We start from the raw sequence: 288,358 nt of genomic DNA on the forward strand, positions 1-288,358 counted from the left end.
GAGGAAATAAAATCCTTGTCAGCCCATATTAGAAAAAGAAATTGAACAAGCCATTAATGAACTCCCTAAGAAAAAATCCCCAGAGCCAGATGGGTTTACAGGTGAATTCTACCAAACATTTAAAGAACAATTAATTCCAATATTATACAAATTGTTTGGAAAAATAGGTGAAGAAGGAGTTCTACCAAATTTGTTTTATGACACAAATATGGTGGTAATACCAAAACCAGGCAGAGCAAAAACAGAGAAAGAAAATTATAGAACAATTTCCCTAATGAGTATTGATGCTAAAATCTTAAACAAGATATTAGCAAGGAGATTACAGCAAGTGATCACCAGGATAATATACTATGACCAGGTGGGATTTATACCAGGAATACAGGACTGGTTCAACATTAGGAAAACTATCAACATAATCAACCACATCAATAAGAAAACTAACCAAAATCATAAGATTATCTCAATAGATGCAGAGAAAGCTTTTGACAAAACACAGCACCCATTCCTAATAAAAACACTAGAGAGCTTACGAACAGACGGAGCTTTCCTTAAATAGTAAATAGTATCTACCTAAAACCATCCGCAAGCATTATATGTAATGGAGATAAGTTAGAGGCCTTCCCAATAAGATCAGGGGTGAAACAGGGATGTCCATTATCACCTCTATTATTCAGTATTCTACTAGAAATGTTAGCATTAGCAATCAGAGAAGAAAAAGGAATTAAAGGAATCAAAATAGGCAAGGAGGAAACAAAACTATAACTCTTTGCAGATGATATGATGGTATACTTAGAGAATCCTAGAGAATCAACTCAAGAATGACTTGAAACAAGTAACAACTTTAGCAAAGTAGCAGGATATAAAATAAATCCACATAAATCATCAGCATTTCTATACATGACCAACAAAGCCCAGCAGCAAGAGATAGAAAGAGAAATTCCATTTAAAGTAGCGGTAGATAATATAAAATACTTAGGAGTCTACTTGCCAAGACAAACCCAGGAACTCTATGAACACAATTATCAAACACTTTTCACACAAGTCAAATCAGATCTAAATAATTGGAAAGATATCAATTGCTCATGGATAGGCAGAGCTAATATAGTAAAAATGACAATTCTACCTAAATTAATTTACCTATTCAGTGCCATACCAATCAGTCTACCTAAAAATTATTTTATAGAGCTAGAAAAAATAATAACAAAATTCATCTGGAAAAACAAAAAGTCAAGAATATCAAGGGAAATAATGAAAAAAAAATACACAGGAAGGTGGGTTAGCTGTACCAAATCTGAAGCTTTACTATAAAGCGGCAGTCATCAAAACTATCTGGTACTGGCTAAGAAATAGAGTGGAGGATCAATGAAATAGGCTAGGCACAGGAGACATAGTAGCAAATTACATTAGTAATGCAGATTTTGATAAACCCAAAGACTCCAGCTTCTGGGATAGGAACTCAGTATTTGACAAAAACTGCTGGGAAAACTGGAAGATAGTATGGCAGAAATTAGGCATAGACCAACATCTTACACCTTATACTAAAATAAGGTCAAAATGGATACATGATTTCGACATAAGAGGTGATACCATAGGTATAAGAAATAATGAGCAGTATGCTCTCAGAAAAAAAATTTGTAAAGACTTACAATAACTGATGCAAAGTGAAATAAGCAGAACCAGGAAAACATTGTACACTTCTCATTCTGATTCCTTCAATTTCTTTTTCTTCTCTTATTGTTACTGCTAGCATTTCTGAAACAATATTGAATAATATTAGTTGAAAGAATTAAACAAACCTTGAACCTATATAAATCAAAGAAGATGGCTTGGAGCAAATAAGCCCTTGTTTCTGTAATAGATAGAGGGCAACAATACTGAGGAACTCAAGAGCATGAGTCTAGGAGCATCTAACCCATCCTTTCCATTGATCCAGTCATCCATCACTGAGACAGAGAAAAGTGACAAACAATGCATCCATCCCAGAAACTAAAAAAGGACAAACTGGATAGTTAGAAAAGGAAGCTTCTGGGAATATGTCCTTTTCAGGGAAGAGAGAAATGTAGCTATGGATTCTATAAGGTCCCCAACCCTTGGAGTTCAGCAGAGAGTAGCATCTAAGGGGACTTCATGAGAACTCTATAAAGGAAGAAAAAGACTTCTAATAATCAGGATCTATGGGTTACCCCTTTGCCATATGTACTCCCTAAGACTGAGGTTACTTCCCCCTGGACTTTGTATGTATGTATGTATGGAACAGTGTATCCCCAGCTGTTGAGGGGATTGGTATTGTACCCACTATTCTAAGTAATTATTCCTTTGTAAAATCTAACTCTATCATTAATAGGGAGAAGGAGAGTGTAGTGTTACAGGCCTATAATCCCTGCTACTAAGGGGAAGCTAAGACTCTTCATTTCCCACCGGTTGTCTTCTTCTTCTTCTTCTTCTTCTTCTTCTTCTTCTTCTTCTTCTTTTGGTGAGGCAATTGGGGTTAAGTGATTTTCCCAGGGTCACATAGCTAGTGAAAAATTTAAACTAGCTCATAAATCCTGCTGTGGTCGCCATCTGAAAAGCTTTAATCTGGCTGGTTAGGCATCTGTAGGCTATTAGCTGCCTTGCCAACTGTTAGCTCTATCTTCCCCACTGAGCCAATCTGCAAGGGCCTGCCCCCTCCCCAACTGCTTCTCCCAGACTGATAAGAAACAAAATTTAAAAGCCTCCTTTCAATTTAACAACAAAACAGGGTTTATTGATAAGAACAAACTTATAGATAAGGATAAAGAAAAAACAGGATATATACGACCTGACTGCATTTAACATTCTCCCTACCCCCATGAAATCTCCTCCCTTGTCTCTTGCCTGTGGGTGTGGCTGCCGCCACCACCTGCACTTACATCCGAGCTGCATCTCTTTCTCCAGTCGCTCCCTTGCTCAACCTTTCTTCCTTCTACCGACCACCCCTCTTCTTCACTACTTTTTCAATACATCCCCCTCTTTAGCTCTCTGCTTGTACTTTCTCTTGTCTCCTCCCTCTCTGTCACTCTCCTCTTGTCTACTGTTCCCCCTAACCATTAGCCGCCCCACCACCACATCTGTGCTTCCGAATAATAAACCCTTCTCTTTCATATCAAACTTGGGCTGACTGCCCACGCACACCAAGCTAATTCGCTGGCACCCCCAGGCCATGTCTAAGGCTGGCTGGGGCACAGATCTTCCATGCAGGTAGCGCCTGGAGCCAGGGATTGGGCCAAGGGACCTGGGCATGCCCAAGTTTTCTGTGCATATCCCTGCTTGGGTAAAGGGAGCTGGCCCTCAGAGCCTCCATGCAGGACATGCTGCGCCCCCAAGGCTTGCGTGCCTGGGGGTGGAGGGAGCCACGAAGCACTTTCTAATTTTAGCCTCCTACACTAGTAACTGTCAAGTGTCTGAGGCCAGATTTGAACTCAGGTCCTTCTGAATCCAGGGCCAGTGCTTTATACACTGCGCCACCTAGCTGTCTCCCAGTTGCATTCTTTAAAAAAAATGAACATATCTTTTCTCCAATTACATGTTAAAACAATTTTTAAACATTTGGGGTTTTTTTGCGTTTTGATTTCCAAATTCTCTCTCTCATTCCTTCCTTGCCCCCTCCTTGAGATGGTAAGCAATCAGATATAGGTTGTACATATGAAATCATGTAAAACATTTCCATAAAGAAAGTGAAAAATAGCATGTTTCAGTCTGTATTCAGACAATATCAGTTCTTTCTCTGGAGGTAGATAGTGTGCTTCATCATTAGTCCTTTGGGATTGTCTTGGATCATTGTATTGCTAAGAATAGTTAAATCATTCACAGATCTTCATCAAATGATATTGCTGTTACTGTGTACAACATTCTCCTGGTTCTGTTCACTTCACTTTGTATCACTTCCTGTAAGTCTTTCCAGGTTTTTCTGAAATCATCCTCCTTGTCATTTATTATAGCACAATAATATTCCATCACCATCATATACCACAGCTTGTTTAGCCATTCCCCAAACTGATGGTCATCTCTTCGATCTCTAGTTCTTAGCCACAACAAAAAGAGCTGCTAAAAATATTTTTATACAAATAGGTCTGCTCCCCGCTTTTTATGTCTTTGGGATGTAGACCTAGAAATGGTATTGCTGGATCAAAGGGTATGCACAGTTTTATAGCCCTTTGGGCATAGTTCCAAATTGTTCTCCAGAAAGGTTAAATCAGTTCACAGCTCCACCCACAGTACATTAGTGTTACCGGTTTTCCCACATCCCCTCCAACAGTCATCATTTTCCCTTTTTGCCATATTCAGCTTCACTCTTTTGTACTTCCCATCATGTCCCTGTACCTCCCTTTTCCCTTTTAGGCTTCCTTTTGTGTGTTGTCTTCCCTCATTAGATAGTAAGATTTTTGTTGTATTTGTATCCCTAGTATTTAACACCATGACTGATCCATAGTAGATGCTTAATAAATATTGACTAACTGACTGATTGACTGACTGACTAATGGATCCTTTGAGTTCAGGAGTTCTTACTGAAATAGGGTTAAAGTCCATTAGGTTTTCCATGTTAAGCCTGGCACCAATGCAGTAAGCCCTGGGGAATGGAGGTCCAGTAGGCTGCCTAAGGAAGGGTCAGAAAAAATGGAACAGGTAAAATCTTCTGAGCTGATTAGCACTAGCATCAACCCCTAAGTGGCTTCTGTATATTCAGCCTGAGTAAGATAGAGAGAGACACATATACACCCTCAAATCAATGGGGAGCACTTTGGATGGGAGTTTGTGAATGATAGTTATAGAAACTATAATGATTGGAATGACACCACCTGCTGGAGACTTACTGTAGAAAAGCTCCGCCATGAGGAGAAGGCCTCTGAGGGCAAGCCATGCAGTCAAGGTCCTTGGTGTCAGGAAGTGACCTTTGCTCATGGGTACTGTCTATCAAGGCTACCAGCCAATCAACTTGAGGAGCCTCCCATTTCTGGGAGGAGGACACAAGGTAGGAAGCGGACACTGGTGGAGGGGTTCTGGCTCTTTTGGTTCCTGACCTCACCATGGTGGGTCAGATGATAGGGTCTCTTAGAAATAGTTAGATTTTTACCTTTCTCTTTGATCCTAATGCTCTTTAATAAATACTTAAACACTTAAATACTCTTGCTAAAGCTTATAATTTATTGGCAACCACTCATTAGATTTTAGATAATATAGCTAGAATTTTAGCCACCTTACAAAACCCCACCCCTTAGAGTTACCTAGAACTCAGATTTGGAAAAATATACAGACACCCTATGGGGACTTTACCCACCAATGTTAGTTGGAATTGGCAAAATAGTCCCATAAGAGGTGCTGCATTTTCAAACCCAGAGCACTGCTTTCCTAGGGAGAGGAGAGAAAAAAGTTTTTCAGTCCCAGTTGGTTCACCCTTTTACCTGCCTCTTTGACACCACTAGATTGAGTGTTCTAGGACTATCTTCTCCTAGAAGAGAGCAGAGTGGAGCCCAAACCAATCTCACCAACAGAAGTGTCTTGATGTTTCACGTTTGATTGTCACTACCAGCTGCTAGACTGTCCTATATCTATAGAGCATTATTTCCAACTCCTACAACTCCTCTTGCTCTTTTACCTTTTACCTGTTCCCTCTTACCAAAAAAAAAGCTCAGCATAAAGATAGACCTCTGTCCTGGCTCCCAACTTCTCCTGCATCAATGCCATTCTTTGTCAGTTTTCAAGGTCAAAGTCCCTCATCTCCCCCTAAACATTCCAATGGAAAACTCCCTAGTTCTGGCTACCTGTCTGACCTCTGAACTTTTTTTGGCCTCTGAGTGGGGTATTCTTTGGGAAGGATGATACACATACACACACACATACATATCCCTGAAAATATTTATTACAAAGACATCCTTCAGGGCAGCTAGGTGGTGCAGTGGATGGAGCACTGGCCCTGAATTCAGGAGGATCTGAGTTCAAATACAGCCTCAGACACTTGACACTTACTAGCTGTGTGACCCTGGGCAAGTAACTTAACCCTCATTGCCCTGTAATGAAAAAGAAATTTAAAAAACCCAAAAAACCCAAATACATCCTTCAGCCCAACTTGTTCAGCTCCTTTCTTTCTCCTTAGGGTGTTAAGTATAAAACAGATATTTAAACACTTCATTATTGAAGTCAAAGGGAAATGATTCACTATACAGAAATTGTCCCATAAACAACTTTTAAGCAATATACATAATCATCTTTTGCAAAGCAAGAACATAAACACAGTACTTATAAATGTACCTTAAAGGGAAAAGGTGATTCAGAGACTGCTTTGGTAGTTTGGAGAAATGGGTGGAGTTTATGATACAAATACTGATTGCTTTTTAATATAAGATCCAAGGTAAAAACTCATGAAGGTCTGCCATTAGAAACCCATAAATATGTGATGCAGGAAATAAAACAACAAACTTCTTATTGACGTTCTACGCATTGATTTAACAGATGGGTTTGATGATTTGAAAATATATTTTTCTAAATATTTGAAGAGACAAAATGACTATTATCCCTTAACATGTACCCTGTCTCTGTGTCTACCTGTCTCTCATTTCACAAAAGGCAATAACAAAGAAGTTTTACTCAACTAATTTTTACTTTTAAAATTCTTCTGAACTTCTTTCCCCTATGCTAATAAGTCAAAACATCTCTGCCGAACTCATGCATAATGTGATTGAGGTAGTATCTTAGAAATCATTCATGGGAGGGGGTGGGGGCAGCAGCTAGGTGGTGCAGTGGATAAAGCACCAGCCCTGGATTCAGGAGGACCTGAGTTCAAATCCAACCTCAGATGCTTGACATTTACTAGCTGTGTGACCTTGGACAAGTCACTTAACCCTCATTGCCCTGGGGAAAAAAAAGAAATCATTCATTCATATTTATTCTACACACATTTATTTAGTGCCTACTATGTAAAAAACCCCAAAAAACCTGTCCTTGGTCTGTTAGGAGGTAGTTTCTACTCAATAAATTCATATTGCATAGAAATTAGAACTTAATTTGACAGTATTCATTTATTTAGCATAATTTGGCTACTGTAATAATCCTGTCTTCTGAAAATTCTCCTTAGTTTGAAACTGCCTTCCTGAATTTCTTCATATTATTTGAAATCTTAGCCGAACACATCTTTTTGTCCTTGCCTTTCATTTAGTTCAGAAGCATTGTTTTGAGATACAATTAATAGGAGGGATTCTTATAAAATAAAGCTATTATTGTATTAAAAACCAGAAGATAAATCCTGATACACAAGTATGAATTGGGCTTAAGCACATGTTGTACCGAGGGGTGTGGGGGGGAATGTTGCCATAGAAAGTCTCACTGAATCTGCTTTGTTTTTTCGGGGCTAGGGAACTCCCATGTCAAGTACTCTTAAACCATTGCCTGTAAGGATTACAGGGTCTCTTTATGAAAAACCTGCTTAGTGTCTGAGGCCTAGAGCCATGTTTCATTTGATGTTAATGGATCTGATTCCATGTCACTGAGAGTACCTGGAGGATTGTGGCTGGCACTTTGCTGTTGTCTTTTAATCATACTGTGTCTTTCTGTATTACAGCCAAGGTGGGTAGATACATCCGAGGCATTTTTTCCCCCTTGGGACTGAGCGCCCAGAGTTAAACTCAATAGGTCTTACTTACACTTAGGCTCATAGACTTTTGCCCACACATTGCACTGAAGGCCAGAATGAAAACTGATATAAACAAAAATACCTCTGCGTCGCTTGCCTTGTTTTGACTTGCTTGTGCTTCATCATAATGATGTTTTTTAAAAAAATTGTTAGGATTATAATGATATGCTTTGTACTAATTATATTATTATAAACATAATTTCCAGCAACATTAAATACAGGGATAAAAAAGTAAGTGTATGAGGCAGCTACACAGCTCTAGGATGAATGAATATCCAGACTTTCATCTCAACATGTTTCTTATGCAAGCGTATTTTCTTTTTTTTTGAATGAGACACAGTGAGCCACTTTGACTAAATACTTGTGATATGTCACTGTTTTAAATAAAATGGTGTCTATAATTTAGCCAGCAGCAAAACAGGAATAATATTCAAGAACATTTCTTAACATCTCAAATCTAGCTATTTAGTACCTTTCATTTTAAAAATCATTAATCAATTTTTTTTAATCATGGGAGGTGATTTTTAATCATGGGAGGTGAACCTAGATTGAATCGGGCAACTATGAACAAGTAGGATTGAGTGGTATGTAATCAGATTTATAAAAAATGACAACAACAATAACAAAAAACATAATAACCATGTCTTCCCTCACAAGGTCTTTATTATCACAAGGACAATAAGAAAAGCACACAGTTCACTGGGCTTCTCATAAAAGTTCTATGTTAATTTAACAGCATTATTGTTAAAAATGAAATGCAAAGCACAACAATAATCAAAGAATAAATGAGCACAGTACTGGTTACACAAGCCAAAGAACTAAACAATGCTCCCTTTAGGGGCTGTAACCAACCCTTGGATAAAAACATTAACAAAGAGAAATTTCACCCAACTGGGCTTTGTACCAGAACCAGAAGATTGATATCTCTTGACGCTGCCAAGAAGGAAGTTTCAGCTTCGTAACATTTTCACTGAGCATTGACTTCTGAATTTTGTTTTATGACCTTAAATCAGTCAGGCAACCAATGTTTATTAAGTGACTCCTATGTGTCACTCAGTTAATAAATATTTATTAAGCACCTATTATGTACTGTGCTAAGCTTCAGGGATACAAAGAGAGGCAAAAGATAGTTCCTGCCTTCAAGGAGCTCACAATAAAAGGGCATGGAGGGTACAGCCAGCAAATATGTACAAACAAGTTCTACACATGATACATAGAAAATTATTAAAAGGAAGGCACTAGGGAGAGGTTGGGAAAGGATTCCTGAAGATGAGATTTTAGTTGGGACTTAAAGGAATCTAAAGGAGCCAGGAGGCAGGATTGAAGAGAGAGAGCATTCCAGGCATGGAGGACAGCCAAAGAGAATGCCCAGTGCTGAGAGATAGTGTCTTGTTTGTGGAGGCCAGTGTCACTAGATTCAAGAGTAAGATGTAGGGGCAGCTAGGTGGCGCAGTGGACAGAGCACTGGCCCTGGAGTCAGGAGGACCTGAGTTCAAATCTGACCTCAGACACTTAACACTTACTAGCTGTGTGACCCTGGGCAAGTCACTTAACCCCAATTGCATCACCAAAAAAAAAAAAAAAAGGAGTAAGATGTAAAAAGACTAAAAAGGGAGAAGGATGCTAGGTAATGAAGGTCTTTGAATGCCAAAGAGCATTTTGCATTTGATCCTGGAAGCAATAGGGAGCCACTGGAGTTTATTGAGTAGGGGGTGTGGCACATAAGGACCTGTTCTTCAGGAAAATCATTTTAGTGATAGAAAGGAGAATGGATTGACATGGGGAGAGAGTTGAGTCAGGCAGACCCACCAGCAACTATTGTAGTAATCAAGCCTGAGGTAATGAGGATGTGCATTAGAGGGATGGCAATGTCAGAGGAGAGAAAGGGGGCATGTTGCAAAAATGAAATCGACAGACCTCAGCAACAAATTGGATATTGAAGTGGGATGGTGGTGTTGGTGGTGGTGAGAGATAGGAGTTGAGGATGAAACTTAAGTTGTGAGCCTGAGGAAAACCGGAGATAATATAAACCTCAACAGTTATAGTGAAATTAGAAGAATGGGAGGGTTTTAGGGAAAAGATGATGATTTCACTTTTGAACATGTTGAGGCACTATGCTAAATATTGGGGATACAAAGACAAAAGTCAGTTGCTGCTCTTGAGGGGATTACATTTCAATGCAGGAGATGATGTGTATATATATATATATATATATGTATGTATGTTTGTATATGTATATATGTGTGTCTGCATACACACATGCAATATACATACAGTAGATAAAAAGTAACTTTAGAAAGGAAAACAGTAGCTAGCAGCAGGAGGGACCAAGAAAGGCCTTGTGAAAATATTTTTACTAACTTACCAGTGGCCTAATCTGTGGATATTTGACTGGCCGGCTCTCTGCTATTAATTTCCTAAGCCAATCTGTTAGGGCCATTTAAAATTTTCCACACTTTCTCCTCCCAAATTGATAAGCAAACAGCCTCTTTTATAATCAAAGCAGGGTTTATTTACAAAAATAAATGTGGGGGCAGCTAGGTGGCGCAGTGGATGGAGCACCGGCCCTGGAGTCAGGAGGACCTGAGTTCAAATACAGCCTCAGACACTTGACACTTGCTAGCTGTGTGACCTTGGACAAGTCACTTAACCCCAATTGCCTCACCAAAAAAGTAAATAAACAAACAAACAAATAAATAAATAAGTAAATGAATGAATGAATAGATAGATAAATAAATATAAGAGATAAGGGTAAAGAAATGCAAAATTATACCACCTTCCAGGAGTCTCTAGTGTCTCTTTAGCCTCCTCTGTGCTGACAGACCTTCTTCTAGTGTTCCCCCTTTCCATCTAACTTCCCTCTCTGCACCATAGCGACGAAGCCCTGAAAAGCCCCCTTACTCTGTCCTGTTGTGAACCCCCAGTGTCCCTTCTTCCACCGACCTCCTTTTTTACTGGTGTCTCTACCTCCCAGGCCATATATCCTGTAAAGGGCTAAAATTCTAGCTATACTATCTAAAATCTAATGAGTGATCACCAATAAATTATAAGCTTTAGCAAGAGTTTAGGCTTTTAAACATTAAGGAGAATAAGAATTTGGTAAAGAGAGAGAGAAAGACCCAGATTCATCCATCTATCTCAGGGAGCTCTATTCTCCACGAGAATCCTGGCGAAAGAGAGCGAGAGAGCCAGCCTCGTCCGCTCTTCCTCCCACCAGCAAACGTCACTTCCTGACGCCAAAGAGTCTTGCCCTCAGATGCCTTCTCCTCATGGCAGAGTTTTGCTACAGTAAATCTCCAGCAGGTGGCGTCATTCTAATCGTTACAATCCTCAAACCTTCCCTCAAACCTCAGGTTCCCTGCGCCACCCCCCCACCCCCACACCAAGCTGATCTGCTGGCCGCCCTGGGCCAGGGGGGCTCGAGTGTGCCCTGCATACCACACCCAGGGCTTGAGGGGCTGTGCCCCCTGCTGCATGCCCAGGACCTCCGCACAGGCCATGCCCAGGTCCTGGCAGGACAAGACTGGGATCCCCAGGGCAGCTCCCCTCAGGGTGGAAGGAGCTGGGGCCTTCCCCACCGGCCAGCTTTCTCTAAGGCCCATGGGGCTTCTCAGCTTGGCTGAAGTGGAGGGGGAGGGGCTGCTCTGTTCAGGGAGCCTGAGGCTAATTTTAATGCCTACAACCTCCTATGGAAGATGAGGTTTGAGCTGAGTCTTGAAGGAAACCAAGAATTCCAAAAGGCAGAGGTGATTAGGGGGAAGATTCTAGGCATGGAGGAGCCAGTGCAAAAGCAAAGAAATTAGAAATGGAGAATTGGCCAGTATGGCTGGGTCATAGAATGTATGTACAAAGACTGAAAAGGTAGGAAGGGTCCAAGTTGTGAAGAGCATTATATACCAAACTGAAGAGTTGATTAGAGGCTATAGGGAGCCACTGCAGTATTTGAAGTAGGTGGGGTGACACAGTCAGACCTGCTCTTTAGGAAAATCATTTTGGAGCCTATGTTGGATAGATGGGAGTGGGGAGAGACTAGGTAGGGAAGACCAATTAAAAGGTTATTGAAATAGGTCAAGTGAGAGATGACAAAGGCCCAAAATAGGGTGGTGGCTGTGAGAAGAGACAGAAGGAACATCATATATAAAAATTGTGGAGGAGGAATGACAAGATCTGGCAAATGATTAGATATGTGGGGTTAGTGAGAATGAGAAGTTGAGGATTATATTACAGTTGTAAACCCGGATGCCTGGATGGTTGGTGGCATTTTCAATAGTAATAGAAAGTTCAAAAGAAGGGTGGGTTTGTAGAAAAAGGAATAAGTTCTGTTTTGCACATATTGCATTTGAATGCCTTTGTGACATCCAGTTCTAAATGGGGGTTGGTAATGGGAGACTAGAGTTCAGGAAAAAGACTAGGGCTGAGGTATACAGAGTGGAAATTATCTGCATAGAAATAATAATTGAACCCTCAGGAGCTAATGAGATCACCAAATGAAAGAGGATTGAGAAAAAAACGAACACAAGGTTTAGGAAACCACCCTGTAGTATATTGAATGGGAACGGAATGGATAGAAAACCAGCAAAGGAAACTGAGAAGAGAAGAGAACCAAGAAAGCCCTGTCATGAAAATCCAGAGAGAAGAAAATATCCAGAAAGAGAGGGTAGTCAACAATATCAAATATTGTAGAGAAGTAAGAAAGGATGAGAAATGAGAAAAGGGCAATCAATAGGTTTGACATTTGAGAAATCATTGGTAACTTTGGAGTGTCAGGTAATTGACATCCAGCCAATCTACAGAGCATTTAGAAGAGACTGAGAGGAGAGGAGGTAGAGGCATGTAGTGTAAACAGCTTTCTCAAGATTAGCTGAGAAGGGGAGTAGAGTCACAGGACAGTTAGGAGAGATGTTAAGGATTTTTTTAAAAAGGATGAGTGGACAGCAAGGGAGGAGCCAGTGGATAGAGAGAGATTGCAGATGAGAGTGAGGGATGATAATAATTGGGGACAATGTACTGGAGAAGATAGCTGGGGTGGGATCAAAAGTACATATAGAGGAGGTTAGCCTTGGTAAGGAGAAGGTTCAGCAAGTCATCAGAGACTGGAGGGAAGTTGAAGAGATAATGGGGATGCTGTTAGAGCATATGAGATGGACAGTTGAGGAAAAAAGAGAGCTCAGTGTGAGTGAGTAGACTAGAGTAACCTGAATTTTAAGACAAGACTGGGGAGGGGGGTGGGCAGCTAGGTGGTGCAGTGGATACAGCACTGGCCCTGGATTCAGGAGAACTTGAGTTCAAATCCAGCCTTAGACACTTGAGACTTTCTAGCTGTGTGACCCTGGGCAAGTCAAGTAACCCTCACTGCCTCATAAAAACAAGACAAGAAGACTGGGGCATTTTGCCTCCTGCTTCTTATGAGAAAGCAGATGTGACCCTGGATGCCTGTGTGAAGGGTGAAATTGTAGACTTTGGATTAGATTGAGCTGTCTTTCTTTTTTTTTTTTTTTGAAATTTGCATTTCTTTTTTTTAATTAGTGATTTGAATCATTTTTCTAGATGATTGTTGATAGCTCTTGTTTATTTTTTTGAGAATTGTCTCTTCATATTCTTTATTTTATTTTAGTGAGACAATTGGGGTTAAGTGACTTGCCCAGGGTCACACAGCTAGTAAGTGTGTGTTAAGTGTCTGAGGCCGGATTTGAACTCAGGTACTCCTGACTCCAGCGCCGGTGCTCTATCCACAGTGCCACCTAGCTGCCCCCTCTTCATATTCTTTGATCTGTTGCAAAATGGCTTTTCCTCACAAGTGTTTGAACTTGTGCTACATGTATCTATATAGATATATGTAAATATATTTGTATATATTTATATGTGGCAACATCTTTATCAGAGAAACTTGATTCAAAGATTTCTTCTGTCTTTGATTCTTTTTAAAAATAGTAAACATTTTTATTTAAAGTTTTGAGTTCCAAATTCTAACCCACCAGTGAAGAGGCCTCAACCAAACTGGTGGGGGAAAGGTCACTGTTCCTACCTGTGAAAATATTTTACTGACTAGCTGGGCCCTAATCTGACTGGAGGACTAATCTTATTGGAGGAATAATCTGGGGAATTTTGACTGGCTGGCTATCTGACTGCTATTAATTTAATATGGGCCATTTAAAAATTTTCTCCACACTGCTCCACTCCCAAATTAATAAGCAAAATTAAGAAGCCGCTTAATTAAATAATCAAAGCAGAATTTATTTATAAAAATAAGTGTAAAAGATAAGGGTTAAGAAATGCAAATTATACAACCTGTCTGCTTTTAATACAATAAGGGCAGGGTTTTTTGCCTCTTGCCTTAGGGTATGCTCCAGCTTTCTCCAATTTTCACTTTTTCTCCTTCTCTCCAGCTCTGCTTTCACTGCTCAGCTGCTTTCTTCTAACTCCAAGCCCCTTTCACTTTGTCGACCCCCCTTACCGTCTAACTTTCCTCTCTGTACTGCCACGCTGAACCCCTGCGTCTCTCTCTCACAGACTTGCTTCTCCTTGCATTCTCTTAGTCCTCTGGCGTCTACCAGCATTCCCCCAGCATAGCTTTTTCTCTGCCTCCTCTGTGCTGACCATCCCCTGTTCTCTTAATCTTCCAGCCTCCCTCAACCTCCGTATGTCTGCCCTGTATATATGTTCCTTCTCTCCCCTCTGAGCCCCCACACATGCCAAGCGAATCCACTGGCCGAGCTAGTGCTGCAGCTGGGCACTCGAGTGTCCTGTGGGTACCACACCCAGGGCTCCAGGGGCCATGCCCCCTACTGCTCGCCTGGGACCTCCACATGAGCTGCACTAGAGGCCAGCCTGCACAAGCCGGGATCTCTGGAGTAGATTCCCCCCCACCCCCCAGGGAGGAGGAAGCTGGGGCTTCTTTACCCAGCCTTCTGATTGGGCATCGGGTAAAGCCCATGGGGCTTTTTGGCTTAGCTGAAGCGGAGGGGGAGGGGCACTAGCCCCTCTTACACAGAAAAAACCTGAGGGCTTAAGGCTTTTTAATCTCAGCCCAAAGGCAGGGTCCCCGAATCGATATAAATTTCCACATACCACTGGTCAGTTGATACAATGACCTACTTAATGATCTTAAAGTATAAATTTGGGAATGGAACAATTTGTGTCCCCACTACTTTATATGCCAGAAAGTTCAAAGTGAGGTTAAGAAGCACAGAAGCAGATACCTTGTTTGCAGAGAAGTAAACAAAAAAAAACAAGCTTCATAACTCACAGTAATATAGGGGTTGGTCTATCATGCACTCCGATGTCATCTTACAGGCTAGTCTGAAGGTGCTGTTGACTGTGTTGCCACTGAATGGGACATAGTTTGTAGGGTCTGATAAGAATATGCCTTGGGGCGGGGGGGGGGGGGCTAGGTGGTGCAGTGGATAGAGCACTGGCTGTGGATTCAGGAGGATGTGAGTTCAAATCCGGCCTCAGACACTTGACACTAGCTGTGTGACCCTGGGCAAGTCACTTAACCCTCATTGCCCTGAAAAACAGAACAAAACAAAACAAAAGAATACACCTCTCATTTGGAAGCATCTGGGAGGGACCATGATGAGGCCTTATTTTTAGGACTTGTTTTTCACTTTTGAGACCCAATCTGTTGCACCTATATTCTTTAATAAACATAACTCAGATATATTTGTGATTTGGCTGTCTTTTCACTTAGTGGGTGTGCTAGCAGATTTACCATACAATCATCCATTTAGAAAGGATGTACTCCTAAATAATGAGAGACAGGTAAGAGAGAGAGTTTCTCCAGGGTCTAAAAATGAACATATAGCTGAAGATTAAAGGCACAAAGTTTTCTAGAGTGCTTTGTAAGGGTATCATTTACAATTAAGTAAAGCCTGTACTAGGGTGATGATAGACTGGAGAAATTAGAAAGGTATTGAGAGGCTAGCAGTTGAGAGACTAGAGGAAAAAGAATAAGTAAGTTAAGATCTTGGGGTTGACTAGTTTAATTCAGTCTTGGAAAATGAGGTAATACTTTAGCTTGCCCATCTCTGCACTATTTTGTTTCTACTTTAAAAAATTTTTTTAATCAATATATCTTGCTTTTAAACCACCCATATATATTCCTGGAAAGACTGGTATGAACTGATGTATAGTGAAGTAAGCAGAACCAAGAGAACATTGTCGGGGGGGGGGGGGGGCAGCTAGGTGGCACAGTGGATAGAGCACTGGCCCTGGATTCTGGAGTACCTGAGTTCAAATCCGGCCTCAGACACTTGACACTTACTAGCTGTGTGACCCTGGGCAAGTCACTTAACCCCCATTGCCCCACAAAAACAAAAACCAAACAAACAAACAAAAAAGAGAACATTGTGAACGGAGACAGCAATATTGTTTGATGAACTATGAATGACTTAACTATTCTCGACAATACAGTGATCCAAGACAATCCCAAAGGACTAATGATGATGCATACTATCCACCTAAAGAGAAAGAACTGATATTGATTGAACACAGACTGAAGAATGCTATTTTTCACTTTCTTTAATTTTTTTCTTTTATTCAAGTTTTCTTGTACAAGATGACTAATATGGTAATGTTTTACATAATCACACATGTATAACCCACATCTGATTGCCTTCCACCTCAGGGAGGGGAGAAGGAGGAGGGATAAAAATTAAAACTCAAAACTATAAATAAAAATGTTTATTATAAAAAATAAATCACTCATATTCCCTAATATATCCTTCCCTGTCACCTTCTGAGAAAACTATTCCTTATTACAAAGACTAAGAAAGAGGGGGGAAACAATTTAGGAAAACTAACAAACACTTTTTTTTTTTCCGATGAAAACCAAATGCTTTAACATTCGACTTTCTACTCATTTGCATTTCTCTAGTCTGGTCTCTGGAGCTAAACAGCTGATTATTACCATGGTAGTCTGCATTCAGAAAGAGCTGTCACACATTATAGTAGATAAAAACAGACACTCTTGAAGAATTCTGGATTAGATTAGAATGTACAAGTATCAAATTACCTTGTTCAACATAATTTCTGTCTTGTTTGATATTATAGCAATAATAATAATAAGTCTCTTGCTTTATATGACAATTACAATAACTATATTTATGTAGTGTTTTAAGCTTTATAAAGTGTTTTTTTCCTAATAAAACAGTAGATAGCACAAATGTTCTCTTCATTTTACAGATGTTTATAGAAAGACTAAATGAGTTGTCTGCAGACATACAGCTGGTAAGTGTTGAAATTAGGTGTTGACCTGAAACTCCCAGTTCAATATTCTTTTTGCTAAATTATAATCTCTGTAATTTTTATGCCATTTAGACACAGGAAAAGTAAAATAAAAGTGTGGAAAGGGGGAAAACAAGAAAACATAATTTAATATCAGCCTCCAAAAATTACACAGAACTTGGAAGTACTTAATGTTCACTCTATTGCCAATAAGGTTGAGAAGCACTTATCCAAAGTACCAGAGCTCTGGATAACAGCACAGTACATGGATTAGAGGTTTAGAGCTGGAATGACATTTCAGGTCATCTAGTTCAACCTTTTCATTTTACAAATGAGGAAGCTGAGCTTAAGTGACTTGCCCCAGGTCATACCAAATAGCAAAACCAGGTCCTCTGATTCCTTACCCACTGCTCTTCCTACATCATATTGATGCTTCCAATTCATTACTTACATTTCACAAGCCTTGTTTAACCACCAGGTGGTACTGATTGTCACTCATTTAGTCTTGTTCATCTGGGTTCTTAGGTCTGGGGAGTCCCATGCCCAACCTGGCAGTTTAGTCTGACTCAGTTGTAATGATGAGTAAGCATTGTCGTCTCTATGGCTATCAGCGAGTCTGTGAATGTTTATCCTTCATCTTCACCTCTTTCTGCAGGGCAGTGCCAAATGGTAGTATGAGGATTTTGTCTATTTACCTTACCAAAAATGAACTCTGAGCCCCTATTTGCTAGACAGACCTCAATTTCTCCTTGAATGTTCAGTGAACATAGTCATGTGACTTTAGCATAACAGAATTGGCTCTCCAAAGATGCAGACAAACATGCTCAGATACTGAATAGTTGTTTGAGCCTATCATAGAACCAATAAGCAAATAAACATTACATAGTAACTAGAACACAATGCACAATACATCTACCAAGCAGCTGTGAATTCTCCTAATCCCTATAATCCCCCCTAAAAAGTACAGAAACTGCTTTAAAACAGGAATTCTAGGAGATCAATGGTTTGATATTCTTTACTCATTCTACTCACAAGATGAAGAGGCAAAACTCTGGGGGACCTCTGGACCTGGTACTCACAGCACCAGGGAATGATTCAAGACCTCATTGGACTCCAGAGAAGATAGCTCTTCTTGGTTTGGTCTGTCATGGCCTTAGTGAGACCTCCAATCTGTTCCTGACTTCAGCTAAGCTCGATTCCAGAGAAAAGCAGATGAGCACAAAGGGCAGTCCTGGCAAGAAGTCAGCTGCCTTGTAAGATGGTAGCATCTCTCTGCTGCCATCACTGCTTTTAAAAATCATATCTTTTTCACCATTCCTACAAAAGCAAAATATTCTTTAAATTTTTTTACTTAATAGTATTTTACTTTTTTCCAATTACATGTAAAGATGGTTTTCAACATTCTTTTTTTTTTTTAAGTGAAGCAATTGGGGCTAAGTGACTTGCCCAGGGTCACACAGCTAGTAAGTGTGTTAAGTGTCTGAGGCCAGATTTGAACTCAGGTACTCCTGACTCCAGGGCCGGTGCTCTATCCACTGCACCACCTAGCTGCCCCTCAACATTCATTTTTATAAGATTTTGGGTTTTTTTTTGTTTTTTAGTGAGGCAATTGGGGTCAAGTGACTTGCCCAGGGTCACACAACTAGTAAGTGTTAAGTGTCTGAGGCCAGATTTGAACTCAGGTACTCCTGACTCCAGGGCCAGTGCTCTATCCACTGCGCCACCTAGCTGCCCCCTTTATAAGATTTTAAGTTCCAAATTTTTCTCCCTCCTTCCCCTTCCCTCTCCCTAAGACAGTAAGGAATCAGTACATGTACATATAAAATCATGTTAAACAAGTTTCCACATTAGTCATGTTGTGAAAGAAAAATCAGAACAAAAGGGGAAAACCACGAGAAAGAAAAGAGCAGCAACAAAAAAAACCAAACAAAAACTAATGAGATTAGTATGCTTTGATATGTGTTCAGACTCCATACTTTCTCTGGATGTGGATAGCATTTTCCATCATGAGTCTTTTGGAATTGTCTTGGATCATTGTACTGCTGAGAAGAGCTAAGTCTATCATAGTTGATTATCGAATGATATTGTTGTTACTGTATACAATGTTTTCCTAGTTCTGCTCACTTCACTCAGCATCAGTTCATGTAAGTCTTTCCAGGTTTTTCTGAAATCCACCTGTTCATTTTTTCTTACAGCACAATAGTATGCCATTACATTCATATGCCACAATTTGTTTAGCCATTCCCCAATTGATGGGCGTTTCCTTAATTTCTAATTTTTTGCCAATTTTCCAATTCTGCTATAAATATTTTTGTACACATGGATCCTTTTCCCTTTTTATGATCTTTTTGGGATATAGAACTAGTAGTGGTATTGTTGGATCAAATGGTGTGCACAGTTTTATATCCTTTTGGACATAGTTCCAAATTGTTCTCCAGAATGGTTGGATCAGTTCACAACTCCACCAATGCATTAGTTTCCCAATTTTCCTATATCTTCTCTGTTGGCACATTAGCCAATCTGATATGTGTGAGGTGGTACCCCAGAGTTGTTTTGATTTTACGTGTTGTCTCCCATTGCCAGGACAAAAGTTTCATGAGATCAGGGACTGTTTCAGTTTTGTATTGTTATCTCCAGGGCTTAACACAGTGCTTGGGTGTTTCTAAAAGCTCATTCATTTACTCATTTATTCATTTATGCATTATAGATGTTTATATAGCTAGAGGCAGTGTGATGTAATCCATAGAATGTTGGCTTTGGAAAGAGAAACACCTGGTTTTAAATCTTGACTCTTACACATATTAGCTCTAAGACCCTGGGCAAGTCACTTAACCTCCATATGCCTTATGCAATTTTCTAGGGCTTATTTATTCAGTCATGGACAAGGTTGTGCAATCTAACCCTAACCCTAACCCTACTTTGATGAACCCACAGATACTTCATGTGCATGCATGTATGCATGTTTATGTATGTCAAGTTTTTTCAAAGGATTTTGACACGTCTAATATGACCATTTCAACAACATGGTGAACGTTGGGTTATTTTGCTTGTTGTCTCTTTACGGGTTTGGCTTTGGAATGTTAACTCTTCAGAGGTTTATTTGGGGCTGGGCACCTTAAATGTAATTCCAGTTACTGCCACCAAGTAAATGGTGGTGCCTAATCAGTTAGGTAAGGCAGGTATTATTAACCCCATTAACACAGAGGGAAACCGAAGCGGAGAGGTTGAGTTCACAGTTAATGGATGCAGTGCCAGGACATGAACCCAATTTTCCAGATACATAGTCTGGCTCTCTTTCCGTTAGATCAGGGGCAGAGCACTCCGGGTCTACGATTCCCTAAAGAGAATTGAAATTCTGTTCGGAGTCTGTGCCTTGAGGGTGTGTTCAGGAAACCGCACTCCCCATTCTCTTCACTAATCACCGTTAAACCCCAGATCTATCGCACAAGAGTTCTAGAAGGCAATTCCCATTAAAACTGTTTGTTTGGGGGCTGTCCCTCACCCTCCACGTTTCCACCACTCCCGGGGGATCCAGCCAATTTCGAAGGGGGAGGAGTAGCGGCCTCCGGAGGTAGGAGCACTTCCTGCTTTGGAGATGGTAAGCAAGAGAAGGCGGAGCCCTAGTCTCGGATCCCGCCCTGGGGAAGCCGCAGCAGTAGGTCCAGCCCGGCCTCCTCCACTCACCCACGTAGATCCGCACCCCCCCCCCCCCCCGCCCCTTTAAGCGTCTTCCTCTCCGCGCGGCTCCAAGTGGGAAAAGGAGCGGGGGGAGGAGGAGGAGGAGGGAGAGGGAGAGGCCGAGGCAGAGTTTATACTCCTCCCTCCAGTCTAAGGGGTGGCCCCGGGAAGCGCTAGGAGGGAGACAAGAGGCAGGTGGTGGGGACTTTGCATTATTCAAGTCAAAGGAGAGGGAGGAAAAGGAGAAGGATGAGGGGGAGGAGCTGGTGCTAGAGCGAGGAACAGAGCGTGAACCCCAAGTCTCAACCCCCACCAGCCCTTAGGCAGCAGCGGCAAGCAGCAGCAGCAGCCCCACCAACAGCTGAAACTGCAGCAGCAGCCGGACCGCGGCTCTGCAGAGTACAGACACCCGAGAGAGAAAGGGAAGGAGGGCGGGGAGCCGTGGGCTCCTCCTCCCACACCAGCCGCGGCCTCTTAGCTGAAGCAGAAGAGCCCCCTCCCTAGCAGCAATCCCCCCCAGACGGGGGCGGGGGAGAGGAGGAGGAGCAGTGGTGGTGGTGGTGGCGGCGGCGGCGCCGGCGGGTGCAGGAGCTGCAAGGAAGAGAGGAGGCAATAGCAGCAGCTTTTTCTGGGCCGGCCGCACTCAGCCATGTCGGCCGGAGGCGTCGGCACCCCCAAATCCCTGCCCTCCTCCGGGCCCAAGTCCCTCCAGGACATGCCGCACCCTCTGGCCGGCCCGAGCAGCGAGGATGTAGCAGGCGGTGAGCTCACCCCCAGCCCGGACCTGCAGCTGCCCCGCAGCATCGCCGACAAGGTAGGGAGGGCTCGGGCATCCCCGGAGGGCAGGGAAAGGGGTTCGGGGTTGTCAGGCCAGGGGGAAAACGGGAGCAGGGAATTGCATCTGATATGTATTTGGGAAGTTGGGCTATACGGCTTGATTTTTTTTCTCTCATTTTCTCCCAACCCCCGTAAATGGGGTCCTGGGGGTGATGCTGAGAGCAAATTGTGGCGTGCCCCTTGTCAGACTGTAATGCCCTACCGTGACATCTACTGGGAGAAGCATCTCCTTTTTTTCCTCTCCCTTCTGGATTCAATAACCTCTGGGAGGAAGGAACAATGTGGTTACGCTCCTATGTGGCTGAACCGTTGTGCCTCCGCTCAGGGGGAATGGGCACTTTTTTTTTTCTTCTTTTCTTATCACTTGCAGTCTCGTTGGAGTTAAGGCGATCCGGCCTTCCTATGTAGGTGCCAGGTCATGGGTGCTTGTGCTGTGGTTTTGACTATTAATGGCTCCGGGATGTTGGGACTCTATAAACCTCACCTCTGAGGGATGTTCCCAAGTAAGTTACAGGTTCCCTTTACTTCTTGAGAACCCAGAGAAGCAACAGTTAATGGCTTCTGTGAGAAGACTGAGGATTTTCTCTCTTAACCTTGTGGGCTCCCTTCATTAAGTCATGTGGGTGAGAGATTTCTGGTTAGGTTATGTGTGCATGTTTCAAGTCAGGTGACCACCAAACCTCCTGAGGGGGTGGAATGGTAGTTTGAACCAGAGTCCTGTGATTTTCAGTCTGGTAGCCCCTTTTACTTGGATCCTATTCTACCCTTTTAAAGTTGAGCAGATCTAATTTTCTTGGTGGCAGGAAAACCATCCTCCCTTCTTCCTCTGTCCCCCTTTTGTAAATGGGGAGGTTCCTTCTGCCTCCAGGAGCAAAGCAAACCACATTGCTATTTCAAGAGGCAGCAGAGCCTTTGGAGTGGCAGGGGGCTGGTTATCCATATCCTGTTGCTTGCCATTTCAGCACAAAGGTTTTGGTGCCCCTGGAATTCAAGCAACAAGTATCAAAATAGCTTTTGCTACTTACTTATTCACTAATTTAAGGAAATAAAGGTAGTTTTAGTATGTACAATAAAGATTTCCAATGTCCAATGGACTATCGGGCTTAAGTTTTCTCCCTACCTCTAAGATGGGGCGAAGTTGTGGTGGAGGAATCTCCTTTGGTGGGCTTGATTTGCAAGATGCCTACTACTACAATCCAATAATCACATATGTGTTGAGCACTGAAAATGTAGGACCCTCTATGTACAGAAAAATCTGCAACACATAAATGAGGAGAGGAATTGGAGAAAAAGATATGTAGCAAAGGGACCTTGGAGATGCTTATACACACATATATACACTCATATACTAGTTCTCCATAAAAGCAGTCACATAGTGGTCAAAAACCAACCAAACAAACAACTATATAAGGACACTCTCAAGGTTTCTCTTAAGAACTTTGGAATTGATTGCATGACATGGAAGACAGTGGCACAGGACTTCTCAGCATGGCGTGCCCTCATCAGAGAAAGTGCTATGCTCTATAAGCAAAGTAGAATTGAAGTAGCTCAAAAGAAATGCGAGATACTCAAATTAGAATCCAACCTAAATGTTCACTTGGATTATTTGTGCCTGACCTGTGGTAGAGCATTCCGAACTTGTAATGGTCTAATCAGCTACAGTTGGACACTCTGTAACTTGGCTCTAACATAGTAATGGCATTTTGGTTGTCTTCGAGAATGAAGGTTAACCACCACCACCATCATAATATATCTATATCTCTTTTTCTTTTGGTCCGGAACCCTAATTTTAGCAATGTTGCCCTATGTGGAAACTCCTTCCTGGTGCTGAACAGAAGCTCATCTGTAACTTAGAGAGTTCCCTGGGACCCTAAGAGGAAAAAAGAATTGGCTTATGGTTCTGTATGGGTCAGAATCAGGACTTGAACCCAGGTCTTCCTGACTCAAAGGGCATCCATCATAAGACTGGTTTGCTTTTACCATAATTGAACAAAATCATAAGTTCTTAGAGGGCGGTATCCATGTGTGTTTACCAAAGAACAGCATCCTTGAAATATAACTCTGTCCTCTTTGTATTTACTAGTGGTCAAGTTCAGCCCTGGACTAACTCAGTTATGACTTATGAAGGTGTGGAGGATAGGGAAGAAACCATAGTCCTTATTCTCATTACTGCTTGCTTTCCTAACAGGTCTCAATTCTCAAGGAGGGAAGATTGTCCTGGAGGTATTATTATTAATTAGCAAACAATTATTAAAAGCACCAGAACCTTATAGTGGCATAGTGCTGACATTAGGCTCTCAAGAGAATGATTTCTAGTGAGCTACTTTTGTCCTTAGAGACCAAGTGATGAAGTTATGTCTGACAGAGCAACAGACTTCCTTGCCTTGTTTTTTAAAAAATGATAATGTACATCTCTTTTGGGTATGATATGATTTGAGTACCCAAGAAACAAGCAAACAGTGACAACAAGTGTCATAATGTTTGCTTGCTTAACAGAATCCTTTTTTTTCTTTTAAATCAGAAATATGATTGCTTTGGTGTACAGAGCTTCTGGTGAGCAATTTCCTTTCCTGAGGCACATTGGCAACTTCTCTGCAACTCAGGTCCAAGTATCAGCTTTACTTAGTCATGGTATGGTATTAAGGCTGACATAGCCTTGACTCCATGGGCAGGTCACTTAACCTCTGAAAGTGTCATTTTTCTCATCTGTAAAAATAGCATCCAATACAATAACAACAAAAAAGTTTACTTAACAAAAGAATGGAGAAAATGTTCAGAAAAAAAATATGCAGCATTGGTTCATATAAATGCAACCTGCCTCATTTTTGTAGATAGGTCTGTTCAGAAAGGTGTGTTCAGACATTTGTGAGGGGCTCACTGTGTGCTAGGCTTTGTGTCTAGACATTGAGGATACAAAAACAAAGTCAAAAACAAAAAACCAAGAACCCAATCCCTTCCCTTAAAGATATTGCATTTTAAGGAGTTTACATCCAAATGGAGAGATTATTTAGTCCTGCCACCTGTCTTCAGGCATGCCAAGTGTTATTATTTCCATTTTACAGATGAACATTTTACAGTTCCTGGCTTTATCATTGTCTCATAATCAAAAATATGAGGTAGTTTGGGAAGTTGATCGGAATATGCCTTTGGATCAAAAGGGTGCATTGACTGGAGTAGAAATGGTACATCTGTCAGCCACATTAATACCCTGATATGTCATTATTATTGTTGGTGGTGGTGGTGGTGTTCATACCCATATATATCCTCTGGGAACAACTGCCCTGACTTTTGGGGGTAAGGGGCAACTTGCATACCAGCAAGGCCTTAAGTGACTGATAAATCATGTCAGTGACTGGAGCCCTGGACTAGTCAAATCTCAGGAAGAGCTTCTTGACTTTTCTGGGGAAAAACTACTAGCCTAAATCACTTTAGTGGTAAGGACCCTAGTAGATACTGTTCCTATGACATAGGTATTAGATCCCACTAATATTTAAATTAGAGCCTCCCAACAAATGAATTAATGTTGCAGAAATTCGAAGTATAGTGTATGGATTGGATTATAGAGGAGTTATACTTAGCTTATCCTCTATCTGCTTTGCCTAGAATGAAGTCTTTAGTCTCAACTTGGAGAACAAAGTTTTAAAAAATGTTTTATCTCTTTTCCATTTGTTTTCAATTTAAATGCCCTGCTCCAAAACCCAACAACAACAAAAACGAAATAAACCCAAAACAACCCATCTATATCTATGACCTCGTGATCTCCCAGTGGATGTTTTTCTACTTATTGTCTTAGACTTCCCCTTATTGGACATCTGTCCAATATTGAATGCACTGAGTATTCCTGACTCTGCAAGGTCTGGTGGGATATACTTTACAAGACATAGTCCTTGCACTCATAAGGTTTATGATCTAGTTGAAAGACAGGATGTAACTGTGAAAAGTCAGTCAGTGAATATGACAACAAAAGGGCTGTCACAAAGTAGTACATGCTTATCAAATGATTATATATTATTGGCTCAATCTCTGTTTCTGGGACAGCTTGAGAAGGCTGCAGAGAATTAGCATTTGGTTTAGGCCTTGAAGGATGGGGAAGATGTGGAGAGACCAAGTTCGAAATGGAGGAAATTTTATATGGACAGCATAAATGGGGTAATCAAGGGAAAATTAGATGAGTTTGGCTAAAGTGGAGGTTTCTTTTGAGGAATAGTGGATTGGACAAAAAAGTAGTATGAAGCCAGAATGTAGGATATCTTGAATGTTAAGCCAGGGACATAGAACTTTGTTATATATAGCCAACGGGGAGCTATTGAGTAGAAAGGCAAAGCAGTGTGTTAGGAAAATTCATATGGCTGCTCTGTCAGATGGACAGTAGGGTAGAGGGACAGAATGGAAGTAGAGAGATCAATTTGGAGGTTTTTTTCAATACTAGGAATAAGATAATAGTTTGAATTAGAAACGTGGCAGTGAGAGTGGGAAAAGGGATGGATATGAAACATTCAGGAGGAAGAATTGAGGTGGATTTAATGACTGACTTCAGTTAGTAGGTTGAAGAAATAGAGATGAATTCTAGGTTTTTAACTTGGATGACAGGAAGTATGGTGGTACCATAAGCAGAAATGAGGAAGTCAGGAAAAAAAGCTCCCTTCAGATGACTGTGGAAAATTCAGCTGAAAATGATCTGCAGGGCTTGGAGATGTGGGAGTGGAGCTTGGGAAAAAGGACTGTATTAGAAATGTTGCCTTGTCTTTTTTTCAACAGGGTTAGTGGGAGTGGATGAAATCTCTAAAGGAGTGAGATTGTGTAGAAAAAGGCACCAAAGACACTAAAAAGAACGCAGTCCCGGTTCTCAAATTTTTAATCTTGAGGAATGGCCACATTTATCAGAGGGAAGGAAAAAGATGAAGTAATAAAGGAGACGGTATTCATTGAGGGATGGAGCCAAGAATAGAACCCAAATAATACATTGTTATGGAGTGGACAAGAAAGAGTTTTTAGACAGGGAGAGTTTTCTATACAGTGTTAAAAAAAAGCCAGCACAGATGTCAAGTAATATAAGGACTATGGAAGGCCACTGACATTCATCAGGTTCTATACAGGGGATTAAGGATGGTGGGTGGTGAGGATGTGATTCTGGAATGAGTTACAAACTGACATATAAAGTAACACTTTTGAATCTTGATGGTTTTGCAGAATGCTTGTTGCAAATGTAGGTGAAGTTGAACCACACAGTTACTAAGACCTGCCCTTTAAATTTTTCTAGGAGTAGTCAGAGATGGTTTTTGTTGTTTTAATAAGCTTTTAATGCATGTCTTCTGTTTTTTACATCATCGTAGTTACCCCAGTATCCATCCCCCGTGCCCTCCCAGAGAGCCATCCCATATAATAAAGTGCTAAGGGGACCAAAGTAAGTGGTTATTAGCTCCTTGCTGTCATTACATAAAGACTATACATATATGTTATATATTATGTTGAGATTTTTAGCTACTTTATACAAGTCAGCTTACTTTTTGCTTCAGGTATTCTAATAATTTCATTGTTTATCTATTTTGCATGTGTAGACAGCCTTATTTCTTGGGGATTATAAAGATTGCTATTGGGCATTGTGAAATTTCTCTTTTAGAGAAGAAGTGCTTAATTGGACCCGATGGAAAAAAAGTGGTATGTTTTTGGTCTTTATACGTCAATTCCATGCCTTTGGATTTTAATGTAGATTTTACTTATACTGAGTCTGTGTAAAGGAATGGAAAACTTAAAACTCAGTTTTGTTCTTCTCATCATTGTCATTTATTAGCTTTGAAAATCAAAACAAGAGACTCTTCATTGAATCAAATAAAGAACCCCAAATGAGTTGATTTATAATAATCCTACTACGTGAGGCTCTGATTTAAATCCTCATATGTTATAGAAGATTGAACGTAAATAGGAAATATCCAGGGAAAAACCACAGTACTATGGGAAAAGATTCACAAAATGCTGATAGTAATTCAAAAGCTACATCTGACCTTCTCTGAAACTATTCTGTGGGTATTGGTGTTTATTATACTGAGATACCTCTTATACTTTATTTAATAATACAAAGAATTGGATTTTGTATCTTGACTGATTTTTGAGGAACAATTTTTCTTAAGTGATTTCAATAAAAGACATGGCTAGAGTATTAAATTCACTTTATATTTCAGTTTAGTAGCAATTTTATCAGCAGTAAGTTTGTTAAACTACACACAAATTTATGTGTTAAAAATGCTGGCATAAATGAAAATTAAATATGCATGTTTATTCTAATCTATGAGAGTGAAATTCTAGAAAGCTTTCATGCTTCAATCTTGTCATATTCTGAAGCTTCTTTCCCTAAATCCCCTGATCTGCCTTCTGAAAATTCAGAGAAGACAGAAGCTCTTTAGACTTATGGTTAATCTGCAGTTAGTTGTACCATGACTGTTCTTGACTTGTTGACATGGGGAAGTCACCTTCCTCTAATAAAAACTTGTTTCCATTAATGATACTTTTAGAATGGCAGCTCAGTAACATTGAGGCCTTTCATAGCAAAGGTGTGTTTGTGAAGGCATGACTTGGATTTTTCATTATTTTGTCCTTCAACCAACTTTGTTTTTTAATTGGATGCTTGTAGAGAAGATGAATGGGGTAGATGATCCTAACATAAAGAAAGAAGATGAAAGGTATCATGGAAAGAACATTGGATTTTGGAGTCAGGGGACTTTGGTTCCAACTTAGCTTTGCTACTTCCTACACATAGGACTTTAGGCAAGTTGCTATTTGGTCTTCGGTTTGTTCAGATCTGTGTAGCATTTGGGTTTAAGACTCAGAATGGAAATGACTCTTTTCCTGACTGTGGACGGGAAATGAATGTATTTTTTCTTTTTTAAGTGGCAGTGAAGGAGAATGTTTAGGGTCCAATGGTGCAGAACTGGTCCAGATACTGAAAAGTTACTGAAGCTGATTCCTCTAGATCGTCCACACTGAAATGTTAGAATTTTTTCTGTTTCAAATAGTGATAACATAGTCATCTACTAGAATTCAGAATTCTCAGAGGTTTGTCTTTTGGATGAGGCTTGATTTTGTATTGCAGAAGGCTTTGAGCTCCATCTAGTAGGAGATTTTCTTAGTTTATGAGGGAAAGAATAGGCAGATTCTTTTTTTTTGTTAGCAGAAACTCTCAAGGTGTACCTCATGATCAGGTTGCTAATGTATAAATTTGCGTGTGAGAATTGGAAGTGAAGGGTATTCGGAGGACTAAATGAATGATTGAAAGTTTATTTACTAAGAATTTACTATGTACCAAGTACTTGGGATACAACTTGGAGAATCCCTTTTTTCCAAGAGCATATATTCTAACTGGGGAAGTTAATACATGAAGAGAGAATGGGTAGCTACAGGGTGGATGGCAAGATGTAAAGGGTACAAATGTAGAAGAAAATGCATATCCAAAATATTGGGCAGTCAGATGGCAATATCTAGGAGTCTGTAGGGCATTGCTCCTATCTACCTATCTGTCTATATCTATCTATCTATCTATCTATCTATCTATCTATCTATCTATCTATCTATCTATCTGTCTGTCTGTCTGTCTCTGTCTCTCTGTCTGTCTCTTTCTCTCTGTTCTGATAGATAGTAATTCCTGGAAGACTTTAGGATGCAGTGGAAGAAAAGATGGTAAGAAGTGCTAGTCCTCCATCTCACTTGAAGGATAATGCTTGGAAACTCATGGCTTAAACAGATGGTATATACAATATTACTCTTCCTGCTCTTTCGCTCTCTTTTTTCTTTTTCTTTTTTTTTTTTGCAGGGCAGTAAGGGTTAAGTGACTTGCTCAGGGTCACACAGCTAATAAGTGTCAAGTGTCTGAGGCCATATTTGAACTCAGGTCCTTCGGAATCCAGGGCCTGTACTTTATCCACTGCTCCACCATTGCTCTTCCCATTGTCCTATGACTGGGATCTGGAGAGGGGTAAAAGGAAGAGGTGGGGGAAGTACATTCTTCCCTTCTCCTCCTGTTGTTTATTCACTTATGCAAAAGATACTTTGGTTTATATCTCCTCAAGGGCAAAAGCTTTTTTTTCAAACCCTTGCAGATCCTCAATCTGCAGTACTATTCAGTATGGTTCACCCAGTGAACACCCATGTTGATTGAACTCTGTCATTTTACTACTTTAACTAGCCAGACATAGGTAACTAGATGCACGTATTATGAGAATGGTGTATATACAATGGAAAAAGCTGAAAGTTGAGATCTCTGGTTCTTCTGTTAGTAATTAGTGTGGTTTGGAGGACACCTAGCTCATCTTTGCCTCAGTTTCTTTATCTTTAAAAGTTGAGACATTTCTCTCTATGTGTGAGACAGAATTTCGGCATACAATTAAGATAACTGGATTAATCCTCCTACCATCTTACTCTCTGTGAGCTAAGAGCACTTTTACCCTCTCTAACCCCTTCCTACCTTGTGGGAACAAAAAAAAAATGAGCATATTTACATTATGTGGAGACAAAGTTATGATCTTTTATTTATTGTGATTAATGTAACTAGCAATGTTTATAAAACAAGGTTAGGAGGCTATATTGATGTTGAATATTGTTTTCTATAAAACTTTTAATTTTAAAAAATGCTTCATGAATCACATCAAATAGAGGTCAGAATGGTTAATAGTGTCAGGTGAGTGGATAGACAGATCTGCAGATTTTAGCAGCCACTTTTTTTTTTTAAAGTAATAAACAGGGGGCAGCTAGGTGTCACAGTGGACAAAGCACTGGCCCTGGATTCAGAAGGACCTGAGTTCAAATGTGACTTCAGACACTTGTGTGACCCTGGGCAAGTAACTTAATTCTCATTGCTCCCGCAAAACAAACAAACAAAAGAAATAAAAAAATACAAAAACCAAAACCAAAAAACAAATAAATAAAATAATAAACATTATTATTTATAGTTTTGAGCCCCAGTTTTTCTCTCTTCTTCCGTCCCTCCTCCCTGAGGCAGTAAGCAGATATGGGTTATACCTGTACAATTACGTAAAACATTACCATCTTAGTAATTTTGTATAAGAAAACTTGAATAAAAGAAAGTAAAAAATAGCATGTATCAGTCTGTGTTCCATCAATATCAGTTCTTTCTTTGGAGGTGGATAGTATATTTCATCAACAGTCCTTTGGGATTGTCTTGGATCATTATATTGTTGAGAAAAATTCATCAAACAACATTGCTGTCTCTGTGCAGAATATTCTCTTGGTTCTACTCACTTTACTATACATCAGTTCATACAAGTCTTTCCAGGCCTTTCTGAAATCATCCTGCTTGTCATTTCTTATAGGATGATAATCATCATCATATGTGACAGTTTGTTTAGCCATTCCCCAACCCCAACTGATGGGCATTCCTGTGATTTCCAATTCTTAGCCGCCACAAAAAGAGCTACTATTAATATTTTTGTACAAATAGGTCTGTTTCTTTTTGGGGGGATATCTTTGGGATATAAACCTAGCAGTGGTATTTAGCAGTCACTTCTACTTGACTTACAAGTAGTGAGTCAAGGGGCAGCTAGGTGGCACAGCAGATAAAGCACCGGACCTGGAGTCAGGGGTACCTGAGTTCAAATCCGGCCTCAGACACTTAACACTTACTAGCTGTGTGACCCTGGGCAAGTCACTTGACCCCAATTGCCTCACTAAAAAAAAAAAAAAGAAAAGAAAAAAAAAAACAAGTAGTGAGTCAAGACCTTTCGCCTTTCTGGATATGGAGAAGTAGCTGCCAAAAGTTTTCTCCTAGACTTCTCTGGTAGATGGAAGCTGAGGTACTTTCTTCCTTTTACACGTGGGGCAGAGTTGTCACATAAAACGTAATATTAAGTGTGTCAGGCATGTATATGTATACAATTATTTTATTCCTTGAAAGCATGTAAAATTCTGTTACATGATCACTTTAGAAATTAGAGGGTTTTTTTTGTTTTTTTTTGTGGGGCAATGAGGGTTAAGTGACTTGCCCAGAGTCACACAGCCAGTGTCAAGTGTCTGAGGCTAGATTTGAACTCAGGTCCTCCTGAATCCAAGGCCAGAGCTTTATCCATTGTACCACCTAGCTGCCCCCAGAAATTAGAGTTTTAAAGATAACTCGTGGTACTTTTGCCGATGCTGACCTGATTCTATATTTTACACTTAAGTTGGACAGAACAGTGTGTGTGTTGTCGCTGTTGTTGTATTATGTTGGAGCTTGAGGAAATGTAGTCTGTGGTAATAAACTTCACAATCTGTATCTAACATTATTTTCCCAAATCCATTTCCTGTGGATACAGATTTATCTACTTATTTTTTACTTTTGCCCTGATCTATGTAGACATTTGGTTTCAAGGATCAGAATGGAAATGACTCTTTTCCTGCTTGGGGAAGGGAAGCTAATGTATTTTTCTCTTCTTTCTGTTTGTAGTTCTATATTTGAAAGCCCCTCAGCTACAAGTGAAAAAATAATACAGCTAGAGATGTAAGAATTAGAATCATTGTAACTCAAATTTGTTATTGCTTAAGAACTTGCTTTTGGGGTGTGTGTGTATTTGTACACAAACCAAACCCTAGAAGATTCAAGGCATAGTTGATTGGGGAAGTTCCCTGATTCACTCTTTCATGGAATTGGCCCTATGTTGCCATTATTGTCAGCGTTGATTAAATTAATCTTATCGGGTATGCACTGTAAATCAACATAAGTACATTTTGTTGTCTTCAGCACTCACATCAGCAAATGGGAAGGAGACGGTGTCAAATCTGGTGTTTCATAATGCCTTGGTCAGGCAGTACCTCTTGGGTGGTGTTTCTGGGAAGTTTTAAATGAAGCCTTGAAGGAAATAATGTTGTAGGTCTTAAAATCTTTCATAAAAAATGAAGTTTAATACATGTTCTAAATGTAGGAGGATGGGGATAAGGATGATGTCTTGAGGCCAAAGTAAAAGCCTTGGAACAGTTGCTGTAAGAAATGAGATAAGGAATCTCAGAGAGGTCAGTGAAAGGATTGTTGAGCATCACTTGGGACTGAACTATACATGTTTGTTGGTTGTTGTTTTTTTGCTGTTTGCTGTTTTCTATTAGTTTTTTAACTGATCCTGTGATTTTATTGGGAGAAGAACCTTGTTCTCCCATTGAAGAGCTAACTGTAACTGCTCAAGAGCATAGTCTTAGAGTTGCCTGGTATACTGAGGGGTTTAAGCGATTTGCCCAGGGTCATATAGCCAATGTGTGTGAATCAGGAATTGAACCCAGGTCTTTCTCACTCTAATGCTTACTCTGCCTACTTACTTGGTGACTTTATGGTCTATGAGTTAGTAATTTAAGGATATTCTGATGGATATGTGAAAATGGAAAGCGTGTTTGGTGATAGGTCTTCACAACTCCTTAGTCCCTGGATTTTCTCAAATGTATTTTTGAGTATACTTGACTAGTGTCTTGCCATTTGATACCCAGAACCATTTGGAATCAGAGAAAATTGCTATTTCTCTGAAATGTTAGGGAAAAAATAGGTTTATGACCCTTTGGGTTACTGATAGAAACATTTGCCTTCTTTTCTTCCCTTTCTCACCTTCTATTGAGGTTATGTTGCTGTCTATACTATTCTTCTTTTCCCGCTGTCAACTTAATTCTTCCATGCAGCCCCATTTAACTTAGTTCCACCTAGGTGTGACATTTGGACAAGTCATTTAATCTCTTTGTCCTTTACTTTCATCATCTGTACAATGATGGGGTTGCACTTGATGATTTCTAAGGTTCTTTCCAGCTTCAACTTTTTTTTTTTTTAATGACACATAGTGAAACTTAAAGTTGACACCTTCTTCCTACCTACACTTCAGTGTTTCTAACTATTGCTCCCCATTTCATTCTTTTTCTCTTTATGCCCTTTGGACTTAGACCCTTTCCATTTGCTGTCTCAGGCTGGATTGTCTTCATTCTTTTGTAAATTATGAGTGCATAGTCCTGGTCTCTGGCACCCCATAGCAGTGTAGCCTCAAAACCTAGCCTATAAAATGCTTATAACCCACCAGTTATGCATAAATATCTGTTTTTCCACAGCATAACCAACATTTTTTTTTGGGGGGGGGATCAATTTGATGAGCATGAGGCGGTCTCCCAAAGTTTTAATTTGCATTTCATTTATTTGTGGTGTTAAGGGCTAAAATTCTAGCTAGTCTGTCTAAAATATCTAATGAGTGGTCGCCAATAAATTATAAGCTTTAGCAAGAGTTAGGTTTTTAAGCATTTATTAAGGAGAATAAGAATTTGGTAAAGAGAGAGAGAAAGGCCTAGATTCCTATCTATTAAAGGGAGAGCACATTTCTAGCTCCCTTCTCCGCCAGCGTCCTCAGGAAAAAAAAAAAGACCGAGACTGAGCGCCAGTCTCTTCCTTCCTCCTCCCACTAGTCTGCGTCACTTCCTGATGCCTGGTCTTGCCCTCAAAGACCTTCGCTTCATGGGCAGAACTCTTCTACAGTAAGTATCCAGCAGGTGGCGTTATTCCAATCGTTACAGTCCCCCCTGTTGTTCCTCAAGAAACAAAATGTTTCCTTGACAGAACAGTAAAAACAATATAATAACTATTGCTAACTAATAATATGTGAACAACAATATAGAAAAGGAAGAGAGGAAAGTTTTGTCCAGAGGGGCGATTTTTTTTTTGTCCTCATGAACCGACGCTTTGACATTAGTCTTGCAAAGGGAGGGCCTCTGCAGAGAATACATGTTACAGATGGTGTATATTATAACAGAAAGAGAAAAAAAAAACAACAAAAACAACAAATCAAAACTGTTCATTTAAAGTCTCTGAAAGTCTTTTCTCAGATGTCCTCTAGGTGTAGTCGTGGAATGGAAGTCTTTTCAGGGGTTGATGTGTGGATGCTGGTAATCAGCCAGGAAAATTTCCTACAAAATTGAGCTTAACACAACTTTAAAATAGCTTTGTCAATAATCAAATCAAACAATGAAAGTTCTCAAAAACATGTCTAAGGGAATTCAGAATCTTAGTTGTTACACATGAAACATATAATAAAACAAAAATTGAACCATTCTTTAAAATTATAATATTACTATAGTCCCCCCCTTATGGAGGGTAATTGAGAAGACAATTGCTACGATATTAATTATTAAAAATAATTTTTATCTTTGTTTCATCACTTTTTGCATCATCTGCCTAATTATCCTCATGCCACTATGAGAAATTAAAAAATCTAATATAATTGGTAACAGGTGTCAAGGCCAAATTCAACACTGTATTTATCATGACACCTGAGATAATTATGGGGGTTACCATAAAAGAACAGAGAAATGATGGGATATGAGCATTCCCACACTTGAGCAATATGTACTGCCCATACAGTATGCCAGGCTTAAAATAGGTGGATGGAATATATGTCCATGCCACCGAACATATTGGAAGAAACTGAGTCAGACTTAATCAGATGCATGGGATTGAGATGTCCATGGCATCAGGCATATAGGAGGGAGCATAGAAGCCAGGTGTAGAAGTGAGATGGGTGGGATGAATACTTCCAGCCATCTGTACAATATTGTGGGGAAAAAGAGAATAAAATATTAAACCAAGAGAATCCAACCTCAACATTTGTCAAAAGCTGTTCCCTCGGCCATACCTTGACTTCATGCATGTCTCCCCTCATGTGACAGTTCAGTGTCTGCTCTTGCATGTATTCCTCTTGTGATTGGATGGCATCTTGGCCAACTGGCATCTGATAACTCAGAATAAAGGCAATTAATGTCTTAAATGATAAGTTCCCATAATCCAAGTCTCATATGGATTTAAAAATTGAGGATAATAAATGATTGCAAAAAATGTGAATACATCTTGACTCAGAACACAATATATAATTATGCAACAATTTCAAATGATACCCCTTTTTTTAACTTAGTATACAATTACTTTTTTGAAAAATCTGAACATATTTAAATACAAGTTAAAGCACAACACAATCTCAAAGACAACTTTTACAAATGTTCCCCTCTTTTTTTTTTTTGAATATGCTTATCAAAAATAATACTTCTAGAATCAATTTACACTTGCCATGGCAAACAATTTGCTAGGGAAATGCTTTAAAGAGTTTGATCAAATAATCAGTTGAGAAAAATAACAAAAACAAATAACTCAGAATATGGGAGCACAATACTCCTAGAATTAACATTGTATTATGAAATCAAAACCATGTTTCAAAATTAGATAGATGAATGAATAGAAGAAAATACACATGGAATAATAAAAGACAATGAAATTCAAACTAGGGAAATCTAAATGAATATGAACTTAATATCAATAAGAGTATTATAAAATATAAACTTGATCACATGACTATAAAAAGCTTTTACAAATATTCTCCTTGTTTTAGAAACTAAGTATAAAACACAATCTCAAATGCATGAAAATCTCTATGAAAATAAACCCATACCATTAATTTCAAAATGTATATATAATAGCATAGAAGTCCTATGTAACCTCTGAACTGATACTATTACTCTGAGTGAATTCAGAACACTTTTGATTCCGATATCTAAAATCCCCAATACTCATATCAATACCTTGCTGCTTACTTCTACATTTCTGTAAAATATATATCCTTCCATGGCAAAAGAAGCAGAGTCTTGAACTATGTTGATGATTGTCATTCTTATTCAGCTTAAGTTTTTCTTCTTTAACCCCTCTATATTGTCTGTCAGTCTTTTCACCATACAAATGCTTTATAAGATTACTAATTAAAGACAAAAGCAGGTTAGCAAAATTATGAACAAAACGAGCATATCTGGAATTTAAAGGGTTTTCTAAGATTGTCTCAAAAGCACAGCCAGGCCGGGGAAGGGCTGAGCCTGAAGCTGCAAATGCAGGTAGAAAAAGTTGAGCATGCGCATCAGATCTCTGGACTTCCCAGGCAGGGGAAGCTATGGGCTTGGCCATGGGAGGAGTAGAGGGTGGGGTTTGGAGAGGAGGGGAGGGACCAGGGCAATTTGAATCAGACTTGATTTTGAACTCAGGCCTGGATTCCTCTTCCCCCACTTTGCCTCCAGGCACTACGGGATTAAAAGCTTCTAGAGGGTGGGTCATTGCCTCCAGGAATGCAAAATTAGAGCAACAATTAGTGTTAGAACTGGGAAAAACTGCAGGAATCTCTTCAGGTTTCTCTGAAAAAGCATGGTTGGGAGAGGGAGAGATATTTCCTTGTGTGAGTAAGTTGCTGGCTCTTTTAACAAAAATAAAAAGAAAAATAGAAAATCCACAAAAACAAAGCATTAACATGATCTTATCTCCCATTTGTCTGGTTAAACAGACTAAACTCAAAAATAGGGTAATTAGGGAGTTTGAAAGGTCCATTTGAAAAAATTTAAAGGGAAAACACCAGGCAATTCAGCAGTACTCAAGATTTAAAGGGTTAGGGTAGGGGAAATTTCTTACCCAACCGAAAGATCAGAAGTGAGGTTCAGCTTTCCTCTTCGTGGTCAGCCATCTGTTAAGGGCTAAAATTCTAGCTAGTCTGTCTAAAATATCTAATGAGTGGTCGCCAATAAATTATAAGCTTTAGCAAGAGTTAGGTTTTTAAGCATTTATTAAGGAGAATAAGAATTTGGTAAAGAGAGAGAGAAAGGCCTAGATTCCTATCTATTAAAGGGAGAGCACATTTCTAGCTCCCTTCTCCGCCAGCGTCCTCAGGAAAAAAAAAAGACCGAGACTGAGCGCCAGTCTCTTCCTTCCTCCTCCCACTAGTCTGCGTCACTTCCTGATGCCTGGTCTTGCCCTCAAAGACCTTCGCTTCATGGGCAGAACTCTTCTACAGTAAGTATCCAGCAGGTGGCGTTATTCCAATCGTTACAGTGGGTAACCTCCTTTTTAATACTTTATCTATTTCTCCTTTTCCTCCAGTTTACTGAGCTAATGAAAACTAAGCTTAGCCTAAAAATAGTTGTAGCCCTGCTTCCATCTCTTGAATAGGGCTTTATCTTTTATCACTGAATGAGAATGGAGGGAGGATTTAGTCTCTCTCTCTCTCTCTCTCTCTCTCTCTCTCTCTCTCTCTTTTTTTTTTTTGTACCATTTCAGGATCACTATTCTAATCACTTATTCTGTGTCTTACATTTTGAACACATCATTGTCCCTGTTCCTCATTTCCCTTCCCTATCCATCCCTTTTACAACTTACATGGCATGTTAGTATTTAGATTGGGTTTGTTTGTTTTCCTGTTACCTTTCCCTAATCTGTCACATGGATTTTACCATTTTTTTACTTCTTAGTCTCTGTTGTTTGTCTGGACATTTTAAATGTTGACCCAAGATATGATAACATTTAGATCTAGAAAGAACTTTAGAGCCATTCCAATCTAACAGACTGATTTTTATAGAAACTGAGAGAAGTTAAAGTGACTTGCCTAAGGTCATCCAAGTAATATGTGATGGAAGTGGAACTTAAACCTGGATGCAATGACTCCAAAGTCAGTGATTTTTTTCATTGTACCATCTAGAACCTGGTGGTTTTTTCCTCTTCACAGCCTATTAGATCTGTTACACCAAACCTGCTCCTTAATACCAATGGGGCCTCTACTCTTTCAACCTTCCCTTTAACCTCATCTGGTCTATGAGAGTAACCCTGGATCCTGTAGATACTCCTGACTCCATTGTTGGCCACTTCAAACTGCCATCATGAGCTCCAACAGCCTTTGGCTTCCTACCCATCCCAACCCTACGTTCTCCACACCATCTCTTTTGTTCATATTTCAAGCCGCCATGGGTCTGCCAACATAAGAAACAGAAATGTTTGGGCCTGGTGAATCCATTTCAAGCTAGCATAATAGCTCAGTCTGGAGAAAACACGCATTTCAGATGCAAATTATTATTATTTTTTTATCAGAAATGGAGGTCCTAGAGGCATTTCTGAAAAAAAGAAAAGAACAAAAATACTATGGATCAATTGGAAAGAACTTTTATGAAAGTACATTAATAATAATAAAATGTAAACATGGTAGTGAATAGAATGCAGGCCTGTCTCAGTTTCCTGAACTGTAAAATAGGAATAATAGTAACACTTGCCTCACAGGATTTTTGTGAAGATCAAAGGAGATAGTATTTATAAAGTGCCTGGCATATAGTAGGCACTTAATAAATGCTGGTTCCCTTCCCTTTTCCCTCCTTCCCCTCAAAATTGCCCCTGAATTTTTTGGCCAGCAGAAGAAACCCATATTTTCCCCCTTACACTATAGAAACTATAGCGGGAGAAAGAAAAGTAGGTTTAGAATTTCTTGTAATTGAGTCAAGTCATATCGTATACCTTTGGCTTTATTATATCTGCTGTGAGTTTGGCTTCACTTCAGCTTTTCTCCATCCTTTACTCACCTTGCTTTAGGATTCCTCCTTAACAACTAGACAACACCTTGAGGGCAGGAATGGATGGATGGGTTTCATCCATGATATGTAATCATAATTTAATAAATGTGAGGTGCTAGTAGCAATCCGGTGGTCTAATCCCCCTCTTTAGCAAATTCCCTGTAGTAGGTAGGAGTTGTTTAGATACTGTCTCCTCACCAACTCTCCTTTTCCTTCCAAACCTCTCTCAGTCAATAAACAAAGTTGTTTGGCTCCAGGTCCCTCATACTCAACATGTAACTATTCTCTCATCCTCTTTTGCTTTTCCTCACCCTCAAAGGAAGGAGTATCTTTTCTTTGAACAATTAATCCCTCTATCTGTGCTCTTAATCTGAAGAATGATACCCCACCTACCTTATCTGGACCATTCCTGTACTTCTCTTCCTCCTCTAGGTTTTTTTTTGGGGGGGTGGGAGGGGGTTGTTTTTTGTTTTTTTTTTAAGGTAGTGTGGTGTAATGGAAAGAGTCCTTGACTTAAAGTCAACAGATAGTCCTTGTTCTGACCCTTGCTGTGTGATCATAAATGTCTCATTTGTCTCCTAAGACTTTAGTGTGCATATCTGTAAAAATGGGATAGTACTTGAAATCTTATGGTATTGCGTGAAGAAAAAAACACCAAGTAAACTGAAGAGCTCTATGTGAAGATGAACTATTATTATAGAAAAAGTCTTTCCATAGTACTTCCTTCCCATTTCCTTCTAACTGTGTACAAGTTACCTGTTGAATAAGTCTATTCACCTCCAGACTCTGAATTATGGCTTTTAAACCTCACTACTCTGATTTTCATGAAAACAGTTTTTAATCATGCAGTTTTTGTTGTTTGGTTGGATCTAAAAAGATCCAACTATATATACATATTTGTATTTCTATATCTGCATATCATACTCATAAATTCCCTTTTATCCTTGCTTTTCATCTTTCTAACCTCCTTGAAACTCTTCCCGGGGGCTTCTGGGACATTAGATAAATTGTAAATCAGTGTTCCTGTGACATTTTCTTGTTTTTCTCACCAGTCCATTAATTTAAATGCACTTAGCACAGTGTCTGGCATATAGTGGGCACTTAATAAATGTTTGTTGACTTTTTCATTCTGCCCACTTAGATTCATCCCCAAGCCTTAATGGAGCTCCTCTACTTCCTTGGCTTCACATATGACTCCTATGAGGATGATTTCTTATGATTGATGATTATATCAATTCTATCCCCTCAAGTTCTATCTCTATTTTGCCTGGATATTCTTCTGGCACCTTACACTTGGCATTATTATCTGGATTGTCATCTTCCTCTCCCAAATTTTTCCATTTATCAATACAATTGTTACTCTTCTTGCATCTGTATTTTATTTCTGTCCCCACTATAATCATCCTAGCTCAGATATTTTTTTTCCTTGTAAGAGTACAGGCCTGCTTTAAATGTCTTCTCCTTCTAATCTACCCCACATTCAGTCATTGTGTGCATCTCATTTAGTCCTTCAGGGGCTCCTGTTTGTCTTTAGGATAAAACCAAATTCCTTACCTTGGATCAAGGACCTCCAAGGTCTGGCCTCAGAGTATCTCTAATCTTTTTTCCTTTGGTCCTCTACCCTGCTTGAACCCTCTGTTCTAGCCAAACTGATTTATTATGCATTATCCTCCTAATCAGCTATGCATATATCACAAGAACCCATGCTTCTTGTCATCTGCTTATTACTTCTACTGGCTTGATTATGTCCTCTCTGTTTCCTTTTCACTTTATAATCTTCAAGACATAAACCAAGTTGCCCATATTAATCTCTCTTCTGAAATTCTGTAAAACTTGTAATGTGCATTACAATTCCTTCATTTCCCTTTAGCCACCATATATATGCTGTTCAGTCGTTTCAGCTGTGTCTGACTCTCTGGGACCCCATTTGAGGTTTTCTTGGCAAAGATACTGCAACAGTTTGCTGTTTCCTTCTCCAGCTCATTTTATAGATGAGAAAATAGGCAGACAGGGTTAAGTGACTTGCCTAGAGTCACACAGATAGTAAATGTCTGAGGGCAGATGAGAATTTAGGAAATCTTACTGACTCCAAGCCTTGCACTCTAACCACTTCACCACCTAGCTGCCCATTATATAGCATAGTACCCTGCAGATACATTAGACACTTAAAAATTTTGTGTGACTCTCCCTTTTACCTAAGTTCAAGACTTTAGAATCATCCCACTCTCTTCTTCTTCTTCTTCTTTTTCTTCCGGGGCAATGGGGGTTAAATGACTTGCCCAGGGTCACACAGTTAGTAAGTGTCAAGTATCTGAGTCCAGATTTGAACTCAGGTCCTCCTGAATCCAGGGCCCGTGCTTTATCCACTGCACCACCTAGCCGCGCCCCCCCCCCCCTTCTTACCAGGTGCTGAATTGTACTTCGAAATTGCTAATTTGTCTCTTCCACTGTATTTTGACTGCTACATTATATCCAATAATTCTCATCTCATAGCTCCTAGAGCTAGAATGAACTTCAGATCTAAACCCAATTGTTTTTACAGATGAGGAAACTGAGACCCAGAAAAGTGAAATGACTTGTTTGATGTCCTATCACTAGTAAGCAGGTGGGCTGGTATTTGAGCCTATGTCTTCTGAGTAAGTCCACAACTAATTTTATATAACACCACATTTTTTTTTCTTTAAATATCATCACACTCCATCACTATGCTAGGATTGTGGCCATGGCCTTCCATATCTAACACCAGTCTTCCCTTCAACCTGCTTCAATCCCCATACTCTACTGGCACCATGAAGCCTTCCTCAGCAGCTGTGTCGATGATGATCTAACCACTTCTGACCTTGTGTCACTCACTGTAAGACACATTTTGATGCTTGATTATATTCAATATTGTTTTTCTCTAACTGTAAGTGTGCAGGGAGCATACTTTTTTACATTGGTACCTTTACTCATTCAGTTTCCTGTTACTCTCTCCTACCCCAGTTCCCACATCTTCCCATTTCCCTAATGATACTTAATTAAGGACAGTAAATCATACTCAAAAAGTTTATTTCAATAAATGAAATCTAGCTTATAAAATACTTATGATTTATCTGTTATTTCTGTTCTTTTAAACTGTCAATTTGTCCTTTTTTGTTGTTGTTGTTCAGTTTCAGTCATATCTGACTCTTCATGATACTGGAATGGCAGAGATACTGAATGGTTTTCTATTTCCTTCTCTAGATCATTTTACAAATGAGAAAACTGGGGCAAATGGGGTTAAATGACTTGCCCATGGTCACACAGCTAATAAGTGTCTGAGGTCAGATTTGAACTCATGAAGATGAATCTTCCTGATGCCAGACCTGGAATTATATCCACTGCATAGCATAGCTGCCTTATTTGTCCCATTATATTTATATATACTTTTTATATTTATTATAATTATCATGTGCTTTGTTCTTCCAATTCTGTTTTTTTTTCTTCAGAGTATTTCACGAAACTTTATTTAGATGTATATACAATGCTGTTAGAAGTATCCTTGAGTGCTTCTGTGGCCTGAGACCAATTCATATTTTTCTTGGAAGCTTTGAATGTAGGAGCTTTGAATGTGTTATCTTCTTCTGAGGGTATATTTTGATCTTCCTTGTCACTAAAGAAACTTTCTAGGGTAGGCATCTTTTTCTCTCTGCTCATTTTTCTACCTATTTTTTTTTTTTTTTGGTGAGGCAGTTGGGGTTAAGTGACTTGCCCAGGGTCACACAGCTAATAAGTGTCAAGTGTCTGAGGCCGGATTTGAACTCAGGTCCTTCTGAATCCAGGGCCAGTGCTCTAGCCACTGCACCACCTAGCTGCCCTCTAGCCTATTTCTTGACTTTTAATGCCTTCTTAAAGTGGGGCACTGCATCCAGGGTGCACTGTCCCAAGCTTCAGGGGGTCTCAGGTGGTACGATTTAAGGAGAGGCATGTTATACACTCCCCTGGCCTGTGCTCTGGTCTGTAAGTAACCGCTGGATTGCTTGCTCTTTAACCCAGGAACAGAATTCTATTTCACTGTGGTTGTAAGCTCTTGTGTGCCTGTTCTCCTCCCTGACCTGGGCCTGCCACTCAAGACTGCTTCCTTGTTCTGAGCACAGGCAATGCAATAAAGTTCTGCCTCAGCCCCAACAGAGACCCCTGTAATCTTCCCCCAGCTAATGACTCGACCCTCTCACCGGGCCATGAGCTGAATTCCAGAAGTAGCCACCACTGAAACTGATTCAGATGCTCTAGAGGCCTGTTTCCCTGGCATGGCCTGCCTGGGGCTGGATCTGTGTCAGCACAGCCAGGGTCTGGGTTCCACTCTCAACTGGGTACAACAGATCTTTCCTGTTAACCTTCTAAGCCATCTTTGGCTGGAAAATTATCTTTCTCATCCTTTTGTGTGTTCTGATGCTCCAGGAATTGTCTTATGACATTATTTGAGACTATCTGGAGGGATTGTGGGGAGAGGTCTGGAAAGTCACTGCCTTTCTTCTGCCATCTTGTCTCTGCCCTCCCTCTTGGCTCCCTGTTAGAAATATCTTTGAACATTTAGCCTTTAAAAAATTTTCTTTAACCATACTTTTAAAAAAAATCAGCAATCACACCATGGGATTTTCGTAGTGTACTTCTAGATTGCTTTCTCAAAAGGCCCCACCAGTGTATCATTTATTCCACCACTATTGTGTCTGTGTGTGTATTTTTCCCCCCTAGTGTTACTAACACCATGTTGGCAGTCAATTTCATGGTTAGGAGGGGGTACTCCAAAATTGGTTTAATTTACATTGCATTGATTTATTAAAAAGGATGAACCTTTTTTAAAGCAATTATTTTTAATTGCTATGTTCATTTACAAATTCCCTGATTTTATCCTTTGACCATTTATCCATTACTACCTGATATCGCCTGTGAATATTTTTATAATTTCTTAATAATTTCAAATGTTAAATGTTTATATTTGTCATAAGACTTTTTTTACCTAATCTTATACTTAGAAAATTTTAGTTTTTGTGCAATTGAGTCTAATATTTATATAGCATTTTTTAATGTATGTGCCATATACTGTGCTATTTCTCATTTGATCCTCACAACAGTCCTGGGAGATGGGTGCTGTTATTAGCCCCATTTTACAGATTTGGAAACTGAAGCAAATAGAGGTGAAGTGACTTGGGTCATACAGCTAGTAAGTGTCTGAGACCAGATTTGAACTCTTGCCTTTTTGACTCCTGGTCCAGTGCTCTATCCACAGTACCTCCTAGCTACCCCTTAATTATCTAATTAAAATTAATGTAATTAACATGTCTCTCTTTCCACAACCCCTCCAATATTAACTACTCTCAACTTTTGTCATCTTTGCTAATATGCCACTCATAAGGTGAAACCTGAGGTTTTTTTATTGACTTTCTTCTTGTTAGTGACTTAGGGTAATCTTTCCTACGGTTGTGAATAGTCTCAAATTCTTCTTTTGAAAACTGTTCATATACTTTGACCACTCAATATACACTGATGAATGGCTCTTGGTTTAACATATTTGTGTTGATTCCCTCTATATCTTGGATATCAGACTTTTATCGGGGAGAGGTATTTTAAAAAATGTCCTTTTTATTATTATGAACTTGGAAACATTAGCAAACTTGGTCATTTCTCAACTTAAAGAGAACCAGGCTGTGAACCTCCACTATGAACAACTTCAGTATTTTTTTGTATATTCCAATTTAACTTGGCCATTCCAAAGCTGACCTGTTTTTGTGTCCTGTTCTGAATTTCCTTTTGATCTTTTCTGTTTATTTTTTAGTGATTCATGTATGTCCTTTTACTCCTTTTATTAGTGTCAATCTTACCTCTGACTCTCCTACCAAACTTTCTCCTCTCCTCCCTAAACAAAGCCATCCCTTATTTAACAAATGAATCATGCAAAGTCAGTCCACACATTGCTTATGTCTGAAAATGTTTGTGTTATTCTTCATCTCAACTCCATTACCTCTCTGCCAAGAGGCGTGAAACAGTGATTAAAGATCTCAAGTTTTTACAGTTGTTTTCCTTTGCAATGCGTTCATATAAATTGTCCACCTGGTTCTGATCACTTCGTTTTGCACTCGTGTATGCAAATCCCCCCAAGTTTCTTTTAATCAATCTCTTTTGTTATTTCTTATGGTGTCATATCTTCAGTCATATTCATTTACCACAATTTGTTTAGGCCGGGGATTCTTAAATTCTTAATGGTCATAGGATCACTTGGCAGTAAGGTGAAATATATAGACCCCTTCTCAGACTGTTTTGTTGTCTACATTCATAATGAAAAGAGATGCTAAATTTCAGTTGGAAGATAGTGAGAATAGAAATGTAATTTATTTCCCATCAGATTTTATGGACTGACTCAAAACTATGTATCAACTCTAGGTTAGGAACCCTCGAGTTAGTCATTCCCCAGTTCATTGGCATCCGCTTTGTTTCTAGGTGTTGGTTTTTTGTGTGTGTGTGTTTTTTTTTTGGTTGTTACAATGAAAAGGAGGTTTTGAATATTTCTGAAAATAGGAGCCATTTCTCTGTTTCTTTGATCTCTTGAAGTTGCATACATAGTAGTAGTGTTGTTTAGTCAAAGAACATGTACAGTTTTAGTGACTTTTGGGGCAACTTCCACATTTCACTTCAGAATGGTTGGAGAGTCTACCGGTCCTTTTATAGCTCCTCCAACAACTACCATGTTATCTTTTTATCATCTTTGTCACTTTGATTGGTAGGGTGGAACCTCAGAGTTATTTTAATTTACATTTTTAAATATTAGTGACTTGGAGCATTTTTTCTTATGATTATTCATAGCTGCCATTTTCCTCTCCTCCAGGATTTTAGCCTCCCATTCATATCCTTTGACCAATTATCTATTGAGGAATGGCTCTTATTCTCATTTTTTCTGATCACTTATATTTTCATTTTCAGTACTTAGATCAGGATTTTGTGCTTGGGTCAGACTCTGTACTCTTGGATGGGTTGCGTAGGTCTTATTTGGCACTGTTCCCTCTGGAGCTTGGATGCTACTGACAGAACACTTTATCCGCTACCACAATCCTTAGTTTTTAATCTCAGTTTCCAAGTGAATTACTTCAAGTTTTGGCCTTGTCTTTGTGCCTTCTTATTCTTGCATGATTTCCATTTGAAAGTTGATGCCATCTTCTGCTATGGTCCTGAAAAGTTCTAGTGGGATATTAAACATTATGCTTTTTTTGGATCACTTGTACCTAGTACCCAGGTGTTCTGTTGACCTTGTTTCCTGTTTGTGGCTCCCAGTGCTCCAAGAAGTGCATGGCTAGGCCTTGTGCTCCTGTCAGGGGACCTCCCAAGATTGGCTCTGATTCCCTGCAACAGTTAAATCAAACTCAGGTAGTACAGCTAAATCATCCCTAATGTTCCCTTAGTTTCATAGATTCTACAATTCTGTGGTAGCATTTTAGTTTTTACTCAATGGGAATTACAGCAGAGACCTTGCCACAGTCCATTTACCAAGGCCAACGTAGAGTTGGAAAATGGTTTTCCCAGTGTTTTTGTCCACTAGATGCTCTCAGGCTTTGTGTTAACAATGTGTGTAATTTATAAAAAGTAATAAACATTCCTTCTGTTGAACTGTGTTTCATATTCTAGGCCAGGGCTTCTTAAACTGTTTCCCCTCGCAACTACTTTTTGTGAAATTTTTATGTGACCCTATATAGTAGTAGTAGGCCTCCACCAGTCCCTGACAACCATGGATCAGCTCCTTGAAGAGCCACAGGCCACAGTGTGGCTGTGCAGTCCAATACAGGAGCCACAGCTCCTAAGTGACTTATAACCAGTAATTGCTGCATCCTGTGTTGTATCTACCCCATAAGGAGTAGCTGGAGTATCCTCTCCAGGGTGCTGGCCTGGGCAGATCAATATGGAAAACAAGCTGTTGCCCATGCAGCAGGTTTTCCCTTTCCTCGACATTGGTGGATCCAAAGGAGAGGCAGAGCCAATACAGTTTGGCACCAGTGCCGCTACAGGAGTTGCCCGAGGGATGTGATGTCCAATATCCAACTGCCTAAGGGACTCCAACTCCAGATTTTTCCTCGGAGTTAACTCCCGATGCCTTTCCCATATATGGGTATAGCTGCAAGGCAGTGGAGGTTTAAAATCAGGGTTCCTTCCCCTAGGCAGGTTGCCTGCCAAGGCTAACGAGCCCCACCTGCCCGAAGTGACTGGTTTTAAGGTGCCAGTGACTTGCCTTCGCCCCTTCTCCTGTTTGTGGAAACAGTTCCGCCATGAGAAGGCCAGGGGCTGGGCTTTGGTTGACCCTATATAAAATATATAAAATAGGCATATAAAATAGGTATACATAACCTTTTACTCTTGCCAAATTTTTTGTGACCCCCACATTCAGTTACACAACCCCATAAGGGGTCGAGACCCACAGTTTAAGGAGCTTTGCTTTAGGCTCCTGATGCTATGTGCATCCCTAGTCTTAGTTCTGCCTTTTTCTTGCTAGGAAGAGGAAAACACTCACTGTATCCAATGGTCTTTTCCTGTATTTGCTTTCTTTTTCTGTTGTTGTTTTTGTTTTCTTTTTCTTTTTCTTTTTTTTTTTTTTTGCAGGGCAATGAGGGTTAAGTGACTTGCACAGGGTCACACAGCTAGCAAGTATCAAGTGTCTGAGGTTGGATTTGAACTCAGGTCCCCCTTATTACAGGGCCTGTGCTTTATCCATTTTGCCACCTAGCTGCCCCCTTTCTCTGTTGTTTTTCTAATCTCTTTTTGACTTAAAAAGGAACAGGTTGATTAATGACCAGGGTCTGAATTCGATTTCAGAAGTGGAATACTCAGTTTTAAGGTAGGTCCTGGGGTGTGTACTTTCCCATCCTTGTACAGAATATGAGAATCTTAAAGTTCAATGAATTATAGGATGTGAAGCTTCATTTACTTAAAGGATCCTGGATATTTGCTCAGCTGGTACAGGGCCCAGCTCCTCTACATCTTTATAGTGAATCAGGGGGCTATCTTTGTGAGCTGTTGAAACATTTCCTCACCCTGGTATAATTTGCAGTCTTTGCTAACATACTGTATGCCCTGGTTTGAAAGTGTTTTTACCTTGGGAATAATAATAACTGACATTTATATAACACTTTAAGATTTAAAAGTGCTTTAATACATTTTTATTTAATTCTGATCACAGCCTAGAGAGGTAGGTAGTCACTCCTGTTTACATGACTTTTGAGACATTAGGGCCCCCAGCCATTCTGAAATGAGACATCAGAATAGGATTTTAATAGAGAAAGCTATAATTTAGGGGATAAATTGACAGCTCACATTTCTGTAGTTTTTTTAATTGTTCTGATCAAATTTCTAAATCAGGTATTAGTTGGGGAGGGTAGTTTTATTCTTCCCTTTCCTGATGCTCCAACTCTTAATCTTTCTGTGCTCAGTGGCAGATTCTCTTCTCATAGTCTCCTAGCAGCTGTTCAAACCCACCCTCTGTTACACAATTATATCATACTGTTTGTGCCATCTGTTCTGAACTGAGACTGAGCTCTGTGGTATTGTGTGGCCTTGGTGCCTTTACCCCCGAGAACACAAATCCTGTGGCTCCTGCAGCAGACTCTATTTCTCTTCTCTGATGTCTCTCTCTGCAAAGGTTTTGACTGACTTGGTTACCCCAACTGTGCTGCATTTATTGTGGAGTGGTCCATGATATCAACTTATGATTTTAAGTAATATGTTGGTAGTAAAAATATGGTTGGCATATTTATTGTTGATCAGCCTGTTTAGGTTGGCATGACGGAATAATGCAAATGGCTAGCCCTTAAGCTTTCCTTCTTTGTGTCACCAAATTCTTTCTCCAGGTGTAGGTGATAGAAAGTTACAGGGAATGCTAGAAGAATTGCTTAATGGGTTTTTCTGCAGTGACCATCATTTGCATAGCCCAGTGACCGATCATTCAAATTTCATGGAGGGCCAGAGCCTGTCTATCCCAGGTAGCAATATTCCTAAAGATTCCAGAGCTTTTTCTCAAGTTCTGGGTATGAGTATTTTTGTATCTTAATCAATCAACTTGTTACTAACTTTTAAATGCCTGCTATGGATCAGGCACTGTGCTAGCGAGGTTTCAAAGATAAAAATGAAGTAGATTGTATCCTCAATAAATGCTCATTGATTGGTGTACACATTTTTAAAAATAGGAAGTAAATACAAGGTGATAGGGAGGGGAGTGGGAAAGGGAATTACTAGCAACTGGAGAGTAGAGATTAGGAGAGACCTCTAAGTTTAGACGTTCATGAAAGTAAAATCCAAAATATTATTCAGTATTTTTATACTAGTCAGTATTTTCAGATGGGGGAGGAGAGTGAAGGAAAATGAGGTCACCAAACAACAGATGCTACCCACTTTTTCTCAAATTATTCTTCCATTGAACTTTGATATGTCGGCTGCATAGCTGGGTAGAAAGGAAACATTTTTGCTTGTACCCCTGTCCAAGGTACATTTGATATACCAAGAACCACAGTTGGAGGAGCATTTGAGTGTTGATAATAAACTGGTGCTTGAATGAGTACATACAGCTGGCATCATATCATACAGTGTCTTTCCAAGAAGCTCTCCTGGGACTAGCATATTGACCGTAGAGCTTTTCAATCTTTAATTTTTAAAATCTCATCTCCATTTTCAAACCTTCCCTGCACTTAAGAGATGTGGCTGGTAGTATAATCTTGTTGTTGTTGTTGTTGTTGTTGCCCTGATCCTGAGTTGAAGAAATGTCTTTTGAATTCAGTTTGCTACTTTATAAAAATGGGTGATGACTATCTGCTAACCCCAAGACACACTGCATTATCAATAAATTTTAAATATAAAATTAGTTGCTTGATTTTTATTTTTCATTAAGGCTATACTGGAGAAAACTGGTTCTTTAAAACAATCAAGTAGAGATTTGTTAAACGGAACTTTGTAGCCTGTTCTGCTAGGAAAGTAGGGTTATGTTGCAGGTGTTATATTGGAGCTAGCTTGTGGATCCTATTGTTAAATTTTTAGTCTGGCTATTTACACCCCCAAAATAGTTAAATAATCCAAGTCAGGGCTTGATTTATTGTTTTGTGCAATGTCAAGACTTAAGAAAATGATTGGGGAAACTGTAAATAATGCAACTAATGTAATAATGCAAATAAACTTAAAAACCTATCATATGTACATTTTCCCTCCTCAGAGAGCCAGCCCACCACTGGAACTGATGTAATGGGCTTGACTATTAAAAATAAATATTTCATGGATATATGATTTTATTGCTTCAGGTATTCTTTCCACTAATGCAGATAGCAGCCCCTCTTAAACTTGGGCTTTTAGTGTGGCTATAACTGAATATATTCATCACCCTGATGCCAGCCTGTTGATGAACCTGTCCAAATTTAGCTAGGCTGGTCCTTGGATGACAGCCAGGTAGTCTGTTACCAAGTCTACATTTGATGCATTCCTATCTTGTGGAGAGTGGCCCGAGCAAGTGCTGTGCAGATACAGTTTTTGAGACTCTTGGTTCATTGTGAAATGATATGGGGTATTGTAATAATATTAGAATGAGGGAGCCATAAATAATGATAATAGCAATTTACTGATTAATTCAAAATGGGGATGATTTCTTTTTTTAATTTTTAAAAATTTAAAATTTTTTGGGGGGGAGGGCATGATTTTTAGAACAGTACAAAGCAGAAAAACTACCTTCTTCATCTTAAAAGCTATAGATAGTGTGAGTAGATAAATAACTTCAGCTGATTGTACTCAGAAGTTCAGAAACTGAAAGATGAGTCAGTGTTTACTTTTCTGAATTGTAGGTTTGCACAGTGGAGGAGTGTTACAGCAAATTGAAGGGAAATGATGAGAGGTTGTGGTAGGGGTTAATAGACCCAATTCTTTTCTGTTCGCGTGATTCTAAATGCATTTTACTGAAAGCAGAAAAAGCCAGTCTTCACCTTCCCTCCTTACCCCAAATGATCATCACCATTTAACTAAAATTAAGAAGACACAAAAACGGTGACATGTAGGCTATTCAAAAAAGGGCATATAAACAAATAGTATCAACAGTTTTGAAAGATTTATTGTAGTAATTTACTGAGAACAATCTTATTTTTCATAAAAAATTTATTTTCTATTCCTCGACTTTATGGCTTTTTATCACTTGGTTGTGTGTAAGCCAATTGCTGTTGGCTCATTCAGAGGGATACTGCAAATGAAAGGGAGGTTGTGATTACATTACCATGTGAGTTCTGTACTGAGATGAGAGAGAGGAACATTTCACACTGGCATAAAAACAAAAGTATTCCTACACAGCATCTCTTCCCGAAAGGAATGTGGATGAGGAAAACAACATTCAAGTCATTAATTCCTAAACTCTTGAAAATCCTTTTGCTGTCTAACTGAATCTCACAGAGATTCTCATTTTTCATTTCTGATTAATGCTTTAAAGATTCACGAGGTACCTGCCTGTTTAGCTATCCTTGGAAATATTTAGAATTGAAAGTTGGGAGTGGGGTGGGGCAGGGAACAGATAGAATAATTTTCTTCTTCTCATAACTTAGCCCTTCAGCCCAAAAAATAGACACCCAAGATTCACGTAGATCAAGTTAAAGAGTTGACCTTATGCTTGCTAAAGGGTCAGGATTCCTCTTCTTTCAAACTTGACTTGCCACTGTCAACGTGAAAATTAATAAAACAATCAATATTAACAAAATTAAAGTCTTTAATTGGGGCACAGGAGTTACAACTCATGATACCCCCATAGCAAGCTAGGAGTACCCACAGGGTGGGCCTGAAAACAGTTTATATAGGGTACAAACAACAACCACAAAAACCAGAGCACTAGAAAAGATTGCTTTTGGAGTTACCATTTATTTTACCTGTTCAGTTTTTCATCCATCCATCCATCCATCCATCCATCCATCCATCCATCCATCCATCCATCCATCTATCTATCCATCTATCTATCTATCTATCTATCTATCTATCTATCTATCTATCTATCTATCTATCTATCTATCTATCCATTAATTTGTTTGTTTATTAATTCATTTATTCATTTTTTCGGGACAGTGAGGGTTAAGTGACTTGCCCAGGGTCACACAGCTAGTAAATGTCAAGTGTCTGGGACCTGATCTGAACTCAGGTCCTCCTGAATCTAGGTCTGGTGCTTTATCCACTGCTCTGCCTACCTGGCCCAAGTTTTTAAAATAAGCTGAAAGTATGATTCTTTGGGAGATCTACAAAGTAATCCAAGGCTGGAATTGACGATATTTGGTCAGCCCCGGGTCATTCATCAGTCTGGGAAAAGAAGCTAAATGAAGTCAATCAGTTCTCAGTAAATTGTTTGTCACCACCTTTACTGACTTCCACATATGAGAGACCTTATATTGAGACAGGTACGAGTTTTATGAGTTAAGAGCAGAGCAGACCTATGGAGAAGGAATGTAACTAGGAGCATGTGTTTTACCAGAATGGAAAAGTAATGGGGCTTAAAGACACAAGTCTTTAGAAGACTTTAGGAGCCTTGCCTTGTGCTTTTTTCTCCTGGAGGGTAGGGGAGTGGAAGCTTCAAGGCTTTCTTCCTTCTCTCTTCCTCCTGAACCAAGGGTATGTTCTCTTTTTTCTTTCCAGTTGAGCATGGGAGCAGAAAGCTCTCGACTAGTCCATTCTTCTCTGATGGCTGCAAGGGAAGGCTACTTGAGCCTAGGATAAATTATATTGTTAATCCATTTCCATTTTCCTTTTAAGAATATCTTTGAGGGGCAGCTAGGTGGTGCAGTGGATAGAACACCGGCCCTGGATTCAGGAGTACCTGAGTTCAAATCCAGCCTCAGACACTTAACACTTACTAGCTGTGTGACCCTGGGCAAGTCACTTAACCCCAATTGCCCAGCCAAAAAAAAAAAAAGAATATCTTTGTATATCTCTTTAGGATAATAGAGTGCTAAAAATGAAAAACCAGCTCAGAAGTTGTAAGGGACTTCATTGGTCATCTAGTTCCCTCACCTTTATTTTACAGATGAGGAAACTAAAACTAAGAGAAATTTAGTGATGTGCCCAAAGGTGAAATTTGAACACAAGCCCTCCGAATCCAGAGCCACTTCCTGCTCTCAAGGTAATTATATGCTATTAGGTGTAGCAGCAGCCCAGTAGGCCTGGGTCCAGTTAGGGATACTCTGTCCGTGAGGAGGACACTGACCATGAGAAATAATACAGTTGATCAGCTTGCTGGGGTCAGTTAGAGGGTACTCTTTTCTTGGAAAAGCAAAGGAGTTAATTAACCAAATAGGGATAACAAAGCAGATGTGTTATGGCCACCCAGAAAGTCAGGTGCCTTGAAATTTATAGCAGGAGCCTAATTGAGCCAGATGTGCTTGCTACAGGATTAGGAGCAGGTAGTGACAATAATCTTAAATTAGGAATATGACATATTTACTGTTTCACGTATCCCACTTCCCAAAAGCTAGCATCCTCACTCCCCAAACAGCTGTAACTTTTCAGTTCTATCTCCCCACTCCCTTCTATCCCCTATAAAAGTACTGTCTTTACTCTGGATGATTGAGGAACATGCCATAAATCTGCTCCTCCCCAGGAGTCGAAGTTCAGACTTTTCCTGGCCATATCTCCTTGTGACAAATAATAAAAACTTTTATTTAAATTTTGATTGGATCGTGTGTGCAAGTAATTCTTTGATAGAGGGATATTTTCAGATCTAGTTTCTTGGTTGTGTGAAAAAACAGATATGTACATATATATGTATATGCATATGTGTGTGTGTGTGTGTGTGTGTGTGTGTGTGTATGGTATGTACAGAACAAATATATATGGAATGAATACAAAATATAAGGTAGTTAAATACTAGTTATCTAGTGAGGGAGGACATGAATCCTATACGTGGCAGACCATGAGGTCAAGACCTGTAGGAAGGAGGTAAATATTTATTAAACACCTCTATGTGCTAGGCACTCTGAGACGTGCTTTGGTTTTTTTGTTTTGTTTTTTTGTGGGGCAGGGCAGTGAGGGTTAAGTGACTTGCCCAGGGTCACACAGCTAGTAAGTGTCAAGTGTCTGAGGCTGGATTTGAACTCAGATCCTCTTGAATCCAGGGCTGGTGCTCTATCCACTGCGCCACCTAGCTGCCCCCTGAGAAGTGCTTTGGAAATATTATTTAATCCTCAAAGCAACCATGAGAGATAGGTGCTATTATCCTCATTTTTTTTCAGTTAAGGAAACTGAGAACAGATTAAGTGACTTGCCCAGGGTCCCACAACTAGTAAGTGTCTGAGGTGAAATTTGAACTCAGACCCTCCCAACTTCAGGGCCAGTGCTCTATCCATTGTGCCACCTAGCTGCCCCTATTGTTGTACAGTTTTATACAAAGGTAGAGGAGACAAATGGGGCTTTGGGCAGAAGCCTGTATTTTTTACAAAGGAGTTTTAATACTTCTTTAGACAGTTGGCTAACTCATGTTGGGGAGAAAGGGGGAGGGGTAGGTGTTGGGGACAGGTGATGGAAGATAACTGAAATAATCCATGTACAGATCCTCCATTTAGCTATCAAAAATCCCCATCACCTGGAAATCACCAGAAATCCCTAACTACTGGAGTAAAGGTCTTTTGCACTATCAGGGTATCCTTTGTCATTGTTTTGAAAACTGGGTTTTGCACTTTGTGGAAAAAGTGACTCTAAAGGAAGGGTTGGGAATTCTGGAACCGACAGAAGTCTTTTAAAGTTTATTGTGCAGTTCCTGAAAGGACCATTACAAAGGGTATTGAGCCATATCAATCATGGCCTAAGGATAAGAAGTGCATTGATTAGGCTGTGTGGCTAGTAAGTACCATTTAGAGTCTGCTTAACCTTTAAACTCTTCAGATAAGAAAAAGCTAACCTTTGTCAGCCAGTTAAAAACCACACCATATAACCAAGACTTTGAGGCTTTTAGAATACAGATGTCTGGCCTTCACCTCCTGCCTAGACCTGAATTTAAATTTGGGGTCTCCTTGCTTATGGTTAATGGTAAAATAAACAAAGCTGCTTTTTTTTCTCCTCCCCCACCTCCCTTTCACAAATTATAAGGGGTGTTTGGGTAGTATTGAGGCATTTGTTAAATACCTACTATGTTTAAAGGACTTCATATTTGAAGCCGGGGAGTTTGTGAGCTGGGAATTGTGACAGTTTTTCCTCCAGTGTATGAGCAAACTTTGATCCCAGGGCAAGGGGAGGAATGATTTCAAAAGTTCATTTGTAAATGAGATATTTGAAACTATGTATTTTCCCACAGGAACTGTGTATATGTAAATATAAACACTTTGGGTCACAATTTAGCTGACAATACCTACTTAATCCTTGTTATACTTGAAATAGGTTTTTGAAAAGAAAAAAAAAAGACAAGAGAAAGCCCTTTGTGGAAGCTCTATGGAATAATATGGACAAGAATGTTGAAGGTTGAAGGAAATGGATGGCCTGCTATCTGTACCCATAGATAGAACTTCAACCTAACCAACTATGTGGAATACTGCTATTATGTACTCAGGATGGCAGGAATACTTCTTTCCCAATGCTAGGCCCTTGAGATACTCTTGAGCATTGGTGACTTATTTCCCTGAAATTAATTTAAAGAAGGTACTTCTGGGTCAGTTCAGTCACTTCCTAAGTGGGCTAGAAAAGCTTGCCTGCTAAGAGAAGAGGTCAAGGACTTAATAGTCAAACTGAGTATTAACCAAGTGTTTCTAAATTAGGGATAACTTGTAGTTGCCTGCCACAAGTCTCTCCCTTCTCTAATTTATTTTCTACTCACCTGTCAAAGTGATTTTCCTAAAGTGGAAATCTGACTATGTCACCTTCCTACTCAGTAAACTCCATCAACTCCCTAGCATCTCCAGGATCAAATATAAAATCCTCTGTTTGGCTTTTAAAGTCCTTCTCAGCATGCCTCCCTTCTTCCACTTTTCTTCCACTTTACACCCTACCATATACACTGCTATCCAGTGACACAGGCCTTCTTCTTGTTCTTCAAATACTCTATCTCCAGACTGGGCATTTTTCCTGGCTGTCCCCCATGCTTTGGCAGCTGGGTGGAAGCAGTGGTTAGAATGCTGGTCCTGAAGTCAGGAAGACTCCTCTTCTGAGTTCAAATCTCACCTCAATCCTCAAGTGGTAGTGGAAAGAATATTGTGTTGGAAATATAGGTAGGGAGTCAGCTTTTAATTAATTGTTGGAAGCACTTCCTGATTCCTGCTTTTCCATTGTTTGGGTAGGTGTTTCTAAAATCACCTTCCCCATTTAACTTTTTTTACTCTAACATCTGCTTTACAGATTAATTTGCTTAAAAGCCCAAAGCTCAAATTTATTTTCACGATTGTCTGTCAGGTAGACGGTTGTAGAAATTTTTGTAAATGAAGAAATAGGTCTGAAATTCAAGATGCAAATACACAGGCTCAAATGCTATTCTCCAATGGATAAATTGCCTAAATATGTTAACAAATAGTTCTCAAAAGAAGAACAAACTATTGACAACCGTATGAAAGACTACCCCACATTACTAATAAGAAATGCAAGTCAAAACAACTCAGGTTTCACCTCACATCCAGGGAATTGTCATTGTTGGAGGGGCTACGGGAAGACAAGCACACTGATAGGCTGTTGGTGGAGCTAAGCATTTGTCCATTCTTTATTGTTTTAAGACCATAACTAAAATGCCATTACTCCTCAAGCCAGAGATCCCATTGCTAAGCATCTACCCAAAGGAGAGCAAAGACAGGAAGAAAAATTCCACATGCATCAAAATATTTATAGAAGCACATTTTGTAGCAGAGCAAAGAGTTGTAAACACAGTGAGCACCCATTGAGTGGGGAATGGCTAAACAGAGTGGGGCTTAAATGTAATGAATATTCCTGTGCTGTAATGATAGATATGAAGACTATAGAAAAGCATGGGGAAAGTTCATATGAACTGATGCAGTCAGGAAAGGAGAAAGAGGAAATCAGTGTGTGCGATGAATACTACAGTGTACATTGAAAAAATAATAACAAAACAATTGAACTCAAATGCTGCAGGATTATGAGGAACAAACTTGTCCCTAAAGAAGAGATATGAAAATATATCTCCCTCTATTCTTTGCAGAATAGGAGGTCTATGAGTGTGTGACACTGAAGATAATGCCATAATTTTGGATGTGTTCATTAATGTAGCTGAACTGTGGTGTTTTTGCAAAGAGCTGGAAGGGGATACATGGGGAAATGTAGGTGAGTAGGTGACATATTAATAAATTAAAAAAATATTTTGGAAGTCTGAATCAGAGATTTTAAACAAGGTAAAGCTAAAGATTGCAACAGAATGTTGAAAAATAAAATAAAAATGTTTACTAACCATCTCTTTGTGATCCATTGTGTAATTTTCCAAGTAATCAAAATCAAATTAACCACTGACCTGTAGTTTATATACGCAATTCTTTTACCCCTTCTCATTTTTTTCCTTTAGAGAACTGGGGTAACAGTTGGTATTTCCCATTTACCATGATCTTTCCAATATCATTGACAGTGGCTCAGCAATTACATACACCAGTTGGTTTTGTTTTTTGTTTTTTTTAGTACCCTAAGATATTCATTTGATTGACATGAATTTAATTCATCAAGGACAACTAGGTCCTCTCAAATTCAAGTCACCTGTCCTTTTACCTTGCTGGGTCTATTTCCTTATATGCAAAATGGGGATAATAATACTTGGACTATATACCTCCCAGATTGGTTGTGATGAAATGTTAAATGTAAATGCAAATGTAAATGTTAGCATGTTATATAATTGTGAAGAGGAGTTGTCAGCTTTGTTAAAGGCACAGTGATTTTTCTGTCAGCTATCACAAGATTCTAAAATATAGCTGTTACTCATTCCTTTCATTTGGCAGTAGGCCAGATAGTTCTAGTCTGTTAAATCTAGATTTGGTTCAGTCTACAAATATTTTGTGTGCTTAGTATGAGCAAGGCACCTGGGCGGGAGGGTATGTGGGAAGGGAGTGGGAGGAAAAAACAGGGAAGTTTAGAAGCAATAACAATTTTTGGGATTGGGGGGGGGGATAAGAAAATGATTATATTTTGTTCTCGTATCCCCTTCATTTCCAAATCTGTTGTTCTTTCCTTCCCATACCAGCAAGGTGTCTTTTCCAACAAAGAATAAAAAAGCAAAGGGGGAAAAGTTCAGCAAATTTAAAAGTCATAGTCTCCTACCTCTTCAGAGAAGAGAGGTACATTTTGTTTTCTTTTGGTCAGGGTCATAATTATATATCAGTTTTAGTTTTTTGTTTTGTTCTTTCCATTTACATTGATGTCATCATATACTGTTTTTCTGCTTTTGATTACTTCACTTTCTATCAGTTCATTTGTCTTCCTGTGCTTCTCTGTATTCTTCACATTTATCATTTCTTACAGTGATCTATTATTTTCACATATCATAGCCAGTTTAGCTATTTCCCAGTCAACGAATGTGAACTTTGTCTCTAGTTCATTGTTGCCACATAAAGAGCTGTTATTAATATTTTGGGGTGTATGAGACATTTTTTTCTGACCTTGACCTCTTTGGAATCTATGCCTGGGCCAGATGGCAAAGGGTACAGATATTTTAAACACTTTTTTGGGGGCATAATTTTAAATTGCTTTCCAGAATGGTTGGATCAATTCACAAGAGGGTGGGTTTTTAAATATATATTTTTTCTTTTTTAAAAAATATTTTATTTTTTCCAATTACATGTAAAACCAATTAAAAAAATTTGTTTTTTAAAAAATGTTGAGTTCTAAATTCTTTCCCTCTCTCCTCAATCATTGAGAAGGCAAACAATTTGATATAGGTTGTACATGTCCAGTCATGCAAAACATACTAGCATATTAGACATGTTGTGAAAGAAAACACAAAGAAACCAAATGAAGCCAAAATCCAACATGAAAAAAATAAAGCAGAAAAAGTATGTTTCAATCTGCATTCATACTCCATCTGTTCTTTCTGTGGAAATGGTTGACATTTTTCATCATGAGTTCCTTGGAGTCATCTTGGATCATTACATTGCTGAGAATAGCTAAGTCATTCACATCTGATCGTTGTACAGTATTGCTGTTACTTTGTACAGTGTTATCCCAGTTCTGCTTCACTTCACTTTGCATCAGTTCATATAACTCCAGGTTTTTTCAAAAGCATCTTGCTGTCATTTCCTATAGCACAGTAGTATCCCATCACAATCATATACTGCTGCTTGTTCAACCATTCCCCAATTGATGGACATCCTCTCAGTTTCCAATTCTTTGCTACTACAAAAAGAGCTGCTATAAATCTTTTTGTATATATAAGTCCTTTTTGGGAGGGAAATCTATGGGATACAGACCTAGTGGTGGTATTGCTATATCAAAAGGTATGCACAGTTTTATAGCCCTTTGGACACAGTTCCAAATTGTCCTCCAGAATCGCAATAACAGTTTACAATCCCACCAATGGTGCATTGTTGTTGTTCTGTCATTTCAGTTGTTTGACTCTCTGTGACCCCATTTTCTAGGGTTTTCTTGGCAGAGATAGTGGAGCAGTTTGCCTTTTCCTTCTCCAGTTCATTTTACAGATAAGAAACTGAAGCAAACTGAGTTAAGTGACCGACCCAGGGTCACACAGCTAGTCTGAGACCAGATTTGAATTCAGAAAGATGAGTCTTCCTGACTCCAGGCCCGGTACTCTGTCCACTGTGCCACCCAGCTGCCCAGTGCATTTGTGTCCAAATTTCCCCATATCCCTCCAAAATTTCATTTTCCTTTTCTGTCATGTTAGCCAATCTGATAGGTGTGAGATGGTACCTTGGGGTTGTTTTAATTTACATTTCTCTAATCAATAGTGATTTAGAGCATAAAATATACAAATTTTAACGCTTATTTTCCCCCCAGGAGCAGGATCCATATTTAACTTTGATACCAAATATTAAAAAACAGTAACAAGCGTAGGCTGTTGCTAGGACTTGTGAGATTTAAAATTGGGGCTCGAGCTTAAAGGCAAGAAGAGAACGGAAGTGGAGTGCTTAGCAGATGCACAGGCAGTTCATCACAGTCTCCTCCCCGAAAGGGTGGTCCTTCAAAAACTGGCGTCTTTCAGTTTCCTAACCAACTGTTAAAAGCTTTCACTTTTTACCACAGACTGTATTCCAAATCTTTCTAGGACGGCTGAACTTGGCAGAATTTGTGCTTCAGTGGTACAGCCTTGAGTCCCTCTGTGGCACAGTAAGACATCAGAGTATTTTCATTTTCATAATAAATCCTGAAAAACTAAAGGTTTATGCTCAATTGAAATGAGTTTCTCTATCCTTTTTGCATATTTTATTTCTTGGCTTGGGATGACTTTTTTTTTAATATAAGCATATATGGGTTTAGGGAGATGGCCAGGTAAAGCAAAATATGAGGGACCAAAAAACCTTGGTTATACTCCTAGTTTACTCCTTCCTAGTTGTAGTAGCCATGGTCAAATCATCTCTGAGCCTTGGTTTACTCACCTGTAAAAAATAAGACAGACTAGATTAGAGGCAGCATATGACTCACAAATGGAGTGTGTATATGGTATAAAATACTGTATTGGTGTACATCCCTTTAAATAGACAAATTCAGTCATTGCTTGCATTTAACAGTTGCTTAACTCCCCTTCCCCACACCCCTAATACACACACACACACACCTTTTGCTATTGACATACTTCCTTCCCACATATCTTTCTTCTTCTCGCATACCTGAGCTGCTTGGAACTCTGATTTTCAGTGATAAACTCATTGAGATATTGAGAGGACTCTTTTCTAGGGCACATACATATTATTACAAGGAGCTTCTGGGGGCAAGGAATTACTTGGTTTCTCTGTTGTTAACTACTATATCTTTGACATCATTTAGGAAAAACAATTATATAAAAAGTTGAGTGGGACTTTCCACGCAGCTAGTTCTAAAAATACTTGTTTGTACTGTTCTATTTGGTGAAACTACAAAACTTCATTTGTCCTTATACTTTAACAACTTAGGTTCAGAATATTTTCGGCTGTCAGGGCTTTTTTCTCTTTCATTAAACAGTGGTGCATTCCCCATATTTCCCCACAAAAATCCCCAAATTCCAACAACAACATTAATAAAATTGTACCTTTTATTTTAGCATAACCTGATTCATACTAATAAATATTTTAAGTATTAAAAAAGAAAATATTTTCAGCAGCATGAATTCCTGTGTATAAAGGGGTGGCAATGATCTATTTTTTTATGTTTTAACTTTTAAAATGTAACTTTATATAAGTCTTATGGTTGTTGTTCAGTCGTGTCTGACTCTTTGTGACCTCATTTGGGTTTTTCTTGGTGAGGATATTGGAGTAGTTTGCCATTTCATTTTTCACTTCATTTTACGGATGGGGAAATGGAGGCAAACCGGGTTAAATTAAGTGACTTGACTAGTGTCAACACAGCTAGTAAGTGCCTGAGGCCAAATTTGAATTCCAGGTATGGGAGCTTCCACTACTTATGCAGATTGTCAGCACTCCTGTAATTTACCCTCTTGGAGAGAGGACTGGGCCTTGAGTGGTCAGGTGGTTTTCTTTTTTGCTGGTAGTCATGCATCTGGTGTGTCAGAAGTGAGGGCTCGAACCCAACTGTTGCAAGCAACTTGTCTATGTAAACTGCAGGCTTTTATAACTGTAGATTCTTAGTGGCCTGATTTGGTCCTAGCTTTGGGGACACTCCAACTTTCACTTGAGGAAGTACTTAGCTTCTCTAGATAAAGTAAGCACCTAGCAGTTTTCTTTTTATACGGTTTTAGTTTATAGATCCTTTTTAGTAACTGGAAATCCCCCTCTATTTGAAATAACTTCCTACACTATGTATAAATTGTGCTTTTAGTCCTTCTATAACCAGGGGTCTAAAGTATTTAAAAATCTGTTTTGAAAAGGTAATAAAAAAGGAAGTACTTAAGAGTGAATGGATAAAGAGACAAGTCAATTTGCATGTTTATAGCTAGATGCATTCTGGAGCTATTTAAAGCTGGGCCAAGTATCCCCAGGGCATTGTGTGTCCTTTGGATGGCGAAGTACCAGTCTCTGCCAGACCACCGGGCTTTGTGGTAGGTATATTCATTTACATTGTGGCTGATCTTTATCCGCTCATGAGGAACCCTTTAAAGAATATTTATCCTGGATTCATGGCAACTTGTTCCTGTCCATGACCTCAGCAACTGATGCTGGTATTACTGTCAGAAGTTATCCCTTTTATGGTTTTCCACATGGTGTTGCCTGTTCCTTAGGAGGGATGGCTTACACAGAAGTGGGATAGTTGACTCATTAACTGAAATGTGGAACATTTTACAGGGCCCTGCAAAGCCCCCAGCTTTGTTTCCTTCTACCAGTCTGCCGTACTTTAGAGTTCTTGGGCCAGGCAAGGAGAAATGGGGCCTTGTTTCTTTGAGACTGCTGTAAAGTTTTTTTTTAAATAGTATCTGAAAGTTAGGGTATTCTCTTCACAGGTCACAGAACTTTGCCCTGAGAAGGTGAGGTGTAGCATAGGTAAATTTCAGCCAAAGTAGGAGATATATGACATCAGCTGGCCCTGAAGTATTGTGCCAGGCCTCTGGGTCAGCATCCCAGAAAATGGGGGTCCACATATAACTGCAGAGGAAGAGATGCTGATGAAAAACTTTACACAGGTTGTGGTTTGTTGCCTGCAAAATCACCCCCATATGATAATATTAGCATTTATATAGCACTTTTTAAAAGGTTGCAAAGATTTGCATCTACAGTGTTATCTCACTTGATCATCACAGTGACCCTGTGATGTAAATGCTGTTACTATTCCCAAATTATATGGGAAGAACCTTAGACAGACAGAGGTCAAGCGACTTGCCTGGGTGTCTGAGGCCATATTTGAACTCCATTTTCTCTGACTCCAGACCCTGCAGCTCTATCTGCTGGACCACCTACCTAGCTGTCTACTGAATGTCTGAGGCAGAATTTGAACTTATGTCTTCCTGACTCCAAATACATCACTCCTCACATATTGAGTGGACCCTTTCAAACCAATTGTTTATTTAACCTAGAGAAAAGTGTAGGAGGGATGTAATAAGTCACCTTGAAATTATTTTAAAGATCCTTATGTAGAAGAGGAAAAGCTTTTTCCAACTGCAATGGATGGCATATTCCCAATTGTCAGGGTCAACTCTTTCTCAACTCACAAAGCTCTTTTGATCTCCTGCCTTGGACCAGACTGATCTCACCTACTGGAGAAGAAACTCTGCTACTACACATTGTGATTGATGGAGCAGGGGGGAGTGGAGGAGGGAGAAATCCTATTCTTCCTCCATTCTCCAGGTGAGAATTTCCTCTTAAAGGTTGGGTGTTTCTGTAACTGGCTCTCCTCTTGACTGCCAGTGTTCACACTTAGTAGCCCTTTGCTTCTACCAATTTCTAGAATGTCTTAGTTTTTAAAGTAAAGGGCCATCAGAGATGTGGCCAATGGCTAGCTAACCTCGAATTCTATCAAGTTTGCCTCGACTCTCATAAACGGACAACAGTGTGGATACTTTTTGCACTTCGAAAGAAAAACCTTAATACTTTTATTTCTGTTACCTTCTTTAATTTCATTAATTGGGCTGGGGAGAAAATAAGCTGATCAGGAGTGTCCTGATTAATTTGCCCTCACTCCTCCACTATCCATCTGTAGAAGTCTTCAGATGGAGACTGGCTGACTACTTGATGGAGATGTTTTGTTTTTTTTCTGGCAGGGCCATGGGGGTTAAGTGACTTGCCCAGGGTCACACAGCTAGTAAGTGTCAAGTGTCTGAGGTCGGATTTGAACTCAGGTACTCCTGAATCCAGGGCCGGTAGAACTCAGGTACTCCTGAATCCAGGGCCGGTACTTTATCCACTGTGCCACCTAGCTGCCCCCGATGGAGATGTTAATAGAGAGTTACTCTTTTGGTTGGCATAGGTGACCTGTGAGATTCCTTTTAGCTCTGAGACTTTGTCATTCTCTAAAGCACTTAACTTTGGACTTTTTTGCTCTTTCACGTCTGTCAGCAATATATATTTTTTTTAGTATATACCCTAATATGTGTATGTTATTTATAAGAATTTTTTTAAAAAAATGAAATAATATTTGACTCTGGATTCAATAAGGAGCCACTAGAGCTAGAGTAGATGAGTGACTTTGTTAGACTTACCCTTTTGGAAAATAGACATGTTGGGGGGATAGATAGGAGAGGGGAGAAACAAAGCCGGAAGACCACTCAGAAGGATATTCCACTGGGGGAGGTAGGTGGTAAAGTGGATAGAGTACTGGTCTGGTTACCAGGAAGATTCACCTTTACTCCGTTTGCCTCGGTTTCCTCATCTAAAATGAGCTGGAGAAGAAAATGACAAATGACTCCAGTACCTCTGTCAAGAGAACCTAAATGGTGTCAGTGAGTGTTGGAGACAACTGAAACAATAGAAAAACAACCAAGAGGTGATAAGAGACTGAAGTGGCATAGTGGCTGTGTGAATGGAGAGAAGGGGATTTATGCTAGAGATGTTTTGGAAGTAGAAATGTCATGTTTTGGGAAATGGTAGGACTATGGAGTTTGGGAAAGGTAGGAATTGAGTGGAAGCTTGTTTTTGCTTTTGTTGGCTGTCCTTCATTCTCAAAGAGAACCATGACATCACCCTGATGTCATGACTAGCAGTGAATTGGATTTAAGTGAGGGAAGGCTGTGTAAGGTCACCAACCGCACTCTTCTAGAGCCATCTGTTTCTAGTGGCAAGATACACATCAGGACTACTGGAGATGGCCTCGGATGTTGTTGTTGTTGAGGCAGTTGGAGTTATGACTTAGCCAGGGTCACATGGCTTGTAAGTGCCTGAGGTGAGATTTGAACTCAGGTCCTCTTGACTCCAGTGCTTTATCCACTGCACCCCACCTAGTTGCCCCTTGCGTTGAGTTGAAGGTAGTGATGACTTTGCAAACCTCTGTGGCAAGAATGATGGTAATATTCTCAGTAAAAACAAGGAAATTTGGAAGAGGGGTATGTTTGGGAGGAAATCAGTCAATAAACATTTATTAAGCGCCTACTATGTTCCAGGCACTGTGCTAAGCACTGGTGATACCAAAAGTCAGTTCTTGCTCTCAAGGAACTTATAATTTAATGGAAAGTTAATGTAATCACAACCCATCAATGCCTTCATGTCCTTGCTGTAGACAAAATATGGGGGTGAGTGGGGAGACATCCTGCAGTTTGTACTGCAGAGTTCCCCTATGACTAGTGCTTATTGTAGCCAGAGCTGATGGGGATGGGGCTAGGGCATTATGTGTGAGGAAGACCTGGAGAATTTTGCCTTTTGAAGCTGCTGCCTTTGTCAAGTTTGGTGTTAGTTATAACTCCTCTAAGGGACCTACCCTGCAAACTTGGAAGGCCAGTGGTAGGAGGAAGCTGAGAGAAGGAATGCTTATGGGGATAGTGTGGTTACGTTGGAGACAAGTCCAGATTGACTCTGGGGGATAGTGGAGTGTTTCCCTGTTTTTCCACATTCCCTTTGATTGGGCACACTTACTGTTGGGGATGGGTATTAAACCACTGGCTCATCTCCCCTTATTCAAGGACCACTTCCCTAAAAGGACAGATAGGGGTATGTAGTGTCAAAGGCTTGTCATTGTTCTAGCCTTTCCCTGGTAAATGGATTGCAGACACTTGGCTTTGGTGTGTCGTCTCTTCAGTGGAAAAGTCCTTGAAGCCCAAGTCAACTTTTAAGAATAGTTTTAGTATCAGACCCAGTTAAAGTAGAGGTTGGCTAGGAAAGGGCTTTGTTTTTGTAAGCTATCAAGCATTTAAATATTTATAAGCTTTATTATTTTAGGCCCTCCCAGAAATAGTAGTTTTATCAGTCAGAAGATTGGGGGGGGGCAGGGTAGAGGTTTCTCCAGGGTGGTAGAGTGGTTGGCTAAGATGAAATGGAGGGAAAGAAATCCAGAGTGTCAAATGGTGAATGAAGTGGAGCATGGTAGGCACTTAATAAGTATTGGCTTTGAATGAATCCAACTACATACAAACTTGGAGTTAAGACCTGAGTTCAAATTCTGCTTGATGGGCAAGTCAATTAACTTTTCTGGGCCTCAGTTTCCTTATTTGTGGGGATAATAGCACTTACTGCAAAGAGTTACTAGGAGCAAATGCAATAATATATAAAAAGTATTTTTGTAAACTTTAAAGCAATATGTAAATGCCAGCTATTATTATTGCTGCTATTGTTGATAGCCATCACTCTTGACCCTTATTGTCAGCTTGTCTCCTGACCCATCTCTCTTCTCTCAATCTGTATCTTCCACTCAGTGTTTTAAATTCTCCTTCTTATATAGTCTTGTATTTTTGGGGGGGGGGGCGGGGCAATGAGTGTTAAGTGACTTGCCCAGGGTCACACAGCTAGTAAGTGTCAAGTGTCTCAGGTCGGATTTGAACTCAGGTCCTCCTGAATCCAGGGCCTGTGCTTTATCCACTGCACCACCTAGTTGCCCCTCCTTCTTATATAGTCTCAACTGTGTCATTTGTAACCTTTATATTTCACTAACTCCACTACCCTTCCAATACCTTGCCCTCTGACCTCCTACTATTCTTGATCTATGAACCCTTTGGGGCACCGGTATTATCAGGTTTCTCTATATTTGCTAAGTGTTGCTGGAAAAAGTTGTAAAATCTAGCTCATTTCACCCACTTCTAATGAATGTATGATTGAAAATCTCCCCCGCCCCCAGCTGCCGTGCAGTCATTCATTCACTCTGATTTTATTTGACTCCTTTACTCCTTTACCACAGTTATTATTCCAGATCTTTTCTTGCCTTCTGCTGTCAATCATACTTGCCTACATTCAGCTCTGATGATTGATAGCTTAGCTAGCTGCCTACTTCATTGAGAAAGTCTAGTGCTCAGAGGTAGGGGCTGGAGATCTAGGTCTGGGGATCATCTGTGCAGAGATGATAGTTGATGGTGTGAATATAAAAAAGACAAGGTATATAGAAGAAGGGGGAAGCAAGAGTTTGGGGAAAGAAGTAAGCAGGCATTTATTAAGTGCCCACCACATGTCAGGTACTGTGCTAAGCACTTTACAAATATTTTCTCATTTGAGCCTCACAACAATTATGGGAGGTAGTGCTATTATTATCCCCAGGTTACATTCAAGGAACCCACAGCAGATAGAAATTAAGTGATTTGGCCAGGGTCACACAGCTAGTAAGTGTTTGAGGCAGGATTTGAACACAGGTCTTTCTGACCCCAAGCCCAGTGCTCTAGCCACTATACCCCCAGCTGCTTCTAACCTCCTTCAGTTTGGGAACATTAAGGAGTCAGAAAGAAGACTTGAAGTAAGTATAGGAGACAGACAAGGAATAGTTTGAGAAACTAGAGGAGAAAGGAAACGAGGCAAGGAGGCCAGCAAACAATGAGAAGGTTCTCTTAAGAGACAAGGGAAGAGGGGCAGCTAGGTGGCGCAGTGGATAGAGCACCGGCCCTGGATTCAGGAGGACCTGAGTTCAAATATGGCCTCAGACACTTAACACTTACTAGCTGTGTGACCCTAGGCAAGTAACTTAACCCCAATTGCCTCACCAAAAAAAAAAAAAGAAGAAGAAGAAGAAACAAGGGAAGAAAGAGTATCTAGCAGCAAGGGGTAGTCAGTGTCAAAAACTTAACTTTTGAGATGGGACAAGAAAAATGGGAGGTTGAGGAATTTGAAGTAGGAAAGGACATTTGATTTCATAGGCTTTTTTGTTTTTAAGGAGTGGAGAATCAAGAACATGTTTGTATCAAAAAGAAATGAGGGCGGGGGGGCGGCTAGGTGGCACAGTGGATAAAGCACCGGCCCTGGAGTCAGGAGTACCTGAGTTCAAATCCGGCCTCAGACACTTAACACTTACTAGCTGTGTGACCCTGGGCACGTCACTTAACCCCAATTGCCTCACTAAAAAAACAAAAACAAAAAACAAAAAAACAAAAAGAAATGAGGGGCAGCTAAGTGGCTCAGTGGATAGAGCACCGGCCCTGGATTCAGGAGGACCTGAGTTCAAATCCAGCCTCAGACACTTAACACTTACTAGCTGTGTGACCCTGGGCAATTCACTTAACCCCAACTGCCTCACCGAAAAAAAAAAAAAAAGAAATGAGAGGGGGCAGCTGCGTGGCGCAGTGGATGGAGTGCTAGCCCTGGATTCAGGAGTACCTGAGTTCAAATCCGGCCTCAGACACTTGACACTTACTAGCTGTGTGACCCTGGGCAAGTCACTTAACCCTCATTGCCCTGCAAAAAAGAAAGAAAGAAAGAAAGAAAGAAAGAAAGAAAGAAAGAAAGAAAGAAAGAAAGAAAGAGAAAGAAAGAAAGAAAGAAAGAAAGAAAGAAAGAAAGAAAGAAAGAAAGAAAGAAAGAAAGGAAAGATCAAGACAGAGGGAGAAGTGGACCCAGAGACAGACACACAGATATGCATACACAGACATAGAAAGACACAGAAATATACAGAGAGACATGCACAGAGATAGAGTGAGATTTTTACCTTGGGTCTTCCTAATTCCAGATCTCGAGCTATAAAAACTAAGACTCTCAGCCTCCCCTCCTCTATTGTTCAAATTTTATCACTCTTTCCATGTTTTCATTGAAGAGTTCCCTATAAAAGTAACTAAGACAGGGGACAGCTAGGTGGCACAGTAGATAAAGCACTGGTCCTAGATTCAGGAGAAGCTGAGTTCAAATCCAGCCTCAGACACATGATACTTACTAGCAGTGTGACCCTGGGCAAGTCACTTAACCCTCATTGCCCCACCAAAAAAAAAAAAAAGGAACTAAGACAAATCATTCATTCACCCTTGATCCCATAACCTCCCACCTCTGCCAGAACTTCATTCCATTAGTTATCTCTGTAGACTGGTGATTTCATCATGCATGGGTAAAACAGAAGTAACAGAATTCTAAGTCTTTAGCTGCACAACCCATGTCGTCTCCCCCACCCCCATTCTATAGCTTCCTTTCTAATCCTAGCTGCAAATATATGACTTAGGGAAGAAACAAAGTGGTTATGTGATAAAGAAATGGCATACAGTCTGTAAGAGCAACAGAAAAATTAAAAGCCGCAGTAAACTCCAAGGCCAGCCTGCATTCAGTGTTCTTTTGAAAAAGGGGTGGTTTGTGTTCATGAATAGAAATACAACTGTTAGGAATGATAAGCCAATCTTCCTATCATGTGTGGAACTGGTCAGTTTTTAGAATACTGTTCTCAATTTTAGGAATCGATAACAAGTTTGTGATAACAGTGAAAATGGTTTCTTGCTATTTTTTACACAAGAGGAAAAAAGTAAGTCATGGAAGTCAAGTGGTCAAAGGCAAGAGGATGGCCAAGGGCACCCAGCTGGGTCATTAGAAAACAGCCTGGCAGCAGTAGTTGGAGAACCTGGTTCTTCTGATTTAGTCCAGTGCTCCTTCTACTTTGCTAATAAAAAAACAAACAGTCAACCAAAAACTTTTCTGTAGATTTGTCAAATCTTCTGCTTTGGTACTTTACTCTGACTTGTTTTCTCACTAGGTTTTTCTGCCTATGTAGCTTTTTTGCAATTGAGGGCAGCAAGCCTAGCTTTCTTTTCATTTTAGTTTGCACAGCATCTGTTTCACAACTGATAAATTTGGACAGACTAGTTACTCTTCAGGCATGGTCAGATTGTGTCATCTGAGCTGATTGGACATGTTTTTACAATTCTAGGTTGTAGATTGTAGCTTCAAAGGATTGGGGGCATGGCTGGGGCACTGATCAAACATTTGGTTAAAGAAATGGTACTTTTGAACAAAAGAACCATATATTTGTATTGCTTTATTGAGTATTGTTAACTAAAGTATACGTTCTACTTTTAAACATGATTAAAGAAACAGCTTGGAGGGGAGAGGGTTTTGAATTTAGATAATTTGGATAAAGTGCTAATCAATTGATTTGCATTTCAAATTCAATTCAGTGATCATTTATTAAGTGCCTGTCATAAGGTACTGTGCTGATTGGTGAGAGAAATCCAAAAATAATTAAGACTTTGAGTCTCAAAGAATTTATCTAGTAGATGTGCTAAAAAGAGACGAGTTTATTAGTTCATACAGGAAAAACAAAATGGATGATAAATGCCTATTTGGTTGTGAGATTGTAGATAGTAAGTATGCAGTTGTATTGCCAATCTGTTGAGGAAATATTTCAGTACACATTTGAGACAGGAACCACATGAAGATGGGCAATGAATTGGGCCCAGAATGAATAAATAAGAAGAGAATTGACTAGATAGTTCTGGAAAAATTGGGTAATATTGTCATTGATCCCAAGTTTATCTTTAAATTGGGTAATACTTTCATCGATCCTAAATTTATGTTTAAAAAGATTTATAAATTTTCTAGAGATAATGTACAGTTATGATTTGTGACCAGCAAAGCCTTAAAATCCAAGTACCAGGTGAACCAAAGAGTATTGTAGATCTGTTTTGTAGGCTCAAGCCAGGGCATAATTCCTGGGTTGAGCTACCTTCAAGAACTGTGGGACTTGGAAGAAAAGAAGGTGGGATATTGGTATGCAAAGAGTAATTAATAATATGGTAGGATAAGTAGAGTGTTTCACTACTAACTGTGATCTATAAGAAGACCTAGAGAGGGGCCTTCAGAACGTACAGGATGAATAAACATGAGTAGATCATGTTCTATACTGATGAAAGGAATCGCCTCCATTGATGAAGTTACAGATCTATTTTAGTATATAATAAGGATAACATAATAGATTTAGGACTAGAAATCAGTTAGTCAGCAGCCAAGGATGGCTTGGAAGCAGGAGAGGGAGAAAGTTGCTCAAAGTAGCATCTGCAGAAAAAGAAGAAAACCTTGCACCTTGCCCAGTTGTAGGCTAATTGGAATAATCACAACTGAGTGGGAGACATAACCCCAAAGTTACTAGTGAAATTATTTAAATGATTGTTGTTGTTGTTTTTGTGGGCAGTAAGGATTAAGTGACTTGCCCAGGGTCACATAGCTAGTAAGTGTCAAGTGTCTGAGGCTGGATTTGAACTCAGGGTCTCTCGAATCCAAGGCTGGATTCACTGTGCCACCTAGCTGCTCCTAGATCTTTGTTTTTACATATATGCGGTCATTTTTGTAGAGATATTGCTTTAAACAGATTGATATCTCTTGCCATATTGAATTTTAGATTCATAGTTTACTGGAAAATTTTAGATTCATAGTTTACTGGAGAAAGAAGGGATCTGAGAGGTCATCTAACATAACCCCTATATTTTTTACATGAGATATCAAGAAAAAAATGAAACAAAATAAAAAAAATTAAATTAATAGAAGAAGATGTAAAATTTCTGACTTGGAAAACAGATCAAGGAGAGATCATTTAAGAATTATTAGACTACTTGAAAGCTATGATCAGGGGGAAGAAAAAAGGCTTTGTATCATATTTCAAGAAACTGATGGGAAGCATACCAGTTATTTTAGAACCAGAAGGCAAGGTAGAAATTGAAAGAATACACTGATCATTTCCTGAAAGAGATCCCAAAATGAAAACTCCACCAGGAATGTTATAATTAAATTCCAGAGCTCCCAGGTCAAGGAATAATTTATATGTTTTTGACAATTCATTGACTGAGTTCTCTACTATAGAGTATTTGATTTCAATGGAAATAATTTATATTAGAACTTCCTTTCCTTTGCACTTTAGAGATTAAAGTCTGGAGAGATAATTGACTGTCAAGAGTATTTGAAGTCTTTCTGTTTCAACTGTGTGGTTTTTGTGAAGAATGGACTGTATACAGTGTTTAATAATTAAAGACCACTTGATACTATTTAGTCTTTATAAACTGTGGGAAGCCTGTACCACTCACCCCATTAGAAGAGACTCCTGCCCTGAAGAAAGTTTTGGGTAGAATATCAGGAAGTATTTTTAAATTGCTTTACAGTGCCTAGTATTGATGTCTGCTATAACACTTGTTTTGAAAACTCAATTTTGTTCCACTGAGATTGATATATTAGAGAATAGTTGAGAATAACTCAAATTTTGCATTTGCTTATGCCTGATTTTTGTCATTGAAGATAATTGCACCATGATAGCAGGGCATATATAAGGAGGGTAGCCTCTACAGAGGGCTTGGAAAGAGGTTCCAACTGGGAGAAAATGCTACTGTAGTCATCTTACTCCTCTCAGGATGTGAGAAATACTGGGGAGGAGGGGTATGACACTGGAGGGAGTGAGGAAAGGGCCTGAAGAGATAGGCACAAAAGGGAAAGGAAGACAGGGAGACCCTCCAATGTGTTTAGCTTTATTCCCCCCTCCCTCCATACAACAATGACCTGGATTTTTTGATTCCTGAGCCCCCTACCCAATGCACATTACCTCTATGGAAGTGGGCCTGGCACTGTGTGTGTGGGTTGGGGTGAGGGTTTCTGTTCTCTTAGGGTACCTTACAGAAGAGGCTGCACTAAAGGACTCCAGTTCCTGGTTCTAGGACAATCCCACTTATGTCCCTTATGGGCAGTGGGTGGTGTTGACCTGGATTCCATGGTAGGGGTTCCTCCTTGTTGTACCTGGGATGTCTTCCCTTGGGACCAGTTAAATACATTGTAGGAGGGGAGATATGGGTATGGATGGACTAGATGGCTTTTGAAGTCCCTTCTAACTCCAGTGTTCTGTGAAATAACCCAAAAGGCAATGGAAATAATATACATATTAGTGTTTTGTTTTGTTTGTTTTGTTTTTCTTTAGGCAGGGCAATGAGGGTTAAGTGACTTGCCCGGGATCACACAGCTAGTAAGTGTCAAGTGTCAGAGGTCGGATTTGAACTCAGGTCCTCCTGAATCCAGGGCCGGTGCTCTATCCACTGCGCCACCTAGCTGCCCCCTACATATTAGTTCTTAAAAGGCTGTGTAGTGGGACAGCTAGGTGGTGCAGTAGATAAAGCACCGGCCCTGGGTTCAGGAGGACCTGAGTTCAAATTCGACCTCTGACACTTGACACTTACTAGCTGTGTGACCCCGGGCAAGTCACTTAACCCCCATTGCCCCACAACCCCCCCCCCCCAAAACCAAAAAACAAAAAGGCTGTGTAGTATATTTTCTCTCAGTTAACAGGTGTTTATTAGGCACCTACTATATATGTGCAAGCCACTGTGCTAGGTGCTGTGGCCAAATGACAAAGCTAGGCTAGTTCTTGGGAATTCTTTGAGTTTATCTTATGTATATTTGTAATTTTGGGAGGCAGGTGCTCAGAAGGGATCTCATGTAGAGGGAGCCCCTTTGAAAGGAGCTAGAATTCTTTAGAAAATTTTAGGTTTTTTTGTTATCTTGAACTTGACAAGTTTCTACAAATATGAATATATCTATATACAAAGAACAGAAAAAAGAGTATCAGAGTATGGGGCAGCTGGATGGCATAGTGGATAAAGTACCGGCCCTGGATTCAGGAGGACCTGAGTTCAAATTTAGCCTCAGATACTTGACGCTAGCTGTGTGAACCTGGGAAAGTAACTTAACCCTCATTTCCCAGCCAAAAAAGAAAAAAGAGCATCACCACTTTTTACCATGCCCATCTTGTTTCCTTTTTTAAAAGTATAAATCTGACACCTTCGATTCAGAGCAATCCTTCTTTTCTGCGGCTCCCTCTGAACATCCTTCTCTCTGCGCATTCTTTTAAATATTGCACTGATGAGGAGAGAGGGATTCTTTGAATTTTATTTTTCTAAATTCTGAACTTTATTCATCAAATAAAATGAGCATTTCAACATGCATAGTAGGGATTCTTAAAGGCAGAGGTGAGGAAAGAGCGAATATAAAGTCATAGAGGCAGAAAATAGAATGTAGAGTATAAGGAAGGAAGGAAGAAAATGAACATTTGTTAAGCAATTTACTCTGCTAAGAGCTTTACAATCTCTTTGGAGTCTTAGAACATTCCTGGGAGTTAGACTCTATTGTTATCCTTATTTTGCAACCTGGGCAAATCGAGGTTAAGCCACCTGCCTGGGGTCAGCCAGCTAGTAAGTGTCTGAGGTAGGATTTAAACTCAGTCTCCTGACTTCAAGCCCAGTTCTATATATACTGTGTCACCCAGACCAGTTTGGCTGCATACCAGATATTATTTGCTCATAAGAAATGGCGTAAAAATCATTATCAGAGATGTGTGTTACTACAAAAAGGAAGTGAGCTGGTCATGTAACAAAAATGAGATACTACCCAGGAAGTATTTTGGTACAATGGAGAATACTAAAGGAACAGGAGGACTCTCTCTTGAATGTTAAGCAGATAGACTTAAGTCTCTCCCAACTTTGGTCTCTCCCTCCCTCCCTCTCTACTTCTGTCAAAATGATTTTCCCTAAATGCAGAACTGCAGATCATTCAGTTAACTTTAGTGGTCTCTTATAGCCTCTAGATTTGAATATAAACTTCTCTTTCTAGTTTTTAAAGCCCTTCATGGTGTGGTCCCTCAAGTACCACCTTTCCTGAACAGGCCACCGGTGACCTCCTGCTGAAACTACTTTGTATTTTACTACTTTATTCTGTTTTTTGTATGCATATCCCTGTGGCTTGCCAGCTTAGAATACAAGCTCCTTAGGAGTAGGGATTGTTTCATTTATTGATCTGCTTCCCCAGTGCCTAGCACATAGTAGGTACCTAATAAATACTTATTGAGTGATTATTGTTACTTGACCTGTGGGAAACCATGAGTAGGAATTATATAGGGTGAGAAGTTGTGGAAGGCCTCTGATTTTTATTTTTGGAGGGAGTGCTCATGTTTCCCAAATGTAGAACTGAAAGGGACCTTAGAGGTTATGTAGTACAATCTGCTCATTTTACGGATGAGGCAGCTGAGGCCCACAGGAGCTATTATTTGCTCAAGGTCACATACGTACGCAGAATAATAGCTACCATTTTCTATTTTTTTTTACTTTTAAACTTTTTTTTTTTGTGGGGCAATGAGGGTTAAGTGACTTGCCCAGGGTCACACAGCTAGTAAGTGTCAAGTGTCTGAGGTTGGATTTGAACTCAGGTCCTCCTGAATCCAGGACCACTGATTTATCCACTGTGCCACCTAGCTGCCCCCATTTTCTATTTTGCAAAATGGTTTGGAACCAATGTCCTCTAACTTAAATCTGTGACTCCTTATAATAGACTACATATATTGAAGTAATCACAGATGAACCAAAATGATTAGAACTGTTGAGATACAATGTCGGGATAGGGATATTGTGATAGAGCAGTTATAGGAGACAAGGTTGGACAACTAGGTTGGAGCCAAATTATGAAAGACTTTAAATGCCAGGCTAAATTTGATCTTTATTCTATATGCAACAAAGACCTATTGAAGACTGAACAGTAGAAGGGGCAGCTGGGTGGCACAGTGGATAAAGCACTGGCCCTGGATTCAGGAGGATCTGAGTTCAAATCCAGCCTCAGGCACTTGACACTTACTAGCTGTGTGACCCTGGGCAATTCACTTAACCCATATTGCCCCATGCCCCCCCCCCCCAAGACTTAACAGTGGGTCATAAAAATTGGGAATATTGGTCTGGGGGTGATATGCTGAATGTAACGAAGAGAGAAAGGTAGCAGAATCACTGAGTCCAGTTAGGCAATTGTTGCTATAATCCAGGCATGAGATAATAAAAGGCTGAATTCACACAATGGTGAAGGGAAATGGGGAAAAAAAAGAAGGTAAAGAGGAGGATTGAAAAATGGACAGGACTTCATTTCTAATTGGATAGGGGGACGTGGATTTAGAGCTAGAAAGGTCTTCAGAGGGCATTTTGTCCAACCCTGTCTTGCCCCCTTCCTGGCTCATTTTACAGAGAGGGAAATAAGGAAGAAGGAAGACTCAGAGATGATCATGCGGTTTTGAGCCCAGCGATGGAGAGAGTGATGATATATACCATTGTAAGAAATAGGGAAGCTGGAAAAGGAAGACAGTTGAGGAAAGTAGTTTTCCATTTTTAGATATAGTGAGAATAGTAGGTGACAATGAAAGTGCCCTGCAGGCAGTGGTAGGAGCAGGGGGAGATCTGGGGGCTGGGGGCACTAAAGACAGACTCATAGTCTTCTCCTTTAGGTTGAAGCTGGAGGACTAGATGAAGTCTCTGAGAGACAAAGTATATAGTGAAAAGAGCAGAGGATTGTAGACTAAACCCTGGAATGCCCATGGTGGATTATCTTTACATTTTCAGTTTTTATGCCAAAGTTTACTCTTTCTTCCTCTGCTGTTATTCCTCAGTATTTCAGTTCTTTCTGGCTACTTGCAATGTTTTCTTGACCTGGGAGCTCTGGAATTTAATTATAATATTCCTGGTGGAGTTTTCATTTTGGGATCTCCTTCAGGAAGTGATCAGTCAATTCTTTCAATTTCTACCGTGCCTTCTGGTTCTAAAATAACTGGGATGCTTCCCATCAGTTTCTTGAAATATGATGTCTAGGCTCTTTTTTTCCTGATCATGAATTTCAGGTAGTCTAAAAAGTCTTAAATGATCTCTCCTTGATCTGTTTTCCAAGTCAGAAATTTCACATATTCTATGAATTTAATTCTTTTGCTTTGTCTTATTTTTTCTTGATATCTCATGGAGTCATTAGCTTCCACTTCACCAATTCTCATTTTTAAGGAGTTATTTTATTCAATGAGGTTTTGTACCTCTTGCCATTTGGCCATTTCTGATTTTTAAAATGTTGTTTTCTTTGGTATTTTTTATGCCTCTTTTATCAAGCTGTGTCCTTGCATTCTGGATACCACTGCTACTGCTGCCAACCTCAAGCCCCACCACTGATGCAATTTCTGGTGTGTAACACCATTGGCCAGCTCCCACCTCAATGTCTGTAGATCTCTCTGTCCTCCTAAACTGTCCTGAACTGGGAGAGTGACTCACTGTAACTTTTTGTTGCTTATCCCTCTAAGAATTTGATTTGACACTTTAAAATTTTTGTTGTAAAGGGTTAGATTGGTTAAGCTCAGTAGAAATGCTCATTTCACTCTGCCATTTTGGCTCTACTCTTCTTGTGTGTATTGTAATCCTATAGATTATATATAGATGCCTGTATCCTTTATCGGAATGCTTCACCTACCCTGCTGGCACCCTATCTAGTACCCATCCAGAGTTTGGAAGCTCATGGTATGAATATTTATTATTTGTGTGCGTATTTAGATTGCATACTCTTAAAAAAGTTAAAATGTTATCATTGCTTCCCTGAAGTTACTATGTCTTTTTCTCTTCTCTCTCTTTTTTAATCTACTCCAACTGGCTTAGGAATGAGTGACCTTGTGGATAATGAGAGTCCAACCTCATCAGCTGCCTTGTCCTCTCCCCTGCTCTTTGGCTGGGACTCCTCTCTTAAATTGTCCTAGGGTTCTATTACAAGGAAAGTGATAGAGATCTTGGGTAGTCCAAACTCCCACCCAAGAGTGATTAAAAAAAAAAAAAGCAAGCCAACCACATCCCTTATAGTCATCTTATTTCTGTTTGTAGGACACTCACTTCCCTGTTCCATTATTGAACACTCATGTTTCTGAAGTTTTTATATTCAGCCAGTCTACCTCTAAATTGGGAACAGTGAAGCCGTGAATCTGCTTCTCTGCATCTGTTGGTCCTAATTCTGCCATTTGTGGTCAGAAAGAACCAGCACACTCATTTTTCTCTTCATGAAAGCCCTTCATATATTTGAAAATTGCTATCTATTCCACAGATGTTTATTAAGTGCCTACTACGTGCAAGGCCCATGACTCACTTGAGTCTTTTTTTTCCCTAGTTCTTTTTTTTTCTTCCAGATCTTTTAGTTGTTTTTCATATGAAATAACTTTTAATAATTTTTTTTGGTGAGGCATTTGGGGTTAAGTGACTTGACCAGGGTCACACAGCTAGTAAGTGTCAAGGGTCTGAGGCCGGATTTGAACTCAGGTCCTCCTGAATCCAGGGATAGTGCTCTATTCACTGCGCCACCTGGTTGCCCCTTGAAATAACTTTTAAATATCGTGCCATTCTGATTCCTCTCTTTTGTATGTCTTCTCATTTGTCAATGTCCCCAAATTGAACACAGGGCTTCAGAGGTGGGCTGACCAGCGTAGAATATGGTGAGATTATTTTTCTTGATTTGGATCCTGTGCTTATGTTAATATAGTTCAAGATGACAAGATGAAATCCTGGAAATGTCAAATGTCACCTTAACTTTTTTAAGGGAAGCACTCTCACTATTTTTTGGTTAAAATGTTCAAGTCTTTAAGAATAAAAATAACATGGGCAGCTAGGTGGTGCAGTGGATAAATCAGTGGTCCTGGATTCAGGAGGACCCGAGTTCAAATCTGGCCTCAGACACTTGACACTTACTAGCTGTGTGATCCTGGGCATGTCATTTAACCCTCATTGCCCTGAAAACCTGCTCCCCCCCCCCAAACTAAAAAACATGAAACAAACCAACCAAAAAAATTAGCTAGATTTATATAGCAAAGTGCTTTACTTATGTTGTTCTTGCTTGTTTTTTTTTTTGTTATTGTTGTTTGTTTTGTTTTTACAAATGACTTTTTAGCCATGTCTGCTCCATCTGAATTTAAGTAACTTAAAAAAAAATAAAACAACTAAAAAAACCCACAGTAAACACAGACTATATACTTAGTCTGTTTAAATTTAATCTTGTTGGTTTGGGCCCATTTTCCTAGCCTGTTAAGATTAGGTAATTTTAAATCTTGATTTTTTTTTTTTTGGTTTGTTTGTTATGTTGGTTGGACAACATGTGATTGCAATGAAATGGCACAGTGATAAATAACTGGCCTTCAAGTCAAGTGCTACTTCCCACACACACTGGCTATTACCCTGGGCAGGGCATTTAACTTCTTAGGGCCCCCAGACAATTTGCTAAGACCTTAAGTTGCAGAAATGCATGAATAGCAGCAGCACTTTGCTCACTTCTGGTCTTTTTTTCCATCACGAGTTTGAGTAGTGTAATGTTAGCTGCTTGTGTCCGCTTGGTTTCACCTGCAGATTTGATAAGCTTACCCTCGGTCCTCGTCTATGTCATCGGTAAAAATGTTGAATAGAACAAGCCTAAAAACAGAGTCTCAAAATTACCTCTTTAAAGTAAGTATTCTCTTTTGGTTTCCATTACTTAACCTCTCTTTGTCAACAAAATTGTAAAATATACTTTTCTCAATGTATTTTGATGGATCTCCCCATTTCTCCATTGTTGAAATTTGTTTTATGACCAAAAGCTATCAAACCCATTTGCCCTCATTATTTAACACTGTGAGCACTGTGGCAAGAGACCATCCTTTGGTCTGTTTTGATTTAAACCCCATTTAACCAGCCTCAAAACCCCCTTAGGTTCTCTCAAACAGGTTTCTCTTATCTTATCCACAGAGCTATAGTAAGAGACATTGCACAATCCCCTCAAAATGCTTATTACAGAATGTTTATTATCTACAACACAATGATCTACCAGTTTGAGAACAGGACCCCCCCTCTCCCCCAAGGGACATGCAGTGAGTTTGGTGTGACTCGTTCTTATTTAAATCAAGCTTGATCATAGTTTCTGCTGCTTTGTTTTCTTAGTGTTAATAAGTGATCTGATTAACCATCTGTTCTAGAATTTTGCTGGCGATTGGTATCGTGGACACAAGTCTGTAGTTTTTATTCTCTGCCTCTTTTCTCCTTTTGCAAACATTTGCCAGTTTCCAGGCCTGCAGTGTCTTCCCATTTCTCTACAAAGTTTCCTCAAAGATTAAAAATGGTGATTTCCTGATGACATGAGAGTTGTAATGCTCTGGGATATAAACTAGATAAACCTAGAGGTGTGAAATTATTTAAAGTGTAGCGGTGTACAATTACAATCTCTTCATCTCTCTGAAACTTCTAGTCCCTTTCTCTATATTTTTTTTGTGGAGACTGTCTATTAATACTGGGAAACACATGGAAAAAATTTGATCTGTGTAGTTCACAAGAGTAAATATGCAAAGCATGTTTAATTGTGTTGATGTGTACTATTACACACCTCAGCTGTGGCTCCAAGAAGCTGTAGTGTGTGCAGTGGCCACATTCTGGTAAACCATCTCAGCAGATGAGCTAAAGTAGGTTAAGGGTAACCGACAGGGCTTAAACCTGTCACTGAGTTAGGGGGGTGTCTACCACAAGCATGTGAAGACTTCCCCTGGCAGAATGGGCAGATAAGAACAATTTGTTCCGACAACCATGAGGGCAACTGAAGCACTTAGAGCTTGGTTAGACATCAAAGATGCCAAGGTTATCTACTTCATCCTGAGCCATTGCTGGTTGTCTTGACTTTATTCTGCCACTGGACTTCAGTGACTGAAAGAGAGAGTGAAGCTCTCATGACTTAGTGCAAATCTGCCTCACTTAAATCCAATGGAGGCAAAAGTCAAGACATCACTCATGATGTCATTAGTCCTCTTTGAAAACAAAGGATGAACAACAACAAATAATTTAAAAGGTGAAAGAAGGAATTTAATAAGGGAGAAGTACAAATTGTTTACCACATGAAAAGTAGCTCCAACTTTTTCATAATCAGAAGAGATCCAAAATAAACAAATCTTAAGAATAGAAGGGCAAGAGTACTTAAAAATGATAAAATCCAATGTTGGTGGGATTGTGAAAAACTAGGTACTCTAATACATTATTGGGAGGACTGCTGATTTGTGCAAAGATTTCAGAATGAAACTAACTATACAATAAGAATCATAAAATTGATTTACCCTTTGAACCAGTGATTCTATTGTTAGGATTCAATCTTAAAAATATTAAAAAAAATAAAAAATATGGTGATTTGTTACTTTTAGGCCAGATAAAATAACCTATCTGGTATATAATGAATTAATCAAAACCATTTCAAGTATTTACCTTCTTGAACTTCTACCCCCACCTCAATGCCCAACTCTCTCTCCTTTTTAGGTTAACATACTTTCTCAAAATTACCTCTTTAAAGTAAGTGTTCTCTTTTGGTTTCCATTGCTTAACCTCTCTTTGTCAACAAAATTGTAAAATATACTTTTCTCAATGTATTTTGATGGATCTCCCCATTTCTCCATTGTTGAAATTTGTTTTATGACCAAAAGCTATCAAACCCATTTGCCCTCATTATTTAACACTGTGAGCACTGGTTTTATAGTGTCATTGACACGAGAAGTTTCCTGATCACATACGTATACTATTAAGCTGTGAGATTTTTTCTTTATTTTCTTATAAATCTTTCATGTATGATCTACCACATAGGGCACAGAGCCCATCTTCCTTTAATAATCTGAGGCTACCATTGTATCTCTCAAGGTGTCCACTCACTGGCTTTCTATGTATCCAGTTCACATCTTTTTCTGACCATTTTTATCTTTGATAATATCTTTAATGCCACAACCTACATGTAAATCATTCTTGAAAGCATCTCTTTACACTCTCCATAAGTTGTCCCCATTGCCCTTTGAGTCTTTTGTAATTATAAGTTTGCTAGGTTCATGATATTCTATGATTCGCAGATGTTATAGCCTCAATGGGAAAGCTGGGATGTTAGAGACAGCCCTTTGTGGCAGTAAGCAGCCCGACTGGGATCATGAAAAGCAGATTATCTCCCAGACTGACTTCTTTCTCTTCCTTTTTGTTTTTTTAGCTCAAGTCATTATTCAATTTTAGCACTTATCCAAGGTAAAAATACTGATAGACTAATTTATGGCTGCTTGCCTTACCACATTTTATAATGAATAAATGAAAAAGTGTTTATTAAAGGCTTATTAGGTGTAAAGTGCTACTATGAGCTAAGTACTGGGGATACCAGTGGAAAAGTAAGAAAGTCTCTGTTGTCATGTAGCTCACATTCTAAAAAGGGGAGAAATGTACAGGAGATTTTGACAGTGAGTCCGATTTAAAAAGCCAGTGGTCCTTTGGTTGCAGCCACAAAGCAGATGATGCATCATTTCTTTGCATAAAACAGTGTTCCTTTCTGATGGTGGCAAGGATTTTTTGGTAGGAAGAACTTTATTTTGGGGGTTATAGGTAGTTGTAGGGGCTGCAATTCTGCAGGGGAGTTGTCAGGTCGCATCTCCATAAGAATTGTATCCTTGGTTGCTGAGTCTGGGGGTTTGGGGAGGTAGCATGATGGGGGTGGGTGGAAGGGGTTAATATCACAGGGGCTCTTGGATTTATATGTCCATTGGTGACAGCTTGACAGAAATTGATGAGCAATATTTGTTTTTCATCCACAAAGTTTTTTTTTGTTTTGTTTTGTTTTTGGTGAGGCAATTGGGGTTAAGTGACTTGCCTAGGGTCACACAGCTAGTAAGTGTTAAGTGTCTGAGGCCAGATTTGAACTCAGGTCCTCCTGACTCCAGGGCTGGTGCTCTATCTACTGCGCCACCTAGCTGCCCCTATCCACTAAGTTTTTTTCTAGTAGTATGGGTGGTTGGAGCTGTTTCCCTTCAGTATGAATTTGTCAGGAAAGGCTATGTTAATAGGCTTTGAGATAATTTTTATGATGTCACTTGTGAATAGGAAGAATCCTATGGAAAATGTGGCACTCGTTAAGAACTCCTTATTTTGTTTGTCTTACACAGACATCTCCCAAAGCCATGGCAAAAGCCTATGCATGTATCACCCTGGTTAATACCTTACTTGTTCTCAGTAATTAGGCCATTGAATGAAGTTTTCTTCACATCTGATGTGGAGTCTTATTATTTTACTTATAAAAGTAAGCAACATCTGAGGAGGACTTTCAAGGTTGTATTTTGTTCCACCAAATCAATTAATTTTTTTTTTGTTGTTGTTTTGTTTTGTTTGTTTTTTGCAGGGAAATAGGGGTTAAGTGACTTGCCCAGGGTCACACAGCTAGTAACTGTCAAGCGTCTGAGGCTGGATTTGAACTCAGGTACTCCTGAATCCAGGGCCGGTGCTTAATCCACTGTGCCACCTAGCCGCCCCTTCAATTAATTTTTGAAACACCTCAGCATCTCATCTCATATCCTTTTCAGTCAGTTGTGTAACTTGAAAGATACGGTAAAAAAACCATGAAAACATTTCCTAAGGCAACTTTTTTTTCCTTGAGGATATCTTCAATAGACCATTCTTAATAAAGGTTTTAAAAATACAGATAAAAAAGGAAGAAATGGGTTGTTGATGCCTTTTTATGCTCTTCTTTTGAGTAAAAGTAATATTTATGATATGACTTCATATTCTTTTTTTAAAGACTTCATATTCTTAAGTGCCATTGCCACTTCACATAGTATTGAGATGGTAGAGTCCAAATGGAGAGAGAGAGAGGGAGAGAGAGAGAGAGAGAGAGAGAGAGAGAGAGAGAGAGAGAGAGAGAGAGAGAGAGAGAGAGAGAAGGAGAGGAGACTGTTCCATTTCGCATCTGTTTTGTTTTCTTCCACTTTCTTCAAATGCTTTTAGCATAGCTGGATTTCATGCCAAGCTCTCTGCAGGCTTCATTTTCTTCTTGACTATTTTCCAATGTTTTTTGAGGTCATACTGCTTGTGGTCTTCAGTCATCTTACTCCTATAGAGTTTTTGTATATGAGATTGTCATCCAAACCAGCGTTGCCCTTGGCTGACACATCTTACTTCTTGGCAGAACTATTCTGTGAGCAGTATTTTTAAGTGGAAAAACTAAACTCGTGTGTTATTCAATTATAATTTTGTGTTAGTAAACAAATCAAAGTGCTAATTGGCTTACAATAAGGGTTCTCTCTTTATCTTGTCTTTAGTGCAGAATTTAGTTCCTTTGCCAACAACATTGATCAAGATGAGTCAGAAGAAAACAGATTTTTTTTAAATTTATTTTTTTAGTGAGGCAATTGGGGTTAAGTGACTTGCCCAGGGTCACACAGCTAGTACGTGTTAAGTGTCTGAGGTCAGATTTGAACTCAGGTCCTCCTGACTCCAGGGCTGGTGCTCTATCCACTGCGCCATCTAGCTGCCCCGAAAAACAGATTTTTAATGTGGAAATTTTACAGTTTCTCAGTTTTAATTAGATGGAGCTTATCTTTATGAAGGTAAGCTTGTTGCATCCTTACCCTAAGTATGTCTCTGTGTCCTCCCAAGTGCTTAAGGAGACGCTTTTCAGAAGGTTTAATGTTTCAAGTTATTATTTTGACCTGTAACTTAAAAGCACCACATTATCATAGATACAGAGGTGGAAGAGGCCATGAGGATTATTTTAACATAGCCCTTTCATTACAGATGAGGAAACTCAAGCCACCAAGGATCAGAGTATCACGTAGAGGGAACATCTGATGTTACCTTGCCCAACACCTTCATTTGATAGATGAGAAAACTAAGGCTCTGGGGGTTAAGTAAATTGGTTCAAGGTCACACTAATAATCATAAGAGGCAGGATTTGAACCTAGGCCCTTGGACTCTAGTTGAATCACCTCACTACTAAGTAGGAAGGCTGAGATTTGAATTCAAGCTCCTCCCCACTCTATTCCAGGGCTTCTTAAACTTCTTCTACTGGCAACCCCTTTTCTCCTGAGAAATTTTTACACAACCCTGGGTATAGTAGTAGTAGTAGGCCTCCACCAGTCGCTGACGACCATGGATCAGCTCCCTGAAGAGCCACAGACCACAGTGTGGCTGTGTGTTATATCTACCTCATGAGGAGTAGCTGGAGTGTCCTTTCCAGGGCGCTGGCCTAGGGCAGATCAATATGGAAAACAAGCTCTTGCCCATGCAGCAGGTTTTCCCTCTCCACAACATTGATGGATCCAAAGGAGAGGCAGAGCCAGTACAGTTTGGCACCAGTGCTGCTGCAGGAGTTGCCAGAGGGATGTGATGTCCAACATCCAACTGCCTAAGGGACTCCAACTCCTGATTTTTCCTCGAGGTTAACTCTTGAAGCTTTTCCCATATATGGGTATAGCTGCAAGGCAGCAGAGGTTTAAAATCAGGGTTTCCTTCCCCTAGGTGGGTTGCCTGCCAAGGCTGATGAGCCCCACCTGGCTGAAGCAACTGGTTTTAAGGTGCCAGTGACTTGCCTTCGCCCCTTCTCCTGTTAGTGGAAACAGTTCCGCCATGAGAAGGCCAGGAGTTGGGCTTCGGTTGTTAGAGGCTATTTGATATATCTATATCTATATCTATATATATCATATACCCTGGGTATATAGGTATATAAAATAGCTATATATGATCTTTTGCTATTACCAAATTTTTGTGACCCCCCCACATTCAGTTACTTGACCACATATGGGGTCATAACCCCCAGTTTAAGAAACTTTGCTCTATACCACTAAGATCAAAAGTTCCTACTCTGTGAGCCATATACCCTTAGGATGCTTTGGAATTATTCCAAGAATCCTGCAAATCCATACACACACCACACATCAACATTTTGCTCTTTAGTTCTAGTAAAATAAATTCCATGATCAATCATTTTTCTCTGAATTATTTTTATATTATCGATGTTTCATTTACATCTAATAGGCAAAAATGTATTTTTCCCCTTGACCTTTTTGAATGAGATATTTACCTTTTTTTTTTTTTTCCAGGGCAATGAGGGTTAAGTGTCTTGACCAGGGTCACACAGCTAATAAGTGTCAGGTGTCTGAAGCCACATTTGAATTCAGGTATTCCTGAATCTAGGGCTGGTGCTTTATCCAGGGCACCACCTAGCTGCCCCAAGATATTTACTGTTACTGAGATTCCTCTCTTAGAATAGGTTACTTAAGTTATTTATTCTCAGGTATCATGAGGAATCCAATAGATAAAATGTAAATTTATTTAAAAGCCTTACAGAATTCATTGTAGCTTTTTTCCTGTTACAGGAATTTCCAGGTTTTGACTCAGTTTCTTGGTGGCTCAGCTTTAGGGTTTTTTTAATTGTTTGTTTGTTTTAAAGGATGGGAAGACATGAGTAATACTCCATCCCCCAACCCCCCCCCCCCCTTTCTCTCTGTAATTATTTGAAAAGGAGCCAGTAGATAGGATAGAGAGGTGGTTGGCCTTAACCAAAGAGAATGACTACCTCTTCATTTAAAACAGGAGTGCAGGAGATAATAGTGGAGGAGATGTCTGAGTGATATGAAATGGGGAGGAGAGATGGGAGAGCTAATGGGATGGTGAAGTATAGTGTTGAGTCTGAGGTGAGAGGGTGAGAGAAGGGAGTGGTGCATGAGGGACTTGAGGAGAGAAGAGAATGGAACAGCTGTTGTGCAGAGTGAGATGGCAAATTGAGTAAGGAGGAATATACAGCATTGTATACTCATAGGCCCTCACCTATCTACTGAGAGGAGGGAGACATGTTTCTTTCTCTTTTCTCTGGGGCATGTGTGACACAACACTCTAGGCCACTGGTTAGAAAAGGAGGAGGTATGTAATCTAACCCCCAAGGTGGTGGTGGTGGTGTGTGTGGAGTCATCAACCACTCAGAAGGCAAAAAGATTGGTTTCATCTCCCTGTCCCTGAGGTAGCCAGTTTTGGAGCCTGTCTCCAATACACCCTCATCTATCCTTAGCTCTCCCCAATTCACTCTTCCTCTTGCTTCTGGTTCCCAGATTTCAACCTCTCCCAAGTCCCTCAGGACATTTGTGATGTAACCACTACTTGGTAACCATAGGAATAGCTATGCAGATGTCACTGGGAAATTTTCCTTATATTCCTCACATCCCTTTATGCCTCTGGTTGTTCAGTTTTCAGTCATCTCCAACTCTTTGTAACCCAATTTGGGGTTTTCTTGGCAAAGATACTGGAGTGGTTTGCCATTTCCATCTCTAGCTCATTTTACAGATGAGGAAACTAAGGCAAGAGTGGTTAAGTGACTTGCCCAGAGTCACACAGCTGGTAAGTGTCTGAGGCCAGATTTGAACTTAGAAAGATGAGTCTTCCTGACTCCAGGCCTGGCTCTCTATCCACTGTACCACCTAGCTGCCTGATATGCCTCTGGTAGGTACCTTTGAAAGGGACAAATGACTAAGAATTGTGATTCCTTGATTCTTGATTTGAATGGGACAGAGTGAGTCTCATAGGATAAGCAGTCATAGATGAGTTGTGATCTCTACTGACAATATCATTACACAATCTGGCTTTGTTATATTCATCCCTTTTCCAGACTTCCTCATTTCTGTTGAAGATACCATATTTTCAGTCACCTAGGTTTACAACGCTGGTGTTATTTATCCAAGACTCCCCACGCCTTCTCAACCCACACAGCCAGTCATTTGCTATATATGGCCATTTCTACCTCCACACCTTTTCCATTCTTTCTTTCTGACCAAACACCTCATTTTTGTCAGGTCCTCTTACCTCTCACCTGGACTGTTGTAACAGGGGAAGGGAAGAGGGAGAAGGAAATAAGCAATTATATAGTTCTTGCTGTGTGCAAAGCACTGTGCTAAATACTTTGCAAGTATTATTTCATTTGATACTTAGAGAAATCCTGAGAGGTAGCTGTAGTTATTATCTCCATATTACAGTTGAGGAAACTTGGGCAAACAGATGAAGTGACTTGCCTATGGTCCCACAGCTAGTAAATATCTGAGACTGGATTTGAACTTAAATTGTCCTGACTCCAGGCCAAGTGCTCTATCCACTGTACTACCTGGCTGCTTCCTAAGGGGGCTCCTTCCTCAAATCTCTCCCCAGTCCAATATATTTTCCACTTAGCTGCCAAAGAAATTTTCCTGAAGCAAAGATCTTACCATGTTACCACCCTACTCAATAAACTCAGGTCTCTCAACTTTTGGATCAAGTGTTATTTCTTCTTTATCTCATCTTTTAAGTTCTATTTTTGTATGATTTTTATAACAGACATAATTATTAGTACAGTTGTTCACATATATATTTTACACATATAATTTATATGTAAATGTACACACATTGAGGGTACATGCTCTAAATTTTTTTATTGATAGAGGCGTTTTACTTAAAAGTTTGGAGAGCATTGCCTTATGTGACTGTCTAGGACTATAAGTTTCTAAGAAAGGGCTGAGTTTTGTCATCTGGGATTTGACTATATTAGTGAAATCCCGGTCCCAGTCCCTGTTTCTAATCTGAGACCAATATTGGTCAATTGCAATTAATCTGAGACTGATAACATTTTAGTATTAAGTTACTGTGAATCATTTCTTAGGGTGTAATATTTCATTATATTCATATATGATGTTCAGTAATTCCTCATTTGGTGGGAACCCACTTTGTTATTTTTTTAACTTGCTAATTCTGCAGCTATGAATAGTTTGTTACATAAAGGACTTTTCTTTTTATCACTCATCAGTTGACAGAACTGTAAGAAAGGCGAGTATATAAAGATAACAAGAAAAGACCAAACAATGAAATAAATGTTTTCATCTAACTAGGGCTGAACAAGGCTAGTTTTTTAAAAGCATTTCTGAAGTCTTGTTTTTTATATTAGTCATTTCTAAATATGCCACCCTTCTATGTAGTGAGCCTTCCCTTGTAACAAAAGAGAAAAAAGATACTTGAGCAAAACTAACCTATGTTATCTCTGCATTTGATAGTGTAATCAACATTCTAAAGCAGTATTCCTCTACTTCTCCAACGGCTAATTTTTTTATTTGTTAAAAAAAAACCCAAAAGCCTTTCATATGGTTTGAAAGCATGGAGGGGTGGGGGGAGCTAGAATGCTTATGAGCAAAAGAATCAGAGGGGGCAAAGTACCCATGAATCAGAAGAATCAAGAAGAGAAAGAGTTACAATTAGTCTCTCTTTTAAGTTTTTTATTTCTTTTTTTTTTAACATAGTTTTCATTTCCATATGCATATATCCTTCTTTCCCCTTTTGGGAGAATTCCACATTGTTACAAAGTGTTGGGGGAGGGTGAGGCAGTTTAGCAAAACTAACTAGCAAATCAGCTGAATCTGGCAATATAAACATATTATAGATGCATAGTCTCCCACCTCTGCAAAGAAGGGAGGGACGTACCTGTTCCCATTTTTTTCTCCAAGTGTAAATCTGGACATCATAATTATACGGTGTACTGTCGTTGTATTTTCCATTTCCATTTCCATTATTTTAAATGTTGTCTTCCTGGCCCTGCTTACTTCACTTTTTTAGTTCTGAGCTTTTCTTATTCATTGTTTCTTATAGCACAGTAATATCTCACTTAGATTCATGTGGCACAAATTGATTTGCCATTTCCTAATCAGTGGGTATATGCTTTTGTTTCCAATCCTTTGCTACAACAAAAAGTGCTACCATGAATATTTTGGGGTATGTGGGAAGTTTCTGAATTTGACCTCCTTGGGGTAGATGCCTAAGTGGGGTTTAGGGATTCCCTAAATCAAAGGATGTAGAGATCTCAGTTACTTGTTTAGCATAATTCCAAATTGCTTTTCAGAATAGTTAGACCAGTTTCACAGTTTTACCAACAGTGTCTTAGTCTATTCAGAGCCTCATGGACATTGTGTACATTTATTATCCCTTTTGCCAGTCTGCTGGATGGGAGAAGAAACCTTAGTTGTTTTGATTGGCATTTTTTCCTGTTAGTGATCAGGTGCTGGTTCATGCATGAGTGGTAATAGTTAGCAGTTGTTCTTTTGAGAGCTTTTTTTCCCCCTTCAAATTCTTTGATTTAGCAATAATCTCTTAACAGGTGTTTCACTTGTATTCCCTCTATCCCCAATTCATGCTGTAGAGTGTCAGAATCATCTTTCTTTGCCACGTCTAGTCTTCTCATTCCTCTCCTTAAAAATCTTCAGAGATTTCCCACTGCAGGAATATAGTTCATACTCCTTTTGTATGATATTCAAGGCCCTCAATAATTTTGCACCAGCCTTTCTTTCTGGCCTTATTTTGTGATCCCTTCCCACACTGGAGGACACTTGGGTACCATGTTGTTTTGCTTCGAGCCTTTGCTCAGTTTCTGATGCCTGAACCACATTATCTTCTTCCCTCTTGACTTGATGAATTCTTACTTATCCTTTCAAGATCAGTTCAAATGTTGCCTTCTATAGGAAGCCTTTTCTGATCTATCTCCTTTCTTCTCTCTACATAGGGGCAGCTAAATGGCAAGGTAGATAAAGTGCTGGGCTTGGAATCAGAAAAACCTGAGTTCAAATTTAGCCTTAGACATTGTGTGACCCTGGGTGAGTCACTATACCTCTGTTTACCTTAATTTCCTCATCTGTAAAATAAGGATAATAAAACACCCGCCTTCCAGGATAGTTGTGAGCATCAAATGATATAATAATCTTAAAGTACCTGACACAAAGTGTCATATAAATGAAGGCTATTAATCTTGCTGTTTCAGCTGCTACTACTGTTACTTCTTCTGCTCTTCCTCCTCCTCTTTGCTATAATATAGAAGTGATGCCTTTAGGAACATCATTAAGAGGAAATTTGAGGAATAAGTGAGGATAAAGATCAATTCCTTTCTCATTTTCAAGAGTTATTTATTGGATGTTACTGTGTGCCTGGTAAGGAAGCTCTTGGGCAAATTACTTCTTTTCTCTGGGCCTCAGTTTACTAATTTGTAAAGTAGGATTATATGATTACTTCAAAGGTCCCTTTCTCTAATGCTTCCCGACATTCCAGTGCAACCCAATAAACATTTATCAAATGCCTCTTGTGTGTCAGCTAAGCCCTGGGGATACAATTAACAAAGACAGTCACTATCTTTAATGAGCTCACAATCTAAGGAAGGGAAGGGAGGAGACAATACAAAAAAGGAGGCAGTACATACAAGGGATAGCCCTGGGGTTACCTAATGCAGAGTCATCTTGTTTGTTGGAGTTGGAATCAGGCACAGCGACAGATAGAGTGGAGTGAGCAGAAGTTCATTTCCCAGATGAGCACTGCCATCACCTGTTAGAACTTGGCTCTCTACCCAAGCAGGTATTACAGGCGCAAGTAAACACAATAAGATCCCAGTAATCGAAAGATCCCAGCTTCCTTTGGTCATATGACATCCAATCTAGTGATACAAGTCTTAGCTCTCCTAAGTTTTCTTTACTTTGGAAAATACACTTTTTTTTGTTTGTTTTTATCTTGTGACCATATTTTTAGAAAATGTTTTTGGAGGGGGCAGAGTGGGACAGCATGGTCTCTCAAACGTAAGGAGCTTTGAGGAGGTTCTTGCTCAGACTTTCAAAGGTAATGGTTAGCTAGGCACTAGTTGAGGGATTTTTTTTTTCTTTTAGTACAGAGGCTGACCCCTTGCCTAGAAGGCTTTTTGGTTGTGGCGAAGAGAAAGGGTGGCTTTTGGTCTGTAATACATAGTTGGAGGGTTTTGATTAGAAAGTTTCAGGACAATTCCATTCCAGTCCCTTAGAATTGGCAAAGTCCAAAGGTTTTTTTCCCTCCTGAGTATATGGAAGAAATATCACAAAAGCAGTGATACTGACTCGTAAAGTGCTGTAATAAAGCATAGTCTACTTGCTTTGGTGGTGTTTTGTTTTTTTTTTTAAACTGAGAATTAGGAAAATCATTAACTCGAAGCTTGTGTGAGTCCCACTGACTGAATTCATAAGGCTAGATAGATGGCTTGTTCCCTGACCTTTCCTGCCATCCTTCTCCCCTACTCCTCTCAGAAAGTTAGTAAAACAGCCCTGTAAACTTGATTTGTGACTTTAGGCGATATATTTGAACATTCCCTTTTCCCAAAGTGGTCCTCCCTGTTTACTGACAGAGCTGTAACTAAAGCAGGACAGCGAGGACTTTGTCCAAGATGCTGGATTTAAAGAGTGCTGGCAACAGCATTGAAATGTTTTAGCAGTGTAGAAACAACAGCTTATCAGCTCTTTAGTAAGAATAAGTAAAATTCGGGGCAGCTAGATGGTGCAGTGGATAGAGCACTGGCCCTGGAATCAGGAGTACCTGAGTTCAAATCCGGCCTCAGACACTTAACACTTACTAGCTGTGTGACCCTGGGCAAGTCACTTAACCCCAATTGCCTCACTAAAAAAAAAAAAAAAAAAAAGAATAAGTAAAATTCAAACGTATTTCTAATCTTGTTGATTTGTAAATTCTCTTTAACAATGCTGATTGAAACCTATACATGCCTGAACACCTTGTCAATATCCTCCCATCACCCAACATACTGAAAGTCTTCGCCGTCCTGGCCGCACACCTTGTCCCTCACCCTAGCCACATGACTGGTCCATCTTCTTTTCCTATCATATGATTCCTCGATGACATCTTTTATTCTTGTTCTTCAGGGTTCCTTATTAGTTTTATACCCACATGTACCTCATCACTACCTTAAGGGTGATACTAATTTTTAATCTGTCAGACACCTGTTGTATTCTGGGTCTTGCTGCTATTCAGCAACACTGGTTATATTTTGCTATTTTAAAAAATGAACCTTTGCTTTTATAGGAAAGGGGGTGATTGAAGGAGCTTTGTCATTTGCTGGAGGCATTCTGGCCTTTTCTCCTTTTTCTGTTCAACTCTGAGCCTAACACTTGTTCCATCTGAGTTTTCTCTCCCATATGTGCAGGTACCCCCTGACTCCCCACGCACACACATGACATCTTGGAAATAGAAATTCTTTTTCCACTTGGTCTTTCCTTTGTGGGTGGTCACGACAAAATCTTTTGAGTGGTTAAAGACATTGAAATACTATACAGTTCTTGATGAGTTTGATACTGGTAGGAATGTATGGAGAACCTCCCTATCATGTTCAACTTGGAATTCTGTATATAGTATCTAAGACAGTAGTGAAACATCCCTGTCAACATACATCTCCTTGTTTTGTGCTTTTATGTGTGAAGTTTATGATCAGATGGTCATTGAACTATTATTTCTGCTGTTGTATCATCTGAGATTTTCAGAGATCATTTTCTTTTTTCTCCCCAGAGAAGTAGTAGTAGTAGGCTTCCACCAGTTGTGGACAACCATGGATCAGCACCTTGAAGAGCCACAGGCCACAGTGTGGCTGTGCAGTCCAATATGGGAGCTGCAGCTCCTGCTGCAATGAGGACATCGGAAAACTGCACTCTCTGTTGCCTGTCGATTCCTGTGTCTCATCTGTTTCTCTTCCTTCCGCGCTTGAAGGCCCATCTCACCTGCACGCAAGCTGCTCCTGAGTATTGAACTCCATAGGGCACAGTCCTTGGCCATCTCCTCCCAGCTGCCCATGTCTATTCCCAGAGCCCTCAAGTCTGGCTTGCATACATCTCTGTAGCGAAGCTGGGGGCGTCCAGCAGGTCTTTGGCCTGAGGCTAACTCGCCATAGAGTAGGTCTTTAGGAATGCGCCCGTCTTGCATGCGTTACACATGACTGAGCCAGCGCAGCCGTCTTTGTTTTAGCAGCGTGTAGATACTCGGAAGTTGCGTGCATTGGAGCACTTCTGTGTTGGTGATCCTATCTGACCAAAATATGCCAAGGATTCACTGAAGGCAGCGCATGTGGAAGCTGTTAAGCTTCTTCTCTTGTCTAGTATACGTTGTCCATGTTTCGCTGCCATAGAGTAAGGTACTCAGGATGCATGCTCTATAGACAGCAAATTTGGTTCGTCTTGTCAGTTTACTGTTTGCCCAGACATGCTTGGCAAGCTTAGACATGTTTGAAGTAGCTTTCCCAATCCTCTGATTGATCTCAGAATCAAGTGACAAATTGTCACTGACAATAGAGCCAAGATACAAGAATTGGTTTATGACATCCAACTGGTAGCTACTGATGTGTATCAATGGAGGCGACATAGCACTCTGACACATGACTTTCGTCTTTTTGAGATTTATGGTTAGGCCAAAGTCCATGCAAGCTTGGGAGAAGCGATCCATCAAGGTCTGCAATTTACGCTCTGAGTGAAAGGCAAGTGCGGCATCATTGGTGAAAAGCAGTCTTAGCAAGATGACTTTGGCAAACATTTTCCCAATGACACTGAGAAGTGAAATTCCTCTGTAGTTGTTACAGTCATTCCTGTCCACTGTTCTTATAAAGAGTAACTATATGGGCATCACGTATATCCTGTGGCACTTCACCTTCTTTCCAACACAGGCATAACAATTCATTCAGGGGCTTTAATAGGACGTTTTTAGAGCGTTTGATCAATTCAGCTACGATACCGTCTACACCTGGAGCTTTTCCACATCTTAAGGAGCTAATTGCATTCTCAAGTTCCTCAAGTGTGGGTACATTGTCCAACTCCATGGAAGGACTCCATGATGTTTAAAGCTGATTCTGTGATAGAATTTCTGACGGTGTACAAATCAGAAAAGTGCTCTACCCATCTTTCCATTTGCTTAACTCTGTCCGTAATGTACTCTCTAGTGCTGGACTTGAGGGGAGCTGTCTTGCTCTGAGTGGTTCCACAAGCTTTCTTGATGCCTTTGTACATTCCTCTGATGTTTCCCGTGTCAGCAGCAACCTGTATTTCCTCACTGAGCTTAACCCAATATTCATTTGCACACCGCCTCATGATTTGCTGAGCATTTCTTCTCGAAGCACGCGGTTTCTGAAGAGCACTTTCATTCGGGGAGCGTTTGTATTCAATGAGTGCGCTGCGCTTGGCCTCGATGACGGGATTCATTTCACTGCACTTGGCTTCAAACCAGTCATTTGTTTTGCTGGTCCTCTTCCCAAAGACATCAAGAGCAAGTCTGTGGACACTCTCATGTATCTGTTTCCATTTTTCAGCAGCTGATGTAGCAGAAGAAGACGCAATTAATGCATTCTTGAGAGATCTCAAAAATTGATCCACCTTGCTGAGATTCATGGTTTTGCTAGTGTCAATACGAGATTGCCCTGTTGGTTTAAGGTGATGCAATGTTTTGGGCCAGAGCCACACTTTACAACAAACTAACGAGTGATCAGTTTCACAGTTGGCACTGTGGTATGACCGCATGTTAAGAATGTACTTGAGAGTAGACCGCCTGGTTATTATTAAGTCCAGTTGGTGCCAATGTAGCGATCTGGGTTGTCTCCATGATACTTTGTGCTGTGGCTTGGACTTATAAAATGAGTTGGATACACACAAATCATGGTAAGTACAAAGTTCCAACAGTCTTTGCCCATTTTCATTAATCTTTCCAATGCCTTATGGCCTGTGGCATGTTGGCCAGGACACATGGTCAGAGCCAACTCTTGCATTAAAATCACCCAGAAAAATGATGAATTCATATCTGGGGATAACTCCTAGCGCTGCTTTCAACTTATTGTAGCACTCATCTTTGGTCTGTTGTAAAGCTGTTAATGTCGGAGTATATACGCTGATAAGGTTCACAGGGCCTTCGATTGTGTTCAGACGAAGTGTGAGCAGTCTCTCAGTACCATTGCCAATCAATTCAATCATTTTCAGCAATGTGTTTTTCACAGCAAAGCCCACACCATGTTCTCGTGGTTCTGCCGAAGTTTTGCCCTTCCAGAAGGATGTGTAATCCTTTTCATTCAGCCTTCCAGAGTCTGTGATTTGCGTTTCCTGCAAAGCCGCAATGTCAACATTTAGTCTCCATAGCTCGTTGTTTATCACCGCTGTTTTCTGAAAGTCTCTGATTGCTTGTAGGTCATTTGAGAGTCCGGTCATCATAGTTTGGACATTCCAACTGCCCAACTTTAGGGCAGGTGTCTTGGAATGTGAGTTAACTTTATTGTTTGCTGGTGCTAATGCATCAGTTCACCTGTCAGGCCATAACTTTAATCCCCATGAACCCAATGAGTAAGATGAACCATGATGGGACAACACCTTACTGGCTGGGGTTTGCCCAGCTTAAGGTGGCCAGTAGCTGTCCAGTGGAACTTGTTCATTCCTCCCACCATCAAATGCAACCCCTGGCATCAAGCCCTACGAATTGGGCAAGTAACTTATAACCGGTAACTGCCGCATCCCATGTTGTATCTACCCAATGAGGAGTAGCTGGAGTGTCCTCTCCAGGGCACTGGCCTGGGCGGATCAATATGGAAAACAAACTGTTGCCCATGCAGAAGGTTTTCCGTATCCACGACATTGGTGGATCCAAAGGAGAGGCAGAGCCAATACAGTTTGGCACCAGTGCCGCCACAGAAGTTGCCAGAGGGATGTGATGTCCAACATCCAACTGCCTAAGGGACTCCAACTCCTGATTTTTCCTCCGGGTTAACTCCCAAAGTCTTTCCCATATATGGGTATAGCCGCAAGGCAGCGGAGGTTTAAAATCAGGGTTTTCCTTTCCCTAGGCAAGTTGCCTGCCAAGGCTGATGAGCCCCACCTGGCTGAAGCAACTGGTTTTAAGGTGCCAGTGACTTGCCTTCGCCCCTTCTCCTGTTAGTGGAAACAGTTCCACCATGAGAAGGCCAGGAGTTGGGCTTCATTTGTCAGAGGCTATTTGAGACGCACGACACTGGAGCATTTTATAGAGAGTGGGAACTTATGTCCACTCCCACCCCGGCATGACAGCCTTTGGAACCAACTACTACTGTCGTCTGAGATTTTCAGAGATCATTTTCTTTTTTTCCCCCCAGAGATTATTTTCAATGATTTTGATGTAAGGAGGACTAATAGACACTTAGCTGTGTAAGTTAATGTTTTGTTTTATGAAAGCCAATGCTTTTTCATAATCAACAAAGCACAGTGATAAACAAGAAAAAAAACAACTTTGTAGTCTCTTTAGCAAGAAAAATTAGTTAAAATAGGATGGACTGGCATGAGTTTCTCCTTCCCCTTCGCTGCTGTGCCTCTTCTTCACTCTTAGCAACATCTTTTCATTTCACAATTATCCATATTCTAAGTCCCACCTCCCACCCCCATTCCCTTTAAAGACTGATTGTATTGTGTGGTTTGTGATGGTTGTCCTCTATGCAAAAATTTCCTGCCTACTACTCTAATCTCTGAAGTGGGTTCTAAAAATCATAAATCATAGATAACTTCTGAAGTCTTCTTTTGGGGGTAAAAAAATGAAAATTTTCTTGGAATTCTATGGATGATGGTTTCTTCTTGCTCAGTTGCCTAGGCACTGAGGTATGAGGAAATGCTTGTACTATTGTATGAAAACGAATCATTTTTGGGGCAGCTAGGTGGCTCAGTGGATAGAGCACCGGCCCTGGAGTCAGGAGTACCTGAGTTCAAGTCCGGCCTCAGACACTTAACACTTACTAGCTGTGTGACCCTGGGCAAGTCACTTAACCCCAATTGCCTCACTAAAAGAAAAAAAAAAGAATCATTTTTAAGATCGCTCCTTAATTTGTGGTTTCATTGGCATAGGGAACTCTTGGTGTGGAAATTCTTTCTGCCAATGAAGAATAGTGACTTTGAAATTCATAGTTTCAGAGAGCTGTCTGGGGCACTAAGATAGCAAGTTACTAACATATTCATATTAGCTAACCAGTTTTAGAGACATCAGGCCTTGAACATGTATGTCTTCATGCCTCTAAGACTGGCTCTCTATTTGCTACATCTCATTTTCTCTTGTGCTATGTTATGAGGAAATATAGCCTATGCCATTATTTTTCTTTTCTTTCTTTCTCTGTTTTAAAAATGTTTAAAAATGTTTAATATTCTTTTTAAAATTTTGAGTTCCACATTCTCTCATTTCCTTCAGTTCCTCCTCCTACCCATTGAGAAGGCAGGTAATATAATACCCATGACACTTGTGAAGTCATGCAGAACATTTCCATATTAGCCACATATAACAGGATTTTTCAAGTCTGCCACCAAGTATTAATAAAAGTGGTCTGATTTGGGTTATTTAATATTTCTTAATGAAGATAATTGTGCCAGTAATAAAATGCTACAGCATCAATTTAAAAATGAATTATTTTTAGGGGGCAGCTAGGTGGCGCAGTGGATAGAGCACCGGCCCTGGAGTCAGGAGTACCTGAGTTCAAATCTGGCCTCAGACACTTAACACATACTAGCTGTGTGACCCTGGGCAAGTCACTTAACCCCAATTGCCTCACTAAAAAAAAACAAAAAAGAAAAAAGAAAAATGAATTATTTTTAAAAGGCATAGTCCTTATCTAGCTGGTGGTATGTGTGTGTGTGTGTGTGTGTGTGTGTATGTATTAACATAATTGTTCTATTAAAAATGACTAAGCCAGTATTGTGCTTTAAGGATACTGCAAAAAATGTTTGTGTCTAAATTTTTTCCTCCTCTACAAACTATCTGCATTTTACAGTTTTTTTTCTTTTTTTCTAGTCCCTTTGCATTCTTGGTATGTAGATTTTTTCCCCTGTGTCTTTTTAATTATTAAAGATGTATCATTGGGTTTTCTGTGTCATATCTTAACTGGTATGAGAGAGCACTATGTTCATGATAGGAAGGCAGGGGTGGGAGATCCCCAGAGTATGTGGTTAGAAGGCTCCTTCTTGGCTCAGATCATTAAGGTTCTCTTGAGGATGAGAGTCATGGAATTTATCCGTGAGTTCAGGTTTATGGTTGCATCTAGCCCTCTTTAATAAGTGGAGGAGGAATCACTTGGCAAGTTAACTTTTGTTACAAGAGTGCTGTGGTAGTCTCTACAGGGATCAGAAAGAGGCCTTTTCCTTTGAGTTCACAGAGTTTCATATCTTTATATACAATCTTAATTCTTTCAAGCATATGTAGTTTTGTTCCCTTGTTGGAACAAAACATTAGCATGATAAAACTAAAATTATAAAGGGTATATTCAAAACAAAACCAACATTATACAGGATTTATTTTATTAGGAGTTTATTCTCTTTGTATGTTTTTTTTTTTTTTTTTAGTGAGGCAATTGGGGTTAAGTGACTTGCCCAGGGTCGGTCACACAGCTAGTAAGTGTTAAGTGTCTGAAGCCAGATTTGAACCCAGGTACTCCTGACTCCAGGGCTGGTGCTCTATCCACTGCGCCACCTAGCTGCCCCCTCTTTGTATGTTTTTTAAAAGCAGTTTATCTTTTTTTTCTCCTTTTTAGGACCTCAGTTTGCCTAATGGTGGAACTCCCGTAGGTACTTCCAGCCCAGCCTCTTCATCTTCACTTCTCAACAGACTTCAGCTGGATGATGATCTTGATGGTGAGACCAGAGACCTATTTGTCACCGTTGATGATCCCAAGAAACACGTTTGTACAATGGAGACCTACATCACATATAGGGTCACTACAAAGGTAGGTTGTAGCAATTTAATAATGGATAGGGAAATATTCCTTGGAAAATGGTGGCTCTTCCTATGCAAAAAGCCATCTATTACAAAACTAAACCATTGTTTTACAGAGTTAATTTAATCTTTATTTGATTAGTGTGGTTTAAGATGAACTACATGGGTAGTTAAGAGTGAAGGATTCTCTCTATTCCATTAAAAAGGGGCAGGGGCAGCTAGGTGGTGCAGTGGATAAGGCATCAGACCTGGATTCAGGAGGACCTGAGTTCAAATCTGACCTCAGATACTTGACACTTACTAGCTGTGTGACCCTGGGCAGGTCATTTAACCCTCATTGCCCCACAAACAAAATGAAACAAAACAAAACAAAACAAAAAGCCCACAATATTTGAGGGGCAGCTAGGTGGTGCAGTGGATAAAGCACTGGCCCTGGATTCAGGAGTACCTGAGTTCAAATCCGGCCTCAGACACTTGATACTTATTACCTGTATGACCCTGGGCAAGTCACTTAACCCTCATTGCCCCACCAAAAAAAAAAAAAAAAAAGGAATAGACAGAGGGACAGCTAGGTGGCGCAGTGGATAAAGTACTGGCCCTGGATTTAGGAGGACCTGAGTTCAAATGTGACCTCAGCCACTTGACACTAGCTGTGTGACCCTGGGCCACTTAACCCTCATTGCCCCACAAAACAAAACAAAACAAAACAAAACAAAACACCAAAAAAAGGAATGCAGTGTAGTTCAGTGGAACAAATACAGGATTTCAAGTTAAAAGTTAAAAAAAACTTGTATAGTTTGATCATCATTCAGGTTCCGTCAGTTCTGTCTCTGGATGTGGGGAGCATTTTTTCATCCTAAATCCTTCAGAATTATCTTGGATCATTCTATTGCTGAGAAAAGCTAGGTCTTTCACAGTTGGTCATCACACAATGCTGCTGTTACTATGTACAATTTCTCCTGGTGCTCCTCACTTCACTTTGCATCAGTTGGCGTCTTTCCAGATTTTTTGGATACTGCAAAGGATATGCAAAAAATGTTTGTGTCTTCCTGGTCGTCATTTCTTATAGCTCAAAAATATCCCATTACAATCATATACCACAACTTGTACAGCCATTCCCCAATTGATGGGCGTTCCCACTTCTTTGTCACCAGTAAAAAGAGTGGCTATAAACATGTTTTTACATATAGGTCCTTTTCCTTTTTAAAAAAAAAAATCTCTTTGGAATACAGACCTAGTAGTGATATTGCTGGGTCAAAGGGTATACATGATTTTATAGCTCTTTGGGCATAGTTCCCAAAAGTGCTCTCCAGAATGGTTGATTCATTTCACAACACCACCAAGAATGGATTAGTGTCTCAGTTTTCCCATGTCTTTTCCAACATTTGGCATTTTTCTTTTCTGTCGTATTAGCCAATCTGATAGGTATGAAGTAGTGCCTCAGAGTTGCTTTAATTTGCATTTTTCTAATCCATAGTGCTTTAGAGCATTTTTTTTTTCATACAACTATAGATAGCTTTGATTACTTCATCTGAAATTGCCTGATGTTAAAGTTGGGCTCTGCTTCTGGGGTGGAGGCACTATCTCATGCTTCATGTTTTTTTGTGCAGCTGTTTTCAGAGCTAATTCTGGAGGTCTGTAAGTTTTTAGTTCTTCCAAGGTAGTACGATTGTTTACTATTCTCCTGGCCCGTGTTCTGTCTTTGAGCCACCACACACACTCTTTTCTGCCCTGGAAGTGTGACCAGGGTCCCCACTACTAGCTCTGGTGTGATAGTTCTCCTCACCCTGGCACTGACCCAGGACTGAGGAACCCAGGATGTGGATCTGCATATGGGCAATGCAACAGAGTCCTGCACCCACTTTCGACAAAGGGACCCCTGTAATCTCCTTCTGACCACTTATCTGACACAACCTCCCCTTACCATCTGTGGCCTAAGAGCTCCCAAAGTCCTTGCTGCTGATTCGGTGGCCCCCAAGACCTGCTGCTAGCTTGCTGGGCTTGTTTGCACTGGATTGTGCTCCATTTTCACTCTGGTGTGACAGAGCTTTCCTGTTGACCTTCTAGGTCTCTTGGGTTGGAAAATTTTTATCCCATCCTTTTTGTGGATTTTGCCACTTCTGTTTGGGGGGGAATTTGGGAGAGCTCAGGCTGATGTCTTTTCTCTGCCAGCTTGGTTCTGCCCTTTGGGATGAAATATTTTAGGACACTTTTTTTCCAGCTTTATCCTTTTTTTCCATACTTTATCCTTAAAGGCAGTCAGCATGCTGTAATGGGAAAATCACTGGTATGAGAGCCAAGGCACTTGAGTTATAGGCCCAAATCTGCCGTCTACTTGTAGCATGACCCTGGACAAGAACCTTTATCTGTGACATGATACCCCCTCATCCCTCCCCCCCCCCCTTTTTTTGTGCAGGGCAATGAAGGTTAAGTGACTTGCCCAGGGTCACACACACAGTAAGTATCATGTCTGAGGCCGGATTTGAACTCAGTTCCTCCTGAATCCAGGGCCAGTGCTTTATCCACTGTGCCACCTAGCTGCCTCCAATCACGATTCCCTCATAAGAAGAATTCAGAGGCTAAACTAGATCTCTAAGGTCCTTACCAGATCTCCTACTTGTGGGGTTGTGGTTATGTCCTTATGCTTGCAACTAATGTGTAGTTCCTCTATGTGAAGACATTTCTCTAAATCTCTAGGATCACTAACTATAGTCTGTTGGCCAAGTAACTAAGAGGTAGTGTGGCAAAATGGATAGAGAAGCAACCTTGGAACCAGAAAGTCCTGCCTCTGAAGTCCTCCTACTGTCTGTGTGACCCTTGACTTCTTGGTGTTTTTAGGTAATTCCCAATGATTATAAATGTAAGAGGAGAGGGAGTTTCTTCACCTGGGTGATAGAATCACAGAACCAGCCTCTATCCCTATCTTTAATCCGTTACTTAAATGAAGCCCCCTTTATCTCCCTGGTTGCTGTGGCCAACATTGCGGTTATTGTGCACCTCTGAGTTTTGATGAGGTGACTCCTCGTTCAGGAAGTTTTTAGCTTGGGGCAGGATCTGGCAGAACCTGTCCTCTGATAGCATAACCTGTGATAACCCAAGGGTCCTCTGTGTCTTATGATAAGCCATCAAAGTAGGACTTTGCTGGAGGTTATGTTGACAGTATATCTTTTTAAAGAGTAGACAAGTTTTTTTTGCTATATTCGACGAAATGTAAAACCTTTTTCCTTCATAGATACCCACTTTGTACTATAAACAGTTCTTCAATAAGGTGGTATGGTGTAAGATTAGTGCCTTATCTTGCTGATACAAAGTTTCTTTGCTGCAATTCCTGCCCTCCTCCCAAGTGATTCCTCTGACCTGTGACTTACCTTTGAAAATGCATATTCCTTCTCATTCTATTTTTATTCAGTTACACAAATTTACACCACATCATTTTTACCCCCCATTGCTCTCTCATTCCAGATGAGGGTGGTGACATTTTGCAAAACAGGAAATGATGACTGGTAAAATCTCTTTCCTAAGTTCTGTCCAGTCCTCTTTCCCGGCTTCCTGCTGGACATCCCCACTTTGAAGCCATCTCCATCACCTCAAAAGCAACCAAAATAAAAGCCACTTTCCTTTTTGCTGTCAATCTCCTTCACCCTTTCTTTTCCCTCAGTCAAGTAATTTCTTCCTTCATCATGTTTCTTGAATCTACCTCTTCCTTTCTATTCTACCAGGTATCTTTCTCTCTCTCTCTCTTTTTTTTTTATTTTGGTGGGGCAATTGAGGTTAAGTGAGTTGCCCAGTGTCACACAGCTAGTAAGTGTCAAGGGTCTGAGGCCGGATTTGAACTCAGGTCCTCCTGAATCCAGGGCTGGTGCTTTATCCACTGTGCTACCTAGCTGCCCCCTCTACCAGGTATCAACCTAGTTTTGGGTCCTTAGCTCTTTTGACCTTCTATGATAGCCAGTTAATGGATCTCTCTGCCTCCAGCCTTTTTCGAGAGTAACTTTCCTAAAATATCTCTTTGATCTCCTCAGTCCTTTGCTCAAAAATGCCCTCTTACCCACAGAATAAGACCCAGGCTCCTTAGTCTAGTTTCAAGAGCTTCTGCAATCCATTCCCCTCTCTTCATAGCTTTTCTTTCCAGGAACCCTCTATATCATAAAGTCTCTTTACCCAATGCACATTGTATTTCTGCCTCTGGACCTTGGTCCATAACATTGATCTCTCCTTATCTGGATCCTACTCATTCTTCAAGGCCCAGCTTAAATCTCGACACTTCCTTAAAGACTCCCCACCTGTGAACTCCAGTGGTACTTGTTATCTGTACTATTCACTTGAATTTATATCATATACTCCCTGTACTGTTCATTAGCCTCTTTCTGTTTATGTGCCTCACTTCCCCTGCTAGATTGTAAATTTCTTAATGGATGGGAACTGTCTCATAGTTAGTCAATAAGCATTTATCTGATCTAAGCAGGCACGAGGGATAGGAAAAAAAGACAAGAAACAGTCCCACACCCCAGGGAGTTCACATTTTAATAGAAGAGACAACATACAGATAATTATGCATGTATAAGATATATGCTGAGTAGATGGAAAAATGATCACTGCTGCAAGGCACCAAAAGGACTGGTGGGAGTACAGGAGTACAGGACTGCCTTCTTCAGAAGGTAGGATTTGGATTGATTCTTGAAGGAAGCTAGAAAAGCGAAAAAAGCAGAAGCCCCAAGGACCAGAGCATTCCAGGCACGGGAGACAACCAGTGCATGGTTACAGAGTTGGGAGATGGAATTTGTATGGAAATGATGGCAGGCAGCTAGATGGAAGAGCATTGTAGAGATCTGGGGGCAAGGGGAGTAAAGGATAAATGTAAGAAAACTGGAAAGGTAGAAAGGAGCTAGGCAGTGAATGGCTTTAAAAGCTGTGGAGGGAGCAGCTAGGTGGTGCAGTGGATAGAGCACTGGTCCTGGATTCAGGAGGACCTGAGTTCAAATCTGGCCTCAGACACTTGACACTTATAATCTGTGTGACCCTGGGCAAGTCACTTAACCCCCAATGCCCTCCCCCCCCCAAAAAAAAAAGCCATGGAGCACTTTACATTTGATCCTCCAGATTACAGGGAGCCACTGGAGTTTCCTGAATAGGGGGTCACATGGTCAGACCTATGCTTTAGGAAAAGGATTTTGGCAGCAGAGCAGAGGGTGGATTGAAGTGGATAGAGGCTGGAGGCAGGGAGACTGATTAGAAGGCATTCTCTTGGACTTAATAGTTCATGAGAGAGATAATGGTGCTCTGCATCCGGGTGGTGGCTGTGGAACTGGAGAGAAAAGGATGTATATAAAAGATGTTGCAGAGGTAAAAACTATAAGATCAGATATATGGAATAAGTATGAATAAGGAGTTGAAGATTATACTGAGGTTTCAATCCTGGGTGACCAAGGTAATGGTTGTGCCCTTCGGAGGGGCAGGGGCAGGGATGCTGATGAATTCTGTGCTGACCATGCTGAGTTTGAGATGACTGTGGGAAATACAGTTCTAGATTTGTTCCCCACACAACAGAGGGCCTGCACTTTGTATAATTTACTAAGAATTCCAAGAATTTTCTTGGGAAGAGATCTTCACAATGGTATAGGAGCAAGAATAGAGCTGGGTATGAGCTCTGCTTTATTTCAGTGATTCAGGTATTTGTAACTGTGAGGAGAGATTGGAATCACCAAGTTTTGAAATTTGTTATAACTGAGTTTGCATCTTCCTCTCCTCCCACTCTTCCCCCTTCTCCATACACTTCTTCACACACAGAGCCCATACAACTTTGAAGTGTCTCAGTTTATTTTTATTTATTTATTTATTTATTTTATTTTATTTTATTTTTTTAATGTATAAGGTATTTTATTTTTTTCCGTTACATGTAAAGATAGTTCTCAACTTTTGTTTATACAAGCTTTACAATTTCAGATTTTTCTCCCTCCCTCCCTTCCCTCCCCCCTCCCCTAGACAGCAGGTAATCTGATATAGGTTATGTCTATATATCTCTATACATATACATATAGATATAGATATATACACACACACACATATATATATATACACATAATAACATTAATCCTATTTCTGCATTAATCCTGTTACAAGAGAAAAAATCAGAGCAGTGATGCAAAACCTCAAAATAGAAAAAAAAAAAACAACAGCACCCAAAACAAAAGAAATAATATGGTTCAATCAGCATCTATACTCCACAGTTCTTTCTTTCTTTTTTTTTCTTGGATTTGGAGATCCTCTTCTATCATGAGTTCCCTGGAACTCTTCTGTACCATTGCATTGGTGAGAAGAATATAGTCCATCACAGTAGATCAACACTCAATGTTGATGATACTGTGTACAATGTTCTTCTGGTTCTGCTCATCTCACTCATCATCAGCTCATGTAAGACCCTCCAGGTTTCTCTGAACTCTTCCTGCTCATCATTTCTTACAGCACAATAGTATTCCATTGTATTCATATACCACAACTTGTCCAGCCATTCCCCAATTGATGGGCACCCCCTCAACTTCCAATTCCTTGCTACCACGTAAAGAGCAGCTATAAATATTTTTGTACATGTGGGTCCCTTTCCCCCTTCCATGATTTCTTTGGGCAAAAGACCTAAAAGTGGAATTGCTGGGTCAAAGGGTATGTACAGCTTTATCGCCCTTTGGGCATAATTCCAAATTGCTCTCCAGAATGGTTGGATCAGCTCACAGCTCCACCAACAATGGATTAGTGTTCCAATTTTCCCACAGCCTCTCCAACATTTATTATCTTCCTTTTTTGTCATTTTAGCCAATCTGATAGGTGTCAGGTGTTACCTCAGAGTTGTTTTAATTTGCATCTCTCTAATCATTAGAGATTTAGAGCATTTTTTCATATGGGAATAGATAGCTTTGGTTTCTTCATCAGAAAACTGCCTGTTCATATCCTTTGACCATTTCTCAATTGGGGATAGTGTCTCAGTTTAAAGGACAATCTGGAAGGTAGGAGCAGGGTCACCCTGCTATAATATTGTAATCAGTGCTTGCCTTTGAGTGTTGTCTTTTTTGTTGTTGTTGTTTGTTTTGTTCATTTTTGCAGGGCAATGAGGGTTAAGTGACTTGCCCAGGGTCACACAGCTAGTAAGTGTCAAGTGTCTGAGGCCAGATTTGAACTCAGGTTCTCCTGAATCCAGGGCCAGTGCTTTATCCATTGTGGCACCTAGCTGCCCCCTGAGTGTTGTCTTTGCAAGGGAACCTAGAGAAGTATGGGAAGAGTTCACTCAATGCATTGCTTTACTGCCAAAAGACTCTCTAACTGAAACTCCCCCTACTTTGCCTTGTTTATATAAAACTAGGAATTGCAAGCAGAATGTTGTGGCTTCACTCAGTGTGAGCAGAGTGTCATTGCTTCATAATCATGAGCTTATTTGCCAGGAAAGAAGAAAGGAGCGGGGGAGGAATAAGCATTCTAGGAAGTAGAGATTATCTCAGGTGTTAGGAGACTGCCAGCTTAGCATCTTTGGCAGTGTTGTAGTTTTCATTTGGCACCCTATGACCTGCTAACTCTTTGTAATGGGAAGCATGACAAATATGCAACCTCCCTTGTTCCTAGCCAAAACAGTCCACCGTCGGGGCAGAATTGGACCTTTTGTATTCAAAAGTAGCCTGTAACTTACAAAATCACCCCCCCCATCTGGCATACTGTTTATTTTTAAACTGAAATTTGTTGTTGTCATTCTACTCTTGACCAAAAGGGTATATTTGTGTGTGTGTATGTATAGAAAAAGAAAATTGAACATGAAATTATAAATCACAGTTACGTTCAGCTTGCATTTTAAAGAAAGAATTTAATAGATGGAACATGTGAGTTTCAAAGCTGTCCTTTTTATTTGTGCCTCCTTCAGAACCTCCTGTTTTCTTTGGGTATTTAAAAAGATGCCCAAATGTTCTTTTCTATATTTGTTTTTGGGTATTCTTATTGTTTGTTAGTCCTTCCTCCCAAATTCTCATTTTCCCACATCACCAATGAAAATAAAACAAATCCACCTCTGGGAATGTCCAACCATCTAACATCTCAACTTGCCTTGGGGTCTCTCACCTCTCTGTCAGATCACCTTGGGTAACAAACATGCTTTGCCATAAGCCCTCTGGGTAGGTAATTGGTCATTGCATTGATTTGTGATTTAGTCTTTCAAAATTGTTTTTCTTTATGTTTTAGTTATTGTGTAAAATGTTCTACTGGTTCTGCTTACTTCACTCTGTATTAATTCATACGTCTTCCTGAGTTTATCCAAATCCATATTTTTTTTTTTTGTTTCTTACCCAGCAATACAATTCCATTGCTTCCATATGATTTGTTTAGATATTCCCCAATTAATGGGCACCTCCTTAATTTCTAATTCTTTTCCTCAAGGAAAAAATGCTGCTATGAATATTTTTGTATATATGGGTACGTTATCTCTTTGATGTAGTTGAACTGTTCTTGGTAATGCTAGGTCAAAGAGTATGTATGGACCTATATCAGATTGCTTACCTTCACAGGGAGAGGGGGAGGGAATGGAAGGATGGAATTTGGAATGTAAAACTTTTTTTTAATGTTAAAAATTGTTTTAATGTAATTGGGGGAAAAGAAAATATTATTAAAATACTTAGTGTTAAAAAGTGGAGAAAATGTTAATAATGCATATTAAACTTAATAAAAAAATACATAAAAGAGTTTAGCAATTTCTTGTATGTAGTTCTTGAAAATAGACTGCCATGTGAAGCAGATAGTGTTGACCTGGAGTAAGAAAGTTCAAATCCAGGAAGTAGAAACTAAACATTGTTTTAAATTTAATTCTTTTGATATTAGTGATTTGGAGTGTTTTAAAAATATAGCTGTTAATAGCAATAAATATGCATCCATTTCATTTATCAATTTTATTGGCATGGTATCAGTCAAAATAATTTCTTTTCTTTCTTTCTTTTTTTTTTTGTGAGGCAATTGGGGTAAAGTGACTTGCCCACTTTTAATGTAATAAACATTTTTTGTTTTGTTTTGTTTTGCAGGGCAGTGAGGGTTAAGTGACTTGCCCAGGGTCACTTAGCTAGTAAGTGTCAAGTGTCTGAGGCTGGATATGAACTCAGGTCCTCCTGAATCCAGGGCCAGCGCTTTATCCACTGTGCCACCTAGGAAGGGGAGAGGGGAGGGAGGGAAGGAGGAATAAAAATTGGAGCCCAAAATTATAAATAAAAATGTTTATGGGGCAGCTAGGTGGCCTGAGTTCAAATCCAGCCTCAGACACTTAACACTTACTAGCTGTGTGATCCTGGGCGAGTCACTTAACCCTCATTGCCCTGCCCCCCCCCCCCGAAAATAATAAAAATAAATGTACACAATATAACATACTTGGGAGTCTAGCTGCTAAGACAAACCCAGGGAACTATATGAACACAGCTGTAAAATACTTCTCATATAAATAAAGTCAAATCTAAACAATTGGAAAAATATTAATTATTCATGGGGAGGCCAAGCCAATATAATAAAAGTGACAGTCCTCCTTAAAACTGATCTATTTATTTAGTGCCATACCAATCAAACTGTCAAAAATACTTTATAGATCTAGAAAAAATAATAACAAAGTTCATCTGGAAGAACAAAAGCTCAAGGATATCAAGGGAATCAGTGAAAAAAAATACAAAAAGAAGGTGGTCTAGCAGTACCAGATTGCAAACTGTATTATAACCTGATAATTATCCAAAAAAATCAGGTATGTCTAAGAATAGTGGTGGATCAGTAGAATAGAATAGGTGTGAATTATACTATAGTAAATGACTATAGTAATCTAGTATGCAATAAACCCCAAAATCCAAGCTTTTGGAACAAAAATGCATCATTTAACAAAAGCTGCTGGAAACCTGGAAAACAGTATGGCAAAAACTAGGTATAGACCAACATCTCACACTGTATACCAAAAGAAGGTCAAAATAGATATATGATTTACACATAAAGGGTGACACCATAAGCAAATTAAGAGAGTGTGGAATAGTTTATCTGTCAGGTTTATGGATGGGGAAGAATTTAGGACCAAAGAAGATATAGAGAGCATTACAAAATGTAAAATAGATAATTTTGATTATATAAAATTTAAAAGCTTTTGCACAAACAAAAGTGGTACCAAAATTATAAGGAAAGCAGAAAACCAGGAATGAATTTTTACAAGTATTTCTGATAAAGGGCTCATTTCTCAAATATATAGAGAACTGAGTCAAAGTTATAAAAATACAAGTCATCCCCCAGTTGATAAATGGTCAAAGGATGTGAACAGGCAGTTTTCAGACAAAGAAATCAAAGCTATCTATAGTCATATGAAAAAATGCTCTAAATTACTCTTTATTAGAAAAATGCAAATTAAAACAACACTGAGGTACCACCTTACAACTGTAACGATTGAAATGATGCCACCTGCTGGAGACTTACTGTAGAAGAGTTCCTCCCATGAAGGGAAGGTCTTTGAGGGCAAGACCAGGAGTCTTTTCTTTGGAAAAGGAAGTGACGCGGGCTAGTGGGAGGAGGAAGGAAAAGACTGGCGCTCAGTCTCGCTCTCTTTCCTGAGGACGCTGGTGGAGAGCGGGGCTAGAAATGTGCTCTCCCTTTAATAGATAGATGAATGTAGGCCTTTCTCTCTCTTTATCAAATTCTTATTCTCCTTAATAAATGCTTAAAAGTCTAACTCTTGCTAAAGCTTATAATTTATTGGCGACTACTCATTAGATATTTTAGACAGTTTAGCTAGAATTTTAGCCCTTAACACACCTATCCGAGTGGCTAACATAACAAAAAAGGAAAATGTTCGATGTTGGAGGGGATATGGAAAAATTGGGATGCTAATTCCACTATTGGTGGAATTGTGAACTGATCCAATCATCCTGGATAGCAATTTGGAACTATGCCCAAGGGGCTATCACACTGTGGATACCCTTTGATCTAGCAATACCACTGCTAGGTTTATATTCCAAAGACATTCCAAAAAAGAGAAAAAGACTTATTTGTACAAAAATATTTATAACAGCTCTTTTTTGTGGCATCTAAGAATTGTAAATAAAAGGGATGCCCATCAAGTGGGGAATGGCTAAAGAAACTGTGGTATATAATTGTGATGGAATATTATGGTGCTCTAAGAAATGACAAGTAGGATGATTTCAAAAAGGCCTGGAAAGACTTATATGAACTGATATATAGTGAAGTGAGCAGAACCAGGAGAATGTTGTGCGTAGTGACAGCAATATTGTTCAATGAAGAACTGTGAATGACTAAAATATTCTCAGCTTGGGGCAGCTAGGTGGCGCAGTGGATAGAGCACCAGCCCTGGAGTCAGGAGTACCTGAGTTCAAATCTGACCTCAGATACTTAACACACACTTACTAGCTGCGTGACCCTGGGCAAGTCACTTAACCCCAATTGCCTCACTTTAAAAAAAAAGAATGCATAGGACTTCTATTTGGTCTTTGTTTTGGCTTCACATTGGTAGGCAGAGCAGTAACAGGCAGCAGCTCTGCTTTTTCAGACCTCTGCTTTCTGGCAGTCAAAGTGGTAAGTAGTAAGTAATGTTGCTTTCTGCCTATCTATGCTTAGTAATCACCTCAACTTATAGAGGTTATTTTTGATGAATGTGCATGTTTTTGTGCTGAGCTGGAAATTTCCCTTGAAGTTCACGTGACTTGCTATTATTAACTCTCTCTTTGTCTTTCTCTCAAAATTGACCGTACTTATTCATTGACATTCAATTAGTTAAATTTCTAGTCTTCTACATATAAGAAACCATAAAGATTTGGGGCTTGGGAAGAACTTGTCTAGAGCCTGGGTCAAGTTTTCTTCTTGCAATAGCTTCTTCTCCACTCTACATTGTGTCTCACAAAGCTGCAAGATTCATATTCAGATTCATAGTCTGAACTTTTTATTCCCCTGCTCAGAATGCTTCAGTGGCTTTAGGTTATAACATAAAGTACCATTTGGAATTTCATAGTCTAGTTCTAGCCTATCTTTCTAAACACACATTACTTTCCCTGAGGGAAAAGGAATCTTTTGTCCTATCCATTGCATATTTGTTCTTCCTGTGCATAGCATTATCTTCTACCTTTGCAGAGGTTTCTCATGCCTAGAATACTTCCCCTTCTCATTTCTGTCTTGATGAATCCTGTCTCCCCCAACCCCCTCTCCAGGGCAATGAGGGTTAAGTCACACAGCTAGTAAGTGTCAAATGTCTGAGGCCGGATTTGAACTCAGGTCCTCCTGAATCCAGGGCTGGTGCTTTATCCACTGTGCCACCCAGCTGCTCCACCTGTCTTTCTTTGAAGCATAGATTAGGTTCTACTTCCTAAAGCACAGCTTTCCTAAACTAAACCTCTGACCCTCCCCCTAGTTTTGAGCCCATCCTTCTTTCGCTCCGCTCCCTTCCACAAAATTACCTTGTATTTACTAAGTTTATGTAGCCCATATAAACTCTGGGCATCCTTATTCCAATTTACACTCATACTGGTGGTTGAGCCCCTACAGCTCAGCAAAGCTACATCTCCCCCCTCAGGGTTCTGGGGGCAACACTGAGGGGATGGAATCATTCTCTTAATTAATGTTAAGGGCTTATAACCCCATTCCAACGTGTTTTCCCTAATACCAGTTGCTAGTTACAGTTAGTATCTGCCATATATCTCTGATTGACTCAGTGGTTAGTACTCTACTATCAGCTCAACCAGTTAATATCAATTAAAAAATTTTAATTATTTTTAATTAATAAAAATCTCTTTTCTTTCCTACTATCTTGCTAATAAAAAGAGTGAGATCCTTGTGACAAATACACAGTCAAGCAGAATAAACTCTTGCCGTGACAATGTCTAAAATATATATGTCTCATTCTACTCTGAACCCACTACCTAAATCAGCATGTGGGTAGCATGCTTCGTTGAATTGTGCTTGGTCATTCTGTTTATCAAAGTCTTTAAGTCTTTCAAAGTTGTTTGTCTTTACAATGTTCTTGTTGTTGTGTAAAACTGTTCTTTGTTCTGCTCAGTTCTCTCTGTAGCAGTTCATACATGTCTTCTCAAGTTTCTCTGAAACTGTCCTATTTATCATTTCTTATGGGATAATTGTATTGCATTACATTCACATTCAAGCATTCTTGCATTCCCAAATTGTTCAGCACCCCTTTTGTTTCTAGTTCTTTGCCACCACACACGCAAAAAAAAATGCTATGAATATTTTTCCACATATGGGTCTTTTCCCTCACTATTTCATCTCTTTCGTATATTGACCTGGTAGTAGTATTGATAGGTGAAAGGGTATGCACAATTGAGTAATGTTTTGGGCATAGTTCCATATTGCTTTTTAGAATGGCTGGACCAATTCATAATTCTACCAACAGTGAATCAATCAACGTGCCTGTTTTCTCACAGCACTACGACTTTTGTCATTTCCCTTTTTTGTCAACTTTGCCAATCTGATGGGTATGAAGTACAATCTCAGAGTTTCTTTAACTTGCATTTCTCTAATTAACAGTGATTGGGAACTTTTTTTTTAATATGGCTTTTGATAGCTTGGATTTCTTCTTCTGAAAATAGCCCATTCATATCCTTTGACCATTTGTAAATTGAGGTATGGCTCTAATTCTTATAAATTTGAAGCAGTTCCTTTTATATATATATATATATATATTTTTTTTTTTTGGTGGGGCAATGAGGGTTAAGTGACCTGCCCAGGGTCACACAGCCAGTAAGTGTCAAGTGTCTGAGGCCTGATCTGAACTCAGGTCCTCCCGAATCCGGTGCTTTATCCACTGCACCACCTGGCTGCCCCGTCTCTATCTATCATTCTGTTTCTCTCTGTCCCTCACTCTCCCCCCTTCTCTCTCCTCCCTTCCCTCTACCTCTTTCCTCTCACTTCTCTTCTCTCTCCCTCCTTCACTTCATTCCTTTAAGAAGGGAGGGAGGCCTCAGGCTGCTGCCACATGTTTCCTGAGTGGTTGCTTCCATCCTTGTGTCTGTTCTTTCCTACTCTTAAATGAAGGAATATTGGCTACGGCAACAAACTTCCTAAAGGTTAAATGATCAAGATGCATTGTTGAAGTGATAACTGTATAAGCTTCTTGAGTGCAGGCACTGTTTCATTTTTTGGCCTTTGTATGCCCAGAGCCTAGCAGAATGTCTGGCTAATAGTAGACACTCAGCAAATGCTTGGGGAATTGAATCACACCCTTTTCTGGAATAGTACCCTTAATTCCATCAGAGAATGTGGAACTAGAGTTCTTTAAAAGAAAAAAGTGTTGCACATGCAGGCAGTTCTAGGGAAGCTGCTTAGCCCGCACTAAATGAAACACATTTCCAGTTTAGTAGAAATGATCATTTTACCACAGGTCAAAATACCAAAGAAGGAACTTGGGGTCTCCTCTTAATGGCCTGAAACCAAAAGGTTCCTCCTCCTGTGGAAACAGTGTGTGGTGGTCTACAGGCAAGATAATTTAGGATTACAGTCAGACTGGACTTTGAACTCTGGTGTGATCTTGGGCAAATGACTTTGCATCTCCCAGTCTCATAGATCTAGAGCTGAAAGGAACACCAAGAAGCCATTTAACCACGGAAGAAACTCCAGAAGCCACTGAGTCCAACCCCTGTAATTTTACAGATGAGGAAACTGGGGCTCAGCGAGATTTAAATGACTTGCCCAAGGTCACGCAGGTAGTAGGTCAGAGGTGGTTTCTGAACCCATGCCCTTTGGCTCCACAGCCATATCTTTTTTTTTTTTTTAGTGAGGCAATTGGGGTTAAGTGACTTGCCCAGGGTCACACAGCTAGTAAGTATTAAGTGTCTGAGGCCGGATTTGAACTCAGGTACTCCTGACTCCAGGGCCGGTGCTCCATCCACTGCGCCACCTAGCTGCCCCACAGCCATATCTTTTTTTTTTTTTTTTTGCAGGGCAATGGGGGTTAAGTGACTTGCCCAGGGTCACACAGCTAGTAAGTGTCAAGTGTCTGAGGCCGGATTTGAACTCAGGTACTCCTGAAGCCAAGGCTGGTGCTTTATCCATTGTGCCACCTAGCTGCCCCCCAGCCATATCTTTTTAATGTACTACCATGCCTCTTCATAGTTTCCTAATCCTTAAAAATGAGGGGGTTGACTAGATCGGGGGCTCTTACCCTATTTTGTGTCATGGACCCCTTTTGGTGCAGTTTGGTGCAAGCTATGGACCCCATCTCAGTATGTTCTTATGTGCATAAAATAAAATGCGAAGGACTATAAAGGAAACCAGAAGTTAGTGAAAATAAAGAGAGAATTTTTTTTTCCCCATCCAAATTCATGGACTTCCTGGGATCTATTCACAGACCTTCTCATGGTCTGTGGACACCAGACTTAGAAACCTAGAACTAGATAATTTCTATGGTGCCTTTCAATTCTAAAAAATACTGTGTCCCTATTTTAGACAATACATTCAATCCTAAGTGACCATCTTTACTGAAGTTGAAACAACTTTTATATAGGAAAAAAATTATCTAAATTGGATCTAAATATTAATTTCCTGATGTGAGACTTGAAGGAAAGAATACAATCAGTTCTGCTAAAACTCAATGTATGCATTCCCCAAAAGCAAAATCACTCATTAAAAACCATAGGGCTTATGGGGAAAATGGGGTTGTGGACACAAAACTCAATCATCATCAGTGACACCTAAAAAAGCTAGAGACCTAATAAAAAAAGGTAGCACAGTTTTATACATGTAATGCATAAATATTATAATAAATAGTGGTAGCATGGGGCATCCTATGCTCTGTGTTCCCATGACCTAGAGTTCCAAAATCTCTGGTAAATTGGATAGACCCTGGGGGTGGTGGTGGTGGGGAGTATCTGAAGCCTTGTCAAAAGGTGGGGGTGCGGTTGGGGTGGAGGGGTTTCAGACCTTCCCTCTTCTTCCTGTAGCTCCCGCTACACCCAAAGATATACAATAAATATGGTGCTTCACTTTGAAAAAGTTTGTGGAAGTGGTTGTCAGAAGGGTTGTAGCTTGTGAAATATTGCAAAGTGCTGCAGTTTTCTGCACTCTAGCTGTTTCTTGGGGAAGAAATCTCAAGTAAGCAAGATTCTTGTTATGCTCAAAATGTTCCCAAATACTTCAATTGTTGCAAAAAATTCGCATTTTTTGAAGCAAGCATTATATCAGAACCGACTGGATAAGGAGAACCTAGAATTGCCTCATTTCTAGATCTTTTCATTGCGTTTTTGTGCTATACTAAGCACCTTTCTCTTATCCCAAGAGTTATCAAGTGAGTACAAAAGTAGGAGTATCAATGTAAAAACATTCTTTGAGCCTCTACATGTGTGAAACATCAAGAAAGGGTATGAAAATAAGTAAGAAATGGCTCTTGTTCTCTAGAACAAAGCTTCTTAAACTCTGGGTCATGACCCAATATAGGGTGGTATAACTGAATGTGGTGGGGTCTTGAAAAATTTGGTAGTAGTAAAAGGTTATATATACCTATTTTATATACCTCTATACATGGGGTCATATAAAAATTTCTTGGGTGAAAAGGGGCCGCAAGTGTAAAAAGTTTAAGAAGCCCTGCTCTAGAAACTTGTAGGGATTTTTAGGGGGGAAGATAAGAATTGTATGCAATAGAGCAATGGCCCTGGAGTCAGAAGGACCTGAGTTCAAATTTGGCCTCAAGACACTTGACACTTACTAGCTGTGTGACCCTGGGCAAGTCATTTAACCCCAATTGCCCCGCAAAAAAAAAAAAAAGAATTGTATGCAAATTAATATAATATAAAGTGTGAAATGTGAAAATATTTAAAAGGTACTTTCATGGAGGGAATGGAGGGGGATCCTTAGGTATTCCTCTGAAAAGAATTACACTGGCACACAGTCCAATTAGAATTAAAATGGGGGGCAGCTAGGTGGTACAGTGGATAGAGCATTGGCCCTGGGGTCAGGAGGACCTGAGTTCAAATCCGGCCTCAGACACTTAACACTTACCAGCTGTGTGACCCTGGGCAAGTCACTTAACCCCAATTGCCTCACCAAAAAAAAAAAAAAAAAAAGGAATTTAAATGGTCTTTTCTTTGGCACTGGAGAAAGTGCCCAAGTGGGAAGTCAAAGACTTCACCATCCCCAACTCTCCCTACCCAAAAAATGGTTTAGAAACATCCTCTTCCCAGAACAGAAGTAAGGCAAAAGCTTTTTAAAAAAAATTTAATTTAATTTAATTTTCTTGGCAAAAGCTTTTATAGAGGATAGATGGGGCGACCACCTGAAAATGGAAAGTTCCTTTTTGGGGTAGGGTGGGGCAAGCCTGGATGCTTACCATATTGCTGAGAATCAAGAAAGATTTTTTTGGAATGATAGTCCTGACCTCTGGGGTTATCTCTGTCTCCCAGATCTGGTCAGGTAGTAGCCACACCTAAGTGACTTTCCTGCTATAGAATGTTATCTCCCCTTACTTCTTAGGTAGGTGTGTCTGTCCAGATATCTAGTTGGCCAAGCTACACTTTAAGAATCCCTTGATTCAGGGCAGCTAGGTGGTGCAGTGGATAGAGCACTGGTCCTGGAGTCAGGATGACCTGAGTACAAATCTGACCTCAGACACTTAACACTTACTAGCTGTGTGCCTCTGGGCAAGTCACTTAACCCCAATTGTTTCACTTAAAAAAAAAAAAGAATCCTTTGATTCCTTGATATGTCTGTCTTGTTATCTGGTCATCTTTGGTTTTGCTTCTCACAGGAAAAACTTCTTAAGTAATCCTAAGCCCCATGTCAGTACCATGCTCAAAGAGGGTAGTGCACAGAGTGGTGAGTACCATGTGCCAGGCACTGTGCTAAGCATTTTACTAATCCATTTTCTCCTTTCATCCTTACAACCACCCTGTGAGATAGCTGTCATTATGATCCCCATTTGACAGTTGAGGAACCTGAACCTGTGCCCAGGGTCACGCAACTAGTAAGTACCTGAGGCTGAGGCTGTCCATGTGAACTCAAGTCTTCCTGACTTTCCATGATGACTCATGGAGGGAAACATAGAAAGGTCGGCATTTGAGCCAAGCCTTGAAGATTGGCTAAGATGTGATCACTGTGGGAAGGGTGTGTAGAAATTCCAGGCCTAGAAAATGGTCAGAACAAAGACCATACAGAGGAGGCGAAGGGTGGTTTGGGAAAGGGCCGATACTCTTGACTCACTCTTTGAGTACATTAATGGTAGAAACTTTTTTATTGAGGCAGAAATAGTTTTCAAAAGCTAGACACAATTCATCAGAGAATTTCTCATTCTGCATTATCAGTTCTCTTGAGAGTGATCAGGTCATGTGGATTAAAAGGGAAATGGTGTTTTTTAAAGAGAACCACTATGTGGTAGGTGCCATGATGGTTAGAGATTGTTTCTGGGCGTCAAAAACCCCTGGGACTTGTATCTGCAACCCTTAGTGTCCCCAATAGTTCTCTAAGATTAAGTTGTAGAGGCAGCTAGGTGGCGCAGTGGATAGAGCGGTGGCCCTGGATTCAGAAGGACCTGAGTTCAAATCCAGCCTCAGACAATTAACACTTACTACCTGTGTGACCCTGGGCAAGTCACTTAATCCCAATGGCCTCACCCCCCTCCCCAAAAAAAAGATTAAGTTGTAGAGAAGGGGGTGATCTTCACTGGCGTAGGAAGTTAATCACTGGGAGCTCCCTACATTGATGAAATCATAATACCAGGAATCCCTTACCTTTCTTTGCTAGAATCTAATCTGATAATTGCTTTTGATGGGAGATGGGGAAGAGATAAGAAAGAAGTATGTCAACACTATTTCCCCTTTCCCCTCCACATCCTCTGGCTTACAAGGAACATTTTGAGTCATTTCCTCTAGACTGAAAATGTTTCTGAGAACCAGAAAGATCTTTCTCCACATAAGTCCTAGTCCTTCTAAATCATTCTCAGTCTCTTTTATAGATTCATCCTACTTGTCACACCCATCAGTTATGGGCTTTGGCCTCTTCCCTTATTCTCTTGCTGCCCTCATCAGCTCCTGTGGGTTCAGTTTCCATCACAAGCCCTCATTGCCTCATGCTTAGATTATTGCAATAGCCCACTGATTGGTCTTCCTGCTTGAAGTCTCTCCCTGTTCCATCCATCATCTGCTCCACTGAAAGTGAATTTCCTGAAGTGCTGCTAGGTGGTGCAGTGGATTGGGTGCTGGACCTGAAGTCAGGAAGTACTCTGTTTAGAATTTAAAACTCTACTTAACCTGGCTTCTTCCTACCTTTCCTTGCCCCAACACACTCCGTGATCTAGATATGCTAACCTTCCTTACTTGCCTTTCCTCTCACACAATGCTCCCATCTCTCAGCTGTGTGCTTTGTACCAGCTATATCCTGAAATGCATTCTTTCCTTATGCCCTAGCTCACTTGGCTTCCTTCAAGACAACTCAAATCCTATGTTGTTTTTCTTTTCTTTTCTTTCTTTCTTTTTTTTTTTTTTTGGGTGGGGCAATGAGGGTTAAGTGACTTGCCCAGGGTCTCATAGCTAGTAAGTGTCAAGTGTCTGAAGTCAGATTTGAACTCAGGTACTCCTGAATCCAGGGCCAGTGCTTTATCCACTGCACCACCTAGCTGCTCTCATCCTATATTGTTTTAAGAGGCTTTTCCCAATGTCTCCAGGTCTAAGAGCCTTCTCCTCCAAAATTGCCTTCTACCTACTCTGTATGTATTCTGTACATTCCTAATTTTTTTTTACATCCCTAATTGTCGTCTCCCCCTTTAGAAGGTAAGCTTCATGAATAAAAGGACTCTTTTTACCTTCTTCTATATTCCCAGCATCTATCCATTGTGCCATCTAGCTGTTGTTGCTGTTTGGGGAGAAACATATGAATTTTATCCATCTTTTTGATATCTTCTCCTTCCTGGAGACACCTTGCAAAAATAGTCCTTTAATGCTTTTTAAGACTGTGTTGGATTTCCACTGTGAGTATTTTGTTTGGCCCACCCATTCTTACCAACTGTGTTCTGCATGCGTTTTTTCATCTTCTTATAGGATATCTAGGTAGGGTCCAAAGCTAACAGTTCTGCTGTCATTGATGGTGATAATAGATTATGAACAAATGAATAGATCTATTACCATTTCTATAATGTTAATATAGCATTTATATGATATATGACATATGTAATAAAGTTAATATCTGTTATTTGCCTTTGGCTTAATAATTAGTAATTTTTTAAAATGGTAAAGCCCACTGAAATCAGATAGATGGAAAGGGGTAGGATAAGAGCTCAGTCTGAGTTAATATAAAAGCCGACTATAAAATTATTTTATTAAAAATAGATACATATAAAGTTTCATATCCTGCATTAAAGTAGCATTCTAAAATAAAAAATAAATAGCTAATGATTGATTAAAATTCAAGGTCTAGTTTACATCATATTGCATTATAATAAAATAAAATAAAAATTGCGGCACCCAAAAAAAAAGAAGTTAAGGATATGCGGCTTAGGTTTTTAAGCAGGTGGTTTGATATCAGCTATTAAGTTTTAAATGTTGGGAGTGCCTTAATTCTTTTTTTTTTTTTTTTTGTGAGGCAATTGGGGTTAAGTGACTTGCCCAGGGTCATACAGCTAGTAAGGGTCAAGTGTCTGAGGTCAGATTTGAACTCAGGTCCTCTTGAATCCAGGGCTGGTGCTCTATCTACTGCGCCACCTAGCTGCCCGAGTGCCTTAATTTTTAAAATAAAAAATTTCAGATGAAGAGATAGCAATTTTAATTAAGGATAAATTTCTTATCTTATTCATATTACAGATTTTGAAGTTAGTGCAGTCTAAAGTGATATGCTGTCAGCATGCTTGCTAGCTTCAGGGAGCCCCAGATAGTGTGCAGAATCTGAAGGTAAAACACTTTCTCCACTCAGTTCCTACTTTGAGCTTGAATTATTGATCTCAGCTGGCCAAGAGGTGATAGACAATGATGGAAGGGTTGTGAGGATCTTCTCCTGTTTGATCTAACATTTTCTTTCTGTTCCTTGCTACATCCGTTGAATATCTGAACCTACTGCAAGTAGTTTTCTTTATGTCAAATGTGGCATTTGACTTTATTGATCTATTTCTTTCTGATAAGGAACAAATGTTCAGAATTCCAAGCATTCAAACATGCATGTAGCATTTATTTACATATTATTACATATTATGTGTTATTATATACCAATATATTATTATATATTATATATTTATTTCTTTGGGGGTTTTTTGCACATAGCATTTAAAAGGAAGCTTATTGATACCTACTTGGCCCTCTCTGCTGCCTGAATTTCAAGCTCTTTCTTCACCCCTCAATCAGTTAATAATTGACAAGTGGTGTTTTTAAATACATTAGAATAGGAAAGAGGATTTCTTGGTGTGTTTTCTTATGTCAAAACATCTACCCTAATGTGTGAGAGCACCATTTCTTGTTTTGTTTTTGCTAGTGTATATAATATGAAGATATCTCTTTCTTTTAACTTTTTTTTTTTTTTAGTGAGGCAATTGGGGTTAAGTGACTTGCCCAGGGTCACACAGCTAGTAAGTGTTAAGTGTCTGAGGCCGGATTTGAACTCAGGTACTCCTGACTCCAGGGCTGGTGCTCTATCCACTGCGCCATCTAGCTGCCCCTCTTTTAACTTTTTAATGCTTTGCATATAACATGCATAGCTTCTCTGACTCCTAGAGATGGAAGGGTTCTCGGGTCCTCTGATCTCTCCCCCTGCTCTGTGCATCAATCATCATATCATAGGTCCATGGGTCTAGAGCAGGGCTTATTATCCTGGAATCCAAAAACTTGCTTTAAAGAAATTTTTTTGATAACTATTTCAGTATAATTGGTTTCTTATGTATTTGATTTTATTCATTTAAAAATGTTACCCTGAGAAGGTGTCTGTAGGCTTTAGCAGATTACTAAAGGGATTCAGGATGCAAAAAAGTTAAGAAGCCCTGGTCCAGAGTGAGAAGGGATTTAGGGGGGCTCTCTAGCTCAACCCCTTTTGTGGATGAGGAAACTGAGGCCCAATATTAGGTTAAGTGACTAGCACAAGGTCACACAGGTCAGCAGCAGCAGAGGTAGAATTGTATTAAGTGCCTACTCTGTGATAGGCCCACTGCTAAATTCTGGCAATACAAAGACAAATGAATAAATGAAATAAATAGTCACTGCCCTCTTGAAGCCTATTTTTTGTCTAGTGAAACATGTCTGTAAATCCTTTATATTTTGGTTCTGTGGCTTAGTAAGTTTGACTCTTCAAGGAGGGAAAAAAAGACAGCTTGTTGTTACTTGGGCCATCATTTAAACCATGAAAAACAACAATGTGAGGACCACACAAGTGCTTCAGTATTTCAAAGGACTATTCAGGGTTTATCTTAGCCTCTCAGGAAGGAAAATAATGCATCTAGAAACCTGCTTCAGAAGGGACGTTTTGTTTTAATAGAACTTTTTGCTTCAGAAAGAGAGTTGTTTGACAGTGTGACCGAGGACATTCTTGTGATGAGCAGGAAAGAAATAATCAGTGGAAGCTAGGTTATTCACCATCTAGTTGAAAATTCAATGCAAGTAGCTCAGTGTTAAATATATGAGCTGTGTTCTTTCTTTCTCCTTTTCAACATTGCTTTAGTGTTTCCCTGGGATTTCTAAGTGATCTGAGCCTTGACCTCAGTTACATTGACCTGGTTACATTACCCAAACTAGCACATCTGGTGGCAGCAGACTGAGTGATGATCAAGTGACTTGAGTTTCCTGGCATTTTCCTTGACTTCTCCCTTTCCCTTTCCCTATGTGGCCAGTCAGTTACCAAGTCATCATTTTTGCCATCAACACATCTTGGGCATCAGTCCCTCATCCTTACACTCACAGTCACTGTTTTAATTCAGACCTTTATCACTTCTGGCTTGGACAAACAGTAATAACCTAATGGATCTCCCTGCCTCCAGTCTTTCCCTTTTCCATTACATCTTATTCACAGCTACCAAAGTGACTTTCTGAAAGCACAAGTCTGACCATGTCATTTCCCTATTCAAAAAACTCCATTGGCTCCTTATGGAGTCTAGAATCAAAATATTATTTCATCTTTATCTCATGTTTTGTTTCTAATTTTTTACATATTTTATAATGCTCATAAATATAATAGAGTATTATATAATTTATAAATGAGTAAATATACATGTATTTACAATGTGTGCTTTAAAAAAAAAACCTGATGATTAAAGAAGTTTAGAGCTTACTATTCTAAGGCAGAGAGAGTTGAGAACTGAATTGATGAGGTTTCCTCAATTACTTTTGCTCCTTCTCTGCTCTGGTTTAGTGCTTTCTTTGAGAGTGGCCAATTTAACTTAGAAAACATTTTTTAAAAGTTTATTTAGGGGGAAGCTAAATGCAGTGGATAAAGCATTGGCCCTGGATTCAGGAGGACCTGAGTTCAAATCCGGCCTCAGATGCTTGATACTTACTAGCTGTGTGACCCTGGGCAAGTCACTTAACCCTCATTGTCCTGCAAAAAAAACACAAACAAAAACAAAAACCAAACAAACAAAAACCAACCAAAAAAATTTTATTTAATGCTTTCTATACTACAGTCACTTCCAGATGGTCTTTCCTTACATCAAAATGTATGCAAAATCAAACATATAATAATTGCATCTGTCTCTATATGCAGTATTCAGTCCCTGTAGTTCCTTTGCTCACCAAGAACAGGAAGGTATGTTTCATAAGCTGCCCTCTGGAACTTGTACTGGTTGTAGCATGAAATAGGCATTCAGCTGCCTTTGAGTATTATTTCATTTATATTCTGTCAATCATGTGTATTCTAGTAGTTTGGCTTTCATTGCATATCAGTTCAATATATGTTTTTCCATCTGAATTCCTGAATTTTTACAACATAGTAACATTCCTTTACATTCATATATCAATTTATTCAACCATTCATTCCCCCAATCGATGGCTACCCTCTGACTTGGGTTCCAGTTTTTGATGAACACAAAAAGTTCTGCTATGAATATTTTAATATACATTGTACTTCTCTTTCTTTCTCAGCTATCATGGTGTTCATGTCCAGTAGTAGTATCCCTGGCTGAAAGAGTACAGTCTTTTCTCATGTCACTTCTAAGTCAGAGAAAGAGAATTTTTAAAAGTACCTGTACAACGGGGCAGCTAGGTAGCGCAGTGGATAAAGCACCGGCCCTGGATTCAGGAGTACCTGAGTTCAAATCCGGCCTCAGACACTTGACATGTACTAACTGTGTGACCCTTGGCAAGTCACTTAACCCCCATAGTCCCGCAAAAGAAAAAAAAGAAAAGTACCTGTACAAGAGAGAGTTTAACTGTAAGCCCTCTGAAAATTACAACCTTCTTGATATACATAGCACTAATTGTAGCTATAGAAGGGCTAATGGTCTTCTTTTTCTGTCCAGTTTCTGATGTTGCTGTCTGTATGTGAGTGTTCCATCTAGTAACTGGGGTAGCTAGGTGGCATAGTGGATAAAGAAAAGCACTGGACCTGTAGTCCGAAAGACCTGAATTCCACTATATCCTTCAGATTTGAGTCTGCATGATCCCCAGGCAAGTCACTTAACCTCTGTCTGCCTCAGGTTCCTAATCTATAAAATGGAAATAATAATAGCACCTATCGCCCCAGGGTGGTTGTGAGGCTCAAATGAGATAATATTTGTAAAATGCCTAGAACTTAGCTGGCACTTAATAAACCCTCCCTCCCTCTCTCCTTCCTTCCTCCCTCCCTCCCTTTCTTCTTCTCTTTCTCTTCCCTACCTTCCCCTTCTCTCCTTTCCTGAGAGTATTTTGCCATGTTGTAAACCCTATGAACAAGACAGAAAAAAAAGACTCCCATTTTTAGTATTTTCTTACTCAATAGGTCAGTATCAACTTGTTTCTTTGCTCCCATTTGATCCTATTGAGTATTCTCTGACTCAAGCAGCCAGCTGCCTCCCTTAGATCTCTTTGGTAAGAGGGAGTGTTCCAGCTGCCCAAGTGACCTAGCTCTCCAAAGCACCTTGATAATTAGGAGTGTGGCTGCAAGTTCAGAATGCTCCCTTTTGTGTCCCTTGCCACTTTCCTTCATGCAAAGGGATACTTTGAGGAGATGTAAAGTGCTACTATTGAAAGTGTAATGATAGTGGGAAGAATAAAAAAGAGGCAATGATTGAATTCAATTATACATGTGTTCTGTGCCTACTGTGTACTGGGGGCACAGAATTGTGGTTGACATGGTTCCTTGTTCCAAAGGAGTTTATATTCTGTCCTAGCATAGGAGAAAGCAAAACCATAGTTGAAATGCATTTTAAAGTGACTTTTTTTTTGGTGGGGCAATGAGGGTTAAGTGACTTGCCCAGGGTCACACAGCTACGACCTGTCAAGGATTTGAACTCAGGTCCTCCTGCATCCAGGGCCGGTGCTTTATCCACTGCGCCACTTATCTGCCCCCTGTAATGCAGTTTTTATAATAAATGTATTGTAGACTTGCAAAACAAAGTTTTCTGAGAGATCCAAAGTGGGAGGATTATCATTCATTGGACGTGAAACAGGGAAGAATTGGCATTTGAATTGGGTTTTAATGGTTATGTAGGAATACAATCTGGCAGCAAGCTTTTATTAAGCGTCTATGTTCCAGGTACCATGCTGGGATGTGGGGATATATAGACAAAATGATAAATTTTTTAGCAGGTGAATGGGGGTGGACATTCCAGGTTAGAGAATAATATATTTAGAGTCAGTAGCAGGAGAGTAAAGAGTGTTTGAGGGGACTGAAAATAGTTTGGTGTTGGAACATCATCTGTGTTGGGGATTTTAAGATGTCAGCAAAAGGAATCTCAACTTCGTCATCCTTCTACTCAAAAAACTTCAGCATTGCTGTTGCCCAACATGACAAACTCTACGCATAAGAAATATTATTCTGATTGTTGGAAGTTCTGGCAATTATCCTGGCAGCATAGAAGCAGGAAATAGCTATTGCAGTTAGAAGTTATGCTATTGGGGGTAGCTAGGTGTTGCAGTGGATAAAGCATCAGCCCTGGATTCAGGAGGACCTGAGTTCAAATCCAGCCTTAAACACTTGACACTGTGTGACCCTGGGCAAGTCACTTAACCCCCATTGCCCTGCCCCCCCCCCCCAAAGAAGTTATGCTATTGCAGTTAGGCTATTGCAGGTTAGAAGCATCATACTCACCCCCTTGTTGGCCCAAACTAGATTAAAATTTAACAGGAAAATATTTAACAAAAGAAAAGAAAAACACATTCCAATATAGATGATGTTAATTTGTGGCTCTTCAAGTCAATATTCAGCCTGCAGGGATCCATTTCCATTTGAGTTGGATACCATTGGTCTATGCGGATAGTAGTGAGAACCTGTACTTAGTGTGGTGGCTGTGGGAATGGAGAAAAAAGGAACAGATGCTTGCTGTAGATGTGAAAACTTCATCTCAAGAATTTGCCACTTAACTACAAATAAGAGCTTAGAGGAGCCACTTACCTCTCTGGATTACGGTTTCTCATCTGCAGACCACATTAGGCCTTTGATGCTTGGGGGTAGTTGTAACTAGAAGGCCTAAGAGTAGATAGAGAGTTATAGACTAGAAGTCAGGAATACTGGAGTACAAATCCTCCTTCTGTCATTAACTAGCTGTGTAACACACTGGGTAAGTCATTCTTTTGGACTTTACAACTTAAAACCACACTAAGACTTTTTGGGCACCCTATATGCATACATATTTCTCTTGGTTGAATATAAGCTTGCTTTTTGACTCATTGAATAATATAGTTATGTATAAAGGGATGTATGCCTGTGTATATATTCCATAGCGAGCAATGTCAATTCATTTACATTTCTCAGCGAGAAACATTTATAGTTAGAAATTTCTTAGAAACAAAGCTATATCCTTACACATATAATAAGAAAAGACATATAATTAGAGTCAAGACATGAGAAGTATTGCAGCAGTGCAAGTGTTATTGGTGCCCTATGAGAAATGTGATAGCATTAGGCATTCAGGAGAAGAGGAACATTGAAGGGAGGGGGCGGGAAGGGGCGCCAAAGGCATGGCACCTTAATTATTTATTATGCCTTCCTCCCCATCATGTGCTCTTCTATCTGGTGACTCTGCTCTCCTGGCTGTTCCATAAACAAGACACTTGTCTTTAAGCTCTGGGCATTTTCTCTTGCCATCCCTCATGCCTGGAATTCTCTCCCTCCTCCTCTCTGACTACTGACCTTCCTGGCTTCCCTTAAATCCCAACTAGAATCCCACCTTCTATAGGAAGCCTTCTCCAATCCCTTTTTATTTATTTATTTATTTATTCATTCATTTATTTATTTATTAGTGAGGCAATTGGGGTTAAGTGACTTGCCCAGGGTCACACAGCTAGTAAGTGTTAAGTGTCTGAGGCCAGATTTGAACTCAGGTCCTCCTGACAATAGTGCCGGTGCTCTATCCACTGCGCCACCTAGCTGCCCCCACTCTCCAATCCCTTTTAATTCTAGTGCCTTCCCTCTATTATTATTTTTTTATTTATCCTGTACTTAGCTTGTTTTGTGTGTGTGTGTGTGTGTGTGTGTGTGTGTGTACACACACACACACACTGTTTACTTGCATGTTCTCTCCTCCATTAGATTGTAAACTCCTTGATATCAGGGACTGTCTTTTGTCTTTTTTTGGATCCCCAGCACTTAACAAAATGCCTGCAACGTAGTAAGCCCTTCATGTTTATTGATTGATTGGATTGATTAGACCCAGTTGTATGTGACTTTTAGAGGGTCTGGCTTCTAGAAATTCTGTCAAAGTAGTCATTTTATGCCTGGTTTTTGACTCCTGTTGGTGCTAGTAATAGCCATGAAGTCATTCTTGAGTATTGGCCCTGGAAATTAAGCCTGACGATTTTAGTCTTAAGTTGGCCCTCTTGTACCTTGCCTTGAAAAAACGCCTTAATGGAAAGCTTGCTTATTAGAGACAGAGATGAAAATTCTGTATAATAACAATAGCTAACCTGAGTTCAAATCTGGCCTCAAACACTTGACACTTACTAGCTGTGTGACCCTGGGCAAGTCACTTAACCCCAATTGCCTCACGAAAAAAAAAAATAATAACAATAGCTAGCAGGGCAGCAAGGTGGTGTAGTGGATAAAGCACTGGCCCTGGATTCAGGAGAACCTGAGTTCAAATTTGGCCTCAAACACTTGACACTTACTAGCTGTGTGACCCTGGGGGCAAGTCACTTAACCATCATTGCCCCACAAAAAAACAACAAAAAAACAAAAAAAAGAGAAAAAAGAAAAAAAAAACAACGGCTAGCATTTATAAAGAGCTTAACAGACATTTCATTCAACCTCCATAACAATTCTCTAAAATGCCTGATCTTTGTTTAAATGGAGAAAAGAGTTCTACCTATTCAGAAACCAAATTAACTATTGATCCGTCAGTCAATAAGCATTTATTAAACACCTACTGTGTGCCAGACACTGTGCTAAATGCTGGAGATGCGAACATTACATGGAGCTTCAGTCTCATGGTGGAAGGGGGTGGTGATGGAGGGACAGACCACAAGGTCATATATACAGGATGAACATAAGAAAAATAAATACCAAGTGGTTAAATACCAGGTAGCTTGAGGAAGGGCAGTAGCAGATGGAAAGCATCACAAAAGGTTGCATACAGAGGGTGGTCCTTGAGCTATGCCTTGAAAGAAGGATGAAAATAAAGGACTTTAGCCAGCGGTGGTCTCCCTGAGGTTGAGGGTTAAAGCTCTGTTAACCCCCCACCCCTAGAAATCCTTACCACAAACGGTTTAGCTAGAAGGAAATGATATAAGCCGTGTCTTTTTCAGGTCCACAGACTATCTTGATCCAGTGGCAGCCTCTGTGCTTTCCCACCCTTCCCCAAGGGAAAATACTGGATTTCAAAGTAGGGCTTTGAGGGCATTTATTGGAGCACCAAACCACCATTTCTAAATACAGTTAGTTCTGAGGGCCAGCTCTATTTCCATTCCTGCAAGCTAGGGGGAAAAAAACAAACCAAATATCATCATTCCAGCCCTTGAATTTTAAGTTGGGTCTGCAGAGCCAAGATGATTTGTCATCCAGGATTGAAAGTCTTTGCCACTTGGCTTCAGTGGAATGGGGGTAGGGTGGGGAGGGCAGTTGGACACAGGATTTCCTTAAACTTGGGTTATTCTGAGAAAGCATACACATGTTTTTCTTTATCTGCCTCTTCCACAGTCTCCTCTGTTTAATTATTTTCCTCCTCTTTCTTTTTTGTAGACCAGTCGGATAGAATTTGACTTGCCAGAATATTCGGTTCGACGAAGATACCAGGATTTTGACTGGCTGAGGAACAAACTGGAAGAATCCCAGCCTACCCATCTCATTCCCGTAGGTAGTAAGCCCTTGTAGCTCGTTACTCAGCTTGTCAGTGTCCTTTTTGGTTGGAATGTTCATTGATTCTCTCATTAAGCTAAATGCTATACAGAACATTCATACAACAGACTCATGGGAGGGCTTATGTTCTCAGTTGGTTTGACCCGCATCACAGGAATAATGTACATTTCAACTTATGGACACCACACGTTTGTCAGTATTTTATGTCTTTGCTCTTTTGTTGATGGTTGGGTAGACTCAGTGTGAAGCATGCAGACTTCTTGGATGTTTGTTCATTAGAACTGTCCCAATAAAGATCAGACAGGTATGAAGTTGTGAATGTTCTAAGTAAACTTAGTATTAACATTTAATGTACGATTTCACTTTATGTTTGAAAATGCCCCTAACAAGACTGTTGTTTTTCCTCTTAAGCACTGTTCCTGTCATTTGGGTGGCTGCCAAAAGGGAAATGGTGACACTTTGGGTATGGCTGCCAAATACTAACAAGCAAGATTATCTAGGTGTGGCATCACAGATTCTTAATAATTACTCTTTTTTCTACAGAAGTCTAATTCTTTACTATAATAGCAAAAAAAAAAAAAACAAAAACCCAACCCCAAACCAAAAAACCAATGATATGTTCATTACAATGATATTTGCCTGTATTTTTAAAAAATTCATTTAAAGAGAAGTACAAATACCAGTTTACAAACTCTAATACCTTTCTTACTATACCTAAACTCTAATTTTTGCTTAACTTAGTGTTGTTTCTTTCTACCAGAGCTAAGTGGAACTCAACTGGAGCCTTTCCTGAGGGTCAAAAGCTTTCTGCTTACTGGAGGGCTTTTTAGGCCAGCATTTGTTATAGGTTTCGAAAAGCTCTCAAAGGTGCTTTCTTTTCCAGAAACAACCTTTATTTACCTCTTTATTTCTTTTTTAGAGGAAAAAAAAATAAATGCTTCTTTATAGCATTCTTTATTTCTCTCTGAATTTTTCTGTTCTGTCTAGTTTCCAAGGATAGATTTATGATAGTCTTTGTAGCATGCCTCTGCTGTCCTTAGTACACCTTTCCAACTAAATGTAGAATTTTTAGTCAGCTATAGGTTCAGTATTTCCTCAGCATTGTGTAAAAAAAATCTAGGGATCTTCTCTTTCCAAATAAGATCTCTAGAAGCTATCTTGTTGTATCACCCATCAGTATATCAGTTATTTTGCATTAAATCCTAAATATTACATGTAAATTCCTTTTAGGGCAAGGATTCTTAACTTGGGCTCTATGGATAAATTTCAGGAGGTCTGTGAACTTGGGAAGGAAAAAAAGTACCTTTGTTTTCACTAACCTTTTTTTCCTTTGTAATAGTATGTATTTATTTTTAAATGGTTTTGTTTGTTTGTTTGTTTTTGCGGGGCAATGAGGGTTAAGTGACTTACCCAGTCACACAGCTAGTAACTGTCAAGTGTCCAAGGCCAGATTTGAACTCAGGTCCTCCTGAATCCAGGGCCAGTGCTCTATCTACTGTACCACCTAGCTGCCCCTGATTTTAATATGTTTTAAACAGTATTCTAAGATGGGGTATACAGGCTTCATCAGACTTCCAGAGGGGTCCATGATACACAAAAGATTACATACTCCTACTTTATGGGCTTTCCAGCTTATGCTGCACCTGCTTTTTAAGGGGGTTTTATCTCTTCTTTTTTTTTTTCTTCTGAACAATTTTAAACACATTTGAACAGAATAGTGTTTTCATTTAATAATCTGGTTTCTTCACAACAGAATTTTAAATTTACCAACTAAATAAATACTTACGTTATAAAACTATCTTTTATTTAATGGTACCTGCTAGTGGAATAATATTCTGCATCTTGACTGTATTATGCATTGTAAATAACTAGACATACGAGAGAATGAGGTGGATGGTTCTGAGTATGGATTTAAGGTATCTTTAATTAGAGAAATTCCTGTGAGGAGATCTCAAGGTAATGACAATACCATGGAAGAAAAAGTCAACAGTTCCTAATCCAAAATTAATAATGCATTAAAACACCCAACCTGTTGTTGGACTGGCCTCTATCTTAACTGGGCCAAAAGTTTTGTCAAAATCAAGGCCATTTAGGTAATATTAATTTTATGTTTGTGATGGAATTCAGTTGGAAAAAGCTTTGCTTTACAAAGACTTGCTTTTTGGGAGGCAGCTAGGTAGTGCAGTGGATAAAGCAGTGGCCCTAGATTCAGGAGGACCTGAGTTCAAGTCTGACCTCAGACACTTGACACTTTTTATCTGTGTGACCCTGGGCAAGTCACTTAACCCTCATTGTCCTGCAAAAAATACGAATACAAAGACTTGCTTTTTTAACTCTTGCTCTAAAATAGACAACAGATGCATTTTAGAACAAGAGAGCTAGATGGCATAGAGCAGGGTTTAGAGGAAGGCTGGCTGGAACCTGTTTATTGTGAGCCAAGAATGGTTTTTACATTTAAAAAAAAGTTTATTGTATTTAAAAAATAGGGGCAGCTAGGTGGCACAGTGGATAGAGCACTGGCCCTGGAGTCAGGAGGACCTGAGTTCAAATCTGGCCCCGGATACTTAACACTTAGTAGCTGTGTGATCCTAGGCAAGCCATTTAACCCCAATCGCCTCACTAAAAAAACCACCAACCAACCAACAAAATAAACAAACAAATACATATATATATATATATAAAACCTGGTTTTAACTTGAAGGCAGTACAAAAACAGGTGGCAGTTAGAATTTGGCTCTTGGCCATACTTTGCTGATCTTTGTCCAACATAATGGATATAATGTGGGACAGGAAGCAGGAAAATCTAAGTTCAAATTCTGTCTCAGACACTCATTAGCTGTGTGGTCCTTGACAAGTCTCATAACTGTGTTGTGCTCAGTTTCCTCATCTGTAAAACAAGGATAATATTAACACCTAAATTACAGGGTTACAAGGACAAACTGAGATTGTGTGTGTGTGTGTGTGTGCATGCATGTGTGTGTTACTTTGCAAACCTTAAAACACTGTAAGAAATGTTAACTATTAGGCTGGCAAAAGGAATTTTGGGGGGCAGCTAGATGGCGCAGTGGATAGAGCACCGGCCCTGGATTCAGGAGTACCTGAGTTCAAATCCAGCCTCAGACACTTAACACTTACTAGCTGTGTGACCCTGGGCAAGTCACTTAACCCCAATTGCCCCTCAAAAAACCCCACAAAAACAAACAAACAAACAAACAAAAAAAAGGAATTTTGGAAATAGAAATTCATCTAATTAATGGAGACTATTGTTATGTGAAATATGTCTCTTTTTTGAGTTCCTGTAGTAGGTTACTGCTGCTGAATAAACCTATCATAACACAGAAATTATCGAGGTAAAATCTTGGGTTTTATTATGCTTAAGCACAGGTTTGGTAGGTAGAAAAATAGCCCTGAACAAAGATTAGGATTCTAATGAGGCTTCTTATTAAAAAATTATGTCATAGAGACAGAAATAATTTTTGACATACAGTAACCTAGTAATCTTAGGCCATAGAAGTTGGAAAAACTTGAACAGAATTATAATCTCAAATGTACCCTAAAGAATAAAGAAAAACCAGTTATATAAATTCTGTGAGTAAACTAAGTCTATTAGAGATTAAACTACATTTAGAGGGTTCACAGTGGACTCATAGGGGAGATTTACATGCTTTCTGAGGTTGCAATAGGAGAATCATTCCACAAATAGTTACTTAGGGGAATCCTTCCACAAATAGCTAAATCATTTTGGGAAGCTCAAACTTCCCATTGGCTTCTTACTTGTGGAATGTCAAAAATCTTCCCTTAAACACTAGTATTCCATGAGTCAGGTTTTAGCTAGGTGAAGTTAATATTAACAGAAAATAGGCTTCAGTTAGCCAGAAGGTTCCAGGAGGAATAGCATAATAAAAATTAACAAAAGTTTTTTAAAAAAATTATTATTTCAATCCCCTGTTTTGTTCATAGAGAGTTCTGCAATACCTCTTTGATTACACATTTATATATTGGTATGTCCCCTTTAGAATTTGAGCATATACCTTTGTAGGGAAACATAAGCACAGGAAACATTAAAACAAGAGTAATACGATAATGTCATCAATATTAAATAACATGAGGTCTACTTGATCCAGTTGGTTCCTACTCCAAATGATCATTTAATCAGCTTATTTCATTTTGGATCCAAGCTATCCCATGTAGCTATCTGATCCTGGGAAACATTTTTCCTTGGAAATTTTGAAATGTCTTATTGCCAGGACAGTTTTGTAGAAGTTTTTTTTCAAGTAGATTCACTTCCCTGGTTCCAGGTCACTTACAGAGAGATTCACTAGGTAATGCTGCTAAAATATGCTACTGATAAGACAACACAATTTAGTAAGGCCTAACACAACCTCTTGATTTTGCCCTCCTAGTAACTAGTTTCTGTGGTGAAAAACAGTTCAAATGTATGGTGTTAATCTTATAAAAAACAGAGATATAAGAAGAATCTCAGATAGGAACCCATAATTCACCTTAAAGTTCAGAGAATTTCAGTTTTTATATACTACTTACTCTTTTTGTCTTTACTTGAACACTGTACATGATATAGCTAATTTTATCTATAGACTGAAGGAAGAATCTTAAAAAGGATATATGAGGGTCTGACTTATAAAATGAATCCCTCTTTCTCTTTATATTATAGGATAAACACTCCAAAAGCAGGAAAAATGATTAAATATTTCTTTACAATTATTAACAAAATTTTACATGTAAACTATGAAATACAGTTTTGAAAATTTCTAAACAATTACTGAAACATAATCAAAGCCTGTATATCCCAGAAAAAATAAGGAAAGAGAAAAAAACATTTACCAAAAAAAAATCATTTGTATATATTCAGTTGGACTAGAAGGAAGTTCAAAACTTTTCTGCTTTTTTACTCTTTTTCTTAATTACCCTTAGGATCAAAAGAAAAATGTATAAAATATCCAGGAACATCATATGGTCCTTTTGTCATTATTATTAATACAAACCTCTGGATGCCGCATATGTATGTATCTATAGAAAGATATCTATATCTCCTAGTTCTTAGAGAAAACAGTCTAATCTTGCTGCTTTTTTCAAAGTGAAACTTACTACTTCATTAAAATTGCATCACATCTTTGTCCTCTCCTTCCCTTGGAGAATGTGTGTGAGTGTGCGTGTGCGTGTGTGTGTGTGTGTGTGTATGTATGTGTGTGTAATAACATCATCTAGAAGAGAAATTATACTGTGTAGATTTGATGTTACGCATGAATGCATAAGCATTAACAAGCAGATAGATGGCAAGCCAAAGAATTAATTTACCAAATTGCTTAGGTTAGGAAGTTGACCAAATTCCTTTCTACTTGCATTCCATTATAGTAACCCAGAGAAGTTTGCATATTACAACAAGATTTCTTTCACCCACCCACCCACTCATCTATCTATCTACCTATCCATCCACACACACCCTTTACAATTTACCTGCCATGGTTATAGAAATTTGCTTTGAAAGATGGAGGGACATGGTTATAACAATATCAACACTGTCTCTTCATGGCTACAGAATGACATGATATAAATATAACAGGATAAAGTTTCTTTAGCTCTGTTAGATTTCAGGTCAAAGCCTTAGTTAATGTTTTTAGAACAGCCAGTCATATAGCAAACTCCCACATTATTCACAGGGCATCATAGCCAGGCTTAGAATAAACCAGGTGGAATAAATTCTTGTTCAGAAAGGAAACAGCACAGTAAGGAAACTTGTCATTACCTTCATAAGGCTATCTTCTCAACCTTCCCAGATACAGACAGACATCTACCTATAGCAGTTCCCTAATGTACTCCCTTTCAGCAGGACATGGTATTTCCCTTGAACGGTATATTACTGAATTCAGACAATTTTATACCTGAAATCAAGACTCAGAGCAACATGAAATTATAGCCCAAGGGATTTTACCTCAGATAGCAAGTCTCATTAAACATAACTTCAAGCTAAGTACAGTTATCATTATTATTTTTCTCATGTTGTTGCAATAACAGTTAACAATACACACTTACCAGACTTTATCTTATTTTCTTACTTTCTAGTTCAAATCCATCCTGGAGCAGAAATCAGTCATTAGAAATTAAGAAAATAATCATATTCTGTAATTACCCACATATAGTAAATATATAATAATTCACTCAAAACCCAGAAAAACACTGGTTTCCATGCTGACAGATATTCATATCTTAAGGTATATTAACCCCTAAGACAGTAATGAAATATTTAAAATCTGAGGTCTGCTGTGATAAAGTTGGCTAAAAAATGTAACTTCATTACATACTATTACAGGGACAATTCTATAAGTTTTATAAACAGTGGCCAAGCAAGCAATCTATCAAGATAAAAATCACTTCTTATAAAATAAACATAAACTCCCTCACTGTAGGTGTAAGAAGTCCTTGTTTCTCATTAAACCACTTCATTACTTTAGAATTTCATAACATGCTTTCAGCAAGACTCAGAAGATTTTACAACCTTGCACAAATAAAAGGTCTTAAGAGACCTTGTCAGTCCCCAAAGAACTTCATAGATAAGGAGAATTTATAAGGTTCATTGTACTTTCCCCTATGTTATTATTATATAATATAAATATAACATAATAATATGTTATTAGTATTCATTTTAATGCCTACCCAATTGAATACTTAATTAGTTTTTAAACTATTGGCAAGCCAATAGTTAATGTGTGACCACATTCTCTTCAATTTATAATCTAATAGCAATCTAATAGCAGGTTAAAAGAGAAGTTAATTTCCTAAGACTCTCTAGGCATCATTTTAAAACTTAATAGTATTTGTTACAGAATGATTTTTCCAAAATCACAATAAAAGAAAAATTAGCAGCCTAACAATAACACAAACAGTATTATGGATTTTAAAACACAAACCAAAATTTAATTGTCAGCCAAATGACATCAGTTGAATGGGAATGCGTTTCGGAATTATTTTACATAGAAAATCACTTCATCTACCAAATTGACATTTCATACTAATTGCATTCAGAAAGGAGTATAGAGTAATTTTGAAGTAATTACACTTTTAATTCTTATTCATGCATTTTCTAAGCATATCACCATAATGCCATATATTAAGTATATTTTGCATTAATGTCTGATCTACATCAAACATCAGAATTATCCAAAAAGGAGAACATATCTCACTTTAAATGAGACCACATCATAACATAATTTTAACACAAACTCAGTCAAATTGAAACTGGATTTACAATTGCAAATAGTATCATTCAAAATCTCAGTTTTCCCAATGGTCATTAGCTGTCAGCACTTCCAATTATAGGACCCATTATTGCCAGGAATGTTGTAGGAGGAATTTGTGCAAAATGGGGAGGTTGAACTAGATATCCTCTAAAACCTAGATTTCAGCCTTCGAATTCTTATTTTTGTTTATATCTTTTGTTTTTTTATAGCACCTTCATTTTGGAATATATTTTTCCCCTGCCCAATGAGAGAGAAATAAAGATGGAAAACATTTTGCATTTGAGCAGAATTAACCAATACATCAGCCTTGCCTGATAGTGTGTATGTGTGTATACATACATATATAAAAATATTCTCTACCTCTAGTGTATACGCACATATCTATACATATATGTGTTTATACATACAGACAATTCTATAATTATAATTTCTTATTTCTCCAAAGAGGGTAAAGAATTGCCTTTTTTACCTTGGTCGTTATAATGAAATAGCATTCAGTTTCATTTGAAAAGGGTGTACTTTTAATGTGGCTTTGTAAAAGAAATATGTTTTTACATATGCCCTGAATTTTGGTTTGGAAAAATACTATATACTTATGTGTGCATGTAGAGATATGTGTGTAAAACATATATGTGTTAGATATGTAATCATACATATATACATTAATTTCAACTCAGTAAACATTTATTAAGGTCCTACTATATGTCAGGCACCGTGCTAAGTGCCAAGAATGCAAATAAGAAAAAGAAAGACAGTGCTTCCCCTCAAGGAGCAGACATTCTAATGGGGAAGATAACGCATCACCTACCTATATCCAGAGGTGATTAACAAATGACACTTGGTTGTTATTTTAGGTGTCGAAACTTTGACAGCTAAATTTAGTTTCTTTATCTTAGAATATTTGCAGTGAAAAATTAACTATAAACAGTTACTCTACCCATTATTTGCCATCTCTTTTTATGATACTATACAAATTGTACTATAAATAGGGAAAGAAGTATGTTATCTGAAAATTGGATTTTAATGGGAAGATTTATACAATGTTGAGGGGATTGTTTTGTAAGAACCTTTTGCTTTATTGGTCTTTAGGTCTTCTGGGGGCTTAATTTAAAAAAAAATTAAATCCAATGTTATTTATTTATTTTTAGCTAACAAGCATTTCTTTTCTTTCCCTCCTACCTTCCTTCTGGTAACTTTATCACTTGGTTTACATCATCACAGATTAGCATTTTCTGTTCTAGTGGGTGAGGCAAATTATTAATGTGAAATATATGCCATTTTGGTGTCATTTAATTGAATTCTGATGGTTTTACCCTCTTTTTTTAAAAAAGAGGCTTAGTTAGACGAATGACTCCTAGTTTAATAGTTACATTTTTTCTCCCCTTTATTAAATTTTAAAGGGATAGTTTCACCCCAAATCATCAAATTTTCCTTAATGAGGAATCTCATGTGAAAATGGTAGTCTATTTTCTTCTTATGTGTCACTAGAAACACAAATCCTTAGTTTGCAATAGGAAAGTGCATAATTATAGGATTTTTTTGTTATTGTTGTTGCTGATGACTTCTGCTGAAATTGGATTTCTTAGATGTGATTTTTATTATTGTTTGTTATTTTGGGGTTTGCTCTGAAAAACACAAAGTCTAACCTTGCTTCTAGGGGTAGGGCTATTAGTATTAGTTTCTGTGTTCCTTTATTTATTATAGGCTCAGTACAGACATTTTCAGTGAGGTGCTAAGGATGGAAAAGGGAAGGGAAGCTAAACAGTAAAAAGATGGATGTTTAAAGACTCAACAACTAAAATCTTTTAGTCTATTTTTCCTATTTTCAGCATTTTGAACCATAGGAAACACTATTTGGCAAAAGATTCATACAACAAATTATGTACTTTTAATATTTAATATGTTAACACACCCATCAAAAAAGCTCCTAAATGCCAGACTGTTTATAAAAATTAATATTTAATCATGATTCAAATTTAGATTTTACAGCAGTTATGTGAATTACATAGTATAAGTATTTTCCCCATTCTTCAAACAAGAAAGCAGTTTTATCAAGGTTAAGTGATCCTTAGGGTCACTCACCTAGTAAAATACAGAACTGGGACTGCAAGTCTAGTGTTCTGCTGTCTTTCCACTTGCTAAGGAAATAGATTTTAAAAAAATAACCCAAATTCATAAAGAAAATTAAAGTGAGGGAGATACTTAAGAGTTTTCTAAACTGTAGAACATGCCTTCTTAGGGGTGCAGTCACTACCAAGACCTCAGGAGAAATGGAGCAGTGACAAAAATTATTGGATATTTTTGTACATGAGCCCAACGTAAACACAGTTGCTTTTTTCAATGAAAACAAAGTTCAAAGCAGAGTCAACAAAAGCAACACTAATATGGTAAATTCACTCCTCCCAACAGTGAATGCAACACAGTGATTATTTAATATGGTATGTCCAAAGGAGATAAAATTTGAGTTGGTATCCATTGAGTTTTGACACAGGCACCATCTGCCACTGCTATCATTGCTCTGCATCAGTTTATGTCCTTGTGGTCATTGCAGCATTTGAACATGAAATGATTTATCAAATAGATACAAATTTTAATGTCATATGTAATAACCTATTTGAGTTTTCTGCTGGAGCCACATAAAGGCAAGATATTGATATCAATTAGTGGTTCAAAAATTCCTAGTTGCAGTACCACCAGTGACATTGTTTTGAGAAACTTTGAACTAAGCCCAGCCATCACATTAATAATGACAGTAATATGATTATTATTTTTATACACGATAAATACAGAGTTGTAAAGGATTTTGTCAATGAAGAAATGCTCTGTACCTGTGGGGGCTTGTTTGTTTTATGCATTTAAAGTTTTTGTTCTGAAAATGATTCCATAGGCTTCACCAATCTGCCAGAAGGTGTCTACGACACAAAAAGATTAAGAACCCCTGGTTTGTATGTAGATGATTTTACAAAATGGGAGGGGGGAATATGGGTGGGAATGTGATCATAAATTTGTAAAAGGGTTGTGTCATTTCATCAAATCTGGGAATCACTGTATTAACGTAATCTAATTCTTCAAAATAAATTACTCCACAGTTCTTTCCAAATAGCATACTTCCTAGCTCATTTAAAAAATAAAAAAGGATCCATTTATCAACCCTTAAGCAACACAAGTTTTTAGAAGCACATCTGTTATATAAAGTGAAACATATTTGCATATTCAGTTGCTCATTAACTCTTCTTTCTGAGCCTTTTGGGTCCTAAGCAAGTGGGTCAATACTTATTTTCAGAATTGTAGGACTTTGCTTGATAGTCAGTGGGGGTAATTACAAGTCCTGCTTCCAATGGCAATTTCAACATAAACAGCCATTTCTTTGGATGAATGAATGTATTTATTAAACACTTGTTATATGCAGAGCACTGGGGACACAAATAGAAAAGCAAGACCCTGTTCCTCAAGGGCTCAAATTCTAATGAGGGAGGCAACACCTATGGAAGATTTCAGCTGCAAGTCAGATGGAATGGTCCCATGGTTCTTTAGAATACAGAGGCAAAGTAGATGGTAATGCCTCTTCCTTAATGTTATGTCCACTGGTAAATTACTGGTTTCTGATGTTGAACCATTTGACAGTATCAAGGACTTTGGGGGGCAAGACTTTGCTAGGTCTCCAGGAGCAGTTGCTAGACATCTCCAAGGTTGATGGCTGAGGATGTAGTCCTGGGCTTACTGCTAATCTCAAAGCTCCCTTGATCTGTTTCAGTGTCCAAGGGAAGGTGATGGTCAAGGGGATGGGGGTGTTTTGACTTGAACTCTAGTAGTACTCCATCCTTGAGTAGCCCTAATAACTAAGAAGTTCTTCCTTATGTTGAGATAAAATATAACTCCCTTTAACTTTTAGCCCTCTGGTCTGAGTTCTGTCTTTTGGGGCAGAACATAAAAGTTCATCAATTTTCATCCAACCTGTTTCTCAGGGAACCCTGCTGCTTCCCCTAGGCTGCTTTGTCTGCCCTGTGGGTACCAGTTGGTAGGGATAGCTAGACCCTCCTCCACAGGAGGTGCTTCCCTGGGTAATGGCTGTGATGAACTCTGGCTAGAAGCAGCAAGATTTTGGGAAGGAAGGTGCTGCCATCTGTGTGATTCTTGTGCCTATCTCCTTATTAGTGGTAGTTGGTTAGCAGCTGTTGCTAGTAGTGAGAAAGAAGGTGGACCCCCTCTCTACAATAGTTCCTCCCTTCAGTGATGGCTGTGGGGACTGGACCGGAAACAGGTCTGGAAGTTTGAGGAGCACTGCTATTTACAGGGTTCTTGTGTTTAGCCCAGGATTAGAGTTTGAGGACAGATAGTGGTGAGGGTGGTGATAGTGGTAGTAGTTTGACTTGCCTGGTACTTGCTGCTGCCTTCTCTCCTTCAGGGGGCCTTGCTGCTTTACCCTGTTGGATTTGGCTGCTCTGTGAGTTGAGCTGTCAACTTTTTAAAAAATTCAAATACTCAGATTTCTTGTATGGTTAATACCCCCTGTTAATATTCACATCTTGGCATGAATTCATTCATTTTACAGTTCTGGTGCTATAAAGATGAATTTTCATTGAGCCCAGGAAATGGACAGGGAGAAGAAGGGTGGTTAAAAACACAAGGACCTGTAGGGGTTGGCAGGCTTTGAGAGAACAGTACGATGAAAGGCTCTGGGCATCTAGGAAAATGAGAAGAAAGGAAGAACTAGTATATGTAGAACTTGCTATCTTGCCTAGGACTAACCCTGATTAATCATTAGCTACTGTTTATTTATTGCATTTTCTTAGTATAAGAAAACATTTGACTTTTACCTATTATATTTTTACATCTTAAAAATAAAAAAGAAACTCTGAACCTATGTGTCTGTGCTTTTAAAAAACTTAAACCCCCCTTTCCCCCAAAAACCCTGATGCTACTTTGAAGGTTGACATTGTGAAGAACAATAAGGCCTCTTCCTAAAAAATGCCTTTGGTGTCATTGTTGGGCACGGAGCATTGGACCATTGATTGGACCATACGTCATAATATTTTGAGAGACTGCATGGTATACATAGTATAGTGGTGTCAAACTCAAATAGAAATCGAGGCCACTAAAATGGACATAAGGCTCCATCTGGGCTTCATATTGACTTGCATTTTATTATATTTTATGTATTTTTAAAAATATTTCCTAATTACATTTTAATCTCATTCAGGAGGCATTTGGGAGTATTTACAGGCCTCAGTGCAGTAAACCAGTGATGAACACCTCAGATAGATAGGAAGACCTGGGTTCAGTTCCGCTTCTGTCACCAGCTAGTTTGTGTGACCCTGGGAAAGCCACTGCAACTTTCAGTGCCCCCAGGCATCCCTCTAAGACTATCAGTTGCAGACCTGGAAGCAAACCAAAAACCTTTTTAGTTCAACTGAAAATATTAAGAATTAAATATTTCTCTAGCCTAAACCTCTTTTTAGACTTTTCCATTTAGGAATAAAAAACTAGGGCTCCAGGAAAATAGATTAAAGATGGCAACCAGGTTTAGAACCCAAAGTGCCTTTCTCTCCCCATTCTCTGAAATGATTGGCTCTCTGAGCTGACCTATTGGGGCAGTAACCTCTTTTCCATTCAGAAAATTTTAGAATATTGTTCACAAGGAAGAAACTCTTTCACTTTTTGAATGGAGTGGTTAAAGAGGGGATTGTGTAGTTGGATCTGTTTTAGTAGGAAATTAAGACTATTTTAGAATGTTAACAATTTTTCTTATTCAAGATTCCTATAAATGTTACCTTGAATTGTCTTTCATGATAGAGAAACCCAAAGGAATGGAGGATAATGACAGTTGGTTCATTTTTCTCTCTAAACTAGAAATATTTAGATTTGGAATCATGTTAAATCAATAAAAGTATTTCTGGCAGACTTGTGCCTAAGATACAGAGTAGATCATTAATACTTTTTTCTTCAAAACAAAGAAGGAACTGATCTCTTTTGACCAAGGGAGTTTTCTCATGTGGGAGTTCTCATACTAATGAAATTACAGGTTCAGTCCCTATTCTTGTCATGATATTAGTGCTTCTCATTTGTACAAATATGTAATGTAAGAGCCCTTTGATATTCTCACATTTGATTTTCATGATAGTCTTCTGGGGGTAAGCAGGTAAGTGATGAGACTATAGCTCAGAGATTTTATAACTTTCTCTAAGATCATAAAATTGTAAATTATCTAGCCAAGACTTAAATCCTTATCTTTTGACTTTCTAGTTTTCTGTCTTTCAACATATTTCTTCCCATTTCCCTTGTTTAAGACCACATTGTCATGGGCAGTCTGGAAAACTTCTTGAGGCATTGGCTAGCCAAAAACTTGGAATTCATCCTTGTCTGGCTTCTTTCATGGACTGATGCCTCAGAAAAAGGCAAACAATAGTCAGAATTTGTTTTATATGTGCCAGAGGAAATGTCCCAGTTCTATGAGAGGTAAACAAAGAATATTAAACCTGGCATGATTATGTATGTAGGACCTCATTTTTTAAATGGTAAATAACTGGTTATTGTATGATTTAAATAAACTAGGAGAGAACTTTTGTGGGAGAAATACTGACTAAAAATGCAAGTGGTATAGTGATTCTTGTGAAACTAAAAAATTAGGTACAGAGCCAAGATGGCAGATTAGGGGCAGCCACCCACAATACTTTCCTCCAATTAACTTTAAAATAATGCCCCAAATAAAATTTTGGAGCAGAAGAGCCAACAAAAGGTCATGGTGAGGCATTTTTCCAGCCTAGGAAAACTTAAGAGGTTGGCAGAAGTCTGTGACACTGGGATGGAGGCCTGTCCAGAGTCCACACATACTGCAGTAGCAATAGCAGCTGCAGCAGCAGCAGCTTCAGGAACTCTCAGCCCTGAGATGGTAAAGGGGTTTGATTAAACTAGTTAGAAAGAGATTACAGGGGACCCTTTGTTGGCACTGCGTAGAGCTGGCTCTGATTGGTAATTCTATTGCCCATACACAGTTCTGGATTGCAGTACAAGGGTGGGGAAGAGTCCTGGTGCTTGGTTACAAGGGAGCAGGGGCCCTGATCATAGTTCCAAAGCAAAATGGAAAATGAGTTTGAAGCTGCAGGGGAGCAGGGACCCTTCCTGGGTGAAGACCAGAATGTAGACCAGGAGAGCCGTGTCCAAATCTCTCTGAGGATCACACCAACTTGGAAGCACTAAAAACTTAGAGACCCCCAGAACTGCCTCTGAAAACAACATCATGAAAAAGCCTGAAGTCTGGGACACTACTTCTCTACCCCACAGTGAGCAGATCCCAACTTTAACATAAAATTCAAAGTCAAGAAATAGGTTGGAAAAATGAACAAACAACAACAATAACAAAAATTGACCATTAAAAAAAGATTACTATAGCGGCAGGGAAGTTAACTAAAACATAAACTTAGAAGAAGACAACAATGTGAAAACAAGTACTAAGAAGTCTCAAAGAAAAATGTGAATTGGATCCCAAACCAACAAGAATTCCTGGAAGAGTTTAAAGAAAAAGATGAGTGTTCGAGAAAAAATTGGGAAAAGAAATAAGAGTGATGCAAGGAAATAATGAAAAGAGAAATGAGATTGGTTTTAAAAAAAGTACAAAAATACTGAAGAAAATAACACTTTAAACAGCAGAATTGGTCAAATGGAAAAAGAAGTATAAAAGTTCATTAAGGAAAATAATTCCTTAAAAATCTGTTTTTTATAATTATTGTGGCTACTGTATTTTATAAATTAATTGCTATTGGACCCATTTTGGCAGTAAGTATTTATTATTAATGAATATTATATATTAATAAAATATTGACCACGTGTCTCCCTAGCTTCTCATAGTCTCAGGCCTTCATACCTACATAATCATAAGAGGAAGAACACACACCAAGAGACAGCATTCTGAGCCAAGGGAGCAGGTTGGGGAGCCAAGAGTTTTATCCTCTTTTGATAGAGATGGGTCATTATAGATTGACCAAAGCTAATTGGTGAGAATCATTCAGATCCATTAGTTGACATGACTTGAGGGTGGTCTAAACTAAAATTAACTCTAAGGATGACATAAGGGGGAAGTATGTAAAAGAAGGGCAAAGGTGAGTCCAGTATTCTAGGTGTGGTTTGATCCCATCAGTTCACTTAACTAGACAAAAGAATCAACCTCCATTTCTTTTGTTCCCTTGAGCTTGTCACAAATAAGAGCTGAACTTTCTGGAGTAGGGGAGTGGGGGAAGGACAAACTAATTTCTGAGTTCCCCCAAGAAATTAATTATTCATAATTATTTTCTTACAAAAATTAGAATTGGACAAGTGGATGCTAATGATGAGATATCGTTGAGATGTCAATGAAATGTCGATATCTAGAAACAATAAAACAAAGTCAAAAGAATGAAAAAATAGAAGAAAATGTGAAATATCTCATTGATAAAACAACTGACCTGGAAAAGAGATCAAGGAGAGATAACAAGAATTATTGAACTACCTGAAAGCCATGTTATTTAGGTATCATATTTCAAGAAATGATACGGGAAAACTGCCCTGATATCTTAGATCCAAAAGATAAAATAGAAATGGAATTGATCACCTCCCAAAAGTGATCCCAAAATGAAAACTCCCAGGAATATTATAGTCAAATTCCAGAGTTCCCAGGTCAAAGAGGAAATACTTCAAACAGCCAGAAAGAAACAATTCAGATATCAAAGAACCACAGTCAGGATCACACAGGATTTAGTGGCTTCAAAGTTAAAGGAAAAGAGGGCTTGGAATATGATATTCCAGAAGGCAAAGGAGCTAAGATTGCAACTAAGAATTACATATCCAACAAAATTGAATACTTTGGGGTGGGAAATGGACATTTAATTAAATAGAGGATTTCCAAGCATTCCTAATAAAAAGACCAGAGCTGAATAGAAAATTTTACATTCAAACAGAAGACTCAAAAAAAGCATGAAAGAGCAATCATAAGAGACAATATTAAATTGTTTGCATTCCTATATGGAAAAATGATGTATGTAACTCCTAAGGATTTTATCATTATTAGGGCAGGTAAAAGGAGTTTATATAAACAGAAGGCATGGGTGTGAATAGATTATGTTGGAATGATCTCCAAAAAAAATAAACAAACTAAAAAATAAGGGACTAAGAAAGAGGCATGCATTTCAAGAAGGCAGATGAGAGAAGTAGAATGAGGAAATTTTTCTTACGCAAGAGAGATGGGAAAGGAAAAGCTTTTATAATGGAGGGGAAAATGGGAGCATGGCAGGAAATGCTTGAACCTCTCATCGAAACTGGCACAAAGAGGGAAGAATGTACATACACACACTCAGTTGTGTATAGAAATATAACTTATTCAAGAGAAGACTACTAGGGAGGAAGGGGATAAAAGAAAATGGGGGAATGATAAAAGAAAGCAGATTAAGGGAGGCAGTAGTTAGAAGCAAAATAGACTTTTGAGAAGGGACAAAATAAAAGAGGAAGAAACAGAAGATAATGGGATGGAGGAAAATACACAGAAATTATCATTGTGAATGGGATGAACTCATCCATAAAATGGAAGCAGATAAGAAATAATAAAAAGAACCAACATTACATGAAAAAAAAACCCAAAAAACAAAATGGAAGCAGATAGCAGAATGGATTAGAAACCAGAATCCAACTAGATATTGTTTACAAGAGAGTTACTTGAAACAGAAGAACACACACAGAGTTGAAATGAAGGGTTAGGGTAGAATTTAATATGCTTCTGCTGAATCATGATCTCAGACAAAGCAAAATAAAAAATAAACCTGATTAAAAGAGATAATCAGAGAAGCTACATTATGCTAACAGGTACCATCGACAATAAAACAATATAAAAGCAAGTTAGTATGATATCATTTCTCAAATATATACCAATGGAAGTTCAAGATGACAGAGAAGAGGCAGGGACTCACCTGAATTCTCCCTAATTCCCCTCCATATACCTTTAAATAATTCCTCCAAACATATTGTGGAGTGGCAGAATCCACAAAAGAATAGGCTGAAATAATTTTCCAGCCCAAGACTACTTAGAAGGTGGGCAGGAAAAGTCTGTCACACCAGGGTGACAGTGTACTGTGGTGTGGTACAACCAAGCCATTCCAGTGCAGACCATACATCAGCAAGCCACAGGCCTTGGAGGTGTCTGAATCAGTGGTGGCTCTAGTGACTTCTGGAACTTTCAGCCCACAGATGCTAAGGGGGTCAGACAGCCAGTCAGAAGATTACAGGGATCCCTTTGCTGGAACTGGGGGCAGGAATCTGTTGCACTGTCCACATGCAGATCCAGGTCATAGTGCTGGATTGCAGTCCCAGGGTGAGGAGGAGCACTAGCACACCAGAGTTTGTGGCAACAGGGGAGCAGGGAAGTTCCAGGTCACTCACAGACCAGAGCACAGGCCAGGAGAGTAGTAAACATACCTCTTCTTAGATCATACCACCTTGGAAAAACTAAAAACTTACAGAATCCTAGAACTAGCTCTGAAAACAATTGCACAAAGAACCTAAAGCTTGGGACAGTACCCCCTTCACCCCAGGAAAATAGCTCAACTTTAACATCAGTTTAAAAGTCAAGAAATAGGCTGGGAAAATGAGCAAACAACAAAAAGATTCTAACCATAGTTGCAGTGGTTTATAGAGAAGCTCAAAACACAAACTCAGAAAAAGACAACAAAGTCAAATTTCTATATCCAAAGCATCAGGAAAAAATGTGAATTGGTCTCAGACCCAAAACAGAATCCCTGGAAGGGCCCAGAAAGGTTCTAAAAAATTAAATAATAGAAGTAGAAGAAAAAATGGGGGCAATCGAGAGTAATGCAAGAAAATCATGAAAAATGGATCAACAACTTGATAAAAAAGCCACAAAAAATAATGAAGAAATTAATACCTTAAAAAACAGAATAGGAGGGGGCAGCTAGGTGGTGCAGTGGATAGAACACCGGCCCTGGAATCAGGAGTACCTGAGTTCAAATACGACCTCAGTCACTTAACACTTACTAGCTGTGTGACCCTGGGCAAGTCACTTAACCCCAATTGCCTCACTAAAAACAACAACAACAACAACAACAACAACAACAACAACAAAAACCAGAATAGGCCAAATGATAAAAGAGGCACAAAAATCCAATTAAGAGAAGAATGCCTTAAAAAAATAGAATTGGCCAAATGAAAAAAGATGTACAAACATTCACTGAAGAAAAGAACTCATACACACACACACATACATATATATACAGATACATACATACATATACATACACACATATCTATATATAAATATCTATTTATCTATCTATCTATATATGGAGAGAGAGAGAGAATAGAATGGAGTTAAATTTAAAAAAAATACCTATTCCCCAAGTATTGATAAATGGTCAAAGGAGATGAACAGACAATTTTCAGAAAAAATCAAAGCTATCTAGAGTTATATAAAAATACTCTAAATCACTATTGATTAGAGAAATGGAAATTAAAACAACTCTGAGGTACCATCTCATACCTATCAGAAATGACAAATGCTGGAGAGGATGAGGAAAAAGTAGGAATACTAATGCATTGTTGGTGGAGTTGTGAACTGATCCTACCATTTTAGAGAATAATTCGGAACTGTACCCCAAAGGGCTATAAAACTGTGCATACCCTTAACCCAACAATAACACTTCTATTTCTGTATCCCAAAGAGGTCAAAGAAAAAGGAAAAGGTTTCATACGTATAACAATATTTATAACAACTCTGTTTATGGTAGCAAAGAATTAGAAATCAAGGGGATGCTCATCATCTGGGGAATGGCTGAACAAGTTGTGGCTTATGATTGTGATAGAGTACTGTGGTGCTAAAAGAAATTATGAAGGGGATGGTTTCAGAAAAAAAATACTGGCAAAACCTATATGCACTGATGCTAAGTGAAATGAGAAAAAACAGGAGATCATTGTGCACAGTTGTAGTTGTTGTTTGTTCTTCTTTCTCAAAGAGGACCATGATATGGGGTGATGTCATGACTTGCAGTGAATTGGATTTAAGTAAAGTAGGGCTGTGTAAGGTCACCAACCTCACTCTTTTCTCCAGAGCCATCTGGGTCCAGTAGCAAGATATATAATATCAGGATGACTAGAGATGACCCTGGATGTTTAATGCAATTGGGGTTAAGTGACTTGCCCAGCTTCACATAGCTAGTAAGTTATGCACAGTAGTGGCAATGTTATAATGATGATGAACTGTGAAAGACTTGGCTATTCTGAGCAATATAGTGATCTAAGACAATTCCAAAGGACTCATGATGGAAAAAGAGAGAACTGATGAACTCTGATTACAAATTCAAATATAATTTTCTCTCTTGATTTTTAAAAAAATATATAGCTAATATGGAAATGTTTTTGCATAATTTCACATGTATAATTGATATCATTGCCTTCTCAGTGGGTATGGGAGAGGGTGGAAGGGAAGAAGATAATTTGGAACTAAAAATTTAAAAAGAAGAGAATGTAAAAAAAGTTATGTTTAAAGTTTTAAAAGAAAAGAAAAGGAAATGAAATAAAAAAGAAAATATAAAAAACTGTACAGATGTGAGTTGTATTCCAAGCTGGTTGTTTGGAACTTCTATACTCCTTTCGTTTCTACTTGTCTCTCCCACCACCCCCTCTCCCGTTATCTTCTGTTTCTCTCTCTTTTTATCTCGTCCCTTCTCAAAAGTCTATTTTGCTTCTAACTACTGCCTCCCTTAATCTGCCCTCCTTTTTATCATCTTCCCCCTTTCCTCCCCACCCTGCCCTTTCAGGTTTTTACACACACACACACACACACACACACACACACACATACACTCACACCCTTAGATTATGAGCTCCTTGAGGGCAGGGACTATCTTATGCCTTTCTTTGTATCCCTAGTACTTAGCAGAGTGGCTAGCACATAGTAGGGACTTAATAAATGTTCATTGATTCTGACTGTGACAACTCTCCTTCACACATTCCACGGTATAGCTACACTGTATTACTGATTATTCTACATACAGAACACGCCATTTCCTTGCTTTTGCATTGGCCATCCTTCATGCCTAGAATAATCTCACCTCCCTACTTCTACCTCTTAGAATCTTTGGTTTCCTTCAAGATTCAACTCAAATGCTATCTTCTAGAATAAGAATAAGATTTTCCAAGTCCCCTGGCTGCTTGTACCTTCCCCCATAAATCTACCCAGAAGATAGAATAACAGACTTAGAGTCAGGACAATTCAAGTTCAAATATGGCCTCAGAAATTTAGTAGTGACCCTGGGCAAATCACTTAACTTCCATCTACCTTGGTTTCCTCATCAGTAAAATAAGGAATCTCTTCCTGATTATTTTACTTGTAACATACAGAAAGGTTGATTTTTGTGTTTATTTTATATCCTGATACTTTGTTTCAGTTAATTTTAATTTGAATTTCTACGGCTCTCTGAGTAAACTTGTTTCTTTGAATAATTTTGTTTCTTTTTTTTCTGTGCTTATTTCTTCAATTTCTTCATCTTGTCTTTTACATTACCTAGCATTTCTAGAATGGTAAACAATAGTAAAATAATAAAAAAAAAATAGTAAAACAATAGTGAAACTTAACATCCTTACTTTATATCTGATCCTAATGGAAGGACTACTAGCATTTCTCCATTACAGATAATGCTAGCTCTTGGCTTCAGATACTTTACAATATTAAAGAAAGGTATCTTCATTCATAAACTTTTATATCCTGTTTTTTATTTTGTTTTGTTTGTTTGTTTTTGCAGGGCAATGAGGGTTAAGTGACTTGCCCAGGGTCACACAGCTAGTAAGTGTCAAGTGTCTGAGGCCATATTTGAATTCAGGTCCTTCTGAATTCAGGGTTGGTGCTTTATCCACTGCGCCACCTAGCTGCCCCCATACACTTTTAAATATAAACAGAAAGGAGTACTATTACTTACTATTTGGGGGAGGGGCACAATGAGGATTAAATGACTTGCCCAAGGTCACACAGCTAGTAAATGTCAAGTGTCTGAGGTCAGATTTGAATTCAGGTCCTCCTGAATCCAGGGCCAGTGCTTTATCCACTGTGCCACCTAGCTACCCCCTGTCACTTTTTTTTTTCTTATTGATATGGTTGATTATGTTAATAGTTGTCCTAATGTTGAACCAGCCCTGAATTCCTGGTATAAATCCCGCCTGCTCATAGTGTATTATCCTGGTGATCACTTTCTGTAATCTCCTTGCTAATATCTTATTTAAGATTTTTGCATCAATATTCATTAGGGAAATTGGTCTATAATTTTCTTTCTCTGTTTTGGCTCTGCCTGGTTTAGGTATCAACACCATATTTGCATCATAAAAGGAATTTGGTAGAACTCCACCTATTTTTCCAAATAATTTGAATAATATTGGAATTAATTGTTCTTTAAATGTTTGGTAGAATTCACCTCTAAACCCATCTGGCTCTGGAAAGAAGTCAGGCAGAAATTAAATATCAACTACCTTTCATACTGTCTACTTAACTTCCTAATGGATACATGACCTAAGTATCATTTTCAACAAGCATTTATTAAACGCTTATTTGTGGCAAGCTCAATGCTAAGGACAGAAAACATAAAAAGGCACATAATCCCTGCCCTCTAGAAGCTCATATTCTAATGAGGGAGAAAACTTTCTATGTACCTATATAATGTGCTGTGTGTGTGTGTGTGTGTGTGTGTGTACAAAGTGTACTTGGGAGGAAATTTCAGTGGGACCACATGGGTGTAGAAGGTAGGGAAGAGACCACAATTGAATTTTGAGCTGAGTCCGGAAGGAAGCCAGGGAAATTAAGAGGCAGAGATGAGGAGGGAGAACTTTCCAGATGTAGGGAATTTTTTCTTTTTTTCTCTCTCTCTAGTGTTTATTTATTTGTTATTCTGAACTTTGTAAACATGAGCATTTCTATATACAAAGAAAGGCAGGGAGGAGGACTGCATCTGAATCCATAAATGTCTGTTTTACATATATATTTGTATTTATACATATATATATATATATATATATATTCCATTTCTTTTCTTTTTTCAGAGCATTGAGGCTCAAGTGTCTTGCCCAGGGTTGCACAGATAGTAAGTGTCAAGTGTCTGAGGCTAGATTTGAAATCAGATCCTCCTGAATCCAGGGCTGGTGCTTTATCCGCGGTGCCACCTAGCTGTTCCCTTCATTTCTTTAAAAAATTATGCTATAAGTAGAACATATTAGCTTCAATGTTGTCTTGTTTGTAGCTTCATCTTAATGTATTTCTTTTCTTTTTTGTGCTTTTAAAAAAAAAGTCAGAATAACCCTCTCCAGTGCTCCAAATCATTAATAATAAAAGCAATGCAAAATAAACTTCTGGAGTTTCACTTTAGACCCATAGATTGGTAAACATGACAAAAATGGAAATTACAGTTGTTAGAGTAGCTGTGAGAGGACAAGGAGACTCACTATTGGTGGAGAGGTAAATTGGTTTAGCCATTCTCCAAAAGCAATCTGAACTCTAGTTGCTCACTCATCTATGTCTACCATTTGACCTAGCAATAGCACTACTAGACATATACCCCCAAAAGATCAAAGACAGAGGGAAAGAATCCATATATGCATAAAAATATTTGTAGTAGTTTTTGTTGTAGCAAAGATCTAGAAACAAAATCAGGTTGCCACATGGGAAATGGTGGAACAAATTATGGCATAGGAATGTACTATTATTTCTCCTTAAGAAATGATAAAAGGTTGAACAGCTATGTGGCGCAGTGGATAACGTACTGGTCCTGGATTCAGGAGGACCTGAGTTCAAATCTAGCCCCAGACACTTGACACTTACTAGCTGTGTGACCCTGGGCAAGTCACTTAACCCTCATTGCCCTGTCAAAAAAAGAAAAGAAAAAGAAATTATAAAAGGGATGAATTAAGAGAAATTTGACAAGACAAGTAGGTAGGGAGTGATGCAGAATGCATCCAGCAAAAACAGAACAATAATAGTAAAAATGTAAGCAACCTTGAAAGACCTAACTAAATAATGTAATATTTAGTTGTGACTTCAGAAGATTGATGATGAAGCCTGCTTTCCATCTTTTTTTATAGAGATGTTATTGTTTAAAGATATAGAATGAGATACATATTTTTAGATACAACAAACATTAATTGTTTCTCTTCTCATACTTATTTCTTATAAGGGAAGGCTTTTATTTGCAATGGGAGAAAATTGTAGTAGGGAGTCAGAATGATGGTAGTGATAGTGATACTAAAAAAACACAATAAAGAAAATAATTTCAATGAAACAACAGAAAAATACACAGAAGAATATAGAGAAGAAGGTCAGATGGGGATACAAACAAGCAGGATGTTTATATTACCATGGTGTTAAATTTAATGTATACAATCATTCTGTTTCATATATAATCCATTTATTCTGTTTTTTTCATATTGTAAAGTTCATATATGCTCATATTTAAGTTCATAATAGGGTCAAGAAGACCTGGGTTCAAGACTGACACATACTGGTTGTGTGGGCAACTTGCTTAACCCCCTAGTCTTCCAGGTATCTCTTTAAGACTGTAAGTTACATGGAAGGTGCTGCCCTGTTCTGGTAGAATGAAACTATAGCTCTAATTCCCCTAAGTAAAAAATAATTAAAAAAAAACCATTAAGTCCTGGAATCTGGATTCATGTCTTTTGACCCATATTATCTCAGTCTTTCCACTGCCTACACTACAGCTTATTTTCTCCAAGAACCATAAGATTTTTTTCCCAGTAAAGAGGTTGAAGGATTATGAGAGTTTGTAGATGTGAAATAAACAGTTAAATATTGGCATTCTGGTTGTGTTCTTACTTCAGTGACTCTGAATTATTCATAAAACACTATATTCAGGTAGCACAGAATCACATTGTGCAAATATGAAAACTGTCAGAGGGCTTGAATAGTTTGGGGGAGGGGAAGAGGTAGAATTGAAGAATTTTGTGCATGGTTGAGATACTCCTTATGGCCCTGCTGCTCTGATTCCAAGGGCTTGTGCATTAGCATAGAGTGAAATTGCAGGATTTTTTAAAGCAGGGTACAGTACTAGACAAAAAAGTGTCTTAAACCATGTGTTACTCAATTAAACATTTATTATGTGCTTCTCCTGTACCTTGGCTGGCACTATGAAAAATCCTAGCAACACAGAAAAAACAAAAGTAGTCCCTGTCCTCAAGGAGCTTAAATTCTAATAGGGGAGAGAGTATAACATAAATACAAGTTAATAAAGAATAGGTATGTGGTGGTGGTAATAGTAGTTGTAGTGGTGGTGGTGGTGGTAGTCATAGTAGCAATTAGCATTTATATAGTGCTTTAAAGTTTGCAAAATGGGGGCAGCTAGGTGGCGCAGTGGAGAAAGCACCAGTCCTGGATTCAGGAGGACCTGAGTTCAAATATGGCCTCAGACACTTGACACTTACTAGCTGTGTGACCCTGGGCAAGTCACTTAACCCTCATTGTGCTTCTCTCTCTCTCATATATATATATAAATAATTAATATATATTAATAAATATTATATATAATTATTAATTATATTATATTATATGTATTATATATAATTATTAATATGTATTATATATAATTAATATATATTAATAAAAACAGTTTGTAAAACATTCTACAAATGGCAGCCTTGGGAGGAAGATGCTATTATTATATGCTATATTAGGAAGATCCTTATTTTACTGATGAGGAAACCAAGGTAGATGGAAGTTAAGTGATTTGCCCAGGGTCACTACTAAATTTCTGAGGCCATATTTGAACTTGAGTTGTCCTGACTCTAAGTCTGTTATTCTATCCACTGAGCCACATAGCTGCTTCTAGGTAGATTTATGGGGGAAGGTACAAGCAGCCAGGGGACTTGGAAAATCTTATTCTTATTCTAGAAGATAGCATTTGAGTTGAATCTTGAAGGAAACCGAAGATTCTAAGAGGTAGAAGTAGGGAGGTGAGATTATTCTAGGCATGAAGGATGGCCAACGCAAAATCAAGGAAATGGCGTGTTCTGTATGTAGAATAATCAGTAATCCAGTGTAGCTATACCGTGGAATGTGTGAAGGAGAGTTGTCGCAGTCAGAATCAATGAACATTTATTAAGTACCTACTATGTGCTAGCCACTCTGCTAAGTACTAAGGATACAAAGAAAGGCATAAGATAGTCCCTGCCCTCAAGGAGCTCATAATCTAAGGGTGTGAGTGTGTGTGTGTGTGTGTGTGTGTGTGTGTAAAAACCTGAAAGGGTGGGGTGGGGAATAAGGGTACTCAGTTCAGGGTCATGGCAAAGTCTATATGAGTTACAGAATTGATTTCATTTTGTAGAATGATGAGTTTCAAGAAGAATTCAAGAAGTCCATGAGAGCAGCCAGGTGGGAATTGAAAATTCCCTGGATGCCATTTTTAAATGGCAGAGGATCTGAGAGGAGCTGCCAGATGTCCACCCTGCCTCTACCCCTCTCCAGCCATGGGGAGGGGCCTCAGAGGGTGCTGAGGAAATGTGAATTTCAAATTTGATTCCATGTTGCAGAATGATGAGTTTCTGGAGATAATGAAGTCCAAGAGAGCAGCCAGGTGGGAAATGAGTAATGCATAAGAAGAGTGGAACAGTAATACCAAATAGGGGAATTTATATTTGATCTTAGAGGAAATAGTGAGCTATTGATGTTTATTTAGAGGATGACATTGGCAGACACATGGCAGTTACATGGAGGACATATTGGAGTTGGGAGAGACAAGGTAGGAAGACAAATTAAGAATCAGTTGTAGTAGTTCAGATAAAAGGTGGTAGATGTGAGAATGGAGAGAAGAGGTCATAAATGAAAGGTGTAGAGATATGAAAGGACAATTGCACATACGGGGTAAGTGCAAGGGAGGTGTCAAGTTTGATCCTGAGATGATGAACCTAGGTGACTGAATTTATTGTGGTGTCATTGGAAGTAATAGGGAAGTTCAGCAGAGATTTGAGTTTAGCAATAAAGACAATGGCTTCCGTTTTGGACATGATGAGTTTGAGATACCTATGGAACTTCTAGTTTGAAATATCTAATAGGTAGTTGGAAAATGTAGAATTAGAGCTCAGGTGAGAGACTAGAATGGGATATACAGATCTGGGAGTTAGAAATGGAAGAGACCTAGATGAGGAAACTAAAGCTCAGAGGTAAAGTAGATTACCCAAGGTCATACAGATATTAAGTGTCAGGTGCAAGATTTGAACCCAGGTTTGCTAGCTGTGTAACCCTGGGCAAATCATTAAACACGATTGGCCTCAGTTCCTCATCTATAAAAAGGAGATGGAGAAACTGGCAAACCATTCTGGTATCTCTGCTAAGAAAATCCCAAATGGAATAATGAAGAGTTGGACATGAATAGGTTTAAAAGAGAGTGAGACAAGAGCGGGTTTAGAAGAGAGGGAGGGGAGAAGTAGAGGTGCCAAGTGAATTAAAGCTAGTAGATAGAGGTAGAATCTAGTGAGAGTTTTTTTTTTTAATGATGGTGGAGACTTGGATGTGTTTATAGGCAGCAGGGAAAGAACTGGTAGATAGGAAGAAATTCAAAATTAGAAAGAGGGAAGGATATGAAATGATAAAAGGAGAAATCTGTAGAAGACAGAGGGGAGGTCAAAGGTACATGAAGAGGGGCAGCTAGATGGCGCAGTGGATAGAGCACTGGGCCTGGATTCAGGAGGACCTGAGTTCAAATGTGGCTTCAGATACTTGACACTTACTAGCTGTGTGACCCTGGTCAAGTCAACTAACCCCAATTGCCTCACCAAAAACAAAGCATGGGGCAGCTAGGTGGTGCAGTGGATGAGCACTGGCCCTGGATTCAGGAGGACCTGAGTTCAAATCCGGCCTCAGACACTTAACACTTACTAGCCGTGTGACCCTGGGCAAGTCACTTAACCCCAATTGCCTCACCAAAATAAAAAAAACCCAAAACCAAACAACCAAAAAAACCAAACAACAACAACAAAAAAACCAAAAAACCCAAAACAAAACAAAAAAAGGTACATGAAGGACTGGTTGGCATTGGTAAGAAGAAGAATCATTTTCTTCATTAGAGGCTAGAGGAGGAAAGGAATAGTGGAGAATGATGTCAGAGGGATATGAGAGATGAAGAGGGGAGAAGAAGGAGTTTTTTCACATGGCCTCAATTATTATTATTATTTTTTGTGAAGAAGGAGGCATGGTCATGAGAGGTAGGGGAAGGATGGTGTGGGCAGCTTGGTGTGAGAAGGTTTGAAATGGTTTCTTTGGTGAGCAGGTTAGAGAATTGAATAGGGTCAAGAGTAGAAGGATTGAGATGAGGTAACACATTTGTACTGGTCCCAGTCAGCATGATTGTGTGTGTTTTTCCAGCTCTACTGAACAGCCCGTGAGTAGGAGCAGAGGATGGGGATGGTGGAAGTAATCCAGAGTTGGGGTTTACATAAAGAGTTTTTCATAAAACTGCTGGAACATGTGCCTGACAAAGGAATAGCAGGAATTCCTTGGCCAGGGGCAAGGGGGGGAAGAGGGGAGCGGGAAGCTATTAAATACTCTCAGACTCGGTAGTTGTGTTGTTTATTTTTGCTGAATTGCATTTTTTTATTCCTTGTTCTTTGTCAAAAGGGCTAGTTTGTTGGGTCAGTCGGGAGGTGTTTCATATTTACATTTGAAGGTGATATTTTAAAAATAAAAAAGTTCTGTTAGAAGGAACAAAGTCTGTTCTGTCTTCTCCTATAGTTTACTTATAATTTATGTATAAACTCCTGCTCGTATAGTTTATGTATTATACCTTACAACCCAAGCTTTTAAATCTTTTTGTGAAAGATACCACTGCATACATTTTAAAACATTCTTAAGGAGGGCAGCTTTGAAGAAAGAAAGTTCTCACCCCATCTTGAGCTCCGACAATCTTACCTACAACACTGATAAGTCAGAAGATGGGACAGGAGAACTTTAAATCAAACATCTTTTCCAGAGCTACATGGGAAAGATTAGACTAAGTGGCCTCATTTAATAGCATGAAATATAATTTAAGGGGGAAGCTAGGTGGAACAGTGGATAAAGCACTGGCCCTGGAGTCAGGAGGACCTGAGTTCAAATCCGGCCTCAGACACTTGACACTATCTGTGTGACCCTGGGCAAGTCACTTAATCCTAGTTCCCTCACCAAAAAAGAAAAAAAAAGAAAAAGTGTAGAAATTTGTAGAAACTTAAAAAGTTTCCCCATTCCTTGCATTAAACTGAGCCTATTTTATACCAAGTGGTCTTGAAGCCACTCACTTGGGTTCCCAAACCATAGCTGTGTCTAAGAAAACAGGATAGAAGTAGTAAAGAGTAGATAGAACTCTGGACTTGGAGACAGAAGACCTTGGTTTGATTTCCACCTTAGACACCCACTAACTGTGTGAATCTGGGCAAGTCACTTAAACTCTGCTGAGCCTCAGTTTCCTCATCTCATGACTCAGTAGCCTCAAATGTCTCTTCCACCTCCATATCTATGATCCTGGGGGCCTATGAAATTAGCTTTCCTCTTTAGAATACCATTATCCCCCCATCACATCCTTTGTGTTGGAAACAATGTAATGATGGCTTTTATTTCATTCACTCGTTTTTTTGAATGTCTGCTATATGCTATATGCAAGATATAAATGTACCACTGGAACCATCCTTCATTTCTCATGATTCCTTAGTGTTGGTAGTTGTTAAAAGGTCATTTCAATTAGGGCTAATTTTCTTGTCCAGAAAAGTAATGGAAAGTGCATTCCTAGCCCTATTTCCCCCTAATTCTCTTAATTAATCTGAGCATTTTTCTTTTCTCTGCCTCCATAGCCTCTTCCGGAGAAATTTGTGGTAAAAGGAGTTGTGGATCGCTTTTCTGAAGAGTTTGTAGAGACTAGGAGAAAAGCTTTGGATAAATTCTTAAAAAGAATTGCAGATCATCCAGTGCTCTCCTTCAACGAACACTTTAATGTTTTCCTTACAGCCAAGGTAAGGCCAGAGTTTTTGTCTGTATCTCCTCCCATTCTTTCAAATTCATGCCCAGGTAATTGATAAAGATCAACTGACTTATCTTCGATGACTGACCTCCTTAGTGACCCACCAGATTTACATTTTCTCTTTGGCATTTAACTTTCCCTCAGAGGTGCTTATAAATTGCAGGTCCCTAAGAAACCTTACTGTGTAAGGAGGAGAAGACAGAGAGGTTCACATTTCCCAACAGCAGGGATTAGTATGTTTTTAAAAGGGTGATAGACACAGGAGATATCATGGTCACACTGACTAGGGCTGGTGCACTCCTGCATCCCTCATAATATGGGGCGTTGTTTCAGGAAAAGCACAAAGCTACTTGGGTCCAGATGTGTACAGTAACCTTGTGGGACTCAGATGTTTCCTGGATATTTACCAGAAAAAATTGTAGAGATGCTTTCCAATGTTGTCTCCAAACTCAGATTTTTGGAGCTTATACTGTAGCCTAATAGTTTTCCCTGTGCCCACCAGTTTCAGAATTGCCCTGAAGCATTGGGTGGCAGGGAATCATCTGTGTATTAGACAGCTTTGTTGAACAGCTTCACGCCATTGGGTCTATGGAAACGGTGTAATTTGTGCCCAGGATTTCCAGCATATGTCTAATTCTGCCAATTTTCCTTTAGACCAGTCTGGTTTTTTGTAGCCTTCATACATATTATTCTCCCTGAATAGGGCCAGAAAGCTAATGATTCCATGTTGACAGTCCTGAAGTTGTCAAGGGGATTTCCTTTCTAGTTTTCCCTGAAGAGATGCCAAAGACAAAGCTATTTGCCTCTCACAGTGTCTATTGATTTTAGTGGTTTCAGAGAGGGTGTTTTCCACTTTGACTTGAAACTGAAACTGTATAGCCCTACAATTTAGTGTTAGCCTGGAAATTTCATTAGCTGGTGTCAAGCCTTGTACTTTTATCAAATCTATTTGCTCATCTAACATATTTTCACAAGGACTACAAGGGAAATTTATCTCCCTCTTTTTCTGATCCCTTGTTCCTGCAGAATTCACTCTTACCTTCTACTTGTTAGCAATTTAATGATTAATGATAAAATCATCTTACACATTTATTATGTGAGGCTAAAGTATTTTCGAAACTTTGTTTAATGCAAAGAAGAGAATGTTAAGGTTCTTATGCTAGCTGACCAGAGACCTTGATTTTGATGGAGATGTAGCCCTTCTATGCATTGCCTGGGAAATGTATACGTCCTCTCAGGTTTCACATTATCTTTTTTTTTTTTTAAGTGAGATTTTCCTTTTTATTGGCACATCTCAGCCTTGACAATGGATAGTTCTATACTTGTTTGTCTTCCTTCCTTTTTTTTTTTTTTTTGGGCAGGGCAATGAGGGTTAAGTGACTTGCCCAGGGTCACACAGCTAGTAAGTGTCAAGTATCTGAGGCCAGATTTGAACTCAGGTTCTCCTGAATCCAGGGCCAGTGCTTTATCCACTGCACCACCTAGCTGCCCCCTTCCTTTTTTTTTTTTTTAAAGATTCTGTTTTCTTTATTCTTTGCTAATTTTTTAACATTTATCTTTTAAAATTTTGAATTCCACATTCTCTCCCTCCCCCAGCCACTGAGAAGGCAAGCAGTATGATCTCTGTTTTACTTGTTTCATGTACTCCTTGAGGCAGAGAGGACCTCATCTAGTTCAACCCCTGCCTAGAACACAAATCCTCTCGACAAACATCCTGAAAAAAGGTTTTGCTTGAACTCTAGTGGTACCCCATTCTTGAGTAGCTCTAATAAGTTAAGAAATTCTTCCTTATGTTGAGATAAACTATGCTGTCCATTCACTTCTAGCCCTTTGGTCCCGGTTCTGTCTTTTGGGATAGAACATAATGACTCATCCTTTTCCATCCAACCTGACTTTCCATCCTCATTGGCTATTTACTTTCCTCCCCACACCTTTGACCTACCTGCATTGTCCTTGTTTCTTTTTCTCACTCATAACTGTCTCTGTGCCTTTGCACTGCCTGACCCCCCTTACCCTGAATCTACTCTCTTCTTACCTGTTCCTCAAGAGTTCTCTTTCTTTAAGACAGAACTTAACCCCCCTGTTCTGCATGAAGCTTCTCCTATTCCCCACAACTGCTAGTGCCCTTCTTCTCAAATTGTGGTTGTGATTGTGGTTGTGGTTGTGTGTGTGTGTGTGTGTGTGTATGTGTGCATGTGCATTTAGAGTGCCTGGCATCTTTGATAAAGCCCATTGGGAGTTAAGTGGAGCTATTTGACCATGCCTTTAAACTCAAAACACTCTGGCTCTCACTGATTGGCCAATAATAGGTCCTAGCTTCACTTACTCATTATTTTGGTTTGGATGCCTCAGAGTTAGTGTAAATAGCAGTTGTTTCTGTTCTTGCCCAAAACTCTGAAGGTCTTCCCCACCCTGATTGATTCTCTTATGAAGGCAAATTAGACTATCTTTTACCTCAGTTTTTACTTAACCTTTATCTTCTCAGATAAACTGAGCCCTGGGAAGGATCTTCTCTTAAAAAGGCCAAGGTCTCCCACTGCATCCTGGGCCATCGACAGTCGGCCCAACTTATGTCTTGCCGCTGCACTCTGATGAACTTGGAGAAGAGAGTGGGGCTGATGACTTTGCACAGTCTTGCCTCACTTAAATCCAATTCAGTTTCACATCAAGATGTCACCCTCTGATGACATTGATAATCTTTGAGAATGAAGAACAAACAACAACAGAATGCCTGGCATGTAGTAAATGATTAATAAACAATTTTGGTTTATTGATGTATTGATATTTGATAGCTATTCAGAAATTCAGCAGCCATCATTTCCTTTTCTGCAGACTAAGCATCTGTAATTCCTAAGGGAATGTGTTCATTAGCAGTTACAATACAAATGGAACAGAGGAAGTGTTTTAGTTGCAGTTAGTGCCTCTGGCTTGGCTCTAAAATGCCCACTTGGTTTTCTGAATCTGAATGGCTCCCTCCCTCTTCCCAAGTAATTAATTAATTAAATTCCCTTATGTTTTCTCTTGTCAGGATTTGAATGCCTACAAAAAACAAGGAATGGCATTACTTTCCAAGGTTGGGGAGTCTGTCAAGTATGTCACTGGAGGCTATAAGCTGAGAAGTCGACCGCTAGAATTTGCAGCTATGGGTGAATACTTAGATACGTTTGCCCTAAAACTTGGAACCATTGATCGAATAGCTCAGAGGATCATCAAGGAAGAAGTAGGTAAGTTGTGCTCCTTCCAGGTCAGCCTCCCAGCTCCTGTATTTGTATGAGAGGCTTGTGTGTGAGCTGGGCTTGCAAAATTAAGCAATGCCAATGTGTTCTCTTGCTCGAGGCAAGCCCACACAGTAGGCTTGACATTTACTTAATGTTAAAAAGGGTTACAAATTTTACTTCTCATTAAAAAAAAGAGATGGGGGGGGCAGCTAGGTGTCGCAGTGGGTAAAGCACCAGCCCTGGATTTAGGAGGACCTGAGTTCAAATCCAGCCTCAGACACTTGACACTAGCTGTGTAACCCTGGGCAAGTCGCTTAACCCTCATTGCCCTGCAAGAGAGAGAGAGAGAGAGAGAGAGAGAGAGAGAGAGAGAGAGAGAGAGAGAGGGAGAGGGAGGGAGGGGGAGGGAGGGAGAGAGAGAGAGATGGATCTAAGACTTAATTGGTGAAGTCACATTCTAAAGGAGCATCTTGTACATGCTTCATTCTGATAACTTGAGCTTTTCCCACAACAGATAATGGGGATTTAAAAAAATTAAGCAGTTATGACTATTGGAATGGGCCTTTTGGAAATTTCCCCACTTCATATTAACACAAAATGAATGATCGTGACCATGGTATGGCTTTGGTATTGGACTTTAGCAGTCAGTTATACAAATTTTTGGAGTTCTCAGAAATAGGAAGACCTAGTCCACTATCTGATGCCCCACCATTTCCTACTAAACACATGGGTGGAAAGCAAAGTCATGTTATTTTTTCATTATAAGTGACAAGCCATCCATTCAGTGACTGGGAAGAGAGATGGACTTCAGGTGAAGACATTGTCCTATCTTGGTTCTGTGACCTTGGGGAAACTCATTTCACTTCTCAGTTTTTTCATCTGTAAAAATGACATGGGTGGATAAGATGCTTTCTAAAGTGTACAGCACTGCTAACATACTATGATTGGAAGATTTTTTTTATGTGTCATTAAAAGAAAAAAAAGAAAACTTTTCTTGCCTGTTATGAATAGGTACTAGATAAATATTAGGTGTGGCTATTTCTTCTTCTTCTTCTTCTTCTTCTTCTTCTTCTTCTTCTTCTCTCTTTCTCATTTTTTTCTCAATTACATGTAAAAACATTTCCTAACATTCATTTTTTTCAAATTTTGAGTTCCAAATGATTTCCCTCCCTCCTTTCCCTACCACCTCCTTGAGAAGGCAAGTAATTCGATATAGATTATACAAAATATATTTCCATATTAGCCACATTGCAAAAGAAAACGGACCCCTCAAAAAAAGAAAGAAAGTTGAAAAAGTATGCTTCAATCTGTAGTTCTTTCTCTTGAGGTGGCTAGCATTTTTTCATCATAATTCCTTTGGATATGTCTTGGATAATTGTATTGCTCAAAATAGATAAAACATTCACAGTTGATCATCATATAATACTGCTGTTTCCGTATACAGTATTCATGTTCTTCCCAGCTCACTTTGTATTAGTTCATTTAAGTCTTCCCAGGTTTTTCTGAAACCATCCTGTTCATCATTTCTTCCAGTACAGTAGTACTCCATCACAATCATATACCACAACTTGTTCAGCCATTCCCCAACTGATGGGCATCCCCTTGATTTCCAATTCTTTGTCACCACAAAAAAGAGATGCCATAAATATTTTTGTACATATATGTTCTTTTCCTTTTTCTTTGACCTTTTTTGGGATACAGACCTAGTTGGGCCTGCACAGTTTGATAGCCCTATGGGCACAGTTCCAAATTCCTCTCCAGAATGGTTAGATGAGTTCACGAGTGAGTGGCTATTTCTTTTTTTTTGTTTGTTTTTTGTTTTTTGTTTTTTTTTTTTAGTGAGGCAATTGCAGTTAAGTGACTTGCCCAGAGTCACACAGCTAGTAAGTGTTAAGTGTCTGAGGCCAGATTTGAACTCAGGTACTCCTGACTCCAGGGCCGGTGCTCTATCCACTGCGCCACCCAGCTGCCCCTGTGAGTGGCTATTTCTAACTGCTTAGCTGAGGAAGTTTCTGCCATAATTTTCCTTCTATATGTTTGTGTATACAATATATATGTGTGTGTACTATATATATATATATTTGCATTCAGCAAATTAAGTTTATTTAATCTATTTCAACAAGCATTTATTAAGCATCTACCATGAGTAATGAACTGGGATAAAAAGGTGTAAAGTTAACAAAGTATAGTACATTCCCTCAAGGAGCTTACTGTAATAATATTAATATTATTACCCATTATAATAGACCCTCATAAAACAAGGGTTCTTCTTCTTTTTTTTTTTTTGTCAGGCAATTGGGGTCAAGTGACTTGCCCAGGGTCACACAGCTAGTAAATGTCAAGTGTCCAAGGCCAGATTTGAACTCAGGTACTCCTGACTCCAGTGCTAGTGCTCTATCCACTGCGCCATCTAGCTGCTCCAAAACAAGGGTTCTTAAACTTTCATTGTGTCCCGAATGTCTTTGATAGTCTGGTGAAGCCTGTGGAATCCTTCTCAGAATGATGTTTTAAATGCAAAAAAAAAAAAAAATAGCTTACCTAGAATTATTAAAGCCAACCAATTATGCTGCAATGCAGATCTCAAAATATTTTTTTAAAAAACCAGTCCATGGAGCCTTTGTTAAGAACCCCTGCCGTTAGAAGGTACCAAGACATTGAAAACATGGATTTTGACCTAGGGCACCCAGAATTTATAAGCTAGCTAGATGGAACTACTGTTTACTTTTCTTTCCCCCAAACCAACCAACCAACCAACCAGCCACAGCATGGTGTCTCATCTCATCGTGTTACTGTGGCTGATTCCTACAGAGCTGAGGAAAGTCAGTTTTATGTCTGGTATATAGAAGCCTGGGATAGCCCAAGCAGAATTAGCTGTAGAGATGATTTAAAGCAGGAGCAAATCTGCCAGGGACAAATCTGTACCTAGGCCAGGGTTCCTGTTTATGTCTGTGTGGCCATTACTTTCCCACCAGACCGTACTGATTTCTTTTTTTTCTTCTTCTAGAATACCTTGTAGAACTCAGAGAATATGGGCCTGTGTACTCCACCTGGGGAGGACTAGAGGTAGAGCTGGAAGAGCCTCTGGAGGGTGTTTCAGCTTGTATTGGGAACTGTTGCACTGCTCTGGAAGACCTGACTGATGACATGACAGAAGACTTTTTGCCCGTGCTTAGGGAGTACATTTTGTACTCTGAGTCCATGAAGGTCAGTTCATTGTACTCTTCTTCTTCATCATCATTATGGGCATTTAGGGCAGCTAGGTGGCGCAGTGGATAGAGCACCGGCCCTGGATTCAGGAGGACCTGAGTTCAAATCCAGACTCAGACACTTAACACTTACTAGCTGTGTGACCCTGGGTAAGTCACTTAACCCCAATTGCCCAGAAGAAAAAAAGGGGGAATCATGGGCATTTAAGCATTTGTCTACATGTTTACATGTCTACAATTCTATATAGGATTCAGAGCTTTGTGATTCCGTCGCGACATGAGCAGTCAATATGGAAACACAGGCAAGGTAACAACGAGTACTGAACCCAGTGCACAAATTAACAGGGAAATGAGGAGTGCCAACATTTATGCAAACAGATTTTAAGTCCACTCTCTAGGACGGTGGGAAGGTTGATATTGCCAGAATTACCTTCTGAGACAAATTAGATCCCTATAGTTAATGCAGAGAGGAATTTCATGGGTAGTTGAAGATTTTGGAGGCAGGGTCCTAGAGGACATTTGGCCACAGTCACCTTTGAGCAACTTTAGCTTGCCAGAGTGTAAGGAAAAAGGCTAGAAGGTAGATAACAAGCACTTATTAAGTATCTTATGTATGTCAGGTGCTATGCTAAGTGCCAGGGATACAGAGAAAGACAAAAACAGAGGCCCTGCTCTCAAGGAGTCTGATGAGGGGAGACAATATGCAAACAACCTACGTGCAAGGTAAAGTGAGGATAAATTGGAAATAATCAACCATGGGAAGGTGCCAGCATTAAGGGGGACCAGGAAAAGGCATCTTGAAGAAGGTGTGATTTTAGCTAAGACTTCAAGGAAGCCAGGGAAGCCTGAAAGTAGAGATGAGGAGGGAGAGAATTTTTTTTTTGTTTTGTTTTTTGTTTTTTGGTGAGGCAATTGGGGTTAAGTGACTTGCCCAGGGTCACACAGCTAGTAAGTGTTAAGTGTCTGAGGCCAGATTTGAACTTGGGTCCTCCTGAATCCAGGGCCAGTGCTCTATCCACTGTGCCACCTAGCTGCCCCGGGAGAGAATTTTTGGCATGGGAGATACCCATAAAATGAACAGAGCTGGGAGATGGAATCTCGCGTGTGAAGAAGCCATTGTTACTGAATCACAAAGTACATGTAGGAGAGTAAAATGTAAGAAAAGATAGGAAGGGGGCAGGTTATAAGGGACTTTAAAAACAAAAAAACCCCCAAAGCCCCCAAAAGGTCCTGGGTTCAAATTCTGCCTTATTACTGGTATGACCCTGAGCAGGTCACTTGCCCTCTCTAGGTTTTATCTTCCTTAGACTCTAAAATGACTTCTTTTTTTTAACCATAAGAATTTTTACTTAAAGTTTTGAGTTCCAAATTCTATTCCTTCTTCCCTCCCTCTCCTTCCTCCTCTCTGAGGTGGTAAGCAATCAGATTTAGGTTATACATGTACAATTATGTAAAACATTTCCATTTTAGCCATAAAATGGTGACTTCTAAGATTCTTTCCGACTCTCAATCCTATGTAAAAACCCTGTGTTGAAAAGGCCATGGTAGCATTTGACCACACTTGCATAGAATTAGACAGAATGAGTCCAAAAGTGCCCCAGAATGGCTTTTTAAAAAGTTTGGTGATATTTGGGATGCTTAATTTTAAAATTAAATTAATTTTTAGTGATATAAGGTTTGCATGAAGGGAATCACTGGGTATGGGGAGTCTGGCCAAGGGAAAGAAGACCATCTTACCTGAGATGTGATATGGAATAAGACTGAGAAGGAAAGTTCAATAAGGGGAAAATCTATTTTCAGGATGACATCTTGTGAAAAGGATCATAGGTACTGCCATAAGGAGGATGTCATGAATAGGACATCAGACTTAGTATCAGGGGCTCCTGGGTTCCAGTAACCCCTCAGTAGCTTCTGTTTGCCTCCACTTCTTCATCTCTGGAACAGGGGGATCTGAAGAGCCTCTAACCTCCATCTATGATACTGGGATCTTAGCTATGTTTCAAGAGCTCTAACTGGAGTCAGATAATTGGGTAACCTTCACTGAGGGTGGAGAGATTTGTGGCTTGAGTTCAACTTGGAGGATAAAATTGAAAGCCTTCCTCCTCCAACTTTATTTTTTTGGCAGAAAATCCCCACCCAAGTGTTATCCAAGAACATGTTTGCTGCCAGTCTGTCTTCTCTAATTTGGAAAAAATTATTCCTCAGTCTAACATATATTTGGGATGAGAAAGGAATTCATTTCATTTTCCTGTGGAAACCTCAAATCTGTTCACCAGAGCTCTGTAATTACATAAGATGCCCTGGGCAGGGCAGGGAGGAGAAAGCTTTCCCCAAACATCCACCTCCTGTGGCTTTATCCATTGGCTTTCTCTCAACACATCAAAGAATACAGAAGCCCATTCCTGGCATAGTAGTCCTGAAACTTGGTGTCTTGCAGATGAAGGAAAGTGCCCTGGCTTTGCAACAGGATGAAGTAAAGTGTGGGTTTTTGCAAGAAAAGTTGATACTGTCTGTGGCTGTCGAAGAAAACAAATTCCACAGGAAGATTTTCCCTAAATGTGCTACTTATATCTTGTTTTCCTTCACAATAATGATGAGACTTCTACTTCTAATGAACACCAAATGGTGGACAACACCAGTGCTGCAGGAGGAGCTGGAGGCCCTGGGGGCCCCGGTGTCAGAGGCTGAGGAGGCTTCCGAAGTGGCTTCGGCAGTGGGGGCCGAGGATAAGTAGTGGGTTCCTGTCACCAAGCTGGGCTGCCTAGTCAAGGAGGTGAAGATCAAGTCTTTAGAGATCTATCTTTTCTCGCTTCCTATTAAGGAACCTGTGATCATAGATTTCTTTCTGAGGTCTTCATTGAAGGATGAGGTTCTGAAGATCATGCCTGTTCAGGAACAAACTAGAGCTGGACACCGTACCAGCTTCAAGGCTTTTGTGGCCATTGGTGACTACAATGGTCATGTTGGCTTGGGTGTCAAGTGCTCCAAGGAAGTAGCCACGGCTACTCGTGGTGCTATCATTCTGGCCAAGCTGTCCATCATTCCTGTGAGACGTGGCTACTGGGGGAATAAGATTGGCACATAATGCCCTGCAAGGTCACTGGGCACTGTGGATCGGTTTTGGTACGCCAGATCCCCACCCCTTCAGGTAGTGGAATTGTCTCAGCTCCTGATGATGGCTGGAATTGATGACTGCTACACTTCTGCAAGGGGCTGTACTGCTACTCTGGGCAACTTTGCTAAAGCTACATTCAATGCCATCTCCAAAACATACAGCTACCTAACCCCAGACCTGTGGAAGGAGACTGTGTTTACTAAGTCTCCCTATCAGGAAATCACTGACCATCTTGTGAAGACTCACACTCGGGTGTCTGTCCAGAGGACCCAGGCAGCTGCTGTGACAACTACATAAGATGGTTTTTTTTTTTTTTTAAATAAACAATGAATAAACTAAACTATGGGGGCAGCTAGATGGCGCAGTGGATAGAGCACTGGCCCTGGAGTCAGGAGTACCTGAGTTCAAGTCTGGCCTCAGACACTTAACACTTACTAGCTGTGTGACCCTGGGCAAGTCACTTAACCCCAATTGCCTCACTTAAAAAAAAAATAAACTAAACTATGCCTGCTTAAAAAAACAAAACAAAGCAAAACAATAATGGTGAGATAGGCCCATCAGCTTTTTGGGTCCAGACCCTTGATGTCATTGGTATAAGTTGCTTCTGAGAGAAAGCTCTCTTTATGAGGACTAATCTACAACTTTTCTATAGCTTTTTTTTTCTATAGCCTTAGGAAGCTGCCAAGAGGTTATTGGTACTCTAATTGATTTGCCCAGTATCAGGCAGCCATGGGTTGGGCTTGAATGTAGATCCTCTAGATACTGCATCTCACCTTCTATCAATTATCTACTAGCTTTTGAAGCAGCTAGTTGGCACAGTGGAAAAAATATAGAACTTGGAGTCAGGTAGACCTGAGTTCAAATTCTGCCTCAGGTTACTTCTGAGCTTTATGACCCTGGGCAAATTACTTAATCTCTCTCAGCCTCAGTTTCCTTGTTTGTAAAATAGGGATAATAATGGCAACTATTTCACAGGATTGTTGTGAGGATCAAATTCGTTAACATGTATAAAGTGCTTTATGAATCTTAAAGCACTATATACATGCTATTATCGTTATTACTACTCCACCCTCTCCTTGTCTCCATACCCTTAAAAGTTTAAAATAGAAATTCTATGCTAATAGATTATTATTATTGTTGTTGTTATTATTTTTGGTGAGACAATTGGGGTTAAGTGACTTGCCCAGGGTCACACAGCTAATAAGTGTTAAGTATTTGAACTCAGGTCCTCCTGAATCCAGGGCCGGTGCTCTATGCACTGCGCCACCTAGCTGCCCCTATGCTAATAAGATTATAAACTTAAATGCAAGAACCCTAGATATCTTTGATCTGTCTTGTTCATTAATTTTCTCTCACAGGATATTAGTTACCTGTTAACAGCTAAATCTAATGACCTTATCAGTATTCTTCCTCTGACTTTTTTTCTTCATTTTATTTTTAATTTATGAAATAAAACAAGCATTTCCATATCAGAGTAGAATTTTAGAAAAGTGATTGCATGTGAAACTGCAAATCTATTATGTACAACTTGCTATTCCTTTTAAATATATAATAAAGCCATTTTGTAAATTTCTTTTTTTTCTTTCCCTTCCCCTGTTCTAGAGATGGCTACCATTAGACACAAATATTTGTTTGCATATAAAATCATTCTATACATACTTCTATTTATCAGTTCTTTCTCTGGTTGCATATAGCATCTTTCTTCATAGGTTCTTTGTAGTTAATTTGGATATTTAGAATAGTGAAAATGACTTAGTGACTCAAGGTTGTTCTTAAAACAATATTGCTATTATTGTATTCTCTTGGTTCTGCCCATTTCACGCTTCATTCTTTCATGCAAGCCTTTTGATCATATACCACAACTTGTTCAGCCATTCCCCAATTGATGGGCATCCCTACAATTTCCAGTTCTTTGCCACCACAAAGAGAGATGCTATAACTTTTTTAGAACACATAGGTTCTTTTCCTTTCTCTCTAATCCTTGGAAATAGACCAAGTAGTGGTATTGCTGTGTCAAAGGGTATAGACAGTTTAATAACTCTTGGGGCATAATTCCAGATAGCTCTCCAAAATGGTTGGATCAGTCTCTTTGACTCTTTAAGAAATTTTTGTATCTGAAAATAGATGGAAACACATTTTTTTTTTTTTTTTGGTGAGGCAGTTGGGGTTGGGTGGCTTGCCTGGGGTCACACGGCTGGTGGGTGTTGGGTGTCTGAGGCCGGATTTGGACTCAGGTGCTCCTGGTTCCAGGGCTGGTGCTCTGTCCACTGTGCGACCTAGCTGCCCCTGGAAACACATTTAAAAAAAAATTTTTTTTCTCTTTGACAATTCTTCAGTCTGAGGTTTTGGGAGTTTTTTGACTGTTGTCTCTCACAACCTAGCTAATGTGGGAATGTTTTCCATGACTACTCATGTATAACTTATTTTGAAATGCTCGAGTTCTAGTGGGTGGGGGGTGGGAATGGAGGAGGAAGAGAAGTTGGAACACAATTTTTTTAAAAAAATTGATGTTAAAATTTGTTTTTACATATATTTTGGAAAATAAAATTCTGTTCAATAAAAAAAAAGAAAGACATTTTTGACACCATTAACTCCTTCCTGCTAGAAATGTTCTCTTCCCTTGGCTTTTTTGACACTGCCTTTTCTTGGTTCCATTTCGGCCTGTCTGACCGATTCTTCTCAAACTCCTTTGCTGGGTCCATCTTCTGACCCCTGAGTGTAGATAGTCTCCAAAGTCCTGTCCCCATTTGGTCATTTTGCATTTCTTGAGTTTCTTGAATTTGATTGTTCCACCTCCCTTTTTCAGCCATATTTCAGTCTCTTCATGACCCCATTTAGGATTTTCTTGGTAAAGAAACTATAGTGGTTTGCCATTTTCTTTTCTAGCTCATTTTATAGATGAAGAAACTGAAGAAAACAGTAAAGTGACTTGTCCAGAGTCACACAGGTAGGAAGTGATTGAGGTCAGATTTGAACTCACAAAGATGAGTCTTCTTGACTCCAGACCAGGTACTCTAATCATTATTCCACCTTGCTGCCGTTCTCCCTTACTCTAGATGAAAGCTTCTTAGACTGCAGGTTGAAACCTGATATGGGGTTGCAGAACTGAATGTTGGGATCATGAAAAATTTGGCAACAGTAAAAGGTTAAGTGTGCTCGTTTTATATACTTATATACCCAGGATCACATAACAATTTCTCAGGTGAAAAGGGGTCATTAAGTGGAAAAAGTTAAAGAAGTCCTGTTCCAGGTAACAGACATTTGCCAAGTCTGCCAGTTATTTCCCTACAATGGCTTTTGCAACCAGCCCTTTTCTCTCCATTTATGTAGCCACCACCCTAGTTTCTGGCCCATTTCACCTCTTACCTGAGCTGTTGTAATGGTCTCCTAGTTCTGATTTCTCTTTTCTCTAGTTTCTTCTTCACATTGCTACCAAAACAATCTTCATCAATCACCTGACTATATCCATCCCCTGTTCAAAAATTTCTAATGGCTCTATGTTGCCTAACTCCATAGCCTGGCCTTTAAAGCCCTTCACAATCGGGCACCATGTTGCCTAGTCGTTTTGCACTTCTTGAGTTTTCTGAGCCCTACAGTATGGCCAAACTGGGTGACTCCTAGTTGAGTCCTGAATCTGGCATGCCATCTCCCATGTCCATACAGGCTCACAGGAGGACAGTGTATATTTTTCAGTGAATAATTGAAAAAAATCCAATGCCAGTGTAGGGGAGCTCTAATTACCACTATCTTGATGAAAATATTTAGTGTCTCACATACTTGTATGAGGATTTAATTGAAATGTCTTTATCGCATGAGCTTTGGCTCTTTCTTCCTCCTCTAGCCCCATGAGGCACATATATTAGGTTTCTTGTTTAACAAACAGAGCATGGAAAAATGTAGGTTAATCATGCTGTGAGAATGGTAATTCCTCGCAGGGGTTTCTGGTTTGGTGTCGTTAAACCAGGAAGCTATGACTTGTGAGCCCTGGGAACTTCTGAAACATGAACTCATTGCACGCTGAGCATGAAAGCCTTACAAATAAGAATGAAAACTTTCCAATTAGAGGACAATAGCTCTTCCACAGCCTTTCTCCTCCATAAACAAGTCTATGCAGAGTCATTCATGAAAGCCTGTGGCTAGGTCAGGAAGCAATGGTCTTGGAGGGGGATTATGAAATTGCCCAGGACAGTATGTGGAAAGGGCCAATGATGTGCAAGGTGATAAGTACCAAGTTTTAGTGACATGAAACTTTACATAGTTTCCACTGTTTAAAACATATTGCCCCTGTTTTTAGTACTGCTTCTTTCTCTTCCATCCCTTTTAATTGGGAGAGATGGATTCAATTCTTTTTCAAAATAATGCTTGTTATTTAAAAGTTCATGGATACATGGCCTTTGATATTCAAAATTGACGTGATAGGTGGAAGAAAAAGTTTCCTAAATTTTGTGAAAATAAAAGATAAGAATTAGTGTGTTGGTTGGTCATCATTCACAATAAGGAATAAATATACTTTTGGTTTTGTTTCAAGGTGTGCTTGTAACAGTTTTTCATCAGTATGCCTCAGTGGAACCAGGTGGAAGTATTTGCGTTATATTTGAGTAACATTCAATTTCAGGACATAGGAGTAAGGGATTTGAAATACTCAGTTCAGGTTCAGTCTGGTTCTCTGTGAGTGTGAGTGTGTGTGTGCGTGTGTGCGTGTGTGCGTGTGTGCACGTGTTGCTGTGGTTGATTAGCTCAGCTGTTTAATACTCTGTTTTAATGAAAGGAAGATTGTGTGGTTAGTCTAAAACTGATTGGCCTTTGCTCAGATTCATGGCCATGGAGACTGCTCTGTGACTCTTATTAGCCCACTAGCATCTGTGTACTGATTATCATCAGAGAAACTGAATATGAGTACATGTGGTTGAATCAGAGCAAGGTCAGCAATATTGCAGGTGGTCAGAACTTTCAAATGCAGTTCATTATTGGAAATGGCATGATTGGAAACGTCACAGCAGGGTAGAATTCTAAGCATGTACACGCTCTATCCAGCTGGTGTGTGCTTAGTGCCTTCAGCTATAAGGAGAAGCTAAAAGTGAAATGTTGATCTTTGATAGGTTACAAAATGGTAAAAATGGAAGAATGCTGCAGAAAGTAGAGATTCTTCTAGAAGATTTGCAAGCACATGTGGCTTACTGACAGAAGTATGTTGAAGCCAACTTGAATCAGCTCCTTAGAATTTGTTTCACTTAGAACTAACTGCTCCCTTAATCTATCTTCTCTCAAACTCCTTCTTCCCTCTTCTCTACTTGTCCTCCTATTTCCTGCTCGAGTCGGCTGCCCCTGCTGGTCTGACCTCTCTATGTTCCTGACCTGGGTCTCAGTCTGAGCAACAATAAATCACTATTGGACTTAGCACTTGTTAGCCATTTAGGAAATTCTCTTGGTTCAGAGCGACAAAACTGCAGGCTCTCTTTTGGTGTGGGATTACTGCCTCTGTAAGCTGGCTCAGATGCTGGACCTGAGATCCTGCTCTGCCCATGGGCACTGAGCCATACTAATGCTGCTTGCTTCTTGATACACCCCACCCAGCACCTCCTATCTGGGAATTCCACCCCCTGATGCAGGTCTCTGTCTCAGTCTACTCCAAATTTGTTATCCAGAGCAGGGGAGTGGGTGATAAAACTGGCACCTGTCCCTGTCACAGGGCCTTGGTATGGGACCTTCTTTTATCCTAGGCACAGTCTCTTTCTGAGAGTTGTTGTGCTCTGCGTGCCTAATGCTCCTGCTCTGACCCAGCCCCCAGTGTCTAGAGATTTTTCTGTTTGTCACCCTATTCCAACCCAGGCTGGACAAAGGATTCAACTGTGACTTTTTCTAGATTTCTCCATCAAGATATGGCCTGGTACATTTTCTGTGTCTCTCTGGAGTTCTGTGGATGGGAACTCAGTCAACTACATTGCTTCCTGGTATTGTGCCATCTTGGTTCTTCTTTATCCATGATCTTTCTTTCTTTCTTTTTAAAATTTATTTATTTATTTGTTTTTATTTTATTTTTTTTTACCCATGATCTTTCAAAGACCACTGACAGCAAAGAGGCCCAGCAAGCACAATTGTACATTCTTTCAGTATCCTAGGCTTTTTGTAATCTTTCCTTTTCAGTCCAAAAATCACTTTTTAGCAGAGGGAGAAAAAGAAGCTAAATAAACATTGGACAGCTCTGCCTTCTCTCTGTTGTTAGTTATTGTAGCTGTACCCCCCTGAGCTGTGGTCCCATTGTTGTTTTGATCCTCCATTTTCCCCCGGTATAGCTTTTTTAAAAAAGTTTTTGTTGTCTGTAGCTTTACTTGCTAGACTCAGTTCGTTTTGAGCATTTTAGTATTTAAAAATTCTTCCATTGCCTGGATTTCACTTCTAAAAACCTAAGTTTTTTAATTAATTATTTTTTAAATTAGAAATCTTTTTTTTTCTTCCTCCCACCTTCTCCCAACTTAAAAAAAAAAATAAAAAGAAGAAAAAAACAAAACCCTTGTAACAGATAAGAGTAGTCAAGCAAAACTAATCGTCACATTGGCCTGAACTAAGAAATATTTCTCATTCTGTAACTGCCCCCTCCCCCCGCCCCGGTCTTGTCATCTCTGTATGGTGTACGAGGTGGGTGACACACCTCATAATTGGTACTCCTGTAATCATGGTTGATCTTTATGTTGATCAGCGTTCTTTCTTAGTTGTTTCTCTTTATAAATATTGTTGTTATCATAGTAGTTGTTTTCCTGGTTCTGCTCATTTGACTCAGCTTCATTTCCTATAAGTCTCCCCAGGTTTCTCTGAAACCATCTTTAGTCATTTCTTATGGCACAGTAGTTACATTCATCCACCATAATTTGTTCAGCCATTTCCCAATTGATGAGCTGCTCCTTAGTTTCCATTTCTTTTGCACATATGAGTATTTTTTGTTTTTCTTTGATCTCTTTGGGGGTATAGTCTGAAAAGTGATATTACAGGATCAAAGCATTTGCACAGTTGAGTACCCTTGAGGGAATAGTTCCAAATTGCTTTCTGGAATGGCTAGACCAATTCAGAGTTCAAGGAACAGTGCCTTACTGTACCAGTTTTCACCCAGCCCCTCCAACATTTGTCATTTTGCTTTTTTTGGGGGGGGGCTCAGTTTTGCCAAGTGTGAAGTACAATTGTTTTAAATGGCATTTCTCTAATGTTAAGTGATTCGAAGCAAAAATCAGTTTCTTCGTGAGTCCCTGTGTGTCTTTAGATAACTTTTTTTTCTTATCAAGTTTGTTCCTTTTTATGACTTTAGAATGTCCTCAGAAAAATTATTGTCCATGGAATCCTAGCTACTATTATTCTTCTTAACTATTTGAAATCTCCTCTCCCCAAATTTAGCAGGTGGTCAGACTATGTATGCCTGGCTGTTTCTTTGTTCTCTGTTACAAGTATGATGGAAGGATCACATTCTAGTCCTTCATAGGTCCAATGACTTCTATCCCTATGCCAGTTTTTCTCACCCCTTTATTTAGAGATTCAGATCCAGAATAGGACCTTGTTTTGTTTGTTTGTTTTCTCAGGCACAGTAGATGCTTAATAAATGTTTGACTGAAAGACCATTAAGGCAAAAGTCAAGGAATTATTAGCTACTCTGCTTTTGGTCAAGAGAGAGCATCAGCAAATGTCCAGCTTTTAAAACACGTAAACACTGCTGGATCTTGGATCCATGCCGGACTTGGAAGGTGTTTCCTGAATTCCTCATATATTCTATCTTCCTTTCTAAGTGGTCTCTGGTATACTTTGATGACAGAATTGTTTTTGTTTCTACCTCCATGGATCCTCACCCAAATATATGCCTTCTATTGGACTTCTCCCCAATACTTCTTGGCCTGAATTTTCTGGTATAACTAGATTTCCTTAAGATACAGCGAGATCCAAAAGTTTAGTGCAATTCTTAGCTATTAAATCTTTATGACTTTTGGGATACCCAGCACTAAGATTTTTGAGGTACTTGGTATAATTTATTTCTCTACCCCTCAACTTCTCACCTCACCTTTTTTTTAACTAACCCATCCTTTTCCTTTTGATTTAGATGCATACCTCCAAAGCCATATACCAGCCATAGATAATCATCCCCTTCAATCCTCAGTGAGATCTGGGAGATCAGATTTGCCTCTTTGTGCCCTTTTCTTTAACTCAGTGATCCCAATGCAAGTCAGGTAAAAAAGAACTAATTGGTTCCTTTCAGGGATAAAAATATAGTCAACTTTCTCAGGTTTTGCAGTCATTTTCCTTTAGAAAGAAAATATGGGGGCAGCTAGGTGGTGCAGTGGATAGAGTACCGGCCTTGGATTCGGGAGGACCTGAGTTCAAATCCGATCTCAGACACTTAACACTTACTAGCTGTGTGATCCTAGGCAAGTCACTTAACCCCAATTGCCTTACCAAAGAAAAAAAGAGAAAAGAAAGAAAGAAAGAAAGAAAGAAAGAAAGAAAGAAAGAAAGAAAGGAAGAAAGAAAGAAAGAAAGAAAGAAAGAAAGAAAGAAAGAAAGAAAATATGACAGTGAAAATCCAAACCAGCGCAATTCTGTGAAAAGAAAATAAATGATTTGGAGGGGGGTTGAAATGACTTTTTAATGTTTATTTTATTTTATTATTATTATTTTTTGCGGGGCAGTGAGGGTTAAGTGACTTGCCCAAGGTCACACAGCTGGTAAGTGTCACGTGTCTGAGTCCAAATTTGAACTAAGATCCTCCTGAATCCAGGGCCCATGCTTTATCCACTGTACCACCTTGCTGCCCCCCTGAAATGACTTTTTATTAATGCCTTTTGTTTTTTTATCATGGTCATTTCCAGTGGTGTCTGTCCCTCCTTCCCCAGTCCCCCATGAGCCTTTCCTTTAGCCTTTTTTTAATAAAGTAAGTGAGGAGAGACAACTAAGAAAAACCTACTGACATAATGATTTATTTGACTGTATGCAACATTGAATAAAGTCGTTTTGCAGTAAATATTTACTGGAGCCAGGCCGCCCACTTTTACCACTTAATAGTCTTGTGTAAATAACATAATTATAGCCTCTCTGTGAATATTATTTACATTATAAAGCATTTTCTGAGGATTGGTTAATAACAGTAATGTTTGCATTTCTCAAGAAAGTGCAGGTGGTGAGAGATGCCAGATTTCTGTAGCTGCTTTGAAATAGCGAATTGTATTCAGATCTAAAAAGAAGTATATATGTGCTCTGGGTATGTGAGTGGGGGGTGTGTGGGGGGGTTGTGTGCCAGAGGGAATGAGTATGAAAGAATGAATTTTATTTATTAAGCACTTACTGTGTACACAGCACTGAAATACATATAGGAAAGTCAGACCGTCCCACTCACAAAGCGCTGAGCCCTCCCTCCTATAACCAGGCCAGAAAGGCTATGCAACATTCCATACCTCTTTCCCCACCTCTCTGTGAAGAGGAAGGAAATGGTTCATCATCTGTTCTCTGGAACCTAGATTAGTCATTACACGCAATCAGATTTCTTCCAGTGTTTTCATTTGCATTATCACAGTTGTGAATATATTTCTCTTGTTCTGCTTTTTTCACCCTATCAGATGGCTTTTGATGGTTCTTTCTCCACCTATTTATCTGCTCATATTTATTGTTTCTTATGATGTAAGAACATTCCATCACCCTCATATGTCAGTTTTTGACGCCTACTTTGTTTCTACTCTTTTTTTTAGCTGCCACAAAAATTGTGATTCTGATGTATATTGGAGTTATTTGTCTCTGACCTCTTTGGGGTATATTTTTTGTGGGACATCACTGGGTCAGAGGACATAGAACAAACCTTGTAGTAACTTTTCTCACATAATTCCACATTATCTTCCTGAGTGGTTGGCCCATTTTACAGCTCCACCCCAAGTACAGTAGTGCTAAGCACATGACAAGTGCTTATTTTTTGAGTGTGCAGTGACTATGTTATCCTGACTCTTACCATTCCAGTCATCCAGATCAGTGGTGCAGTTTTTCTGCGGTAGGGAGCAGGTCCTCACCATGAGCCAGTAATTGGACAGATAGGCAAAAATCCTAGCTTTTTTAAAAACAATCTTCTGTTAAACCTTTTGGAGTGACAAGATAAGAACAGGGAATCTCTATTGCCAACCCTGGAATTGAAAAGGAGCTGTCCTTTGCTATTTATTGGAGGGTGAGATAGGAAGAGAGGAAGGTCATACTAGGAAATTTAAATGATGTAAAAGCAAAGATTATAAAATTTTTTCAAAAGGAAAATATAAAATAATGTGGGGTAGTGGGGCAAGTAAGAAAAAGAGTTCTTCTCATGAGCTATGATGGAAAGTGTACTGCCCTGGGAGTTAGGAGACCTTTGTTCTAGTCCCATCTCTCTGGGGGAAGAGGTTAGGAATACACTAAGCTAAGCTAAAATATTATTTCATTTGATTTCTGCTACTGACTAGTTGTGTACATAGTTTTGGCTAACATTTATGAACCTCAATTTCCTCCACAGTAAAACCAGAAGGATAATACCTGTCATCTCCACTTCACTGGATTGTTGTAATGATTAAATAACTTAGCCAAGTGTCTCAATATTTTTTTCCCAGAATGCTGTGTAATCAGACCTCAATCAACCTATCCTCTAGGAAGAAAGCCCCTTTGAACATATTCAACCTGAGTCCAGAAGGGAGTAGGGAAGGGGCTCGTTCTGCCAGTGCTGGTTATTCATGGTGGGGTAGGGGATGGAGGGCGGGAATAGGGGGAACTGTAGTTTATTACTCCAGGTACTAGGGCTAAGGCTAACATATTGCTTCTTAGGACTATGAAGACCCAACCATCGCTGTGTTGTTTTTTGTTTTTGTTTTTTTTCCTGGCCAAGAGTTCTCCTTTTTCTCTAGGGCAGGGCTTCTTAAACTTTTTCCACTGGTGACCCCTTTTAGCCTGAGAAATTTTTATAGGACCCCAGTAACGTAGGTATACATAACGTTTTACTATTGCCAGATTTTTCACAACCCTCACATTCGATTTCGGGACTTCATATGGGGTCGTGACCCACGGTTTAAGAAGCTTTACTGGAAAGTGCCAGGGGCAGCTAGGTGGCGCAGTGGATAGAGCACTGGCCCTGGAGTCAGGAGTACCTGAGTTCAAATCCAGCCTCAGACACTTAACACTTACTAGCTGTGTGACCCTGGGCAAGTCACTTAACCCCAATTGCCTCACTTAAAAAAAAAAAAAAGTGCCATTGGCCCCCCGGAAGCCTGCCTTGCTTAGAACAACACAGTGGTGAGAAACGTCAGATCCCAAAGCATCCTAAGTAGATGGAATGCTGGATTTGGAGAGAAGACTTAAGTTTGAATCCCCCCTTAGACATTTGCTGGCTGCTTGTCTTTTCATCAGCCACTGAGTCTTTTTCCAGCCTCAGTTTCTTCATCTGTAAAATGTGCATCGTAATACCTGCACTCTCTCTGCCCCATGAGATGGTCTCTATACTTTCTCCTTTGACAACCCATTTACTCAGCTACTTATTTCTTCTATTCAGGTGCCTCAAATACTTATGTCTCTCTTTTGATCTCCCCTGAGGACCCTTGGCATATCCAACTGCAGCAGAATTATCTCCACTTCTGTGTAGCCTTTCCTGAAACCCTATTTGTTAGTACTCTTTCCTTCCTCAAACTACCTCGTGTGCATTCATTTCTCCCCTAGGGGAAAGTAGAGTTCTTGAGGTCAGGAATTATTTTTTTTCTGTTGGTTTTGTATCTCCATTGCCTTTCACATAGCAGGTGCTATGTGAATTTAATTACATTGACTGGCACCTTTTGGCACATTCAAAACCAAGCTCCTTTTTCTGTCCTTTGACTCGACTGATTTCTTTCTGTGGTGCATTTCCCACCTGGTGGCACTTGGGAATCTCATCCTGCAAGACCCCAGTGCCTCCACTTTAGTTCAGTTATTAGTTATCATTAGTTATGATTACTTTGATTACGTAGTTCTTGTTACTTCCGGCCTCCACTATGGCAGTAACACTGTCTGGCAGAATTTCTCCTTTTATTCCCCCCCCCCCCATCTTTTGTATATGTGATGGGATAATCCTTATGCATTTATGTGATCATGTCATTCTTCTCTTCAAAAATCTTGACTGGCCACCTTTTGTTTCCTGAGTAATATGTCTTTGCCAGACATTTAGGACCTTCCACAAAATGGTGCCATTCTCCCTTTAAAAAAAAGTGGGTCAGCTAGGTGACACGGTGGATAAAGCACTGGCCCTGGATTCAGGAGGACCTGAGTTCAAATGTGGCCTCAAACACTTGACCCTAGCTGTGTGACCCTGGGCAAGTCACTTAACCCCCCATTGCCCCCCCCCAATTTTTATTAATGTTCCTTTCTTTTTTTCTTATGTCACTATCATTTCTTACTTTCCTAGATAGAGCATTCATTTTATCGGATATATTCACTTTATTGTGTGTGTGTGTGTGTGTGTGTATGTGTGTGTATCAGATATATGTCAAGAAAATCATACCCACAGATTGGCAGTATCTGAAAATGTATGACCTATTCTGCACTTTTCTCCTGTAAGTGGGAGACATAATTCATGATTAGTCTTCTATGGTTATGATTGGTCCCTGTATTGATGAGAGTTATGAAGTCTTTCAGTGTTGTTTTTATTACATGGTTGTGGTCCTTATAGAAATTGTTCTCTTGATTCTCTTTAGCTCCCTTGTGTATCAATTCATACAAGTTTTCTGAAGTTTTAAAACATTTTTCATAGTCATACATTTTTTTGGGGGTAAGGCAACTGGGGTTAAGTGACTTGCCCAGGGTCACACAGCTAGTAAATGTCAAGTGTTTGAGGCCGTATTTGAACTCAGGTTCTCCTGAATCCAGGGCTGGGGCTCTATCCACTGTGCCACCCAGCTGCCCCCCATAGTCATACTTTTATCACAATAATATTCTATTGTGTTTTGTTACCATAATTTGTTACCAGTTAATGGGAGGCCACTTCATTTCCAATTTTTTGCTACTGCAAAGAGTGCTAGAAATATTTTAATATATTGTATTTTTTACATTTTTGTATATATTGGATTTTTCTCTCTGTCTCTTACCTCCTTGGTGTATGTGACTAGTTAATGGTATCACTAGTTAAAGGGCGTAACCAAATCAGAACTCCATCAATGCTGTGTTAGTGAGTCTGGCTTCCCATAGCCCCTCCAACATTTCCTGGTTTTATCTTTTGTCATCTTTGCCAGTCTCACAAGTGTAAGGTGAGAAACCTAGATATTTGCATCTTTATTAATGAGGAGTGTTTTTGGAGTGTCTTTCATGTGATTTTTGTAATCTTATATTTCTACTTTGAAAACTATTCATATTCTTTGACTAATTTCTTATTGAGGAATAGTTCTTATTCTTATATATGTATATCAATTCTCTTGGATAAGATAGAGGCATAGGGACTTTATTTGTGATTTCAGTGGCATAGGGAAATCCTGGTAGAGGAAATTCTCTACCAAGGAGGGATGGTACCTTCTCTGCAACTTTTAGTCTTAGAGAGTTGTCTAGAACATGGAGAGGCACTGAAAAATTAAGTGACTTGATCAGGGTCACACAATCAAGATGTTAGAGGCGGGACTTAAGCCCAAGTCCTTTTGGCTCCAAGGCTGGAGCCACTATGCCATGCTTCCTCTTCATATCTTGGATATCATACCTTGGTTGTTCACTTGTGTCCAGCTCTACATGAGTCCATGCATTTTCCTGCAAAGATACTGGAGCAGTTAGCCATTTCCTTTTCCAGTGTATCTCTGTTTCTACACATGAGCAACTGAGGCAAACAGGGTTAAGTGACTTGCCCAGGGTCACACTGCTAGTAAGTTTCTGAGGCTAAATTTGAATTCAGATCTTCCTGGCTCCAGGCCCAGTGCTATATCCACTGCACCACCCAGACCTTTATTTTATTTATTTGAAACTTCTCTTTCCAAAGTTACTAATGATCTCTTAGTTGTCAGATCTAATAGCCTTTTCTCCATTTTCATTCTCCTTGACCTCTTTGCAGTCTTTGACATGTTGATCACTCCTCCTTAATACTTTCTTCTCTCTAGTCTTAGTGGGCCCCCTCACCAAGCCAGAAAGACTTTGAGTGCGGGCCCGCTCCGGAACAGTATCATCAGTACCTGTCTAGTTCCTTTGGGGGAAAAAAAAATGTTGGCCTTTTTTGAATCACCGGGTTGGCCTCAGGGGGTTTAAAGTTCTTCAGCCACAGAGACTGTTGAAGGACATATTTCAAGTTATAAAGAGATTACTATCTGTGTTGGTGGAGGGAGTATCCACACCCAAAGAATTATTGACTAATGAAGTATTAAATTGAGGGTTGTAAGGCCTTTGGGGCCAGGGACCTTGTCTTATCTAAACATCATCTCTTCCCTGGCCCCTAGCATAGTCCTCTGCCCACACAACCAGAAGTATGTTGGTTAACTGAGAAAAGGACGTTGCAATTTTAAAATGTTGCATAAATGTAAATGGTTGTTAACAAATCAGAGAGATTTGCATGTATTGATCTAGGAGGGACTTGTTATTTAGTTAGTGCTCTCTCTTTAGGTCTCATGTATATCAACTTTGTGAACTCATGCATATGTATGAATATAAGATGACAGGATTCCATTTCCTGTAAACAGCTGTTACTCTAACCATGTCCAGGGTGGCATTAATCCATTGGTCTCATCGTTCCTGTATAACCATAAACCGTAAGACTGGATATAAGCAGATTTCAGACCCTGTGTCCCATCTAGGATGGTCCTTGACAGCCTAGTGTATTTGACACTGCCATTGCTGTTAGAACTTCTCCAATATCAGTCTTACTTTGTGGTTAAGATACAAGGGAAGGAAAGCCCGTTCTGCATCCTCCGTCATCTCAAGAAAGCACCAAGGACTAAGATATACTTCACAGACTACAAATGTGATACATTCTCGATTTGGAGGTTGAATCTTGGGTTTGAATCTCATATCTGCTTCTTGCTGCTTGTATGATCTTACATTCCCAGCCTGGGCCTCACTTCTCACATTCATAAGTCACACATCTTAGAATAGATAATCTCCAAGGACCATTTTAGCTCCAAATTCCATGATCTTCTAACCAATCTCAGGAAGTTACTAAAAGTCAACCAGAGTGTGTGTAGAAAACTTGAAAGCTCTTGTGAGGGCCAAAATTTGATATACAGAGCACTAATTGGGTGACTTGCCAGAATATTGGGGTCCCAGAAACATGAGGGACCTTTTAGGTTCACCCTCCCCTCTGAACTACCCTTTTTAGATATTTCTCCCAGGCCAATAAGAAGGGAGCCTTTAAGCTTTAATTCACAAAAGGATCAGATTTTATTACTTTGGAATTAATTAAACAACAAAGGTGAAACTAATAAAAATCAAAGATAAGGAAATAGGAAAAAGAAATATGGAGAAATACTTTTAACTTTAAACTTAGCCTATGCAATCCCCAGATCATTTCCAATGAAGCTAATTCAAAGGAATTTAGGGTTTTCTGTTGTTCACTCACCAACACCTGGAAAGTCTACAGTTGCTTTCGCCACCAGAAGGGGAGAAGTCAGAGAGAGAGAGTGAGAGAGCTAGTGTTCTGGAAGTCCTCCACTTCCCTTCAGGGAGCGTTCAATCTTTCCTCCCCCAAAAGGGGAGGTCCTTGAAACACTGCCTATAGAGAGTTCTCCTTCTGACCTCAGTAGCATACGTAACTTTGGGGGTGGGCCAGGTGTGGACCCTCCCAAATGAGTCAGCTAAAACTCCAATAATAATTTTTACCACAAATAATTTTTACCATACTCTTAGGAGGGAAACAAATATGTACCCATATTTAAAAGGCTAAACGTGTATGTTTTCTCTGTTACCTGAACTGGTTTTGGGGTATACTTTCAGCTTATAACACATTCCTCTATTTAACACATTTCACAGTTACCAAAGAGGTACATAATGTTAGTAATTTCCTATTAAAAGGGTAATCTCCGTCATTTATTACTCAGCTTAACTTTTTCCCATCTTCGTAAAGAATCTTGTCTTTGACATGCATTCATCTCTCAAGGTCCCATGTTGCCCTGATAAAAATCCTTTGTATTTTCTTTTTTCTTTTTTTTTTTTTTTGGTGAGGCAATTGGCGCCAAGTGACTTGCCCAGGGTCACACAGCTAGTAAGTGTCAAGGGTCTGAGGCCGGATTTGAACTCAGCTCCTCCTGACTCCAGGGCCGGTGCTCTATCCACTGCGCCACCTAGCTGCCCCATCCTTTGTGTTTTTAAAGGAAAACAAAACTCTTTCCTATCTTTCCTTATAAGCTACACTATTCAGTGTAAAGTCTATGCTTTTCTGATTTTTTTTTTTTACTTTGTGAGAGATTAGATTATGACTTCTTTCTTGATGTCTGACTTTATAATAAAGGGTAGGAGTAAGGCAGGACTTTACAAAAGAGATTATATTTCTTTTTCTGTTAACTTTTTTTGGCAGTAAGGGTTAAGTGACTTGCCCAGGGTCACACAGCTAGTGTCAAGTGTCTGAGGCTGGATTTGAACTCAGGTCCTCCTGAATCCAGGGCCAGTGCTTTATTCACTGCACCACCTAGCTACCCCCTGTTAATTTTCTTTGCCTTCTCAAACACAATGGTTAAATCAACCCTTCAGTGTAGCTTTTGCCCCAGCTGTTCATCAGTTTCTTCTTCTCACCCACCTCCTACTGCTACTAGCCACCACATTCTACAGAACTTAGCATCTGACTTTGTAGAATTACCTAAATTCATCCTGAGCATGGCCAGCTGAGGAATACTTTGGAGTTCATTCATTGTCATGTAAAAGACTCGATATAGGGGCAGCTAGGTGGCGCAGTGGATAGAGCACCGGCCCTGGAGTCAGGAGTACCTGAGTTCAAATCCGGCCTCAGACAATACTTACTAGCTGTGTGACCCTGGGCAAGTCACTTAACCCCAATTGCCTCACTAAAAAAAAAAAAGAAAAAAAAAAGACTCGATATGCCAAAGATGATTTATTTGTTTTAATGTGTTGGGTAGTAAGAAACTGGCTAAGTCTATTAATTTGAACTTTCTCATCCAGAGTTGAGAATACTTGCCTTGCAGTTGGATTTGACATATCACTTGAACTCTAACTTGGTCCCCCTACCCCTCATCCCTTTTCCCCTCATTGTTAGGATAAAAATGTCAATAGACTCAGCCAGGCTCTAGTATAATAGAAGAACGGCCCAATTTTTTAAAGGGAAGGGAAGGGAATGAGCATTAGTTAAATGCCTACTGTGTGCCCCAGGCACTGTGCTAAGCACTTTAGAAATATTATCTCTTTTGACTGAAATGCAAATGATTCCGTGTATATGCAGCCCTAGTCTGTCTTCTGAACACCAGTCCTAAATCATCAACTGGGAGAGTGGAGAGAGGAAAGAAATAAATATTTATGTAACACCTACTGTGTGCCAGACACTGGACTAAGCACTTTACAAATAGTGTCTCATTTGATACTCATAACTCTGGGAAATAGGTGCTATTATTATTATCCCCATTTTACATATGAGGAAACTGAGGCAGTAGAGGTTAAGTGACTTGCCCAGGGTCACACAGCTAGAAAGTATTTGAGGCTAGACTTGAATTCAGGTCTTCCTGACTCCAATGCTCTATCCACCATGCCACCGGGCTGCCCCAAGTGCCATTTTGACTGTCATATAGACATTTCAAACTGTATATCCCATGAGCATCTAAAACCCCACATCTGACCCTTGAAGAATCACATGATATAACTTTGTACTTACTCCAAGGGCTAAGAAAAGGAATTGACTTGTTTTGGGGAAAATTAGGATGGCCCTCAAACCTTTCAAGGGCTGAGGTGACAGTGACTACAGTAATAGGGGTCTGAGAAGAGAAGATTTGGTGCTGTGACTATTCCTTATGTCCATTTTTCATTTTGTTTATCTGCCTTTTCCTTTTCCCTCCTATTCTCCCTCCCTCATAGAATGTATTAAAGAAGAGAGACCAAGTCCAAGGAGAATATGAAGCAAAATTGGAAGCTGTTGCTTTGAAAAAGGAAGAGCGTCCTAAGGTAAGTCTGACCTGTGCAGAAAGAGCATGTGGCCCCTAAGGGAGAAAACAACTTTATTTTTCCAAACCCTGTGATCTTTGGTTGCAATATGGAAATCCTTCTTCACCTACAGATGCTGCCTGGAAATGCCAAGAGGCTTAGTCACAGCTGGGCTTAGCCTCTAAATGCTCCTGGTTGGTTTGGGGGTTTTCCCCCTTCCTGACGCTTTCAGAGTCTAACTCTCAACTCTTCAGCCCTAGTTTTGGCAGGTCTGTCCTATGGGTTCTTTTAACTGGGTTCTAGTCACTGCAGTGAGCAAGGCTATATGTATTACGCAGAGAGGAAGACAAGTCCAGCTGAATACTTGGTCAAGAAAAACTCTCTTGCACATTTTGTTTGGTAGCAGTGTTTGCAGGAGGATGCTTTGCCTTAAAAAAACAAAAAACAAAAAACAAAACTAAAAAAAAACACAGACAGCTGAGCGGGTGACAGAAACCATCACCAAAACATTGGCTCCTGTGCCTCTTTTCTCACAGTGACTGTTCTCTAGTGAGTGACATACCAGGAGAGGAACTAGTCCTGGGGTTCTCTAAATGCATGACTTTACACTTGCAATAGGGATTTCTCATTCTTTAATCATCACACAAACCATTATAAGGTAAGGCAAATTGACAGATATAAAGTGAACCAGAGTATCCTGGGATTTAAGTGCCTTGATAATGATGATTGAGCACCCCCTGGTGTTGAATTTTTGCACCACAGTTCTTTTGTCATTCACACCAGGTTTAAGCAGGGTTGTGCATGATTTAATCAGTGGAATGACAAATTCCATTGCATATACCGGGCTATATATACTAGGAATCATTTGTGGAACGACAGTGGGTGAGGAAATATGTTCATTTTGAGGCAGGGGTTCTCAGTCCTCAGCCAGGAAACTTAAAAAGAATGGATCATTATTTCTTTCTTTTTCTTTCTTTTTTTTTTTTAGTGGGGCAATTGGGGTTAAGTGACTTGCCCAGGGTCACACAGCTAGTAAGTGTTAAGTGTCTGAGGCCGGATTTGAACTCAGGTCCTCTTGACTTCAGGGCCGGTGCTCTATCCACTGCACCACCTAGCTGCCCCTGGATCATTATTTCAATATGATTGGCTTCTTTAGTAATCTTATGTATTTAATTTTATGAATTTTAAAACATCCTGAGAGGTGGTTGATAGGTCCACGACACAAAAAAAGGTTAAGACCCCCTGCTTTAAGGCATCAGCTGTGAGGTTCCAAGGGGAGAGTAGGATGATTGGGCTTCTCTGTGATGCTACCATGCAATACTTGATACCATCCAATAATTCTTGGCCAATCCTTCAAAAGTCTATCAATTAACATTGCCTCAGATTGTTTTTATAAGAAGAAATAAAGGATCAATAAAATCAATGTCAGTCAAAATCCAAACCCGACTCTTTTTATGACATGGGATGAGATGTCAGTAAATAACCTTGTTTTGAGTCTGAGGATCACCTAACTTAAAGATCCAGCAGAGCCTTATTCTTCAGAGAGAGCAGAACACGATTCCTGGAACCTCAAGAGTGGCTTCCTGCTTCTTAGATTTTTTTTTTCTTTTCTTTTTTCTTTTTCTTTCTTTCTTTTTTTTTTTCCTGCTTCTTAGAAAGCCGGTTTAAGTGTCTTGAAAACCCTCAGTTGGCTTCTCTGCAGACTTTGTTCTAAGGGTCGGTTATCAAATGGAACATTAAAAGCTAAACATGGGCAGCTAGGTGGCGCAGTGGATAAAGCACAGGCCCTGGATTCAGGAGGACCTGAGTTCAAATGTGGCCTCAGACCCTTGACACTTACTAGCTATGTGACCCTGGGCAAGTCACTTAACCCCAGTTGCCATACACACACACACACACACACACACACACACACACACACACACACACACACACACACACACACACACACCCCTAAACAGCACTCTTGCTTAAAAATAAAACCCTAAAATCAGAATTCTCTACCTTTGTCTGTTGTAATCAGTCACCCGACATTTATTAAGGCTCTGCTACATATCAGACACTGTGCTAACTGCTGAGGATACAAAGACAAAAGTGAAATGGTGAAAAGTCCCTTCCCTTGAGGAGTTCCTAGGGAGATGACATGTAAACATATCAGCATAATACAGAATTGAGGCAAAATAAATACTAGGTAGTTTGGGGAAGGAAGTCACTCACATCAGGGGAGTTCAGAAAAGGCTCCATGCAGAAGATGGTGGTTGGGCTGAGTCTGGAGGGAAAACAGGCATTCTAAGTAGCAGGGGTGAAGAGGCTGCATTTCAGGAAGAGGGCACAGCCAGTGCAAAGGACAGGGATGGCAGACCGTGTCATGTAGGTAAAGAATAGGAAGTGGTTTAGTATGCCTAAGCCGTGAAATTCATTGAGGGAAGAAATGTGCAAGAGGACTGAGAAGGTCTTCTTTTTTTTTTGCGGGGCAGTGGGGGTTAAGTGACTTGAACTAAGGTACTCCTGAATCCAGGGCTGGTGCTTTATCCACTGAGCCACCTAGCCGCTCCCAAGAAGGCCTTCTTGCTTGTGAAGGGCCTTAAATGACAGACAGACAAACATTTCTATTTGTTCTGATTGGGAAAAAACTGGAGTTTTATTTTATTATTAAAAAGTAGCAGAGGGTGGTGCAGTGGATAAAGCACCAGCTGTGGATTCAGGAAGACCTGAGTTTAAATCCTGTCTCAGACACTTGACACTTACTAGCTGTGTGACCCTGGGCAAGTCACTTAACCTCTGTTTGCCTCAGTTTCCTCATCTATAAAATGGGGGTGATAATAATATTACCTACCTCCCAGGGTTGTTATGAGGATCAAATGAGATACTGTTTGTAAAGTGCTTAGCACAGTGTCTGGCACATCATAGGAACAATATAAATATTTATTCCTTCCCTCTGTCCACCCTCCCAGTTGGTGATATGGCTCTGATGTTCAGGAAAAAGACTAGGGCTGGATATACAGATCTGAGAATCATCTGTATTTCAGCCATTTTTTAGTCATGTCCAATTCTTGGTGACCCCATTTGGGGTCTTCTTGGCAAAGACACTGGAGTGGTTTGCCATTTCCTTCTCCAGTTCATTTGACAGATGAGGAAACTGAGACAGTGTTAAGTGACTTGTCCAGGGTCACATAGCTAGTAAAGTGTCTGAGGCCAGATTTGAACTCAGGAAGACGAGCCTTCCTGGCTCCAGGTCCAGCACTCTATGCACACCACCTATCTGCCCCTGAATCATCTGTATAGACATGATAATTGAATCTGTGGGAGCTCTTGAGGTCACTAAGTGAGAAACTACAGAGAGATAAGATAAGAGAAACAGGACAGAGCCCTGGGGGACAGCCACAGTTAATGTGTGTGATTTGGTTGATAATCTAGCAAAACAGACTGAGAAGGATTTATCCAATACACAGGAAAAGAATCAGGAGAGAAGAGTGTGACAAAAATTCATAAGAGAGAGTCCTGGAGGAGAGCGTGGGAGACAGTGTGTCAAGGGCTGCTGAGAGGTCAAGAAGGATGAGGATTGAGATGAGGCCATTAGATATGGCCATACAGGGATCACTGGTAACTTTGGATAGAGAAATTTCAGTTGAGTGATGAATTCAGCCAGATTGTCAGGGTTTTAGAAGAGATTCAGAGCAGCAGAAGTGGAGACACCAAGAAGAGACAGCTTTTTTGAAGAATTTGGCAGAGAAATGGGGGAGAGGTGTTAGTGGGGCTGGTAGGATATAATGGAAGATTTTTTTAGGTTTTTTGTTTTTTAATTTTAATTTTTTTTAATGGTAAAGAAATTTGAGCCTGTTTATAGATAACAGGTAAGAAATAAATAGAAAAAGATTTAAGATTAGGGAGAAATGGAAGATGAAAGGAGATGGCAACCAAAGGTGTGTGTTGAGGTAGCCTTGGAGAAAAGGCCCCCCCTTTTCATTCATAGGTGAGAAAACTGAGGCAAATAAAGATTAAGTAACTTGTTCAAGGTCACACAGCTAGTTAGTGAAGTCAGATTTGAAATCAAGTCTTCCTGATTCCAGGCCTGGTACCCCATCTACTGCGCCACCTAGTGGTAGCAATACAAGTGTCTGTCATGTTTATAAAAACTTCACAAGATGTTACCACATCTTCTTCCTCCTCCCTTTAAACTCCTTTAAAATACTGTCTACCCTGATTCCCTCTGCTTCCTTTTTTTTGTTTGTTTTTTTAAACTCTCTTCTAAACCTTCTGCAATTTGGCTTCTGACCTAGACATTCCAAACTGCCATGCAGTGAAAAAAATTCCTCCCCATTGTGGTACCTAGGGCAACTGAGAGATTTTAGGCTTTAGTGTTCATTTGTCTTTCCCATTGAAGGGTCAGCCAAATTCTTAGTGACGAACTGAGAGATTTTAGGCTTTAGTGTTCATTTGCTTTTCCCATTAAAGGGTCAACATTTCGAAGTACAAAAAGGCAAGACATTTATTTCAGTCAGGTTATAAGTGAGATTGTTGCGGGGAAGGGAATAAGATTTCTATGAGGAAATGGGCTTGGACTTCATCAGGGGAATGCTGGTTAAATATAGGGGAGCTTCTTGAGGTTAGAGGTTGGAGGGCACTAACAGTTCATAGAGGGAACATAGGGGCTTCTCATTCTGAAACCAGAGGCAGAAGGATGGAGCAGGTGACCTAAATGATCTTCTGGTGCTTATTCCAGCAAATTAATCTTTATGGCTCTTCTAGTAGAGATTTCTTGAAAAGTTAGGGCTCATTTTGGTTGAAAATGAAGATACAAGCAGTGTCAAAGCTACCGAGTTTTTCCTGAGACTGGAAAAAAAAACCAAAATCCTCAGCTGCCATGCAGATGCCCCTGTGTGGAAATGAGCATCTGCCTCATTTTCCTGTTGTCCAGAATTCACCTTGTGCAGTGGGGACTAGTCTGTCAACTTCTGTGGATGGGAACCACTTTCAATACAAAGTATGCTCATGAGCCTCTTGTAATGCATGCAAAGTATTCTTATTGTCATCTTAAACCATAGGGATGTAAAACACTTTAAAAAAATCCACATCTGGGGGCGGCTAGGTGGCGCAGTGGATAGAGCACTGGCCCTGGAGTCAGGAGGACCTGAGTTCAAATCCGGCCTCAGACACTTAACACTTACTAGCTGTGTGACCCTGGGCAAGTCACTTAACCCCAATTGCCTCACTAAAAACAAACAAAACAAAAAATCCACATCTGATTGAAATCATTTCTCTTCAGGCTAGTAGGCATTGCTTAGCTAGTTTTCCTAGCTTGAATTATCTGATGAGATGAAGGAAATTGTAAGTCAAATGAAGGTCAGACACCTCTTAATTTCTTCTGCACATTCTTTAATATTGAGGTTAACCCAAATGTTTGAGACTTGTAGTAAACTTTTCCTGAACAAAGGTTATTCTGAACGTCCCCTTTCACTCTTGTGGACACCTTGGCGGAGAAAGGGGATGAAAAAGCAAAATGAAATTGACGTTAAAAATTGTTTTTACATGTAATTTGGGAAAAAATAAAATTCGAAATTCTGAAAGAACCAAAACCAAACAAAACCAAAAAGAAGAGAAAAATCAGGAATACCACAAGAAAATTTCTTTCAGATAATGGAAATGAGCATTGGTCAGATTAGGTTTGCAGCCCAGAAGAGGCTTTCTGGGTTACAAGGGAGGGAGCATTCTCAGATATTTTAAGTGCTCAGATGAGCAAGAGACATTTGATTAGTTTTTCTTAGCCCCTGAGGTAGGACTAAGATCAAATGGGTAGGAGTTAGGTAAAGGTGGATTTCAGAGGTAAACCTACACGAAGCAGAGGGGCTCTTAACCAAGGGTTAATGGATAGATTTTAGGGGATCCCAAACCTGAATGGGGGAAAAGCGTTGTTTTTATTTTCACTAACCTTTGTCTGACATTTGGCATTTCCCTTATGAATTTATAAAACTATTATTCTGAGAAAGGAGCCATAGGCTTCACCAGACTGCCAAAGGATTTCTTGATCCAGAAAGAGCTAAGAACCCCTGAAGTAAAGAAAGACTTTCTAATAAAAATAACAAAAATAGGACAGCTGCTTTAGTGAAATAGTGAACACCCCATCCCTGGGGAGGCCGGATGTCCACTAATTTATTGAATATGTTGTAGAGGGGAAATTTGGTCACATACAAATTGAGATAGATGACTTCTGAGGAACCTTCAAGTTCTAAGATGCTGTAATATAAAGGGAAATACATTAGAGCAACAGATCCCTCCTCCACTACTGGTGATGAGAACTTGGCCTGCTGATAGTAACTGGTCATTAAGAAATATCATCAGGAGGCAGGTAGGTGGTGCAGTGCATAAAGCACTGGCCCGGGATTCAGGAGGACCTGGGTTCAAATCCTGCACCCAGGCACTTGACACTTAGTAGCTGTGTGACCCTGGGCAAGTCACTTAACCCTTATTTCCCTGGAAAAAAAACAAAAACAAAACAAACAAAAAACTTTCATCAAAGATTAGCTTGTATTTTCATCAAACTCAGGGATGAAAAGTAAAATACATAAGAAAAAAACCCAACATGCCTTGAAATCCCCAGACTAAGGAGAGAAGGAAATCCACAAAATGAGCAAGAGTTCAATTAGTTACTTCTGTGCAAAGCTGTATACTAAGTGCTACAAATCTTTGGAAGGTTTGAAGAGACCAAAATGGGTGGGGTTCCTTAGGTATGGCACATGGAGCCAGATTTTTAATTTTGAGCAGAGTTTGGGAAATGTAGTCTGTTCAGAGGCAAAAGAGAAGGGGCCCGGGGCAGCTAGGTAGCACAGTGGATAAAGCATCTGCCCTGGATTCAGGAGGACCTGGGTTCAAATCCAGCCTCAGACACTTGACACCAGCTTTGTGATCCTGGGCAAGTCACTTAACCCTAATTGCCCTCCCCCCCAAAAAAGAGAGAGAATGGTCCCAAGTGGAAGAAAGGGGGTGATCAGGTTACAGACTTAGAAGTGGAAAAATGCCTGTGCTTTATGCTAAAAGTGATGACCATGTTTTTGTTGAGTTATGGAACAAGGGTGACAAGATTGGCTCAATGGAAGCCTTGTGAAGGGATGGGGAATAGGGGGAAAGGAGGTTGGAAGCATGACACAAGAATTTGATTAATGTCTGACACTTCCTAACTCTTGAGGTATTCTAATCCCAAGGAACTCATAGTTCTCTTGTCTGTTTTGTGATCTCAGTATAAGAATGCTTAAATGACCATCGAGTGTAGTCAGAGGACCAGAGAAGACATTCTTTCTGTGCTGATGACATTGGAGATTCTGCGCTCTTTCCTTGGGTTCAGCAAGGCTGGCATGATGTGATGGGCATCTCCAGGGGGAATAGTGGTTTTGAGGCTTTTCTTTTATTTCCATTTATCCCATTGAGGAGAGCAGGAAAGGCAACTGGGACAGTAGAGTTATTTTGTGCTAGGAAGAGCAGTGCTTTGCATATTTCAGAGCTGAGTTTTCTACTTTGCAAAAGCTAATGCTTTTTTCCCCATCTCTCATCAATATCATGGCAGACCTGCTCAAATGACAGGGCCAGATTCAGTCTGTGTATCTAACACTTCTCAGCCCTTCAGGGCTTCTGGAAAGAGTATGAGGTATGTTAGAGTTGAAGACAATTGGATATGAATTGATTCAGTCCTCCTCCTTCGGACATAATTCCTTTGCTTGGGGGGCAGTCAGTGTTAATGCTCTTTTTCCTTTGGATGGATGCTGGGACAGTGATTGGGTTCTTCAAAATGCTAACTTCATTATGATGGGCTTTTAAGCAAAACCTCTTTTGTTTGTTTGAACCAAATCTGTGGTTTTATTGTCATAGTAAGCTTCCAGTGAGGGTCTCCCTCTGCTAATGAAAAGCAGAATAGAAAGTTGCCCGAGGGAGGGACTAACTGACTCCCCAGGGTCACACACTTTTGTTTTTACATTAACTAGATTTCTCCTATCCCACCTCCCTAGAAATCCTTCACTTATAACAACAAAACATTTTCCCCCATTTATTTAGAATTTTATTTTTTCCCCCAAATTACATGTAAAAACAATTTTTAACGTGGATTTTTAAAACTTTGTGTTCCAAATTCTCTTCCTTCCTCCCTCCCCACCCTCCCTTAACAATGCAAGCAATTCAATACAAGTTATACATGTGTAGTCATGCAAAACATTTCTACATTAGTCAGACAACAACAAAATTTTTAAAAAATTAGCAAAATCAGTGAGCACATTAAAAAAACCTTGATGTTATAGGCAATGTTTCCAATCTGACTTCTGCAAAGCGGAGATAGAGGTGGTGGGGAGGGGGTAGTATCTTTTTATATCTCTTCTCTGGGGCTAAGAGCAGTAATTTATTGGTAGGCCTTCCCATCTCCCCTTTTCTTCTTTTAGACTACACTCCATATCACTGCTAAATACATAAACATCCCATATGCATAGATGTCATTCCTATGCTTGCAAAATCTTCAATACTTCTCTTTTTTTTTTTTAACACTTACTAGCCATGTGACACTGGACAAGTCACTTAACCCTCATTGCCCTGCAAAAAAAAGAGATTGACTGGCTTGCCCACGGTCATTTAGCTACTGTTAGAACTAGGTAAGATTGGGACCCTGGCTCATTGACCCTCCTGACTCAATGTCTAACACTTTATCTGCTTTTTATTGTGAACTTAATCATCTACAAACATTTCATTTCATAAAGAAGTATAAGAAGTAGATTGTATTTCAAAAAACAAAAGACCTGTGAGCTTTGGTTTAATCTCCTATCTTGACTATGCAGTGAGTAAAACTATATGTGGTTGCCCTATTTCTGTTCCAAGTGTAGGGAAAATTAACTGGGGTTTATCATATATTTGTTACTTAGAAATTAGAGACTACTGCACCAGTTTGGGGGCAGTAAGCATTTATTAAAGTATATTAAATATTAGTAAAGACAGCACACATGGCTCTGAAAGAAAAGTCTAGCTAGGAAATAGAAGAGAGAGAAGAGAGAAAATGGGGAACCTTAGAGGGCTGCGTCTGCTCTCACCAAGTTCCTGGGCCAAAGAGAGGGAGTGTCTGTGTAAGCTCGCTGAGGGCAGGAGCAGAGCCTGCCCATACACATTGTTCAAAGCTAATTGCTTGGGGCAGCTAGGTGGCGCAGTGGATAGAGCACCAGCCCTGAAGTCAGGAGGACCTGAGTTCAAATCTGGTCTCAGACACTTAATACTTACTAGCTGTGTGACCCTAGGCAAGTCACTTAACTCCAATTGCCTCACCAAAAAAACAAAAACCAAAAAAACAAAACAAAGCTAATTGGTTAGTCACTCAAATCTATTGGTTCACTGGATTTGAGGGTAGTTTGGCACAGTCATGCTGATGTCAGAGCCCAGAGAACAGGTCTTCTGGCAGGAACGAGGCTTTCAGGTAGGTGTGGTTTTGAGTGAAGTAGCTTCCTGATTCTGGGCTGACCTTAAGAAAGGCCAGGCCAGGTTCTCTCAGCAACCCCTATTATTAATAATTTTCTCACAACTACTATGTTGCTTCTGCATTCAATGACCTTACACAATTTGCTACCACTTCTACCTGTCCAGTCTTATTTCACTCTATGCCCCCATAGTCACTGGACTATTCTGCCCCCCAAATTAGGTTTGAGTTTTTCCAACTTCATGTCTTTGCTCAAATTGTTTCCTCTGCCTTAACCTGTGATTTCATTGATATTCAAAACTCTCTCTATCAATGCTCAGTGACCCATCCATGAGTCATATGTGTGTGTGTGTGTGTGTGTGTGTGTGTGTGTGTGTGTGAGAGATAGAGAGAGAGAGAGAGAGAGAGAGAGAGAGAGAGAGAGAGAGAGAAGGAACTGACTTAAGTCTTCCTGGGAAATATTTTACATAGTTACATATGTATAACCTATATTTTATTGCTTACCAGCTAAGGGAAGGGGGAAGGTAGGAAGAGAGGGAGGGATAGAATTTGAAACCCAATACTTTGTTCGTGCCCTTTTTTGTGGGGGGGGGGGCAGGGCAATGAGGGTTAAGTGACTTGCCCAGGGTCACACAGCTAGTAAGTGTCAAGTGTCTGAGGCCAGATTTGAACTCAGGTCCTCCTGAATCCAAGGCCAGTGCTTTATCCACTGTGCCACCTAGCTGCCCTGAAACCCAACACTTTTACGTCTTGCAGGGTTTGAGGAAGGCTCTGTAAGCACTTTGCCCTGCTGCCCTTCTGGGATCTGAGACACTTGCGCATAAGTCATACTGCAGCTATTTCCTAGCTGTGTGACCCTTTGGCAGATGGTTTGACTTCTGAGTTTCTGTATCCTGGAGTTAGTAATAGCAGCCATGAGGGTCAAATGAGATCATGTATGTAAAAAGCTTTGCAAAGCACAATATATACAGGTGAGCTATTATTACAGTTCTTAACAGCATCCTCCTCAGACACAATAGCTGGGTGACACCCCATGAGCTGCAGATTCCTCAGTGAGGGAGTTCTACATCTGTGATTCTATGATCTTCCTGAATGCCTCATCCCCTACTAGATGGTGGCAAAGCCTTAGATGTTCCCCCAATGACTGGCACACTGGGACCTAAGTAAATAATGAATAGTTACTAAAATGAGCTATTGACCACACAGGTCGTGGAGAATGTGGATTTGGTAGCTGGGAGCTTGGGAAATGCCAAATACTTTGATGGTCCTGAGGTATATTGGGGCAGGTGGGTCCATCCTCATCATCACAGCTAGCATTTATATAGTGCCCTATTATGTGCCAGGCACTGTGCTAAGCATTTTACAAATATTATCTCATTTTATCCTCATAACAACCCTGGGAAGTAGATCTTATTATTTTTGTTCACTTGTTTCAGGCATATCCTATTCTTCATGACCCCATTTAGAGTTTTCATGTCAAAGATACTGAAGTGGTTTTTCATTTCCTTCTCTAGCTCATTTTACAGATGAGGAAACTGAAGCAAACAAGGTTAAGTGACTTGCTCAGGGTCAGAGCTCTAGTCAGTGTTGGAAACCAGATTTGAATTTAGGTCTTCCTGACTCCAGGCCCAGTAGCTGCCTCCTTGGCTTACATGCATGTGTTTGAACTTCTGTGACCAGTAAAGTCCTGTGAAGTATTCACCTCAAAAACAAACACAGTCATTGAATGATTCTTTCCAGTTAGGTTAGAAGCAAATTCAGCAAAGTAAATAAGTTTGTCACATTCTAGGGATTTGATTCCCTTATAAGGAAATGAGTTCCAAAAAACTAGTGGGATAATTAATGTGAGGAATTTAAGTAAACTGCTATATTTTTACAGCTTTCTAACTAATCCTGGTTCTCTCTGGGGAGCTCCTGCCACAGAAACTCCTTCCACCAATTCAGATGAATGAATTAATAAAAAAGCATTTATTAAGCACTTACTGTGTACCACACATCATGTGAAGTCCTGAGATATAAATAGAAAAAGTGAGATGATCCCTGCTCTCAAAGAACACACACTTTAATTGGAGGAGATAGCACATCAAAGAGAAGAGATGAAGTGTGGTGGAAAGGCCAGGAAGTCCTTGCAGTAGCAGTAGCAGGACTGGTGGCAAATCCCAGGGGTCCTTATGCTGCATCCGTATGTCAGATTATATATGGTAAGGCCCATCTATGGCTATTCCATCTCACTGGGAAGAATAGGCTTGGTGCCTCTCAGTGAAGCTGTGTGAGTTGTCAGGCAGTCTGGGGAAGTTTTTGGGAGGGACAAGGAGGGAATAGCATCCCCGTTGGAGATATGCTTGAAGCTAGTGAGGAGAGGGCCAGATTTGGAATCAAAGACCTGCATTCAAGCTATTGGTTAAATGACTATGAACAAGCCACTTACTTAATCTCTTAATCACAAATCTGTAGCACATTGAAACCTGTTTCTTCCATCATGCAGATTAGGAAATGACTCACTTTTTTTCCTTTCCCTACTCCCTCCCCAGCCCCCCCCTCCCCCCCATACACACACACACACACACACACACACACACACATCCTTGTTGGACTTCATTTTTATTTCTTGATTATCACAGTTTTAGGAGGGTGGAGATCATTTTTTGTTTGACTAATATATAGAATAAAGCAAAATTAAATTGAGGCTTTGGTTCCGATGAGGGACTTGAAGAAGAGAGAATGACTAAAATGAATGCTCGTAGCACTTAGCCGTGAAATGAGAGCAGCTAGGTGGGTATCAGTGGATAGAGTACTAGGCTTGGAGTCTGAAAGACCCATCTTCCTGAGTTCAAATCTGGCCTCAGACACTTACTAGCTTTGTGATCCTCGACTAGTCATTTCACCCTGTTTGCCTCAGTTTCCTCATCTGTAAAATGAGCTGCAGAAGGAAATGGCAAACCACACCAGTGTCTTTACCAAGAAGAGTCACGAAGAGTTGGACACAACTGAAACACAACAGAGTAGTGAAATGACCCGACTCCCCACCCTCCTTCCATTTCCAAAATGGGTGCAAGAGCTCTACCGAGTAGATCCTAACTAAAAAACCCTTAATAAAAGGAACACATAGTAATTTTCAGTGACCCTAGAGTATTTCTTCCTGTTTTATTAACTTAAGGCATTTCTCCCCATGAATCATTTTATCTTGATTTGGGGAACTGGACTGTTTGGTTGAGAAAATGAGGTCATCCATTTAAAATTATTATTCCTCCCAGATTCTACTTTTTGAAAAATGTATCAGTAAGTGACTTAGCCAGTAGAAGTGTAGCATGGGGCAGCTAGGTGGCGTAGTGGATAAAGTATGGGCCCTGGACTCAGGAGGACCTGAGTTCAAATCGGGCCTCAGACACTTGACACTTACTAGCTGTGTGACCCTGGGCAAATCACTTAACCCTCATTGCCCTGCAAAAAACCCAAAAAACCCCAAAATAACAAAACAAAACAAAACAAAAAAGAAGTGTAGCATGGAATGAAGAAAAGGCTTAACTGCAATATCTGGATGCTTTTAGACAGCTGTGTATTCCTTTGACCCTATAAAAAATATATGAGCTGGGACAGCTAGGTGGCGCAGTGGATTAAAGCACTGGCCCTGGATTCAGGAGGACCTGAGTTCAAATCTAGCCTCAGACACTTGACACTTACTAACTGTGTGACCCTGGGCAAGTCACTTAACCCTCATTGCCCTGCAAAGAAAGAAAAAAAAGAAAGAAAAAGAAAGAAAATTATCTCCAATTTAGTGTGTGTGTGTGTGTGTGTGTGTGTGTGTGTGTGTGTGTATAAAATATCTGAGCCAAAGAACCTCAAGGACAAGAGAATATCACAAGTAGCCTGGTGTGTACTTGTGTGTGCGTGCATGTGCATGTGTGCATGGCCTTCTTGTCTCTCAAAATGCCTCTTTGATGCTCTTCCCCAAGGTACCAGCCGATGTTGAGAAGTGTCAGGATCGAGTGGAATGTTTCAATGCTGACCTCAAGGCCGACATGGAGAGGTGGCAAAACAACAAGAGGCAGGACTTTCGGCAGCTGCTCATGGGAATGGCTGACAAAAACATCCAATATTATGAGAAGGTAATTATCACACTGATCAGGATTGTTGCTCTAGAACAAGAGACCTCAGAGAGTCCATGGAGTTGGACTCTCATTTTAGAGATGAGGTAACTGAGCCAGAATATGGGCAGCCAGGTGGTACAGGAGATAGAGTGCCAGGCCTGGAGTTAGGAAAACCTGAGTTCAAATCCAGTCTCAGACATTTACTACCTCTGTGACCCCAGGCAAGTCACTTAGCCCTGTTTGCCTCAGTTTGTCTGTAAAAATGAGCTGGAGAAGGAAGCGGCAAACCACTCTAGTATCTCTGCTAAGAAAACCCCAAATGGGGTTAAGTAGAGTCATATATAATTGGAAAAAAAACAACTAAACAACAACAAACTGAGGCAGAGAGAGTTATGTATGAAGTGGGATTTGAATTTGGGTTTTCCTTACTTCAAGCCTCTGCCTACTACACCTTCAACTTCAACTTTAGTTCTTCTAATAAGCAAAGCCTTAATAGATACTCAGTCCCCTCAACCAGCTGAGGTGCTAGACTCCTCGTCTTACAAGGACCTTCAGTCATTTCAGTTATGCCTAACTCTTCATGACTCCATTTTGGGGGTTGTCTTGGCAAAGATACTGGAGTGGTTTTGCTGTTTCTTTCTCCAGCTTATTTTATAGATGAGGAAACTGAGGTAAACAGGGTGAAGTGACTTGCCCAGGGTAACACAGCTAGTAAATGTCTGAGATCAGATTTAAATTTGGGTATTCCTGACTCCAAGGCCAGATGTCTATCCTCTTCACAACCTATAAGCCAAATGAGGTCCTACATTATAATATTAATATTATTAATACTTTTGAGCTTTGTAAAACACATGATATCTATATCTATACCCATATTTATATTATGTATCTGTATTGTACATATCCTCTATTACATCCATATCTACCATTATATTATATTATATTAATTTATATATATAATATCTGTATTATATCTATAATCTCATTTGAGCTATAAAACAGCCCTTTGAGATAAGTACTACAAATATTCTCCCTTTTTTGCAGACTGAGGAACTGAGGTTAAAGACAAGTTAGGTGGCAGCTAGGTGGCGCAGTGGATAAAGCACCGGCCCTGGATTCAGGAGGACCTGAGTTTCAAATCTGGCCTCAAACACTTGCTAGCTGTGTGACCTTTGGCAAGTCACTTAACCCTCATTGCCTGTCTCCCTCCCCCCCCCCCCAAAGTTAGGTGACTTGCTCAGCAAGTAAAAGCTGGAGGCACAATTTGAATTCAGGGCTCTTGTGGCTCCAATCCTAGTGCATTTCCTATTGTATCATGCCTTACCTATGCATTCCTGCCCCCTCTTTATTCTCCTGTCATGACCTTGGAAGGGCCTGGGGATGCTGAGCAGAGGTAGCTAGCCTAAGCTTTGGGATTGGGGGCTGAGACCACCTGTTTTGCCCCATCACTCTTGTCTCCCTTGCCTGTGATGTTCAAAGGAGGAGAGAGGGTGTTAAAGTCAGCTCAGAGTCACAGGTCTGGCAGCAGCTAAGTAGTGCAATGGATGGACTACCACCAGCCCAGGAGTCAGGAAGGACCTGAGTTCAGATCTGGCATTAGACGCTTACTAGCTGTGTGAACCTGGGCAAATCACTTAACTCCAATTGCCTCCCCCCCCCCAAAAAAAAAATTTATAAAAGAGTCAGGCTGGAAACTTATAAATCACATGTGGGGCTTTTGGGTTGCTTTGAGGCATATGGTTTTCCACCTCTAAGCAGCGAGGTGGGTAGAATGTGCTGATGTACAATCAAGAACACCCAAGTTTAATCCTGCCTCCAAAACTTAGTAGCTTTGTAACCATGTGTGATAAGCCCTCTGTCTGGTTGGAGAAGGTAGAGACCTCCACTTGGTTGACTGTTTAAAGGTTAACACAACAAAACAAAGGCCCTCTAGCTGGGACTAGGCTGCGATATACTTGGTTGGAGATTGTAGATTGAGAGCTTGAAGGGCCCTGATAAGCCACTGAGCCCAACCTCTTCACATTTTGCGGATTTGAAAACTGTAGTCCAGAGAAGTTAGTAGATCTGCTTGAAAAGAAATAGGGATAACCAGTAATGAGATCCCTACCTCTAGTAGAGCTTAACCACGCCAGAAGGTGTGAAATGTGCAAGGTTTATAAAGAGCCATGAGCAACAGATGACTGGCAGATTTGAAATTAAATCGCCAAACTTAAGAAAGGCTCCCTCTAACACACTGAACAAAGACTGAGCCTTCTGGAAATATTACAACTTGAGATATGGGCACATTCCAGACCTCAAAGACTAGTTAGTTGAGGCTACTATGACTGCTGGTGTTTCTGCCAGTCAGTCAACAAGCATTTATTAAGTTCCTACTATGTGCTAGACACTGGAATGCAAAGTATTGATATATAAAATTTAAGGTTAATGCTAAAATTTAATTGGACAAGAAATGGTGCTTAGTCCTAAGTAAGGTTTGTTTTACTGAGGCAGATTAGAACTTTAAAAACACAGAAGTAGAGGTTATGTTTGCTCCCTATTTTTTCTTTTTTCCAAAGTATATTTTTAGGGGGGTGAAAAATGGACCTTTTATATTTTTAAAATTTCTTTAAATCATAAAAGTATTTTATTATTTTCTAGTTACATGTAAAGATACTTTTAAACATTTGTTTTCATAAGATTTTTAGTTCCAAATTGTTCTCCCTCCCCCTTCCAAGACAGCAAGCAATCGATATAGGTTATATATGTCCAATCACATTAAATATATTTCTGCATTAGTCATGTTGTGAAAGAAGAATCAGAACAAAAGGGGAAAACCTCAAAAAAGAAAAAAAAAACAAAAGTAGAAACATTATGACTCAATATACATTCAGAATCCAGTTCTTTTTTCTGGATGTGGAGAATATTTTCTATCATGAGTTCTTTGGAATTGTCTTGGATCACTGCATTGCTGAGAAGAGCTAAGTCTATCACAGTTGATCATTATACAATGTTGCTGTTACTATGTACAATGTTCTCCTGGTTCTATTCACTTCACTCAGCATTGGGTCCACTTAAGTCTTTCCAGGTTTTTCTGAAATCTGCCTGCTCATCATTTCTTTTATTTTTAATTATAAAAATATTTTATTATTTTCCAGTTACATGTAGAGATAGTTTTCTACATTTATTTTTATAAAATTTCTAGTTTCACATTTTTCTCCCTCCTTCCCCACCCTCCCCAAGACAGCAAGTAATCTGATATAGGTTATATATGTACAATCACATTAAACTTATTTCTGCATTATTCATGTTATAAAAGAAGAATCAGAGCAAAAAGGAAAAACCTCAAAAAAGAAAAACAGCAGCACCAAAACCAAAAGAAATAGTATGGTTCAATCTGCATCCATATTCCACAGTTCTTTTTTTTTTTCTGGATTTGGAGCTGATCATCGTTTCTTACAGCACAATAGTATTCCATCACATTCACATACCACAACTTGTTCAGCCATTCCCCAATTGATGGGCATTCCCTTGATTTCCAATTCTTTGCCACCACAAAGAGAACTGCTATAACTATTTTTGTACATGTGAGTCCCTCTTCTATGATCTCTTTGGGATACAGACCTAGTAGTGGCATTACTGGGTCAAAGTGTATGCACAGTCCCATAGCCCTTTGGACATAGCTCCGAATTGCTCTCCAGAATGATTGGATCAGTTCCTGATGTATATTTTAAAGTAATTTTTAAACACAGAACATAAAACACAGAACATTGGACTTTGAGTCAGGAAAGCCTGAGTTTTAATCTCCTCTTAGACACTTAATAGCTCTGTGATCCTTGGCAAGTTGCTTGAACTCAGTCTGACTTCAACTTCTTCATCTGTAAAATGAAGATAGGAATAGCACCCACCTCCCATTGTTATTGAGAGGATAAAACTGAGATCATGTTGTAAAGTTCTTTGCAAATCTTTAAATGCTCTAGAAATGTGCATGATGACAGTTATAATCAGCATTTCTATGACATTTATTATAATATTATATTTTATATGATGCTTTACAGCTTTAAAAACAGCTTCATATACATTACCTCATTTGGTCTCCACAACAGCCCTGGTGGTTTGGGTAAGACAATTATTTATTATGACCCTCATTTTACTGATGAGGGCACCGAGGCATAAAGTTAAATGACTTACTTGGGGTCACACAGCTCATTTATTGTCACAGCAGAGAATAGAACCCAGGTTTTCTGACTCCACAGACTTTCTAATAGACTTTGTTGCTTCACGTTAAGCAGGTAGGGAGTCAGAAAGATCTGAGTTCGAATGTGCCCTCAGACATTTATTAGTGACTTTGGACAAGTCACTGAACCTCTGTCTGCCTCAGTTTCCTCGTCAGTAAAATGGAGGTAATAATAGCGCCTACCTCCTGGCGCTGTTGAGAGGATCAAATGGAATAATAAGTGTAAAACACATTTCAAATCTTAAAGCACTATTATTATCATTATTAACTGTGCTGCTATTTCAGTCTCCTGATTAGTGTTTGTTTTTACTGGGCCATGGGGCAGCTAGGTGGTACAGTGAATGGAACACTGGCCCTGGATTCAGGAGGACCTGAGTTCAAGTCCGGCCTCAGACACTTGATACTTATGAGCTGTGTGACCCTGGGCAAGTCACTTAACCCCAATTGCCTCACCAAAAAAAAAGAAAAGAAAAAAAAAGCTTTCTGATTGCGGGTCTTGCCCAGGGAAGTCAGTGTGTCTTTACTGGGCCACTTCTTATAACTTTTAAAAAAATGTTTTGTAGTTCAAAAGAGATAATATGGTGTAGTGGGTAAAGAACTAGCCTCAAAGCCCAGAAGACCTGGTTTTGAGACCTGTCTCTGCCACATTTCTCTCGGCACTCTAGGTGATTTGTTAAAACTTGTAAGCTGGGAGCAGCTAGGTGGTGCAGTGGATAAAGCAGCAGCCCTGGATTCAGGAGGACCTGAGTTCAAATCCAGCCTCAGACACTTGACACTTACCAGCTGTGTGACCCTGGGCAAGTCATTTAACTCTCATTGACCTGTCCCTCCCCCCCAAAAAGAAGGTGCTGACCTGCATTTGTAGAGAGTTTCCTCACTGAGGAAATGTACCAGTACATTCACACATCTAGCCCCTAGTTCCATCCCTGCACTGCAGTTTAATGTGCACATGAACAGTTGTTTGTAAGCTGTCCTGGGCCTATGTACAGTGGATGAGGTGACAGGTGGCAGTGAGTGCCCTGGTAGGGCAGGTAGAGAGGAGCTTTGCAAACCTCTCCTATCTTCTCTTCTACCCCCCAGTTTCATTATGTCAGGACTTCTGCGCAGCACTCTTTCTGCCTCTTGATGTCAAGCCTCCAAAACTTGCTGAAGGCTGCAGAGGATTGATCTCCTATTAGCTCCCCTTGCCTTTCCTAATTAGGGCAGCTAAGTGGCATAGTGGATAGAGCACCAGCCCTGGAGTTAGGAGGACCTGAGTTCAAATCCGGCCTCAGACACTTGACTAGCTGTGTGACCCTGGGCAAGTCACTTAACCCTCATTGCCCCACAAAAAATAAGAAAAGAAAAGAAAAAAGAAAAGGGTCTTAATTATACCAGAGCAAGCCTAAGGCTTCACCTTTCCATCCCTTGCCGAGCCTGAGGATGGGGGAGGCTGTCCCCAAGAGTGTGTTTCTGGCTGTACTTGTGTGTGATTGGCAGGTTATTTCACAAGTTCCCAATGATTGTGCTGCCTGGGAGATTTCTAAGGCAGAGGAGAGGGGCTAATTCTAGTCAAATGCAAACATCCCAAGCAGTATCACTTGTGTTGAGATTGTGTTTGTCTTTATGTGGCTTTCCTGAGCCTAATTACAGAGACAGGTCCTGGGCACCTGCCGCAAAATTGGACTGGGTGGGTGTGAAGCATGAAGTATTTTCCCTGGGCATGCTTTACATAAAGCTTTTGGGTACACCTTTCCAAATACTTCCTTTTACATAATACTCTTCTGGCAGATAGGAGAGAATTTTTCAGTCACTTAGGTAGGGGATGGACAATGGGTGTACATGACTTTTTCATCTAGTGACCACTTTAGGCTTCTTTTTGACAAATGCTAACAAGGTGAAACAGCAGTAGTTCAATGGCACTTTGTAAAGAAAGAAGTGTATTCAGCTATCCAGTTTGGTTTGAATGACCTTTTCCCCCTTAATCCTCTAAGAGGGTGATTAAATACCTATGTGTCCCAAAAGGCCATAGAATTTAATGACCTTACTCAGTCACTGGCCTGTATTTTCATCATACTTAAGCTCATTGAGATGTTTTTTAAAGAATTAAATCCAAGTTATTGTTGATTTAGAATTCTAGTTAACACCTGGGATGGGAGTCTGTGACTAATATATTTCAGCTTTCCCGGTGGCTGGAGCAGCAGCCTTCCAGGAAGGACTCAATTTCACTTTTTTATTTGGAGAGAGGAGGAGAGTATTGTCCACAGCATTTCAAAGGTGATGGTTTGTCAGGGCAGAATCCCTTGTGTTTTTCCCCAGGGACCAGAATTAGGAAGAAATGAAAGTAATAGCAAGCAGTCCCAGGAAAGTGATTTCTCTTTGTGGGGGGCTGGGGTGGGAGTGGGGGTATGGGGGAATTTCACGTGACCACATGGTAAAATCTTTTTTTTAATTATAAAAGTATTTTATTATTTTCCAGTTACATGTAGAGATAGTTTTCAACATTTGTTTTTATACGATTTCTAGTTTCACATTTTTCTCCCTCCCTCTCCTCCCTCCCCCCTCCCCAAGACAGCAAGTAATCTGATATGTTAATGTACAATCACATTAAACATATTTCTGCATTAGTCATGTTATAAGAGAAGAATCAGAGCAAAAAGGAAAAACCTCAAAAAAGAAAAACAACAGCACCAAACACAAAAGAAATGGTATGGTTCAATCTGCATCCATATTCCACAGTTCTTTTTTTTTCTAGATTTGGAGAGCCTTTTCCATCATGAGTACTTTGGAACTATCTTGTACCGTTGTATTGCTGAGAAGAATCAAGTCTATCATAGTTTATCAACACATAATGTTGATGATACTGTGTACAATGTTCTCCTGGTTCTGTTCATCTCACTCATCAGTTCATGCAAGTCCTTCCAGAGTTCTCTGAACTCCTCCTGCTCATCGTTTCTTACAGCACAATAGAAGTCCATTACATTCATATACCACAACTTGTTCAGCCATTCCTCAATTGATAGGCAGTCTCTCAATTTCCAATTCCTTGCCACCACAAAAAGAGCAGCTATAAATATTTTGTACATGTGGGTCCTTTTCCCATTTTTATGATCTCTTTGGGAAAAAGACCCAATAGTGGTATTGCTGGGTCAAAGGGTATGCACAGTCCCATAGCCCTTTGGACATAGTTCCAAACTGCTCTCCAGAATGGTTGGATCAGTTCACAGCTCCACCAACAATGCATTAGTGTTTCAGTTTTTCCACAGCTTCTCCAACATTTATTATTTTCCTTTTTTGTCATATTAGCCAATCTGATAGGTGTCAAGTGGTACCTCAGAGTTGTTTTAATTTGCATCTTTCTAATCAATTGTGATTTAGAGCATTTTTTCCTATGGGAATATATAGTATTGATTTCTTCATCAGAAAACTGCCTGTTCATATCCTCTGACCATTTCTCAATTGGGGAATGACTTGGATTCTTATAAATTTGATTTAGTTCCCTACATATTTTAGAAATGAGACCTTTATCAGAAGTACTGGCTATAAAAATTGTTTCTCAGCTTTCTGCTTCCCTTCTCACTTTGGTGGTATTGCTTCTGTTTGTACAAACCCTTTTTAATTTAATGTAATCAAAATCATCCATTTTGCATTTCATAATATTCTCTATCTCTTCTTTGGTCATAAACTGCTCTCCTTTCCAAAGATCTGAGAGGTAAACTATTCCTTCCTCTCCTAATTTACCTATGGGATCACCTTTTATGTCTAAATCATGTACCCATTTTGACCTTATTTTAGTATAAGGTGTAAGATGTTGGTCTATGCCTAATTTCTGCCATACTATCTTCCAGTTTTCCCAGCAGTTTTTGTCAAATACTGAGTTCCTATCCCAGAAGCTGGAGTCTTTGGGTTTATCATACAGTACATTACTAAAGTAATTTACTACAGTGTCTCCTGTACCTAGCCTATTACATTGATCCTCCACTCTATTTCTTAGGCAATACCAGATAGTTTCGATGACTGCTGCTTTATAGTAGAGCTTCAGATTTGGTACAGCTAACCCAACTTCCTGTGCATTTTTTTCATTACACATGGTAAAATCTTACAGCTGAAAGTGACCTAAGTAAGATATCATCTAGTTTAACCCCTTTTTTTCTGCAAATGAGAACAAGAAGTACTTTTCCCAGGGTTAAACAGCAAACCAGTGACCAAACCAGGAGTCAGACCAGAAAATCCACTTTGTGTGATGTTCTTCAAAAATGGTTTGGAAACAATTCCCACAATTTCTGAGGATGTACTGCTTGAAGGGTTTATAATTGTTTAGGGACTTGTGCAGTAACTTCCTCCATTTGTCCTGAGGCTGGTGGTAATCATCTTGTTAATAGCAGCCTCTTACAAAACTTCTTTAGGAAAGCAAGAATTTATAACCACATACCTAAGCCCACAAGAGAAAATTTGTTCAGAAAGTAGGTAGAAATTTCATGTTCCTCTAACCTGTGACCCTAAGAGAACTTGACTCTTCTTTCCTCAAATAAACCTCATAAATGGGGGCAGCAAGGTGGCACAGTGGATAAAGCACCGGCCCTGGATTCAGGAGTACCTGAGTTCAAATCTGACCTCAGACACTTAACACTTACTAGCTGTGTGACCCTGGGCAAGTCACTTAACCCCAAGTGCCTTACCAAAAATAAATAAATAAATAAATAAACAAACAAACAAACAAACCTCATAAGTGACCCTCACAAAAAGTCACTACCACCCTTATTTTTTATTCCACTGGTAAGGAAGATTCAAATTCTTTACCCCCCCCCCCTCTCTTTTTTTTTTTTTTTGGTGAGGCAATTAGGGTTAAGTGACTTGCCCAGGCTCACATAGCTAGTTTTAAGTGTCTGAGGTCGGATTTGAACTCAGGTCTTCCTGAATCCAGGGCCGGTGCTTTATCCACTGTGCCACCTAGCTGCCCTACCCCCTCTTTTTTAAGAGGACATGTTCTTTGTGCTCCGGGAATTTCTGTTGTACCAGGAGATTCTTGGATGAGAATCTAAGGTAGACTTAGTCTGCTCTGCCAAGGATCTGGAGAGAACACTTTTATTTCTTATTTGTCAGGAAATTGGAGGGGAAGACCCCTTTATTCCTTTCCCAATAGCTTTCATTAAGAGGCGGAGTGACTTCTCCATTCCCAAACACTGAACAAGCCAATCAGATGTTGGTGGAGAAAGGGAGAGATTTCACCGATTTTGCAGCTCATTTGGAGAAGCAACCACAGCTATTCCATACACCTACGGGCAAGCCCTCATTACCCTCCTGACATGATGCCCCTAGCCATCCAGAAGGACAATCTAGGGACTCTGGTCAAGTATCTGCTGGCTCACTTTGGGAAAGGTCAGGGGGAGAGTTAAGTCCTTTCTCCTCAGTACTTTTTTCATCCTAAGTAGTACTTACCTGTTTGATGACTGGGAAATGGTATAACTCTTGCATAATCATTGCTGAGTTAAAGTACATTTTCCTACAGTGAAACATTCAAAACAATCTCAATCTCTCCCTCTCTCCCTCTCTCCCTCTCTCCCTCTCCCTCTCTCTCTCTCCCCTGACACATGGACTCTGACACTGACTCTTTTTGTATACATGTGTTGTTGCAGTGCCTTACGGCGTGGGAGTCAATTATACCGCTGCTACAAGAGAAGCAAGAGACCAAATAAGTTCCTTCCAGCAAAGAGACCCTTCTGTCTACACCAGTGCACAATGCCCCTCACTGGGAAGTCCACTTGCTGCACGCTGATTGGCAAAACACCACCTGGCAGGTGGCATTTGGAAACCAACTCACTGAAACATTTGTGGCTTTTTTCTGCCCTTCCCCTCCCCCTCAGTCCTTGACCCCATTCTTGTTACATATTACTATTTCCTCCCATTGTGTATTCCTTATCTGCTTCCTGGTTGGACCCCGAGTACCTGGTGGATTCTATGTAGATTTCATCATCTCTTATTAAAGGGAGCATACTTCCACGGCTTGAAGGGACTTACTCAGTGGAAACCTAAGAAGACTTCAGATGAAGGGAAAAGTGCCACCATCCCTACATGTGTATGTGTAATGGGAGAGAATCTGGCTGCTGCTTTGTGATCCAGAATGGGAGGAAGACCTTAGCACCTGTACACACATTCCATGTTTGCAATGGAAGTTTCTATGGGTGTTGGCTTGTCCTAGGTAAAAAGGTGGTGTTGACATTTCTGCCTAAAGTGTGTGAAGCAAGCATGGCCTATAGCTGTGAATGTGGCATGCCGTCTGCTCATGATGATTAGCATCATGTACGTTGTTCCTTTTTGGTGATATGAAGTCATTTGAAATCAGCTGAAGTGTGTGTGCATACAGATATATGTGTGTATACATAAACACATGTATATGCACTTACATATGTATACGTACATAGAGATATACGTATAGGTATGCATATACACGTATATATATACTGAGAGGGTCAGCAAGGAGATTAGATGTATACCATAGCCTTATACAATTGTTCATTGAACCTGGTTTTGGCATTAGAATCATCGATTTGAAATTGAGTACCAAATGAAGAAGGTACCATTGATGCTCCTTGATGTTCTTTGTATATCCTCTTTCTTTTTTTTCTTATTAAATGGAGTACTGGTAGTGAATAAGGGATACCCAGTGCCCCAAAGCTGAAACATTCAAAGTGCTTTCAGGCCGAGGAGCACATCCAGTTCCTCATGTGTCTGCTTTGTGAACCTTGCCTTTATCACAGCTAAAGAACTAGTTTCATATTTTCTACTGTGTCAATCAGATGTCAGTGCAGCTTTTGAAGGGTTTCTTGTCTGTGACAGAGAGATCTTGTTTTCTTACCCAGTCAGTCTAAATTTGTAAAGACAGTGCAGGTGCTCTCTATGAAGCACTTGACCTCCAGCCTTCCTTCTTGGTACGGGAAGGTGCCATTCTTGAGGTCACGTGCTCAAAATGCAACCTCTTTTTTTTTAAGCTAGCCTTTAGATAACTTCAACAGCAATCAGTGCTATGTATTAATTCCAAGATTAGCTTTAAAAAACCAAGAAAAAACAAAAAGGAGATGTTCCCTTTCCTAAGGAAAATAGTTCCTTTTTTTCCCAGCCCAGACTTGTACTACATCTTTGGAAACTTTTCTTCCCTTGTCCTACTAATGTATGTGTATGTTTTCTCTCATATGTGGCTTTGTCCTTATGAAATCTAAGATAAGCTTCAAATTAGCTACAGAATTTTCAGGAGCTAGTTGCTCTAAAATATCACTTTATAAACAGAAATTAACATTAAATATACCGGTCAACATTTACCAGGTAACATTTAAAGCAGTTAATTTAGGTTCAAAACCACTCCTGAATGGTTGTCTACAGTGTTTGTGTATCAGATAAGCTTAAAATTAATGTTGTTGGTTCATCAGTTAGACTGCTTGGTATGTTTTGGTCCTATTTTGCTGTGTCTGCTTCTTGTTTTGCCCAAGAAATTATGGAAGAAGATTTTTTTTTCCAGCTGCATCTTTGTCTCTCTTGGTACTGCCTACCCTGATAGAGCCCCATTAACATAATGCTTAAATCATTTGATGTGAATTTTTACTTTGGTACATAGAGTTCTAAACAACATTTCTAAGTGAATGGCACCATGAATGGCAATTCAGCATATCATTCTACCTCTAAAAACCCATGTTTTTGATGCCGGGATTTTGTTGTGTATCTGGGTCCTAGTTTGTTAGAATTGATGTACACTTCAGACTGATACTTGACTCACCTTTTTTGTTAGAAGTGAGAATGCATTAGATTGACTCAGTGAAAGAATTAAAAAAAAATAAGCTTTGGAGAAAGCAAGGGATTTCCTCTGTGGAAGAAGTGCTCTTTAAATATATAGTTCTGTTACTGATGGGGAGGAAGGGACATTGGAAAAAGAGCCACAATAAGAACCAGTATCTGACCTCCTGCTATCTTGCCAAAGCGTGATAGTACCCCTGTGTGATGTAATGATGAAGTTGGGGGGTGGGGGAGGGCTTCCTCAATGTTAGTTGGCCCTGGACAGAAAGGAGGGAAAAGCTATTCCTTCCCAAGATCTTTCTTCCCCTCTCATTTAGCTGAGTGTGGTAACAAAGGACTCTTCTCTAAAGGGATGTGGTGTGGCAGTCTTTGGACTCCAGATTTTTTTCAGTTTGTTTTGGTCACTTTACACTGCACAAAAAATGTCACATACATCAGTTTATCAGCTTCAGAATGCCAAATAGAGCCTAGACAGGCAAGCTTTGCCCTCAGTGCATCCTAGCTACCAAGGGTGTGTGCCAATGGGGCCATCACCAGCTACTGTGGAAAGGTTTACTCAGAGAGGAGTCTGTGTCCCTTTGATTTGGGAAGAGGTTTTCAGTGGTAAAATTGAGGAAGAAAGGTCTAAGAGTCATAGAATAGAGGATAAATAAACCAGCCCCTCTAGTACCAACTGCCTCCTCCTTCCTCCAACTTCTCAAGGATGAGCAATACTTAATTAACACTGTCCTTTACCCCTACCCCACCCCCCACCATAGCTGTGCACCAAGGTGTTGTATTTTTGGTCAATACAGGGAATGATATCATTTGAGCTGTGTGAATTAGTACTTATGTGCCAAAGAGGTTAACAATCCAAATGCCTTCCTAATGAGGGCTGCCCCTTCTCTTTCCCCAAAGTCTGAAGCCTAATATGGCTATATTCCTTTTGTTATTCTTTCTTCCCCCTTCCTCCCCAACCTTACTTTTATTTCCAGGAGTTTGAAGAAGAGTAGTCTTCTCTAACTGCAATAACCGTGCAGTGGGACAGAAAAGCTCCAGGAGACAGACAATGGGTTCTCTGACTTGAATTTCTAATTTTTCATTGTCCACTTTAAAAAAACCTGGTGACAAAAGTCCATTTTATTAAGTAAGAAAATATGCCGTAAACAGATTTTCTCCACTGGCTATCTATATGATTGTCTTGGTGTAGCATAACTGTACTACTCTGTATTTTTACCTTTATACCATTGTGTCAGAAATCACATAGTCATTCCTCTATTGCAGGCAGAAGGAGGTGAGAGTGGAGATGAGTGGGAGGGAATACCATGGATGTTCAAGTTTGCCATCAGTTTCTCCAAAAAAGCATTATTATCATTTCCTCTTCCCCTCTCAGAGAGCTATCTCATAGAACAAATAGTACTTTTCTTCTTCTTCTTTTTTTTTTTAAAGAGGGGAAGATGGAAATGATAGTGGGAGAAAATATGGTAATGTAAAAAAAACTGGAATGATTGATAAAAACTTATTTTAAAAGATGACAAAACCATGCTAATTGATACTTATAGCATCTGAATAAAGGATCTGGTTACTTCTTTGAGATTCCTTTGAAATTACCCTTGGCAAGTTAAATACAATATCTTTTTTTTTTAAAAGCATTATTATTATTATGAATTAGGTTACTTATAAGGTTCTTCAAGATGCTACTGTGGCCAAGCTCAACTCTCACCTTTCTTTTGATTCAGCAACAGAAAAAACAGCATGTCTTTAGGGGGACCATTTTTTTTAGTACATTTAAGAGAAGTTTCTTTTAGTGTGAAGTCATAGTACATCCCAAATTTTCTAGACATTTTTGAAGTAGGAGCCATGTCATGACCTGTTATCAGCCCCTTTTCTATTTCCCTTTCAGAAAGGAGAGGACAGCAAATAGACCTTGACTATTGAGGAGCCTGAGTGAGGCTACTTTTTATCAGGAGTGGCAAGAACTGGAGGAGGCATGGCAGCACCCTATTTACCTGGTCATAGGTGGAATTTCTAACTCAGGCAGTTGAATGGAATAATAGCTTAGCCTGAATAACACCCCAGACTTGAATGACTAGGTATTGCTATTTAGAACATTGACTTGAACTTGGCAACCATATATAAATGATGATTGTTCAAATCAGAGTTTATAGGCCCTCTGCAGGAGCTGTTGAATGGTGTGGGTGTGGGCTCAAGTGGTAGAAAACTCAAGAGAGGGAGAGCTATTGTTGAGCAATGTGTAATTCCTTTCTATGACTGTGAAAGGTCTTTCCTGCTTGCTCACTTTCCTTGCTTTGGAGGGCATGAGCATTGGGAGGAGGAGAGGATGGAATTTGTCCCAAATCTAACTATAATTGATGACTAGGCACAGAGCTACCTGCTGTGGTCCCTTCTCTTTAATACTGACTTTGCCTCTTCTTCTAAACTAGCTGGGATGCCAGCCCTAGGGATCCACCCACCCATGCCATCCATATCGACTGTCCATGACAACTAGGCTGTCTTTTCCCTTGGCTTTGCTGAAACTACTTTGCCAGGTCCCTGTGTCTTATGGGGAAAGTATGCTCCAAAGTTTTTCATTAGCTTTCTCACAATGTACTAGGTTACACCATTCATCTCCTCTAACCTCTGTTTCTCCTAATTTTTAGAGATGGCAGGAGATTTTACCAATCAACTTTTTTTTGGTAACACAAATCTCTAGTCTCTAAATCTATAGCTGGGCAGTGATATATTATAGCCCCTGTTCCTCTGTCCCTACCAATGGTCACCTTGTGAAGGGAATTGAGTACCACCTGACAGTCCATTGAACCACTCAACAAAACAGGCTGCCCTTTGATTTAAAGACCAACCTAAGACCGCAGAGCCTACAGTTTCAGGACATTCATTGTGCCACGCATTGGTAGGCAGCATCTAAATTGGGCAGGCAGCCCCTCATGACAGCTGAGTTTCAACAGTGTTTTAATCCTATATGTTAGAAATATATTTTTGGCACAAACACCCAACATTACTCAGTTTGGCCAATGAAACTACTCTAGATCGTGACCAGTGATATGAATAAGCCAGTAAGTCAATATTTTAATCAACACTAAGTAGAATATCAGGTTATTTGTATAGTGTAGATGCAGATTCTAAATTTATCTTACGATGATGACCAAAAGCATCACGAAATCAGCAGGTTCAAGTTGTTGAGGTTTGTTTGTTTGTTTGTTCTTTTAATGGTGCAAATTGCTAAATATTAACTACTTTTTGAGGCTGTTATCTATCCAGACACTTTGATGCTTCTGGTAGTGTTTTTAAATGATGAGTATAAAGTTCCAGTTGTCTTCTATTTGAACTATTGATATAAGATGGCCAGTTGCCCCCTTTTCAAGAAACAAATTAGCTTGGATAAACGGAAAACAAATGGGGCATAATGGGGACTATCTTTTATTAAAGGATATTTTTAAAAAATGTTAAGTGTTGCTTTTTCCAAATATATTTTTATTATTACCATGGAGGAGGGGAGGGGAAGCCAGGGACCATAAAAGCATTTTTTCAAAGTGGACATGGTTAACAATTTAATGTATTTTAGGCATTTTTAAATTATAAGAATATGGGATCGATCAATACTGGCAAATCATACTGCATGCTATTCTTTTCCAGTCTATTTCATAGAAAGAAATTCCCAAGTTATAACAGTATTAAGGATATGCCCTAATGCCATAAAGGAACTTTAAAAAATATCATGGACACCTAAGAACACAGTTTTAGATCTGAATCCTACAGTTTCGATGCCAAAAAAGTGAAGTGCTGTACTGGCTTAAGTATTGAATGCTCTTTCCCTCTCATTTTTAGCAAAAAAAAAAAAAATGTATTGTTAAAATTGTGGGTGAAGGGTACTACATATACACTTGTGCATAGCTGCCATTTTGCTTTCACTGGGTAAACCTGGGAACCCATGCTGCTACAACCTGGTACATAATTGCCCTTTTGGTGGGGCCTCTGAAGTAAAATGAGGTCCAAATGCTTGACCTCTTAATATCCCCTTAGGCATTTTCCATTTTTGCTGTTACTAAACAGGGTCAGTAACATCTTCTGTTGTTTTGGTCAAGCCTGAGTAACTACTACCAACAACTGAAACAGCTGTAAGGAGACAAGTACAGGAGAAAAACACTCCGTTCTTTCCTGTCTCCTTCAAAATGGTGGGTAAGAAAAATAATGTTGGGTGTGGGGGGAAGGAGTGACAGTCAATATGGTAAACTTGGCCCACATAGCTGTGACATTCCTTGTATAACAAACCAGCATCTCTGAACAGCGATGTTTTGAGGCCCCCTGTACCCAAGTGATCTTGGTCATGTCCAAGTGACATTATCCATTGTACTTCATATGTGCCTGTCAGTTGTGAATGCATTTGGGAAGATATATACATATAATATATCCCCTTGAAATAAATTTCTGCCAGCAAACTTTTGGATCCAGATTTTAACTGTTTCAGTAGAGAGATAAAAATTCTATTTAGGTTGTTATCAACTGACCAGCTGTCCAAACTGTGTACTGTATTGCTCATTTCTGACTTAAAAAAAATGTTTTTAAAACCCACTAAGATCAGAAGAGTAGGGAAATTCCTCACAGAAAAGTTGTGGGGGTTTTGTTTGTTTCTTTGTTTTTCCTCTCTACCCCTGCTACCAATAAACCAAAACAAAAGCTGTGAAAACTTGTGAGCTTGGGAGAGCATGTGTATAGATTAGCTGTGAGCATGATTCAAACAATGGAGTGGTTTGTTTGCTGTAGATATCACACTTCAAACAGGGTGCCCCCCTTTTCTTTGTTACCAACACCATGGATGTAAAGTTGTTTTGTTTACTTTCCAATGCTGGCACTAATGTGTTGGTTCACCTTTTTTCATATATCTGTGTATAGACCTATTCTGTTTATTGTTTACTATGGGATTAGTATTATACTTTGAGGTAAAAAAAATCATTTGTATTGCCTGATGAAAACTATTAGCTTGTAAATTTTTTTTAAAGTTTCTTTACCTCAATTAATTTAAAGGAATGGACCAATAAACATATAAAAGATGCTCTTGTTAGCTTGAATGTTTTTGTTTTGCTTTGTGCTCTCTTTATAGAACATACATCTTTTAAAAAGAAATCAATTAGCCCTATGCGTTCTCCCCTTTCACCCCACTCCAAAAAAAAAAAAACACGCAAAGAAAAAGCTGTGGTTCTTATCATCCCATTGTGTTACCTTCCTCCCCACCCTCATCCTCCCTTCAAGTATGTTGCTATCACAACTCCTCTGCTAGATCAGAATAAATTACAGAACTAACATCAGTTTGCTTTTGTTAACTGTAACACTGAATTTAAGGTTTAAAGACCTGGATTCTAGTCCTGGGCTCTGCCACTTTCCAGCTATGTGACCTTGGAGAAGTCACTTAACCACAGTGGACCAATATTTTCACATGTAAAATGACACACAACCTTTCTCACTGAGTTATGAGGTTCGAGTAAGAATGTAAGTAAAGGGGCAGCTAGGTGGCACAGTGGATAAAGCCCCGGCCCTGGATTCAGGAGGACCTGAGTTCAAATCCAGCCTCAGACACTTGACACTTACTAGCTGTATGACCCTGGGCAAGTCACTTAATCCCAATTGCCACCCCCCCCCGAAAAAAAGTGCGTAAAAATGATTTGTCATTATAAAGTATTGCATACATGTGAGTATGCAATCCCCAAACTTTGACAATTTAATATGTCAACATAATAGGTCCCAGATATTTTAAAAATATATAATCGTAATGATGATGATAGTTAACATGTATATGGTATTATAAGGTTTGCTAAGCACTTGAAAATATCTCATTTTGTCCTCAAAACAATCCTGGGAAGTAGGTGAAGTTCTTATTCTCATTTATAAATGAGGAAATTGTGGCAGATGTAAAGTGATTAGCCCAGGCCCTCAGAGCTAGAAAGTGTCTGGTCAGATTTGAAAGAAGGTTTTCCTTGGGACAGGCCTAGTACTCTAACCATTGTACCATGTAGCTGCCTATATTTTCCTATCTTTAAATAATAATAGAAAGCATTGTAGTTTGCTGAGAGTGTTATCTTTAGTTTCAATAACTAACTACAGTGGCATTTCCAAGGAAGGGGAGTACTCAAAAGGGGAAAATGTATATGTATGTATATACATATGTTTATATATATGTGTGTGTGTGTGTGTGTGTATAGTTGTATATTAATATGAAATTTTATTATGGAAATAGACTAGGGAACCATAATTTAAATTAATTGGCACCATTAATGAGCCAATGGTAAGAACAAAATAAAGTCAAAGCAAGGGTAGTGTCATCCTACACACAAAAGGTGTTTGATACCCTTCCCACATAAAGACATCTCACGGGGTTGGTTACAGAACAGAATTTCATGTAAGTTGGGTTTGAGAATCCTATGATGGGATCATAGCAAAGAAACTCATTTTGGGATAGCACCAAAGTCCCCATCTCAACACCATCCTTACTTGCAATGTAGTGGGGGTGGCAGTGGCGCGGGGGGTGGGGGTGGGGAGGTCGGGGAAGATGACACATTTAGAGTCAAATAACCCAGGTTGAAAGTCTAGCTTGCCCACCTAGACTGAGGCAGGTCACATAACCTCTCAGAGACTTTCCTCATTGCTTTCCTTTCAAAATTTTATGAAGAAAGACCTTTGTAAACTTGGAAGTGCCATATAAATGTGATGTTGTTGACCTGAAAATGTTGATGTATGATTTCAAATATCATGAAAAGACCTCTGAGGGGATTAGTGTGATTCTGTTTTGGCAGAAGACTTGGTCTAGATTCCCAGGATGTTCAAGCTGGGAGACAACTAAGTATTTTTATCGATGAGGAAACAGATTCAGAGAAGCAGAAGGATTTGTGCAAACTCACTGCCTGCCCCCCAGTTCAGACTAGACCCTTGGTCTTCTTACTCTCAGTGAAATCCTCCTTGCATTACATTACACTGGGGATTTTCCTCCTGTTTGCTAAATTATCCAATCACTATAAAAATCCCAGATGCCACATCTGTGAGGAAGCATTAGGAGGAAGCCTTTATAGAGAGCCCACCAGTTCTTGCATCAAAGATAAAGAGCCATACGTCTATCTTAGCAGCTTTATTTCTTTCTCTGCTTCAGCAGAGTTAAAGAGGTGAATAGAATGTTAGACAAGTTAGATATGATAGATGTCTGGAGAAAATTGAATGGGGATAGAAAGGAATATACCTTTTTCTCAGCAGTACATGGCACATATTCAAAAATTGACCATGTATTAGGCAGAAATAGTAAATGCATCCTCCTCAGACCATGATGCAATAAAAATTACATATAATAAAGAGCCATGGAAAGGTAGACTGAAAAATCAATTGGAAACTAAATAATTTCATTCTAAAGAATGAGTGGGTCAAACAACAAATCATAGAAACAATCAATAACTTTACCCGAGAGAATGACAATAATGAGACAACATACCAAAACTATGGGATGCAGCCAAAGCAGTGCTTAAGGGAAATTTTATAGCTCTAACTGCTTACATGAATAAAAAAGAGAAAGTGGAAGATCAATGAATTGGACATACAACTTAAAAAGCTAGAAAAAGAACAAATTAGAAATCCCCAGCTAAGTACTAAATTAGAGATCCTGAAAATTAAAGGAGAAATTAATAAAATTGAAAGCAAGAAAACTATAGAATTAATCAACAAAACTAGGAGCTGGTTTTATGAAAAAAGCAATAAAATAGACAGATCATTGGTTAATTTGATTAAAAAAAAGAAGAAAACCAAATTACCAGTATCAAAAATGAAAGGGGTGATTTCACCACCAATGAAATGGAAATTAAAGCAATAATTAGCAACTATTTTGCCCAACTATATGCCAATAAATTTGACAATCTAAATGAAATGGATAAGTATTTACAAAAATACAAATTGCCCATGTTAACTGAAGAGGAAATAAAATCCTCAAATAAGCCCATATTAGAAAAAGAAATTGAACAAGACATTAATGCAATCCCTAAAAAAAAAAAAAATATGTAGAGCCAGTTGGGTTTACAAGTGATTCTACCAAACATTCAAAGAACAATTAATTCCAATATTATACAAATTATTTGGGAAAATAGGTGAAGAATGAGTGCTACCAAATTCCTTTTATGACACAAATATGATGTTGATACCAAAGCCAGGCAGAGCCAAAATAGAGAAAGAAAATTATAGACCAATTTCCCTAATGAATATTGAAGCAAAAACTTTAAATAAGATATTAGCAAGGAGATTACAGCAAGTGATCAACAGGATGATACACTATGAGCAGGTGAGATTCATACCAGGAACACAGGGCTGGTTCAACATTAGGAAAACAATCAACATAATCAACCACATCAATAAGAAAACTAACCAAAATCATATGATTATCTCAATAGATGCAGAGAAAGCTTTTGACAAAATATAGCACCCATTCCCAAAATACAGCACCCATTCCTAATAAATGCACTAGAGAGTTTAGGAATAGGTGGAGCTTTCCTTAAAATAGTAAATAATATCTACCTAAAACCATCCGCAAGCATTATATGTAATGGAGATAAGTTAGAGGCCTTCCCAATAAGATCAGGGGTGAAATAGGGATGTCCACTATCACCTCTATTATTTAATATTGTACTAGAAGTGTTAGCTTTAGCAATCAGAGAAGAAAAAGGAACTAAAGGAATTAGAATAGGCAAGGAGGAAACAAAACTATCACTCTTTGCAGATGATATGATAGTATACTTAGAGAATCCTAGAGAATCAACTCAAAAATTACTTGAAACAATTAACTTTAGCAAAGTAGCAGGATATAAAATAAATCCACATAAATCATCAGCATTTCTATACATGACCAACAAAGTCCAGCAGCAAGAGATAGAAAGAGAAATTCCATTTAAAGTAATGGTAGATAATATAAAATACTTGGGAGTCTACTTTCCAAGACAAACCCAAGAACTCTATGAACACAATTGTCAAACACTTTTCACACAAATCAAATCAGATCTAAAAAACTGAAAAGATATCAATTGCTCATGGATAGGCTGAGCTAATATAATAAAAATGACAATTCTACCTAAATTAATTTACTTATTCAGTGCCATACCAATCAGACTACCTAAAAATTATTTTATAGAGCTAGAAAAAATAATAACAAAATTCATCTGGAAAAACAAAAAGTCAAGAATATCAAGGGAAATAATGAAAAAAAACACAGGAAGGCAGGTTAACTGTACCAAATCTGGAGCTTTACTATAAAGTGGCAGTCATCAAAACTATCTGATACTAGCTAAGAAATAGAGTGGAGGATCAATGGAATAGGCTAGGCACAGGAGACACAGTAGTAAATGGCATTAGTAATGTACTGTTTGAGAAAACCAAAGACTCCAGCTTTTGGGATAGGAACTCAGTATTTGACAAAAACTGCTAGTAAAACTGGAAGATAGTATGGCAGAAATTATGTATAGACCAACATCTTACGCCTTATACTAAAATAAGGTCAAAATGGGTACATGATTTAGACGTAAGAGGTGATCCCATAGGTAAATTAGGAGAGGAAAGAATAGTCTACCTTTCAGATCTTTGGAAAGGAGAACAGTTTATGACCAAAGAAGAGATAGAGAATATTATGAAATGCAAAATGGATGATTTCGATTACATTAAATTAAAAAGGTTTTGTACAAACAGAAGTAATGCCACCAAAGTGAGAATGGAAGCAGAAAGCTGAGAAACAATTTTTATAGCCAGTACTTCTGATAAAGGTCTCATTTCTAAAATATGTAGGGAACTAAATCAAATTTATATGAATCCAAGTCATTCCCCAATTGAGAAATGGTCAGAGGATATGAACAGGCAGTTTTCTGATGAAGAAATCAATGCTATCTATTCCCATATGAAAAAAATGCTCTAAATCACTATTGATTAGAGAGATGCAAATTAAAACAACTCTGAGGTACCACCTCACACCTATCATATTGGTTAATATGACAAAAAAGGAAAATAATAAATGTTGGAGAAGCTGTGAGAAAATTGGAACACCAGTGCATTGTTGGTGGAGCTGTGAACTGATCCAACCATTCTGGAGAGTAATTTGGAATTATGCCCAAAGGGCTATAAAGCTGTGCATACCCTTTGACCCAGCAATACCACTTTTGGGTCCTTTTCCCAAAGAGATCATAGAAAAGGGAAAAGGACCCACATGTACAAAAATATTTATAACTGCTCTTTTTGTGGTGGCAGGGCATTGGAAATCAAGGGAATGCCCATCAATGGGGGAATGACTGAACAAGTTGTGGTATATGAATATAATGGACTTCTATTGTGCTGTAAGAAATGATGAGCAGGAGGAGTTCAGAGAACCCTGGAAGTACTTGCATGAACTGATGATGAGTGAGATGAACAGAACCAGGAGAACATTGTACACAGTATTATCAACATTGTGTGTTGATCAATTGTGATGGACTAGATTCTTCTCACCAATGCAATGTTACAGGAGAGTTCCAGGGGACTCATGATAGAAGGGGATCTCCAAATCCAGAAGAAAAAAAAAAGAACTGTGGAATATGGATGCTGATTGAGCAATACTATTTCTTTTGGGGGCTGTTGTTTTGTCTATTTTGAGGTTTTTCCTCATTGCTCTGAGTCTTCTAACATGAGTAATGCAGAAATGTTTAATGTTATTATATATATATATATATATATATATATATATATATATATATATGCATACACACACACACACACATATATATGTATATATATAAATATAACCTATAGCTGATTACCTGCTGTCTAGGGGACAGGGAAGGGAGGGGAGGGAGAAAAATTTGAAATTGGAATACATGTAACTGGAAAAAAATAAAATACTTTTATCAGAAAAAAAAAACACAAAAAACTCCCCACAGAAACAATAGAGAGCCAGCTTGTGAAGGGCTTTCAATGCCAAGCAAAAGCATATGTTTTAATCTAGAAGTAATAGGGAGCACTATTTGGCAATTAAACTGTGTGGAGTGTGGAGAGACCTGAGAGAGGAAGACAAAATAAGAGAATTGAGCAGTAGTCCAGTCAAGTTATGATGAGGGCCTGAACTGAAAAAGAACGGTTGGGGAGATAGGACCCACAGAGTCTGGTGGAATTGCTGAGATCTGGTAACTAAATGGGCATGTGGTAGGAGCTGAGGATGGCAGCAGCCTCAAATCTGGGCTCCTAAAGGAGCTGTGGTATCATCTGTAGGAACAGGAGAGTCTGGAGGAGGGGTTTTGGGGGGAAAATCATGAGCTCTGTTTGAGTTTGAGAGGCCTGGGATTGATTCATTTGGACCTTGGAGTCATCCTCCCAGAGATAATTAGGCCCATGGGAACCAATGGCACCAGCCCTCTGTGTACCATTTCCTGAGGTAATTAATAAGACTAATATTTTTAAGGGCAACGTCTATCCTATTCTCTTTACATACTTTCTTGCCTATGTGCCTTTGCTTATGGTGTTTTCTCTATCAGGAATGTCTCTCTACCCCCTTCACCTGTTGGATTCCTACCTGTTATTTAGTAATCAGGGCAAATACCATCTCTGTGAATCCTTCCCTGATCTGTAATGATTTCCCCTCCCCCACTTGGAATTCACATAGCATTTTGTTTGGCAAATCTAATGTTTCATGAAATATTACACATTGCAGTTCATTGTGATTATTTTTCATCCTTCATTAGGCTATAAGCTCTATGAGGGTAGAGATTGTGTTTGATCTAAATTTATATCTCTCTCAGTACCAAGGACAATGGCTTGTACACAGTCTCCACTTGATAAGTGGTTTTGAATGAATGAAAGAATACCTACTTTATGTCTATACTGCTCAAGATACTTTTGACAACATTTACCCAGGAACCTTACACAACTGATTAATACAACAGATTTTTCTATTCATCTAGCACATATTCTGTGAATACCAAATGTATATAGTAAGATGGAAGGTTGTACCAAAAGAAGAAATTATTTGCCCCAAACAAAGAATTACAAAGAGTCAGGAATAATTGCCAATGATATTCAATAAATCCCCTGATGTATCTTATACCCATTTACTCTCCCTGGTGTTCAGTTTCCTATGTAAATGATGTACTGAGTTATGCAACTCTCAGTCCTTTCTCAGGATTCTTGAATACACAGGCATCCACATCATTGGCTGGGACATCCCAAGCAGACAGGCAGTGGTGTTTGGGACCCACTGCCCAGCCTAATTACTCCAGTAACTCTGTAGGCAGAGGACCCTGTAAAAGGTGATGACCCTTAGCATGTTTGAGCTTCTTCCTCCATTAAAACTAGAGCTCTCAGCAAAGAAAAAGATGTAACAAGTCTCTGCTGACTTCCTGGAACAGAATAATGGATTTATTAATTTGATAAAATATAAAATATTGCTTATGTAAAAGTATTCAAGCCAAATCTTAATATAGTCACACTTTTCTGCTCTTTGCACAATTTTCTCCTCTAGATCATTTTACCAATGAAGAAATTGAGGCAAGCAAGGGCAGCAGAGATGTGAGCTCAAAATAAGTCTTCAGGCATGGTGCTCCAGCCACTGAGCAACCTAGACAAGAGACCTACCTGTATTGGAGTGGAAGGAGGGATTAAATAGGGCTGCCTAGTTAGAATTTTCTTTCTAGGTAGAGAAGAAACCATGAAGAGAGTACTCTATGGATGGGAGATTCCTTAGGTTCCTGGCTTAGAAGGTGGCAATCTCAGAAACAGGAGTTTTCTTGCTAATGTTTAGCAACCAACAGCATCCTTCATATTCTTTTGAGTTTCTGTGACGTCAAATAAAGGCTCTACTCTATTGGAGACCATTTCCTGATGTCAGTCGAGACCTAGACATATGTGGGGTCTTCTGAAGTTCCCAGAGGATATTTTAGGTGGGAGAAAATGAGGCAGAAATGGCCTCTCCAGACCAACTGCTGTGGTTAACAATTGATTTGTGATAGTAAGGTGTCCCAGTGGTTAGAAGGCTGGCCTTAAAGTCAAGAAGACTTGTGTTTAATTCAGCCTCAGACACTTATTCCTTGTATGACCTTTCATAAATCCTGCCTTCATGCTCAATCCCTCAAAAATATTTATGTTTCATTAAAAAAAATTTTTATTTTCCTCTTTGACAATTCCTTAATCTGAAGTTTTGGGGTTTTTTTTGACTGTTTTCTCTCACAACTAACTAATATGGGAATGTTTTCCATGACTACTCATGTATAACTTATTTTGAATTGCTTGAGTTCTTGTGGGTGGGTGGTAGGAATGGAGGAAAAGAAGTTGGAACACAAAGTTTAAAAAAAATGATGTTATAATTTGTTTTTACATATATTTTGGAAAATAAAATTCTATAAAGATGTAAAAAAAATATTCGTGTTTGATTATATGAGCACATTGAGGGGACGTGGAACTTCCCTGGTTAGATTGCAAATGGAAGGGAACATTCATGGAAAACTCCCTGGAGGAGGTAGCTTGGAGGTAGGATGAGTAAATGTCCATGTAAAGAAGTCTCAGAGCCCTGAAACAGAGTGAGAGGTAGAGGAAAAGATGGAGAGGTGCTAAGAGTGACCTTGGGGAGAGGGGCTGTTGTCCACATCTTTCTGATCTCCCCCTGCTCCCACTCCTCGAGCTTCACCAAGTTGTGAAGGTTCCATTATGACAGTGTCCATGACCCAGCTTCTGGGGCTCTATGATGCAGAGCTGGAATTCTGCCTAGGGTTGGGCACTCTGCTTGCTTGAGCTGCTTCTGTTGAGACTGACCTCTGGAGAAGATGGAATTCTGCTCTCTCCTCTTGAGGAACCTTGAGATGACCTTGAATAGGATAGAATCCCTGTTGGATTCAATGCTGAGAAAATATGGGATTGTCCCTCATTTCTAAATCCTGGGCTGCTGCTTGTTGCTCCTTTTAATGCTCTGTTATTTGACTAATCGTGACCATACACCTCCATTCCAGAGGAAGAAAACATACCCTAAGGTAAGGGGAACCAGTCTGATTTCAACTAGAGAAGCTTCCTTCCCCTACCTTTCCATTCCCCTCCATGTTCTACCCTGAGGACTGATCCTTCTTAGTTTCACCTTTGTTCTACACCATTCTACCTTCCACAACACTTTTTCCCCCCCCTCCATTTCAAACAGGTGTTCTGGAGGAACTAATGATCAATGAAGGGGGGTGGGTGGGGGGACAGAGAAGGAGGTGTTGCTTTGTTGTTGTTTAGTCATTTTTGTAGGGTCTGACATTTTGTCAATCCAATGGGACTTTTCTTGGCAAAGATCCTAGAGTGGTTTGGTATGTTCTCCTCTAGATCACTTTAGGGATGAGAAAACTGAGGTAAAAAAGCAACAGGAGATATGAGTCTTCCTTTATTATTTATCCAGCCTTCCTAAGTAGCACAGGACTAGAGCACAACCTGTACTGGCATGGAAGGTGCTCATCACTTCAAAGTGAGGACTTGCCTATTTAGTATTTTCCTTCTAAGGAGGAGGCCAAACTTTAAGGGAAGATTCTAAACATGGGAGATGCTATATATTCCTGGATTAGAAGGTGGGAATCCCAGAATGGGGGAGTGTTCTTGCTACTGTTTAGGAACCACTGAATCCTCAATATTTAGTATTTGCTATGGGTTTAAATAAAGGCTGTTTTCTATTCAATGGAGCTCCTTAGGAGACTTTTATGGGAAGTGGAGACCCTTTTGTGATATCTGCAGAGACAGACATGAGGGATCTTCTGAGGATTCTAGAGGAAATTTTATATGGCTACAAAATGAGGCAGGAATAGGATTTAGGTTCATGTTCCCCCTGTTTCACAGGACAGAAACTGGTGTGTGGGAGACCCAGAGCTGTGGATTACAAGTGTTTTATGATTGAGGCAGATAGGTAGCCAGTAGATAGAAGACTGACCCTATGACTTGGATTCAAATACAGTCTCAGACACGTAGTAACTGTGTGATCCTTGGCACATCTTGGGTGAATCCTGATGCCTCAAAAACAATTCTTTGTGGGGCAGCTAGGTTGCTCAGTAGATAAAGCACTGGCCCTGGGATCAGGAGGACCTGAGTTCAAATCCAGCCTCAGACACATGACAATTACTAGCCGTGTGACTCTGGGCAAGTAATTTAACCCTCATTGCCCCACAAAAACCAAACCAAAACAAACACCAAAAAAAAAAACAACCCAAAACAAAAAAAGCCAATTGTTTGTAACCTCCTTTCAGAAATATATTGAGAGAACATAGGATTTTTCTGGTTAGATGGAAAATGGAAGAGATATACATGGAAAACTCCCTGGAGGAAGTAGTTGGAGGTAGGATGTTTAAGTGTCCATGTAAGGAAGTTCCTGATCTTATCACTTCTTGATGTTCTCTTTGGAGAAGATGAATGTCAGCAACTTTTGGGACAAACTGGGATTTACTTAAGATGCAGATAAACCAAGTCCTGACTATAGGAGATATGGCTTCTTTGATCTACTGCAGCAGCATTCTCCTCCTTGGAGGCCTCTATGCAAAGTCTCAGTTTAGGGGGAAAGGCCATTTCAGTGAGGTTGGCCTGCCATGGAGACCAGTTCTTCTGTTCCCCTCCCAGTCCCCTCTTCTCCCTCAACTGCTCTCTTGACTCTGACTTATGTTCATTTCTTTCTTTTCTCAGCATCACCTCTTAAAAGGTTTTCCCTCAATTCCCACAGAGTCTCCTGGGTAACTTAGGTTGAATTAAAGGATCATGTCCCCTTTAGAGTCAGAGACTGTTCCTATTCACCTGATGGCAAGTGACAGGAAAAGCCTGAATGTGACTGAGCACTAAGAGGGCCCCTAAGTGAGGGCACAGAGTCCCTTACAGACCAGTTCCCCATAAGGGGAATTCTTCAAGGCTCAATTAGTTCTTTGTACTCATTGATATTGGAAATGAGAAAAAGAAGGCCTTTGCCTTTCAGAAGCTCTGCCTTTTTCTGATAGGAGGTACCTGGATTTGGAAGTAAAATAATCTGACAGCCACTATAATCCTATAGGCCTTAGGCTGAGAACTTTCTTTCTTTTGGGGGAATAAGTATGAATTTGCTTATTGCTTATCAACATTTTTATTTAATCAATATTAATTAACAATTGATATAATTAATAATACATTCATGTGACATTATTTTAATAATTTATAGTAGCCAACAACATTTATTTAATTTTATCATTTAACAGTGTTATTAATGTCTTTTGGTTTTGCATTTCCTAGCACATTACTCCCCTGACTCCTCCCTAGTGAACCTTCTCTTGTAACAAAAATTAAAACGCACACATGCATACACACACAAACACAGAATATCATGAAAACAAAATGTGTCTGACAGCACATACAACATTCTAAACCTATAGTATTCTGCCTCTACCATCTTCTCATCTCTTCTTCCCAGGCCAAATCTGATCATTGTACTAAGTTCAACATTTCTTTGTTTTATTATTGAATTCTAAGTGATGAAGAGGAAGCAAATTAAAGGAAAAAAAGAAGAAAACATAAAGAAATGCAGGTCATTATAATTTTCTTTAAGCGACAAAGGAATGGAAAATATTCCTTAAGAATTTTTTCCAATAAAGTCAGAGAAGGAACATAGAACTGTTGAAGTAAGTACAACAAATAATAAATGAGTTGTATAAGAAGAAAGAGACTTATAGAAGGGAAGAGAAACAGCAAAGCCAAAGACAGTCTCACAGAAAGCAGAGAAAAGAACTGTATCTCCACCTTGGGGTCTCTGAGGAGATTCATGCTAAGAACTTTTAAATCCATTTAAAACTATACACAGAAGAAAAAGAGAGAAGATTTCCTCTTGGTATTTGCTCTGAAATAGATGTGATAGTTGTAGTAGAAATGGCATGGATGCGGTGGGTGGTCCTTGGAAAGCAGGACACCTGTTGTGGTACTCTGTAGGAATGAAATTAAACTAAGGGCTTGATGCAAACCATGGAGCAGAAGATCTTCACACCTGCTGTAGGGACAAGGTGGAAGTCGATTTCCATTTTGTTCCAGACATGGAGAGGGCTGAAGACTAATATAGCTGTTGGCCTTATAAAGGATAGGCTAAGGAAATAACCATGTGAAAATATGTTCTGAATCACTAATATTAAGAGGAATACACCCAAGATTAAACACCCAGGATTCCATCTTATATCAAAAAATTGCAAAGGTGACAAAAAATGGGAAGTTAATATAGGTAGGATTGTGAGAAGACAAGGCATGTTAATTCACTGTTGGTGGAACTCTGACTTCAGCCAACTGACTAAGACATTGTTTTTGAATTAGACAATGGAAGTATCTAATCTTTCTATACCCTTTGGCCTAGTGGTCCTACTATTACTGGCACATAGCTACTATACAACACTACTCATTTTCCCTCACCCAGAAAAGACCCTGGGATCATAGATTTAGTGATGCAGAAGGGCTGCACCAACAAGTACATGAATGTAATGGAAAATTATCACACAGAAATTGGGGATGTAAAGAACTGAGAGAAACATGGGAAGATTCACAGGAACTCGTGATGCAAGAGAACATTTTAAGCCGGGATCCCAAAAAGGACGTACAACTTGGAGTGAATGAAAAACTGGAGAAGATCCCATGTCACAGACAAATCATGCCTTCTGGCTCATTATACAGAGGCAGAGGACAACTAGGGCAGAATGTTGTATCCACTGTCAAGCGGGGTCCCTAAACTGGATGTGTTTGCTTTTCTTTGTCATTGCCTGCCTCCACAGGCAGTGGGGTGAGAATCAAAATGACTGTGGATGAAACGTTGTGTTTCTGAAAAGAGTGGTAGATTGGAAGACTGAAGAGGACACAATTACAATGATCCAGGCATGAAGTAATGAGGAGGAGGTAAAAGTTATGAGAGATGAGGTAGAGGAGAGGAGGTTGTGATGAGTGGGCCTTGGGAGACAGAAAGATTCTGCATAAGTGATCCTTGAGAAAGTGATTTCCCTTGCCTGAATCTCTATTTCCTCATCTGTAAAATGAGGGGATTGGATTAGTTGACCTTGAAGGTCCCTTCCATTTCTAATTCCCATTAGCCAAGGGTTTTTTCTGGGTGGGTGGAAGGAAGAGTAGAATCTGCATTGATTGCTTATACACACACACACACACACACACACACACACACACACATACGCACCACTCCTCACCTTACAGTTAGAAAGTTCCCTCAATTTATTTGTGGTTCCTGAGGCTCAATCAGGTCCCCTGAGTATATTTTCATAGGTTTATTTGAAGCATGGTCTAGGTGAGCATGTTCTATGATAATAATTGCTAGCCTTTATAGAGTACTTTAAGGGTTGCAAAATGCTTTACTTATACCTGTTTATATCTCTGAAAGTAGACAGACTTATCAGGTAAGTCTCCACTGGCAGGCATTTATAATTAATTCCGTGCTAGTTGGAAGGAACTGTTAGTGATTGGATGGCCCAGGGGTCAACTAAGGGATTCCCTTAACCCATCTCTAGCCCAGCCTCCTTGGTGCTGAGTCCAATCCTTTCCATGCACAGGAGGCTCTAAATAGAATCTAGCTGGGAGACTGGGCCCTTTGGGGACAGGTTTTGGTTCCAGGTGAAATTTCTCTAATTTCTCAGATAGATCAGTTATCTAACCCTTTCCTCATTTTTGTCTTTCAGCATATTAGACCAGGGAGGAGAGAATCTGCAGAAAGAGGTAAGAGAGAACTTCTTTGGGATTGGGTCCCCAAGGCTTGTGCTCCAACCCCTCAAGGGCCCATCCCCATCCTCATTCCTATCCTCACCCCATAGCCCTCCCCCAGGTCCACTCCATCCTATCTACCCCATCCCCATCCCCATGCCCATCTCATCTCATCCCCATCTCAAATTTCATTCCCATCTCCATTTTCAGTCACAGACTCAGAGTTGGAATGGCTATCAGGGGCTACCTAGCTCAACCCATCCTTGGACAAAAATTCCCCCCACCCCATATGCAATGACCACTGATAAAGGTTTTACATGAAACCCAGTGAAGGGAAATCCATTAGATTCTAAGGCAGTCAATTCAGCTTGAGGCAGCTCTAATTATTAGGAAGTTCTATTTCATTTGAAGCCTAAATTTGCTTCAGTGCATCTTTTCTGTCCTTTGCTCCTGGTCCTGTCCTCTGGGACAAAAGAAATGGTGAAATCCTCCTTTTATGGGGAAGCCCTTCAGACAAGACAGTTATTGTGTCCCCTGAAAATATGCTCTCTTTCAGACTGTGTCAGTCATTCAAGAATCATTTCTTAAATGCTTACTAAATGCCATGTGCTATGGTAAGCACTGCTATTACAAAGAAAGGAAAGAGTCTGTGTTTTCAAGATGCACAGGGGATGATGGTGGGGGCGTGGGGAGGGGTAGAACAATATAGAAAAAACTGATAGTGGGTGCTCATCTCTGGGTTCTATCAGCAAACTTTTATGGTCCAAAAAGGAGAAAGCACTGCAGTGGAAAGGAAGCTTGCTAAACACCAAATAGACCAAGGAATGGAAGACAAAGGACAAGGATAGGACCCCAGTTCTTCAAAGGGCCAGATGTTTGAGAGTGGGTGCTCATCTCCAGGTCTTACAAGCAAAGTTTTAAGTTACTTCCAATTTATCTTCCACATACCTTTAATGGACTTAGGTCTTTAACTTGTTAAAAATCAGGCCATTTGTTCCAGAGAATTTCTCAGCTTTCAGAAATTGGTCTTAGGTTCTGAGGCCTCTGCCACTTTTTACAGAACAGAACTCTGGAACTCTGAACTAAGTTAGACTTAGGAGCAAGGTTCCCTTCCACTGTGTTTCTTCTTGTTTGGATCCTAAAAATTTTACTTGTAGGACTCAAAGATAGCCACTTCTTATCAGTGGTCTGGCCTTTAATGGATTGGGGTCCTTTCCTTGTCCTTTGTTCTTCCTTCTATGGTCTAATTGGAGTTTATCGAGTTTCTCTTTGCACTGGGGATCTTTCTCCTTCTTTGGGAACCATCAAACCTTGTTCATAGGACCTGGAGATGACTGCCCACTATCAGAAGCCTGGCCCTTTGATGAATTGGTGTCCTTTCCTTGTCCTTTGTCCTTCATTCCTTGGTCTATTTGGGGTTAAGCAAGGTTCCTTTTACATTGCAGTACTTTCTCCTTTCTTGGGAACCATCAAACATTGCTTCTGGGGCTGAGAAATGAGCACCCACTCTCAGAGGTCTGACCATTTGAGGTACTGGAGTCCTTTCCCTGTCTTTTGTCCTTCAGTGCTTGGTCTATTTGAGGGTTAGCAAGGTTCCCTTTTCACTATGGTACTTTCTCCTTCCTTGGGCTTGTGGGACTCAGAGATGCCCACCTCCTGTTAGAGATCTGGCCCTTGAAAAGATTGGGTCCTTTCCTTTTCTTTTTTCCTTCATTACTTGGTCTACTTCGAATTTCCTGAGGTTCCCTTTGCCTGGGGGAACTTTATCATTATTTCACAACCATAAAACATTGCTTGTAGAACTAGAAGATGGCTGCCCACTATCAGAAGTCTGGCCCTTTGATGAATTGCGGTCTTCTCCTTGTCCTTTGTCCTTCATTCCTTTGTCTATTGTGGGTATAGCTAGGTTCTCTTTCCACTGTAGTGCTTTCTCCTGCTTTGGGAACCAGAAAGCTTGACTTGTAGGACTATGAGATTGCCACCAACTATCAATGGTCTGCCATTTTGGTGGATTGGGGTCCTTTCTTTGTCCTTTGTCCTTCATTCTGAGGTCTAATTGGAGTTTATTAAACTTCCCTTTGCACTGGAGAACTTTCTCCTTCTTTGGGAAACATAAAACTTTGCTTGTAGGGTCCAGAGATAAGCATCCACTATTGCATGCCTGGCCCTTTAATGAATTGGGGTCCTTTCCTTGTCTTTTGTCTTCCATTGGTTGGTCTATTTGGGGTTTACCCAGGTTCTCTTTGCACTGGGGTGCTTTCTCCTTCTTTGGGAAACAGAAAACATTGCTTGAAGGCCTTGGAGACAAGCCTCCACTATCAGAGGTCAGGCCCTTTGATGATTTGGGGTTCTTTCCTTTGTTCTTCATTCCTTGGTGTTAAGGGCTAAAATTCTAGCTAAACTGTCTAAAATATCTAATGAGTGGTCGCCAATCAATTACAAGCTTTAGCAAGAGTTAGACTTTTAAGCATTTATTAAGGAGAATAAGAATTTGGTAAAGAGAGAGAGAAAGGCCTAGATTCCTATCTATTAAAGGGAGAGCACATTTCTAGCTCCCTTCTCCGCCAGCGTCCTCAGGAAAAAGCCCCAGAGTCAGCGCCAGTCTCTTCCTTCCTCCTCCCACTAGTCTGCGTCACTTCCTCCTGCCAAGAACTCTTCTACAGTAAGTATCCAGCAGGTGGCGTCATTCCAATCGTTACATTGGTTTATTTGCAGTTAAGCAAGGTTTCCTTTACACTGCAGTGCTTTCTTCTTCTTTGGGAACCATAACATTTTCCTCTTAGGACCTGAAGATGAGTGTCCACTCTCAGAGGTGTGGCCATTGGAGGAACTCTCATTGTTTCCCTGTTCTTTGTCCTTCATTCCTTTGTCTATTTGTGGTTTAACCAGGTTCCCTTTACACTGGGGTGCTTTCTCCTTCTTTGCCACTCAGCTCAAAGCAGTTACAGAAGAAGAGATCTTCACCCTCTTTTCCCTTAGCTAAAAAGTGGGGAATGTAGTAGCAACCTGGTAGGCATGAGTCCAGTTAGGGATGCTCTTGCCCTTAGTGGGGGACACACTGGCCATGGAGAAATATGGTTGATTGCTTACACTCTGACCATGGAGAAATATGGTTGATTGCTTGCTGGCTTCAGTTAGAGATTATTCTTTTTTTTTTCCAAATTACATGTAAAAGCAAATTTTGACATAATTTTTTTTAAACATTGTGTTACAACTTCTCTTCCTCCTTCCTCCCTTCCCACCCCCCACCCCAACAACTCAAGCAATTCAATATAAATTATGAGTAGTCATGGAAAACATCTCTACATTAGCTAGGTTATGAGGGAAAACAGATAAAAACAAAATTTCAGATTAAGGAATTGTCAAAAAAATGTGTTTCATTCTGTTTTCAGATACCATCAGTTCTTTCTCTGTAGATGGACTGCAATTTTCATATGTTCTTCAGAGTTATATTGGATCATTGTCTTGCTGAAAATAACCACATGCTTCCCAGCAGATCATCTTACATTAGTGCTGTTATTTTGTGTACAGTACATTTCTCTATGCTTCAGTTCATGTGGGTCTTTCCAGGTTTTTCTGATAGCATCCTGTTCATTATAACTTTTATATAGCACCTTAAACTTGACAAAGAATTTTCTTCACAATAGCCCAGCAGAGTAGGTACCATACATTTTGCTATTGTAGTCATAACTATTTCCTTCCATCCTATTCCCTTGCAACAACATTTACTCTATTTTGTGTTTTATTTTGCCCTATTGCTCCTCAAAAGTGTTTTGCTACTGACTGCCCCCTCCCCTACTCTACCCTCTGTAAAGAATTGTTATTTGAGGTTTTTATGCCTCGGTGCGCACTGGCCTGGGGCTCTGCAAACCACATGGTGCTCCACCCACTGGTTGTAGCCGTTGCCATGGTGCTGGCACCTCATGTCATCACCATTCGCCGATGCCTACATGGGCCTGGCAAAATTACGATTGGAAGCCTAGTGAGGGCAGTCATGTGACTGTCAGAGCGGCCATCCAATTGGCTGAGGCTGTGTGGAGTGTGTGGGGAGGAAGGAAGTTTTTTTTTTTTTTTTTTTTTTCCAGCATTCTAGCTGGAAGCTGGAAGGTGACAGGAGCTCTGCTGTGTATTAGCTTGATTCTTGGGCGGTGGTATTTTTTCAGGTTGTATAATTTCCCTTTCCCTATTTTATTTCCTTTGCCTTGATCCTACTGATCCCATTTGTGGTTTTTTGGGTTTTTTTTAAGTTCATTCTTGTTTTTTTGTTTGTTTTAACCCAGTGACTTGCCCACAGTCACACAGCTAGTAAGTGTCAAGTGTCTGAGGCTGGATTTGAACTCAGGTACTCCTGAATCCAGGGCTGGTGCTTTAACCACTGCGCCATCTAGCTGCTCCCAAGTTTGTTCTTGTTAAAATAAATCCTGTTCTGTTTTGAGGGAGGCTGCCAGTCTCCTTCCTTGCCCCAATATTGTGGCGAGCCGCTTAGCTAACACTCCCCAATTAAAAATTGGTCCCCACACCTCCCTTCATTCACCCTTCCCTCCTTATCTTCTTTCCCTCCTACTTTCCTGTAGGGTTAAATAGATTACTCCTTACAATTGGGTGTGTATGTTTTTCCCTCCTTGAGCCCACTCTGATGAGGTTAAGGCCTTTGAGCTAATTCTGTTTTCTAAATTTTTCTTCCTCCTTCCCTCCTCAACTCTCCCTATGAAATCAATCAATTCAATATATGTCATACATGTGGTGTTATGCAGAACATCTTCACCTTCCTGAAAAGTGTATTGCTTTTTACAGCTCCTTCCCCCAAACTTCCCTTCCTTCCTTCCCCTCTTCTCACCCCACCCTATCTTGTTCCCCTCCCATTTTTCCTCAGGGCCGAAATATATTACTATACCCACTTGAGTTATTTCCTCTTTGAGCAAATTCTGATGATTAGTAAGATTCACTCACTTCCCCACTCCTTCCCCCTCTTACCCTCCCCTCCATAAGCTTTTTTCTTGTTTCCTTCATGTGATCTACCTCTCCCCAGTCCACCTCTCCCCTTCCCCTTCCCCCAGTCTATTCCTCTTACCCCTCAACCCTATTTTAAAGATGTCATCATGGGTTAGCTAGGTGACACAGTGGACAAAGCACTAGCCCTGGACCCAGGAGGCCCAGAGGCCAAATCTGGCCCCAGACACCCGACAACCCACCCTGTTTGCTGCACAAAGGACAAGGATACACACAAAAATAAATGCTTTACAAATACCATCCCTTCATATTCAGTTCAGCCCTGTGTCCTTTGTGTATTCTTTACTGAAAAAGTTTTCTTATGAGTTGGAAGTGTTACTTTCTCATATATGAATGTAAACAGTTTAACATTTTAATGTTCCTTGTGATTTCTTTTTCCTCATTTACCTTTTTATGATTCTCCAGGGTTTTGTATTTGAAAGTCAAAATTTTCTATTCAGTTCAGGTCTTTTCATCACAAATGCCTGAAAGTCCTCTTTTTTATTGAAGTCCCATTTTTTCCTCTGAAAGATTATACTAAAAAAAAAAAAGATTGTACTCAGTTTTTCTGGGTATGTGATTCTTGGCTGTAGTCCCAGTTCCTTTGCCCTCTGGAATATCATATTCCATGCCCTCTGGTCCTTTAACATAGATGCTTCTAGATCTTGTTTTATCCTTATTGGAGTTCCACAGTATTTCAATTCCTTTTTTCTAGCTGTTTATAATATTTTCTCCTTGACCTGGGAGTTCTGGAATTTGGCTATAATATTCCTGGAGGTTTTCCTTTTGGGATCTCTTTCAGGAGGTGATTGGTGGATTCTTTTGATTTCTATTTTAGCTTCACCTTCTAGAATATCAGGGCAATTTTCCCTCACAATCTCTTGGAGGATGGTGTCTAAGCTCTTATTTTGGTCATAGTTTTCAAGTAGTGCAATGATTTTCAAATTATCTCTCCTGAATTTATTTTCCAGGTCAGCTGTTTTTCCAAGGAGATATTTTCACATTGCTCTCTATTTTTTCATTCAATTGGATTTGCTTTACCATATCTTGGTTTCTCATAAAGTCACTAGCTTCCATTTGCTCAATCCTAATTCTTAGGCAATTATTTTCATCAGACAGCTTTTTAAAACTTCTTTTCCATTTGACTTTTCAAACTGTTGACTTTTTTCTCGTGACTCTCCTGCATCGTTCTCATTTCTCTTTCCATTCTTTCCTCCCTCTCTCTAAATCTTCCTTCTATCTCTCCTACTTTCTCTTCAAAGTCCCTTTTGAGAGCTTCCATGGTCTGAGACCAGTTCATATTTTTCTTGGAAGCTTTGGATGTAGGGGCCCTGAGGTTGTTATCTTCTTCTGAGGGTGCACCTTGATCTTCCTTGTTGATGAAGAAACTTTCTATACTTCTAAACTTTCTTTGCTTGCTCATCTTGCCATCTTTTATTTGACTTTTAGCTCCCCACTGGGAGGCCCTGCTTCTAGGCCACACTACTGTCACAAGCTTCAGATGGTGCCAGGTGTTTTGGTTTAAGGAAGGGCAGGTTTTTCTCTCACCTGGCCTGTTCTCTGGTCCGAAGATAACTTCAAGCCAACTTGCTAGTTAACCAGCCTACAGAGTGCTGTGGTGGTTCTTAGCTTTGACCAGCCTGCGCTCATCCCCCACCTGGACCTCCCACCACTCAGGACCTCTTCCTGATTCCCTGCTATGGTGGGACAACTGAATTCCTCCCCAGGTCTGCTGACACCCCTGCACATTCCCCCCTGGCCAGCCATTCAGCCCTCTCACCTGACCACAAGCTCAGTTCCAGAAGATGCTGGTGGGCAGCTGATTCAGAGGCTCAGGGGTTAAGTTCCTCTGATGCGGCATGCCTGGGGTCTCTGTTGGCGCGATTGAGGGTTTGGACTTTACTCGCAGCTAAGCATGGCCCCCTTTTATCTGTCTATGGCTGAAAAATAATCTCAGCCCGTATTTTTGTGGGTTTTTCTGCTCCAGGGCTTCTTTTATTGCTGTTTTTGGGGGTAATTGTATCAGGAGCTCTGTGTGTTTAATGTCTTTCCTCAGAGATTACTCTTTCCTTGGAGAAGAAAAGTCATTAGTTAACCAGAATGTGGTTGGTCAAATAGATAATAAAGCAGCCACCGAGAAAGCTGGGTCCCTTGAATTTACAACATGAGCTTAGTCTGGATCCAGTTGTGTTTGCTACCAGGTAGTAATAATAATCTCAAATTAGAAATGTGGAATTTTGGGGGCGGCTAGGTGGCGCAGTGGATAAAGCACTGGCCCTGGATTCAGGAGGACCTGAGTTCAAATCCGGCCTCAGACACTTGACACTTACTAGCTGTGTGACCCTGGGCAAGTCACTTAACCCCCATTGCCCCACAAAAAAAAAGTGGAATTTTATTATTCATATATCCAAATAGCCAACATCATTTTCAAACTGCTGTAACTTTTCAGTCTTAGATCTCTCTCCCCACCCCCTTCTCACCTAAGGGAGAATGTGAAGTTAAGGGATGTATGGTTATCTGGATGTATGGTTATCTTAAGGGTTTAAGTAAACTCTCTTAGAGTCACTATGTGGGATTCTGGAATGCAATCAATTGTGCTGATTCCTAGTGATCAGCAGGGGAGACATTAATTGAACTAGATGATTGGATCTATACAGCAACTGACTTGTCCATAAAGACTCCCTTAAGACTGCTCCTGAGAACTGAGACCTGGCTACTTCGAAAAGGGCTGCTGAGCTGGTTTGGACTGCCCTAAGACAGCTACTACAGACCACAACCCCAGGACCCCAAGGACGAGAAGTTAGCATTCAGAAGAGACTGTATGCCAAGATTGGACTGGACGAGGGCTGAGAATACCCAGCACCCCAAAGACTGTGCCTTTCCCTGTGTCCTATCCACCTTGTCAGGTCACCCTATGGTTTTGAATTCTACTACAGATGGGATTGTTTTTGGTATTTGTGGGGGCTTTCTTTTCAGGCAGCTCTGCCCCCCCCTTTGACAATGATCAGTCCCTCTCATGTGACCCCACACTCTTTCAGACCCCTAGTTGAATCTACCTGCTTGCTTGGCTCTGTATACTTACTCAGAAGCCTGGCCATCCCACTCTTATTTATGGATCAGTACCCCTGTGACAGGGATCCCTCATGTGTCATTACAATGAGCCTCCATCCCTTTGCCAGACATTCAGGCCTTCCTATGTCCCTGATGCTTCACCTTGATTAAATGGTGTTCTTTTTAAAATTTTTTTTAAATTTTAGAAACAAACATTTCATTTTTTCCAGTTACATGTAAGGGTAGTTTTCAACATTCATTTTCATAAGATTTAGAGTTCCAAATTTTTCTCCCTCCCTTCCTCCCTTTCCTCCCCCCTCCACAAGACAGCAACCAGGTTATATATGTACAATCCATAAGTGCTCTTTTTATCAGTTCTTTCTATGGGGGTGGATAGTAAGCTTCGTCATTACTCCCTTGGGATTGTCTTGGATCATTGCATTGCTGAGAGTAGTAGTTAAGTCATTCACAGTTGTTCATTGAACAATACTACTGTCGCTATGTACAATGTCCTCCCAGCTCTGCTCACTTCACTATACTTCAGTTCATGAGTCTTTCCAGGTTTTTCTGGGATCATCCTGTTTGTCATTTCCTATAGCACAAGACCATTCCACCACAATCATATACCACAGCTTCTTCTGTCATTCCTCAATTGATGGACATTCCCTTGGTTCTCAATTCTTAGCCACCACAAAGAGTTGCTATAAATATTTTTTGTACAATTTTTCCCCCTTTTCTTTTTTATGATTACTATTGTTAACTGTTTCCCTTCCATCTTATTCCCTTCCCCATGATATTTATTCTATTATCCATCTTCTTTCATCCTATCCCTCTTCAAAAGGGAGTTGCTTCTGTCTGTCTCCTCCCCCAATCTTCCCTTCTTCCTTTTGCCCCTCTCTCTTTATCCCCTTCCCCTCCTGTTTTCCTTCGGGGTTAGAGAGATTACTCCACCCAATTGAGTGTGTATGTTATTCCCTCCTTGAGCCAATTCTGATGAGATTGAGGTGTTTGAACCAATTCTGATGAGTGTTAGGCTCATTTACTGCCTTGCTCCTCCCACATCTCTTCCCCCACTCCATAAACCTTTTCCTGTTTCTTTCATGTAGGAGATTAAATGGTGTTCTTGTAAAAGTTAGGTTCCAAACAGAAGCTTCTTGGTCTATGGGGGTCATTGAAATTGACACCTTGACTAAAATTGGGTAATGTTAATATGAATATATGGATCACCTGGATTTGATGGAGGTACCTTACTATCCAAATGGATTTTATGAGACCCTGGATTAATAGGAGCAAGATGCCCTTTGCTCAGACTTCAAAACTACCAGACTGTCCCTAACAAACTCAAATGCCCCTTTGAAATTCCCATTCACTATCTTCTTTCCCCAGAGAGACTTACTCAGTCTCTGATAATACCTATTCCTGCTTCCACCTATCTATTCATTAGCATTTGCTTTAAATTGAGCTACTAAACTGATTTGTATTGTTTAACTGATTTAAATTTGTAATGGATTGATTTGTATCATGCCAATGAAGTTTTTCTATAACCTGTGAACCAAGAAACTTAAAAACCCTTAGAAAGGAGTTTTGAGCTTCTCTCTTAGGGAAGACTCCACACATGATCATGTGTTATTTCTTTCATCTTGGGACAAAAAATATTAATTTGATATTATGTTGTTTTTTTGCTGTCTGCCTTTGATCTGGTTTTGTCTTGTAGGAGATATTAAATACTATGATCTGGTTCTTAACCATGTTCTCTGATCTGTTATATTTTCTAGGAGGACAGGTATGGGAACAAATTGTAGGAGATATATTATAATTTCTCTGAGAAATTAAACATTATTTCTCTGATCTGTTTGTAGGAGAAAGGCAGAAACAAAAGCTTTACTTTAATATTTGACAGTTCAAATCTAGCCTCAGACACTTGACACTTACTAGCTGAATGACCCTGGGCAAGTCACAAAACCCTCATTGCCCAACAAAAAACAAACAAACAAAAACAAAAAATGAAAACAACAAAGCAATACCTAAGAACCCCTCAAACCACCTATTTCTCCCAAATCTAGCTTCAAACACTTACTAGCTATGTGATCCTAGGCAAGTCACTTAACTCCAGTTGGCCTCAGGCTACTTACTCATCAAGAAAATAGGGTTCATAATAGCATTTACTTACCAGGGTTGTTGTGAAGATAAAATGAGATAATATTTGCATAGCATTTTGCAAACCTTCCCTTTCACTATTACATTATTTTTATTAGCCACTTATAAAATTCTCTACTTTCCTGACCAAAGACTAGAACAGAAAACATAAGTGAAGGGAGAGGAGCTGGTGCTGTTGCCTGCGTGTCAAGAAAAGAAAACTCCTTAGCTTCTTAGTGTCCTGGACCCCTTGGACAGTCTGGTGAAACCTATAGATGCCTCCTTATAATAAGGAATTTCCGGGCAGCTAGGTGGCACAGTGGATAGAGCACTGGCCCTGGAGTCAGGAGTACCTGAGTTCAAATCCGGCCTCAGACTCTTAACACTTACTAGCTGTGTGACCCTGGGCAAGTCACTTAACCCCAACTGCCTCACTAAAAACAAAACAAAAACAAAACAAAAAGAATAAGGAATTCCCTCCAATGTAAAATGGGGATAATAAGAGTAACAGCTTTGCAGGGATATTTGAGTATGAAATGAAATATTTGTAAAAAAAAAAAAAGAGAGAAAGAAGGAAGAAGTGTTTAGCATGTAGTAAAAAAAAAAGTACTTGGCATGAAGGGCTATGTAAATGCTTATTCTCTTACTCTTAGCTTTCAAACCTAGATATCCGGAAGAATGAAGGTGCCCTACATAGGGAATTTGGGAAGAGGGACATCTGATCAATCAGCTTGCGGATCTAGAAGTTTCCATGGCTCCAGATTTCCTTTAGAAGCCCTTTATAATCTGGATCCAATTGTATCTTTCCAGACTGATTTTCCTCTGAATCTCCCTCACACATATTAGATACATATTATTCTACCTATTGTTCCCCTTATGAAACATGCTGTTTGTCACTCTGGGCCTTTCTGAAGATTACTCCATGGCCCTGGAATGCCTAAGGAAAAATGATTTCCCCCTTTCCCTCTACCTCTTAGAATAACTCTATTCAAGACTTGCCGGGGCAGCTTGGTGGCACAGTGGATAAAGCACTGGCCCTGGATTCAGGAGGACCTGAGTTCAAATCCAGCCTCAGACACTTGACACTTACTAGCTGTGTGACCCTGGGCAAGTCACTTAACCCCAATTGCCTCACCAAAAAAACCAAAACCAAACAAACAAACAAAAAAAAAGACTTGCCTCAAGTGCCACCTCATCTTGAAAGAAGTCTTTATCTCCCCAGGGTTTGTCTTATGTCCACATAGTAGGCCTTAACAAATGCCATTTGAATTAAATTGCTCCAGCCCCTCTAAATATCAGGCCTCTCTGGCAAATGAATGATATCACTTATTACCTAAAAATTCTTTATTAGAAATTTCTGAATTCTAAAACTTCTGAAATTTCTTATCTATTTCCTTTCTTTGGGAGCCAGATGATAATACCAGGATGACAATTTCCCTTCTGTTTCTCCATTGGTTGATCTTTACCTGAATGCCTTCCACCATGTTTCCCAACTCTGATTCCTAGGTTTTCTCACATGAGTATATCATCTTCAATCCCTGGAGGCCCTTGGCCTGCCTGTGGCTTTCAGAGAAGGAAGTTCCCAAAGGAGAGGCTCATCAAAAGGAAAGCCCAATTTGGGCAATTTTCTGAATTGGGCAAAACCAAATAAGGACAATTTATTCTCTGCTCTTCATTTATTCAGGGAATGAAGGAAACAGAAAGCAGGAGAGTGACTTATTGCACTGTCCTGGCCCATTTGAACTTGTTTGTGAACTCAGGGTACTTAGGGAGTGTGGCCTCCCAACATAACTCCTGACTCTTCAGTGCCCCCCACAATTCTTCCCCACCAAGCACACAACTTAGTTGATCTTGAAACCTTTTTTTCCAGCTGTAAATCTTATACTGTTTTTTCTGGTTTCATAGCTTGGAGGTTTTACCAGGAAGAAACAAAGCTCTCCCAGGAGTTGCGATCTATCCTGAAAAGGTAACCTATGCCTTTTTCCCAAATGCATCAGTACTAGGTCTTTGTGTCAATCATAGGGTGGGAGAATCAAAGACCTAAGCCCTAATGAGAGGCCTGCATGATGAGGGGGGTTTATGGGATGGGGAATGGGAGGGACAAAGATACCCCAAATCCCCTTCCGTAGTTCCTTAACTATCTCCAGCCTTTAGCTGGTCATTCCTGTTTCCTGCAGTCACAGGGCCAAGCTCTTGGAGAAGGGCAGCGTCCAGCAGATGCTAAACACAAACTACTGCTCTGGAGTGTGCAATTCTGTGGCTTTGGACTCTGATCTACTATTCAACCCTACTCTGCCTGAACTGGCCCACAGGGCCCTGCCATCAGATCTACCTCTAAATTTGCCTTCCAACTTTTCCCTGGTCCCCAGCCTGTCACAGGACTCAATTTCATCCCTCAATTCCTTTTCCTCTTCAGCTGGCAATATCTTACCAGATCATCCTCATTCTGTTTCTCTCATGCACCCAGTGGACATCAATTTCTCCTTGCCCCATTCTCCATCTTCACCTACTACCCCTTTTCAGACCAAATCCCCTTTTGCAGTCCCAGTGTTCTCACAGTCCAGTATGGTTTCTAGGACCCATATATCTGTATTGGGTCATACCTCAACTGTTGTCCCCACTTCTTTGACACTGGACATTTCCATGGAAACCACCCCTTTGGTGGCCATGGCCCCACCATTACATCCCATGCTCTCAGAGGATCTCACCTCTCCATTGCAGGCAAATCTCCCACTGGCCCCACCCCTGATCCAAACTCCCTTGATGGCCCAAATTCCATCAATGAATCCCAGTATCCCAGAGGCTCCTTTATCCACCTTAGCTCTTCAACAGGGATCAGTTACCCAATGTGTTAACTATACCTCCCTATTGGATCTCCAGACAGTCAGCATCACTTCACCTTCAGCTCCCACCACTTCTACTACCCCCACCCCTCATGTGGTTCCCAGCCCTCCTGTAGCTGCCCCCAATTTGGTGGGGTCCACCCCTCCTGTGGCTCCTTCCCCTTCTATTACTCCCATCTCTCCTTTGCCTCCTCCCCCTTCTATTATTTCTGCCCCTCTTGTGATTCCTCCCCCTCCCATTGCTTCCACCCTTTCTATTACTCCCCCTCCCCCTCCAATTAATCCCACCTCTCCTATTATTCCTACCACATCTTTTGCTCCCACCCCTTCTGGGGCTTCTGACTTCTCCAAAGACCAAACTTCAGCATCGGACAGATCGTTTTTAATTGACCCTGCTTGCCTACAGGCCTACCCTCAACTTTGCCATTTTCCTTATGTGACACCTACCTCCTCACTGGACTCTGACTACTCAAGGACTTACACCACATCTGTGGCTTCTCCTCCCTCCTTAGCCCCCACACATTCATCAGCCTTCACCTCCTCAAAGGTCCCTTCAGTTGCCCCCTTCTTCTCAAGCAGCCCTGGTTTCTGCTTATCTCTGATACCTTCAAAAGACCCCATAAAATTTCCCACTACATCAACAAAATGTGTCAAGACATCAAGATTCCATGTCTTACCATTAGCCCCCAAGGCCTCTATAGCCCAAACTTCATCTATAGACAGAGCACATGCTTTCACCTCTTCTGTGATCCATCACCCCTCATTGGTCAATATGCCCTCTCTGATCTGTAACCCCACAGAGAGCTGCACTGGATCTCTTACCCACACCCCTTCCCAGGCTCTTATTTCTTCCACAGTCTGCTCTCCCTCTGTGGTCCATACTTCCTTTATAGCCTGTACCACCTCTACAACTGCCATCATGTCTGTGGCCACTACCTTCTCTCAGGCCTCTTCCACCATCCAAAAGAAAGCCTGCTCACAGATTATGGCTCCCAACACTCATTTCAGGTGCCATGGCTACCCTCCAGGAAACAACCAATTCCCAGCTTATTAGATTTCCACTGAGCAGGACTACTCCTGTAGTCCACAACCCTCCCAGGGCCCATAGAGGCTCTCTCACTCACACATCATTGCTAAAGTCCACCTCTGCACCAGTTCAGAGTGATAGCCCTAGGAGAACACCTTTGATGGTTAGAGTCACCAACAAATTGCAAGCAGGGGATAATTCTCTAGAATTCTTCAACAATCTTTCCTATCTCCACCTGCCAACCCCAGCAAATCAACCCACTCTGCCTTCTCCAAACAAAGACTTAAAACTACTTCCAAGCTCATGTCCAACCTCATCCCCACCACCACCTCCATCCCTACCCCCAACAACACTTCCACTCCTACCCTTTACCCCACCTCTGGCCCCTTCCCCATCCCTACCCTCATTCCCAGCCCAGATCAGGACCTTCAGCACTGACCCTGAAGACACTTCAATAAAAATCCCAAGTATCCACTTGCCCAAGTTCCAGGCCTTGGAGTGGCACCTGCTCCAGAAACGTCTCCAGTCCTTCTGGGGTGTGCCCCATATTGTTGAGAAATCTTAGGAATCCTTTGAACTTTGACCACTTCAGCTGACCAGATTCCAAAAGTCACTTCCCTCCCAGCTACAGCATTCCAGTGGGCCCCAGGAGCAACATTTCTTAACTGAAGATGTCAAGAAGTTACTGGAGATCCATCTCCTCCAAAGGAGGCTTATCTAACACCATTGGGCCCTAGCCCAGAGGATGGAAGACTCCCATCAAACACCTTATACCTCATACTATGCTTCAGAGAGAATCAGCAAGGCCCAGAAAGCCTAAGCTTTCTACATGCCAAGACCTCAAGCACTCTGGCAAAAAGGATGCAGCAAGTGACTCAGCAGCTGGTCCAAGTGTGGCATCAGCAATAGTTCCAGAGACAGGTCCAGCTAGTCACACAGGGAAGAGCCCAAAGAGTCATCATGATAAAAGTCCATTTCTAAGGCAAAGGGAAGCATTGCAGAAAAATTGTGTGATGAGTGAAGCACAAATGAAAGTGCTTCCTGATAGTGTCATCCGTTCCTTGGCCACTGCAAGGCATTTTTCTATGTCATTAGATCCTTCACAGCTGTCACACAGAAGCCCCCCAAAGAGAGTGATTGTCCTTTCAGCTTCATCAGTGGAAAACACAGATCTTCAAAGACAATCTCAGCCTCAACCCCAACCACAAATTCAGCCTCAAACCCAATCCCAAACCCAGGTCAAGCACCAACCCCAAATCTACATTGAACAACAATCCCAAGCCACGCACCCAACCCAACCCCAACCACAATTCCAAGCCCAACCTCAAATCCAGTCTCCACACCAAGATCATATCCAGCCCTAAGCCCAAATCCAGATACAGGACCAGTCCCAGGTTCAGAATCAGCACCAACTCCAAGTCCAGATACATGCCCAACCACAAACCCAGATGCAGCCACAACACCAAACCCAAACCCAAATCCATCCCCTTCCACACCTCTGGGCAATTTCACCCACTGAAGAAATTGTATACCAAGAAAAGGCCTGCAAGGACCTTCTGTTCCTTCTCTCAGAAACTATAAAAACAAAACAAAACAACAACAACAACAACAACAACAAAAAACCCAACTAGAATGGCACATTCAACATATAAACAAGATTCAAAATCCCTTAAAAAGAATGTCTTCCTCTACTGTAGGTAGCTACTGATTGGGGACTGACACAGGGTAGGGGAAAGAAACCCCCAACAAATCTGGGTAAGGAGTTTTTCCAGAGAGGCCTCAGCTGTTCTTTTAGTTATATTAGATGAAGAGAAGTGTTCCTGGAATATTGGAAAGGAATTGTGGGAGGTACCTCAGACTGGAGGGGACTGGGAAAAACATACAATCTACACAAGATGTATTTTAATATATAGGAGGCCTCAAACATACATGAGCAAGTTGGGGTCTAGGAGTACAGCTTCATTTCTTTTTTTTTTGTTTTGTTTTTGTTGTTTTGTATTTTTGCAGGGCAATGATGGTTAAGCGACTTGCCCAGGGTCACACAGCTAAGTAAGTGTCAAGTGTCTGAGGCTGGATTTGAACTCAGGTCCTCCTGAATCCAGGGCCAATAATTTATCTACTGCGCCACCTAGCTGCCCCAACAGCTTCATTTCTTTTTTTTTTCTTCTTTTTTTTTGCAGGGCAATGGGCGTTAAGTGACTTGCCCAGGGTCACACAGCTAGTAAGTGTCAAGTGTCTGAGGCCGGAGAGGACGACCTAGCTCCCAGGTTCAGGAAGCAACTTCCAAGAGAGGGAACACAGAGGCAAAGGGCATTGTCCCTTGTCAAGGAAAATGAGGAGAGAGAAGAAGCAAGGCAAAAAAGAAATCTCCTCCTTAAGAAGCCATGTCTATTGAGTAACTCCATCGATTTCTCAAGGTTCGATTTTTTTTTTTAACCAGACATCTACGATCTCTTTATTGATTTCCAACTACACAACAATCAGGGAGTGACTAGGCAGCAAAGGGCACATGCCTGGGCCATGAGTACACGGTCGAGGGGGGCAGGTGCTCAGGCAAAGATGGAGCCGTTCCAGCCCACGTTGGCCGCGTTCATTTCGTAGTAATTGATATAGATCCTGTCCCCGGGAATTTTGAAGTGCTTGGTGAGCAGCTCGCAGAGCTCTTTGCTGTACGCCTTGTTCTGGGGCCCGCCGATCTTGCCGATGCTGTGCAGGCTGCGGAGGGCGAACGGGTCAGAGGAGCCCCGAAGGCCATCAGCTTTTCCGCGGAGGTGTGCACAACGATGTACTGGGTGGGCTTGCCAGTGGCCTTGGCCAGCTGCGCGGTGAGCTCGCTCAGCAGGGAGTCGGGCACCCCAGAGCACGGCCGTTGGTCTGCACCACAAACAAGGGCATCTTGGCGGCGGCGCAGGGAGGGGGGAGCGGGCGGCAGCAAGGAGGGGGTGGCAACGAGCAGCAGGCCGCTTGAGCTGAGTGAGCCTCCTCAAGGCTCAATTTTCACCTAAAAAAAAAATTGTAGAAAAGGTTTGGGGAATTCCCTTATGTGTAAAGGAATCTCGAGGGATGGCCTCAAAAAACCCAGATCATTATATGAAAGACAATGAAGTAGATGAAGATTTTAAAAGTTCCCAAGGGCCTTCACCTGTGAGAGAGGGTGAACAAGCTCCCCCAAGAGAATAAAGGACAAAGGACAAGGAAAGGAAGACATTTCTCAGACATCTGCTAGTAGGTGCCCATCTCTGAGTCCTCCTAGCCAAGTTTTCTGCTTCCCAAAGGAGCTGAAAGTTCCCCAGTGCAAAGGGAACTTCTCTAAATGCAAAAGAGACCAAGGCATGAAGGAAAAAGGACAGGGAAAGGACTCCAGTTCATCAAAGGGTGAGACCTCAGAGAGTAGATGGCCATTTCTGAGTCCTACAAACAAAGTTTTATGGGTCACAAAGAACCAGAAAGCACCCCAGTTCAAAGAGAAGCTCTGCAAACCCCAAATAGACAAAGGAAAAGGAAAAGGTACCAGTCTATTAAAAGGCCAGACTTCTGATAGTGGGAGGCCGCTTCTGAATCCTACAAGCAAAGTTTTATGTTTCTTAAAGGAAAAAGTAGCCCAGTGGAAAAGGAACCTCCATAAACCCCAAAATAGATCATGGAATACAGGACAAAGGACATGGAAAAGACCCCAATTCATCACAGGGCCAGAATTCTTATACTAGGTGCCCATCTCTGGGTCCTCCAGGCCAGGTTGTATGGTTCCCAAAGGAAAAAACAAATACTCCAACGCAAAGCATTGAAAATACTTTTCACTGACAAGATGAAGAGCTGCAAGTGGCTTGCCTCCAAGAACAAAAGCAGAGGACCAAAAGAGCATAAGGCAGAGGCAGTGAAAGCTGGGAAGGAGACCACTAAGTCAAGTCTCTTCACACTCATGCCTCCCTGCCCAGGGAGTGGGGCTTCTTTCACAAGTGGGACTACTTCAACTCCAGAGGATGTATACTTCAACTCCAGAGGACATGTCAGGTGCTGGCCTGATCTTCAAGAAGAAGACAGGGTCGAAAAAGGAACAGGCTGCTTGGGAAGAGAACAAGCAACAGCAGAGGGAGCTCCAGCTCCTCGAGACCCAAACAGAAGCCACTGGTGGTAAATTCAAGGAGCTCAGGGCACATACCTCTGCTAGGGTTCAAGAGCATACCCCAAACCCAGGTCAAGCACCAACCCCAAATCCAGTTCCAACAACAATCCCAGCTCCAGGCAACTTCACCCATTGAAGAAAAAGTGTTTACCAAGCAGAGCCCTGTGAGGACCTTCTGCTTCACACCCAGAAACGAAGAAAAAACTAGAATGGCACATTTAATGTGTTAACATGGTTGGACGAAAAAAATCCCTTACATAGAATTTCATCCTCTACTGTAGGCAGCCACCGACAGGGGACTGACACTGGGTAGGAGAAAGAAACCCTCAACAAATCTGTGCAGGCAGTTTTCCCAGAGAGGTCTCAGCTGTTCTTTTACATATCTTAGAGGAAGGGAAGAGTTCCTGGAACATGGGAAAGGAATGGTGGGAGGCACCTCAGGCTGGAGGGGACTGGGAAGAAAAGACATTCTCCATGAGATGTATTTTAATGTATAGGAGACCTCAACCAGACATGAGCAAGATGGCATTGAGGAGTACAGCTTCATTTCTAAAAGACGAGGACCTAGCTCCCAGGTTCAGGAAGCAACTTCCAGGTGATGGAACACAGAGGCAAAGGGCATTGTCCCTTGTCCAGGACAATGAGGAGAGAGAAGCAGCAAGGCAAAAAAGAAATTGCCTCCTCGAGAAGCCATGTCTATTGAGGAATTCCATCAATTTCTCAAAGCTCAATTGTCAAATAAAGAAACCTTCAGGGTAAAAAAGTCTCAAGAAATGGTCTCAAAAAGCCCACACCATTCTATGAAAGAGAAGGAAGTAGCTAAAGATTCTAAAAATTTCAAAGGGCCTTCACCTAGGAGAGAGGGTGAACAAGCTCCCCCAACAGACCAAGGGACAAAGGACAAAGGACAAGGAGAGGAAGACATTTCTTAAAGAAACAGACATCTGCTAGTAGGTTCCCATCTCTTAGTCCTCCAAGCCAAGTTTTATGCTTCCCAAAGGAGGAGAAAGTTCCCCAGTGCAAAGGGAATCTCCCTAAACACCAAAGAGACCAAGGAATGAAGGAGAAAGGACAGGGAAAAGACTCCAGTTCATCAAAGGGCCAGACCTCAGAGAGTAGATGGCCATTTCTGAGTCCTTCAAGCAAATTTTTATGGTTCACAAAGAGCCAGCAAGCACCCCAGTGTAAAGGGAAGCTCTTCAAACCCCCAAAGACCCTGTGAGGAACAACAAAGGAAAAGGAAAGGACCCCAGTCCACAAATGGGCCAGATCTCTGATAGTGAGAGGCCATCTCCAGGACCTTCAAGCCAAGTTTTATGTTTCTTAAAGGAAAAAGTAGCCCAGTGGAAAAGGAACCTCCATAAACTCCAAATAGATCATGGAATACAGGTCAAAGGACAGGGAAAAGTCCCCAATTCATCACAGGGCCAGATTTCTCCTAGTGGGCACTCTTCTCCGGGTCCTGCAGGCCGGGTTTTATGGTTCCCAAAGGAAAAAACAAATACTCCAACGCAAAGCATTGAAAATACTTTTCACTGACAAGATGAAGAGCTTCAAGTGGCTTGTCTCCAAGAACAAAAGCAGAGGAGCAAAAGAGCCTAAGGCAGAGGCAGTGAAAACTGGGAAGGAGACCACTAAGCAAAGTCTGTTCACAGGCATGCCTCCCTGCCAAGGGAGTGGGACTTCTTTCAGAAGTGGGACTACTTCAACTCCAGAGGATATGTCAGTTGTTGTCCTGATCTTGAAGAAGACAGGGTCAGAAAAGCAACAGGCTGCTTGGGAAGAGAACAAGCAACAGCAGAGGGAGCTCCAGATCCTTGAGACCCAAACAGAGGCCACTGGTGATAAATTCAAGGAGCTCAGGGCACATACCTCTGCTAGGGTTCAAGAGCATACCCCAAACCCAGGTCAAGCACCAACCCCAAATCCAGTTCCAACAACAATCCCAGCTCCAAGCAACTTCACCCACTGAAGAAAAAGTGTTTACCAAGCAGAGCCCTGCAAGGACCTTCTGTTTCACACCCAGAAATGAAGAAAAAACTAGAATGTCCCATTCAATGTATTAACATGGTTGGATGAAAAAAATCCCTTACATAGAATTTCATCCTCTACTGTAGGTAGCCACCAACTGGGCCCTGACACTAGGGAAGGGGAAAGAATCCTCGAACAAATCTGGGCAGGCAGTTGGTTTTCCCAGAGAGGCCTCAGCTGTTCTTTTCAATATCTTAGAGGAAGAGAAGAGTTCCTGGAATATCAGAAAGGATTTGTGGGATGCACCTCAGGCTGGAAGGGACTGGGAAGAAAATACATTCTCCCCCAGATGTATTTTAATAGATAGGAGACCTCAACCATACATAATCAAGATGGGGCCTAGGAGTACAGCTTCATTTCTAAAAGAGGAGGACCTAGCTCCCTGGTTCAGGAAGCAGCTTCCAGGTGATGGAGCACAGAGGCAAAGGGCATTGTGAGGAGAGAGAAGCAGCAAGGCAAAAAAGAAATTGCCTCCTTGAGAAGCTGTGTCTATTGAGGAATTCCATCAATTTCTCAAGGCTCAATTTTCAAATGAAGAAAAAGATTGTAGAAAAGGTTTGGGGAATTCCCTTAATGGTAAAAAAGTCTCAAGAAATGGTCTCAAAACCCCCACACCATTCTATGAAAGAGAAGGAAGTAGCTAAAGGTTCTAAAATTTCCAAGGGCCTTCACCTGGGAGAGAGGCTGAGCAAGCTCCCCCAACAGACCAAGGGACAAAGGACTGTAATGATTGGAATGACGCCACCTGCTGGAGACTTACTGTAGGAAAGCTGCGCCATGAGGAGAAGGCACCTGAGGGCAAGACATGTGGCTTTTCTTTGGCTTCAGGAAGTGATGTTTCCTTGTGGGAGGAAGAGGGGGCAAGGTGGCACTCTCGCTCTCTCTTTTTCGTCAGGACTCTGGTTGAGAGTGGAGCGAGAAATGCGCTCTCCCTTTAATAGATAGATGAATCTAGTCCTTTCTGTCTTTACCAAATTCTTATTCTCCTTAAAAATGCTTAAAAGTCTAACTCTTGCTAAAGCTTATAATTTAATGGTGACTACTCATTATATATTTTAGACAGACTAGCTTGAATTTTAGCCCCTTACAGATGGCTGATCATGAAGAGAAAAGCTGAATCTCCATCTTATGATAACATTTCCCCTACCCTGTCCCCTTAAATTGGAAAGTACTACTAAGTATTGACGTTTTCACTTTAAATTTTCAAATGGATCTTTTAAACTCCCTAAGTACCCTGTTCCTGATTTTAGTCTGTTTGACCAGACAAATGGGGGATAAGATCATGTTAATTCTTTGTTTTTGTCGATTTTCTGGTTTTTTTTTGTTGTTAGAAGAGAGCGCAAGGTGCTCACCCAAGGGAATATAGATATACTCCCCTCTCCCAACTATGCCTTTTCAGAGAAACCTCTGATTCTTGTAGCTTTTCCAAATTCTTACACTAATTGTTGCTCTAATTTTGCATGCCTGGAGTTAACAACCCAGCCTCTAGAAACCTTTAAAATCCTAGCAGTGGGGGAAGGGGAAACCAAGCCTGAGTTCAAAACAGATTCAAATTGCCCTGGTTCCTCCCCTCCTCTCAGGACCCCACCTCCTGCCCCAACTCTGGTGCCACCTCCTACTCCTCCCATGGCCAAGCCCGCCCCTTGATCGTCCTGCCAGGGAAGTCCAGAGATCTAATCCTGATCTAAGACCTGATCTTAAGCATGGGCAGCTTTCTCTACCTGCATCTACTGCTTCTACTCAGTGGCTGAAGCAGTCAGTCTCAGCCCTTCACCAGCCAGGATGTGATTCTGACTCGACCCCCTGTGGTTCTCCCAAATCAACCTTAGAAAATCTTTTAAATTCCAGATATGCTTGTTTTGTTCATAATTTTGTTAATCTGCCTTTGTCTTTAATTAGTAACCTTATAAAGCATTTGTATTCTGAAAGGACCAACAAACAATATAGAGGGATTAAAGAAGACAAGCTGAATAAAAATGACAATCACCATCATATTTCAAGAAGACATATTTTACAGAAATGTAGAAGCAAGCAGCAAGATATTAATATGAGTGTTGGGGATTTTAGATATCGGAATCAAAAGTGTTCTAAATTCACTCAGAGTAATAGTATCAGTTCAGAGGTTACATAGAATTTCTATGCTATTACATCTACATTTTTAAATTAATGATATGGGTTTATTTTCATAGAGATTTTCATGCTTTTGAGATTGTGTTTTTTATACTTAGTTTGAAAAAGAGAATATTTGTCAAAGATTTTTATAGTCACGTGATCAAGTTTATATTTTGTAATACTCTTATTAATGTTAAGTTAATATTCATTTAGATTTCCCTAGTTTGAATTTCATTATCTTTTATTCTTTCATGTGTATTTTCTTCTATTAATTCATCTATCTAATTTTGAAACAATGTAAGATGGTTTTGATTTCATAATACAATGTTAATTCTGGGAGTATTGTGCTCCCATATTCTGAATTGTTGGGGTTTTTTTTTTGTCTCTCAACTGATTATTTGATCAAACTCTATAAAGCATTTCCCTGGCAAATTGGTTGCCATGGCAACTGTAAATTGATTCTAGAAGTATTATTTTTGATAAACATATTCCAAAAAAAAAGAGGGGAACATTTGTAAAAGTTTCCTTTAAGATTGTGTTGTGTTTCAACTTGTATATAAATATGTTCCAATTTTTCACAAAAGTAACTATTCTTAGTAAAAAAAAAAAGGTATTATTTGAAATTATTATATTATTGTATATTATGCAAGGTACATTCACATTTTTTGCGATCAAATTATCCTCAATTTTTAAATCCATATGAGACTTGGATTATGGAACTTATCATTTAAGACATTAAGTCCCTTCCTTCTGAGTTATCAGATGCCATTTGGCCAGGATGCCATCTGATCACAAGAGGAATACATGCAAGAGCAGACATTGAACTGTCACATGAAGGGAGACATGCATGAAGTCAAGGTATGGCTGAGGGAATGGCTTTTGACAAACGTTGAGGTTGGTTTCTCTTGGTTTGATTTTTCCCTATAATATTGTACAGATGGCTGGAAGTTTTCATCCCACCCATCTCATTCTACACCTGGCTTCTATGCCCCCTGCTATATGCCTGATGCCATGGACATCTCAATCCCATGCATCTGATTAAGTCTGACTCAGTTTCCTCCAATATATTCAGTAGCATGGATGTATATCCCATCTACCTATTTTAAGCCTGGAATACTGCGTGAGCAGTATATATTGCTCAAGTGTGGGAATGTTCATATCACATCATTTCTCTGTTCCTTTATGGAAGGAACATAATTATCTCAGGTGTCATGATAAATACAGTGTTGGATTTGGCCTTGACATCTGTTACCAATTATATTAGATTTTTAAATTTCTCATAATGGCATGAGGATAATTAGGCAGATGATGCAAAAAGTGATGAAACAAAGATACAAATTAATTTTTAAAATTAATATCGCAGCAATTGTCTTCTCAATTTACCCTCCACAAGGGGGGACTATAGTAATATTAAGTTTTAGAGAATGTTTCAATTTTTGTTTTATTATATGTTTCATGTGTAACAACTAAAGTTCTGAATTCCCTTAGACATGTTTTTAAGAACTCTCATTTTTTGATTTGATTATTGACAAAGCTATTTTAAAGTTGTGTTAAGCTCAATTTTGGAGGAAATTTTACTGTCTAATTACCAGCATCCACACATCAACCCCTGAAAAGATTTCCATTCCATGACTATACCCGGAGGACATCCCATGAATCATCTGAGAAAAGACTTTCAAAGACTTTAAATGAACAGTTTGGTTTTGTTGTTTTTCTTTTTCCCTTCTGTTATTATATACACCATTTGTAACATGTATCTCTGCAGAGGCCCTCCCTCTGCAGGCCAGTGTCAAAGTGCTGGTTCATGAGGGACCACCCCTCTGGACAAACTTTCCTTTCTCCCTTTTCTATATTGTTATTAACATATTGTTCGTTAGCATGGGGTATTATATTGTTATTTTTGACTGTTTCATCAAGGAAACACCCCGTGTTTCTTGAAGAAACAAGGGGGTGACTGTAACAATTGGCATGACGCCACCTACTGGAGACTTACTGTAGGAAAGCTGCGCCATGAGGAGAAGGCGCCTGAGGGCAAGACACATGTGATGTTTCCTTGTGGGAGGAAGAGGGGGTGAGGCTGGCACTCTTTCTCTCTCTTTTTCGTCAGGACTCTGGTTGAGAGTGGAGCAAGAAATGCGCTCTCCCTTTGATAGATGAAATCTAACTCTTACTAAAGCTTATAATTTATTGGTGACTACTCATTAGATATTTTAGACAGACTAAATAGAATTTTAGCCCCTTACACGACAAAGGACAAGGAAAGGAAGACATTTCTTAAAGAAAGAGACATCTGCTAGTAGGTCCTCCAAGCCAAGTTGTATGCTTCCCAAAGGAGGCAAAAGTTCCCCAGAGAGACCAAGGAATGAAGGAAAAAGGATAGGGAAAGGACTCCAGTTTATCAAAGGGCCAGACCTCAGAGAGTAGATGGCCATTTCTGAGTCCTTCAAGCAATTTTTTTTTTTTTGCGGGGCAATGGGGGTTAAGTGACTTGCCCAGGGTCACACAGCTAGTAAGTGTCAAATGTCTGAGGCCGGATTTGAACTCAGGTACTCTTGAATTCAGGGCCGGTGCTTTATCCACTGCGCCACCTAGCTGCCCCCCTTCAAGCAAATTTTTATGGTTCACAAAGAGCCAGAAAGCACCCCTGTGCAAAGGAAAGCTCTTCAAACCCCCAAAGACCCTGTGAGGAACAACAACAAAAAAAGGGAAGGACCCCAGTTCACTAATGGATCAGACTTCTGATAGTGGGAGGCCATCTCCAGGTCTGATAAGAAAAGTTTTATGTTGCTTAAAGGAAAAACAAGCCCAGTGGAAAAGGAACCTCCATAAACCACAAATAGATCATGGAACACAGGACAAAGGACAGGGAAAAGTCCCCAGTTCATCACAGGGCCAGACCTCTCCTAGTGGGCACCCTTCTCTGGGTCCTGTAGGCCAGGTTTTATTTTTCCCAAAGAAAGAAAAAATACCCCAATGCAAAATGTTGAAAATGTTAAGGGCTAAAATTCTAGCTAAACTGTCTAAACTATTTAATGAATGGTTGCCAATAAATTATAAGCTTTAGCAAGAGTTAGATTTTTAAGTATTTATTAAGGAGAATAAGAATTTGATAAAGAGAGAGAGAAAGGCCTAGATTCCTATCTATTAAAGGGAGAGGACATTTCTAGCTCCCCTCTCCACCAGCGTCCTCAGGAAAGAGCCTCAGAGCGAGCGCCAGTCTCTTCCTTCCTCCTCTCACTAGCCCGCGTCACTTCCTGACGCCAAAGAAAAGGCTCCTGGTCTTGCCCTCAAAGACCTTCATTCATGGGCGGAACTCTTCTACAGTAAGTCTCCAGCAGGTGGCGTCATTCCAATCGTTACAAAAAAATATTTAGCTGAAAAGATGAAGAGTTTCTGCAAGTGCCTTGTCTCAAAGGAGAAAAGCAGAGGGGTAAAAGAGCCTAAGGCAGAGGCAATGAAAGCTGGGAAGGAGACCACTAAGCAAAGTCTGTTCACAGGCATGCCTCCCTTCCAAGGGAGTGGGGCTTCTTTCAGAAGTGGGACTACTTCAACTCCAAAAGATATGTCAGTTGTTGGCATGATCTTGAAGAAGACAGGGTCGAAAAAGGAACAGTGTGCTTGGGAAGAGAATGAGGAACAGCAGAGGGAATTCCAGATCCTGGAGACCCAAACAGAGGCCACTGGTGGTAAATTCAAGGAGCTCAGGGCACATACCTCTGCTAGGGTTCAAGAGCATAACAGCAAGTCATGTGGCCATGGAAAGGGTTATGGAGGCCATTGGATCCTCAGTTTGGAGAGGCAGGTGCAGGACAGAGAGAGGAATCCTGTTCAGATCTCATAATTCCCATTGACTCCCCCCTTCCCCTGGTCCCTATCTCTAAAGATGTTCAACTCGAATAACAAGAAGAGTCATTCAGGTATTCCAGCCTTGTTTTGTAGTCATGTTAATTTTAGAAGGATGACAGGCTTAAAATTTACCTTCAGCTATGTTGGGAAATCAAATCAAAAGTTTGACAGGTTGAAGAATAAAAGAATAACCTATTGTTGGGCCCTAGGGTCAAGGGGATCCTGCTCTGAAAAAGAAATGTGTCACTAAACATCTGGTCTCAACATTCACTGCCACATCCTGTGCTGAGCCTTGTGATTATTTGTAAAAAGTATAAAAACTGCTTGACTTATTGCTTTTGTGTGTCACATGTCCTGGTGGCATGGGCACCTTCTTTCAAAAGAATAAATGAGCTCCATGCTTTGGCCTCCTTTCTTCTGGAGTCCTGAGTATTGATTTGGTGGGCGAATTCCCCGACCCCCTCAGTTGAGGGCACGTCAGAGACCTTCGCCCCACTCCAGGGGGCGTGACTCCGGGGGTCGTGAACTCAGGAGAAAAGGCAGCCTTTTTGTTCCTGATTTTCCTGTAGCTTGCCAAACTGGCGGCTGGGATCCAGATTAAGGGATGGAAAAAAAAAAGGACACCAAAAGTCTGGACGGGCAAGGTAAGATTCGGCTAAGACTTGGGTGGGCCACTTAAGTTCTGCACACAGGGACAGGTTGAAGGGTGATCCTGGTTGGCTGATGAGAGGTCCTAGAAGGGGGGATTTTAGTATGGACTGAGGATTGAAGAGGGAGATGGATCTGTGTATGACTGCGAGCGTGTGTGAGTAAGATTTCTGGTGTCTGCGACACATGGCTTTCCAGCTGGGTTTGTAACCTCGATTATACTGAGGCAGCCTATTGCTAAGTCGGGACCCAAAAGGGAATCAAACTTGATCTCCCCAAAAAGGGGAGGTGTGGGCTGAGTGAGGACCGAGAAAGTATGCATTTCCTATCTTCCCTTGGGGGTATAGGTTGGAAATCTTGGGAAGGGAAAATACAGATCTGTATTTTCTCTTCAGCCTGAGTCCAACTCCCCCTCCCTGGTGCATAGTTTAAAACCTTCAAGGAAAGCACCAGGTCTCTGATCAGGTGAGGGGGTGGCTTCTGAACTGGCTCGCGGAACTGAGTGGAAGGCTGGCACCCCAAGATACTGGCAAAAGAGATGGGACAGGCAAAGTCCAAATCCAAGGTCCAATTATCGGTGGTACCCCAGAATAGTCCCTTAGGTAACAAATTAGAGAATTGGGATGACATAATGGGACCAGAATTTGATAAAGAAAAGATGATAAGGTATTGTCGTCGGGTCTGGGCAGGAAAAGCCATTCAGGGACCTGCCATCATTTGGACAGAGTTTGGATCTGAGGAACTGTGGATATGCCAGGCATTGAGTATTTATGTGAATGGGGAAAAGGATTGCAGTCAGGAAGAAAGCCTTTATGCCGCTTTATGGCTGCCTAGAGAAACTAAGATTATGGCAGTTAAAAAGGCTAGTTTGGGAGGAGAAACCGAAGTAAAAGTTCACAGGGAAATTGACAAGGAAGGGGAGGGAGCTCTGTCTGAAGGGTGGGACCCTCTTTCTTCCCTCCCTCCCCCTTATGTTCCCCCTCCCCTTCCCTCTGTGCCAATTTAAAAAAAAAAAGAGGTGAGTTTGGGAGGAGACAGGGAAAATGATAAGGAAGGGGCTTCCTGTCCATTGCCTAGGCAAAGGGGGCAGGGTCCAGGGCCTGGGTGTCCAATGGTGGGAATGGAAACTTGTTTGGAAGATGGAGGGAAATAATCCCTTGGTTTACCTGCTCACAAAGTAACTTTGCAGTAGGGCTCCAGCTGTGGGGTAGAGGGAGTGGAGAGTGAAGGGCTCTGCACCTCAAATGGGAGTGAGAGGGTGGGTATGCGAGTGGGAAGGTATGGGGAGTGCAATAGTTCTGGGTGATGGGGCTCAGGAGGCTAAGGTTGGGGCAGGGGCGTGTGCTTGGGCTGAGGGTCTTGGAGAAGCAGGAGTGGTGGGGGACCCGGGGGACTGATACACCTTTTTGGTTGACACTGGGACTGGTCATTCCTCTCTCACAAATCTGCTGCTCTCACAAAAAGATGCTTTTGGGGCAGTTCCCCTCCACCCCGAAGCAGAGACATTTTTGCATTTGAATGGGAAGACCCTGAAACTGGAAGGAAGCAACAATTTCGGTGGTGTGTCCTCCCACAGGGATATACAGAATCCCCCAATCTTTTTGGACAAGTCTTGGAACAATTGTTACAAAGTTATTCCAAGCCCAGAGGGGTCACCCTCCTCCAGTACATAGGATTACTAAGTGGATCGAATAGAAAGGACCTGGCAAATGCTTCCATCCAGCTACTGAACTTTTTGGGCTCCCAAGGATTGAGAGTGTCCAAAAAAATTGTAGTTTGCTGAACCAACTGTCAAGTACTTGGGGCACCTTCTTAGCCAGGGGAAGAAAGAGCTAGACCCGACTAGAATCCAGGGGATATTGCAGCTTGACCTTCCCTAGACTAAGAGAGAATTGAGAAAATTCCTAGGACTGGTCAGGCATTGTCGGCTATGGATTTTGAACTATTCTCAGTTAACCAAACCTTTGTAAAAACATCTGTTGGACAAGGCACCAAACCACCTCAAGTGGACTGCTGAGGACCAGAAGGCCTGGGAAACTCTTGAGAAAAAGCCTTTATTCCCCACCAGCCTTGGCTCTCCCGTCATTAGAAAAGCCATTTCATCTGTTTGTTAATGTGGAGTCAGGGGCTGCATTAGGTGTGTTGGCACAAGCGTGGGGAGGACAAAGGAGACCAGTGGCATTCCTATCTAAACTACTGGACCCAGTTGCTAGAGGCTGGCCAAACTGTGTATAAGCTGTGGTGGCAACTACATTGTTGGTAGAGGAAGCCTGGAAACTGATATAAGGGGGAAGCCTGATAGTGAGCACCCCACATCAGATCCAAAACAACCTCCAACAGAAAGCAAGCAGATGAGTAATGAACTAAGATTGATAATTGTTGTTCTAGCTCTGCTTACTTTCTGCTGCCTTCTGATAATTATTGCTAGCTGTTGCTCTCGTACCAACTGGCCCCAATATTTGAATTTGAACCTAGTCAATCACAGGTGGACCCCTTTGGGGCTTCTCCCCAGACCAGGACGAGAAGAAGCTGACGTCTGAAGTAGACAGCTTGTCCCAAGACGTCGGAACAAGATGATCTTGTATGAACTTTGGATAATTTTGGTGGCAGCCCCCTGGACATTGGGGCAAGGAAAAGAACTTTTCACCATTCAGATCCAAGAATCTAGTGACCCTGTAACTGTGACTTTCGATGCCTGTCAGGTGATAAACTGTGGTGGGCGGGACTCATATTACATGAGATCAGACAAATATTTGTGTTGGGAAGGATGGGGAGGAGGTAAAGGCAGTGGGATCCCCTGTCCTACTTGGGATGCGGTATGGTAGACCACCCGGACAGGGGGATGGACATCCTTGAAATGGAAGTGCAGAGTTCAGCTGCAAGATATGGTGAAATTCTTCAAACTATGGTCTTCCACGGGTTGCATAAAGAAATGCAACCCAGTGGCCATCACCTTCTTAGAGGCAAATAGGTGCAGAGGGGATGGGGACCCTTGTATAATCAAATAAGTTTACATTGAGGGTACCTATGGATTTGGAATAGATTTGATTGGGAAGGACCTGGTGGAAAGGTTTAAAGTGGTAGTAATCCCTTCTAACCGGACCCACCCAATTTCCCCCCCATGGGATCAGGAACCGATGAGTGCTCCTGATTCAAATCAATCCTATGGGGTATTTAAGTTCACAGACCTTAAGACAGCCATGGAAGTAGAACTAGGGTATGGAGAAGGGAATGTTTGGTTGGATTGGGTACAATTCTCAGTAAAATCTTTGAATTGAACTAACTTATGCCTTTGCCCAGGGCAAAGCTAACCCAATAGTGGTTCCCTTTCTGTTCAACTTCACTACTTCCCCTGAGGAATACACCTGCATTTTGGCACTATTCTGTAATTAGAGTCTACCCAGGAATTGCTCTGTGTGGAACACCCTATACCATCCCTTTCCTCCACACGAAAGAGGAAAGCCTCGGGTAAATTGAGGTTTTCAGACGCTAGACTGCCTTGGAACTGATACATCCTCTCCTCCTTCATTGTGTAGGAGCATCACCTGAATAGATCATTATACCTGCCCCCTTACCCGCCCCCACTCAGACCTTTGGTGGATATGTGACCCTAAGAGCAACTGACTACTTCAGGTCCCAACTCCTCAAGCCACATGTGCCCTAGTCCAGCTGGCAATCCCTTTTACTATTTTAAGTGTAAAACCTAGCCCCAAGATAGGTTCAGGACACCAAAAAAGATCCACGGGCTTACTTGAGCTGGATGATGGATTGCCCCCAGGGATTACCCTAGATAGTATTGGAGTTCCATGAGGGGTTCCTGACGAATTTAAGGTGAGAAATCAGATTGCTGCAGGATTTGAGTCCTTGTTCTGGTGGGTTACTATAAATAAGAATGTGGACTGGATAAACTACATTTATTATAATCAACAAAGGTACATTAATTATACCAGGGGAGCATTACATAGGGTGGCAGAACAACTATCAGCAACTAGTCAAATGGCCAATAGGATGGTCTTGGACATGCTACTGGAAGAAAAAGGAGGAGCCTGTAAAATCATTGGAGACAGTTGTTGTACTTTTATCCCCAACCATACCGCCCCTGATGGGGCTATAACCAAAGGTATAAGGGCATTAGACAAGCTTAGCAAAGAAATAGCTATCAACTCCAGGGGTCAATACTTCCCCTTGGACTAATTGCTGGGATAGTCTATGGGGATGGGGGGGTGGATGAAGTTCTTGAGCTCATAACTTGGACTCATACTACTACTACTATTATTCTTATTTTTTTGCAGGGCAATGAGGGTTAAGAGACTTGCCCAGGGTCACACAGCTAGTAAGTGTCAAGTGTCTGAGGCCAGATTTGAACTCAGGTACTCCTGAATCCAGGGCCGGTGCTTTATCCACTGCTCCACCTAGCTGCCCCTACTATTATTATTATTACCTTGTTTAGTTCCATGTTTTATTATGCTCATTCACTGTACTGTATCTCGGACGTCCCTTGTAGCAACAAGTTGGGACCACTGGGGAGAAAAAGTCTTATTTCTTTCTTTTTTTTTTTTGCTGGGCGAGGGGGGGTTAAGTGACTTGCCAGGGTCACACAGCTAGTAAGTCAAGTGTCTGAGGCCGGATTTGAACTCAGGTACTCCTGAATCCAAGGCCGGTTCTTTATCCACTGCGCCACCTAGCCACCCTGAAAAAGTCTTATTTCTAAAGAGGTTCTGAGTGAGATCTGAAACAGAGAGTGGATGAGCAAGTAGAATCTTAGTCCTTAAAAAGAGGAGGGACTGAGAGGAATCATGTTCAGATCTCATAATTCCCATTGACTGCCCCCCTCCTCAGCCCCTATCTAGGGTCAAGGGGATCCTGCTCTGAAAAAGAAATGTGTCACTAAACATCTGGTCTCAACATTCATTGCCACATCCTGTGCTGAGCCTTGTGATTGTTTGTAAAAAAGTATAAAAGCTGCTTGACTTATTGCTTTTGTGTGTCACAGGTCCTGGTGGCATGGGCACTTTCTTTCAAAAGAATAAATGAGCTCTATGCTTTGGTCTCCTTTCTTCTTGAGTCCTGTGTATTGATTTGGTGGGCGAATTCCCTGATCCACTTAACAGAGAGAAAAGGGTTAAAAGAAGTAAGAAAGTTGTAAGATACAAGGATCAGCATCTGCCCCCCTGAGAAGCTAACTTACAAGTGCCAGTGAGGTGTCAGTCTCTTGAGATCAATTCCATTTTCAACAGAGAGGGGCAAGCTTCTCTCCTACTCTAGGCCACTCCCAATACAATTCCAAGCCACCTCATGGAGGAATCCTACTCCTTTCAGAGTGGATCCCCAGATCTTCCTCTCCAGAATGGAGAAAGTTGGCTTCCTCCAAGAGAATCCAGGATCTCAGAGGATAACTAACTTGTTCTTATAACATGTAACACTATGAGTTCTTTCACAGAGGATGGTTATGATTGTGTTAATCATCCTTCCCTAATACATTAATACTTTATAATACATTGATTAATAAACATAATTCATTATACTCCATAACAAAAGTAGCTGTTCTCTGTGGTCTCAACCAGTGTTTCTTGCATTGCTTTGGGTGGTCTGGGTGAGGGGGGGAGAATTCTTTTGATTGCCCAAGAGATACATGCTCAGAGGCAGCTTTTGTTCAGGAAAGCCCTTTGGGGTCAGATGCTGGGTCTTGGAGATAACCTGCTGATCACTAGGGGGTCAGCTCACACATAGGGCTGTTGATTAAGGGCCTTCTGGCTGGTTTCTAAACGATGGGAGTGATAGAGATCTGGCCTAACTCAGGTCCTCTCCTGGAGAAGCTAAGCTAAAGGATGGACACACCTATGAAGTAAGGGAGATAAGTCCATTAGATGTGTCTGCTGCCTGATTGGTGCCAGGGGACAGAGATACCTCCAGAAGTCAGGAACCCCAATCCTCATTCAAGCTTTTCCCATCCTTCCACTCATATTCAAGCTTTTCCCATCCTTCCACTCGTATTCAAGCTTTTCCCACCCCCAAAGGGAGCTTTCCATAATCAGGTAGTTAGCCCATCCATCCCCCTCTCCTCCATTTGTCCTCTCTAAAGTCTTTGGCCTCCCTTCAGGTTGAGGAGGAGAAAGGTGTCTCAGAGAATCATGCCTCTAAGCCACTTCCTCCCCTTGAGGCAAAGGCTTTGACTTCCCCCTTGGTCCCTTTCTCTAAGTGCTACAATAAAAGACCATTTTATTCGAGATTGTGTTGGCAGAGTTGTCATTCTTTTTTTTTATCATAAAAGTATTTTATTATTTTCTAGTTACATGTAGAGATAGTTCTGAACATTTGGTTCTATAAGATTTCAAATTCCAATTTTTTCTCCCTCTCTCCCTTCACTCCCCAAGACAGCAAGCAATCTGATATAGGTTTTATACGTACAAACACATTAAACCTATTTCTGCATTAGTCATGTTGTGAAAGAAGAATCAGAACAAAAGGGATAAACCTCAAAAATGCAAAAACAAAAAACTGAAAAAAGTAGAAACAGTATGGTTCAATCTGCATCCAAATTCCACATTTCTTTTTTTTTTTTTCTGGATATTTAGAGCAATAAATGCAACGATCCAAGATAATTCCAAAGGAGTCATGATGGAAAATGATCTTCACATCGAGTTGTAATTCCTTAAAGAGGAATACCTAAAGGCCCCCACAACACCTATTTCCCCTGTGCCATATTTCTGGAACCCAGCAGTGGGGCATGGGAATTTTCTCTTTCCTCTAGCCACAAAACCCAGAGGGAACATCATCTTCATTACATTTATTCTCTCTCTCCTGCCCTGACTCTATCCTTTGCCCTTGCAAGTGGAGGGATAGTGTGGTTAGCATTTGCAGTTGACAACAATGGGTAGCAAGGGGTCTTCCTCATGAAAAGCTCAAGAAGATATCTGAACCAGGTTCAGACCCTCCTTTGAGGCAGAGAGAGAATATTCTGAGGGATTCCCCTTTGGGTGCATTGAGCTAAATTTGACCTTGAACCTTGGATACTTGAACAAAACATACCACCAACTGGACTCATCTTGTGCTAGAGAAAGTCCTCATGTCCTTAAGCCAAATCAGCCCCTACCACACTGGGAGTGGGCTCTAGTTTCCTTAGTTTGTTTCTGTGTCTTATGTGCATTTATGTGTCTATCAGTCACCATAATTGTGTGTCTGGCTTACAAGGTTAATCACTGCAAGACCATGAGAAGGGTGAATATGATGGATTTTGTTTTTAATTTCCAAAATCATTACAGGGGGCCAGAATCAAAATGGAGGGCACCATGTGACCTAAAGCCCCTTTCTTTTCATGTGGCATGAAGAGCTCTTCACTCCTGACTCTGGATCCTTTGGTTCCTGGCTTTTCTCTTGGTGAATCTCCTTTCTCTCTATAGTTCTTTTGATTGTAGCCCTTGCCTCTTTAACATCTTGTTAAAGTCTTTCCCATCCAGGCTCAAGGCTGCAACCTCATGGCAGCTACAGCCCAGGACTACAAGTCTCCTCTCACCCTGCAGACCAGGGCCTTCCCCCTACCCCCTACCCCCTCAACCACATGACTTCTTTGACCGTGTTCAATCTTGTTGCAGTTACAGAAGCAGAATCTTTGCATCTTTTCCCTTAGATATTAGAGAAAGGGGGGAAATGTTATAGGTCTGGCCTAACTTAGAGGTTTTCTCCTTGAGAAGATAAAGGATGGACACTCCTAAAAATAAGGGAGACAAATAAGCCCATTAGGTGTGGCTGCTGCCTGATTGCTGGCAGAAGACAGAAATAACTGGAGAAGTCACGACTTCCTTCAAGCCTTTCCATCCCACCCCTCATTCCGGCTTTCCCCACCCTGAAAGGGAATTTTCCATAGTCCGGTGGTCTCCCCCTCCCCCTCCCCCCCACCCCATAACTGTCCTTTATAAAGATTTTGGCCTCCTTTCAGGTTGGGGAGAAAAGTGTCTCAGAGAATCATGTCTCTAAGCCACCTCCTCCCCTTGAGGCCAAGGCTTTCATTTCTGTTTTGCTCACTTTTTCTGTAGCCAAGTAAAAAATCATTTTATCCAGATTGGATTGTGTGCCAGAGTTGTAATTCTTTAAATAGCAATACCTAAATCAAAAAACAAAACAAAAGAATAGTAGGGGCAACTAGGTGGCTCAGTGGATAAAGCACTGGCCCTGGATGCCCGAGAACCTGAGCTCAAATCTGCCCTCAGACACTTGACACGTACTAGCTGTGTGACCCTGGGCAAGCCACTTAACAATCATTGCCGGTCCAAACAAACAAACAAAAAAAAGTACGTAAAAAAGTTCAACCCTAGCACAGAGCTGAGAAGGGCTGGAGGAGAGGCTATGGGGCGGCAAGCCCCAGCCCTGGGCTTCTGCACCTGTCCAGGGACCCTCGGCTTGGTGTGTCTTCTGCTGCTACAGCGGCAGTTAACGGCTGTGACAGCTTCGGCCCCAGGGTTCCAACTGCAGAGGCTACTCTGGGCCCTTACTGGCTGAAGCGCCCTTGGCTGGTGGGCGGGCCGGGAACTTGGGGGCGGGGCGGGGTGGAGTGGGATGGGGCGGGGAAGGGATGGGGAAGCAATGCCACTGGACAGTTACAATGCTCAGCTCCAGCCTCCTGGTGGAAGGGGAAAGGAGGAGGCACACCTGTCCTGGGGCTGTGGGGCTGGGGAGAGACTGGGTGCGCCAGGAAGAGCCCTTGTTTTCCAGAGAAGTGGACAGAGGACTGACTGCCTGGGGCAGGAGTCAGGGTGACTTCGGGGAGCAGTGTAGCAACTCTGGCCTGACCCACGCGGGCTGGGGAATACGAATGAACTCCTTTCCGTCAAGACCCGGGACAGCAGAGCCCAGGAGTGCAAGAGCCAGTCTGTCCAAATGGCACCATCAAGGTCAGTCACAAGTCACAAGGGAGAAGCGAGCAGGGAATGCATCCCTTCCCAGGTGTGTTGGCCTAGCCCAGAGTGGAGGTGACTCTGCGCATGCATTCATTTATTCATTCCAGTTGCAGATTGCATGGAGCTTTTGCAAGCATGCATATATGTATGCATTCATTCATGCATTCATCCATTCATCATCCATCCATCCATCCATCCATCCATCCATCCATCCATCCATCCATCCATTCTTGGGCCCTCATCCACTTCCCTTCCTGGACTCAAGTCTCAGGAAGCATCTTAGAGGGAGAGGGCTTCAGAGGGACTGTGGTTCCAGGAGGAGCTGCCAATCCAATTCAATGTGAGCTTCATTTCTGAGGATCTGGACATCAGGAACCCTGAAAAAATGAAACTGAGGTCAGACCCCTTCCCCACCCTCCTCCCATAAATGGTGGGTGCTGCTGTTGGGGATCCAGCCTGCTTCTCCTTTGGCTGTAGCTTGCATTCACTCTCGCCCTGCCCCTAGGGGGTGTACAGGTATCTTACCTTAGAAAACACTCCCACTTGGACCCAAGCAGGGAAGTGTGAACCTGCAGGGGAGCCAGATTGGCAATTTGAGAGGTAAAGTGAACCTCTGCATTGCACACCAGTCTGGAGAAACAGGAATGACTGGTTAGGGGGTTTAGCTCCAGCTGGGAGATACTTTGTCTAGTTTTTCTAGGCCACTCCTTGCTTTACAGGGGAGGAAACTGAGGCCCAATGAGGTTGTGGCTTTTCCAAGGTCAAGAAGGCACTAAATGGATTCAGGACTAGAGTTGTTGTCCCCCACCCTTTCCCTTGAAATGTGTGGGGAAAAGTACCCTGATCTTCCCACTTACTTTGGGACTTTGCCCTTCCTTTCCTTGACTTGATTCAGGCAGACCCTTCCCTTCCCTGAAGCTCATCTTCAGTAGCTCTGTCACTGTTTTTAAACATGCCATGTGTTGTGTTGCCTGATGCTACCTTTTGACTAGTCATATTAATCCATCAACAAGCATTTCATATTAAGCACCTAGTATAGGACAGTTGTTGTCCTTGAGCATGGTATTCTGGGGGAAGAAGGGGATGGCATGTACACATGTAGGAATATATACAAATTTGATACCAGATCAGTTTAGGGGAAAGGCACTGGCAGCTGCTGAGATAGGAAAGGCTTCATGTAGAAAGTGATGGCTGAGCTGAGCCTTGAAAGAAACCAGGGGTTCTTAAAGGGAGAAGTGAGGAGAGAGTGTATTCCAGGTCTGAAGGGACAGCCCATGCAAAGACATGAGGTAGGGAGATGAAGTGCAAGGATATGCACAAGGAACAGCCTTGGTATTCCTTAAGAGGAATCATGTGAAATAATGTTGTTTGGCCAGGCACATCGGGGCAAGTCAGTTTGTGAAGGGCTTTCTTTCTTTTCTTTTTTTTTATCATAAAAGTATTTTATTTTAAACATATTTCTGCATTAGTCATGTTGAAAAAGAAGAATCAGAACCAAAGGGAAAAATGTCAAAGAAGAAAAAAAAATGTAGAAACCGTATGGTTCAATCTGCATTCAGAATTCACAGTTCTTTTTTCTGGATGTGGAAAACATTTTTTATCATGAGTTCTTTGGAATTGTCTTGGATCATTGTATTGCTGAGAAGAGCTAAGTCTATCACAGTTGATCATCACATAATGTTGCTGTTACTGTACAGTGTTCTGGTTCTGCTCACTTCACTCAGCATTAGTCCCCTTGAGTCTTTCCAAGTTTTCCTGAAATCTGCCTGTTCATCATTTCTTACACCACAACAGTATTCCATTACATTCATGTGCCACAATGTCTTCAGCCATTCCCCAGTTGATGGGCATTCCCTTGATTTCCAAATTCTTTGCTACCACAAAGACAGCTGCTATAAATATTTTATGTACATGTGGGTCCTTTTCCCTTTTTAAGATCTCTTTGTGATACAGACCTAGGAGTGATATTACAGGGTCAAAGGGTATGCATAGTCCCATAGCCCCTTTGGGCATAGTTCGAAATTGCTCTAAAGAATGGTTGTGTTAGTTCACAACTTCACCAACAATGCATTAGTGTTCCCATTTTCCTACAGCTTCTCCATTTATTATTTTCCTTTTTTGTCATATTCTGCAATCTGATAGATGTGAGGTGGTACCTCAGAGTTGTTTTCATTTGCATTTCTCTAATCAATAGTGACTTAGAGCATTTTTTTGTGTGTGTTTTTTTTTTTTTGGTGGGACAATGGGGGTTAAGTGACTTGCCCAAGGTCACACAGCTAGTAAGTGTCAAGTGTCTGAGGCCAGATTTGAACTCAGGTACTCCTGAATCCAGGGCCAGTGCTTTATCCACTGTGCCACCTAGCCACCCCCGACTTAGAGCATTTTTATGGCAATAGATAGCTTTGATTTCATCTGAAAACTGCCTTTTCATATCCTCTGACCATTTCTCATTTGAGAAATTACTTGTATCCTTATAGATTTGATTTACTTGCCTATATATTTTGGAAATGAGGCCTTTATCAGAAACACTGGCTGCAAAAATTGTTTCCCAGCTTTCTGCTTCCCTTTTAATTTTGGCTGCATTGCTTCTGTTTGTACAAAACCTTTTTGATTTAATGGAGTCAAAATTATTGATTTTGCATTTTATTCTCTATCTCTGGTTTGGTCATAAATTCTTCTCCTCTCCATAGATCTGAGAGGTAAACTATTCCTTATTCTCCTAATTTACCTTTGGTATCCCCCTTTATGTTTAAATCATGTATCCATCTTGGTATATTGTGTAAGATTTTGGTCTATGCCTAGTTTTTGCCACACTATCTTCCAGTTTTCCTAGCAGCTTTTGTCAAATACTGAATTCTTTTCCCAGAAGCTGCAGTCTTTGGGTTTATCAAACAGTAGGCTACTATAAGCATTTACAACTGTGATAGACTGGATTCTTCTCACCAATACAATGGTACAAGAGAGTTCCAGGAGACTCATGATGGAAAAGGCTCTCCAAATCCATAAAAAAAAAAGAGAGAGGTGTGAAAGAATGGAGAGACAGGGGAGGGGACAGTAAGAAGTAAAACACTTTTTTTTTTGTGGGGCAAAAGGGGTTAAGTGAGTTGCTCAGGGTCACACAGCTAGTAAATGTCAAGTGTCTGAGGTCAGATTTGAACTCAGGTCTTCCTGAATCTAGGGCTGGTGATTTATCCACTGGGTCACCTAGCTACCCCCAGTAAAACACTTTTGAGAAGGAAGAAGGTAAAAGAAGATAGAAAATAGAGTAAATATCATGGGAAGGGAATAGGATGGAGGGAAATAGTTATGATGATTGACTATAATGGCAAAATGTAGGGTACATACTTTGCTAGGCTATTGTGAAGAAAATTCTTTGTCACCATACAAATCTCAATGCAGACAGGCTGTGGCCTGCTTTACCAGAGTTATATAATTAAATCAAAGCCAAAAGATGCTCTTAGGGAAGTGTGGTTCAGTGGTTAGAGACTTTTAAAAAACATATTATTCTTTGCAACTTTTACACATTACAAATAATTCCCAATTTTAAACTTTTCCACTACGAAATGTTTTTTTGAGTTTTGGGGGGGGAGGGAGGGTAGTGGGGGTTAAGAGACTTGCCCAGGGTCACACAGCTAGAAAAGTGTCAAGTGTCTGAGGCTGGATTTGAAATCAGGTCCTTCTGAATCCAGGTCCTGTGCTCTATCCACTGCACCACCTAGCTTCCCACTATAAAATGTTTTAAAAGTGGCAGTATATAACAGTATATTTAACCATGCTGATGTAGGAGGCAAAAAGGGGCTAATAAAAAAACCTAAGATCCAAGCTCTAATTCAGATATTAGCTCCAAAAGGGAATTAGACACCAGTTAATGGATAACTTATGCTAGGTTCTCTTACCCACAGTGATCAGTATCCATAACGGGACCATAAAGGGACACATCATATAACAATAAAGGAAATGATAAGGGTATAGAAATTCTAATGAAAAGTGGAGACATTTTGAAACTAGCCATGGGAATCAGAAACAGACATGCTCAGAAAAGGCCAAAGTTGTCCCCAGATTCACCTGATGACGTGTAAACCCCCAAAACACACCTCCACTGAAAAAGGTACCTGCCTCGGGGGTTGGTTTAGGACCCCAGCAACTCCAAATTAGGATAAGCCCTCCCCAGTACCTCCCCAAAGTGGAGAATATTATAATGAGTAGAACAGGCCTTCCCTTGTACATCACCAAGGTGGAGATTATTATAAAGAGACTGATAATCAATTTATTCATACTATAAATATAACTGTCTTTTCTTTCACTATTCAAGAGATGTCTTTCCACTATTCTGGTTCTCTCCCTCTGGTCACCCACAATACTGCAATAAGACTTGGGAAACTGTGTCACTGAGTCTGGTAATTCTTTTGGGACGACTCATGATCAATTTGACCCCTAATTTCCTGCCCACATCAATGTTACATCCTTAGGCAGTAGATGCCATCAGATTGCTCCCCTCCCCCATAGCAGAAACTGCCATGAGGAAAGAGAGGGGTTCAGCCCCACAGCACAAACGGCCACATGAAAAGAGGGGGGCTTTAGGATACATGGTACCCTCCATTTTGATTCTAGTCCCCTATGATGATTTTGGAAATTAAAAACAAAATCCATCATACCCTTCCAATGGTCTTGCAGTGATTAACCTTGTAAGCCAGACACACAATTATGGTGACTGATAGACACAAGAATGCACATAAGACACAGAAAAAAACTAAGGGAACTAGAGCCCACTCCCAGTGTGATTGGGGCTGATTTGGCTTAAGGGCATGAGGACTTACTCTCTAGCACAAGATGAGTCCAATTGGTGGGCTGTTTGTTTTTTTTTTCAAGTATCCAAATTTCAAGGTCAAATTTAGCTCAATGCACGCAAAGGAGAACCCCTCAGAATATTCTCCGCCTTCCCCACAGGAGGATCTGAACCTGGTTTAAATGACTTGCTGAGCTTTTCATGAGGGTTGAAGTCGGCTTGCTGCCCATTGTTGTCCACTACAAATGCTGACCACACTACCCCTCCACTTGCAAGGGCAAAGGATAGAGTCAGGGCTGCGGACAGAGAATAAATGTAATGGAGATGTTACCTCTGGGTTTTGTGGCTAGAGGAAAGAGGAACTTCCCATGCCTCACTGTTGGGTGCCAGAAATGTCACAGGGAGAATAGGTGGTATGGGGGTCTTTAGGTTTTCTTCTTTTAAAGAATTACAACTCAATGTGGAGATCGTTTTCCATCATGACTCCCTTGGAATTGTCTTGGATCATTGTATTGCTCTGGACATCGAGAAAAAAAAAATGTGGAATTTGGATACAGATTGAACCATACTGTTTCTACTTTTTTTGGTTTTCCTTTTTGAGGTTTTCCCCTTTTGTTCTGATTCTTCTTTCACAACATGACTAATGCAGAAATAGGTTTAATGTGTTTGTACATATAAAACCTATATCAGATTGCTTGCTGTCTTGGGGAGCAAAGGGAGGGAGAAAAATTTTGAACTAGAAATCTTATAGAACCAAATGTTCAGAACTATCTCTACATATAACTAGAAAATAAAATACTGTTATGATAAAGAAGAATATAAAAAAGGTATGACAACTCTCCCAACACAATATAGAATAAAATGGTCTTTTATTGGGGCACTTAGAGAAAGGGAGCAAGAGGGAAGTCAAAGACTTTGCCTCAAGGGAAGGAGGTGGCTTAGAGACATGATTTTCTGAGACACCTTTCTCCTCCTCAACCTGAAGGGAGGCCAAAGACTATAGAGAGGATAAATGGAGGAGAGGGGGAATGGATGGGCTGACTACCTGACTATGGAAAGTTCCTTTTGGGGGTGGGGAAAGCTTGAATGAGGGGAAGGATGGGAAAAGCGTGAATGAGGATTGGGGTTCCTGACTTCTGGAGGTATCTCTGTCCCCTGGCACCAATCAAGAAGCAGCCACACCTAATGGACTTATCTCCCTTCTTAGGTGTGTCCATCCTTAAGCTTAGCTTCTCCAGGAGAGGACCTGAGTTAGGCCAGATCTCTATCACTCCCATCTTTTAGAAACCAGCCAGAAGGCCCCATGTGTGAGCTGACCCCCTAGTGACCAGCAGGTTATCTCCAAGACCCAGCATCTGACCCCAAAGGGCTTTCCTGAACAAAAGCTGCCTCTGAGCATGTATCTCTTGGGCAATCAAAAGAATTCTCCCCCCCTCACCCAGACCACCCAAAACAATGCAAGAAACACTGGTTGAGGCCACAGAGAACAGCTACTTTTGTTATGGAGTATAATGAATTATGTTTATTAATGTATTAGGGAAGGATGATTAACACAATCATAACCATCCTCTTTCAAAGGACTCATAGTGTCACATGGCATAAGAACAAGTTAGTTATCCTCTGAGATCCTGGATTCTCTTGCAGGGAGCCAAATTTCTCCATGCTGAGGAGGAAGATCTGGGAATTCATTCTGAGAGGAGTAGGATCCCCCACAAAGTGGCTTGGAGTGGTATTGGGAGTGGGCTAGAGTGGGAGAGAAGCTTGTCCCTCTCTGTTGAAAATGGAATTGATCTGAAGAGACTGACACCTCACTGGCACTGGAAGTTAGCTTCTCAGGGGGCAGATGCTGATCCTTGAATCTTACAATTTTCTTACTTCTTTTAACCCTTTCCTCTCTGTCCTGCACCTGCCTCTCCAAACTGAGGGTCCAATGGCCTTCATAACCCTTCCCATGGCCACGTGACTTGCTGTTATCCTCTTGAGCCCTAGCAGAGGTATGTGCCCTGAGCTCCTTGAATTTACCACCAGTGGCCTCTGTTTGGGTCTCGAGGATCTGGAGCTCCCTCTGCTGTTGCTTGTTCTCTTCCCATGCAGGCTGTTCCTTTTTCGACCCTGCCTTCTTCTTGAAGATCAGGCCAGCACCTGACATGTCCTCTAGAGTTGAAGTAGTCCCACTTCTGGAAGAAGCCCCACTCCCTTGGCAGGGAGGCATGACTGTGAATGGACTTTGCTTAGTGGTCTCCTCCCCAGCTTTCACTGCCTCTGCCTTGGGCTCTTTTATCCCTCTGCTTTTCTTCTTGGAGACAAAGCACTTGAAGAAGCTCTTCATCTTTTCCCCTAAAAGTTTTTTCAACATTTTGGACTGGGGTATTTTTTTCTTTCTTTGGGACCCATAAAACCTGGCCTGGAGGACCCAGAGATGGGTGCCCAATAGGAGAGGTCTGGCCCTGTGATGAACTGGGGTCTTTTCCCTGTACTTTTTCCTATTCCATGATCTATTTGGGGTTTATGGAGGTTTCTTTTCCACTGGGCTACTTTTTCCTTCAAGATAAATACAACTTTGACTGTAGGATTCAGAGGCAGCCTCCCACTATCAGAGGTCTGGCCCTTTAATGGACTGGTGTCTTTTCCTTGTTCTTTGTCTATTTGGGGTTTGAAGAGCTTCCCTTTGCACTGGGGTGCTTTCTGGTTCTTTGTGACCCATAAAACTTTGCTTGTAGGACTCAGAAATGGCCATCTACTCTCTGAGGTCTTACCCTTTGATGAACTGGAGTCCTTTCCCTGTCCTTTTCCCTTCATGCCTTTGTCTCTTTGGTGTTTAGGGAGGTTCCCTTTGCACTGGGGAACTTTTTCCTTTTTTTGGAAGCATAAAACTCGGCTTGGAGCACTTGGAAATGGGCACCTACTAGCAGATGTCTGTTTCTTTAAAGAAATGGGTTCCTTTCCTTGTACTTTGTCCTTTGTCCCTTGATCTGTCAGGGGACCTTGTTCACCCTCTCTCACAGGTAAAGGCCCTTGGAAATTTTTAGAACCTTTAGCTACTTCCTTCTCTTTCATAGAATGGTGTGGGTTTTTTGAGACCATTTCTTGAGACTCTTTTACTATTAAGGGAATTCCCCAAACCTTTTCTACAATCTTTTTCTTCATTTGAAGATTGAGCTTTGAGAAATTGATGGAATTACTCAATAGACATGGCTTCTCAAGGAGGCAATTTCTTTTTTGCCTTGCTTCTGCTTCTCTCTCCTCATTGTCCTGGACAAGGGACCATGCCCTTTGCCTCTGTGTTCCCTCTCCTGGAATTTGCTTCCCAAACCTGGGATCTAAGTCCTCGTCTTTTAGAAATGAAGCTGTACTCCTCGACACCATCTTGTTCATGTGTGGTTGAGGTCTCCTATATATTACAATACATCTCGTGGAGATTGTATGTTTTTCCCAGTCCCCTCCAGCCTGAGGTGCCTCCCACAATTCCTTTCCAATATTCCAGGAACTCTTCTCTTCCTCTAATATATCTAAAAGAAAAGCTGAGGCCCCTCTGGGAAAATTCCTTACCCAGATCTGTCGGGGGTTTCTTTCCCCTACCCTAGTGTCAGTCCCCAGTCGGTGGCTACCTACAGTAGAGGAAGATATTCTTTTTAAGGGATTTTGAATCTTGCTTAGATGTTGAATGTGCCATTCTAGTTTTTTTTTTTTTTAAGTTTCTGGGAGAAGGAACTGAAGGTCCTTGCAGGGCTCTGCTTTGTATACAATTTCTTCAGTGGGTGAAGTTTCCTGGAGGTGTGGTAGGGGATTGATTTAGGTTTGGGTTTGGTGTTGGGGCTGCATCTGGGTTTCTGGTTGGGCGTGTATGTGGACTTGGGGTTGGGGTTGGATTTGAGGTTGGGCTTGGAATTGTGGTTGGGTTGGGTGCTGAGTTTGGGATTGTTGTTGGATCTCGATTTGGGGTTGGTGCTTGACCTCGGTTTGGGGTTGGGTTTGAGCCTGAATTTGGGGTTGCGGTTGCGGTTGAGGCTGAGATTGTCTTTGAAGATCTGTGTTTTCTAATGATGAAGCTGGAAGGACAATCACTCTCTTTGGGGGGCTTCTCTGTGACAGCTGTGAAGGATCTAATGACATAGAAAAATGCCTTGCAGTGGCCAAGGGATGGATGACACTCTCAGGAAGCACTTTCATTTGTGCTTCACTCTTCACACAATTTTTCTGCAATGCCTAGCTTTGCCTTGGGAATGGACTTTTATCATGATGACTCTTTGGGCTAATTCCTGTGTGATTAGTTGGACCTATCTCTGGAACTATTGCTGAAGCCACACCTGGACCAGCTGCTGAGTCACTTGCTTCATCCTTTTTAACAGAGCTCTTGAGCCCTTGGAATATAGAAGGATTAGGCTTTCTGGGCCTTGCTGATTCTCTCTGAAGCACAGTATGAGGCTCAAGGTGTCTGATGGAGTCTTCCATCCTCTGGGCTAGGGCCCAATGGTGTTAGATAAGCCTCCTTTGGAGGAGATGGATCTCCAGTAACTTCTTGATATCTTCAGTTAAGAAATGTTGCTCCTGGGGCCCACTGGAATGCTGTAGCTGGGAGGGAAGTGACTTTTGGAACCTGGTCAGCTAAAGTGGTGGAGGGTTAAAGGCTTCCTAAGATTTCTCAACAATATGGGGCACACCCCATAAGGACTGGAGATGTTTCTGGAGCAGGTGCCATTCTAAGGCCTGGAACTTGGGCAAGTGGATACTTGGGATTTTTATTGAAGTGTCTTCAGGGTCAGTGCTGAAGGTCCTGATCTGGGCTGGGAATGAGGGTAGGGATGGGGAAGGGGCCAGAGGTGGGGTAAAGGGTAGGAATGGAAGTGTTGTTGGGGGTAGGGATGGAGGTGGTGGTGGGGATGAGGTTGGACATGAGCTTGGAAGTAGTTTTAAGTCTTTGTTTGGAGAAGGCAGAGTGGGCTGATTTACTGGGGTAGGCAGGTGGAGGTAGGAAAGATTGTTGAAGAATTCTAGAGAATTATATCCCCTGCTTGCAATTTGTTGGTGACTCTAACCATCAAAGGCGTTCTCCTAGGGGTATCACTCTGAACTGGGGCAGAGATGGACTTCAGCAATGATGTGTGAGTGAGAGAGCCTCTATGGGCCCTGGGAGGGTTGTGGACTACAGGAGTAGATCTGCTCAATGGAAATCTAATGATCTGGGAATCATTTGTTTCCTGGAGGGTAGCCATGGCTCCTGAAGTGTTGGGAGCCATAAACTGTGAGCAGGATTTCTCTTGGAAGGTGGAAGAGGCCTGAGAGAAGGTAGTGGCCACAGACATGGTGGCAGTTGTAGAGGTGGTACAGGCTATAAGGGAAGTATGGACCACAGAGGGAGAGCAGACTGTGGAAGAAGTAAAAGCCTGGGAAGGGGTGTGGGTAAGAGATCCAGTGAAGCTCTCTGTGGGGATACAGATCAGGATGGATCACAGAAGAGGTGAAAGTGTGTCTGTGTGCTCTATCTATAGATGAAGTTTGGGATATACAGGCCTTGGGGGCTAGTAGTGAGGTACAGAATCTTGATAAGTTGCCACATTTTGTCGATGCAGTGGGAATTTTTAAAGGGGCTTTTGAAGGTATCAGAGATAAGCAGAAACCAGGGCTGCTTGAGAAGAAGGGGGCAACTGAAGGGACCTTTGAGGAGGTGAAGGCTGATGAATGTGTGGGGGCTAAGGAGGGAGGAGAAGCCACAGATGTGGTGTAAGTCCTTGAGTAGTCAGAGTCCAGTGAGGAGGTAGGTGTCACATAAGGAAAATGGCAAAGTTGAGGGTAGGCCTGTAGGCAAGCAGGGTCAATTAAAAACGATCTGTCCGATGCTGAAGTTTGGTCTTTGGAGAAGTCAGAAGCCCCAGAAGGGGTGGGAGCAAAAGATGTGGTAGGAATAATAGGAGAGGTGGGATTAATTGGAGGGGGAGGGGGAGTAATAGAAAGGGTGGAAGCAATGGGAGGGGGAGGAATCACAAGAGGGGCAGAAATAATAGAAGGGGGAGGAGGCAAAGGAGAGATGGGAGTAATAGAAGGGGAAGGAGCCACAGGAGGGGTGGACCCCACCAAATTGGGGGCAGCTACAGGAGGGCTGGGAACCACATGAGGGGTGGGGGTAGTAGAAGTGGTGGGAGCTGAAGGTGAAGTGATGCTGACTGTCTGGAGATCCAATAGGGAGGTATAGTTAACACATTGGGTAACTGATCCCTGTTGAAGAGCTAAGGTGGATAAAGGAGCCTCTGGGATACTGGGATTCATTGATGGAATTTGGGCCATCAAGGGAGTTTGGATCAGGGGTGGGGCCAGTGGGAGATTTGCCTGCAGTGGAGAGGTGAGATCCTCTGAGAGCATGGGATGTAATGGTGGGGCCATGGCCACCAAAGGGGTGGTTTCCATGGAAATGTCCAGTGTCAAAGAAGTGGGGACAACAGTTGAGGTATGACCCAATACAGATATATGGGTCCTAGAAACCATACTGGACTGTGAGAACACTGGGACTGCAAAAGGGGATTTGGTCTGGAAAGGGGTAGTAGGTGAAGATGGAGAATGGGGCAAGGAGAAATTGATGTCCACTGGGTGCATGAGAGAAACAGAATGAGGATGATCTGGTAAGATATTGGCAGCCAAAAAAGGAAGAGGAAGAGGAATTGAGTGATGAAATTGAGTCCTGTGACAGGCTGGGGACCAGGGAAAAGTTGGAAGGCAAATTTAGTGGTAGATCTGATGGCAAGGCCCTGTGGGCCAGTTCAGGCAGAGTAAGGTTGAATAGTAGATCAGAGTCCAAAGCCACAGAATTGCACACTCCAGAGCAGTAGTTTGTGTTTAGCATCTGCTGGACACTGCCCTTCTCCAAGAGCTTGACCCTGTGACTGCAGGAAACAGGAATGACCAGCTAAAGGCTGGAGATAGTTAAGGAACTACGGAAGGGGATTTGGGGTATCTTTGTCCCTCCCATTCCCCATCCCATAAACCCCCCTCATCATGCAGGCCTCTCATTAGGGCTTAAGTCTTTGATTCTCCCACCCTATGATTGACACAAAGACCTAGTACTGATGCATTTGGGAAAAAGGCATAGGTTACCTTTTCAGGATAGATTGCAACTCCTGGGAGAGCTTTGTTTCTTCCTGGTAAAACCTCCAAGCTATGAAACCAGAAAAAACAGTATAAGATTTACAGCTGGAAAAAAAGGTTTCAAGATCAACTAAGTTGTGTGCTTGGTGGGGAAGAATTGTGGGGGGCACTGAAGAGTCAGGAGTTATGTTGGGAGGCCACACTCCCTAACTACCCTGAGTTCATGAACAAGTTCAAATAGGCCAGGACAGTGCAATTAGTCACTCTCCTGCCTTCCATATCCTTCATTCCCAGAATAAATGAAGACAGAGAATAAATTGTCCTTATTTGGTTTTTCCCAATTCAGAAAATTGCCCAAATTGGGCTTTCCTTTTGATGAGCCTCTCCTTTGGGAACTTCCTTCTCTGAAAGCCACAGGCAGGCCAAGGGCCTCCAGGGATTGAAGATGATATACTCATGTGAGAAAACCTAGGAATCAGAGTTGGGAAATATGGTGGAAGGCATTCAGGTAAAGATCAACCAATGGAGAAATAGAAGGGAAATTGTCATCCTGGTATTATCATCTGGCTCCCAAAGAAAGGAAATAGATTAGAAATTTCAGAAGTTTTAGAATTTAGAACTTTCAAATAAAGAAATATCACGTAGCAGGTGATATCGTTCAGTTGGCAGAGAGCCCTGATATTCAGAGGGGCTAGCACAATTTAATTCAAGTGGCATTTGTTAAGGCCTACTATGTGGACATATGACAAACCCTGGAGGGAAGATCTAAGTTAATTTAAAATCGCCACAGTTAATTAAGGGTGGGTTATACTAACATCTCTTGTGGGGAGATAAAGACAGACTTCTTCCTAGATGAGGTGGCACTTGAGGCAAGTCTTGAAGGGACAAGAGTTATTCTAAGAGGGAGAGGGGAAGGGGGAAATCATTTTTCCTTAGGCATTCCGGGCCCATGGAATAATCTTCAGAAAGGCCCAGAGTGACAGACAGCATGTTTCATGAGGGGGACAATTGGTAGAATAATATGGACTTAATATGTGTGAGGGGGATCCATAGGGAATCATTCTGAAAAGTGGCTAATAAAAATAATGTAATAGTGACACTTTATGTAAGGTTTGCAAAATGCTATACAAATATTACCTCATTTTATCTTCACAATAACCCTGGTAAGTAAATGCTAGTATGAACCCTATTTTCTCGATGAGTAGCCTGAGGCAGACAGGAGTTAAGTGACTTGCCTGGCATCACATAGTAAGTGCTTGAAGCTAGATTTGATCTTGGGTTTCCCTGACTTTCTAGGTCTGGTTCTCTACCCATTGTGCCACCTAAGCAGGAAAGAGTATGAGAGGTCCTAGATGAACTCAAGTCACCTGGCTAAGACTAAATCCATCCAATCATACCAGGAGTATTGACCAGTACCATTGTTGGCCAATCTTAAGTGATGATTGAAAGATCACAGACACTTTAATCCATAGATACCACTACTAGGCAAATAGTGCAGTGGAGTCAAAGAGAAAGGAAAAGGTGCCAGTATTACCAAAATATTTATGACTTCATTTTTCATAGGATTCTAGATTGAGAACTGGATGTAACTTTTCTGGCCATTGAATGTAAACTCAATAAAAATAATTGTATAAATGATGTAACTAAGAAATGGAGGTTAAGTGACTTGCCCATAGCTTCACAACTACTTAGTGTCTGAAGTGGGATTTGAACTCAATTCTTTTTGACTCCAGCTCTAGTGCTCTACCCATTATGTGCCTTATCAGCCTACCATGCCACTTAGGTGCCCATTAATTTGAGAACGGGTGAAAAAAATGTGATATGCAATGTAATATTATTGTCCTATGAGAAATGATGAATAGGAAAAATTCAAAGAAATAAGGGAAGACTCCTATGAAATGATGCAGAGAAAAGTAAACAAATCCAGAATGATTAACACAAGGATGACACTAAGAAGAAACTAACATTGAAGGACAACAGTGACCAATCATGACATCCAAGAACTGATGAGAAAGCATGGTACCTACTTTCAGTGGACAACTTACTGTCAGATATAGCACATGTGTTAATTTGTTTTGCTTGGCTATACTTTTCTGGTTGTTATTGTTTTTGTTTTGTGTTGTTTTGGTGGGCAATGAGGGTTAAGTGACTTGCCCTGGGTCACACAGCTAGTAAGTGTCAAGTGTCTGAGGCCTGATTTGAACTCAGGTTCTCTTGAATCCAGGGCAGGTACTTTATCCACTGGGTCACCTGGCTGCCCCAAGTTATACTTTTGGTATAGAAAAGATTCTATGGTGAGAGAGGGAAGTCATAGGGAAATATTACCCATGGAAAAAAAATGAGTATTTTTAAAAAGAGTGAGTAATCATAGAAAATGGGAGAGTTACCAAGGAAGTGGAGAAGGGCAAATATCCTGCCTTTCCACAAAGGGAAGAAATAGAATGGAGTCTTCAAGCTATCAAGCAGTGAGCTTGATTTAGATTCTTGGCTAAGTTCAAGAATGTAATATTTAAAATGACTGGTTAACAGACCTAGAAAATAGGAAACAGGGATCACAACAAAGAAAATGGCTTGATGAAGAACAGGTTATTTCAGATCAAGTTTACTTGCTTTTTTACAAGGAAGAAACTTGCATATATGGTCTCCTTAGACTCTAGACAAACAGTTGAGTAGGGTTCATGCTTTTCTTGGGGTCAAGATGAAAAGTTGTTGTTTTGTGGCTTGGCTGGACCCAAAGAGTAGTCAATTCAGGAAGAAAGGGAAGAGGAGAAGCATGAAGTGCCAATTATGTACCAAGCACTGTGCTAAATACTTTACAAGTATCTGATTTTATTCTCACAACAACCCTGAGATGTAGGTGCTGTCATGATCCCCATTTTACATTTGAGAAAACTGAGGAAAAGAGAGTCTTAAGAGACTCTCAGCACCAAACAGCTATTATGGGCCCCAAGCTGAATTTGAACGCAGGTCTTCCTGACTCCAAGTTCAGCACTGTAACCCCTGTAACAGCAAAGTGCAGTGGAGTGCTCCAGTGGTCTGGGTTTGGCTTGTGCTATTTAACAATTTTATCAGTGACTTAGATAAATACATAGAAAGTGCATATGTATGTGTGTGTGTGTGTGTGTGTGTGTGTGTGTGTGTGTGTAATTTACAGATGAAAACCAAGATAGGAGGCAATAACTAATACATTGTATGACTGAGTTGCAATCCAAAAGGATCTCAACAGGCTCTCATGTTTGAAGCAAAAGCAATAAAGTAAATTTCTTTCTTTCTTTTGTTTTTTGGTGTTTTTTTTTCTTCTTGTCTTTTCTTTTTAAGTGAGGCAATTGGGGTTAAGTGACTTGCCCAGGGTCACACAGCTAGTAAGTGTCAAGTGTCTGAAGCCACATTTGAACTCAGGTTCTTTTGAATCCAGGGCCAGTGCTTTATCTACTGTACAACTTAGCTTCCCCTAAATAAGGTAACATTTAATAAGACTAAGTGCAAAGTTTCATACATGGATTCAGAAAATAACCTTCACAAATACAGGCTGGGAGGGGCATAGATAGATGGCAGTTCATTTGAAAAAGTTCTGAGGAAAGTGACAGATCTTAGTGGAAAAAAATAGGTCTGGGAGTGCTGTGAACGAAACATTGCCCTTGGTGCAATGGAACTGACTTGTGAAATCTGGGCCCTGGTTTCAGTTTTACCACTGGCTAGCTGCATGACCTTGGGCTGATCCCCTTACCTCAGTTTCCTCAGTTTTCTCTTCCATGGAATGAAGGGCTTGAAATAGATGATCACTGAGTTTGCATCCACCTCTCAAATTCCATGATCCCATATGACTCTCTTTGAATAGGGAAGTGAAGAAAGTGTTTCAGAGGTTCAGGATAAGACATGTGCCAGATACCTTTCTGCTTTATTCAAAGATGGTTCCCATTTCTTTTTCAATCCAAAGCCGTAAGATGATGGCTGACCTCTCAGAAACATTGGAAACCCAAAGTTGTCTAAATGTGTCAGCTCTGACTTGGAGGTGGCATATTAGGGAAGATCAAGCCCAGCCAAACACATCATCCTGCTTCAGAAGCCCAGATAAAATCAATATGTATCCAACCGTAGTTAGAAAAAGTGGGAGGGTATAGGATAGGGAGAGGAATAGGGTTGGATGTATAGCAGATGATGCTACAGTGGGCATGCAAAAGAGTAGGAGACAATATCATTCTTTTCTGAAAATCGGCAATCCCCTTTTTTCATGGATTTTTTCGTTCAATAAACATTTTATTTTTGGCCAATTTTCCCTGTGGCCCCCTGCCAAACATACACACAGAAAGAAAAGAAACGTCCACGATAGGATATAGCTACTATGAATGCAATTTCCAACTTAGGCTGCAAACTTAGTCATGTTGTCCAGAACCAGTAGGTGATTTTGTGCATTTGTACCATAGCAATATGTTGTTCAGTTCTAGGTGCCCACATTTTTGGAGGGTGATTGATAATAAGCCAAGTGAGAGCCTCAAGATCAAGCTGTGTGAGGGATTCTCACTGCCTCCCCTCTGAGATTACTTCCAATTTATCTTCCACATATCTTCTTTGTACATAGTTTTTTTCTATATTGTTCCTCCCGCCCCATCATCCCCTGTGCTTCTTGAAAACACAGACTCTTTCCTTTCTTTGTAATACCAGTGCTTACCACAGTGCCTGGCATTTAGTAAGCATTGAAGAAATGATTCTTGAATGACTGACACAGTCTGGAAGAGAGTGTATTCTTAGGGACACAATAACTGTCTTGTCTGAAGGGCTTCCCCATGAAAGGAGGATTTCACCATTTCTTTTGTCCCAGAGGACAGGACCAGGGGCAAAGGGGAGAAAAGATGAACTGAAGCAAATTTACACTTCAAATGAGATGGAACTTCCTAATAATTAGAGCTGCCTCAAGCTGAAATTGACTGCCTTAGAATCTATTGGATTTCCCTTCACTGGGTTTCATGTAAAACCTTTATCAGTGGTCATTGCATATGGGGTGGGGGGAATTTTTGTCCAAGGATGGGTTGAGCTAGGTAGCCCCTGATATCCATTCCAACTCTGAGTCTGTGACTGAAAATGGAGATGGGAATGAAATTTGAGATGGGGATGAGATAAGATGGGCATGGGGATGGGGGTGGGAATGAGTTGGGGATGGGGTAGATAGGATGGAGTGGACCTGGGGGTGGGGTACAGGGTGAGGATAGGAATGAGGATGGGGATGGGCCCTTGAGGGGATGGATCACAAGCCTTGGGGACCCAATCCCAAAGAAGTTCTCTCTTACCTCTCTCTGCAGATTCTCTCCTCCCTGGTCTAATATGCTGAAAGACAAAAATGAGGAAAGGGTTAGATAACTGATCTATCTGAGAAATTAGAGAAATTTCACCTGGAACCAAAACCTGTCCCCAAAGGGCCCAGTCTCCCAGCTACATTCTATTTAGAGCCTCCTGTGCATGGAAAGGAATTGGCCTCAGCACCAAGGAGGCTGGGCTAGAGAGATGGGTTAAGGGAATCCTTTATTTGACCCCTGGACCATCCAATCACTAACAGCTCAGAATTATAAATTCCTGCCAGTGGAGACTTCCCTGATAAGTCTGTTTACTTTCAGAGATATAGACATAGATATAGATATAGATAAGTAAAGCATTTTGCAACCCTTAAAGCACTCTATAAAGGCTAGCAATTATTATGATGGAACATGCATACCTGGATCATGTTTCCAATAAAACAATGAAAATGGGGCCGCTAGGTGGCACAGTGGATAGAGCACTGGCCCTGGAGTCAGGAGTACCTGAGTTCAAATCCAGCCTCAGATACTTAACACTTACTAGCTGTGTGACCCTGGGCAAGTCACTTAACCCCAATTGCCTCATCAAAAAAAAAAATCTATGAAAATATCTTCAGGGGACCTGATTGAGCCTCAGTAAACAACAAATAAATTGAGGGAACTTTCTAGCTGTAAGGTGAGGAGTGGTGTGTGTGTGTGTGTGTGTGTGTGTGTGTGTGTGTAAGCAATCAATGCAGATTCTACTCTTCCTTCCACCCACCCAGAAAAAACCCTTGGCTAATGGGAATTAGAAATGGAAGGGACCTTCAAGGTCAACTAATCCAATCCCCTCATTTTACAGTTGAGGAAATACAGATTCAGGGAAGGGATATAACTTTCTCAAGGATCATTTATGCAGAATCTTTCTGTCTCCCAAGGCCCACTCATCACAACCTCCTCTCCTCTACCTCATCTCTCATAACTTTTACCTCCTCCTCAGTACTTCATGTCTGGATTATTGTAATTGTGTCCTCTTCAGTCTTCCAATCTACCACTCTTTTCAGAAACACAACGTTTCATCCACAGTCATTTTGATTCTCACCCCACTGCCCGTGGAGGCAGGCAATGACAAAGAAAAGCAAAAACATTCAGTTTAGGGACCCCACTTGACAACATTCTGCCCTAGTTGTCCTCTGCCAGAAGCCAGATTTTTCTGTGCTCTGAGACCTTTCCCAGTTTTTCAGTCACTCCAAGTTGTACGTCCTTTTTGGGATCCCGGCTTAAAATGTTCTCTTGCATCACGAGTTCCTGTGAATCTTCCCATGTTTCTCTCAGTTCTTTACATCCCCAATTTCTGTGTGATAATTTTCCATTACATTCATGTACTTGTTGGTGCAGCCCTTCTGCTACACTAAATCTATGATCTCAGGGTCTTTTCTGGGTGAGGGAAAATGAGTAGTGTTGTGTAATAGCTATGTGCCAGTAATAGTAGGACCACAGGGCCAAAGGGTATAGAAAGATTAGATACTTCCATTGTCTAATTAAAAAATACTATCTTAGTTGACTGAAATCAGAGTACTACAAACAGTGAATTAACATGCCTTGTCTTCTCACAATCCTACCTATATTAACTTCCCATTTTTTGTCACCTTTGCAATTTTTTGATATAAGATGGAATCCTGGGTGTTTAATCTTGGGTGTATTCCTCTTAATATTAGTGATTCAGAACATATTTTCACATGGTTATTTCCTTAGCCTATCCTTTATAAGGCCAACAGCTATATTAGTCTTCAGCCCTCTCCATGTCTGGAACAAAATGGAAATCGACTTCCACCTTGTCCCTACAGCAGGTGTGAAGATCTTCTGCTCCATGGTTTGCATCAAGCCCTTAGTTTAATTTCATTCCTACAGAGTACCACAACAGGTGTCCTGCTTTCCAAGGACCACCCACCACATCCATGCCATTTCTACTACAACTATCACATCTATTTCAGAGCAAATACCAAGAGGAAATCTTCTCTCATTTTATTCTATGTATAGTTTTAAACGGATTTAAAAGTTCTTAGCGTGAATCTCCTCAGAGACCCCAAGGTGAAGATGCAGTTCTTTTCTCTGCTTTCTGTGAGACTGTCTTTGGCTTTGCTGTTTCTCTTCCCTTCTATAGGTCTCTTTCTTCTTATACAACTCATTTATTATTTGTTGTACTTACTTCAACAGTTCTATGTTCCTTCTCTGACTTTATTGGGAAAAGTTCTTAAGGAACATTTTCTATTCCTTTGTTGCTTAAAGGAAATTGTAATGACCTGCATTTCTTTATGCTTTCTTTATCACTTAGAATTCAATAATGAAACAAAGCAATGTTGAACTTAGTACAATGAACAGATTTGGCCTGGGAGGAAGAGATGAGAAGATGGTAGAGGCAGAATACTATAGGTTTAGAATGTTGTATATGCTGTCATACACATTTTGTTTTCATGATATTCTGTGTTTGTGTGTGTGTGTGTGTGTATGCATGTGTGTGTTTTAATTTTTGATAGAAGAGAAGGTTCACTAGGGAGGAGTCAGGGGAGTAATATGCTAGGAAATGCAAAACCAAAAGACATTAATAACACTGTTAAATGATAAAATTAAATAAATATTGTTGGTTACTATAAATTATTAAAATAATGTCATATGAATGTATTATTAATTATATCAATTGTTAATTAATATTGATTAAATAAAAATGTTGATAAGCAATAAGCAAATTCATACTTATTCCCCCAAAAGAAAGAAGGTTCTCAGCCTAAGGCCTATAGGATTATAGTGGCTGTCAGATTATTTTATTTCCAAATCAAGGTACCTCCTATCAGAAAAAGGCAGAGCTTCTGAAAGGCAAAGGCCTGTCTTCCCCTTTCTCATTTCCAATAACAATGAGTACAAAGAACCAATTGAGCCTTGAAGAATTCCCCTTATGGGGAACTGGTCTGTAAGGGACTCTGTGCCCTCACTTAGGGGCCCTCTTAGTGCTCAATCACATTCAGGATTTTCCTGTCACTTGCCATCAGGTGAACCTGCACATTCTCTGACTCTAAAGGGATCACGATCCTTTGATTCAACCTAAGTTACCCAGGAGACTCTGTGGGAATTGAGGGAAAACCTTTTAAGAGGTGATGCTGAGAAAAGAAAGAAATGAACATAAGTCAGAGTCAAGAGAGCAGTTGAGGGAGAAGAGGGGACAGGGAGGGGAACAGAAGAACTGGTCTCCATGGCAGGCCAACCTCACTGAAATGGCCTTTCCCCCTAAACTGAGACTTTGCATAGAGGCCTCCAAGGAGGAGAATGCTGCTGCAGTAGATCAAAGAAGCCATATCTCCTATAGTCAGGACTTGGTTTATCCGCATCTGAAATAAATCCCAGGTTGACCCAAACGTTGCTGATATTTATCTTCTCCAAAGAGAACATCAAGAAGTGATTCTTGCCCTAAGAGTATCCAAACTGTAGTTGGGGTTCAACCTCCACATCAAAGAGCCCTGTAACTTGGGTCATGGTGACTGTCAAAAAGGAATCTTCATGGCTTGGTTAAGCTCTAGGTAGGAGAGTGCAGGGGAGTGGGGGCAAAGGGAGATCAGAGGGAGGGGGACAACAGCCCCTCTCTCAATGGTCCATCTTAGCACCACCCCATTTTCCCCTCTGAGATCAGGGACTTCCATACATGGACACTTATTCATCCTACCTCCAGCTACCTCCTCCAGGGAGTTTTCCATGATTATTTCCTCCATTTCCCATCTAACCAGAAAAATCCTATGTTTTCTCAATGTATTTCTGTAATGAGATTACAAAGAATTGGGTTTTTTTTTTGTTCTTTGGGGTTTTTTTGTTTTTTGTTTTTAGGGGGTTTTGTGTCTTGTTATTTTGTTTTGTTTTGTTTTGGTGGGGCAATGAGGGTTAAGTTATTGCCCAGGGTCACATGGCTTATAAGTGTCAAGTGTCTTGAGGCTGGATTTGAACTCAGGTCCTCCTAATTACAGGGTCAGTGTTTTATCTACTGAGCAACCTAGCTGCCCCACAAAACATTGTTTTTGAGGCAATCAGAATTCACCCAAGATGTGCCAAGAGTCACACAGTTACTAAGTGCCTGAGATTGAATTTGAACCCAAGTCATAGGTCAGTCTTCTATCCACTGGGCTACCAACCTGCCTCAATCAAAAAAACAACACCACTTGTAATCCACAGCTCTGGGTCTCCTACACACCAGTTTCTGTCCAGGGAAACAGGGGGAACATGAATCTAAATCTTATTCCTGCCTCATTTTGTAGCCATATAAAATTTCCTCTAGAATCCTCAGAAGATCCCTCATGTCTGTCTCTGCAGATATCACAAAAAGGGGCTCCAATTCCCATGAAATTCTCCTAAGGAACTCCATTGAATAGAAAACAGCCTTTATTTGAACCAATAGCAAATACAAAATATAGAGGATTCAGTGCTTCCTAAACAGTATCAAGAACACTCCCCCTTTCTGGGATTCCAACCTTCTAGCCCAGGAATATATAGCATCTCCCATGTTTAAAATTCTCCCTTGAGGTTTGGCCTCCTCCTTAGAAGGAAAATACTAAATAGGCAAGTCCTCACATTGCAGTGATGAGCACTTTCCATGCCTGTAAAGGTAGTGCTCTAGTCCTATGCTACTTAGGCAGGCTGGATAAATAATAGAGGAAGACTCATATCTCCTGTTGCTTTTTTACCTCAGTTTTCTCATCCCTAAAGTGAACTAGAGGAGAACATACCAAACCACTCTAGGATCTTTGCCAAGAAAAGTCCCATTGGATTGACAAAATGTCAGACACTACAAATGACTAAAAAAAAACAAAGAAATTCCTCCTTCTCTGTCCCACCCCCCTTCACTGATCATTAGTTCCTCCAGAACACCTGTTTTGAAATGGAGGGGAAAAAAGTGTTGTGGAAGGTAGAATGGTGTAGAACAAAGGTGAAACTAAGAAGGATCAGTCCTCAGGGAAGAACAGGGAGGGGAATGGAAAAGGTAAGGGAAGGAAGCTTCTCTACCTGAAATCAGACTGGTTCCCCTTACCTTAGGGTATGTTTTCTTCCCCTGGAATGGAGGTTTATGGTCAGGCTTAGTCACATAACAGAGCATTAAAAGGAGCAACAAGCAGCAGCCCAGGATATAGAAGTGAGAGTCAATCCCATATTCTCTCAGAACTAAATCCAACAGGGATTCTGTCCTATTGAAGGTCATCTCAATATTCCTCAGGAGGAGAGAACAGAGTTCCATCTTCTCCAGAGGTCAGTTTCAACAGAAACAGCTCAGGAAAGCAGAGTGCCCAACCCTAGACAGAATTCCAGCACTGCATCATAGAGCCCCAGATGTTGGGTCATGGACACTGTCATAATGTGACCTTCATAACTTGGTGAAGCTCAAGGAGTGGGAGAAGGGGAGATCAGAAAGATGTGGACAACAACCCCTCTCCCCAAGGTCACTCTTAGCACCTCCCCATCTTTTCCTCTACCTCCTCACTCTGTTTCAGGGCTCTGAGACTTCTTTACATGGACATTTACTCATCCTACCTCCAAGCTACCTCCTCCAGGGAGTTTTCCATGAACGTTCCCTTCCATTTGCAATCTAACCAGGGAAGTTCCACGTCCCCTCAATGTGCTCATGTAGTCAAACACAAATATTTTTGAGGGCATAAGCAGGAAGGGAGGACCTATGAAAGGTCATACGAGGAGTAAGTGTCTGAGGCTGAATTAAACACAAGTCCTCTTGACTTCAGGGACAGCCTTCTGGTCATTTGGCCACCTAAATAATTGTAAACCAAAGCAGTTGATCTGGAGAGGCCATTTCTGCCTCAATTTCTCCCCACCTAAAATTTCCTCTGGGAACCTCAGAAGACCCCTCATGTCTAGGTCTCCACTGACATCAGGAACGGGATCTCCAGTAGAGTAGAGTATTTATTTGACCCAACAGAAAACACAAAATAAAATAAAGGATGCAGCTGGTTGATAACATTAGCAAGAAAACTCCCATGTCTGAGATTGCCACCTTCTAAGCCAGGAACCTAAGGAATCTCCCATCCATAGGGTACTCTCTTCAAGGTTTCTTCTCTGCCTAGAAAGAAAATTCTAACTAGGCAGCCCTATTTAATCCCTCCTACCACCCCAATACAGGTAGGTCTCTTGGCTAGGTTGCTCAGAGGATGGAGCACCATGCCTGAAGACTCATTCTGAGCTCACATCTCTGCTGCCCTTGTTTGCCCCACTTTCTCCACTGGTAAAATGATCTAGAGGAGAAAATGGTGCAAAGAGCAGAAAAGTGTCAATAAATTAAGATATGGCTTGAATGCTTTTGCATAAGGAATATTGTATATTTTATGCATTTAATAAATCCATTATTCTGTTCCAGGAAGTCAGCAGAGACTTGTTCCATCTTTTTCTTTGCTGAGAGCTC

General features: G+C 40.4%; 1 protein-coding gene and 1 pseudogene across 1 annotated transcript; one reads left to right on the forward strand and one right to left on the reverse strand.

The window, feature by feature from the left end:
• The first annotated feature begins 20,671 nt into the window (after positions 1-20,671).
• On the forward strand, positions 20,672-215,452 carry SNX30 (sorting nexin family member 30). The gene is made up of 9 exons (XM_043973479.1): positions 20,672-21,362; positions 98,500-98,691; positions 127,944-128,054; positions 157,157-157,315; positions 160,352-160,547; positions 163,546-163,745; positions 184,842-184,928; positions 198,297-198,449; positions 208,260-215,452. The coding sequence occupies exons 1-9, from the start codon at positions 21,198-21,200 to the stop codon at positions 208,317-208,319; spliced, it is 1,323 nt and encodes a 440-aa protein (XP_043829414.1). The 5' UTR covers positions 20,672-21,197; the 3' UTR covers positions 208,320-215,452.
• A 29,950-nt stretch (positions 215,453-245,402) lies between these two features.
• Positions 245,403-246,024, reverse strand: LOC122736123 (annotated as a pseudogene).
• Between the last annotated feature and the right edge of the window lie 42,334 nt (positions 246,025-288,358).

The sequence above is a fragment of the Dromiciops gliroides genome, chromosome 1, assembly GCF_019393635.1.
Source record: "Dromiciops gliroides isolate mDroGli1 chromosome 1, mDroGli1.pri, whole genome shotgun sequence".
NCBI lineage: Eukaryota > Metazoa > Chordata > Mammalia > Microbiotheria > Microbiotheriidae > Dromiciops > Dromiciops gliroides.

Excerpts from the sequence above, each read along its gene's own strand:
- SNX30 (XM_043973479.1), top strand. The coding sequence starts at position 21,198 with ATGTCGGCCGGAGGCGTCGGCACCCCCAAATCCCTGCCCTCCTCCGGG. Across the intron at positions 128,055-157,156 it reads AGCCTACCCATCTCATTCCC|CCTCTTCCGGAGAAATTTGT; the intron begins GTAGGTAGTAAG and ends CTGCCTCCATAG. Across the intron at positions 198,450-208,259 it reads ACATCCAATATTATGAGAAG|TGCCTTACGGCGTGGGAGTC; the intron begins GTAATTATCACA and ends GTGTTGTTGCAG.